At 53.5% G+C, this 222,147-nt stretch overlaps 5 protein-coding genes and 1 pseudogene across 11 annotated transcripts; 2 read left to right on the top strand and 4 right to left on the bottom strand.

Moving 5' to 3' along the window:
• The first annotated feature begins 8,865 nt into the window (after positions 1–8,865).
• On the top strand, positions 8,866–157,981 carry MACROD1 (mono-ADP ribosylhydrolase 1). Of its 3 annotated transcripts, none has more exons than XM_053560689.1 (11): positions 8,866–9,297; positions 21,586–21,687; positions 22,288–22,404; positions 143,124–143,153; positions 156,174–156,290; positions 156,706–156,827; positions 156,931–156,961; positions 157,130–157,203; positions 157,469–157,550; positions 157,648–157,682; positions 157,855–157,981. In XM_053560689.1, exons 1-10 carry the CDS (start codon positions 9,000–9,002, stop codon positions 157,650–157,652), a joined length of 978 nt encoding a protein of 325 aa, XP_053416664.1. In that variant the 5' UTR covers positions 8,866–8,999; the 3' UTR covers positions 157,653–157,682; positions 157,855–157,981. The 3 variants fall into 3 exon arrangements, 2 of the variants coding, with proteins under 2 accessions (XP_053416664.1, XP_053416665.1); XM_053560690.1 differs by having other exon boundaries at positions 157,775–157,981; XR_008374161.1 differs by lacking the exons at positions 157,469–157,550; positions 157,648–157,682; positions 157,855–157,981 and having other exon boundaries at positions 156,639–156,827.
• FLRT1 (fibronectin leucine rich transmembrane protein 1) lies at positions 50,201–125,526 on the bottom strand. Of its 2 annotated transcripts, none has more exons than XM_053560672.1 (3): positions 125,118–125,526; positions 64,462–65,425; positions 50,201–54,526 (listed from the first exon to the last, which is right to left on the bottom strand). In XM_053560672.1, the coding sequence occupies exon 3, from the start codon at positions 54,477–54,479 to the stop codon at positions 52,461–52,463; it is 2,019 nt and encodes a 672-aa protein (XP_053416647.1). In that variant the 5' UTR covers positions 54,480–54,526; positions 64,462–65,425; positions 125,118–125,526; the 3' UTR covers positions 50,201–52,460. The 2 variants fall into 2 exon arrangements, with proteins under 2 accessions (XP_053416647.1, XP_053416648.1); XM_053560673.1 differs by lacking the exon at positions 125,118–125,526 and adding an exon at positions 72,495–72,561.
• An 850-nt stretch (positions 157,982–158,831) lies between the features above and the next one.
• Positions 158,832–167,150, bottom strand: OTUB1 (OTU deubiquitinase, ubiquitin aldehyde binding 1). Its single transcript, XM_053560700.1, has 7 exons — positions 167,024–167,150; positions 165,052–165,113; positions 164,713–164,811; positions 159,962–160,080; positions 159,636–159,720; positions 159,328–159,522; positions 158,832–159,184 (listed from the first exon to the last, which is right to left on the bottom strand). The coding sequence occupies exons 1-7, from the start codon at positions 167,079–167,081 to the stop codon at positions 158,987–158,989; spliced, it is 816 nt and encodes a 271-aa protein (XP_053416675.1). The 5' UTR covers positions 167,082–167,150; the 3' UTR covers positions 158,832–158,986.
• A 7,327-nt stretch (positions 167,151–174,477) lies between these two features.
• LOC128564839 (cytochrome c oxidase subunit 8A, mitochondrial-like) lies at positions 174,478–176,306 on the bottom strand. The gene is made up of 2 exons (XM_053560703.1): positions 176,117–176,306; positions 174,478–174,798 (listed from the first exon to the last, which is right to left on the bottom strand). The coding sequence occupies exons 1-2, from the start codon at positions 176,228–176,230 to the stop codon at positions 174,703–174,705; spliced, it is 210 nt and encodes a 69-aa protein (XP_053416678.1). The 5' UTR covers positions 176,231–176,306; the 3' UTR covers positions 174,478–174,702.
• A 1,632-nt stretch (positions 176,307–177,938) lies between these two features.
• On the top strand, positions 177,939–178,646 carry LOC128564838 (28S ribosomal protein S18c, mitochondrial-like; annotated as a pseudogene).
• A 7,080-nt stretch (positions 178,647–185,726) lies between these two features.
• On the bottom strand, positions 185,727–208,165 carry NAA40 (N-alpha-acetyltransferase 40, NatD catalytic subunit). Of its 4 annotated transcripts, XM_053560678.1 has the most exons (9): positions 207,946–208,161; positions 198,197–198,292; positions 194,635–194,687; positions 190,595–190,690; positions 190,347–190,505; positions 190,086–190,169; positions 188,634–188,711; positions 188,232–188,344; positions 185,727–188,158 (listed from the first exon to the last, which is right to left on the bottom strand). In XM_053560678.1, exons 1-9 carry the CDS (start codon positions 207,949–207,951, stop codon positions 187,752–187,754), a joined length of 1,092 nt encoding a protein of 363 aa, XP_053416653.1. In that variant the 5' UTR covers positions 207,952–208,161; the 3' UTR covers positions 185,727–187,751. The 4 variants fall into 4 exon arrangements, with proteins under 4 accessions (XP_053416653.1, XP_053416654.1, XP_053416655.1 ...); XM_053560679.1 differs by lacking the exon at positions 188,634–188,711 and having other exon boundaries at positions 207,946–208,165; XM_053560680.1 differs by having other exon boundaries at positions 187,921–188,344; positions 207,946–208,153.
• Positions 208,166–222,147: the final 13,982 nt, after the last annotated feature.

The raw sequence follows: 222,147 nt of genomic DNA, 5'->3' as shown, positions 1-222,147 counted from the left end.
CTTGTCTCCAAATACAGTCATGTTCTGAGCTAGTTGGGGGTTAAGGCTTCAACATATGAATTTGGGGGAGGGGGCACAGTTCCTCAGGTCCATAATCCTAGCACTCTGGGAGGCCGAGGTGGGTGAATTGTCTGAGCTCAAGGAGTTCAAGACCAGCCTGAGCAAGAGTGAGATCCTGTAGCTATTAAAAATAGAAAAACTATGGAGCGGCGCCTGTGAGCAAGAGTGAGATCCTGTAGCTATTAAAAATAGAAAAACTATGGGGTGGCACCTGTGGCTCAAGGAGTAGGGCGCCGGTCCCATATGCCGGAGGTGGCGGGTTCAAACCTAGCCCAGGCCAAAAAAAAAAAAAAAATAGAAAAACTATCTGGGTGTTTTGGTGGGTGCTTATAATCCCAGCTACTCGGGAGGGTGAGGCAAGAGGATCACTTGAGCTCAGGAATTTGAGGTTGCTACGAGCTATGCTGCCATGGCATTCTGTCTTCAGGGGAAAAAATGAATTTGGCAGGGGACATAATTCTGGCTATAATAGGGACTTTCACTTTTTATTTTGAAGTTATTAGATTTTGTTATAATAAACATTACTTTTTTTTTTGAGACAGAATCTTACTTTGTCACCCTTGGTAGAGTGCTATGGCCTCATAGCTCACAGCAACCTCAAACTCTTAGGCTCAAGCAATCCTCTTGCTTCAGCCTCCCCAGTAGCTGGGACTACAGGCACCTACCACAATGCCGGCTATAATAATCATTACTTTTAAAGGTTTTTGAGCACTTCAAACAAAATATGCCCTGAGCATCTACTTTCTTCTCAGGCCTTCTTTGAAGTCAGAGGAGGGATAGCTAAAGCCCTACCCCAGCCAGTTCCAGGGATTCCTCCTCTCTGGCCCATGAAGGCCCTTCCCCTGGGGAAGGCAGTGTGAGATAAGAACACTCAGCAAGTACCTGCTTGGTCCTCTCTGGACCGCTGAGGTCTCTCCCTTGTACCTGATGTGGTCCTCAGATGGCGAGGAATCAGACGGAGAGGTGTCCTCTGTGGCGCAAGCTCATGGTTTATAGCTACAAGCTCTGGACATTTAGTACCTCATAATCCATCCTTCTTTTACACGCCTCTCAACATAATGACCACACAATATGGCCAATGAAACAGACAGCAAAATAGGACACAGGCGGGTAATAAAGTGAAATATGAAGAGACCATTACAACCTGGATGGGGAGTGAAATGCAAAATTGTTATCACACAGAGAAGACCCTAGGAGGACCTGGAATGGGGAGGGACGGAGGCTCATCTACCCAGACGAGGCCATACAAAGTAGAAAGGCAGCAGGGTAAAAGTGGGGAGCTGCCACTTCAAAGATTCTCAGGAAACAGTAACTCACTAGGCTTAAAAATTAAGACCCTAGGGAGAGGAATGGTTTGGGGGTTCCCTCTAGATATGGTAGAATTCTCCTCAATCCTGCTCCAGTCTTAAATCTCAGACCAGCAGCAAGAAACCCCCACTGTACTGTGGCCTCAAATGTCACTGCAACTTTATCCCTGCTGAGATGCTGTATCTGCTCTTGTGGGTGGCTTTGCAACCCTAAAAGGTGAGAGACAGCTACGTGCAGCAGGGGCCTCAACTGACGGCCAGCACCAACTACCAGTCATGTGAGTGAGGCCATCTTGGATCCCCAGCCCTTGCTGGGTTGTCAGGCGACTGAAGATGCAGCTGTAGGAGTGACCCAGGGGACGCCAGCAGATGAACCAACAAGCTTAACTTGGCCCAAACTATTGACTTAGAACTGTTGTTTTAAGCCTGTGGTCCTCAACCCCCTATTAGGAACCAGTCCACATCACAGGAGGTGAGCAAAGCCTCATGTCTATTTACAGCCACTCCCCATAGTTTGTGCCCTGCCTGAGCTCTGCCTCTTGTCAGATAGGCAGGGGCCTTAGATTCTTATAGAAGCATGAACTCTACTGAAAACTGTGCACGTGAGGGGTCTAGGTTGTGTGCTCCTTACAAGAATTTAATAATGACTGATGCTCTGAGGTCGAGATGTAATGTGCTTGAATCATGCTGAAACCATCCCTCCTCCCCCATCCATGAAAAAATTGTCTTCCATGAAACTGGTCCCTGGTGGTGAAAAGGTTGAGGATCACTGTTTTAAGTCAGTAAATTTTTCAGCGGCTTATCATAAAGCAATATATAACTGCAATAGTCTGAGAAGGTCTAAGGTCAGAAACAGCATTTGAATATTTGAGAGAACTGATTTCCCACACTTAAACGTTTAATCTGTTAGTATACAACAGTTGCTTAAGTGATTAGAAAAAAATATGCTTGTTAGGTAAGTGTCTTCCACTGGGAATTTGAAGTGTTTGAGAGGACCAGCTACTTCAGCTGTGTAAAATGTAGTTTAAAATCTATTAGAGAATTTAATTACCTGAGTTTGTAATTGGCATTCATTTTTAGAAGAATCTGATCTGTTGAACTTATGAGTTAATTAAATATTAATCAAAGAATAAGTGAAAGCAATTGTTCTTATTTTTATAAGAAATTAGATTTATAAATAGAAAACTAGATTTACAAGTTACATGTGGATGTTTAAGAAAAACAAATTCTTTTTAAATTTATAAGTTTAATATATTCAGTATTAATTTAAACACAAGCAGCAGTAGGTAGCTTTTCTCTGCACGAAAGCCCCTGTCTGGCATTAAAAATCCTCAGTTGACAACACCTTATGCTGTAGCCCCATGAGCAGACTCAGCATCCCACAGGCTACAATGCCTTTGCTTCTGTGGGTCCCTCTGTCTAGAATGCCCCCTGACACATACACATCTCCCTACTTGGCAAAATTTTACTTTTTCCAAAAGGTCAAGTTCAAATTCTGCAAAGACATCCTCCCTTGCCAAGTCAGAATTGTGCTTCCCTGCCCAGGACCATCTGTGCACGGAACTCAGGCCTCTGTTAGATCAGACCATGGAGGGCCATTAGCTGGGAACTTCTTTACCCTGACCGCCAGTGAGAACAAAGCTGAATCCCAGCAAAAAAGAAACAGAAGAGCTGATATGCAGTGGGGATCCAGGCTGGAAGAGATGCCCAGGGCATCTGGGGCGTCTCTGCAGTTGGCCATCTAGGACTTGGATTTCAGGGTATGTGGAAGGCAGCCTCCTGGTTGGACACCAAGACTTTCTCTGGTGGGGGTCCTGCCTCTACCCTATCCTCCTCCACAGACCCTGCTAAGAAGGGTGTAGTGGGCAGAATAATGGCCCTCTGAAGATATCCTTACCCTAGTCCTAGAGCCTTCAAATATTACCTTACAAGGCAAAGGGAAACTGAGGTTGCTAATCAATGAACTTTAAATAGGTAGATTATCATGGATTATCTAGGAAAGCCCAATGTAATTACAAGGGTTCTTTTTTTTGAGTCAGAATCTCACTCTGTTACCCTAGGTAGAGTGCTGTGGCGTCATAGCTCACAGCAACCTCAAACTCCTGGGCTCAAAGCATCCTCTTGCCTTAGCTCCCAAGCAGCTGGGACTACAGATGCCTAACACAACATCTGGCTATACTGCAGTCCTTGAAAATAGAAGTGTCAGAGGGAAATGCCACCACAGAAGAAAGCTCAGAGACATGTGATACTACTGGCTCTGAAGATGGAGGAAGGGGCATGAGCCAAGGAATGTGGGTGGTCTCTAGAAGCTGGAAAAGGCAATGAAACAGATTCTTCTCTAGAACTTCCAGAACGGAACACGGCCCAAATGGCACCTTGATTTTAGCCCAGTGACACCCATGTTAAACTTCTCTCCTACAGAACTTTATGATGCTGGTGGCGCCTGTGGCTCAGGGAGTAGGGCGCTGGCTCCATATGCCGTGGGTAGTCGGTTCAAGCCCAGCCCCAGCCAAAAACCGCAAAAAAAAAAAAAAAGAACTTTATGATGCTAAATTTGTGGTGTTTAAGCCACTAAATATGTGGTAGTATTATAGCAGCAGTAGAAGATGGATATATAGGGTCACTCACATGTTCATTTTATGTCAGTGACATCTGCACAGCTGCTGTGCAGACCACAAGTGGGGTCCAAGCAGACTGGACCAAGGTGGGGGATCTGACTCTCACATGTTGTGTCAACCTTGGGGCAGTTTCAACTGCTTGTCTATCCCATGGGGTGGTGCTACATTGAGGGGCTGTTAGGAGCCGAGGACATGAGAGGTTAATGGAGGTGGAGGGAATGGACACAGAGTGCGTAGCTGGTACGTAGTGCCTTGCAGATGTCTGGTGTCCTGGTGGCGGTAGGCAGGGCCCATCTTGGACAGCTGCATTACTGGAGAAGACACAACTGGTGAGGTGACCTTTGGCCTAACTTCTGCACCCTGAACTGTATCTCACTGACCTTCTCCAGAGAGATTTCAGGCCTTGCTGATGGCTCCTAGTTTCTCATCTCCTAGTGCCCTCGTTCCCAGGGCTGATCGCTGTCCACCTCACTGACAGTCCTTACTTGGACTGTCACAGCATCCACACTGCAGATCAGTGATCTTCCCACAGCCCTACAGGGTTACTGCCACACTCAGAGCTAGAGGCCTGGTGCACAGGAGTAGGTTTGCAACTGGCCCCATCTGAGCAGTGTCTATTCCTAATTTACAGTTCAGGAAACTCAAGTATCTGGGGGCCAGTGTATCCTAGCACAGCCAAGCTAGTACTAAACCTTTTTAAGAATGCTGGCTCATTTGTTTAAGGTATCACAAAATATTTATTATATTTATCAAATACAGTAGAACCTCCATATCTACAATGACCACCTCTGTAAGGTGATCTAATTTTCATGCAACCACATGTGCTCAATGGAAGACTGACCTTTATATAGTGACCATCTCTGTAAGTTGTATCTTGAGCACTTAGTGACACACAATATTAATTTACCCTCCAGCTGAGTCCACTCTACGCCAAGGGGTAAAAGGTGTAGGCTTTATCCCTTAGTCATATTGTTTTTTATTTATTTTTATTTATTTATTTATGTATTTGAGACAGAGTCTTACTATGTTGCCCTTGGTAGCAACCTCGAACTCTTGGGCTTAAGCAATTCTCTTGCCTCAGCTTCCCAAGTAGCTAGGACTACAGGCGCCCACCACAATGCCTGGCTATTTTTTTCATTGCAGTTGTCATTGTTGTTTAGCTGGCCCCGGTCAGGTTCAAACCCACCAATCTCAGTGTATGTGGCTGGTGCCCTACTCATTGAGCTATGGGTGCCTCCAATTTGTTTTTTCATGTTTTATTATTGCCACATGTTGGATTAACCTCCTATTATATATCATGTGTTGTGGAAGCTTTTTTTTTTAAGACAGAGCCTCACTATGTTTCCCTTGGCAGAGTGCTGTGGCATCACAGCTCACAGCAACCTCAAACTCTTGGACTTAAGCAATTATCCTACTACAGGCACCTGCCACAACGTCTGGCTATTTTTTTGTTTGTAGTTGTTATTATTGTTTGGCAGGCCCTGGCCAGGTTAGAACCTGCCAGCCCCCGTGTATGTGCTGGTGCCCTAGCCACTGAGCTATACAGGTGCCGAGCTGATTTTTTTCTTTTTTTTGAGACAGAGTCTCACTTTGTTGCCCTGGCAGACTGCCATGGCATCATAGCTCACAGCAACCTTAAACTCTTAGGTTCAAGCAATTCTCTTGCCTCAGCCTCCTGAGTAGCTGGGATTACAGGTGCCAGCCACAATGCCCAGCTATTTTTAGAGACGAGGTCTCCCTGTGGCTCAGGCTGGTCTTGAACCTGTGGGCTCAGGCAATCTACCTGCCTCAGCCTCCCAGAGTGCTAGGATTACAGGCATGAGCAACCACGCCCAGCCTGGGAGAGTTTTTCAACATGAAGTACTAGTCTGGATTGTAGGTACATCCTACAGTTATTGAAAAGTTTTGCAGTTAATCTTTCCCAAAGGAAAGAACTCAAAGAGCTGACATTGAAGGAAAAGGTTGATCTACATTTCCTGGAAAGCAGCAGCCAAAGAAAGACAGCAGAACATTTTGGTGTTAGACCACAGTTAGTAGCATCCCAAAACGTAAACCTGAGTACTTGGAGAGACATGGTAAGGAAAGCAGGGAACTACTACAGAAAAGGAGGAAAACTTCCCCCAGTGACATCAGTGAAGCCACATTAATCTGGTTCAAACAAATGAGGGCAGTTAACGCCCCAATCTCTCTGGGTCGATGATCTAAGAAATTGCTACAAAATTCACACAGGAATTTGGGGTGGCAGATTTCCAAGCATCAAGTGGTTGGCTTGAAAATTTTACACTGCACCGCAAGATCTCCCAGAAAGTCTTGTGTGGTGAATCCAACAAAATTCCAGAAGTTGTGGAAGAGGTCATCAAAAAGTTCCTGGACTTCACCAGAGGCTTCAAACACGACGACATCTTTAACAGTCTTTTTCAAGGCAACGCCTGACCGAAGCCTTGTCATGAAAGGTGGAAAATACAAGAGCAGAAAACTTTCGAAAGAACATTTCGCAGTTCTGCTTTGCGCTAGCTCAATGGGAGAGAAACTAAAGCTCTTGGTGACTGGTAAGTCATCAAAGCCACACACATTCAAGAACCTGAAGCCCTAAGTTCTCTCCATCACCTGGGGATCAAACAAATGCACACAGATGGCTGGTGCCCTATTTGAGGGGTGGGTAAGGAGTACTGACTGAGAAATGAAGAGGAAACGGTCTATTCTACTGACATTAGACAACTGTCCTGGCTACCAGCAAATGAATCATCTCACAAATGTGACACTGATTATTTCTGCTTCCAAACACAACCTCAAAAATCCAACCTCCTGACCAAGGCATCATCAAAACATTTAAAATGCACTACCAAGTCTCAATGCCGGTGGCACAGTGGTTGCCAGACACGTACACTGAGGGTGATGGGTTTGAACCCAGCCTGGGCCAGCTAAACAACTGCAACAAAAAGATAGCTGGGTGTTGTGGAAGGCACCTGTAGTCTCAGCTACTTGGGAAGCTGAGGCAAGAGAATCCCTTAAGCCCAAGAGTTTGAGGTTGCTGTGAGCTGTGATGCCATGGCCCTCTACCCAGGGTGACATAGTGAGATTCTGTCTCAAAAATAAATAAATAAATAAATAAAATGCACTACCGAGCCCAGCTCCTGCAGTGGGTTGTTACTAAACAACCTGTGGTCGCCTGTGGAAGCCTTGTCATCTGCTGCATCAGTTAACACTCTGTCCTCTGGGTCAGTTCTGCTTGGAATAAAGTTCAGCCAGAAATGATACACAAGTGTTTCAAGAAAGCTGCATTTGTAACAACCCAAGAGCACCATGTTTTGGCCCCATCAGATGGTCCATCCCCCATGGCTGAATTGGAGGGAGTAGATTTTCAAGGGTTTTTTTTAGCAAGGGATGATGGGGTGACAACCTGTAATGAAGCTGACCCAGAAGCAATTTTCCAAGCGATATTGACCGAAGTGCAGACCAGTATAAATGTGCACGAAGCGGCTGATGAAGTGGAAGAAGCGAGTGAGGATGACACAGAAATTGCAGAGTATCTGATAATGCAGGTGAAGTCGTTTGCTGTGGAAAAATGCCCAGAGGTCCTGAGTGGTGTGGCCAGCGGTGAGAGTGCTTTCTCCACTTAGTTTGCAACAAGAATAAGAAACAGACCAAGACTGACCTTTTTCAGAAAGAATGATTAAACCATGAGAAAATAGTACACGTATTGATTTTGTAGGATGCTGCCTGTATAATTTCACTGTTTTGATTATGTATGATTTCGTATGATATTCTCCAATAAAAGCTGAACGAGAAAGTAAAGTACATGTGGGTATCAGGATAGCAGGCCTAGTTCCTTTTGTCAATCACCTCCATATGTTGGCCAGTTTGTCACAGCCCTTGAGTGGTCAACTTACATAAGTTCTGTCATAATAGGAATAGTATAGAAAAAAATATAAATATAGGCTCGGCGCCTATGCTCTGTGGTTAGGGCACCAGCCACATACACCAGGGCTGGCAGGTTCGAACCTGGCCTGGGCCTGCTAAACCACCACCACAACAACAAAAATAGCTGGGTGCTGTGAAGGGTGCCTATAGTCCCAGGAACTTGGGAGGCTGAAGCAAGAGAATCGCTTAAGCCCCAGAGTTTGAGGTTGCTGTGAGCTGTGACAACATAGCACTCTACCAGAGGTGATATAGTGAGACTCTATCTCAATAAATAAAAAACTTAAAAAAAATATTTAAAAATCTGTCCTCACGGTCTTTGTAAAAAAAATTAGGGAAAATATGAAGGCAAAAAATCACCCTAGTTCTTTCACCCAAGAACTCCACTTGAAACCTGAGTTTTCTGCCTCCAAACCCCATCACGTGCAACTTGCCTTGTCGGCTGTCCTAGAAGTGGTTCCAGATGCGCCCTACCCTGGGGCTGTTATGAAGCAGCGGCTCAGCCACCTGGGAGAAGTTGCCCAACCGGACTTACTCGTTCGCAACGCAGATCACCTCCCATGGCCAGCCGACCCGCTGCTCCTGGGGACGGCGAGAGGGATGGGAGGGTGCGGAGGAAGCGCCCTGATGACCGGTGGGCAGAGAAGGCCGGGTTCCCCAACTGCAATCACTTGGCCCCGAGGGAGCCGCGTCTGGTTCTCCCATTTCGGTGCCGAGCGCCAGGGAGCGCCCGCTCTGCGGAGGGCCTGAGGGACAGAAGAGGGTCCGTAGCTGTGAAGAGGGACAGAAGAGGGCCCAGGTCTCCAGCCCGTGCCTAGGAGTCGAGGCACTGCAGGAAATTGGAGGCGGCCGCGGGAGAAGTAGCAGGGCGCGTATGTGTGTATATGCGTGCGTGGGGCCCATCTGGCGGCCGAGACTACAAGTTCCAGAGTGCCCAGCGGCGCGCCCCGGTTTTCTGGCCGCGCCGCTCGCCAGCTCTGAGTAGGTCGCCACGGGCAGGCAGTCGCCACCTAGTCCCGGAGTAAATAAGGGAGAGGCCCCCGAGCACCGTAAACAGAGTCCAAGTGGGCGGGGAGCCGCCCGGCGCCGCCCGCCCATGTCTCTACAGAGTCGAGTGTCCGGCCGCCTGGCACAGCTGCGCGCGGCAGGGCAGCTGCTTGTGGCCTGGCGCCCCTGGTCCGGCTACTTAGCTGGTGCCACGCGGACCCGCAGCACCTCGTGCGGCCGCCCGGCGCCCCTGGGCGCGTACGGCCAGGGCACGCGGACCTCAGCGGGAGTTGGGGCTTGGGGGGCGGCGGCGGTGGGGCAGAGAGCCGGGGTGCGCACCTGGGCCCCCCTGGCCATGGCCGCGAAGGTGGACCTGAGCACCTCCACCGACTGGAAGGAGGCAAAATGTAAGTGTAAGCACGAGGGGGCGCGAGGGGCGAGGGGACCCACGTAGGTCTTCCTGCCTGGGGAGCACTCCACAAGCAGCCTCTTTGACCAGACAGACCTGGGCAAGTTGAGGCCCCATTTGCCCTGAGACGGACCCCTTCTCCCCATTCACAATATCCGCCACCCCGTATTCCCAGCTCCACAAAACAATTCACCCTAGACTGGCATGCAGACAGGTTTCTAGTCAGGGGGCAGTGTGAGGAGGGTGGCTTTACTTGGCCGGAATGGGCCCCAGGGCACCCCAAAAATCATCTGGGACCTACCACCTTACTCTGCTGTGCAGGAGGGAAACTGAGGCCCAGTGCTGGAGCTTATTTCCCCAAGGTCACTCAGGAGCTTATGGTAAAGTCCATGTTAGGATCCTGAACTCCCCGCATACTTTGCACAGTCTTGTTTTCAGGTGGTCGAGTTTGGGGCAGAGTGGCCAGGAACCTGCTGAGGGAACAGCTCTGGAGCTGGTGTCTCACCTGGTAGGATGATAAAGCCCCACAGAGTGACCTCTCTGGGCAGGCCTGTCCCGCCTCCACCCAGACCCACTTCTTGGGCACGTGGTTTGGTGCTCTTTTGCCCTTATCGCTGGCATCTGGCTACTTGTGAGCAGTCTCTGCCCCATTCCTGGGGATAGTGATTAGAAGAGTTAAGGAGCAGGGCAGGGATGGGATAGGGTGTTATGCCTGTCACAACAGATGATATCCCCGAAGAACCAAACTGCTCTCTTGCTCTCTTGGACGGGTCATGAGTCCTGGTGGGGCGTGAGTTCTTGGGCTGGGAAGCCAGGGAACCTGACCTGCTGAGCCCCAAATAGCCTTCTCTAGTGTCCAGCTGCCTCTGCCCTTCAGGGCTTGCCTCCTGGGCCCTGAGATCTTCCCGGCTGGATCCCCTTTCAAAAGCTCTAAGACGGCTGCTCATTGGCTGGGCCCAGCCAGAGTGGGCGGGGCTTCCGTGGAACAGGCCAGCCTGGGCATTGACGGTAGGAGGTTAAGGGAAGATGGCTGCGGTAGAAATTAAAGTACAGTAGAACCTCTGTAAACTGACCACCAAGGGGACTATAATAAACTGATCAACATACGGAGGTGGTCAGCCATACTGATACGTACATGTGGTACATGACCTGTCTATGAAAATTAGGTCAATTTAAGGAGGTGGTCATTGTAGGGAAGTGGGCAGCTAATTTACTCCTGTCATGAATCAAGTTGCACTGAATCTAGAAGTGCAGGCAGAAACCACCTGGCTTTGCTCTGTGAGCAGCAAACTAGAACCTGTCACACTCAGGGGACAGGGAGCAGCTGGCAAATAGGCTTAGTGGGGGAGCCCTGCTCTCCTGTCCCTTCCTCCCACTAGCAACCCAAGAGTAAAATATTGGAATTATTTTTTTTTTTTTTTTTTTGGCCGGGGCTGGGTTTGAACCCACCACCTCCGGCATATGGGACCAGCGCCCTACTCCTTGAGCCACAGGCGCCACCCAATATTGGAATTATTTTTTAAGGAAAAACAGAAAAGTAGCTTGTGAATAGCTCAAACTAAGCTTACAAATCGCATGTAAAAAAGCAAAAAAGTTATTTGTGTCTGTTTATATTGCTTCCTTTTTTGTAGCCTTTGTACCTGTACAGGGTGACAGTAAGGGCCAAGCAGGAGAGGCGTAACCCTTGTATAAAATAGGAGCCAGTGACACTCTTGTATTTATCTGTTCTCTTTTTAGTCAGTCACTTCAAAAAAACAAAAACAAACAACAACAACAAAAAAAAAACAAAGGGAAGGAGAGCACTGGGGAGACAAGGGACCTAGGCACTTGTTCTAGGGCTCCCCCCATGCCTCGGTGCTCCTGAAAACAACCAGACCTCAGGAAGCTAGGGGGACTGGGTATTCCGAGGCTGCTGTGGTGTCCCAGGGATCACCTTTTTGCTCATTCATTCAGCAGATTTTTACTGAGCACCTTCTATGCGGCCAGCCTGTCGGAGTGTTAGGGGTTCAGTCACAAGTCTGATGGGCAAGGTTGGTGCCTTCGTGGGAGTTTATAATGTAGTAAGAGGAAGCACTAGAGAACGTGGCCAGGCCCAGGGTGCGGGGGCCTGCTCTGTGGGCTCTGACTGCCACCATCTCCATAAGTAAATGTTAGATGGTGGCTGGGAGTGAGACACAGAGGTCTTCGTGTGTTTTAGTTATCTATTGCTATGTAACAAAACACCTTAACCTTTTGTGGCTTAAAACGGCAAATATGTCTTACATCACTATCTCTGAGGGTTAGAGGAATCTGGGAATAACTACTTAGCTGGGTGATTCTGGCTCAGGGTCTCCCATGAGATTGGCTGGGGCTTGGCTTCCCAGATGGCTTACTCACATGAAATGACGGTTGGTAAAAGGCCTCATTTTTTGCCACCAGAACCTGGCCACAGTGTTCCTTGAGCATCCTCATGACATGGCAGCTGGCTTCCCCCAGAGCATGTGACCTAAGAGAGGGAGTGTGAGGAGACCAAGATGGAAGTCACAGTATCTTTTTTCTTTTTCTTTTCTTTTCTTTTTTGCAGTTTTTGGCCGGGGCTGGGCTTGAACCCACCACCTCCAGCATATGGGGCCTGCGCCCTACTCTTTTGAGCCACAGAAGGTGGAGCCCCCCCCTTTTTTGTTTTTTTTTGACAGAATCTCATTCAGTTGCTTGGGCCAGAGTACCATGGCATCACCCTAGCTCACAACAACCTTAAATTCCTAGGTTCAAGAGATCCTCCTGCCTCAGCCTCCTAAGTAGCTGGGACTACAGGTGCCTGCCATGAGGCCCAGCTAATTTTTCTACTTTTCTAGCAGAAAGCACTCTTACTCCAGCTGGTCTTGAATTCCTGAGCTCAAGGGATTCTCTTGCCTCAGCCTCCCAGAGTGCTGTGATTATAGGCTCAAGCCACCATGCCTGACTGACAGTGCCTTTTTTGTGACCTAGTCTTCAAAGTGCTACCCTGTCTCTTCTACTTTATTCTGGGGCTTAGAGTTGAGTTAGGGGGTCTGGCCCACCCTCCGGGCGAGAGCTCCACCTTCTGATGGGAAGAATCTCAAGGAATTCGCAGGTGTATTTTTAAAACCACCATACTGGAGGAGGACTGGAGAGCTGCTTCAGAAGCTGGACTCTGCCTCTGATCAGCCTCTGAGCTGTGGTCTTTGAAGACCCCTTACACTTCATTACATTCAAATAACACTTTGTGTTGACTTCGATTGCATGGTGAAGTGCCTCAAGTGTACAGATCCTCACTACTCGGATCAATAGCTAGAGTATTGCCATCATCCCAGAAGGAGCCTCTTTCCAGACAGTACCCCCTAGAGCTAATCAGTCTTCTATCTGTTCATTTTGTCTCTTCTTGAATTTCATATAATCAGAAGCATACTGTGTCCGGCTCCTTTTATTCATTATCTGTGCAGTTTGTCCATGTTATTGGGTGCAGCAACAGTTTACTTTTTAAAATATAGGCTATATAGGCCCAGTACAGTGGTTCACGCCTGTAATCCTGGCACTCTGGAAGGCTGAGGTGGGTGGATTGCTTGATCTCAGTTTGAGGCGAGCCTGAGCAAGAGCAAGACCCTATCTCTACAAAAAATAGAAAAACTAGCCGGGCATTGTGTCAGGCACCAGTAGTCCCCATTACTTGGGAGGCTGAGGCAAGAGGATCTCTTGAGTCCAAGAGTTTGAGGTTGCTGTGAGCTATGACTCCATGACACTCTACTTAAAGCAACCAATTAAGACTCTGTCTCAAAAATAAATAAATAAAAATAAAAAGAATAAAATGACTATATAGTATGCTATCGACACTGTATGAGAGATATGTGCTCTCATTTCTCTCAGGGATATACCTAGATCAGCCTCCCAAGACTTGTCTACCTGAGATGATCCTCTTTCAAAACCTGGCACACAGTAACCATACTCACAAGAGACTAATGTATAGGTCAGCAGGGTGACATCCAGTTCACAGTAGGGGAACTGTGACAGTGAGCGTGAAAACTTAAGTGTGCCTGGGCAGGCTTTTCTCTCCCTATGGAAGACAAATTGTACTCTTTTGATTGCTCAGACTGAACCTGTGTTCTTATCTGGGCTGGTTGAATGATTTTAGAAGCTAATCCAACTGTCCTGGGTAGGGTGGTCAAGCTTCCGTGCTTAGGAAGGAATCGGACCATCCACCAAGGACCTTGAGCAGCTGCCCAGTATTTTGGTCTCTGTGCAGTATTGAGTACTTGCTCTGGGCCCCAGCCCATGCCCCAGCTTAGCTTATCCTTGGGACAGATTAGGGACAAGTTCAGCCGCACCCTGAATGCTCCTGTTATTTCCCCCCAAACTGTCTGCCCTTCCCCCATAAACAGCCCATTTTTGTGGACCTGTTTTCCTTCTAGGTAAGTAAGTACCATCAGGCTGGATATTCCTGGCTAGGAGAAATTCAGTTTTTTGGAGAGACTTCTGCAAATCTGGCTTCACTGGCCAGTGGTTAATTTCACTAATTTAATTCACTAAGTCCTAGGGTGCTTCATTGTGTCCCAGGTGATGCCTTTTCTTTTCTTTCTTTCTTTCTTTTTTTTGAGACAGAGCCTCAAGCTGTCGCCCTGCGTAGAGTGCTGTGGCATCACAGCTCACAGCAACCTCCAATTCCTGGGCTTAAGTGATTTTCTTGCCTCAGCCTCCCAAGTAGCTGGGACTACACACACCCGCCACAACACCTGGCCATTTTTTGGTTGTAATTGTCGTTGTTTGGCAGGCCTGGGCTGGAGTTGAAACCGCCAGCTCTTGTGTATGTGGCTAGCACCTCAGCCACTTGAGCTACAGGTGCCGAGCCAATGTCTTTTCCTGAGCAGATTGTGGACATAGCTGCACTATAAAGGCAGTTGGATTTAAGTTCAAGCTCTGGGGGCATGTGAGACTGTGTCACCACAGGAGGGGTCTGGCCCTGCATTCTTGTTCTAACCCACACTGTGCTAAAAAGAAGCAACATCTGTGTCATTAGGCACAGGCTAGTACCAGTGCTACTGCTTCCACACAGCATGAGGCTCAGTTTACTGATTTGTAAAATGCGACCAATGACACCTGCTTGGAGGTTGTGCTAGAATCACTCTAGAAACTATTTTGGGCTGGGCGCAGTAGCTCAGACCTATAATCCTAGTACTTCAGGAGACCAAGGTTGGAGGATCCCTTGAACTGAGGAGTTAAGAGACCAACCTGGATAACATAGTGAGACCCTGTACCTATAAAAAATGGGAAAATTAGGCCAGGCACAGTGGCTCATGCCTGAAATCCTAGCACTTTGGGGGGCTGAAGCAGAAGGATCACTTGAGGTCAGGAGTTCAAGACCAACCTGAGCAACAGTGAGACCCTATCTCTACTAAAAATAGAAAAAAAAAAAGGCTCGGCGCCTGTGGCTCAAGCGGCTAAGGTGCCAGCCACATACACCTGAGCTGACGGGTTCGAATCCAGCCCGGGCCTGCCAAACAACAATGACAGCTGCAACCAAAAAATAGCCGGGTGTTGTGGTGAGTGCCTGTAGTCCCAGCTACTTGGGAGGCAGAGGCAGGAGAATCGCTCGAGCCCAGGAGTTGGAGGTTGCTGTGAGCTGTGATGCCACAGCACTCTAGCCAGGGCGACAGCTTGAGGCTCTGTCTCAAAAAAAAGAAAAGAAAAGAAAAAAAAAATTAGCCAGGTGTTGTGGGTCTGTAGTCCCAGCTACTTGGGAAGCTGAGGCATGAGGATCCTTTAAGCCCAAGAGTTTGAGGTTGCCGTGAGCTATGATGATACCATAGCACTTTACCCCAGAGCAACAGAGCAAGACTTTGTCTCAAAAAATAAACCATTTTATATGCCACGGCCCCCAGAAGGTCTTAGTGGCCCCCTTTCCTTGTCATCTCTCAGGTTTGTCTCCTCTTCTCTGTGCTAGCCATGGTGACACTGGGCTCTTGTAGACTTGTCATAAGTGCTGGAGCCCTGACCCTTCATTCTCTGAGCCATGTTTCCTCTCCATGGTGGAGTAAGACGGCGTTCCCGCACTCCGGACTCAGAGCTCTCTAGGCAGGCGCAAGGACTATGGCTCTTGTGGGATTGCATCCAGAGTGGGTGATTACCTGATTTGGCTGCTGAACAGGGAAATTTTCCAGGCACACCTGGGATGGGGGTGTGTGTCTTCTTCCACCTGTCTTCTGGGGACATACCCTTGGCACATCTCAGTATGGACAGAGCGAGGAGGCCTGGGGAGAGGAGAAAAGCTCTGAGGTTCCTTGTGCCCTGTTCTTATTGTTTGTACATGGACCTTGATGAGACCCGCTCTTGGGGGACCATGAGTGTAGGTGATTAATGCCTCTGCCATCAAGTCTAAGTGCCCCCATGTTCTAGGAGCCCATCCTTTATCAGCCCTGCCCACCTGGCATTCTCCAAAAGAGGAGCCTCGCCTGGCACCCCAGCCTGCCCTCACCTCTCTGAATACCATCTTCAAAGTGCCATAAAAACACTTCTTAAAACACATCATTGAATTCCCATTTGCCTGCTGCACTTTATGTTTCTGGCGGAGTCTGTTTCCTCCTGCCCAGCTTCTGTGCCCAGGAGCTGCTGGAAGCTTAGTCCGGGGTCAGACTTCTCCATCAAAATTTACTGTGAACATCTTTTTACAACACCTGTCTCACTGAGCTGTGAAATACTCTCGCCTCTCCAAATATGAAAGAAAATGAAAATGCATGTTTTACATCATTTATTAAAAAAAAAATAAAAATCACTTGTGCTTTAAGTCTGCATCTGTCCTTCTTGAAGAAGGAGGTGGTAAATGTTACCAATGCATGGGGTCAATATGCTGGCCCAACGTCCCTGCTGCTGCTTCCAGCAATGAGGAGGGGCCTACAGTGAGGACCCTCACAACAGAGGAAGCAGAGGTGATGGACATGGCATCCGGTGCCTCGGGGCTGGTGGTGAATCATAGTTGGCTTTTTCTTCCCCCATAAATCAGGGACCAGTGCAGTGTGTAGCTCTTCATGGGTGAGCCAGGCTGTAACCTCCTGGAGGTGTGCACTTGGGCACTGCAGACTGAAAGGGACAGGCTGACAGATGTCCCCAAGGTCAGCCCCCAGCTGGCTGGTAGCAGAGCCAGGATGCTGTCTCTGGGAAGTGGAGCCATCTTTTGGACTGTGCCAGAGAGGGGGGCTGTGAGGGTTGTGGTCACTCCACCAGGCTGGTTGCATTATTAGGGGGAAAGTGCCAGAGTGAGCCCGGGGTTGGGACCCACTGCAGATCCCTTTCACTTGGCATGCCGAGGCCTCAGAGGGGGGATGTCTCTGGTCCCCATTGTGCAAAATCAAAATATGGGACCCCAGATAATTAAAAAAACTCCTCCACCTGCTGTGCCCCCAAGTTGGGAAAAAATATTTCTCCCCCTGATTTTGTCTTGTTTGCTTTGTTTTTGTAGGTCTTATTTTGCTCTCAGGAAGGGGTGGGTGGGTGTGATGCACTTTATAGCTGATGGCCAGCTGCTCATTTCACCCTCCCAGCAAGCCTGGATGCCAGGGAGGGCCTGCTTGTCCCTATTCTAGGTGAGAAAACAGAGGCTCAGAGAAAACTTAACTAGGAGCATGATGTTGGGAGGTCATGAGTCCAAACCTAGGGGACCTGGAACAGAAGAGGAATGAAACCACAGCAGCAGCAACCTGAGTCTGGCCAGCTCCACGCAGGCCTCTCCATTCCTCAGAAGGGAGACAACCCTGGAGAGACTGGCATGTCCCCTTTGCCCTCCAGCCCAGCTATTCTCTTTTCCCATCATTTCCCATCAAAAGTTCTCCTTACCTTGGGGACCTTTGTACATGCTGTTCCCTCTGTCCAAAGATGCCATTCTCTTAGCAAACTTGCCCTCGGCCTTTGGTCTCAGCTTGCTCCTGGATTCATCCCGCAGCCACCCATGGGTGCTCATACACACCACGCCACGCCATGCGCTGTGTGGGGGAGGAATGCAGTGCACTCTGTAGGAATCCCTGTGTGGAATTTGCAGGCCAAGATGGCCAAGGTCAAGAGAGGGACAAATGTAAACAAAGGCAAACTATCCCGTATCTCTGCAGGAAGCATGACTGGTCAGGGAGGAGGCTGCTCTGGGTAGAGAGGAGGGAAGAGTGGCAGGGGGCAGGAAACAGCTTGGCTGTTTGGGGAAATGAAAGGTGAGTGGCATGGAGGGGATGTAACAAGGAAGATATCACGGAAAGAGGCAGGGAGAGAGATAGGGAGCTGTCATATTGGCCAGACCCGTGGGCTGTGGTACGGACCTGAAGTTTGAATTAGGGCGTAAGCAGGAGGGACAGCCTATGATTTATGTTCCTAGGATCCCTGGGCTGCCACTGGAGGGCAGATGGGGGTGAGGTGGACACAGGAAATCAGCTGGGAGATGGGAGCCTCCAGAGGGGCCCAGGAAGCAATGAGGGAGGCTTGGTTTCTGGGGTATCGTGGGAATAAATCCAACAGGCCTGCAGCTGGGCAGGACATGAGGAGGAAGGGAAGGAAAGGGAAGGAGCCCTGGATGAAAAAGCAACATCTGAGGGAGAGAGAGACGGGTGGACTTTGAGGGGTGACAGAAGGCAGAGGCTGTGCAGGGAGGCTCAAAGGGAGAGGAGGGGCTGGGCTTGGGGAAGGAGTAGGTTGAAGGAAGAGGCCAGGCAGCAAGGAAACCTGTGGACAGGAGGGGCTGCTGCATCCAGTCTGGTGTGGTGACTTTGGCTTTGATCTTGGTGGGAGGCAAGGACCAGACTGAGTGGGCCGAGGGGGGTGTGAGAGACCGGAGTATAGGCAGCACAGGAGGAGCAGAGAAGGGCATGGAATGTGGGGGTCAAAGGAAGGGATGGGGGCCACTAGAGGTAGTTTGAAGGCAGATAGGATGGCCTGCCTCTGGCAAGGGACTTGCATGGTACCTGCAGCACCAAACTCTGTGAGGTGGTCCTGGCAGTGGCCTCAGCTGCAGAAAGGACCTGCATGCCCATTGACCTGAGGGAGGGAGGATGAGTAGGGGTGGTAGTGGAGGTGCTCAGCTTGGTGGGGGAGGAGGTGGCCATGGTGCAGCTGGAGGGAAGTAGGGGAGCCTGGGAAGAGAGGGGAGTTGCTTCAAAAGCAGCAGCTGGAGTGGCTGTGCATATGGAACCCCCATGGGGAAGAACATTTAGGGGGAGCCTTCTGTTTGGGGACAGGTTTTCCTCCAGGGATTTGTAGCCCCTGGGATAGACCAGTTTCGCCTGCGGTTACTTCCTTCTCCTGGAAGCTTTCCTGGCCTCCCCTCTTCTCAGTTAGGCCCCAGGACCTAACCTTGCCTTTCTCCCACCTTGGTGCCTGTGGGTGCTCAGTAAATGTTTGTCAGCTGACTGATCTTAATGCAGACTATAGGCAGAGCCAGATCCAGCCGCCCCTACCCCCAGCCTGTTCTCTGCCCTCTGGTAGGTGATACGGTCTGCCAGTGGCTGAGCTCTTTGCCGTGCATTCAGCTAAGTCCAGTGCCCTTCCTCTTTAATGCAGGAGGTGGCTTTCCACATGGTCCTTTTACAGAAGAGGACCTCTGAGGCTCAAAGCTTGGAGGTCCCACAGCTCCTTCCAAATATCAGCACCCTGCTCCACACAAAGAAAGGAGCCTGTAAATCAGTGGTTCTTGACCTGTGGGTCGCGACCCACAGGAACTGTATTAAAGGGCCTCGGCCTTTGCAAGGTTGAGAACCACTGCTTTTTTAAATAGAGGCTCTGGGCCTCTTCCTCAGTCCCAGTGGGGTCATGTGTCCAGTAGGGAGGATGGCTCCTGGGGAACAGGGTGTGAGCAGCCTGGGACTCTGGTGGTGGAGGGGCTGGCAGGGCTACTTGGGGCCCCTTAGAAAGCGTGGGATGGCAGGGGGGAAGGCTAAAAGCATCCGGTAAAAGCATCTTCAGATTGATTACAGTGTCCTTGGGATGAGGTAAAGCTCCAGCTTCCGTCACCCCACAATGGAATTCATTCTCCCAGAGCCTCGCACATGTCGTTGCTGCTGGCTGGTGCCCTTCCTACTGGCTATGTCCTATTTCTCCAGGTCTCACTTGAGCCTCCCTGAGGACCTTCTCCCAGCCCCCGCACGTCTCTGAGTGTAAACTGCTTGATTGTGAAGCACTTGGGTCAGCCTGGGTCTCTCCTGCTGGACTATAGGTACAGGAGGGCCAGGACCACATCAACCATGTTCGATGCGTCCCAGCACTGAATGTGGGACCAGTAAATGTTTGTGGAAGGTGGTGGGAAGTGTCTGCCAGACAGTGTGTTTCTGGCTTGAGCCACATTTGAAGCCACCTTGAGGTATTCCTAGCCTTTCATAATGATCTCACCTTAGTGCTGAGCAGACACTGAACTGGGCCCTTCCTAAGAGTTATGTCATCTAATGCTCTCTGTGTCCGTGGGGTTCGATCACCACCACCACCAATGGACAGATGAAGGGGCCGGGGCTTGGATGGACTAAGTGACTTTGGCGGGAAAAGGGCATTGGGGGTCATTTATCTGTCTCTTGAATACCTGCCCCTCAGCCATTGCCAAGAAGCTTCCAGGAGGCAATTCTTCCTCTCTTACCACCTTTTCTTCTTCTTCTTCTTTTTTTTTTTTTTTTTGGGGGGGGGGGTTTGGCCAGGGCTGGATTTGAACCCGCCACCTCCGGCATATGGGACCAGTGCCCTACTCCTTTGAGCCACAGGTGCTGCCCTCTTACCACCTCTTCTTTTTTTTTTTTTTTGTAGAGACCAGAGTCCCACTTTATCACCCTCGGTAGAGTGCCATGGCGTCACAAGGCTCACAGCAACCTCCAGCTCCTGGGCTTAGGCGATTCTCTTGCCTCCAGCCTCCCAAGTAGCTGGGACTACAGGCACCCGCCATGACGCCTGGCTATTTTTTTGTTGCAGTTTGGCCGGGGCCAGGTTTGAACCTGCCACCCTCGGTATATGGGGCTGGCGCCCTACCCACTGAGCCACAGGTGCCACCATATCACCTCTTCTAATTGCTGTCCCCACTGCTACTTACTTTTGGATGCTTTTTGAGTTCCTTGATTTGCTACTGGTTCCCCACCTGCAGCTGTCAGTGGGACTGCTCCATCTGAGGTACCGGTGGCCCAGGGGTAAGATGGGGCTGAGACCTGGCTGTGCTGGTGGCCTCTGGCCAGCAGATGGCAGCCAAGAGCTGTGAACCTGCACTGCAGCTGCTGGGGTGAGAACCTCCGGAGCCATTCAGGGTGTCTCTGCCTAGTACCTCCCAAAGGGAGGGCAAGGGCGAGAGCTGGAGGAGCCACACTGCAGGGGCCTAGAGTCAGTGAGCTGGTGGCGGAGCCTGATTCCCTGTTTGCCAGCTGTGTGACTACTGAGGCTCCCCAAGCCTCTGTTTCCTTATCTGTGAAATGAGGACAATCCCGGCCACTCCTGTGGTTCGCCCTGGGAGAACCCCCAGCCAGGTGTCTATCTCTGGTGACATTGCCAGGGCACAGGTGTTTGAGGACAGGCACCAGATCTGCTTGGTTCTGCAGCACTCACCTGCTGCTCACAAATAAAGTCCGTGATGGTATAACCGATTGATATGTACCTGACTGATCAGGTAATTGATCTTGCACTACAACCTCCCTGGCCTTAGCATGTATAAGTAAGCTGGGAATTACTCTGGAATGGGTGTCTTTTTTTTTTTTGTAGAGACAGAGTCTCACTTTATGGCCCTCGGTAGAGTGCCGTGGCCTCACACAGCTCACAGCAACCTCCAACTCCTGGGCTTAAGTGATTCTCTTGCCTTAGCCTCCCGAGCAGCTGGGACTACAGGCGCACGCCACAACACCCGGCTATTTTTTGGTTGCAGTTTGGCTGGGGCCGGGTTTGAACCCGCCACCCTCGGCATATGGGGCCAGCGCCTTACCGACTGAGCCACAGGTGCCGCCCTGGAATGGGTGTCTTAATCTCATTCTAGAAATGAAGAGATGAGGGGCCCAGAGAGTTATAGACATAGCTAGAAAATGGCAGAGTTGAATTCTGAACCCAGGTCTGTGATGCCTCTGGGCCTCAGTTTCCCCTCCTGAACCAAGGCAGATGTTTTAGGCACCTCTCAGGCTCTAACACTGAAGGTTGTGTCCCCAGCATGCCCTGCCCATGTGCCCGTGGAAGGAGAGACAATAGGGTGGGTTTGTGGTCTTGGATGTGGCAAGAGGCCCCAGGAGGAGGGGAGACCTGGGTGTGCGAGAGCCCCGGATGCCCCTGTCACTGGCCCTGACACTCCTTCTTGTCCACCCCCCTGCCTCCGCAGCATTTCTGAAGGGCCTAAGTGACAAGCAGCGGGAGGAACATTACTTCTGCAGGGACTTTGTCAGGCTGAAGAAGATCCCCACATGGAGGGAGACAGCAAAAGGTAGGCCCTGTCTGGGGAGGCCCACCCGGCTCCCTGGCCCATAGCCCCTCAGACTTGGGGCTTGGGAGAATCCTGCTGCTGAGAAGAATCCAGCAGTATTATTGAGCGCTTGCTGCGTTCAGGCACTGCAAGTGTCACCTCATTTAATAATGAACATAGCCTGAGGCAAGTTCAATTCTATCCCCTCTCTACTGTGAGGAAATGAGCCCTTGGCCAGTGAAGCCAGTTGGTGATCATTCGGTGGTTGGGAGCTGGGGTTGGGAGCTGTGGCGAGGCATGCCAGCGGGCTCCCAGGCTCTAGCAGATAGCAGGCCCGGTAACATCTAGCCCCGGGCCAGTCACTTACCTGCCTGCACTTCGGTTTTCATATTTGCTCCTGGCCTTGTTGGGAAGATGGAAGGATACAGTGTGTGGTGCTGGCGCACAGTAGGTGCTTACTCAGTCTAGGCTATCATTACTGGGTTCAGCAGTTGCCATGCTGCAGCCTGCTTCTGGAGGTGGAGGGAGGTTGATGGGGAAGGGCCTGGCCTCTTGGCATTGGCTGGGTCACTGTGCCGTGGGGAGCCTCTCTGTGACACCTTGGGCTCCTTATTGTTCCAGGGGTGGTTGTTAAGGTGGAGGAGCCCAAGTACAAGAAGGACAAGCAGCTCAATGAGAAGGTCTCCCTGTTCCGTGGTGACATAACCAAGCTGGAGGTAGACGTGATTGTCAACGCCGGTGAGTGGCTGGCCTGAGCCAGAAACCTGGGTGGCTGCCTTGTTGCCTTTGCTTTCGTCTGCCATGCCAGGCCTGGGTGGATGCCACCTGGCTCCAGTGGGGCTTGGGTTGCCGGTGAGGATGGCTTGCTGGCGCCACAGGAGCCCAGCGTGTTGGCCACTTGGGCTCCTCTTCCCTTGAAACCCTGACCCTCTGTGTCAGGGGCACCTCGCTCTGCTGAGCTGCCTTGCAGTGCTGAGACCCATTAGCGGCTGGGGAAAGTGCAGAGCTCAGCTGGAACTGCGCCGGGCCGCCCTGCCAGGAAGATGGAGGCCAGAAAGGGGTGCTCCCACTTCAGGGGCTGCAGGCGCCCCAGGTCACTGCTCTCCTTCCTCTGCCTTCTGCCTGCATGCCCGCTACCCTTCAAACCTGGGCAGGTGAGGGCGCTTGCTGAGGCAACGGTGGCAGCAGAGAGGTCCCCTGTAGCTCTCCTGGCAGCTCTCCAGCACCTGGAAATGGTGGCTGCTCTGCTTCCTGTGAGTGCCTTTTGCTGGCTTGACAGTTTGTTGTGATGAGTATGGGAGACAGTCAGCCACTTCTTTGAGGGAGAGAGAAAGGGGCCTGCTCCTCCTCCCAGGCCATGGTTGTCTGCTCAAGGTCAAAAGGCTCCGGCAAAGGACTTTGGAGTGTTTAGGAGTTGGTGCCAAGGGCCAGTTAAGTCTAGGGGGTGGTTCATGGAACAAGGTTGAATGGCAGCTGAGCCCCATTTGCTCACCAGGGATTTGCACCAAGTATCAGAAGAAGAGGGGCCTCTTTCTTAGAGCTGGAGAGCATAAGGGAAGACCCTCTCATTTTTGGCTCCAGCTCACAGGGAAAACACTATCATGCCAGCCCCCACAACTGTGCAGGCTCTGGGCACCCCCAGGAGCTTCTTGAGTCTCCTCTGTCTCACCTTCGGGCTCGCAGTGATTGTGTCTGACGCCAATGCTGCAAGGAAGTAGAGTCCCCCAGTGATTCAGGGACATGGTGGTGCCAGTGCTGTCAGCATTTTCATTGATCTCTTAAGTGACCGGCTCACAGATGTGGAGAGATGTGGTCGCTCCGCCTGTGCTAGGCTTGCGTGTTTGTGGCCTGTGTTTCCTGCAGCAACGTTGCTCTATGCGTCTCCTGCCAGTGTTTGTAGAACTGGGCAGACACAGGTGGGCGTACCTCAGATACGCAGGTGAAAATCACATCACCTTTGGCTTTCTGCAGGTGGTTCTTGTGTGTTTCTCAGGCTACTAGGATGGGTGGGTGGCTTGAGGTCTGCAGATCCATCTGGGGAGACGCAGAACTAAGATAAGCCACATCTGGGGTGGCAGACATCACAACAGCCCAGGAGAGAAGAGCATTCTTCTGCCTGTGCCCAGGAAGGGCTGGCCTAGAGTGAGAGGACTGACACTTAGGGCCATGGCTGAGGGGGCAGTCATGCAGACCCATGGGGCTGCCCTGCTTGGCTGTCCCAGCCCTGCCAGCCACTGGCAAATGTACAGGAGGCGCCCAGCTGGTGTCTTCTTGCTACACTGCAAAGTGGCCGGAGGGAAGTAGGCCATCCTATGAGCACCCTGGGTTGGTGGCTAGCTGCAAAGAGAGACAGTGCAGGGACCCAGGTGGGGTGTTGGCAGGATACAGATGGAGAGGGCAGGGGCTCTGGAGGCTGCACTAGGGCTTCAAGCATGATTAATGGCTCTTCCTAAGTGCCCGGTGACTTGCCAGACTTTGAATGCAGCGGCTCTGTGGGCTCCTCACACTCTGAGAAGCTTCAATTGCACCAGGGCTGGGCTAGGGGCAGCATTTGCAGAATCTCCCTTCTTGTACTTGCCTGGGCCTCTGCTTCCTCCTCTGCACAATGGGCATGGTAGAAAAACCACCTGTTGGGTTGTTGGGGGCCTTAGGAGCACCAGGTCTGGGAAGTATGAGTGACGCTAACTCTCAGCGCCTGGTGTGAACCAAGGCCCGGCCCCTGCTGCTGGTATTGGTGCTAGAACAGCTACCGGCAGTGTCATTCTGAGCATCAGCCGTGTCACACAGATGGGGAGAGACATGGCATTTCCTGCAGGTGATCAGCTTTTGCTTCCGCCTTCTTGCCTCAGTTTACCCAACGCCTCTTCAAGTGTTTTCCTGGGATATCCTTTTTTTTCTAGAAAGAGTCTCATAGCCAGGAGGGCCCAGAACCAGTCTGAAACCCCAGAGAATGGCTGAGGCAGGCCCTGGACACAGGGTTCCCACACAGAGCCTGTCTCTCCAGGGCCCCCAGGTCTTGTGTTCAAGGTGGCTTTGGCCCTGGTCAGGCCTGGGAGCCTTTAGTAGTCTTGGCTTCCACCCCGGCCCTGCCACCCACCAGGGGGCAGCAGAGATCGCAGTTCTGGGGGAGCCTATAAATCAGGCTGTTTATTAGTGGAATAAAAGTCGTCAGCAACGCAGGGCTTTTTGGGGCTGCATAAATCTGCGTCTGTGCTTCGTGAAACCCATATGTGCTTAATTCATATGTAAAGTTTCAAGCAGGAAGAGAATACGTGTCCATTAAATTCTATTTGACTTGATTATAATCATTAGCCGTGAATAATTGCTTCTCAGCACCGACCATGGAGCCACCACAATAGGCAAAAGGAGAGAGCAATTATCTTGGGGTGGGAATTTTTAAATTTATATTCTTGAAGCCAGGGGCCACGTTGGCCTCACGGGTGTTGGTGGCCTATGGAGAGCAGTGCGGGTCAGGTCAGACTGGGCTGGGGCCCAAGGGCTGGCTGAGAAACTTCTGGATTTGGAGGGGGGTGGTTCTTTTTGTCCCGGCTGCCAGATGGAGAGGGGCTATCATTTCCTGGGTGCAGGTCCAGCTGCAGGGACTGTGGAGGGGAAGGATATAGGGGTCTGGGCAGATCCTGAGAGAGAAAGGGGTCAAGTCTCTGGCCCCACCCTCCTCCATTCTGAAAACTGTACGTTTGGGGGTCTCTGACCAGGCTGTAGGCATCATTCCTGCCTCTCAGTAGGACCCTGGGGATCCTTGGGGAGGCCTACGCTAGGCACCCTTCCTGCACCAACTTCACTCCCTCCCCGTAGGGGGCTTTGCCCACTTCCACCCTCAGGACTCGAAAATTGGGCTCTGTTGCCAGCCAGTTCCCTGGCATGTGGGGTCCAGGACTGGTTTCTACTTCCACTTTATTGGTGTTTATAGGGGAGATAGGACTGGGGAATGTGCTGGTGGATGTGTGTGATACTGCATTTGTGTGTGATGTGGTGTGTTTGTGTCTTGTGTGACAAGAGGGTGTCTGGTGGAGCGTGTGTGATGTGTATTGTATGGCATGTGGCGGGAGTGAGGTGGGGGGCTGGGCCAGAGAACAGAAGGGGGAAGGTTGGCTGGCGGGGGTCAGGCCTTGAGGTCACAAGGGCAGGACAACCTCCTTCCCAACTGCCCCAGGCACAGAACAGGCCTTCCTGGCCCTGTTCCCAGGGGCTGCTGGTTGAGGCCACTTGTTTGGGCAGCACCCAGGAGAGTCTCAGGCTCCTGCCCACAGGGGCATGCTGCATCCATCTTAATTAAATTGGGCTGCCATCCTGGTGAAATAAGCCTGGGAGCCCCTGCAAGGCCCCCATCCTGGGGCAAGAGAGTCTCAGGGGCAGTGCCTGCCTCTCCAGCTTGGCTTGTGACCCCTCAGTTGCACCTGGGGAGAGCTTAAGTCTGGGGGTCTCCACTGGGAGGGCATTTGCATCTTCTTTTTGCCACAGGGGTGTGACCTTGACTGGGCCACTTTCATGCCCTTGAGTTTTCCAGTTAACCAGACCTCTGTCTATGCACCCCTTGTCCCAGGCAGGAAATGTCTGGGCACAAAGAAAGACCCCCATTCTTGCCCAGCTCAGGGGTCCAGCTTTGGCCTTCAGTACATAATGGGATGAGCTGAGATGAATGTAATCCTTTGTGCAAAGGCAGATGGAACCTTTCACTTCAAAGCAATCCCAGGGCAGCGAGGGAGGACCAGGAACAAGTGGGTGGCCCGGTGGCCCTGCTGGCCATGCCATGGCCTCCGTTTCCTCATCTGAGAAATGGTATCACTATCAGCCCCAACCCAGGGTAGGAGTGAGGATGACATGAGTTTAGGTTTGTCCAGGGCCTGGCACGTAGAGAGCCCCCAATAAATTACTATTGGAAGTCAGGACAAGAGCAACTAAGTAGAATATAATGTGACAAAGCGCTGGAAGCGAGGTCTGAGCAAAGTGCCTCATAACACCGCAGGGACCAATTAATTCTGCAAGGAGTGGGTGGGAGGCCAGGCAGGTCGGGGAGGCCTTCGAGGGGCCCAGGCGTGGGGCGAGGAGCGGGTGGGGAGCCGTGATTCACAGCGACAAACTGGCCTCGCAAGGAGATTTTTAAGCCCCTTATTTATTTAAAATAAGGCATGAAGTGGCGCTCTCGTTCCTTAAGTCTTGGGGCTTTGATTTGTGAAACTCTGCCGGCTGCTATCACCGCCCTCCTTACTTATCGGCACCGGAAGCCCTTACCCAGTCCCTTCCTGCTGCCTCAAGGGCCCGGCAGAGCCTAGCCTGGCAAGGAGTGGCAGGGTCCCCCTCTGCTGCCACCTGAGCAGCCACCCACCCCTACACCCAGCTGTCCCTGGGCCACAGCTCAGAGTCAGTGATTTAGAGACCGCCTTGATGGACTACCAAGCAGGGGGGCCCGGAGGGACGCAGACTGCCTTGTGGGAAGTAATCTGACGCTAAACTGTCGCCGTAAATCGCTTTATCTGTCACTTCAGATTTAAATGTGTTTGCTGAGGCTTACCAGCCACGCGGACAGCAGAAACCTCTCTGCAGTGGGGGCACCAGGCTGGCTGCGCAGTGGGACTTGGTGCACAGCAGAAACCTCTCTGCAATGGGGGCACCAGGCTGGCTGCACAGCAGGACTCTGTGAATGGGACCTGCTAGCAGTGAGGACAAGGGCCATCTCACTGGGCCCTGGCCCCCTCCTCCTCCTCAGAGGAAGCTGAGCATGGGCGAAGAGGGTTCTTCTATGTCACTCTCATGCGTGATTGTCTCAGAATCCCCGAGATGCAGGCAGTACTTTTTTTTTTTTTTTTTTGTAGAGACAGAGTCTCACTGTACCGCCCTCGGGTAGAGTGCCATGACGTCATATGGCTCACAGCAACCTGTAACTCCTGGGCTTACGCGATTCTCTTGCCTCAGCCTCCCAAGCAGCTGGGCGCCCACCACAACACCCGGCTATTTTTTTTGTTGCAGTTTGGCCGGGGCTGGGTTTGAACCCACCACCCTTGGCATATGGGGCCCGCGCCCTACTCACTGAGCCACAGGCGCCGCAGTGGTCACATTGAGTGTCGGTAAAAGAGAGAGAAAATGACTCACTTCAGCAGGGGATTGAGGCAGAATTTGAACCCATGGCCTTGTGTTCATTCAGCAGACACGCGGTAGACCTCCTGTGCACCGACCTTGGGATAGAGCTGGGCTACAAAAGACACAATCTCTAATCCCAAATAAGGTACGAGATATGTGAAGAGAAGGGAAAACCAAGTGTATGAGGCATGAGAGCTTGGTCTGCAGGGTTGGGAAGCAGTCAAGAAGGCTACCTGGAGGGTGAGTGGTTATGTCGGGGGGCCGGAGTCAGAGGTGGGGAGAGAGGGAGAGCACTGGCTGGTAGGGATGAGGTGGGTGGGACAATGTGGGGAGGCTCTGAGGGGTGTGAAGTGAGCCCTAGCCACGTCCTGAGTTGGAGATCTTGCTTGGATCACTCGGGCTGCTATGTGGGGAATGGGGGAGGGTAAGATGGTAAGAACAGGAATGCCCAGGACTTGGGGTCTCCCTGCAGACATAGGCTATATTCCTACCCCATGCCAGCTCTCCTGTGTTGTTTTTCGTTGTTGTTGTTGCAGTTTTGGGGCGGGGCTGCGTTTGAACCCACCACCTCTGGCATATGGGACCGGTGCCCCACTCCTTGAGCCATAGGCACCACCATCTCCTGTGTTGTTATGCACGCATCAGCCTTACTGTGCCAGTGGGGAAACTGAGGCTCAGAGACGTGACGCAATTTGCTTGAGCTCACACAGCTAAATGGTGGTAGAGCTGGGATGGGAGGTTTGCCAGACTGCAGAGCCCCCAGACACTGTGCGTGCGTGTGTGTGCGTGCGTGCGTGCGTGTGTGTGTGTGTGTTTGTACACATGCACACATGCATACCTCCTCTCTGTTCCCTATTTTCTGGTTGAAAAATCTGGATTCCCAGAATGAATGTGTTGTCATCTGTTCTCACTGCCAGAGAGGTGGGGCAGAGGGTGGCCATGGGTGGGAGTCATTGTAGAGAAGTTGGGACCAACATCTGGATTTGGTTCATTGACCCCATGAAGCCTTGTGGAGGCCCAGGTTCCTGCGGCCAAGCCCCTGAGTCAGGCTGAGGGCCGCCTGTCACCTGCAGCTTATTGTTGAGTGTTGCCTCTGTGCTCAGAGCCACCCGCCATGCCACACACACTGCCCCACTTCTGAGGAAGGTACTACTGTTACCCCCCTTTTATAGATGAGGAGACTGAGGCACCTGTGGGCCACAGTGCTGGGTCCAAGGCAGGGCTGAGACTCAAACCTTTGAATTCCAGACTTGGGATTTAAGAGGCACATGGTCAGGTTTGCTTTTTCACATGCTGCCTCTAGGTCCAGCCTGGGAGTGAGGGGAAGAGAAAGGGGAGGCTAGTCGGGAGGCCTGGAGTCCAGGCAGCCCCCTCCTTGTGTTAAAAAAGCACCAAACACCCAGACACTGCCAGGCCTAATTTCCACCACTGCAAGAGGAGGTGGTTCGTCTCCACAAGGTCGAGCAGTGGTTACATAAATTCATAAATGATGGATCCCTCCTGAATTATTGAGATTCCCTCGTGGGCTGGCAGGCCTGGTCCAGTGAGCACACATTGGCCAGTGGGCGTGACTCTGGAAGGACCCTGGAAGGTCCTTCCACCCCAAGGTCTTCTGCCAAGCCTCCTGTTTTTTAGCCAGAGCTTTATGGCCATTTCCACAGGGAATTTGAGGGGGGAGTGTAGACTCAATATAACTCCTCTTCCTGGGTTCCAATAAATGTTTGTTGAATGAATGAGTGACCACTGCCTTTGAGAGTTGGTCAGACAGTGGGAGGGACTGCACAAATTAGTGGGCCCCCACTTCCTGCCCCAGCCCAGCCTCCTACCCCACTCCTCTGGGCTGGAAGGGGTGACTCATTTTACAATGAGAACAGTGGTAACATTTATAGGGTCCTGCCCTCCAGGCATTTTCAGCCCTATGGAGAAAGACAGGAGAGTAGCCCTGAAGATCAGAGAGGGAGAGTGACCTGCTCAGGGTCACACAGCAGGGAAGTGGCAAAGCAGGAGCTCACATTCAGGCCTTTTGACACCCAGCTCTGGGATGCCAGCTCTCCTCTTGTCCATGTCATGATAGACTCATGGTTAGAAAACTTCTGTTAGGGGTCTGTCACCCATGAAGTGGTCACCCTACCTCCCAGCCGTGCCATGTGGCCCATGAATGTCCTGTCCAGCCGTTTCCGTCCTTGAGACCTCAGCACCTATACCTGAGTTGCCTGCCTGTGTCCCCCATGTGCTGTCTACCTGAGCACTGAGCTGAGGAGGCCGGAGCTTGTGGGAATGTGTGTGTTTTAAAATTAATGGGGACCATTAAATTGGCCAAGCATGAAAAGGGCTGGATCTGCAGCCCTTGGCTTGCTCTCCTGGAATAATCTGCCAGTGCCTTGGCAGAGGCTGCAGCTGGCTTCAGGACTCCCCGGGAGGATGTGGCTCGCCTGCCCGTTTAATGGATGGGCACTCTGTGTCCCTAGGAGATAAAGGGATCTGGCTGTAGCAGCATGTGGCAGCCATGGTGCCCTCACCCCAGGAACCAGGGTCCCTTTTCCTCCTCCAACACCCAGATCTGTGCAATGATGTCAGTGGGTGTGTGAGATTGAGTGTTCTCTCCAGCCCCCTAGGGTGGGCTCAAACACACTGCAGATCCCCGACACTAGGGCTTCCTGGGCAAGTCTTGGCCTGGCCTGGTCACAGCTGGGGGTGGCCACTAGGACATAGCATGACCTAAACCTAACAGAAAGTCAAAGAAGCCAGGCTCTGTCTCCTCACCTCCCCCACAAACAGCCCCATGTACTGTGGAATCTCCAGAACGGGACACCTGGTAATTGGGAGTTCAAGTCCTGTGTATGAGTCCCAACTTCACTGTGTAATAGCTGTGTGATCTTGGGTAAGTCACTTAACCTTTCTGAGCCTGTTTTTCTTATCTGTAAAAGAGGGAGAACAGTGCACTAGGACCCATCCCTTTGAGCTGTGAGTGTGAAAGGAGATAATTTGTATGAGATGCTCAGAACGTCTGGCACAGAGTAACCCTCAAGAAATGCCGGAAACTCCAGCCCTTGTTCTTATTGCTGTTTCTCTGGAAGAGCTGCTCAGACCTACTGGACAAGGCATTCAATCTGCGCCCAGAGTTTGGTTGGGCTGGGGACAGGGGCATGTCCCTTTATCCCTGGGCAGGCTGAGGGCACCTCTTTCCTGTTTTCCCCGTGGGGAATTGAGTTACTGGCTGGCTAAGGGGATGACGCCCTGCCGACCACTAGCATGAGGTTTAGGGTAGGTGGGCTGAGTGTGTCTCTCCCCACCTCCAGCAGGCTGTCCGTGTCTGTGCAGCCTCCATCGGGAAGGGTACATGGTCACACGGTAATAGTCTATGCCTGGGGGCGGGAGGTGGAGCAGGACAGGGGATGTTCCCAGGGTAGCTGGGTAACTAAAGTATCCCTGTCAGGGCTGGCCAGCGCATTGTCCCTCTCCCTCATCAGGGTCTTCATATGTTTCATAAGTTCACCTTTTGAGCTCCTTTGTTTATTTCGTAAATTATTTGTCCTGATACATCCTCAGGCACTGGTGGCAGCTGAGGCTTCCATTATAGTCCCCACCCCCCTGCTGTCTTGATGTACCTATTGAAAGGGTACATCTGTCCTGGGGGCCAGTGACCGGGCTGGGCTGAGGACCCCCAGGGGTGTGGCATGGGCCAGCTGGAAGCCTTCAAGGGGGCCATGCTGCTCATGAGACAGTCTGGGCTAAAATCTGGTTCTGCCACTGAGGCAAGCCTGCTCTCCACCTCAATTTCCACATATGTGCCCCATGGGGGGGATTAACAGAAATAAAAGATCTGCTGTCTAGAATGTCCAGCACACTAGGGGCTGGTAAATGGTAACTATGTTGTTATTAGTGAAGGCTGTCCCTTCGCCACCCCTCTATACCCAGGGCCCTTGAAGGGCAGGGATGAGCCCACAGACTGGGTTTCCATCTCTAGACAGGGCCCATCCAGGGTGGGGGCAGCCCGGGAATGCCTGCACAGTCGGTCCCTAGGAAGGGCACAACTCTTCATGGCTGAAGACCTTTAGGAAGAAGCAGGCTGCCCTGGTATTCATGGCTGTGTAAGGGGCGCCTGCTCTCTCCACACTGGGCAGGAGAGGGGACACAACTATTTATATCTATTTCCGTGGGGATGTCAAGGGTTCATGAGGACTGGAGGGCCAGGCTGCAGACCCAGGGGAGGATGGGCCGAGAGGTCATTGGCCGGCCTGACTCTACCACGCCAGCAGCAGCTCACACCTCCCAGCCGCAACAAGTGGTACTTTTACAGCCAGACCCACCTCCTCCTCTCCATGGCTGCTTCCTCCCCCTTTGGACGTTGTAATTGCCATAAAAATGGGAGCTGAGCTGTGCATAGCATGTGGGAAGAGCGGCCCGGCTGTCAGCCATTCCTCTGCCAGCAGGGCCCACGTCTGTTTTATTATCGCCGCCTGGCTGTATTTCACGTACGGTTTAAACATCATCAAACGCCACATCTCTTTTGAAAAGCAAGAGCTACCTTGCTGAGGATGTTGAGGAGAAACAGGAACATTAAAATCTATGAAACAAATGGTCCAGAATTGACGTTTGTAACAGGACCTTTGCAGCGGTTGACTGTCAAAGAACTAAATCCCATCTGGCAGCTAGCAGGGAACTTTGCCTGAGAGGGTCATGGAAGGTGGGGGGAAGGTGAGGCAGGTTTGGCTGGGAGGGGGGTTCTGTGGATCACCTGACTGCCTCTTAGTGCCTCCCTGGCCTCGGCTTCCATTCAGCCTCCTCTTCCTCCTCAGAAGGAGGTGAGAGTCCCCTAGTACATAAAGCAGAGTGCTAGGGTCTGAGACTCTGGGGATGGGGTGAGGGCATTTCAGGGGACAGATAGGACACGGCTGGGTTCAAGTCCTGCTGTGGCCATTTATGAGCTTTTGTGACTTTGACCGGGATACACCTCGTCCCTGAGTCTCAGTTTCCTCATCCGTAAACCCAGAAGAGTGATGTCCCCTCCGGAGGTGGGTGACAATGCATGCAAATGCCTGACGAGTCATGGAAACCCAATAAATGGTGACTGCAGTCACTGATGAAGTGGGCATGTGAGCTGGAATTGGTTTTTACAGTAATATTTATCCTATTTCCACTTAAAAATAGGAATAGCAAAAAATGGAAACATTAAAACAGGAACAAAAGGAGTGTGCCCTAGACTCTTAGTCACACTAGGAACTCTTTGGCCTGGATGTACTTGGCACATGCTTTCCTACCTGCTAGCCTCTTTCCTGGTTTCCTGGTCATGGCCCTCACTCAGCTCTAGTCCCTGCCACTTGATGTTAGCATCTGGCCATAGTTTATGCCTGACTTTGTAGTTTATGCTCTCAGTGGCTGCTTGGAGCAGCTTGGCTCCTAGTAGCCTACCCTGGCTTTGGCCCTGCCCCAGATGAAACTTAAAACTAGTCTGAGCAAATCTATTGCAACTGAATAGGAAATGCAGCTTTGAGCTTCCTAGCAGCCATTGCAAAAGGGGAAACAGGATCTTGGGTTTCCTAAATCTAAAATTGGAAGTCAATTTAAATTTCAGCTTAATGCCCACTTTTCTTTCTACTCTCAGCCTTTTTCTTCATTCTCACTCTTTAATACCCTCACCAACTGTTCTTTATTTCCCCCACAGATGGTTTTTCCCTTGTTCCAGAGTCTCTTCCAGACTCATTCCCTAAGTGCACATGGCTTATCTCCCGGCTCAGGAGGCCCCTCTGATTCCTGTCTCATGTTCGTGGTGCCTGCCTGGCCTCTGGGCCTCTTGCCTAGCCTAGGCCCTCTGGGTCTGCCACAGCTGTTTCCCTCAGATGAGCCTGTGACTAATAAGGGTTGCCCCCGGGGGGCTGGCAAAATCTTTCCCTCCTTAATATCGGAGTTTAAAAATGTGTCACCATTGATTTGAAGAAAAGCCTTGTTCCTGCTGAGAAAAGCAGCCTGGAGATTCGTCTCGCCTTAGGAACCACACAGGCGGCTGCATAAATTCCAGTGCGGCAAAGGGCTCTCCATGCAAATGCCAGCGCCAGCACACAGCCAGCCTTGAGAGCCTCTCAGAGCCCTCCCTGCTGCACATCCCTAGCCCTCCTGTCCTCACAGAGGCCCTGCGAGGCCCCTGTGCAGCGGCCCTGGTTGGAAGATTGCCTCTTCTCTTGACTCTTTCCACTTCTTTGCAGTTAAACTGGAGGCTGGGCCCATGGCTAATTCCATGTCATGATGTGTTTTAATCCCAAAAGAGAAGAAAGATGAGTAACTTCTGGGCATGGAGCTCCTGGAAGCCATCTGGGTACCCCTGACAGGGGATTCCTAGGGGATTCCCTAACCCTGACCATGGATCCACCTTTGGATAGTGGGTCTGCCTGAAGACAGGACTTTTAGGCCCTGCAGCCTTATCTCCAGACCTTGTTTCAGCCTTGTCTGGAAGGGACCCCACCTCTGCCTCCAGACAGGTCCCCTGCCCTCTGGCTGGTGAGACCTACCCTTTGCACCTTGCTCTCTGTGGCCAGGCTTCCTGCCCTGCAACTCCAGCTGTGGTCCCGCTCTCAGCTGGAAACTCTCTTAGCCTGGAATAATGGTAATAATGACCTAGGAGGTGGCTATTATTATTGGGGGAAGCTGTAGTATAGGGACCTTGAAACTATACTGCATACCCTTGAACAAATACATGAATGACTGATGGGGAGTGGGCTGGGCACATGGTAACAACTCTAGGTGTGTTCTGGTCAGCAGGCTTGGTGACAGCCCAGCATGGATGGGGGTGTTTGGAGAGCTTGAGGGGGACCTAGGATTTCAGGTCCCTATAGGAACCCCAACCCCCTCTATCACCAAGCGGTCTCAGTGGCCACGTTAGTGGTGGTGTCATTCACTCTCCCTGGAGGAATCACCCAAGCATAGGGAGAAGCAGGATGGTGGGCTTGGCCGCCAAGGACGTACACGGGCTGCCTCAGGGTGGGCTGTCTCCTGCTGTGGCCACAGTGGAGGTGATGGGTGATATTGGCTGGTACCAGGCAGCAGCCTATGGTCTTGGACCTGAAGTCTGCCCAGGGATCCCTGCAGAGAACTTAGTGGAGGATGGGGTGAAGGGGTACACACAGGGTGCCAGTGAGCCATCCCTGATTCTTGGGGAGCCAGAGAGCCATGGGCGGGGGAGTCAGGAAGGAGGTTAACCAGGCAGTTTGCAGTCTCTCTGGATGCCGTGGGCCCTGGGAACATGTGCTCAGTGGCCATTTACCACCTGGTGTGGGGACGTCTACAGGCTGGCCCCATGCCACTATGTCCCCAGCTGCAGGAGGGGCCTCTGGAGGGCTCCTGGCAGCCATTACAATCCTAAAGGAGGGGCTTTATTTTTCCTGTCTCCCTAAATGTTATTGCCTTTATAGGCTTTGGAAATCAGTTTTATGGCTTATGTTGTTTGTCCGCTGAAATATGGGAAACTCTGGCAGGAAAGGGAACTGCAGGGATGGTTCTGGCCCTGAAAGGTCAGGCAGCCGAGGGCAAGGTGGCAGGGCTCAGGGGCATCCCACAGGTGGCGGTCACTGTTTAGGGACCATTGTAGCTGGTAGGGGGAAACAGGGAAGGTGCATACCAGGATTGGGGGCGGGGAGCCCAGAATTCTAGGGGAGGGTCAGCCTAAGGCTTTGGGACATGTACCTTTGACAGAGGGTCCCCACGAGACTGGCCTGGGACAGGGAGAGTCATTTTGTCTTTCTCATGCCCATCTATGCCAGCTGGCTCCCCTCGGGTGCCATCCAGGGCACCCCGCCAGCCACTGGCAACATAAACTTCTCAGTGTAAGTGAAAAATAAGCCCTCTGGGTTCTGCTAGCTGGGATGCAGGCCTGGCGGGGACTCCCACCTGCAGATGGCGCTTCATCTTCCTGCACAGCCTGTTGAGAGCCAAGCAGGGGGCAGAGATTCAGCAGGAGCATCCAGAAACCCACACAAATCCTCCTCCCTTTCCAGTGACTGAGGGCCCTCAGGGAGGTTCTGAGCCCCACCCCCCTGCCCCCCCCATCCTGCCACCAGAAATCTGCTTCTTTACTCCTTTCTTAATATGCGAAGAGCCCTTACAAATCAATAAGAAAAATGGGGGAAAGATATGGACAGGCAATTCCCGGTAGGAGAAAAACAAATGGCCAGTAAACAAGTGAAAAGATGTAGAACTTTGCTAGCAATCAAGAAAAAGCTAATTGAAATAAGAGACATCATTCTTTACCTGCCAGAGGCAGAAGCTGAAAGTATTGATGAGCACAGGTGTAGTGCAGCCACAGGAAACCGGGCCCTTTCTTGGGTGCTCTCCCCTGGCATCTCACCCCAAACTGGCACATAGTAGTGCTTGGAAATACTCCCTTTATGCTGGGAACAAGTAGAACTCCTCTCTGCTTGCAGCAAGTCACAGCAGGGCTGCTATTGCCCCTGCCTTTGCATCTTTTACACCCTGAGCCTTCACCTGCCTGAGATGCCCCTGGAGGGGTTAAGCTACTAGACTCCTCTCACTCCCAGCTCCCTCACCCTTGGGGTCCACACACCTCCTTGGCTGTGGCTGGGGTATTTCTGGGCCTGGATCTTGTCGGAACTTATTGCTTCCTGCTTTTGGATTGCAACCCTCTCTGCAACCTTGAGGCTGGTGTCGGGGCAAGGTGCACAATGTGGGGTGGGGTGAAGTGGGTAGCCATAGAGACTATACTGGAAATGGAACCTCCAGTTGGGCAGCCCTGGCTGTTGTGTTGGCTTCTTTGACACCCCTGCAATCCTCACTTTGGGGATGGTCTTGCCTCAGTTCTTGGGGCATCATCATGCCCCACCCGCATCTTCTGACCCCAGAACCTCTCCTGCCTTTTCTTTTCTTTTTCTTTTTTTTTGAGACAGAGTCTCACCCTGTTGCCCTTGGTAGAGTGCCGTGGCGTCACAGCTCACAGCAACCTCTGACTCTTGGGCTTAGGAGATTCTCTTGCTTCAGCCTCCCGAGTAGCTGAGACTATAGGCACCCGCCACAATGCCTGGCTATTAGCCTTTTCTCGTTTATCCCCTCTGCTACCGTCTCCATTGCAGCCCAGCTACATGCTTTTGGGTTGTGTAAATGCATGTCAACTCTCACCTTCCAACCTTTGCACTGGCACTGCCCTTGCCAGGAGCTCCCTTTCTTCTATTTTTGCTTGGCTGACCCTGCTCACCCTGGGTCCCAACTGAGAAGCATCCCCTCTGAGAACCTCCCCTGCCTAAGTTAGCTGTTGCTTCTGTGTGCTCCAGAGCACACTCGTCCAGCTTCTTTTCATTCATTCAAGGTGCTATGTAGTTACCTATAATGACCTGACCCTGGGGCAGAATAGTCCAGAAGGCCAGAGATAGGGAACTCTGTGGAGCATTCAGGACAGGGCCCCTGAGGTAGCCTGCCCTGGGGTAGCTCAGCTTGCTGCACCCAGAGCAAAGAGGCCAAAAGGGAGACTGGGGCTGGTGGCAAGGTCACTCCTAAGGGGCCCAGATGCCTTCCTTTGCCTGTCCTGTGCAGGCAGGCCTTATCCTGGACCACAGTGGAGCTGCCTTTGATGAGGGGCTCAAGGGGAAAGAGAGCACAGTCACATTTCAAACATCCTTGAATTGTCTCGTGCCACTCACCCTGCCCATGCCTCCCAGCACAAAGCCCGTCCCTGTCCTCCTGCCCCCGAAGCTTATCCTGTCCTGTCCTATGCCCCAGCTTCTAGCCAGCCTGCTCTTTCCACTGCCTGGGGCTGTGGTGGGTACAACATCCCTGGCTTCCTTCAAAGGGTTTGGAATGACTAAGACCCAGTCCCTGCTTCCCAACAATGCTCACCAGAGAGTGGGACAACAGGGCCACAGCACAGGTGCTGAGTGTGTCCAAGGGGAAGTCCAGGGCACTGTGGTCTGGTCAAGGAAGGCTTCCTGCAGGACTTACTGGAGTGCATTTCCCTTTGGCTCACAGACTCTCACCCAGGGCTCTTCTTTTTGTTTTTTTAGTATGGATCTCAATCTGTCTCCTAGGCTAGAGTATAGTGGTGCCATCATACTGCAGCCTCAAGCTCCTGGGTTCAAGCAATCCTTCCACCTCAGCCTGGGACTGAGTAGCTGGGACTATAGACATGCCCGGCTAATTGTTTTTTTTTTTTTCTTTTGTATAGATGAGGTCTTACTGTGTTGCCCAGGTTGGTCTCAAACTGTGGACCTCAAACGACCCTCCCACGTTGGCCTCCCACAGTGCTGGCATTATAAGCATGAGCCATTATGCCTGGCCTAGGCCTCTTCTTGAGGCCTTATGTAGCAGTGGGAGGAACCTGGATAGACCTGGTTCCCAAGCTAACCTCTGTCACCGTGGCTTTGGGCAGACTGCTTGGATCCTGGCCTCAGTGTGCTCATTTTAAAATGGGAATAAGAAACCCTGCTGTGCTCCCCACTGAGAAGATGGAACTGCAGTGACAGATGCCTGTGCTACTGTGCCTCTCACAGATGGACGCCCCTTTAGGAAATCCCCCCTAATTATGAAGTTACAGATCTGGACGGTCGCATGGGGAAGAAGCACATTCATTAGGAGACCCAGGCACACAGCCTCGACCGTGCCAAGCATCTCCCGCGCCAGCTTCCCAGGACCGCAGGCTCGATAGAGCACATCTCTGCTTCCTCCTGGTGGCAGGTTCCATCTGCCAGACCCTGAGGAGCTGCCGGCTCGGGAGGGCCTGCTTGGGTCCCCACCTGTCCCTGGCGAAGCCCCTCAGCTCTTCACCCCAGGCTTGTAATCTCTGTTTTAAAGAGGACTCCAATCCCTTTCCCCTGCCCCCACCACACCCCCCCCCCCAGCAACTAATCTGCTCGCCAGGGCCCTGATCCAAGAGAAAGCTAATTAAAGAATTGCTGTTCTTGGCGCAGCCTGGACTTTCAAGATTCCCCTTGGTCTTCCTGGAGTATTTGAAAACAGGTGGAGGAAGGGGGCATTGGATAAGCCCCCAGAGCCTCTATAACAGGCTTAATCCCCCCAAAGCCTGCAGGCATCAAACAGACCTCCAGCAGGCACCGGTGAGAGAGAGCTCAGAGATCAGGGAGGATGCAGGGCTGTTCCCAGTCCCGGGGGCCCCAGGCCACAGGCTCCCTTGTCCCTTGCTCTCTGTGAATGGTGCCCTTCTGGTGTAATTCTCCAGAGCTTACTTGGGAGGCTGAGGCAAGAGGATCACTTGAGCCCAGGAGTTTGAGGTTGCTTTGAGCTATGATGACACCATGGCACTCTACTCAGGGCTATGGAATGAGACTCTTTCAAAAAAAAAAAAAAATTTCTCCAGAGCAGGGGAAAGTGTGGGGAGCTGGCCCCCAGTAGTTCTGGCCCCCAGGGGCTCCCAGGGCTGCCATGATGGCTGGAGTGTAGAGATGCTCAGTTAAGTGTTCTCTATCTTCCCACCCCATCCCCTAAGCACACCCAATGCCTGCCTGTGGCTTTTTTTCATTAACTAACCATAAATATTTATTCAATACTTACTGGCAGAATGTGAGCTCCGTGGGGCAGCAGTCTTTGTGGCCCTCTGTGCTGCTGTGTCCCCCATCTGAGCAGGGCCTGGCGCACAGTAGGTGCTTAATAAAACTTGATTGTGTGCCTGGTGGCCAGCTCCTAGGCAGGGTAGTTTCTGCTCTCTCCAAGCTTGCACTCTTGCTGCCTTCAGAAAACATCACAGGGCCCCCAAGTGTGGGCGGGGTAGGTCTTCAAGCTCCTCCTCCCTGAGCTTTGGCCAAGCCTGGTGTAGCCCTGGGAGAGTGGGGGCGCCTAGGGCAGAGGGCAAGGGTGCATTTTGACGCATGGTTCCCCGTGCGGGGACCTCTTGGGACACTTGCCTGCATCACAGAAATAAAAATGATAAAAACCTGTCACTGAATTCTGGGTGGCAGTAAATTACTTAACACCTGAAACAGGTTGAAATGTGGCCGCTTTGGTTTTAATAAGCCCGTCTCCAATGCAGTGCTTCCTCAAGGAGCCGCCGAGTCTCTTCCCGAGGCATAATTTCATCGCATCCCAGGCTTGGCAGCATTGCAAATAAGATTTCACTTCCCCCTGTAAATCTCCAAGGGGGGAGCACGGGATTTCATTTGTGCTGTCAGTTAGCGCTCCAGAGAGCTTGTTTACTTTGCCGCAGGAGGACAGGGTCCCCAGGAGGTGCTGGACACGGTGGCTGGAGGGGAGGCGGCAGGGTCAGAGCCGGAAGCTGATGTGAGGAGGAGGGTCAGAGACTGTGGGTGGGATCCAGGGGAGCACACTTTATTTTGGGTTTCTGAAAGTGGACGACCCGCTGCCTGAACTAACTGAGGCAGAATTTCAGGCTGGGTGGGCAGCCCTGGTTCTTCCAAGAGCCTCCTAGGCAGTGTGCTAACAATCAGCCATAGGACTTGGGTATAGGGAAGTGATCAGGTGTTAGACCCCTCCAGATTTGGACTCCTCTCCTCCAGCATGTGATGAGTCCAGAGGCCCCTTCTGGGAAATGGGGACCGGACAAAGGAAGCTTCTGAACTCAGTGGTAGCCAGGTAAGAGCAGAGTCCAGGGATAGCATAGAGGTGAAGTGTCACCCACTCTCTCCCCTATTTGATCTGGAACTTTTAGTCATATGTCTGCCAAAACAGATAAAGTTGGATGTGTGCACAGGGGCCCTGGGCCTTGTGGTGTTGGTGTGGCTTGGCCACAGAGCAGCTGTTCAACCCCACACTTGCTGTTGACCTCAGTGATGTGCAAATCCTAATATTTGTGGGGGTGGGGTGGGCAGAGGATAGGGCCCAAAGGAGCTTGGTTGAAGGAGGGCATGGTGGGGCTGCAGTACGTATGGGGGCCCTGGTTTTTGGAGAAATCACCATCTCCTGGCATCTTCCTGAAGACAAGATAGGGAGATGGTTGGGCTCTTTTTGGGCCAGCAGGTCCCTTCTACCGTTCGGTATTCACACCCCCTTGAGGAACCAAAAAACTTCGCTTGCTTTCCTGTGAGGATGGGGGGCTTCCTGCTGCTCAGACCACCCTTTCCTCTTCGGAATAGGTCAGTTACCTTTGGAGGTTCTTCCTCCCATTGACCTTAAATAGAGGTCTTGGTGATTCCATCCTGTGGGGCTAAACCCTGGCTGAGCCTCCAACTGTCCTGGGGCCCTCCATTCCCAGCCCCAGTACTCCTGAAGCCTAAGACTCTAGCCAGCCTGAGGTGTTCCTTAGCCAGCCATCAAGTGCAGGCTATGGACCTTGGATGTGGTGGGGTGTCACGGGGAACAGGCCCTAACCTGCACATTGCTTCTCTATGCTAGACCTGGGAATCCTTTTTTATTTTTGAGACAGAGTCTCACAGAGTCACCCTGGCTAGAGTGCTGTGGTGTCATAGCTCATAGCAACCTCAAACTCCTGTGCTCAAGTGATCCTCTTGCCTCAGCCTCTCAAGTAGCTGGGACTACAGGTGCCCGCCACAATGCCTGGCTAGTTTTTCTATTTTTAGTAGAGACAGGGTCTCACTCTTGCTCAGGCTGGTCTGGAATTCCTTGAGCTCAGATGACCTATCCACTTTGGCCTCCTAGAGTGCTAGGATTACAAGTGGGAGCCATCCTGGGGGAAATTTGCTGCCTTGCCCTGAGGATCCTATTGAGATCCTGGCCTCCCACCAAGAACGCAGGCCAGCTCAGCGCCTGGCTTTGTCTGTAGGAGCCAGGAATGCTGGATAAATCCCGTTGGGGTGTGTGTATATGGGGGGTACGTATGGAGAGGTTACGCTACCAAATGAGTTGGAAACCCAGCGCTCCACACAGTCTCACAGAGGCTCCTGCTCACAGAAGCAGGTTGATGCTGTCGCCATGGTTTCCGAGCACTCCCAAGGGCTTTACCTGTATTGCCCCACATGTCCCTCCCAATAGCAGTGGGGGATGGAGCTGTTACCATGCACACACTGAGGTGGAAACTGAGGCACAGACAAGCTGAGTCACACAAATAGGCAGTGGTGAGTCTAACCCAGTTCCAAGGAACTCCAAGGCCCTGCCCGAGGAGCCCTCCAGGAGAGAGCCGTGGTGTTGATCTAGTGGTTCCCTGAGGCGTATGGCCGTGAACCCTTTCTGGGCAGAACCTCTGTTAGCTCCAGGGGCTAAGGAATACCATTTGGGAGCACAGCCCTCTGCCCTGCCATGGAGGGCTCCCCAGGTGCCCCTGAGTTGTGGTACTGCCCGAGGTGTGCAGAGAGTGAAATTGTCATAATTACTGAGATGCTGGGATTGTCAGGAGCTGTTGTGCTTGGGAAGTCATCCTTCTCATCCCCACCTTTCTCAGGTGAGTGACTAGTTGACTGATTTGCCATGTTTAATAACTTACCTTTCACTCCCTTTTATGGGCCAGGCCAGCCCCCTCTGGGAATCTGGAGGTGGGGAGGGGGAGGCCTGCCAGCCAGGGCCCAGCTGAGCGAGGTGTTAGAGCTGGTACCCGTGCAGGTGAGAAGCACCAGCAGAGGTGTGGGGCTGGGACAGAGTAGGGGGGCTTTCCTGAGGCAGTGCCTGGGTCGAACCTTCAGGGGCCTTTAGGAGGGAGGCATGCAGGCTCTCCTGACTGGGTGGATAAGTATGCTCTAGAAAGATCTTTTGCAGCCTCAGAGAATGGGTCTCAGGTAAGAGAGTGGGGCAGCCTTCCTGAGCTCCCCCCTGTGTTCTGGCCTGAGTAAGAGTTAGAAAAACAGCCTTGGTCCTTTCACTGGTGGTCACCCCCTGTGCTGCTCTTTGGAACGGTCCCCCTTGGCCTGCTCCTGCCCCTACCGGGATGGAAGGTGAGGACTAAGACCTGGAGCACCCCATGTCACCCAGCCAGGGCCACCCAACATCAAGGCACAGTGAGAAATAACTCTGCTTCCTTGGGATATAAGGAAAAACTTGTTAGCCCACATCCATATGCAAAATAAGATCTCAGGTGGAAGTAGTAAGTTCTTATTTTATGTTAAATTTAGTAGAAACTGCTACTATTCTCATGGAAATTTTTTTTCCTTCCCATCCCCTCACTTTTGGGTGTGAGGCCTGGAGAGCCGTGAGTGCAATGGGCACATCTAGGGGACGGAGGGTGACTGGGGGGATGAACCCACGTGGGTATTCACTGGGGTGGCAGAGTAAGCAGGTGTCCCAAACACCTATGTGGTTCCACGTGGGTGGAACCACGTGGGTGCCTACATGGTTGCTGGAGCCTCTTATGGCATAATCTGCAGCTTTCATTAACATGCAAGTCTCCAGGTAGAAACTCTCAGGTCTGTGTTTAGCTGTCGGTCACCTGCATGGCTGGTTTAAGACACCTCTGGTGCCAGCAAACCTCCTCCGGGCCTGTGGGATGGGGTCAGAAGTCCCTTCTTCCTGCAGCAGAATTGTTATTGTGGAACTTACTAACCCCAGAGCCGCCATCCTGCACACCTGCCACCCCCACCCCCTGTGCAAGTAGACCCCTGTAACAGAGCTAGCTGTCAGGGGCAAGCCTGGAGACGGAGCATGGGTGGCCCAGACCTCATGTGCCCCAGACCCCTGGCCCCTTGGCATGTTGGGCAGCCAAGCCGAGAGTCAGCAGCTGAGATGACTGTAAAAGTTAAATCTTTCTATTTATTTCAAGAAAGGACAAGGCAAGTGGATTTGGACATTTTATGTGAAAACAGACAAAACAGAAAATAGGACCAAGTAGTTAATCACATTCATCTCAACATTGAAGTTTCAAGGCACCTACAAGAAGGAGGCCAAAGGGCGGTTCGCAGTGCACTTTGGTTTGTGTTGTTGTGGTGGTGGTGGGTGTTTGTGGGTCTTGGGTTTCTGAAAACCCCTGCCTGGCGGTAAGGTTGGGAGTGAGGCAGGCAGGCAGGGATGAGGCCAGGCCTGGCTGGGCCCCAGGAGCTGGGCCAGGTCAGCCAGCTGCTCCTGTAGTGGTCAGGGATGAGAATTGTCCTGCCCAATGCTCAGATTCTTAAGATTGCTTTGCCCTTCAGAAAAAAAAAAAAAAGAAAAAGAAAAAGACAAGGGTGTATAGCTAAGTGGCCCCACAGGGCTGGTTCTGCAGGTGAGGAAGGCCAGAGGGTTGGGAAGCTGCTGGGGCTGCCTGTGCAGGGGCCCTTCAGACAGCAGAAGGGACCTCAGTCACAGACAGGGGGGAGACGGGACTCCAAGGCCCTCCCCACCTTGTGCCCTTTGCTGGCAAAACATCCTTCTGGTAGAAAGATCCACCCTTTTCACCAGGGTCTGGCCAAGGACCCCTCCCTGGCTTCTTCCTCCTCCTCCTCAGGCTGGGGAGGGGATTGCACTGAGCTCCAGGGGGCTTTGCAATGCCAAGTGGGGTGCAAAAGCTTTTAACATCTGGAAAGGGAACGACTTTTGGTGGCCCTTCTGCCATTCACTCTGAAGTGTTTCTGCGGGGGAATGAGGGACTCCTGTAGTTCACATTCATCTTTTGACTCCCTCATCACACCTGCCTGTGGCACTAGTCCCTGGGATCCCATGAGTGCACCATGTCTCTGGCCAACCTGTGTTTACCACAATGCAGCCTCCCCAACCTTCAGCACTGCCTCTTGGTGCTTCCCTTTCTCCCGGATAAGAAGCCTCAGATGCTGGGCCCTGGGCCCTTCCCTGGACTCTCAGCCTCTGTGTGGGAAGGTACTAGGAACCCTCAGGAGGCCTGCCTTGGACACTGCTGGCAGGTGGCCATGCTGAGGTGGAGGGGAAAAGTCTAAGGCTTTGAGTGTGTGTCTTCCTCCTGCGAACCCAGAACAGCGGACTAGGCTGAGGTGAGTGGTCTCAGAACACTCTGTAAGCGTGTCTTCCAGCACAGCTGGAGGTCCCAGGGAGATGAGCAGGTGACAGGCCCTGTCTGCTGTAGCTTTGATTGTTGGTTCTTCTGTCTTGAGTTCAGCGCTCCAGGTGAGGTTTAGAGTGCAAGGCTTCTCGGCAGGAGTGGCAGGAAGGTGGAGGGTGTTGCCTGGGATCCCCGGTTTCCTGCAGTGCCCCTGTGGGTCCTCCTCTGGTTCTTTGTCCCTTTCGTCACCCACTCAAGTGAAGCCAGCCATCAGAAATAAATGGCCACATGTTCCTGTCTGACTCACAGCTGGCAATCAGTGGATCCAAGGCACAGTGGAGCAAGGTGCTTCGGGCAGGAAAGGCTGCCGAGGTTGTCCCGTCTCTGTGCAGGCCACCAGTGGGGTGGGGCAGGACAAAAGAAGGCCATTTGCTGCCAACACCTATGCCTGGGCTGTTCACGTTGAGTATGTAGATGGCAAGTGAGGAGGACATGGAAGGGAGAGGTGGAAGTGGCCTTGTCCAGTTGTTGCAGAAGAAAGGATCATATGACCCTGTGTGCCAGGCTCTGTGCTGGGCCTCAGTGACCCCCGGGAGGGCAAGGCCCTGACTATCTGAGCCCCATGGAGGAGTTGGCATCTTACCCAACTGACTGTCAAACTTGATGACTATAAAAGAAATTTAGGGCTGGTGGCAGCAAAGACCTTCCTGCAAGGACTCTCTGTACTCAGGCTTTGGGGCTTCCAGGTGTAGAGAAGACAGCAGCCAGGGTACTAGGCCTGCCCTGATGGCTGCAGTGCCTTGGGGGCTGGTTTGTTAGGACGTGAGACTGGTTGGCCCACACTTCCCTCCTGGTATAAGCCAGGCATTTCAATGACAGGGTGGGGGGCAGAAACAGTGATCTCAAAGAGCCAGGGACCTGCCAGGCTCTGCAGGGGCACCAGAAGCAGGAGCTTCCCTGGGGTGAAGAGCTGCCCTGGGTGTAGTGGAGAGGACTGGAAAGAAGGCCAGGCTTGCTCCTTGGCTTTGACGGTCTCTGAGCACATCTGCAAATCTTGTTTATAGTGAGAAAGTGGGCTCGACCCCTTTTGTAATTTCAAAACCACATATTAAAACTGCCAAGGGAGAGGGAAAAGAGGGTGTGGGGTGGGGTGTGGACAGCAAAGAGAATCTTATTGTGAGTTTTTTTTTTTTTTTTTTTTTTGTACAGAGTCTCACTGTACCGCTTTCAGGTAGAGTGCCGTGGCGTCACCCGGCTCGCAGCAACCTCTAACTCTTGGGCTTACGCGATTCTCTTGCCTCAGCCTCCCAAGCAGCTGGGACTACAGGCGCCCGCCACAACGCCCGGCTATTTTTTTTTTGTTGCAGTTTGGCCGGGGCTGGGTTTGAACCTGCCACCCTCGGCATATGGGGCCAGCGCCCTACTCACTGAGCCACAGGAGCCGCCCTTATTGTGAGTTTTTAAAAAGAAGCACATATGGGTATTTGGGGGCAACTACTTGGAACATTTCAAAAGAAATGGTTAATCAGCAGTTCTTAACCTGTGGGTTGCGACCCCTTTGGGGGTCAAATGACCCTTTCACAGGGGTCGCCTACATACATCCTGCATATCAGATATTTACATTATGATTCATAACAGCAGTAAAATTACAGTTATGAAGTAGCGACAAAAATAATTTTATGGTTGGGGGTCACCACAACATGAGGAACTAAATTAAAGGGTCACGGCATTAGCAAGGTTGAGAACCAATGTGGTAAATTCTTAAAATGGCAGAGTGGAAGGTGCCCAGGCACCATCACCTGGCCATGATGGAGGATTGCATGTGGAGTGGCAGTGCTGAGCACTTCCCGGGGCTGGGGTGGCCTGGGATTGGGGGCCACAGGATGAGGAGGTGGGTTGCTGTCAGCCACCCCAGTGGTGGATCTTGTCTGTGCTTCCTGCTGAGTTCAGACGGGGGGAGGGGTGGTGCACATCTGTCTGCCTTTCTTGGTGCCTCTCAGTACCAAAAGTGGGAATTTTGCAGACCCTCTGGTGGCACAAGTGGGTCTTTTTTTTTTACTTAAGGGACAGGGTTTCCCTCTGTCACCCAGGCTGGAGTGCAGTGGTGTGATCACAGTTCACTGCTCCCTTGAACTCCTGGACTTAAACAATCCTCCTGCCTCAGCCTCCTGAGTAGCTGAGACATCAGGCCCACACCACTGTGTCTGGCTAATTTTTTCAATTATTAGTAGGGACGAGGTCTCACTCTTGCTCAGGCTGGTTTTGAACTCCTGAGTTCAAGCGGTCCTCCCACCTAAGCCTCCAGAGTAGCTGGACTGTAACTGCATACCACCATGCCTGGCTAATTTTTTTTTTTTACAGTTTTTGGCCAGGGCTGGGTTTGAACCCACCACCTCTGGCATATGGGGCCAGCACCCTACTCCTTTGAGCCACAGGCGCCGCCCACCTGGCTAATTTTTAAACAATTATTTTAGAGATTGGGTCTCTCTGCATTACCCAAGCCGGCCTGCCTGCAGGACACTGCTGACTTGGGATTTTCAGGGGACACTGGTCATTTTGGGCAACACAGTGAGCTGCTTCCTTACATGGTTCCGGGGATGGCAAAGCAGGAGTGGGAACCAGGATCTTCTAGTCAAAGAACCAGACCTTGGCAGGAAAATACCTGCCACATCCCCATCTTGTGCTTAAATCCTCCCAGTGACAGAGAGCTCACCGCCGTTTCCCCTGCTGGCCCAGGTTCTCTTTCCTGACCTTCAGCTTTCCCTTTGCGGTTGGACCCACTCGCCTTTCACTGAACACAAAAAATGGACTGGAGACAGACCCACCTGGAATAGAAAGGAAATAGAAAAGCCCCTGGCTCCAGAGCCCTTCTTTGTAGGGAGTAGGCGGGCTCCTTGTCCCAAAGACCTGAGCATATGGCTCTGGCTGGCCCCAAGCAGTTGCAGACATTCCCGCCTCATCCCCCTCAACACAGGTCCAGAAAGTCTCTGCTGTGTGGACAGCCACTTGGGACAGGTTCATAAACCATGAAAAATCCCTCTTTCTCTCACCTCCAAGGAGTTTAATCTTTTCTAATCAATTTAGCAGACTCCCTTGGTTATAAATGGTAATGATTTGCATTTTGGAGTCTTTTTATACCTCTTTAAGAAAAAAAAAATGCCTCTTCTCTGCATTCAGGAAGACCAACCATACACGCAAGCTATGAATTGCTCTGGCATTTGTCCAGGGGCAGGCACAGCCATTGTCACCTGTGCCTGTTCAGTGTGAAGACACAAGGATGTGTGGATGTCCACGGGTGGGCTAGCCGAGAACATGGCCCGGCCCTTTCCTGCCAGACGGCTAGGCTCTGCCTATTGTTTCCCCAGCCCCTCACTCTCTGCCGCACCCAATTTTCCTTCTTGTATTTTTCATAAGCTCGAGGCTCAGAAAGAAGCTCTGTCCTCCTCTCTGGCATGTTTGCCAGGAAACAGATTTCTAGAGTGGGCTGGCTTTGGGGCTTGAGCTACCTTTGGAGGAGGCTGTCCTGAATATGCCTCAGACCTCTGCTCTTTCCCCTCCTCACCTCCCTCTGCTTCCTGCAGCAGCCCCTCAAAACCTGCTGGGGTCCTCTTGCCTGTCTTAGACCAACTGGGACCTTCCAGAATCATAAGGGAGGGCCCCCACCAGACCTCTGGGACACTCAGCTTTCCTGAGGGAGTCAAGACCCTGCCCCAGGGCACCGCCACTTTATAGAAGAAGAGGCAGAGGCTGTGCACTCACCAAACACTCCCTGCCCCTCTCTGGAAACAGCTCCGACCTCCTTCTTAGCTCTATGCCCATCTGGGAGGGAGGCCTTCCTGGACCTTGAGGGGAAGGAGGACAGCCCAGTGCCTATGAGAGGGAAAAGAACTTCAGGAGAGGAAGGTTGGGCCCTTCCCAGCCAATGCCGTCTTCCTGAGTGTCACCCTGAGCAAGGAAGGAGGAAGGAGAAAGGAGCCTGTGTCCCAGTACTCAGAGAGCCCCTGCCTCCCGACCTGGCAGCCTGGCCCTGGGTGGGGGAGGTCCCCTTGGCGGCCGCCTGGGCACCATGTTGCTGTGGAGGTGGTCCAGGAAACCCTGGCCAATTGAGAGGAGTTGGAGCTTCTGCAGGAGGCCAAGGGAAGGGGGAAGGAGAAAGGCAAGAAAAGAAGCTTTTGATGCACATCATGTCTGCAGAATTGAGTATGACTAATTAATAGATTTTATTCTTAGTAATCTCTTAAGCATTCCATACATTGGGCCTCACGCCTGATCTGAGCTTACAAGAGGCCTCATTGGCAAAATGCAAATGATTCGCCAGGCCTGCCATCTTCTCTCCTTCCTTGCCTTTTCTTTCCTTTTTTTTTTTTTTTTTAAGGGGAAATTTAAAGGAAAATTGCTATGTAATAGAAAAGAGATTCCAATCACTACATCTAATTACCTCGAAGGGTAAACCACTTAACCAAAGAAGTGTCATGGGCCTTTTTTCTCTTTTAAACCTCCCTTAAAAGCCACAAAATACACTTAACAACATTGAGGCCACTGAGGTTGTTCTGGCTGGTTAGGGGCTGCGAGGGTTAGCTTAGCAGTGAACTTTCCCTTAGAAGTGTCAGCTTTGCACAGGACGGAGATTTTAGGCATACCCCAGGTTCGTCATCCCAGGCCTTGTGTCCTCACACATATCTAAGGGACAGGGAGGCAGGGCCCATCTTATGTGACAGGGCTAGCTGGGAGGAGCTAAACTAGGAAGGGTCCTGGTTTCAGGCCCCTTTCCTGGCTTGGGGAGCTGTGATGCAACAGAGATTTGGGGGCTTGGTCTCAGAAAGGCCCTGGGAAGGTGTTGGGATGTGAAGGATGGAGTGTTTACCTTCATAGCACCTAGAGCTCCCCAGAGCGACTGATGGCTCCCGGGGAGTCAGGGCCCAGGCTCTGCAGTGAGATGGGCTGCACCCCGTTAGTGCAAGAACTGGGAGCAGGAGACCAGCGTGGTCCTCAGGCCTAGCACGCCCCTCTTAGAGGTTGGCAGGGCTCTTATGGGGAGGAACATTCATCACTGAGGCCTGGTCTTGGAGAACATGGTGAGGCACGGAGCTGGCTCTCAGCTCTGCCCCACCTTCCCTCCCTAGGTCCGCCATGCTCCTGCCCTAGCCAAGCTGGATCTTCCCAGGCAGTTCTTATCATCTGTGCCACCAGCTGTCCCCAAATGCCTTTCTAGCCACCAAAGGAATAATCTGATATCCTGCCTGGGGTGGGGAAAGGAGAGAGGAGAATACAGAGCCATGCTGCTGTGGATGCCAGGGATTTGGGGGCCTGATTTCCCCAGGACCCCAGCAGCAGGTGCCCTTGAGGGTGGGGGTCTTATTTCTGAAACAGAGACCTAGGACTTCTGTCCCCTTTAGCCAAAGCTGCACACTTGATGCACATCCCAGGGGACCCCTCTGTTCCTTCCGAAGGTGCTAGGAACCACTGTGTCTGGGGGGCTGCAGTCCACCGTGGGGGCGATTTTTATACAGACCTGAAATTAAGGCTTGGGGAATTTTATCTCTTTGACCTCATTGTATGAGAAAATGATTTCAGGCGGAGAAAGGGAAAAAAGGTCTAGTTTGGAATGAAATGTGTCCATGCCCCTCGACGGCTCTCTGGGGCAGAAGAGTTGGGGCCTCTCCTTTTCCACTTCCCTGTGGTATCCTTGACTTCCAACCCCACCTCCTCACTGATGGAGCGGCCGGATCCTTTCATGTCACCACTGCCCAGCCTCCTCTTCTGCCTTTGCTTTTGTCGAACTGGCAGAGGCCTTTTGAAAACACCACCACCAGGAGCAGGACCCTCTCATCCTCCTGCCCTCAGACCAGCAGCTCCTCTTTGATGGCGCTTTTCCCCGGTGCAGGATGAGCGTCGTGTTGACAGACAGTGACCCAAGCTCCCCGAGTACAGGGACACAGGCACCGTCAGAACCCTGGGCTCCATCCGCCCTTCTCCCCTTTCCAGATTCACTGTCATTATTTCATCATCATTTTAATCTCATGGCTCACCACACTACATTGTCAGTTGATAAATGACAGTGACATTGATTCCAGGGGGACAAAATAAAATCTTAACTCTTCTGAGGGCCCCTGGCCAGTACCCTGCTGGAGGCAGGCATTTTTAGAAAGAGATCTGGTCCCTTTCTCTCTCGAATGCAGAGTCCCAGGAATAGGCACAGGGAGGGGCTGCTGTTACCCAGGGCTTTTCTGAGGATTTTTGTGTCTTTTTGGGGGACTTTGTTTGAGCAGCCATGGAAACCAATAAGTTTAATCAGCTGATATATTTCTTTTTTTTTTTTTTTGGTTGCAGTTTTTGACCGGGGCCAGGTTTAAACTTGCTACCTCCGGTATATGGGGCCGGCACCCCTCTCCTTGAGTCATAGGCACTGCCCCATTCAGCTGATATTTAAAAAAAATCCTTTCTGCACTAATTACAGGTCCCAGGAGGCAGCACATAACATATAGAAAGTAGCTGGTAAGGTGATAGCATCTGTGTGTTTTAGGGTGAGGCCATGGGGATGCGGGCAGTTGAAGAAAGATTTTCTGGCCAAGCTGAGATAGGACGGAACTTGCCCTATCTCACCCCTTGCCCTGTCCCTCCCTAAGCCACTGGTCTGGGACCCACGTGCCTCAGCCTTTAGGAACAGCAATATCCCCCACCCTGCCCCAGGAGACTGAGTCTCCACCCTTCACCTCACTGCCGTCCCCAGCACCTTGTCTACTTACGCAGTAATTTCTAGGAGAAAGCAACATTTTCGTAATTCTATTATCTCAGGAAATGGAAAAACTGACCCAAAAGTATGGTAGGGACTGTATATCGGCTCTGTCTACCCATCTGTACCTGGAGACACCACACAGATAGACAGGCACCCAGATGCACCTCCAGGTGGCAGGAAAAGTGACAGCTTCCATCAGAGCTCCTATGGAGGGTGGTACGTAGAGCTGAAGAGGGTTTCAGCATAGGGGAAAAAAGAGTGTGTGTGTGTGTGTGTGTGTGTGTGTGTTTTAAAATTGACTATTATTGTTCAAAGAATGCAGTGAAAGATGCCATATTTCTGCAAATCTGTAAGGAAAATGATATGGAATAGACCAAGGAAGAGATTTCAGAACAATGTCTCCATAGCAAAAGGTCTCTTCTTCCCCTCTCTCATTGTGAGGAGCCTGCAAACCTTCCGTCACGGCACCAGCGAGCAGCCGGCAGAGGGAGAGCCACGCAGGGGCGTTGCTGCTTCACCTGTCGGCTGCTTCTCCCTCCCTATGTTCCTTTGTGACCGTCCTGAACAGAGTGTGAGGTGTACACAGACGTTGTTACAGGTAGTATCTTTCCAGTTTAGGAAAAAAAAAAAACTTCCAACCCTTCCTATTATTTTTAGTCTTTCCCTCCCCAACCAGCATAAATTATGTCTTCAACAACGTTGAACCCCCTCCTGCCTTCTATTCTTTTTTTTTTTTTTTTTTTAGAGACATAGTCTCACTTTGTCGCCCTTGGTAGAGTGCTGTGGCGTCACAGCTCACAGCAACCTCCAGCTCTTGGGCTTAGGCAATTCTCTTGCCTCAGCCTCCCGAGTAGCTGGGACTACAGGCGCCCACCACAATGCCCGGCTATTTTTTTGTTGCAGTTTGGCCGGGGGCCAGGTTCAAACCTGCCACCCTCAGTATATGGGGCCAGCGCTCTACCCACTGAGCCACAGGCGCCACCCCCTGCCTTTTATTCTTAAAAAAAAAAAAAAATGTTTACCGTTGTTTTCTACAAAATCGTCAAATTTGCTTTCTGCTGGGAAGGTCATTGGTAGAATTTCTGTTCCTAGCTCTCTGGGGTTGCAGCAGGCTGGGCAAAGCCGTGTGGCTGTACTAGGACAGCCGGGGACTGAGGTGGGGGCTGGGGCGGCCCTGCGGCATCACGTGTAGGAGTAGTCTATGTCAGGAATGCCGGCGTCCCGGTAGCCCCGCGTGGTGCCATAGCCGATGGTGTGCGTGCCCTTGCAGAGGCTGCTGCCGTTGGAGGGGAAGATGGTGTGGACTACGTACTCCTCTTTGGCGCGGTATGGGTTGATGGGCAGCATCTGCAGCCCAGGGCCGCGGATTTCCAGGATGGAGTTATCCTTCTTGGTCCCTGATTCCATATAGTCATCCTTTTTCCTGCTGCCCCGGTGGTAGGCCCTTTCCTGGGTTAGCAGCTCACCGGCCTGGTGCACATACCAGCAGATGGCCCCCAGGACCAGGAAGAGGAAGACAAGAGCCACGGCGCCACCAATGATACCTGCCAGGGGCAGGCCCACCATGGGGCTGGCATTCTGTTCCTGATTGAGCGTGGTGGTGGGGCCGTAGCTGTCAGCCGTCTCTGCCTTGGCGCACACAGGTGTCTCGTCCGCCACATAGGTGTTGCCGGTCTCCATGGTAACCATGCAGATGACATAGGTGGACTTGGGCTCCAGGGCTGTCAGCAGGTACTCTGTCTTATCCCCCTGCACCAGGGTCTCTGTGATGGAGCCCACGGCTGGGCTGTGGCCCAGGCGCAGCCAGCTGAGGCGGAAGGAGGAAGCAGGGAGTGAGGCCTTCCACGTGATGCGGATGGAGTCTGCTGTCAGGGGTTTCACGTGGATGACCAGGGTCTTGGCACCGTCACCTGTGGCCATGGGATAGTCAATGTTGGAGTCAGGGAGGCGCAGCCCTGGCCTTTTGGCTTTGAGGGTAAACAGCGAGCCCTGAGGTGTGGTGGCAGAGGCATGGTTGCTGGCCGTGGTCTTGGCGGCTGCGTTGGCTGCGCCACCCTGCGACCCTGTCTCAAAGCACTCATCCATCTCGCTGGTGATGTCCTTAATGGCCATGCCCCGGACCTTCTCGGGACCCTGGCACATGAGGCCACGCACATTGACCACGGCTGCCCGTGCTTTCACCCAGTCCCGCAGCCACATGAGGTTACAGCCGCAGAACCAGGGGTTATTTCTGAGCAGCAGCTGGGCCAGGTTCCCCAGGTCATCAAACAGGCCACGGGGCAGAGTGGTCAGGTTGTTGTTGGACAGGTCCAGACGCTCCAGCTCACGCATCTTGGCCAGCGTGTTATAGGGGATGTGGCTGATGGCATTGTCCTGCAGGTAGAGCTTCTGCAGGTGGGCACTGGGCAGGTTGAGGGGCGGGGCAGCCAGCGAGTTGCGCACCAGGGAGAGCTCCGTGAGGTTCTGCAGGCGGCTGAAGGTGTCATCTGCGATGCGCTGGTTGGCCAGCAGGTTGCCATCCAGCACCAGGCGCCGCAGGCTGTTGAGGCCCTTGAAGGCATGAAGTGGGATGGTGGAGATGCGGTTGTCATCCAGCCGCAGCTCCTCCAGCGTGTGGGGCAGCCCCGAGGGGATGCTGCTCAGGTGGTTCCGGCTCAGGAAGAGCAGCTTGAGCTGCTTGCTGTCGGCGAAGGCGTCCTCCTCGATGCTGACGGTAGACACAGAGTTGTCATCCAGGTGCAGCTTCTCCAGCAGTGGGATGCGGGCCAGCGAGTCCCTGGCAATGGTGCGCACGTTGTTGTCCTGCAGGTGCAGCTCCCGCAGGGAACGGGGCAGGTTGACGGGGAATTCGTCCAGGTCGTTCTCGTACAGGTAGATGACCTGCACATTGATCTTGGTCTTGAGATCCTGGGGGATGCCGGCATTGTTGATCTGGTTGTTCTGCAGGTAGAGCGTGGTGGCATCATCGGGGATGTCGGCGGGGATGGAGGTGAGCCCCCGGTCGTTGCAGTAGATGAAGCTGTTGTCGCAGCGGCACACGGAGGGACAGGTGGTACTGTCGATGACCTCTGTCAGGAAGGCAATGAGCCCATAGCAAAGGAACAACCAGTCTCGCAGGTCCATGGTGGCCGTAGTCATCATGACAGTGGTTGTGATGGTGGTGGTGGGCGTGGTGGTGGCGGTGGGGTGTGCCACCACCATGGTGGATAGATGGGGGAGCTGGGCCCACCTGACCTGGAACCCAACACCTGCAAGGAGCACAAGACAGGTGCAGTGAGAGTGGGATGGTCACAGTGGCCTCAGAAGCCAAGTTCGTGTCCACCAGCCTGTCACCTTGGGGTCACCGACCACAGCTGGGTCCTGCAGGTCGAGGTCAAGCTGTGAGGAATGGCCTTTTACTTGCTAAGTTTATACCACAGGTAATTGCTTGGGCTAAGGTCTGACTCTAGCAACATTAAACCTCATCAGGATCCAAGACACTGCCTGCTAATGAGACAGATGCCTCTTCCGCCCACCTGGAGTATAGCTGGGGCCACAGGGAGTTAATTTAGTGAGAGCCACCCTGCAGTTTGGGTTATTTCTCTCAAAATCTCACACTAACCAGTCTTTATGGCCAATGCTAACCGTACTGGTCAATGCTGATGGGATGGATTTAGGGCGTGTTTTATGGATTTGCAGCCACATTTCCCTATCTGGCTAAGACTCAGGTTTCAAAGGGAAAGCTTGTTTCTGGGAGGCCTGTGAGCTCAAAAGGGGGAGCGGGGGGCGACGCCAGAGCCAGCGAGAAAGAAGCTGCCAGCACCCTCACTGGTGAGCAGTGGAGAGCACGGAACTTCATTGTCTGGTGTTAAAACAACACATCCTGTTCACCACTCATACATTTTCCAGACAGAAGAATAAGGTGTCAACAGAATCACTTTCTTGTGTATTTACAGAAACATCTTTCTATTAGAGGATGTCTGTGTTCTATTAGAGGATGTCTGTGTTCTATAGGAAATTGCCCCACACCTTGCCCCCTTCTCAAATCATAAACTTTCAGCTATCATAGGGGGAAAAATACTATCTGTTTTCTTGCATCTATAGAAATGAGACAAATAAAAGTCAGGAGATGTTTGCGCGCTCAGGGAATTGTCTGCAAGGTGTAATTTTGGTTTTTGCAAATGGAAAAATTGCAGCATACATTTTTTTTCTTATATTATTTTACCATTCATAGTGGTAAAAAATCAATTAAAGAGAAATTATCTTTCAACCTCAGTGGGGAAAGTGTCTTCATGCAGCAGGCAGAGGTCTGCTCTAAACCCTGGATTCACAAAGGCTTTTCCATGGCAGGGCACAGTGGCCTCTCAGAGCCAGAGCCCCGGCCCTGGTGTGTGGAATAGAACCAGCACCTGCTCAGTGGGCCATCAGGGACCTCACTCCCACACCCTAGGGACCAAGCATCTCTGTTTCCCAACCAGGCCAAATCTTCTCTCTTCTCTGTCCCTCTCTATTCATGGGCCATTCCTATCCATGGAGCAAACTGCCCCTCCTTTAGAACCTGGCTCAAATGTCATCTTCCTGCCGGGTCTTCCTGATGACCCTGACAGAGCTTCCCTCTGCTCTGTCCATCCACGCAGCCATGCATCTGTCTGTCCGTCCACCCACCCAGCAGCTCTTTACTGAGCATCTACTATGTACTTCTGGCTGGCACAGGCCAGCATCTGTGGGCTGGTCAGTGGTGTAGTGACTAAACAGGTCAGGGGCTGTGGCCTTTGGGAACCTGGACGGCTTGGCATCAAAGACCACTCAAAGACAGACTGGCTGGCCTCAGTGAAGCCCACCTGGACCTGACTAAGGCCTGGGCTGAGGGTTCTCAGAATTTGCTAAGGTGCTCACTCTCCTGGGAGTCTCCCGCCTATTTTGTATGGGGCTATAAGCAGAATGAGTGCCTTCTGAGGACAGGGATAAACCCAAGCCCTGGCATGAAACCCCCAGCTGGGCCTGTCCTCCACAGGCAGCATGCAGCATGAACCTGTGGCTGCTGTCACACACATACACAGGTCCTCAGCCCCTACTTTACAGCTGAGATCCTGAGGTGAGGGCCTTGTCCAGGGTCACAGCAAGCCCACATTTCCAGCTGCACATCTATCCCTTTTTCTGCACAAAACCAGTACCATGAAGGTTGTAGAGCCTGAAAGTCTTGTCTCAAACTGCTTATAAGCAGAAAGGCAGGGTGGGTGCTAGAGACAGGAGGCACAGGACTATCCATAGGCCACGTTGCCTTAGTCTCTGGGGTCCAGTCTGAGCCCAGGAGCACCTCTGCCCAGAGCCCAGCATCTGGCCAGAGGACACACACCCTCCCTGGTCTGTTGGCTGCTCAGACCCGGCACGAGGAATACAGGCAGCCTCCACACTCAGCCGTTCTGGGGCAGTGCCCTGAGCATGGGGCAGACTTGTTAAAGCCGAAGCCAAGGCCATGGCCAGCCGCTGCATTCTCTGGCATGGACATCTGTTCCCAGCGCCCACTCAGCTCACGGCCATAGTCTTTAGCCTCCAGAACCCCCCTAGCATCATAATAGAGTCTAAATTGTACCTTTCAGAGATGCTTGATGGATAACCAAGAAGCATTTGGGAGGCAGGGACCCAAGGCCTTTCCTGGAGGCCTCATCCATCTTAGCCAGAGGGCCCTGGCCGCCCCCTTCCCAAGGCCAGCCTAAGGAAAGCAGGGCAGGACCTGAGGTGGAGAGGAACACAGTCTGCCTTGCTGGAGGAGCCCTTTAATTGCCTGGGTGCCTGGCTGCTTTTTTATTCCCTTGTTGTATGTGTGATAGTTTATATGGCCATCAAATAAAACCTGGTAAATCGCCCATCTTTTACAGGATCGTTTATTGTCATTATAAGGATCTCTCAGACTCCAGCATGGTGTGACTTACGACTGCCAGCTCCATGACTGACAGCGGGATCCTAGGCTGGCCACTGTGGTGGGGCAGGGTAGCAGTGGGATAGCTCAGTGGTATCCAGGGCCACCCTTAGTCAAGGGCACCTGGGGCATCATAATTGGCATTCACTCCATCAGTGGCTGGCTTCTGCCACCTTCCAGGACAGAGGACCCTGGGTTCGAGTCCTGCCTTTGCCACTTCCAGGCTGTGTGATTTTAAACAAGTTGCTTGCCTTCTCTGAACTTTTGTTTCCTCATCATAATAGGTGCCCTTATATGAGAATTTACAATTGAGGACTCAATGTGCAAAGTACCCCCTCCTGAGTGCAGTCAAGTTTAAAAGATGTTCTAATGCTCTGCCCCAGGCACACAGGCCTCTGCTCCCCAGGACCCCTTCCTCACTCCCTTGCTCCTGCTGTGCCTCCTGGGTAGACTGACTTATCAGCCATGATGTTGAGATTTCCCCTTACCCCCAGAGACTGTGCAGGCTCAGCCCCACCTCAGCCCCCAAGCTATGATAGCACCACAGTCTCTTGCTTTGGGACATCAACACCGGCCCCCGCTTTCCCAAACACTGGTTTGGGGGTGGGGGTCCCCTGCCCCCAATCCTATGTGCCCCAAGTTCCCGAAGCCACTGCACTGCCTGAGCTGTCTCTGGCATCTGCACAGCTGTTCCTGCTCACAACACCATGGTCACCAGTGCACTCTCCCTCACTCCTGCCTCACCAGGCAGCTTCTACTCCTCCCTCAGGCCTCAGCAGGATGCCCCTTCCGGAAGCTCTCCTGACCCTCTGCAGGTGTGGGCTCTGCTCCCACACCAGCCTCCTGGCAGCAGTAGGTACTGAGGAGTATCTGTAAACACTCGCCCTCTGGGTGGGCCTCCCCGTTAGGGACCCCTGGCCTCCTGGCTCTCTGCCCAGCTGTGGTCCCCAAATCCCATGAAGCTTGGGCAGGCAGAGGCCCAGGACCCTCTGGGGGTCCTACTGGGGGAGTCAGAGTGAGGGCGATGCACAGGGGGCAGCTGCAGGACCGCAGGCCTGGCACAGGTCCCAGCATGCTGTTAGGCGTGGCACCTGCTGCTGCAGGTAAACTCCTGTTCACCTGGGGGCACAGGTAAACAGGAGTATGCCGGGCTGGCAGGGTGAGGGCAAATTTTGAAGGGATCCAGGTGGGGAAAGAGCTAGGGGTCCGAAGCAGGAGCGGGAACACCCCCTACCTGCCAACCCTAGCTCTCCTTCCTGTGTGCTAAGTGAAGGCTGCTCATGTGGGGATGTCCTGATACATGGTCCCCCAGGGCGCAGGCAGTCTCCGGGGCAGTGCCCTGAGCATGGGGCAGACTTGTTAAAGCTGAATTTGAGGAAGCAGGGAATTTCAGATGGCACCAACCCCAGAAGGAGGTGTTGGACTAAAAGAGTGACAGGCCTGGGGGGCTGGGCTCACTGATGGCCTCCGCAGCCCCAGAGGTGTGACTGGGCTGATGCCTCTCCAGTTTCCTCACTTGTGATATATTGAGAGAATCCCACTTTCTTGAGAGGAGAATGACAGGGAGGGATTGTGCAGGGACCCCAGCACAGACTCCAAGTGGTTTTATAAAGCAGAGCTTCCCCCCAACCCTGTCCGCAGGAAGGGCCCCAAGGTCCTAAGAGCCCCCTCAGAGGCAAGATCAGAAACAGAGTAGAGGAGGGAACCAAGGCTCAGGCCAAGTCCCTTGCCCCTCCTGTGGTTGATGGCACCCTGGTCAGCTGATCCGGGGAGTCAGCCTGCAGCCTCTCAACCAGAAGCCCTAGGGCAAGGTGCCCTGGGCTCAGGCCTTTCCTCCAGTGGGTCCAGCAGACCCTAGGAAGGGCCCTATTTACTGTGCCCCTCCATCCCAGGCACCGAGGGTGGCACAGAGAGACCCTCCGACTCCATAGCCCCTCCCTCCAGCAGCTTGGCTTGGAGTTTCCCCATACACCTGGCCTTGGCAGTTGCTCCTCTTTACATGGCCAAATCCTTCAGCCTTCCCCAAGCCCTTGCCCCTGAGTGAGGTACCCTCCTGAGCCCACAGCTGCCCACTGGTCAGCAGGTTCTTCCCAGCACTGGAAGGGCCTATGGCACATGTGCAAAGGCCCTGAGGCAGGAAAGGGTGTGGTGGGCTTGAAGGCAGGTGCAGCTGGAGTCAGGGCAGAAAAGGGGCCATGCAAGATTGTCCATGGGAGGGGCTCAGGAAGGCTGCCTTACAGCCACCTGTGTCAATTCTAGGTTCCTGGCAAGTCCTTTCCCCTGTCTGAACCGCAACTTCCTCATCTGTCACATGAGGAGGAGAGCAGTGACTAGGCCAGAAGTCCTGGAGGCTCCCAAACTGAGGCCAGGGTGGGAAAGGTGTCAAGCCCAGCCCGCTCCGGTAGGCTTGTGGGCCTAGGTGGGGTTCTTTTACCCAGTGGCCACCAGACTGTCCCTGCTGGGTGGGCCTGACCTGCCTGCCGTATGTCTAAGTGGGTCATCAGGGCTGATTCCTTACCTTCTGCCTGACATGCCCATCCCACCCCCCAAACATCCTGAGCCTTTTTCCCCCTCTCCTTCCAGCCCACCTTGGCAGCCTTTCCCCAGAAGCTGCCTTATGCTGCATTAAACCCTTTGTAGAGCTGCCGCTCAGCTTCACATGCAGGGGAGGGCACAGCAGGCTCTCATCCTGCTTCCCAGGTCTGGGGGAGCAGTAGGGAAGCTGAGTGCGGGTACTCACACCCTTCTGTCATGCCTTTACAAGCCAGTGACAGTGGTTTCGCGGTGCTTCTTCCCCTCTCAATGGCCTCCAGCCCCCATTTCTGCTGCTCGGCCTTTGCTGGGGACCCTGGTTGCTACCTATCATGGGCCCTAAACATGTTGTTTTCTAATCACAGAGCTTGTCCTAAGTGCTTCCCAAAGCCAGCAAGGCAACAGCCACCATCCCTGTGGGGCCCCACTCCGGCTTCTCCCACACCTGCTCTATGGCTGTGTTGTGGGGTCTCAGGGTCAGGCAGGAAGGGGAAGCGTCTTGCACCCGAACATTACATTTCCTAAAGGTGCGTGGGGGCCAGCCCTTCCTCCACTCACCCTCGGCCTCCTCCCTGCTAACTGTCTGGGGCTGTGGCCTGGCACTGATGTGTTGCTGCTCCAGACCCCTGGGTCCTCCAGCTTCTCTCTCCCTTTCCCAGCCCCCAGGTGGGGCCTCTCAAAGGTGTCTTTCCCTTCCTGATCCCTTCCTTCAGCAGGAAGAACTGGCTGTGTCTTCTCCAAACATTGCCAGGCCTTCCTGTCCTACTGGCAGAGCAGGATGCTAGGACAGAGTGAGGTGTGCAGGTCAGACTGCAACGGACACAGTTTCTCAGCCCCAGAAGGGGGCAGGCCAGCAGGACCCCAGCCCCACAGGGAGCAGTAGCTGGCAGCTGGACCTGCCCTACCAGACAGGGAGTGCCACCAAAGCAGGGCAAACCTTTGTTTAAATTTATGATAGACCCACATTTCTAGGCGCTCAGCTACAAGCAAGAGAGAGACAGAGGAGGGCCAAGGGGTGGGCCTCAACCTCATGGTGCTCAGGGAGGCCTGCAGAGACCACCCTTCTTCTGCCTGGCCTCAGTCTAGCTGCTCAGCCTACTGTGAAGTGGGGCCATAAACAATTTGCTCCCCCTGGACTCTTGTGGAGATAAATAAGGTTACTTTCAGGGCTCAGCAGAGGGGTATTCAGAGTGAGGGAACCACTGCTGGTATTAGCAATGGGCAGCAATTTCCTGAGGCCAGATGTGGAACTACAAGTGAGGAAGAGGGATGTAAGTCTTGGGTGTGAGCGGGGCTTTTCCAAGCTCCAGTTCAGGCAGATGCCCCAGAGGCTTCAACCCCCACAGGCACCTCCTTTGGGCAGGGGCTGGATGCCGTGAGCCTTAAGGACCTTCCAACCCCAGTTTTGGTGGTGTGGTGGGAAGTGTTGCTAGCCCGCCACGCCCATCACCCCAAAATACTTCTGGTTCTTGTCCACTGGTGTCATTCAGAACCTGTAATGCATAGAAAGTGGGGGTGGGGATCCTTTTAAAACCTAAAGTTAATTATTTTCCTAATTTCATGCTGCATGCATTATGCATCAGCTGTTATCACTGGCGGTAATTGCAGACAGGTATGCAAATCCACTATAAATGCGCCGGGAGTTCACCTAACCGCGTAGGCCGTCTGGGCGGTGCCGGTGCCAGGCAGCAGGATGTCCTGAACTTCAGAGAATGTAAATCGCTTTAAAAAACAAGACTTTAAAATTGTGTCTTAGGAGGTTAATTATATTGATAACAGTGTTCGATATTAAACTATTCAGGGCCAGGAGGGGGTGGGGGGATGAAAGGAGACACGTGTAATTTTGTTCCCTTCTCTCTCGGCATTATTTAATAAGACACTCCTGCACCTGATATTTCTGTCTGGGTCCATTTTTAGTAAAGCTGCCTAGAGTGAGAATTTAATGCCTTTTGGGAAGGAAAAAAGAAATTGTGGTGGAATTCCAGAGGGAAAGAGATGGGCCTAAGGGCCTTTATTTTTGGGTGCCGGGGAAAAAAAGAGAGTGACAGTCCCCAAGAACAAGGCCTGGACCACAGAAGGCTGTGCTGCTGGGGTTCTCAGTAGCCAGCAGGATCCTGGGCTACAGCAAGGTGAGGAGAAGCAGGTGACCAGGATGGGTTAGAGATGGCGATGCTCACTGATCATAAATCAGAGGCTTGGGGCTCGGCCATATAGGGGTGGGCTGTGAGCATCCCTGGGAAGCAGGGAGGCTGACCCTGCTCCTAGCAGGACCCCCTATTTATCTATCACCAGCTTATTGATTATCTGACTCCTCCCACTAGAACGCAAGCACCTATAGTCAGGATATGGGTGGTCCTGGCACTTAGTAAACCTCTAAGTGAGGGGTCCTCAAACTGCGGCCCGCAGGCCACATGAAGCGGTGTGATTGTATTTGTTCCTGTTTTGTTTTTTTACTTCAAAATAAGCTATGTGCAGTGTGCATAGGAATTTGGTCATAGTTTTTTTTAATTGTAGTCTGGCCCTCCAACGGTCTGAGGGACAGTGAATTGGCCCCCTGTTTAAAAAGTTTGAGGACGCCTGCGGCTAAGTGAATGAATGAAGATGCCACAGGGAGGCTCCAGAATCTGAACCTAGGACTAGGCAGTGGGAGAGAAATGAGTAGCTGGCCTTCCTTCAGCCCCACCCAGGAGGTTATAATGACCCATGTGCCCTCACCACAGTAGCCTAAAGCAGCAGAGGGACTGGTCTGATGGTGCAGCAGGGGATAGGGTAGCCAGACATAAACCCAGGCCTCAAACTTACTGTCCAGTGGCCTTCCCTCACCAGCTCTCTTTTACTGACCCTCTCAGCTTCCCAGTGGGTCCTCCCCAGCCCCAGAGACAGACTCCTGGCTATCCCTGCTCATCCCCTGATGTGGGGTGGCTGGCTTGGTACTGCCCAACTACAGGTCTGTCTTTCCCCTCCCCCTTCACCCCACAACTGCACCTAAGGGTAGACCTCGCCCCTCTGGTCCCTGAAATGGGAAGTCAAGGACCTCAGAGATTGCTTTTACAGATGAGGGAAAACTGAGGTCCAGAGAGTGGAAGGGACAGGTCCAGGGCAAAGACAGAGCCCTTAGGCAGCTTCAGACAACCTCCACTGCCCACCCCCTGGCACCAATCTCTGAAATCCTTCCCAGGGGGTTGGTGAGGGGAAGGTGATGGTGAACAGTGTCCCAAGTAAAGCTGGGTCTCAGGGAGCTGCCTTCTTCCACCAGCAGGTCTGCAGACCCTGCTAGCCCTGGGGGGTCATGCCTGTTGGTGTTAGCAGGAGTCGGTGGGGCCCAGAGCCCACTGTGTGCTGGGCCCTTCACGGAGTCCTCTCCTTTCCAGCTGGGCACAGCCCTGTGGTGGCAGCACTAGGGCCCACATCCCAAATACACAAAGAGAAGGCCCACTCAGGGAGGGGAAGGGACCTGCCTAACATCACAGGCTCACACCTGGAGGCCCAAGACCAGGGCCCAAGCCAGGTCTGTGTGGCTTACAGCTGTTTAGTTTTACTTACCTGCCTTTGTAGTATAGGGGACTTGCACAGGTGTGTTGGGCAGATTCTACAGAAACGCTTGGAGAAGCAGCTGCTCCCCCTCAGCCTGACTTCCGTGCAGAAGTTACCCACTAAGCCTTTCTAGGGACTGGGAGAACAGTAGGGAGGAGTGCTGATACAGAGAAAGGGCTGTGGGATAGAGGCCGAGCTCAGGCTCAGGGCCCAGCTCGGGCTCAGGCGCTCCGCGGCCTGCTGCCGGTTGGCTCGCCTTTACAATAAATAACAGCAAATAGCCCATCCGCAGGGCATCTTTCATGCTGGTGGCTAATAACACGGCTATTAATGCCCCCGCAGACTGCATGTGTGCCGTGCCGCGCTGACGAATGTCCCGGGCGCTGGCGCAATCATAAATCAGCCCCTCCCCGGAGGAAGAGCGCGAGGGGAGTGTCATTTTCCATCTTGGTAATGAATTGGGGCTTCCCTGCCTTGCCCAGGGCGCTGCTGCTCCAGGTTGCCAGCGATCTTGTGTTCAAGTAGGGCTGGGGGCCACCTCTCCCTGGGAGGAGTAGGCCCCTCCCCCAACCCAGCCCTGCCCACGAGGGAGCCTCAGAACCTTCTGTGAGACCTGGGGGAACTCACTTGCCTTTTCTGGGCCTCTGCTTTCCCCTCTAACCAACAAAGGGGTTGAACTGGAAGCCAGAGCAGTGATGGCCAAGGACCAGCAGGAGCAGAATCTTGGGCGTTGGCTTTGGATCAACCCCTCCCTGGATCCCCCTGGCCAGAGCAGGTCAGGCTGGGATGGGGCTCTGGACTTCCTCCAGTTGGAGGGCAGCAGGTGCTATGACAAATGGCCCAGGTCACCGAAGTTCCCAGCCGCCCTGCCCCCAGCCCAAGCCTTGCTGCTGCCTCCTGCAATCCTGAGAGGAAGGGGCTCAAAACAAGAGGCTACTGCCTTATATTCAGGGCCCCCTACCCTCCTTGGGGTAGAGCCCAGCAGCATGGGGGCCACCAAGTAGCAAATGATTTGTGAACCGTGTGTGGGGTGCCTGAGGTGGAGATGCAGACCTGGGTAGCTCTAAGACACCCCAGGGAGCCTCAATATGGGAAAGGAATCTTTGGTGGTCAGGACCCAGCTGTCTCATACACTGTGCTTTCTCTGGGCATGAGGAGTCCTGGCCACCTTCCTCAACTGTCCCAGAGTCCTTCCAAATCTGAGACTCTCAGCCTTACCTCTGCTGCTGCTGCCCCCAGCCCGCTGGGTCTGACTAGGGTTGCTGCTCCAGAGGTTCCTGCCGAAGTCACCCCTTGGGAAGCGATGTGCCCAGGCTGCACTCACATTCTCGGCCCAAGGTCCTCTCAGGCTGCACACCACTTGGGGCACAGACCCAGAGCAAGGACGATAGGTGGTGCTAGGGTTCCCTGGAGCTCAGGGAGGAGATCTGTGCTTGGTCTCCTGGTTCCTTGTATTCAGACGCAGCTGCAAGTCCCAAGCAGCATCTTGGGGGCCTTAGGCCGCAGGTGCTGCTGGCTTCTCCCCCTAGAGTAAGGGGCGTGTGTACCAGGTGCACAGGGGTGTCCCCTGCGGCCCCAGGACTCCCGAGGGTGGCCTGAGGGTGTTCTGACTCCCTGCTTCTTGAGCATGCCCTCTGGCCCAGCGCCCAGCCTGGAGAAGGTGGCCTCTGCAGATTCTACTTCCTCGGCCCTCTTTCAACTCGTGCCCTTTGTCTGTAGGCCGCCACCTCTTCTGAAAGGCTTTTGCCCCCTTTTTGTTTACCAAGATTTCTTTTTTTTTTTTTTTTTTTTTAATCCCTTTAAGTCACTTGGCAGAATGGGTTCAGAGCAGAGAGCGTTCTTGCATGACAGAGCTGAGAGGGAGCCACTCTCCAAAGAATTGGTATTCCTGCCACTCAGGCTGTGTCTCCGGAGGGGAGGAGGTCTGCTACCCTGCCGAGGAGTTCCTATGTTCACCGTGGGGCTGGAGCTGCTGACATGTGCCGTTGAGCTGTCAGGCCCTGCAGGCCCCCCTTTGGGAAGATGCGTGGTGGGTGGGAGCTCAGTCCTGCTTCGCTGCTCCTGTTTGTAGAGAAGGTTTTCTGGCTGAGGAGGTGGGGAGGATGCGTTGTTCCTGTTTCACTCCCTGGTCTTGTCTGTCCAAAAAGGAGCCCTTCTTTGAGCCCACTCCCTGCCTGCTCACCTGCCAAAAACAATACGAGTTATTAAGTCCAAGGAAATTAGGAGCTACAGGGTCCAGGCAACCTGGGCCACAGTCCTTTCCTTCCATCCCTCTAGGGACTCTTTTCTTGAATCCCATCCTCCTGTAAGCCAGGGAGGGGGCTGGGCCTATTCTCTCCCATTTCCTGCCTCTTTCAAATCCAGATAGCAAACAGCTGGCCAGGCAGGGTGCCCCTCCATGAAGCTACCTGGTTTCCTGGGGATGGGACCACTGGAGAGAGAAGAATGAAGTTTTGCAAGCTCCTGGCCATGCAGGGCCACCCGCCCAGCCCAGAGCTGGCTCTGTTTCCCCAGCACCTGCTCCTCTTGCTAAATGTCATTCAGAGGCTCCAACTGGGCCACCGTGGCCTGGGGTTCCAGAACAAGCACTGCTTTTCCCTGCTGTGGGAAGCAGTATCGTCAGGGAACCAGGGAAGTTGGGGCCTCTGTGTCCTTGGCCTCCTTCCTGCACCCACCCTGTTTCCTAGGCTGGGTTCATCCTCCACACCCCAGCTTCCCTCCCCTTCTGCAGAGACCTGGGGGGCAGGGCAGGCTGCTCCCAGAATCCGAAACAAAACCCCAAGCCCTCCCCATCAGCTCTCATTAGTGTGGCATGTGGAAGTCCCACGGTGCCCTGGTGTCCGTATCCCCCTGCAGGAGCCCCTCTTTGGAAAAGGGCTTTTATTACACATCTGAGAGTGCTAGCTCTGGTTTGAAATCAGATCCAGATGGGCTCAGCTGCATCTGGGCACTTTTCTTTGTAGGGCCGAAGGTAGCTGATGAGAAGTGCTTGTTGTGTGGAACCGTTACAATTAAAAACAAGAATATCTAGGGTGTATGTTTTAATAAGCTCACCACTCAAACTGGGAGGTAGGGGTGGTTGCCCAGGGGCCCCCAGCCTGGCAGGGATGTGTGTAGGAAGGGTGTGTGCTGGCCAGGAGGGGTTGATCTCAACCCAGTGGGGTTGACAAGGCAAAGTGAGGGGAGATTTCTTGGGACAAGCTGCCCCAGGAAGGTTTGAGAGCCAGCCAGCCTTACGGGACATCAGCTCTGAACAGCCAGGATCTGGCCAATGCTCCTGGAAGGGGTGGGGTGGGGAGGAACAGCAGGGAAGATGAGGACAAGTCCCTGTGTGAGAGGAGCAGGCCCCAGCACATCCCTTATTGCTATTACCACCCGCGTGATTTCATCCAATTATAAATTGTAATTTCTCCATGAAAGCGAGAGATGGAAAAAGTCCAATGAGGTCATCTGCCTCTCTGGCCAGGGCGAGGAAATTGTTTTATACCGCTGGGGGTGGGGGTGGGAGCAGCTGGGCCTCAGCATTTAGAGAGGATGGTGGCCGTGTCCCAGGGGCCCAAGAGCTCCAGTGAGTTGTGGCTGCTACCTACTCATGGCAGAGAGAAACCACCGAATTGTTTTTGAAAGGAAGAATCCAGGAAGAGGGCAGGTTTTCCCACCAGCACGTCTGCCACCGGCCTTCCCTACAATGCTCAGGATGAAACCAGTGCTCATACGTGGTTTCCATGGCCCTGCCAGGCCTGGCCCCTGCCCATCCCCCTAGCCGTGTCTCCCACCACTGCTCATTAAGGTCCCAAGCTGGCTCCAGCCTTTCCTGCACTGTCCCTTCTTGTAAGAATCTGCTGGCACACCATCCCTCTCTTCCTCCAACAGGCCGCCTCCCTCTCAGAATGTGGAGCCTCACAAACTACCATGGCACCCACATAATCCCCTGAAAGGAAGTGTCTCACTGGCTTTAAGGGACGATCCAAGGCTGGATCCCCCAGTGCCTAGCTCAGTGCCTTGCACAGGAAGTGGTTAATAAATGCATCCTGGGAACTCCCCACTCTGCTTCCTCATTTGGAAAACCAAGGGTCTGAGCAAGGCCGTTGGTGCACATCCAGCTTTATACACCCTCACTCTGCCTTCCCTACTGCACCCCCAGCCCCTCCCTGGATCCTGCAAAGCCTCCTGGGGCCCCTGGTGCTCAGACATTGGGTTCCTCGGGTGTCTGGGTGTGTGCTGGTTTTTCAAGTGAGCCCGGCTGGCAGCGGTTGGGAGGTGTGAGCTCTCAGGCAGCGTTGTGGCTCTTCCCACGTGTGGGTGCATAATGATGATCATTAGTAGCCACCTGCATTCACTGAACCAAAGGAGGCCCAGGAATAAATATGTAAATGAGCCCGCCTGGCAGACTCCTCCTGCCAGAGCGCAGCACCCTGGTGGTTGAGCTACTGGCTCTAGTGAGTGGAGACCACACAGTGCAAAGTTAGTGGCTGCACTCAGACTTTGTAGACAATCAAACTAACCAAGGACCAAAGGAGTTTGCGGGGTCCCAGGGGATCTGTAACCAAAGGCCCTTCTTTAGCCCTTGCTGAGCCCCCAGCTCTGGGCACCTCTGTGAGAGGATAGCCTCGGCTCACCCTTTTCTTGCCTCAGCCATTGCTGTTCCCATAGGCTCCAGATGTAAGCTTCCATTTGTAAGCACTTTGAGATGCTTATACATCTTTACTTTTGTTATAAACAACAACATCCCAACTGAATTAAAAGCAATTTGAAAGAAGAAAAAGCAAGCCACTCCCACATCTCTGAACTACTCTTTGCATTGTGGCTGCATCTGCCTATAGATAAACATCATTTACCAGGCAGGGGACCATGCACCTTATCCTTTTCCAGTAATTTCTGCTTTGCCATCTTCCCTGAGCCTGGGACAACACAGCAGGCAGAGCAGGAAGGGCCACCTCCATTGTGTAGACTGAGAAGAATGGGAGGGAAGAACAAGGACCCCACACTCCAGGCCAATTTCCTTTTCCCTGCACCCAGTGCAGCAGAGACGCACCATCAGCCAAACACTGCAGCAAGAGGCCCTGGGTTCTTCTGAGGCTCTATCATGTACCTTCCTCCCCTCCATCTCTCCATCCATCCATCCATTTCTCCCCCTTCCCTTTCTCCATTCATCCATCCATCCTACTCTCATCCATCTCTCCCACCTTTCTCCATCCATCCATCTGTCCATCCGTCCATGTCTCCATCTCTTCATTCCTTTATCCATCCATCTATTCCTTCATCTCTTCATCTCTTCATCCACCCCTTCTTCCATACATCTATCCATCTTTCCATTCATTCTTCAGCCAGCCAACAAACATATCCTGAGTCCAGTCCTATTCTGGGCACTGTTCAAGACCTCGAGGATCCAAAGAGGAGCTCCCATCATCCAGGAGCTCAAAGTCCAGTGGGGAGGGCACTGATTTGCAGAGACCACAGCAGGACACACATGTAGGGCAGCATGGGAGCCAAAGCCCCACCTTGCCCAGCCTGGGGAAGGGGATAGATTACAGGGGTTTACTGGGGAAGATTATACTGTGCTGTGGTTCTGGGGGGTCTTCCCTTGTCATGACAGTCACATACGAGCTCAGTGGCAATCCAGAGTGGGGCAGGTGCAGCTGGGTTTCCCCCTCGACCACCCTTGTCTTCAGGAGCCACTGCCCACTTTCAGCCCTTCAGGGCTTCCACCCAAAAAAGCGGTGCTCAGCTTTACAGCTCACAGCTGCCTTAAACACTGGCACTCACTGATATTAATGCTTATATTAGTACTTAGCCCTCCTGTTTCATTTCAACCTATGGCTCACGGGGATGGATTTTTATGTGTGTGTCATTAATCAGATGCTTGGTATGTGCTGTTGGAAACCCAGGTGGGCTTTATAGCGGCGACTTAGCTAAGTATCGTTTTAAATGAACACGCCCACCCCCCTCCCTGGGCAGAGCTGCCCTGTGGCAAAGAGGGCAGAGTTTAGATCACTGTAAAGGAGGTCAGAGCTGGTGTGAGCTAGAGGACCCGGGGTTTTCTTTCATTTTGGACTTCCAGGCTGAGGTCAGCATCTGTGTCTGACCTTTTTAGATGAAAAGGCTCTTTGTGACTCAAACCTGAGTTTGCTCTGTGACTGCTGACTTCTGCTCACCAGGATGGCCATCTATAGGGCCTATTCTTTTCTTTCCCATCACAGAGAGTGGGTCACTCCTTGCTCGTGCCAGCGTGGGCCTGGGGGCTGCCACAGCCACGTACGTTTCTCTTGGGAGCACTGGGGGCAGGGAGAGCATTGCCATATGGTGGCTTAGGATTGCTTCTGTAATAGGGTCAGCACAGTAGGGAATGAGGCAGGAAGAACATTTCAGGTTGAGGGAACAGGATGTAACAAAGGCTTGAAGGTGGGAGGGGCAGGGACGTGGGGAGAGGCAGTGTCCCAAGCTAGTGGAGGGTGGTGATCTGACTTGGATCGGGGCCAGGAACCTGGCCTTGGGGGCGTTTTGAATAATGTGCCAAAGGCCTAGTCATATTGAGCACAGTGAGGACACAGTGAGGGTGCCCTGGCAGGGAGAAGTATGACCAGACCCACAGTTTAGAAAGCACACCCAGCTGCAGGATGGAGAGGTGCACCAGAGGGAACCAGCAAAAGACTGGGGCGATGTCCTCCTAAAAGGGGCAGGGAGGACCTCCCTTGAGTTGAAGGGAGGAGGCTGACTTGAGAGGCCCCCAGCTCTATGTCCTGAAGACGGGCCTGGGGGCTCTCCCTTCTCCTCACTGGAGGGCAGCAGAGTGCTCCTGGGAGCACCACTGAGGAGCACAGTGAGGGGCCAGCCTGCTGTGTCTGGCCCTGATCCCTGGCCTGCAGCCCCCAGGCCAGCTTGAGCAGGGGCAGCAGGAAGGGCCTTGAAGGGGCATGTTTGGAGGTTCCAGCTCCTCCCTCCCGAGGGTGAGATGGGCCCCATGCACCCCCTTCTCACTCACTCCCGGCCCCTGGCTTGGCATCACAGCATGGCACCCACAGAGGGGTGAGAAGGGGTGGAGGTGAGAGAGCCTGCTTATGTGCTGCGAACCCTCTGAGCCTCCACTCTGCTAATTAAACCATTTCCTGACAAAACCCAGACTTTCAGGGATGGGTGTGCAAGTGAGTGTGCCAGCCAGTCTGTGGGTGGCTGTAAGAGCCCAAACCACCCAGCCAGCAGGTCTGGACCTCTACCAATGCCCCCTTGGAGACAGACCACTCGGGAAACAGGCAGGCAGTACCCAGAGCAGGGATGCCCAGGGGCCCAAGAGGCCACTCTGCTGGGACAATTTTCTCTGGGCAGAAAACTCAGACTTCTACCATGGGATATCGCTCTTTCTTTCTTTCTCCCCTTCCTTCTTTCCTTTCTTTTCTTCCTTCCCTTCACGTGAGAGCAGCTCTGGCCAGAGGAGGCCTGGGAACGGACTCCCATGCCCTGGTGCTGAGCTGCCTGGGCCATTCAGGCATGGACCTTAGCCGCCTGCGCTCTGCCTGCCCCGCCTAGCCCACAGACCCTCTCTGTACTGTCTAGGGACTCTGGAGGGCGGGTTCTGCCAGGTTTGGGGTGCTAGAGAGGTAGAGGGTCCCAAGTCCAGAGGTGCCGCCCTCACAACACAGCTAAGCAATGGGGGAACATCTAGAAACAGCTGCCAGGTGCACACTGTTATCCCCGGGCAGCGGGGAGACAAAGTGGGCAGGCGCCTGAAGAGGCCTCATCTGCCTGGAGTGCTCTTGTGCCTTTGAAATCTCCTCCATGCAAGGGCAGGCGGGGACTCCTGTGCCACAGCGCTGTGTGAGCGGGTTCGGGGTGGGGAGGGGAGGGCCAGCGAGGACAGCTTGCTGAGGGACAGACAGCTGCTCCCAGCCTCTGGGGCTGCAGGTGACAGTGTGCTTAGGAGCGGGTGGGGACTCAGCAGCCCTTCACATGCCTGCCCCGTTGCCCTCAGGAGGAACACAATGGCTGGAGTCTGCGTGTTCACACAGTGACTCTAGGCACAAAAGAAGGCAGAGGAACAGCCCCCTGCCTGCTGGCTCCCAGGAAGGAGGCTGCACTGTTGCTGGGCCCCACCCAGCAGGCCTTGCTGTAGCAGCACCCTCACCCTTGAGGGTATGCATGCAGCCTGGTGGGAGTCAGGGCATGATGAGACTGGTGCCACCAGCCAAGGCTGAAACCTGGAAACTGGACCACTTTTGCTGGGAGATCAGTGGCTTTTTGACCCTCTACCCCATCCAACCATGGAGCCCTCTGGCCCCTCAGCCAGGGAATGTGCAGGGCCTGTGGCATCCCTTGTTCCCTCCTGACCATCCTGGCTTTGATAATCTCACACAGGTTCCATGGTAGCCTGGCTGTGGAATGGGCCCCCTGCTGTCCACTGTCCACAGCTCTTGAGTGCATGTTCAAGCAGCATGATGTGGCTCACAGGCTTCGGAGGTAGGGGGTTACAGCTGGAGGAAGAAGCCAAGGAGCTGTCAGGGACACCCAGACTCTGCCCAAGGGGTGTTACCTCCCATCCTTGGCCACCCCATTCTTTGAGCCCTCTGCAGCCTCAGCTCCATTTAGGTCCTGACTTCCAACTTGAAACCTTTCCTGTCTTACTTCAGAAGCCCTCACCCCAGTTCCTTTGAGGGCTCCATGCAGTGCTGGGGATCCAGTGTGTGCCGTCAGGGACCATCAGCACCTCTATCACCAACCACACTCAAAGCCACGAACAGGGGTTCCCGGCCACACACCCTCCAGGGTCCTAGTTACTCAGTGCCACTGGAGGAAGCTGCCTTTCCTTCTAGGAGCATCCACTGACAGCTTCAGTTCTCCCCTTCCCTCCTGCCAGCTGTGCCAGCCTCAAGTCTCCAGGGACAGGCACCTTCTCACCTGGCTCCCCAGCTCCCCTCCTCTCCAGTTTCCTTGCACCAGCAGAAGCCCGTGCCAAGGGATTTTCGCCTCTGTGTTGGAAATCTCCCACCCCCTCCCCTCCTTCCCGTAAACACGATCTCTGGCTGGGAGCAACACTGTGTGCTCGGCCTGGTGGCCAGACTTTGTTAATATTTACAGCGAGTGGCGCAGGAAGCTATTAGCTTCCTTTTCTTGTTGTTAATTGAAAGAGGAGAAAATGGTTGTAACACTTCAAAAGAACTTAAAGCACAGCCTGAGAAACCAGCTGAATTGGGAGGAAGGGGAAAAGCAGCGAAAGAGAGAGAGACTATTTTAAATAAATAAAGCAAGCGAGCCCACACCTCACACGAGGGTAGAATGTCGTTCCTTCCCATCTTTGCAGACGCCTGGCTTTCCTCTGAGGTTTCCTTATTGTCTCTCATTGTATATTTTCCTTTTCATTTGGGAGCCTGCCTTAAGGAAAGAAGGAAAAAGAAAAAGGATCTGCAGCACACTTTTGTTAATACTGAGGCTTTTTGAAGCTGGGGCTAACGAGGCCCCTGGTACCTTTGCTCTTGGAGCACATGGGGCCCAGCCCCACCTGGCAGAGACAGCCCCAGATTTCCTAACTGGTAGCTACCTCACCTCCCCGGATGCAGGCCCAGACAAAGGACATCGCTAAAGTGATTCCTGGCCCTGGATGTGACCTCTGGGAAGTGCTTGAGCCTAAGTCCCCCTGTGGACCCCAGGGACAGCCAAAGAAGCCATAGTTGTAGTGGGGGCCTGGGGGCTTTCTGAATCCTGGTAGACAAGGCCCAGCATCCTCTGGGGGCTGAGAGCTCTTACAGGCAAGGACCGTGTCATCAGAAGAGACAACACCAATACCCAACTCAATAGAGTTCTAAATAGCCAGGCACATAGAGCCAAGTAGTTTATGCAGATAATAATACTAAAAGGCAGGGCGCAGTGGCTCACGCCTGTAATCCTAGCACTCTGGGAGGCCGAGGTGGGTGGATTTCTTGAGCTCCTGAGTTTGAGACCAGCCTGAGCAAAAGCGAGACCTTGTCTCTATTAAAAATAGAAAAACTGAGGCAAGAGGATTGCTTGAGCCCAAGAGTTAGAGGTTGCTGTGAGCTATGATGCCACAACACTCTACTGAGGGCAACAACTTGAGACTCTGTCTCAAATAATAATAATAACAACAACAACAGTAGCTACTATACACTGTGTCAGAAGCAGGCATTATTCATACATCACCTCACTGAATCCATGGGCATTCTAGCTACCATTTTAATTTTCTACCTGAGGAAATATATTCAGGAGCCTGCCTAAGATCACACAGTGGGTCCACTCCACTGCAGAGCCTGGATGCCCTCAAGTCTCACTGTGACTAAGGACTACAGGTCTGTGTTCAGATGGCAGGAGGCTGCGGGCTGGAGCTCCCTCTGCAGGTTCACAGGCCATATCAGTATATTAAAGGCTCTGAGAAGTCCTGCAGCAAATAACAATTTGTCTGTGTGCTCCAGTGGTTACCAGCTGCCTTTGTATTTGGAGACATCTGTTAACCTCCCAGGATTTGCGTCTTCTTCAAATCATTTTCCTAGTCTTTGGGAAGTGGCCGCTGTGTGCCAGGCAGTGGCCTTAGGCAGGTGACATGCAGTGGTGAGCACAGGCCTGTCCCTGCCCTCTGCCTCGCTGGCACCCAGCTCATACCCAGCAAGCAGTGGCACACGGGTGATGGCAGAATGAAAACAAGAGTGGACAGGGCCGAGAATCGGGGCTGGGCCCACGTGTCGTGGCCAGATATGTTCTCAGCCCTGAGCCACTCCCTCTCTGCCTCCCCCCTTCCTGGATGCAGTGCCAGGCCCTCTGGCCACACCCAGCCTCATTCTCCCAGATGGCATCTGGGCCCCTCAAAGTTCCCACCGTACCTCCCTCGGTGGGGTCAGAGGCCTCTGCCAGGCTCGGCACCTATTCCCTTCCCTTCTAGCTCTGTGACTCTGGCCTTGACATTCTGATCACATCTCCCCAGCCTGCCTGGAATACTAATTCTCCCTAGATGAAACCATCCGTGTTTAATTTTTTTTAAGAGGCAGGCAGAGAGACAAGAAAAGCGAGGGATCAGTGGATGGGAATTGGAGCCCTCCTGAAGCCCCAAGAATGTGTGGTGATACCAGCCACCCTGGATGCAACAGTGATCCTAATGTAGGCCAAGGTCAGGTCCCAGGAAGGATGATGGCCTTCTGAATACACCAAGGTGTGTTACAGGTCCTGGTCTGGGGGGATTGTTTTGGGGGGCCTCAGAAGAGCACCTACTAACAGTGGCAGTCAGGCTACCTCTCCCCATCCTGTGTTTGAAAATCAGGTTCTTCTCAGCTCCCTAGAGAAAATGGAGACTCCAGGCCTCCCCTAAGGTCACATGGGGAGAGAGAGAAGGCAGCCACCCGTCCCCTATGCAAGCTGAGAGCCCAGAGTTGGCTCAGCATGACCCCATACCTTCAGAGAGGTGCAGGGAGGAGCGGCCACAGGGTGACAGTGATGCTGTCAGTGGTTCTGGGCCTCAGTTGCCTCCGTGGTGCCCTGAAGTCATGGCCTATCAGGAGGGCCGTCATGAGAAAAGCAGGTAAGCCTGGAGGCAGGAGGCAGCAGGAGAGTGGTTGACAGCCTGGTGCTGGGGGAACCTGGGTCCTCTATGTCTCAGAACATCAGTCTTCTCATCTGGGAGATGGGGCTGATGATGAGAATGACACCCCGAGCCTGCAGAGAGGATTCCATGAGGCGCTGTGTGAATACTCTGAGGACCAGGTCCAGCTCACATTCCATTCTTTTTTTTTTTGAGACAGAGTCTCAAGCTTTTGCCCTGGGTAGAGTGCTGCAGCATCACAGCTCATAAGAATCTCAAACTCTTGGGCTTAAGCAATTCTCTTGCCTCAGCCTCCCAAGTAGCTGGGACTACAGGTGCCCACCACAATGCCCAGCTATTTTTTTTTTTTTTTTTTTGTAGAGACAGAGTCGCATTGTACCGCCCTCGACAGGATGCCGTGGCGTCACACAGCTCACAGCAACCTCTAACTCTTGGGCTTACGCGATTCTCTTGCCTCAGCCTCCCGAGCAGCTGGGACTACAGGCGCCCGCCACAACGCCTGGCTATTTTTTTGTTGCAGTTTGGCTGGGGCTGGGTTTGAACCCGCCACTGCATATGGGGCCGGTGCCCTACTCACTGAGCCACAGGTGCTGCCCCCCAGCTATTTTTTTTTGAGACAGAGTCTTACTATGTCACCCTTGGTAGAGTGCCGTGGTGTCATAGCTCACAGCAACCTCTAACTCTTAGGCTTAAGCGGTTCTCTTGCCTCAGCCTCCCAAGTAGCTGGGACTACAGGCACCTGCCACAACGCCCGGCTATTCTTGTTATTGTTGCCTTTGTTGTTTAGTAGGCCTGAGCTGGGTTCAAACCTGCCAGCCTCGGTGTATGTGGCCGGCGCCCTACCCACTGAGCTACAGGTGCCACCCTCACCCTCCATTCTTATCACTCATGAGAAGAAGATGCTCAGAAGGCCGCCTCTACGAGACTGTTGCAGCCTCAGCCCAGCCCCTGCAGGCTCTTCCCCCACTTCCAATTCTGTTGCACCAGCCCAGCCCTAGAGCAAGAGCTGAGGGCGTGCCAACCCCCCCTCACAAAACATCCCCACTTAACATCCTGATGTCCCCAGAGGGAAGAAGGAAACTGCAATGGCAGGAAACTTGACAGAAAAATGAAACATGATGAAATCAGCTGTGTAAATCATGAAATCCAGATCACAGCCCTGCTCCTTCTGAGGCAGGGTAGATGCCACAGAAGTCTGCAGACTGGAGATCCCGTAGCTGAGGCTGTGGGACCCCTGGACCCTATACAGGAGCTTCAAGGTGTGGCTGCCAAGGGCTCCATCTACCCTGGGCCTTGTGCCTCTTCCCCTCCGCTAGAGCAGCCAGCAGTCAGTGACCAGCTGACCTGAGGTCAAAAGGCTGCAGCGTAGGGCGGCGCCTGTGGCTCAGTGAGCAGGGCGCCGGCCCCATATGCCGAGGGTGGCGGGTTCAAACCCAGCCCCGGCCAAACTGCAACAAAAAAAAAATAGCCGGGCGTTGTGGCGGGCGCCTGTAGTCTCAGCTGCTCAGGAGGCTGAGGCAAGAGAATCGCGTAAGCCCAAGAGTTAGAGGTTGCTGTAAGCTGTGTGACGCCACGGCACTCTACCAAGGGCGGTACAGTGAGACTCTGTCTCTACAAAAAAAAAAAAAAAAAGGCTGCAGCGTGGATTCTCCCAGAGCCCCTGCAGATCAGACCACAGCCCATCTTCCATGGCTTTCTCCTGCTTCACTTCCTCCCTTAGGGTCTCCGGGGCAGGCAGGTTCAAGATGCATCTCAGGCTCTGCCTCTGTGGAGGCCCACCTGAAACAAAGCCCAAGCTGCTTGGTGGACTCACTGCCACCTGTCCCTCCATTTTAGTCTTGCGATACCTCTGCCTCAGACAAGGGGTCTACCTGGTGCCCCAGGACAAGGCCTGGGCCTGCCCAGTACTGGGCCTCCTCCTCCAGCCACGGCCTCTGTCCTCCAACTCTGACCCCAAGCCTCCCTGGACCTGCCATCCCAACCACCTGTAAGCAGGCAGAGCTGGTGCCGGGAGGGCACACAGCAGCAAACGTGGTTATCTGGCCACCTCCCTATCCACTACAGGGGCTGCGTCATAAATTATTATCGACCCAATGCCTCCTGGGCTAGAGTTGAGTTGGGGAAATAAAGCACTGGGCTCAATAATTGTGCCCTGCTGCCCGAATTTACTTACTTGTGGCTTTTCTACCCACTTGGAAACGAGACGATAAATAACTGCTGACTATTAGGCTCCCAGATGGGAAAAACAACGCGCAATCCATTCCCGAGGACAGGCAAGGGCTCGCAACCCACACGTCCCTCTGCCTTGCTGGTGCCCTCTGGATTCGGGCCGTTGAGTGCGTGAAACCCTGAGCCTGGCAAGACAGGCGAGGGTGTGTATCTTCACTTCCCCGGTCCCATTCTAGAAGGTTCTCAGCTCAGTTGGGCCCCAGTCACAGGCATTGTCATTCCTTTTGTTTGTTACCTGGACAGAGTCCTGTCCTAAGTGCTGAAAGAGCTGTTAAAACCCCACCTGATCCAACCCCTCTCACTTTACAGAGGGGCACACTGAGGTTCAGTGCTCTGCCCAGGGTCACACAGGGCAGAGCTGGGTCTCGACCCCCAGCATTGTCATCTCCTCAGGGGGGCAGGACCACCTACAACTGAGGCCCTTCCCCTCCTGTCATCCCTGCACCCCGGTGAGGCTGGCAGCCTCTTCAGTGGCCCTGGCCTCATCCCAGGGCCCAGTCATCCACTCTTATAAGCCGCTACTTTGTACCAGGCCCTGGGCCAGCTTCTCTCAAGCTGCCATCTCACATTACCAGCAGAGTCCCTCGCTCTGAGAACCTCCTTGCGTGGGGAGCCCCAGCACAGGTCAGAGGGAAAGCAGAGAGCCAGGTGGGCACGGTGACCCTGTCAATAGCTTCGGCTACTCTCTCTGGGATCTGTTCACCATGGCCCCTCCCTATGGTGACAGCTCCACATCGTCCCTGGCTTGTTTCCTAAACCCCACCCATGACTTTGTGAATGTCCCTTTAGCACCTCTGATGCCAAGTGATAACAGAGCAGCTGCTTCCACCCACTGGGAGCCCCCGTGCCTCAGGCACTGTTAAAGCCGCCTGCTGCCCGCACTGGCTGTTTTCATGCTCTTACTGACCTGATGGAGCACTACCATCCCCAGTTCACAGACAAGGCAACCAAGACTGTGAGAGGTTAGGTGACCAATAAGGCCGCTCTGGTTCTGAGTCTGTGGTGTTGGAAAAACCAGAACCCAGAGAGAAGGAGAGATCTGCTCACAGCTAGACAAATTGTCAAGGGCATGTGCCACCTGCAGCTGTCAACCTTCTGCCTCCTGGGTCAGCAGGGCAGCGGAGGCTGGTGGTGACTGAGGGCCTGCCACGCACTAGGCTGAGGCCTCATCTGCGGGGCTCATATCCCCACATGCATCCTATAGTGGGTGCCCGGGCCTCCCTCTCACAGGCAAGGACCCCAAGGCTCCCAGACAGTCTCACCTGAGGCCCCTTTGCCCTGAGGTCTGTGCCGCTGCCCTCCTCCCTGCCTGGCAGCTGAGCCTCCTGATGCAAGACTTCCCCTCACCTGGCTACGGCTCCCCAGGGTGCCCGCCTTGTCCCTCCCCAGGGGAGGCAGCAACTTTTGCCAACTTACTTGGAGAAGTCAGGCTGCTCTGAGTCCCCAGGGGGATCCACCTCATCTTTGCCGAGTACTTTTCTGAGTGACAGAGTCCCTGGGGGCCTGGGTGAAGGCAGGAACCATGCAGGGGGCCAAGTGACTATGGGAAGAGCTAGGGGAGGGGCAGATAGTGAAGGTGGGGGTCCACCTGTCTGCCAGCTACTCCCCCACCCTCCCCTACTTGGAACCACCACAGCCCCTCTCAAGGCTAGCCCTGAGGGGCCCTGAAACAGTTGAGGAGGCCCAGACACAGTTTGGGCCTCTCCTTGCCTCTCCCCTTGCCCAGAAATGAGGGCTAAGCCCTTGTCCACCCTCCCTCCTTCTTTTTCCAAAACAACCCCTAGGAAAGTGGTCAAGTGGACACCACAGTGCACAGAAAGTCACCCTGGGCCAGGTGTCCAGCCTTCGGCCATCCAGTCAGACATTCATGATGTGCCTTGTCCTAGGTAGAGGGGAGAGGACCCTGTAGAGGGCCAGGCTGACCATGTGGCCTCAGGGGGCACAGACATCAAACAGATAATCGCATATGGACATAGGACCTGTGGCTGCAGGCCTTGCAAGGCTGGGCCAGCTTTGCAGGTGAGGCTGCAGAACACTGGCACCAGCTGCGTCCCTTTCCCAGGGACACCAGTCCCAGCCTCCTGGCCCAGAGATCTAGCGAGGGGTTGAGACTTTGGGGAGTGTAGCTAGCTGGCCCCTCCCTGGCCTAGTTCTCAGGGAACCCTGCCCTCTTCATGGGAGGCAGATGCCTTTTGGGGTCCCCTCCTTCAGCCCAGGCCCTCCCTGTTATCCTGGCTAGTAGCCCCTGGGAGAATAAGGGGCTTAGGTTGGGGACTGGCCTGTGGCCAGGGCTGGGCAGGACCCACAGCCCAGGCGATGAGCCAGGAGTAGGGGTAGAGGGAGGTCTGAGTGGTTCTGCCCCCAGCAGCAGGCAGTGGCATCCCAGTCCCAGGGCTCCCAGGAGAGCAGGAGGTTGGGGCCCACACAAGTGGCTGCTGCCAGACCCGCAAACCTGGAGTCTCCCTTAACTGTGCCATCATTTATCTTAATGCCTGTGGCCCACATTTGGGTGCAAATAAAATCCAGCCCTGCATCATTTACTGGTGGGGATGTCCTGTGCCACAGGCAGAGGACAAACACCCACTGAGGGGTGTAGATCACTGTGGCTGGCTGTGGGGCTACTGTAGGGGGTGGCCTGAGGGCAGGGTGCAGAGTAGGTCTGGGGCAGCTGGGCACCCCAAGTGAGATGTGAGAGTGGGGCGCTGTCACCATGCAGGCCTGATGGGGAGAGAGATGTGGTAAAGGCGTCCCTGGTTTTCCTCTTTGTACCCCGCAATCGCCACTGAGGAGAGGACAGTGAGGGGAAGAGCCTGGGGCTCTCTCCTTCCTCCATCCTTGGCACCGACTGTCGAGTTCACAGGGTGGGTGATGAGGAAAGGGCTTCCGTCCTGCTCCACCGTGGCCGTGGGGGTGATGTGGGAACGGTGCGTCCTCAGTTCTCTAGGCATGGTAATATTCCCTCCTCAGTCCCTCCCTTCCTCCCTCCCTCCCTCCTCTACCACCCTTCCCTCCATGAATATGCACTGAACACAGACGGTGTGGTCCCCGCAGCATGAAAAGGAAAAGCAGCTCCAGCAGTGGAAGGGCAGGTGCAAAGGCCAGGGCAGAAGGAGGTCATGGGGCAGGGTCTGCACTTCATCCTGAGGGCGAAGGGGCTACAGGGAGTGCTGAGAAAGAGGGACAGGTTTGGAGGTAGGGAGGGAAATGTCCCAGCCTCTGAGCTGGGGGTGCTCACAGGAGCACGGTATGTGAATGTAAAATTCCTGGGGCTGTGCACTTCAGCTTGTGTGGTTGCCCATATGCACCTTACACCTCCATAAAACCACAAACAAATAAAGGAAGCTTCCCCGGGCTGAGCTAAGCCCCACTTTCCCCACCTCAGTCCTAATGGCCTCCCTCAGAGTCGCTCTGTGTGCCTGGCCCGCACTGGGCTCACACCCACCATGCACACTCTGTCTGCCCCAGAGCCCCCATTGCTACTCCACCCTCCCTCCCCTGCCCCTGCCCCTGCCCAGGGGGCTTCAAGGCCACTCACTATCTGCTAGGGGCAGGGGCTGTGGGCATGGAGGGGCACCAGAGCCACCTCTTCCGTTACTGCCCCATTGCACTGCTAAGGAAACTGAGGCCAGAAGTCAGGAAGCTGGCCTGAGCTGGCTTTGCTGGAATGGGAAGCAGCAGAGCTGTCATTTGCACACAGATCTTTCCACAGCAGAGCCTGCCTCAGCCCCGCTGGGATCCTGGGGCCAGGCCTTCAGACTGATGACATTGAACTTCTGCTTGGGACAGCTAGGCTGGGCCCTTTGCCAGCTCCACTGGTGGGCAGATTGAAAGCCCCCCTTGCCTGGGCCTGGTGCCCCTAGACCCCAAGGCAGGCAGTCCTGGCTGCTGTGCGGCCACATGGGGCAGAGGGACAAGGCTGTCCCTGTGCCGACCCATGCCATGGCTTGTGGTGGACCCAGCAGCCAGCAGGGGATGGACTTAGTGGAAGATTTATGAGCTGGGTTAAAATTTAATTTGGGTGGAAGATCCCAACCAGCCGAGCTGGCTGCCCCAGACAAATGGCCTGGTCCCAGCAGCCCCATGGTTGGGCCTGGTTCAAGTGCCAGCCAGCCTCTCCTGCCCTCCCTCCCCGGAAGGCAGGCCACCACCTGCAGAGAAATCATAGCACAGATCGGATCTGGGTGGGAGCAGCAGGCGCTGAGCCTTGTTTGCACTTCAGCTCAAAATTGAACAGGACAGAGTAGGCTTTGGGCAGCAGCTGCCTCCACGGTGCCCAGGGACAGAGCTGCTCTCCAGAAGAGCCCCACTAAGCACAACAGCTCCTCTCAGTGGGGAAGGGCACCCCACCTCTCCACTCAGACATGCCCCTCCCAGCTGCCCTCTACCCTCAGGCCCCTTATTCTGCCTAGTACCCTCAATCCTCTCTGGGGCCCCACTGCCTGAGCATGAATCCCACTGACATGGTGGGGGATCTTGTGAACCCCTCTGAGTTGCAGTCTCCTCACCTGTAAAATGGGAATAATAGGACTCATTACTATTAGATGATGCAAAGATTTAGAACTGCACACACACCTGGTCCCTCCGCCCCCAGACAGGCAGACTCTCCCGTCAGACAGCAGCATGAGGGGAATGATGGGGAGAGGGCTCTTTGATCCACACACATCCAAGGACTCGCCAATAATCTCGTGGCCTTGCTTCCCACCTGCGCCAGGGTGTCTGTCACCTCCTGGACCTTGGGGGTACAGCTCTTGGTTGCATAGTCTGGGCTTATGGGATGAGGGACAGGCTGGGGTCACCAAAGCATGGCATGGGGGCCCAAGCCAAATTGTGGCAGCACAGACACCCCACTGGGCTCCTCCACTCCCACCCTGCTGTCCCAGGCTGGGTCCCTCCTAGGGGCTTTCCCAATTTTACAGATAGGAAAGTGAGGCTCAGAGAGGTGAATAAACTGCCTAAGGCCTGTAGCCAGCATGACCCAATCTAGCCCCCCTGGACCTAAAGCTCAGACCCCTCCCACCGCCCCTGTGCCTTTTATGTGGTTCTGGGGTCCTGGGCCAGCTCAGGCTAGAAAGAGGGCTGGAAGTGCACATGGGCGGAGCACTGCCTGGGGGCTTCTCAAGGCTGAGCACTCATACACATGCCCATGTGCACATTTTCCTGCCATCGTTGGCAGGGATCCAGGCCTGGAAATAGCCGTGTCACCTTCCGAGGCTGAGTCCCTTTTCACTGCCCTAGGCCTGGGAGGAGGCTGAGAGGAAGGGGAGGCAGCACCTCTCCAGAACCATAGAAGGCACATGTGCCCTGCACACACACCTGTGCACACACTCAGGAGACTCATGCACACACACTTGCACCTGTATACAGCATGGGGAGGACACAGTCTCAGCCTCACTACTAGCTCCACCTCCTGAGGGACCAGTGAAAGTTGGGCCAGGCCCTGGCACCTGTTCCCACTGTGTAAATGAGACTCTCCAAACCAGCTGCAGCAGTGCCAGGGCTGGTCTGCTCTGAACAGTGGGCGGTCACCCCACTGTTCACCCCAATGCAGACCTCAGCAGGGCCACCACACTCATGCCCCAGCCAACGAGGCCCACACACACCACACGCACTGCTCATGCTCACCTAGCGCCCTCTCAGGTCTATCATGCTGCCCATGTGAACCTCTGCTTACTCACCCTTGACCTTGGGAGTTGGGGCTGGGGCACCCGAGGAGCCCCCCAGTACTCCCCTCCAAACACAAGGGCCAGAAGCAGTCTGCAGACCATTCCTGTCCTGATACTGGTCCCAGCTCTGACCCCATGTCAGCACCCGCTGCAACCTCTCATTGTTTACTTACATATTTATTTATTCCCAGCTCATCCTGTAAAGGATTTGCAGCAGCTTACAGAAATACAAAATAATACAAGAGGATCAAGAGGAAGGAGATGGGGTGGGGAAACCCAGGCATCTGAAGCCAACAGGCTGAGTCTAATCCTGTCTTTCACTCATTCACTTATTCATCTTTTGCCTGTGGACAGAGTCCCTTCCCCTTGCTAAGCCTCAGTTTCCTCACCTGTGAAACGGGCATGATGATGCCACCATGTGTATTGTTAATGAGACGAAATGAGAAAATGCCAGGAAAGATGGAGCCAGCGCTTGGCACACAGCAAGTACAGACGGCACAGGTGGCTTGTGAGAGGGAGAGGAGACAGGACAAGAATTCCAGCATGAGAGTGGAGCCACACAAGGGTGAAAGAAGGAGCTGGTGCTGAGATGGAGTAGGCACAATGCTGCCTACCTCTACCTCTGCAAAATCTGAGCCGAGGGAAACAGGTCTGGGGGGAGGTGAGCTCCAGGTCATCTCAAATGCCAAGGTCCAGGAATGCCCTCAGATTCCTCTTTTAGGGAAACCCCACAGGTGACACCCCAGACCCCACCTTCTGCCTATGAGGCTCAGATGGCTGCAGGGCAGAGAAGGGCAGTAATCTAGGGTCCCAGGTTGGGGAGCCCTACCCTCCCACCTGGTGCCTGCGCCCACAGAGGAGTCTTACCCCAAATCTGAGTTCCATTTCTGCCTTGAGCTCTGATTGCCATGGCACTACTGTTCAGCCTCCTTTCTTGTTGCACCCCCCAGTGCCAGCCCCCAACTACCCCCAAGCGCCTTATCCGAGGTTTCTTTGTGGGGTGGTGAAAATGTTCTGGAACTAGGAGGCCAAGGTTGTACAACCTTCTGAATACATGACGAAGCCCTGAATTCTACACTTTAGAGGGGTGAACTTTATGATATGTGAATTAAGTCTCAATTTAAAAAAACCAAATTTAAACTAAGCTTATGAAGAAAAAATATTTCAGACCCAAAGAAGGGAAAGAACTTGCTCAAGGTCTTAAGTGGGACACATAACACAGTTGAGACTTCAACCCAAGCCGTCTTAACTCTTCCAGTGATATAACCCCACTTCCCTCATTTGTGACTGAAGACAAGCTTGCATCTTGTCACTCCCTCCCTCACTGGCTTCCTGATGTTCCTATATTGGGCCCCACATAGTGGTCCTCAGGCCTGGCTACACTTCCAAATAGAAGTGGCTTCTTTTCCCTCCTCAACCCCACTCTGCTCACCCTAAGGATGCACCACCCTCTGTACTCACTGCCCACTCCACCTAGCCCTTTCCTCCAGGGGTCTCAGCTCCCTTGCACTTGAGTCAGGCCTACAAGGACCCCTGGGCCTCCGCTGTGCCTCTCTGCTAGCCTGTTTCTCTGCTCCAACCTTGCTGGACTTTTCTCTCTTTCTGTGACAACTAAAATCTCTTTCCCCACCAGCTTTTGCAGGGCCCTCTGCATGAGGACTGTCTGCCCCAGCCCAGATGGATCTAGCTCATTCCTCGGATCTTGGCTCCAACACCCCCCTGGCCTCTGCACACCCCTCTCCTAGTCACTGCCCTTCCCTCTTGCTCCAAACAGGCCTCCCTTTAACTGCAGCCTCCCAGGGAGCAGACCTTGTCCACCCCCAGTGCCTGCACAGAGAAAAGATGGGAGAGGGCCTGGAGCCAGAGCAGGGAGAGGCCATGGCCGCCTTGGACCCCTCCTCCCTTAACCCACACACACTGTCAGTGATTCCTCCTTTCAGAATCAATGAATCCACCCACTGCCCCCACCTGTGCTGAATGCTGTCTCTTGTTTGGGGACAGAACGCCCCCCCCCCATGACCCCTGGTCTGTCCACAAAGTGGCCCGAGAGCCTCTGAGAGCCTAAACCCATCACAGCTCTCCTCCTGGGACAGATCCATGCTCTTTGTCAGGGTCCACAGGCCCCTGCCCCACCAGCCTCCAACCACATTGGCTTCCGCCCATGTTCTAGAACCTGCCAAATCCCCACTGTGAGCTCTGTCTCCAAGCATTCTCCCACCCTGGAACAGTCTTTCAGATTTCCTCATGGCTTGTCTACCCACTTGGGGTACCATCCTGAGGGCAAAGCCTGCTTCCCTCTACCCCTGGGGCAGCTCAAAGCTCAGTGCTGAGCGCATGCATGTAGGGCAAACCATGAGAATGACTTGCCTGCCCGCAGGAGCTGTGGTCACCTCGGGAGGGACCACTCAGTCCTGTGGCCACCACTGTGGGACCCATGGGGCACAGGGCCACACTCCTGCTGCTGCCCACCCAGACAGATCACCTCCAGGGCATCCCTCCGAGGCTGCAAGGGGAGGCTAGGATGGAATAACCAGATTAGTCTAAGCGGCTCCTCTTGTTTCCCGGCGTAATTGGATTGAGGCCATGTTTCGGTGCAGCTGCATTTAATATTGTAATTCTGTAGCCGCCTGGCCCCCTGAGAGCCCCGAGGAACCAAAGCAGACTGGACTGGGCGGGAGTTAGGCTACAGGCAGGGCTCCAGGCTAGAGAAGAGGCTGGAGCCGGGATCTCCCTCCCCAGACCTGTGCCCACAGCAAGCCTGCCCAGCTCCCTTCTGCAGGGCAGCGTCCTTCTGGGTATGGACACGGCCCGTTCTGCGTCTCTGGGCCGGCCTCAAAGAGGGTTAAGGGTGGGAGGACGGAAGGGAGCAGCATCTCTAGCACCCACTCAGCAGGCTCCAGCCAGCAGGCATGCCTGTGCAGGGGATAGGCCATTCATAGCACCTGGATGCCCTTGCTTAGGATGTGAATAGAGCCCCTGGAACCCCAGCTGAGGAAGGGGCCAGGGAGAAAAGGCCAAGCTGGGTACAGGCCCATCCAGGCTCAGCTGGCTTCAGAGCGCAGTCTCCAGAGAGCCGAAGGGTCTAAACATATATGCAGTTGCTTGAATGTGAGCTCCCCCAGAGCCCAAAGGGGAGAGGTGGGGGAGTACGTCCCCCCTGCCCCCTGTGCATCTGCTAGTCTGTGCTATCAGTGGGTGTCCGTGTGTGCACGTGTACTGGGAGTGAGGGGGCCCCACCGCTCTGCCCCACCCTCCACCTGCAGCCCAAAGCCCAGCCAAGTCTCCACAAATGCCCATAATCACCTGGATCCTGGGGTCAGGCTGATGGGTCTTTAAAATCCAAAAGGGTGAGGGGAAAGGCTCTGAGAATAGGGCACAGCTGAGGAGAGACAGAGGTCAGGGCAGCCCCGTGACAAGGGTCCCTTGAGAAATGGCGCTGCCTTCCCTGACCAACCTGAATGTGAATGTTTCCTGCTGCCTGGTGGAGGCACCTGTTGGGTAGATGAGTCACTCTGGCTGTGCAGCTGGTGCCTGCCCAGGCAGCTCAGACCAGCTCTGAAGTCGTCAGGTGCAGAGCAGCCTCTCCCAGTCCCTCTCTGAGAGGGGGCTCAGGCCTACCTGGGTCAGGTGGGGGTCACCCCAGCATCTAGAACACTGGGCTGGGGTCTGTGGATCCCCCCGTCCTGGCCCATCTGTCTCCCTCACTCCCACACGCTCCCAAGGCTCCAGGGTCTGCGACAGCTCCCACCCATCACTCAGCCCTATTTTTAGGAGGTGATAACCCAGCTGTGAAAATTCACTCCATAGCAATCCCTTCTACGCAAACACGTCTTAGCCCCAAGCCCATGAGCGAGGAAGGAGCTTAGGAAGACAGGGCAGGGGAGCTGTCACCAGGCCTGGTCCCAGGGCAGCTCTCTTGAGTATGAACGATGGAAGTCCAGAGCCTGCATCTCGCCTTACTTTTGCCAATAGCATGCCCCAGCCCGCTCTGGGCCTCGGTTTCCCCAGCTGTAAAGTGAGCTGTCATCTCACATCACAGCCTTGTTATCACAGGGGATGGGAGATGGTCCTTTCTACCTCTTCCTTATAGGGTTGCCAGATAAAATAGAGGAACCCACCTAAATGTGTATTTCAGACAAACAACAAAAATGTTTAGTACAAGTATGTCCTAAATATTACATGAGACATTTATATTATAAAAACTATAGATTATTCATCTGAAATTCAAATTTAATTGGGCATCTGGTATTTTTATTTGCTAAATCTGGCAACCCTAGTTTCTTGGAGTAAGTCTCTCTCCAACCTCCCTGCCTCATCAGGTCCAGATGCTAAAGGAGGTGTGGCCAACAATTATTTGCTCCATCCTGGCTGCCCTGCCCCACCCCCACCCCAGGGCAGCCATCATGCTCTTGGCTGTGGTGCCACAAACCACCTACAGTCATCCAAGTGTTTGCCTGGATCAGTCTTCCAGCTCCTGAAGACGGAGAGGGTCAACCTCTTTCTGGGCTGTATGACCTAGGGCAATTTCACCTCTCTCTGTGCCTCAGCTTCTCCCTTTGGAAAATGGGCATAATAATAGTATCCACCAGAAAAGGCTGTTGTGAGGATTTCATGAGCTGATTCTGGCTGAGAGCTTAGAGAAGTGAATAAAAGTCGTCAGCCGGGGTGGCGCCTGTGGCTCAGTCGGTAAGGCGCCGGCCCCATATACCGAGGGTGGCGGGTTCAAACCCGGCCCCGGCTGAACTGCAACAAAAAAAAAAAAAATAGCCGGGCGTTGTGGCGGGCGCCTGTAGTCCCAGCTACTCGGGAGGCTGAGGCAAGAGAATCGCTTAAGCCCAGGAGTTGGAGGTTGCTGTGAGCTGTATGATGCCATGGCACTCTACCGAGGGCCATAAAGTGAAACTCTGTCTCTACAAAAAAAAAAAAAAAAAAAAGTCGTCAGCCTCCCGACCCCAGCACAGGGCCTAATGTAAATGAGACTTCATGCGTTCATTCTTTCTGCTGGTACATGTGACCAGCCTGTGACATGCCAGGCACTGCTCTGGGCATCTGAGAGCCTCTAGACCTGAGGTCAGAGTGCAGTGAGCTGAGTCTTTGGCTCAAGAAGTGGAGGGTCCTGGGGGGCGCCTGGTGAGAGTCAGAGGGCCTTGCTGAGGAAGTGGAGCCCTGCAGGATGAAACAAGGGGGGCAGGGAGCACAGGTGTGGCTCACTCCAGAAGCAAGGAGATGGAGGGAGTGGGGCAGGAGTGGGAGGGTAGATGCTTGGAAGTTCTTGGGTCAGGGCAGGGGTGACTGGCAGGGTCAGACAGTTTTAGGGAGATGCTCTGTCTGCAAGATGGATCAGCCAGGAGGCCACATGTGGAAAGGAGAAGCTAAGAGGCCAGTGTGAGGTGGGGTTGGTCCATCCAGCTTCCTTCCACCCCAGCCTAAGGCATCTCAAGATCCCAGGGCCAAATTAGGGGTCCTCCTTCTCCCTCCTCAGAGTTGGGTGGGTTGTCACCCCATATGCACATATCAAGATGGACAAATGGACAAGAGTCCATCCTGAGGAGGTCACCAGGCCAGAAAAGCCATCTACCTCTGCCCGCACCCTCAGTTTGAGCCTGTCTGGGGCTCTGCCACCTACTAGCAGGGTGGTTTGGGCAAGTTACTTAGGTTCTCTGAGCTTCAGTTTCGCCCATCTGTAAAATGGGAGCAGTATGGAATCATGAGGAGCAAAAGAAATGAGGGATGTAAAGTGTGCCCAGGTGCCCAGGGAATGGTTTGGACCCAGAAGGGTCAGTTCTGTTCAAATTGGGTGAGGGGGGATCATCTGGAGGGAGGGGCCAAGGGCCAGCCAAGGAGGTCCCAGCCGGTCTGGACATGACTCAGGATTCCCTGAGAGGGTGGACCTGGCACGTGTCTTATCAGGCTGGTCCAGGCTATTGACTTCAAAGCCTCACAAGCTACCCTCTGAGGTCACGCTCACTTCCTATTTTCTCCAAGTGGAAGAAAAAGGCCCAGAGAAGTCAGGGTGCTTCCTGGAGCCATACTGGGGCACAGGCTTGCTCCTTATCCCCACACCTTCCCTCTGTCCCATAGGAGGTTAGGATGGGGTCTTGGATCCCTGTACCTCCCTTTTTAGCTCTGGGGAAAGGGGTGCAGTGCTCAGGAGCCTGACTGACATGATGGGAAGTAACCCCTTTGGTCCCAAGGTGGCATCTCCCTGACTATGCAGGAGATTCCAAGAGGTCACCAGGGAGGCCACAACCTTCCCCACCCCAAGCCCAGCAACTTGGGAGTGATACCATTTAATAACCTGCTTGTTGCTAGAGAAACATGGACCTGGGCATTCTGGGCCTCTGGGGTAGCAGCTCAGGGACCCATAGGAAGTTTAATGATATCTGGCTGCAGAAAGGGAGGTTCAACTATCTGGACACTCTGGAAGAGCACAGTTCCCCACCTCAAAGAGAGTCCAGTTTAGCAGTGACAGAGGGTTGCAGTGGAGGGTCTCTAGAGAGGGAAGCTATGGCACAAAAGTGGCATCTGTATTGCTTCTCCACAGTTTATTTACTATGTGACCTTGGGCCAGAAACTCAACCTCTCTGAACTCCTTTTCTCATCTGTAACTGAGGGTCACTCAGGATCATATCAGGGGAGTGCCTTGTTGGAGCTCAGCACAGGCAGCTGCTATTATGAACCTCAGAGGCGAGAGGGCAGGACTCAGGAGAATTCTCCCAGAGCTGAGGCCTTGAAGGATGCATAGGAGTTCAGCAGATAGAAAAGGTGAGGGAAACTTCCTCATTAGCCTCACACCCTGATGGAGATCAGAGAGAAGCCCATGAATGGGATTCTTGGGTCTTGGGGAAGCCCTTCCTTTCTCAAGGCCTCAGTTTCCCTTTTCCCCATCATAAAAGGAGAATCATTGCCCTTAGCCAGCTTCACATCTAGTTGTGACATCCTAAGCAACTCTTCCTTTGGCGGGGAGGCAGGGCCAGATTGGAGAGGGGGGTACTCTCCCACCCACATCCCTCTGGCTGGCTGGGTTGGCAGGTCGCCTTGTGTAGACATGCTGGGAACTCAGAAGGCTGGCCAGATCGCCTCTCCCTTGTGACTGGGCCTCCAAGGCACCCCTGGGTGGGCGGAGCCCCAGCCCCCACCTCCAGTGCTCAGCCCAGCCAGTTCTCCAATACTAGAGCCCTGAAGTGGCTGGGCCAGACTCAAGTCTGGGGACTGACCATGCAAAGGTCTATAGCAGGCATCCTCAAACTTTTTAAACAGGGGGTCAGTTCACTGTCCCTCAGACCGTTGGAGGGCCTGACTATAGTTTAAAAAAAAAAAAAACTATGAACAAATTCCTATGCACACTGCACATATCTTATTTTGAAGTAAAAAACAAAACGGGAACAAATACAATTCACACCGCTTCATGTGGCCGCGGGCCGCAGTTTGAGGACACCTGGTCTATAGATGGCAGGCCTCCCCTCCCCAGTACAGGGCTGAACACAGCTGCTGCGTTTCTCCTGGGAAGCTGCAGTGTTTACCCTGCTGAGGCCCAGCTTTTACTCCCTGAGGAGTGTGTTTAGGAGGCGAGAACCCACGCGCACGCACACCATCTGACGCGCCAGACCGCACAGGCTCTCGGCCCAGCCGCAGATGCATATCCCCATGCCGGCTCTGACCTGCACCTCCTGCGCCTGGGCTCGGTGGCTTCGGCATGGCAGGCAACTGACACTAATGTTGAATTAATAAGCTAATTAATAAGCGCCACACAGGACCTCAGTTAAACCTTCCATAAACCTTCCAGTCCCAGTCTGTCCATCTAATGGGTGCCCAAACTGAGCCTTGAGAGGATTCAGTAACCTAGCCAGAGGGGAAGTCAGAAAAGTACCAAGAGGGGTTCAAAGACAGATCTTTGGGACCCTGAGTGTGGCCTGGGCTGCCTGAAAGAGAAGAGGAGATGAGCTGGGGCAGTGGGGTCCCACAGAGACCACAGCTAGGCGTCAGCAAATTGATCACAGCTGGATCCATCAGCACACAGCAGGTGCTCAAGAAGGGTCTGGGATATACAGATGGCCAGATTGAAGGGTAAACTGAAGCAGGAGCAGGCAGTCTTGGGGGTCTGAGCCTGGTGCCCCATGGCCCCTTTCCCCAGGCTCCCTGAATATGATTGGGCATCCTGCAATGGGCTCAAGTGGCTCTGAGCCATCAGCAGTGGGACCTGCAGCTGCCTCTGGTTGACTGTCACATGTCTCTACCCCTCTTGGGACAACAGGACCCTTCATAAAGTGGGGCAGTGAAAGCCGATTGGATATTGCTCTCCACTCTGTGGAGGTCACCTTGAGAATCCCACTCTTTTTTGAGAAAGTAATGCCCCCATACCAACGCTTAGGTTTTTGTGGAGTCTTGGGGTTCATGGACCCTCAGAAGCTCAGATTAGGGACCACTGACCCCCACATGCAGTAAAGCTGCAACACAAAGCAAGGAAGACGTGAACCCCCACTTTCAAGAGCAGTTACTTCTTTAATGTGGTTCTGGCGCTTTACAGATCTGGATTTACCTAATCCCCGAAACAACCCTATCACCAGGGCGGGAGGGGGGACCGTATTGTCACCACTGCATTACTGCGGAGACCAAGGCATGCCCAGGGCCACACAGTAGGATGCATGGTGGCTGGTATATTAACCCAACTGTTCCCAGGGGGCTTAATTTGCAAGGCAGGTTCATGGGTGTTTGGTTTATATGCCTCATAACTTATAGGAATGCCACATATGTTTTTTCATATCTGTCTAATGTTATGTAATTATTTTAATTTATTTAAAAAAAAAACAAGCTGGATCAGCTGACCTTCTAATTTTGGCTTCTGGGATTCCTGTACTGGCTTCCACGGCCTACACAGAGGCAGCCCTCAGAGGCGTGCCCTGACGTACCCATAGGCTGCTGCTCCCCAACACCACTCCTAGGGCCTGCACCCTCACAGTGTCCTGGGAAGGGGTGTAGGACCAACCGCTGCCACTCTGGGCAGCATGAGGAGGAAGCTGGCCCTACACCCCCCGCCGTTTCCCCCCAGGCCCAGCTGCAGCTCCCAGCACCTTTCGCTGGCTGCCAGCAGGGCAGGGCCGAGCCGTTATGAGTTCAGCAGGCGATTCGATTCGGGCTCACATCATCTTGTCTGCCGGGAGGATTTAGTGCGCTCGGCGGTCAATAGCGCGTTTGTTTTGCTATCGACCCGTTGGAGCAGCTCAGGAGCCCACGTCCCTCTCGGCAGCTCTGGCCTCTGTTGGCCGCGGAGCCTGGACCTAGAAGTGCCAGTGGGAAGATTGTGGCACTCTCTGAGGCCCCATCCTAGGCCTCTAGCCACCACCAGCCCTGATCTACTTAACCAACCCCTGGAGGACTCAGACCCATGAGCACCCCATTCCCCAGCTGCCTGGCGGGGGGCCTCCACCTTACAGCCTTGCCTAAAAATACATGCCTCCCCTGTGGGCTTTAGGTACTAGAGGCCTTAAGGAGGAGGGGGCGGGTCAGTCTCCTGCCAAACCTGACTCTGGGGCCACCTGCTTGACAAAGGGCCCTGGTTTCATGGTGAGCCCATAACCACCTGGGTTCGGAGGACTCTGTGGTACCCACTTCCCACAGGAGGAAACAGGCCCCAAAGAGATGATGTAACACAACCTGTAGTCAGAAGCAGTAGTCTTGGGGTGGGATGGGATTCCTGCCTGTCAAGAGCAGGCCCTGGTCTGGGATGGGCCCCAGGTTTTCCCGGGCCCAGTTGGGAATGGGGACTCTCTCATTGGCCTCAGTCCAGACCCCACACTGGCCATACCAGGTTAAGAGGAAAGGTAGACACTGCTCCCCATCCATGACTTCTACTCATTCTTTCAACAAACATTGCCAGAGAGCTGCTGTGTGCCGGGCCCCAGAGATAGAGACCATAGGACCATGGTCCCAGCTGGAATCTGGGAGCAGCCTAGTACCCTACATGGCTCTATGCTGGGTAGAAAAGGTCTATGTTTGGCCAGGCACAGTGGCTCACGCCTGCAATCCTAGCACTCTCAGGTGGATGGCTTGAGCTTATGAGTTTGAAACCAGCCTGCGCAAGAGTGAGACCCCTGTCTCTAAAAAATAGCCAGGTGTCATGGCAGGTGCCTGTAGTCCCAGCTACTGGGGAGGCTGAAGCAAGATCTCTTGAGCCCAAGAGTTTGAGGTTGCTGTGAGCTATGATACCTCAGCACTCTATGGAGGGTGACAAAGTGAGACTCTATCTCAAAAAAAAAAAGTCTGGGTTCCCTGGGAGAGAGGAATCTACCTAATAGAGCCCTGTTGGTGTCCCAAACAGGTACAGGGGACAATAAAGAGATGAATATAGCTGGTCTGGAAATGCTGACGATCTGAGGATTATATGGGTTGCTCCTTTGGAGCCCGGAATAAAGACAGCCCTTCCTCGATCTACTTAACCAACCCCTGGAGGACTCAGACCCATGAGCACCCCATTCCCCAGCTGTCTGGGGGACCTCCACCTTACTCCTCCTTCCTTCTCTCCCTCTCCCCAAAATAAGAAAGAGCAAAAAAACTATTATCGTTCACGCCTCATCTCCCACCAAAGTTATTAAATTTCATTCCATGAACAAATAAATCCATTTTTATTGCAGCGGGAGGAGCAAGCAGCGGTTTTGCTGTTTTACCTTTTTTATTTTTCAAAGTCCTGTTAAATCTGCCCCAATCATCTGGGAGGCCCCCGCAGCCCTGGCAGCCTGTGTTAGTTATGGTGTTTTCTCCTCCTCAATGGCGGAGGCCCCTCCGGGGAGCCAGGCAGGCTCTCTTAATCGCCTGCAGCCTGCGAGGAGGTTTGTTTGGCATTTTAGAGTTTTCCAAACACTTCCTGCACATTCCCTCCCTGAGACCTGGAGATGTGGCCCTGCTGGGGAGGTGCTGCCAGCTCCATTTTATAGGAGAGGAAATTCAAGCTCAGAAAGGCCAGGAGGATCAGGATTTAGTTGCAACTGTGGGCCCAAGGGAAGCAGAGGAGGTAGTTCAATTCTTTCACCAAGGTTTGGCCTGACCTGGCCTCCAAAGATTGAGAAGGGCTCCGATCAGCGATCTCAGACGCCACCTGGTACAGCAGAGATTTGACTCCTATCTCTGTCAGCCAATCAGCTGTGAGACTCTGAGCATATGACCTGACTTCCTGCAGCCTCACTTTCCATATCTGTGTAAGGGGTATTATAATAATAGTAATATATCTCATGTCCTTCTTGAAAGGCTGCAGGGAGTGCTTAGCAGCAAAGCCTGGTATTTGCTGACACCTCGGGTCACCCAGCTTCCTAGCCTTTCCTCTGGTCCCCTGCACAGGGACATTGACCCCCCTGGGGAAGGGTGTCAGGGAGAGGGTAGCATGTGCTTTCACAACTGAGGACTGGGATGGGCGCCCAAGATAAAGCCTCATGACGTTATTTTGTCTCACCAAAGCATTAACTTAAGACTTAATGACTGTCAATAAGAAGCCTGTTGCCTCTGCCTTGGCGGGCAGCTTGTTTTCCTGAAGCATTTGGGTGATGCAGCAGGCCAGGGCAGGCCTGGGGGTGTGCAAGGCCCCCTATGAAAGCACAGCTCTCAAAGAGAAGGCCGCCTCCCCCATGCCCAGAGTAGAGGTCAATGAGGTCATTGCTGTCTGTAGCAAGCAGCCTGGCCCCTCCCACCGCTGGCCCCACATCTGAGGGAACTGCTTGGGCAGGGAGAGCCCTCCCCTCCCCACCCAGGCTTCCTGTGGCCCTGCCCCTCGCCTACCCCAGGGCCACCAACTTCTAATCAGGGAGTGAGTTCAAAAATCTCTAGGGTGTCTGAGGCCAGACTGAGGAAGGGGTCTGGCTCCTCAGGGGTTGGACCAGAGAGACACCCCTGGGGCTGAGCCAGTCTCCCATTCCCCACAGGCGCCGACAGCTGACAGCCCACGCCTAAGCCCGGCCTGGCAGCATGTTCCCCCGCAGGTCCAGAGCTGTCTCCAGTGTCAGATGGGATTGTGGTTCCAGGTGAAGATGTCCACTATAGGCCCCCACCCCACGGCAGCTGCCCTCCTGCTCTGCTTCCCTGCAGAGGGGTGGTCAGTATCCTACCCTCATCCTTCCTCAACACGCCCTGCCTGCAGCTCCCTGGGGAATCCCTCTTCTTCCCTTTCCAGGCTGATAAGTGAGTGGCACTATCTGGAAAGGCAGTTCTAGATAATGTTCCCAGTGGCTGTCTGTTGGCACCTGGGGCCACTACAGTGGGGGGAGGTGTCACATGAGTACTCATCTCCTGTCAAGCCCCTACCCTTCTGAGAACCTCCAAGGAAGCTTAGGCTGACCCTGGCCAAGGTGGGAGAGCTGCTGCAGGCCCCATGATGAGTGGGGGTGGGGGTGGGCATGCCTGTGGGGGTACAGCTTGTTCGGGTTTGGAGCCTAGGCTGGCGGCCAGCTCAGCCTCAACTTCCCCGTCCTCAGCTGGGAAAGACAGAGACACAGAGAAGTCAGTTCAGCACCCTCGGTACAGGCTGGAGGAGATGGAGGGGCATGGAGTCCGACCCCTTCTGCCTGTGCCTCCCTTGGGCTCAGTTTACTAGTGGATCAAATGGGAACACACAGATCCATCTGCAGTAAATGTGCGCAGTTAACCATCATCATCCTAGGGCCTCATGCTGTGCCAGCCTTTAGCTTGCCCAAACTTCTTTAATTTTTCCTGCCAACCAGTGAGGCAAATGCCGTGGGCACCCTCCATTTTATAACTACCAGTGCATTCTGGGAGCTGGCCTGAGGCAGGAAACTAGCCAGGCTGGTAGGCTTGAGTGTCCCCAGAGGTGGAAGGGTGGGATGGGCAGGTGCTGGGTGGGCTTGGGGTAGCCTTATCACCAACTCCCTGATGCCTAGGACTGAAGGGGTTTCTGGCACTGCCTGGAGGTGCCACGTCACCTGAACAGAAGGCAGAGCCATTGCCAACACTCCCCAAGCGTGTCTCCTGCCAATTCCAACGCTGTGTCTCAACCCCATTAATTTACATTTTGATTCAACTTTCTTAATTTTACTTCAACTTCGCACGACTCTGGTTCGAGAATCATTTTAATGTATTTATCTGTGAGGCAATTTGTTAAATAACCCCCAAGACTCGGCAGTTTTCCGTTCTGAGCTTTTATTGCAAGGCTGTTTTAAATTAAATTAGTCGTCAGGGTCCCTGAGTGCATTGTAACAGGGATGAGTTCACCGCCAGCCCACTCGTAAAAGTGAGCGAACCGCTAGCTAAATGGACAGTAGCAGCAAGTGGGCTGATCAGCTCCTCTCGACCCACAGGGTGCCGTTTGGTTGTGTGGGGGTGACAGAACCACCCACATTTGGAGAAAACAAACAGATCTGGGGCCATCCCCGTTTGAAGGCTGGGGTCTGCACTACCTACTAAGGGGCAAAGCTGAGGTCGCTGTAAGCTGGGAAAGCTCCTTCCTTGGGACCCTCCAGCTGCCTTGCTCTGCATTGTGTGTGCGTGGGAGGGGCCATGGTCATTCACCTAGGGACAGCAGGGAAGCAAGCCTGGGTCCTTGGCCTCCACTTTGGGTCCCTGAACCCCAGGGAGAATTGCTGGGGAGTTTGGGAGGTGAGGCCTGTACCCCTGTCCCCTTCAGTCTGTTATCTGAGCCGGGCATCTATGCTGGCTGTCACCTGGGCTGGGGGCATGATTTGTGAGCCGAAAAGCACAGGTATTAAATCCACGTTTCATTTTCACGTCAGCAGCTGCTATTTTGCCCAATAATGGATCCCCCCTCCCACAACATTTCTCCGGGAGAGACTGCACAGCAGGGAGGAGGCCACGTCCTGATAAAATGCCACCTCCTTCCCACTATGCAGTGCGAGCAGAATGGGAGCCACTGAGCAAGGTCCCTGCCCACTGCACCTGTCTGCCGTCTCCTTGGAGTGGCTATTCCTGCATGTGGGTACACTGGCTGCCCACCCTGGCCATCCCTACTGCTTGGCCCTGGCTGGGGTGAAATGGAAACACTGCCATTCCTCCAGGCCTCAATTTACCTAGCCTACAAGCCTCCAACTCCCCAGGAAGCTTCCAGCCCCTGAAAAACGCACCAGAGCATTAGACGTTGGGAGTTACCAGACGCCTTGTATAGTCTCCCCAGTGTGAAGAAGGAGGGTGTGGGTGTGGCGGGCCCTGTCCAGTGCACCAGAGGCTGTTGCAGTATGGAGTTGGGGGGCTCCGGAGTTATATCCTAGGCCTAAATCCTGGCTCTGCCACTTTCCACCTGTGTGACCTTAGACTACATACTTGATAGTCTGTGCTTCAAGTTGGCCCCTCTGTAAAATGGGGTTCTAATAGGATTGTTGTTAGGATTAAGTGGGTCAGGGTGCTCAGCACTGCCTGGGCGAGTAAGTAAGCCTCATGCCTGAGGGTTCTCACTGAGTTCCCACTTCAGAAGCAAACGTCTCATAAGGAGAATGATTTTTTAACCATTTTAGCCACTTGGCAAGCTCCTATTCATCCATCAAGACCCGCAAAAAGGTTACCTCCCCAGAAGCCTTTCTGAGTTAGATCAGCTGTGCTCTTTTCTGAGTCCCTCAGCATCCTTTGTGAAGGGGTGGGTAGGTACAGCATCTCTTCTCCCACAGGGATGGCTGTACATCCAGGGAAGGTGACTTTCTCATCTTTTAAGCCTCTGTAACTCAGAACAAGCACACACTGGGGCCTGAGAAAATATTCACTTTTGGAGGAGAGAATAGGAGGGAGGGAACTCCTCGTAAGTAGCAAATCTCACCATGTCAGGACCTGGCTTTAAACCCTTTAAGGCCCCAGCTGCCATCGTAACAAAGCCCAGCCACCTGCACCTTGTGACAGATGAGGCCTGCCCACCAGGCAGGCCTCACCCCTCCTATCACTCAATGTTTCACTCCTTTCTGGGCCTCCGTGGCCCCAGACCCATTTTCTGAAACGATGTCCTGCACTCCTTTCTTTGTCCATGTCCACCTCACCTCCAGGCCCATGTGCAATCCGTTCTCCTCTGGGAATTCTTCCCAAGGTCCCAAGTCTGGCACAGAGGCTTGTCCCAGCCCCAGCCCTGCCCAGCTCCTTCACACAGCTCATGAACCCAGTGCAGGCACTGCCCATGTCTGGCTGGTTACCCCACCCACTTGCCTGTGCTCCGGAGGGGAGGGACAGACCCCGAGTCCATGTTGGTCACTCCGGTGACCCTCCTGCCTGTCTTCCTGTCTGGCATGTCATGGGAGGGTTCCAGAAGCACTCAGCTAACGAATGAACAAGTGAATGACCAAAGTCCCTGTGAAACTCTAGGCTTTGGGTCACTGAGCACCCAAGGTGTTGGCTGGCAGCCCCCTTCTGCCAGCCTTTGCTGGGTGGTGGTCCAGCCCTGGCTGCCGGCCAGGATGGGAGGCAAGGGAGAGGGAAGAACTCAGAGAAGGCTCCCCTCCCTCAGTCTTGGTGCCATTTAACATCTTGCCAGAGGTCCCCTCACTCTTCATCTTGCTCTAATGTTGTCAGAACATGCTCTGGGTTTTAATAGGGCTGGAAAAGAAAAGCCAGCTCCACATCAGCCAGAGGCAGGACTCTGGGACGACCACGCCACACACACCTGCACCGCACCCCACAGGCCTATTCAAGGCAGGGCCCAAGAGACCCCCAGCACTAAGCCTGCTCTGATATCTGGCACCCCATAGGCCTTCCTGAGCTGAGATCCCATCTCCCCACCCCCTGCCCCAGCCCCTCCCCCTGGAGCCTCACCCCACCCCCAGCACCAGTGGAATTGCACACAGAGACTGCAACGTGTCTCAGTTGCTTTTTGTCCCCAACCCCAGGCTGTGCAGTTTGGGAATTTTTTTCCCCTTCACTGATGTTTTATTCATGTAAAACCCAGCCTACATCTATCCTCAGACAGAGAAAAGATGCAGAAAGGGAAAGAGGGAGAGATAGAGGGGCTTGGAGAGATAGGAGGACTCTGAGAAAGAGACCTCGGGTTTGTGTGGGTGTTGCTGTTCAAAGCCGGGTAACCTCGAAAGATACAGTGAAGATGCGCTCTCTCCTCACTGCCGCTGCCTGACAACAAGAGGAGCCGTCATTCGGATGCGATTCATTGTCACCTCTTAGTCTATCACCGGTTCCTTTCAAACCTCTCCACAGCTCACTGGGGAGGGCCTGGCTCATCCCCACTCCGCCACCCTCTCTGAGGCCAAGGAGGAAGCGGGAGGCATTGTCTGTGCTAATTGCATTGTTAGACCGAAGGTGCTCACGTTCTGCTGTCTCCTTTATTAAACATGATTGCTGGCTGACAGCTGGGCAAGGACCAATCGAGGCTGCTTGACTGGGGGAGCAGGCTTCAGCACACACCCCTGCCACCATCCCCTACCCACCACCTCTTGCCCCTGCACCCAAACCCCACAAGTGCAATTCCATTCCCACACAAGCTTCCACGGGCAGGGAGGCTGGAGAAGAAGCTACAGTGACCATTGCTAGACCATAGCGGGCTTCTGGGGCACATGGGACTTGGCCTGGACACCCTTCCCCCACATTACCTTACCTGGAAGTCTTCCTCCTCATCCTCCTTTACTCTTCGGGCTTCCCTGGCACCTGGCATAGGTCTCTGCACCTCCCTGCACCCAGCAATTCTCAGGGTGCCTTACAACTATTAACTCATTTAGCCATATTAACCTTAGAAACCATACTGGTATCACTCTCCATATTGTTCAAATGAGGAAACCAAGGCTCAGAGAGGTTAAGCAATCAGTCCAAGAGCACACAGAGCTATAGTTTACTGGGCTCTTGCACCTGTACCTTTGACCACTCCATGGTAGCCTACCCACTACCTATGTTACTCCTTGAAGGCTCCATTCATATGAAGACTGAATTAGAGTGATGGAGCCCTCACACCAAACTACCACTGGGCAAGGTGATTTCTGGAGAGTTCTTGCTCTTAATCTCTCAGGCCTAGAGCCTTGTCCTTCTGCAGTTGTGGTATCCCAATCCCAGGCTGGGCCACAGCACAGTAGGGCTTGGGCTATTGTGGGGAACTAAGGGTCAAGCAGAGCACAGGGGCGGGAAGGGCTGACCTGGGAGGCAGTGCCCCTGCTGAGTTCTTCCCCAGCCCCTGCTACATGGAGCCACCATCACCTCAAAACCAGCCACACCAGCCCTCTCTGCCCTGGTTTTGGGGTGGCCATCGGGCCTCAGCCTAGGTCAGGGATGGGTATACTGAAAGCCTTTAATACTATGGCCTCCCTGAGAAGCTTCACTGCAGAGTGGGAGGTGCATAGTGTGGCCAGTCTCCTTCACAGTCTTCCTGTCCCCAGATCCTAGAATAGTGGCTGCTGGTGTCCAGCTGACCAAGCTTGTAACAAGAATCTCACATTCACCCCAATTTGGATGCCAGAGTGTAGAAGGAAAGCTGTGCTAAATTGGCTACAATCTGTGATACTTCCTTCTGCCCTGTGTGATGAACTTGCCCATTTGGTCCTGGGATGTGGACACAGGGTTTGGCAGACATAAGACCTCCAGCTTTAGGAGGACCTCTGCAGGAGGCTGTCAGCCCACAAACTCAGGTCTTCCTCTGGGAGGCAACCCAAACGCATCACTTGATTCATGGCCCTCCTGTTTAAGCAAAGGGGAGGTGTAGCTCTCATAGTGTGGCAGGAGCAGATTGTGTAAAAGGACAACTGCGATGCCCGACCAGGGGGATCCAGGAAGTCCAGGAAGGCTTCATGGAGGAGACAGCATTTGAGCACAGCCAAGAGGACATCCTCCAGGCAGAGAAGGGGCAAAGGCATGCCAGGCAAGGCTTAGACAAAGTCTCAGGGCAGTATCTGTTTGGAAAAGTAGCCAATAGAAGCAAGGGGAAGTATGTGAGGGCTGGGGAGGAGGAGTGGGGTGGTGGCCAAGTTCAATAGTGTGTCATTCACTCCTCTAAAAATTAAAGTCGGAAGAACTTGATGCTCCCAAGTGTCCTGGATGCCTAACTTAGGTCCAAAGGAGGTGCTTTAAAATGCAGACACAGTATACCCAGCAAGTGGGGTGTGGTACCCAGGGCCCTGCCCCGGGACAAGGCACAGGTGATTACTGCACCTAGCCGCTTAGGGGCTGTCTTGGGACACCATGGAGTCAAAAGGCAGGTAACATGGAAAGCCTATGCCATCGGGCGCAGGAGCGACCCCCAAGGTCCCCGAGGCTGAACTGGGGTCTGGGTGATCCAGGCCCACTCCTCTCCCCTAGCGTAGAGCCCTCACCTCCAGGCTGGAGGCGAGGGGCGGAGGCGCAGCGTGAAGCAAGTGCAGACAGCGGCAAAGTCAGCGCGGAGCATCCATCTGCCCTGACAGCCAGCAATTACACCGCGTGATCGCCAGATTACTCCAAATGCATTTATTACAGGGGTTAGAAGCGGGGGACTTATTTACTGGCAAATCCATACTCATTACAAGACTCAGCCTTGCCTAGACTGAAAACAGCTCAACTGAAACAAATAATTACCAAAGTCCTTCCAGCGCGAGGTTCTCAGGTGGTTAGGGGATGGGGAGGAGAGACGCCAAGCCCCTTCCATGAAGAAAAGGTAGGAGGAGGCCGCGGTTGAGGATGACTGGGTCGGGGAGAGCCGACGCTGCCAGCCAGCCAGGTTTCGGGGAACCTGGAGCCCCGGAGCCTGGCGCGGCCGCGGTGCGCATGCCCACCAAGGTCGTGGATATGCAAATGAAGCTTAAGGGGCGTGGCTAACACACCCGCCCCAGAGGGCTTTGGCGGCCGCCAGTACCCGCTGGTTCTCAGAGGCAGACCGGGAAAGCGGGCGACCGGCAAAGAGTGGGTCTTGGAGAAGCAGCGCGAGTCCCTCATCTTGGGGGGAAAACACATGGGCCTCGGCACAGGGCACAGCCCTCAAGTTGCTGAATGAGTAAAGAAATCTTAATTAATGTGAAACCCAAATAGGCCTTGCCCCAGGTCCACCAGCCTGGAGAACTCAATTCCCAGTTGCCTCAGTTTCAGTCCTCAGGCTAGGGGTGTGTGGAAGGCCTCTGCCCAGCATATTCTAGGGCTGGGATCTTTTCAAGGTGCCTCTCACAACACACATAGCTCTGAGCTTGCAGCCACAGAGTGGATGCACCTGTAAGGGCGTGGAGTTGAGGGGAGGCTAGCAGCAGACTGGTCCCCAAATGCCATCACACCCGCCTAGGACTCCAGAGCTTCAGAAACAAATCAACTCAAGGTCTTTCTAGGACTGGCAGAAACATTGTAGTTCTGGATTTCTGCCTCTCCCCCCCACCCCCATTTTACAGATGAAGAAACCGAGGCCCAGACAGGGACACAGCTGGCCCAGGTTAGCCTGCAGGCAGATAGGGAGCTCTCTGTAGCTCCTAACACTCTGGGGCCTCTTGGACAGACATCAATGCCCGCGTGGGAGCTGTCAGGCCGATTGAAATGTGGGCCCAGCCTCTCTGCCCGCTGGGCAGATGCTTGGCACCGCAGCCCGCTCCTTAAATATTCATTTACTTGACAGAACACTAATTAAACGAAGTAAGGTGCATTATTACTTGATTAAATTTTTTATTGGCAGCTTAATTGATCTTTTGTTGCCCCTTAGGGAGTTGTTCCCCCGCCCCCACCAAATGGGAGGGGACCCCTAGTAGTCCTACACTGCCCTTCCGCCCCATCGCTGCCCACCACCCCCAAGGCCCAAGCCTGCCCTGGAGGCCTGAGCCACTAGGACTGCTTTACAGCCTGGGACTTCCTAGTTCTTCCCCTATCGGATCAGTAGCACCCAATCAGTGCCAGGGGGGCAGGGTGACCCCACTCTTCAAAGCGAGTATCTGAGACACTAAAGAGGGAAGAGATCCAGGCTTGAAGCGGAAAGCCTGCAGGGAGTGGCAGAGTGATCCACCTCTCTCTGGGCCTGGTCCTCGATTTCCCTGTCTGCACCACTTCAGTCCTGCAGACTGGGATGACCTGCGAACCTCTGAGCACTTAAGGTCTGCCTATGGAGACCCTGCCTGGGATGGCACCTCAGAATGAGCAAGCCCACCCTTCACTGCCTAGCCTCCTCTCCTGGTGGACACCTCCTACCATCCACCCTACTCGTAGCCTGCTCAGCTGCTTGCCTCTTGGGATGGGTGTGCAGTACCATTCAGGTCAGTGGCTAGACATATCCACCCTCTGTGGAGCTGGAACCTGCAAGATCCCTCCCCTCTTCACAAGGTAGCACCTCTTACCTGCTTCTCCCATGTCCCCCATTGCATAAGAGGAGTCTGGAGCCAGCCTGTCTTTTTCAGATTGGGCACCCCCACTCCCTAAATCTGTCTTTTGGGAGTCATAGAAGAGGAGGAAGACCAGGGGCCATTCTCTCTTTTCAGCATTGGTCAAACCTCTGTGAGCCTCAGTTTCTCCCAGGGCAAAATGGGTGCCCATCCTTATTCCATCCAACGAGTGGAATTTGAGTGTCAGATGCTAAAGAAGAGTATGTCCTCTCCACTGGGTTATCTGAACACTCAGCCATCCCATCTCGCCAGTCCTGACACCCACACAGTGGGGTCCTGCCTCCATCACCCATTTACAGATGAGGCAGCAAGTCCCAAGGGTTCAGGTCTGCTGAGTCCAAAGCATGGCCCAGATTGGGGCACAGGGAAGAGGACAGGGGAAGGGAGTGGAGGCTAGGAAGCTACAGCAGAGCCAGAGAGGACAGAGCTCAGTTTGTGCCGTTCACACCCACCTGCCAGCTCCTCAGCCAGTCAGCACACAGTGAACCGGTTTGGGTGGTAGAGATGGGGAGGAAAATGGGGTCTTCCCACGGTGGTGTGGATCTAGGTGTCACTCGCCCCACCTCGGGCTATGCCAGTGTGGCCCGGGCCAGAGGATAGGACCCACTCCCCATCACTGTTCTTACCACTACCCCCAACCCAGCTGCCCTCTCCACGCCCTCCCACCCTCTGTCTCTGGCTGATGACAGAGAAATTGTCTGGCCACCCCAGAAGCCGCCTCTGGCAAGCAGGAGGCGAGGTAATTGGCATCACCGGCCAGGGAGCAGGAAATGAGCAGCCGCACCCGGTATGGAGCAGGAAGCTGTTTAGTGTCATGGGTCTTATCTGGGAACAGGCTGCCCAATTACAGGGCTGTGCCCATAGCACCCGGCAGCTGCCGGCCCCTCTGCGCCCCTCCCCAGTGTCCTCATAGCATCTCCAGGCCGACTTGATATCCACTGGGTTCCTTCAGGTGTGCCGCTGTAGGTACCCCCTTATTGGGCCTGGCATACAAGGAGGCCTTCCTCACCTGCAGGTGGCTGTCCAGGCCCGAGCCCCACCTGGGCTGCCTCTTCTCCTAAGTGTTCCTTCAAGCAGTAAGGTGCACCCAGTAGAGGCCACAGTGGTCCCCAACTGCCCCGTCTCAGGGGTCCCTCAGGGCAGGAGCAGGTTACCCTGCTTAGAGTCCCCACCCTTCTCTACCAGCCACCGCAAGAAAGGAATAACAATTTTGTGGGTAGACAACACTCCATCTCTCTCAGACATGTAGTCACTGGGGGCCATGATATAGGGTGTCCTGTGAGGAAAACGGAACTCTGAAGAGTTGCAAATGTACATAACACAGCCCCGCAGCACTAGGGTATACTGTGCGTTATTCAATGGCTCACAGATGGGGGGACAGCTGTGTGAGGAGGCTGAGCGAGGATGGGGCTCAGACTCCCTTCCAGACAGAAGGCAGGAAGGCAACAGGAAGCACTGTCGTAGGAGCCACAGCCCAGATGTGACATGATAGAAAGAGAACGGGCTTTGGGGTTGGAGCCACCTAAGTTCAAATCCTGTGACTTTGCCCGCCTCCGTCTCCACACCTGTATGGTTGGGTTCTGCTGCCCACTCACAGTGCTATTGTGAGCATTAACTGGGCTGTGAACATACACAGCACCGAGCATAAAGTATGTGCTCAACAAATGACCGTCCCTTTCCTCCTCCTGGGCCTTGTCAGGTACTCCTTTGTGGGGCAATTTCCCCCAGGTATGTGGACAGATAGAGGGGGGAAAGCAGAGACCTGGGGACTCTGCAGCACTCTCTCCTGACCTTGACCTCCATGGGATCATAGGCCCCTAGGCTTCGGGTCCTCCTCAGGCAGTTACCAGCAGCTGGCCCCGGGATGTCTCATCTGTAAGAAAGGCCATGACACCTGTTGGCGTGGAGTACTGGTTTGCCTCCGTGCCAGGCTCCCTCACTGGCCAGGCGTCCTGCAGGCAGAGATTGGGTCTGGCTTCTCTCTGTCCTTGGAACTGGCATGAGCCTGGCACTGCATGGGTCACTTCCCAGGAGATTTTCATTCTTCCTTGTCAGGTGAAAACTGCCCACCAAGCAGGAGCTGAGCAAGCACAGGGCAGACAAGGGGTCCCCCACACCTCTAGCCTGAACAGAGGGACCCTGCCTTCTCCCATTATACGGGAAGGAACTGGCAGGAGGCTGTGCCCCACTCTAAGTTTCACTTCCAGCAAACCTTGCCCCAGAGATCTCATCTTGGCCTTTTTTTCCAGCCTTATAAGCTAGAGCTGGCTGAGCCCCAGAGTGATGCAGGGACTACCCAGGGCCACCAAGCACTAAGAGAGCCAGGTGAGCTCACGGGAAGCCCTGTGTAGTGATAACTGGTGTGGTGAAGGCTGGCCAGTAGGGAGGCCCTGAGGCCTGGGTGGCCAGGGCAAGCTTCCTGGGGCAGGGATGTGACATGGGAGCAGAAGCCAAAAGTCCAGGGCAGGCTTGGGCTGGGCAGGGATGCTGGAAGGAGGGGCCTGTCCTGGGGTCTTAAGTCTGGGGGTGTATGGGGGTGTAAATGAGATTTATAAGACAAGGTGGGGGTCTTATGGGGAGGTAGGGCAGGCCCCTTCACCAGCCAGACCCCTTACTTCAGCCCAGGATTGGTCTCATGCCCCTGCTGGTTCTCAGCTGTCCCCAGGGAGTAGCTCCTCTTGTCCGTGACCTGTTTGCCCTGTGTCTCATCACAGCTAGCCCAGGCTGCTGCCTCCAGGAGTCAGGACTTGCCACCCTGGACCCATGCCCATGGAGAGTGATGTTTAGGCTGGCGGGGGCGGCTTGCTGCCCACATGGCCCCCGGCTGTTGCCTGCAGATGGAGACCTGGGCTCCATCTCTCCGTCCGTCTGTCTGCTCTCTAGTCCATCCTCCTGTTCCTGCAGCTGCTGCCTCTCCTCCCCACTGGCAGCTTGGTGGGGTTGTGGGTATGAATTTCCACGAGGAGGGGGACCTGTTCCTTCTGGCATTTAAGCAGAGCTTGGGTAGGGGGGAGCAGAGGCAGGTGGGGTGCTGTAGTAGGGACCCTGGAGCCGGGCTGAGGTCCAGCTCCCTCAGCCTCTCTCGCGGGCCCACCTGCCACAGCTCTTCCTGGGAAGCCAAATAGGCAAAGGCATCCAGCATTTTTGCCTGGATGGGCCAGAAGACGAGGAGCAAATGGGCTGGGGTCCCAGTTGCCTTGGCTCTGCATTGCTGGGGGTGTAGACTCCTGAGCTCCCTTTCCTCCTCCTGTCTTAAGGCATCCTCCTGCCAACCCCAGCCCACAGCAAGGACACAGCATGCTCCCCCTCTGTGGATGGGAGGCCCAAGACCTGACAGAATGTCCCTCATAGGAGCTCTCTGGGTGTCACTCAGCTGCCAGCAAGAGCCAATGTGGCCTCTCTCCCCACCCTGCTATGTGCTACCTGCTCTAGTGGCCCACACCCAAGAGCCACAGCCCAGACCTGGTGCTGAGAACTATACCCAGAAGGAGGCTGAGCCTCACCAGTGCCCTCTGTATGAAGGGGGAAACTGAGGCAGTGCAGAGGAGCAGGAAATCCATCTGGCACTCCATCCCACAGCCCATCCATCTGCCCATCCATCCATCCCTCTAACTGTGGATATTTACTGCTTGGCTAACATGCAGGCATGGGGAACAGAAGCTAGAGAGATGAGACCCCGCCCCTGCAGAGCTCATTGCCTGATGGAGGGACAGACTGAGGACAAACAGAGCATGTCACATCATTCCCAGTACTCAGAAAGGACTGGTGAGAAGTTCCCCAGCCCTAGTGGGAGCCATACAGGATGAGGACAAGCAAAACCCTAAGTCCCAGGAGCTGCCCACACCCTAGCCCCTAGTTCTTCCTGTGCAAAGCACCTGTCCCCTGTGGTTCCTGCCACTAGAGGGCAAATCCACCTACCCAGAAACTGGGCTGCTTCCAGCTGGCATTTAAAGAGGTGTCTCGGGCGGCGCCTGTGGCTCAGTCGGTAGGGCGCCGGCCCCATATACCGAGGGTGGCGGGTTCAAACTCGGCCCCGGCCAAACTGCAACCAAAATATAGCCAGGCGTTATGTCGGGCGCCTGTAGTCCCAGCTACTCGGGGGGCTGAGGCAGGAGAATCGCTTAAGCCCAGGAGTTGCAGGTTGCTGTGAGCTGTGTGAGGCCACAGCACTCTACCGAGGGCCATAAAGTGAGACTCTGTCTCTACAAAAAAAAAAAAAAAAGAGGTGTCTCTGTGTATGATGTTGGTTTTCCTTCCTGCCTCCTGCCCACCCTGCAGTGTCCCTCTCTAGGTAAATCAGAGAGAAGGCTACTGGCAGCCCCTCACTCCTGCTCCCACCCCAGAGGAGCTCACCCCAGACAGGATGAGTGACAGGGAGGCCCCATTTGAGGCAGGAAGGGGCTAGCCAGGTCAGGAGCAAGAAAGCCTGTCTGGCAGCCAGACAGAAGTGAGGTCATCTCTTTCTCCAGGGAGCACTCCACCCATTTAAAAGATAAGGAAACTGAGACCTGGGAACCATGGCTTGCCCTGGCACTGGGGAGGGTCCTATTGGCTGGCTGCCAGCCTGCACCTTGTCAGGTGCTGCTGGGCACAGAGGAGATGAAAGGGGTGAGGACTGCTGAGGGCATCTCTGGAGCACCCACTTTGTTGATATTTACTGGAAGCACCAGCCTGGATTTATGGAGCAGCGCATTTTCTGAACAGCTCGAAACTGATCAGGCCCGCTGCCGAGAGCACTCAGTCTCCTGGGGAAGTGGCCGCTTCCTTCCTTTGCAAACTTGTTAATAATCCCTGTTGTCAGGTGATTCCTCCTCTGTCTAACCTAAATCTCCCCTGTCATGGCTTGAGCCAACTGTCTGCGTGGCTGGGCCCGTCCTGGAGCAGGCTGGGATGGGGAGCTCCTCATGCTGCCTCTGGCCCTGCTTCTGCTTCATGGGAGAACTTGGGGGCTCCTAATTCCCGTCCACACACTGAGGGGACAGCTGCTTCCTGCCACCAGGGCCAGGGCATCCCTTTCTAAACCAGGCTGGAGAGAGGAATCAGCAATACCTCAGGGTCTCAGAGAGGACTGCTCAGCATGGCACACAGAAACCTCTGGGACACTAGGATAGCACAGGGATGCTGGGTGCAGGCCAGCAGAGGTGGTAGGCAAGATGACATAGAAGGAACACTGGGGACATAATCTTGCATCTAGCTCCTAGGTGACTTTGAGCAGACCCCTTCACCATCTGCAGGCAAGCCAGAGGCTCTGAATGCTTCTCCACAAGGCTCTGTCCCCGCCAGGGCCCTGCTTACAGCACCCAGAAAGGACAGGGCAAGAGGAGAAAGTAGGAGCTCCAGCTTCCCCAATACCCCTCCCCGAGGCAGCCACACCTGCTGAGGACCCCACTGAGCCAACTGTCCCTTGTAGATACCTAGGGTTGGGTCCTGTATCCCTCCTGCTTCCTGCTCCTGCTCTGACTTGTTTGTGCTGAGGTGTCTGGGTGCAGAGTTATCCCTGCAGCCTGAGACCAGCCTTGCCTCCCTCACCCACGTCTGGGTTTCTGGCCATACTCCCTTGAGAGACACAGACATCCCAGGCCTAGCCTGACTCAGCGACTAGCCCGGAGGGAGATCGGGCTCTAACTCCTATAGGAAACCACGGGCTGCAACAGCCCCTGTTAACAGAGCCCTGCCTGGTTAATCTGCTTCATTAAAGGCACTAATTAATTGGCTCAATTAAAAGGGTAACCTCAAAGCCAGCAGAACTAGCTCCTAACGAGGCACAAGGTGTACTGAGGCAGCTCAGGAGCTGAAAAGGGGGCATCTCTCCCACCCTTGCTCCTCAGCATGCCTGCCCCAGGTCCCTGAGCCCAGCCTCACCTCCCAGTGGTCTGCCTGGGACTGCCTTAGTCTGGTGACCAACCACTGTGCTGGCCCCACACATCCCTGGGCAAGCTCAGCGTGCTGGCGGGAGTCAGAAGCCCCACATTCACAGGCTGCAGCGTGCTGCTTGGCTGCAGATAAGAGCCCAGAATGTAAGTGGCCATAATTAGACCTGAGCATAGCAGGTTGCAGCCAATAAAGGTTAACAGGCCAGGAGGGAGGGATGGCCGCCATGGGGAAGCTAAGCCTGGCCACAATGTGCCTGTCTGGCAGGAAGCTGGCAGTGGTAGTCTCTAGCAGGGATACTGCTGGCACATTGGCAAGACCTCACCTGGGTAAAGAGCCCCTGGACCACCAGCTTCCATGCCCATGAAACTATGGAGTTGGGAGAAATGGGCTCAAATCCCAACTCCACTCTAGCTGCTAGGAGGTTGTGGTAAACGACTTTGCCTAAGTCCCAGGTCTTCGGTTGCAAAACACCTGCCAGGAGTGCCTGGCAGGTTCCCTTCCGAGGCTCAACAGGAGACAGTTCTGGGATTGATTAGCCATGTCTGCCATAGGCAGTGGGTTAGGAGTGGCAGCTTGTGCTGCTTTGATCTTGACCATCCTACCAACACTCAGAAGAGGCTGAGTCTGCATGAGAACAGTTAAAACCTTCCCTCAGTCACAGGGAAATAATTCTCACAACTCCTCACATCTGTACAAGGCCTCACTACTCAAAAAGGATTTTTTCCAGATGACATTCATCTGAGCTTCCCATTACCCTTCAAGATTTAAGGTTTTGAGGTGTCTTGTCTGGAGCCATCTTCTGGCCCTGAGGCCATTCTTCCTCACTAGAAGGAGGAAGGCAGGGGCTTCCACCAAGAGATTTGCTGTGATGTGAGGACCCTGCCTTCCTCCTCCTCTAAAGGCTGCTGCAGATGCCAGCCAAGTTCACAAGAAGCCCCACTTCTGAGCTCGATCCCCTCTCATCTGAGCAGGAATAGCATAAATGTGTAAAACAGTGCCCAGGGACCAAGTGGTCTTGGAATGGTCACCACCTCTCTTGCAGTCCCCCAGAAAGGAATGATAGGACCTCAGGATGGGTTGAGGATGGCCCCCCGATAGCCAGAGGAGCCCAGTTAGGCCCTTACATCCCTGAGGGGTGGACAGGCAATGAGACCAATGGCCACAGGCACCCTGTCCACAGGTGCAGGGTACAGAAGTCTCCTGAGAGTAGCAGGGACCCACTGTGGGCTCACTGTGGTGGGAGGTGCTTAAGGGCCAAGAGCTCAGTGAACACACAGCCGCCTGCTTACTGCCCTCTCCCGCACTGAAATCACAGTGGTGGTGGCACACGGCCGTCTGTCAGACCCGCACAGATTTAGTTTCTGCTCAAACAGCTGTTAGCCAGCTCAGCCGGCAGCTCTGCTGCCACCCGGGAACCAGGAGTGAGTCTACAATGAGGGTGCCTCCGCCCTGTAATGATGAGTGCCAGCCCTGGAGAGGGTGAGGCCACCATGCGGCTGTCACCACTGAACATCTGGCCAAGCCCCCAGAGTCACTGCTGCCTCTCCAGCTCACAGACACTTGCACCTACCCTGCTACCCATGTCAGCCTCCACAGGGCCATCACTGCTGGGGCCTGCCCAGTGATGCTGCTTTCCCAGAGGGACCAGCCCCTTCCCTCCCCTGATTGGGCACCTACACAGGTGAAGCTCCTGCCCATATCATCTTGGCATTCCTGGCCCCATGTTACAGATTAGGAAACTGAGGCCTAGGTGAGCAGCCAGGAGACTCACACAGAGTTCTGGGTGCTATACCCAAAGGGTGGCATCCTTTCCCCCAGCTGGGCAAAGCATGGTACTTGGGCCTGACCCTTGGGATGCATGGCTGGGGACATCAGGCTATCCCCTGAGCAAGGCTGGGTGAAGAGGATTTAAGAGTGGGGGCCCAGGGCACAGGCTTGGCCACCTATGACGAGAAGGTCTTAGAGAGTCAAGGAAGGCAAGGCCGTGGTGCAGTGGACCCCAACTAGACCACAGGGCTTGGAACAGTAGGCCTCAGCTCTCAGGGACCTTGGGGTCCCCTGTGAGTTCAGAACCTGCATGGGACCCCTTTCTGCCCCAGCCCTGCTTGACTCCTCATCCAACCAGGCGAGTTGTGGTAGACCCATATGAACCTGCCCATCTTTCCCCCATCTGAGCCCTCCAGACAGGGCAGGGGCCGAACCAGCTAGAACCCAGCATGTACAGGCACAGAAAGGATCAGAAAATGACTGTGGGCTGGGTGATGGTCACTGCTGTGCAGCCCTCATCATGCACCAGGCTTGTCCACAGCCTGGTGAGGGAGGACTGTCCTCACCAGGTGACCCATGGGGACTGACGCACAGAGAGAGTACAAATGCAGAAGTGCCCAAGGCCACATGGCCAAGCAGAGAACGGAGCCAGAGCCAGGGCCAGAACCCCGGCTTCTGGCTCCTCACCACTGTCATACTGGATAAAGGACTGACCACAGAACAGCAAACACCCCCAGGCAGCAGACCCACACACTTCCAGAAAAGCACTACACTTGGAGTCAAGCTCTGGGCCTTGCCCCAGCTATGAGCATCTCTCTGGATCTGAGGCCCCTTCTGTGGGACTGGAACATCAGCCCATCCCACCTCCCCAGGCTGCTGTCCTGGGTTGGAGCCATCAGGCTTGACAAGGGGGCTGGGGCTTGCACCTGGCTTCCCTGTGGGACGTAAGGACCTGATTTCCCAGCCTCTGGAGAGATCCCAAGGGAAGAGCAGGCCACCGCCCTCCTCATCATTTTACCAGGCCACTTATTCATATTAATAGCTTTAATTATGTATAATCCAGCATCCAGCCAGGGTTGGCTGTGAACGATCTCCAGGCCAGGAGGGCTCTGGAGAGGCTTGGCCTCCTCCCCAGGGCCACAGATCTCTGTCTGGGACAGAACCTTTCAGGGACAGAGCTGGGGGGGGGGGTGGCACAGCTCAGCCAGTCCCCAACCCCAGCAATAAGGGAGTCTGCAGAGAGGCTTCATTTGAGGTCCCATAGGCTTGACACAGATGGAAACCGAGCTCACTGACATGAGAAAGCCAGTTCCGCACAGGACACTGCTGGCCTGCAGCCTGCCCCGCAGAAGGTCACTGAGCCATCTGTCTGCCACCACCCCTCCCAATCCCCCATCCCACCTGCAGCAGGCACCTGCAGCTCAGGATCAACAAGATGTATGGACCAGAGGCTAGGAGACCAAGGCTGCTCAGGGAGTCTGACCTTGGCAGTGTGGCCTGGGGGAAGGTGCCTCGGTTTCCTCATCCCTCCTTCATAAGGTTGTCATGAGGACAAAATTAATTACATGGGTAAATGCTCAGAACAGGGCCTGGGCATAGCGCTCTGAGGGCCTGCTGTCCTCTCCCACCACCAGCCCCAGGACAACTGTGGAGCGTTGCTGGGAGCCACACACCTTCTGAGGGTCACCTTCTGAGCAGACATGGGTCAGTCCCCAGGGTGTGAGGATCCTGGACCAGTCCCTTTCTGTGCTTCTCTGTGCCTCAGTTTCCCTGATTACAAAGTGAGATATAACAAACACAATGGTCTCTGAGGCTTCTTTTTTTTTTATTTTTTATTTTTTGCAGTTTCTGGTTGGGGATGGGTTTGAACTCGTACCTCCGGCATAGGGGGGTGGTGCCCTACTCCTTTGAGCCACAGGTGCCACCTCTGAGGCTTCTTTTTAAGAGCAAGACTATCTGTGGAGTGACCTAGTCCTGAAGCCCCCAGGTCTCTTCCTAGAGCCCCATCACTTTTCCTCCCCTGCCCCAGTGAATGTGGTGCCTTACCCACAAAGTGCAGGCAGCCACCCACCCACCAGCAGAATAGACACTCAATCTGCCCACCACCCACACTCGGGAGATGCCAGGACTCTGGTCCATCTCTCTGAGCTTCAATTTCTTTTTTTCTTTTATTTTTGTAGCCCCTGGTAGAGTGCTGTGGCGTCATAGCTCACAGCAACCTCAAAATCTCGGTCTCAAGCAATTCTCTTGCCTTAGTCTTCTGAGTAGCTAGGACTACAGGCACCTGCCACAATGCCTGGCTGTTTTTAAAGATGAGGGTCTCGGGGTGGCACCTGTGGCTCAAAGGAGTAGGGCGCCGGCCCATATGCCGGAGGTGGTGGGTTCAAACTCAGCCCTGGCCAAAAACTGCAAAAAAGAAAAAAAAAAAGATGGGGGTCTCACTCTAGCTCAGGCTGGTCTCGAACTTATGAGCTCAGGTGATCTGCCCGCCTTGGCCTCCCAGAGTGTGAGATTACAGGTGTGAGTCATCATCACCACACCTGGCCTTGAGCTTCAGTTTCCTTGGCTCTAAGATGGGGTGACAGGACCTCTCACACAGGACCTCAGGGGTGAGGGTTGGGTGAGGGTTGGTGGGGAGCTCTGTAGACACAGGGTCTAGTTCTGCACACAGGTTCACCCTAGTGCCTGGCAGGGATGGAGTACTGATTGCTTAGACTGGGCTCTGCAGCAGGACCCTGCTCTGCCCTTAGAGTGATCAGGTGCATTTCTTAACCTCCCAGAACCTCAGTTTCCTCATTTCTAAAATGGGGAAAATAACTACGCAACCTGTTCGGCTGCTTTCAGAATTAATAAGTAACGTGATCTATCAGCAGACAGCAAGAAGTCCGCACATTGCTGCTGCTGTTGTTGTTGTTGTTGTTCAGGGCCTTCTGCATCCCCTCAAGCCTGAGTCAGAGTGGAGGCCAGCCCCCTCCATGGCCAGATCTGGGAGTCGGGGGGCTTCTGGGTCCCTAGCAACCAGAGCTGGAAGCACAGCCCACACCCATCTCAGAGGGTCCAGGCCAGCCCCTCCCCAGGAGGACTCCAGCTCCTGCAGACAAGGGCCTCTGTCCCGCTGACCCCAGGTCAGGGCAGGGGCAGTGCACAGGCACAAAGTCTGGGCTCTGTCTGTGCCTCCCTTGGGGGCAGCTGCCCACGGTAGGTCCTCCTGCCACAATGAGGTCTTTGAGCAGCTGCCGGCGGGAGCTGAGCTCTCCTCGAAGGCCCCCGGCTCTCACAAGCCCTGTCTGTCTGTGAGGCCACCAAGCCCGGGAGGCAGCTGTCGTGGGGGCAGGGCCCGGGCCTGCCCCACTCCAGAGCATGCCGCCTCCACAGCCTCCTCTCACCCAGAGGAAGCCTGGCCAGGGCAGGCTTCAAGCCTGAGAGCCAGGCTGGGCCCTGAACAGACAGGCCTGCCAGTGTCCCCATTCTGAAGTGGCAGCTCCAGGCCCAGCACACAGGTCATTGGGAAGGCTCCTGTCCCCACATTCAGGGTCTAAGGAAATTGCTGGGGTTGAGGCTTTGTCTCTTTGCTTCCCTCCCTGGCTTAGCCTCAGTTTCCTCATCTGTGAAATAGACGCTCAAAGTACATCTGGATGACTGTAAAGATTAAATGAGACCAACATTTAATACCCTACACAGTACCAGGCAGGTGGTGAGGGCTCGGGGGATGCCAAGCTGGGCATTAGCAGCTCCCTGGCTTCTGGGAATGAAGTGAAAGGGGGACAGGGTCCCTGTGGTAGGGACTGGGCTTTATGCCCTTCAGCCTCTGATTGCTGGGTGACCTTGGCCCAGTGACCAAACCTCCCTGGGTCTCAGATATTGCCTTCCTAAATGGGCTAACACTGCTTGCTCCCAGGGCTGCTGTACAAAGAAGCCATTTATTAATGCGCCGTGGGCTGAGAAACCTCAGTGAGATGAACTGAGGAGCCTCAGACTTGAACCTCAGTGGCACCGCGTGGGGCCTGGGAGGGGAGGGCCAAACACAGGTGGAGGTGGGGCTCATGTGTCAGCTGCAGCTACCTGCTCTTCGTACGCAAGGGAGCATTCAGCCAGCGTCAGGAGTGAGGGTGGCCTTTTAGACACAGGGAATGGCACAGCGGAAGGCTTGGAGATGTGAGCTGTGTCACCTGGCACTCCTGAGGCAGGAGGGGCTGGTGTGCCAGCCAGGGCCAAGCTGGAAAGGTCTGAAATGCCAGGCCAAAGGACTCAGTTTTTCAGGCATTAGGGAGCCACTGACAGTCTCAGAGCTAATAAGTGACTTGGTTACATTCAAAGTTTTCTTAAGAGGGAGGAAGGCACTGGTGGTGTCTGGGGACAGGCAGGCACAGGGCAGACCCTGAAGTATGTCCATGTCTTCCTGCTGCTGCAGTTTAAAGAACTCACTGATCAGGACTGTTTAGAAAGGGGACTCGGGCCAGCACAGGGTCGTGGGTGCACAGATCCTGGGCCAGCACAATCGGGCTGCCCTGACATTCTGGGATGTGGAAGGGCCCACAGTAGGAGCAAGGCACAGCTCCTTCCCTCCTGAGCCTCATACCCCAGCATGGGAGATAGTTTGGGAACCTGGAGCTATCCAGCTGTACCCCACCTTTTTGTAAATGATGCCACTTCTGTGAGCTTCTGTTTCCGCATCCATAAAGCAGGATAATGATGCCTGTGCCCTCCAGCACCACTGTGACATCTGAGTTTGACACTAGAAGGTTCTGCAAGAGGCTTCCCTCTTCCAGGCCTTCCTCACTTTGGAAGAGTGAGGCTGGAGCCAAGGGGGAACTGGGCTGCTGCAGCACACACGGCTCAGAAGGGCCCAGTCTCCACAGGAGCTCACCAGAGGCAGTAACCATGCTGAGAGCAGCTGTGGTTCACCTCCCCGCATTGCTGCTTAGAATCAGAGTGACCTTGAGGCCCATGCCTCAGTTTCCTCGCATGTAAAAAGGGAGTGTTCACACTCTCACTATATACTTCTGTGTGGATTAGATGCCATACAGAACTGTAGGTGACACGCTTAGCACACGGCAGGCCCACAGAGAGTACTCAGCAATGTTAGCTGGTGTCACGGCTATTGTTACTACTGCTGTGAGTTCTGAATTCCTTCCCATCCCCCAGACAGCTGAGGCCTCTTCCTGTTTTTTTGGCATAGAGGGGTATAATGCTTTATGCAGCCACACAGCTGGCCAGCTGCAGGAATATGGGGCCTCCCCAGGCCCCCACCTCCGCCCAAAGACCTCAGGAGCAATCTCTTACATCTGCATCTCCCCCACCCCATGGCCTGGCAGGTGGGGCTTCCTTGGCAGAGCCAGAATGGGGCGGAAGCACCCTCCACCCAGTCTGAACCTCCAGGCAAGGCTAAGTGAAGCCCCTGTGAGTGCCCCACATACCCAGGGCTTAGGGGCCTCTGACTGCCAGCACTGGGGGCCCACCCTCAACAGAGCCTTGCTTTCCCCACCTCCTGAATTGGGTCACAAAAGTGACCTAGAGTCTGGGGTTGGGATGGTCCACCCCCCACTCAAGCTGCCCCTTGGCAAGGCCCGTGCTTTAGAAGCCCGGCTGAGTAAATAATGACATTTCTCCCTCTCTCCTGCGCTCTTCGCCCCTTTCCCTTCCACAAATAAATTATCAACATGCCCAGGTCCCGGCGGAGCACAGCATAACGTGGGGAACAATGAAAAAGCTTTTAATAGGATTCCAGGAGCTGCAGCCACTCACTCACGGGCCCTAATGGAGATTGCTCCATGACCGCAGGCCGGGAGCGCCCTCCTGGGCCCCCTCGCCAGCCACCGGCTCAGCTCTTCCTGAAGGCACCCCTCGGGCAGCAAGGCCCAACCTGGGCCACCTGCTGATGTCACAGGGCCAGCGTCTGGGCTGGAAAGAAGCACTCAGCAGAGGGAGGGTCACATGCCACCTCCCACACAGACCAAGCTGCTCTCCTCATCCCAAGACGGGACAGACCTCTAACACCTGTGCCCCTGTGGGCCATTCCCTCCAGGAACCACGGTTCCGCCTGGCTTTCAGACCATAAGGCTCCAATGGCACCTATTCTGGATGGCCTTTCCTGATTCCTCCCACACATACATGTTAAATGATATCACTGTCACCTGCTGTCAATGCCAGCACACAGCCCAGCACACAGTGGGGCCTCAGGAAATGAGGGTAGGATCTGGGGGCAGGGAGGAGCCTCCGGGAGGCACAAGGCCCTCAGACCTTACCTGCAGTGGACCCCTGCCCTGAGGGGTGCAGCCGAGAGGGGAGCAGAATAGAGGCCAGAGCTCAAGCCCTGGTGCCCTCGGGCAGGTAGCTACTGTCTCTGGACCTCGGTTTCCCATCTGTTTTTGTAAAGGACCCAAACAACCTGGAACCAAGTACACCTCAATGAATGTGGCTTCCCTTCCTCTATGTGACCTTGGGCAAGTCACTTCACTGCTGGATGGCTCGGTTGATCCAGGGGATAATAACAATAGTGCCCACCTCAGAAGTTGCTGGGGGATCTGCCACCCACATAAGCATTAGCTGCTGCTGCTGTGCCTACAAATATTGTGTTGGTGGGTGAATGTTACGGGCATGTGCCTTAAGATGCCATGTCCTGACTGAATGACCTTGGGCCAGTCGCTTTAATCTGTCTGAGCCTCAGTTTTCTTTTCTGTAAAATGGGGCTATTGTGAAGCTTCAATTGAGATTCTGCATGGGTGGAGTCCTTACCATGAAATGTAAACTCTCAAAAATGGTAGCTGCAATGGCCTCTCTGCTGCCCTCAAGAGCTGTGACCCTGTGACAATAAGAATCAAGTCGCACTGATCCTTGTGCCCTGCTTCTACCCTGATGCCCGGCACACTGGAGGTGTCCAGTACATTCACTGGGGTCTCACTTGACCCCACCCTAGGGGACCCATCTTGGGTAGAAGGTGACATTAGACCCTCTCCCTTAACACAATTTGGTCTCTAACCCCTTTCTCACCTGCCACCCCCTAACCCTTGCTTCTTTTGGGAATCCTCAGAGGCTCAGTTCTCCCCCATCCCACCCAGAGTTGCCCACACCCCAACTTGTCCCTTCAGCACAACTGAACAATAACACTCCCTCCATTCCACCTGCTACCTCCATGGGCCCCAGGCCTCAAGGGCTCAGCAAATGCCCCATGATCCTGCCTGCCAGGAAGAGTGGGCTCCTGAGGTGGAAGGCCTGTCCAGGTAGTGTCTGGAAAGACCTGTCCAATTATCTGAGGTGCAGTAACTACTACTGTGTTGCTGTAAGGGAAATACCCAAAGCTGGGTAATTGGTAAAGAAAAGTATGAAGACTGTGTGCTAGTCCTGCTCTTCCTGCCTGCATCACCCTTGAGAAGCAGTTCTGTGGCATCCCATTTCACAGGTGTGCAGACTGAGGCACAGAGAGGGGAAGTGAGGTGTGCAGAGGCCAGAAGTAGGCACTGGAACCCAAGTCCCCTGGACTCCTGTGCCCTGCACATTAATTCCACAGCCCTGCTGCCTCATGGTGGGTCCTGACTACCACATGGCCTTGGACAAAGCATGTATCAGCTCTGGACCTCCCTTCTTTCCCAGCAGGAATAAGACAAGCCTGGCTGAGCTCATCAGGCCAGAAGCCTGGGAAACACTGCCCAGTCCCTCTTGCTGACCCAAACCTGAAGGGAAGTCTCAGAGCTCAGAGTCCCACAGCCATGCTGCTGCTGGGCACTTAGGGGCCCTGTGGCCCAACCCTTTGTCTGGCACTAGTGGGGAAACTGAATGATAGAGAAGCCCTGAGTAACTGGGGAGGAAGGGGAGAATGTATGTTCTGTCCCCCTGGGACAGGAGGACAATCACTGAGGGGTACAACCTCAGTAAAGAGGGGGAGGGCTTCTGAGACGCACCAGCCCAGCATCCTGGGAGCCCTGCAAGGATGGCCAGCACTGAAAGCCGGAGCATGAGGCACATGGCTTCTGGGCAGGACCTACAGAAAACCTGAGTCTCAGGATGCTGTGTCCCTCAAGGAGCACCTCAGGCAATCAGACTATCTGATGGCCAAGCAGGCGGCTCCACCCAGTGCTCCCCTGCCTCCCCCCGGGGTCAGAGTAAAGCAGCAGGGTTGACCATCACAGGGCCCCCAGTTGGAGAAGGACTTGGGGAGGAGACTGTTTCTCCCCCTTCTCATTCCTTTTCACCCATGCCCTTCCCAGAGAGGGGCACAGGAATAGCACCTGTGAGGGGACAGGACAGACAGGGGGCTACCCAGGAAAGGGCAGTGGACAGCTGCTTGAGCCCCTTTGTAGTCATACCTTCTAGAACTGGGTTGGGATGTGGACTCATTCACCTCGGAGCCTGGCTCAGGCTGGCTCAGGGAGGGCAGGTTAGGAATGTGGGTTAGGTGTGAGCCTGAGTGTGCAAGAGTGTGCATGTGAAGGCACTTGTGAGCACGCAAGGGGTGTGAGGACTGTGCACACCAGCTCCCTTTCCTGACCTGGCCGTGCTACGATGGGGCTACCACCGACTCATCTGTGGCCAGTGCCAGGCCTGACCTGCGTCGGACCCCTGCCCTGAGAGGAGTGAGCAAGGGAGCCCTGACTTCCCCCCATTGAGCCCAAGTCCCCTACTCAGGGCAGGGGCCTAGAGGCCCTGGGTTGACCAAATCCCACCCTGTGCTTTTACTGGAATGGGCACCCTCAGACATTCTGTGACCAGCTGTACCCCCAGGCAGGACCCTTGCCCACCCCCCACAACAGCCAGATTTAAAGCAGTCCCTCTGGTCTGATCACAGAGAGTGGATTTGAAATCAGGGTTATTTCAGAAAAGGTATCAGGTGGCATCTGGGCAGGGCCTACAGAGAACCTGGGGGTCTGTTTGGCCCAGAACCTGAGTGTCTATGTTTAGCTCAGGACCCAGGATGCTTTGTCTCATGAGGAGCACCTCAGTCTAGTGGATTTCATCCCCAAGAGTAGCAATAACAGTTTGGACCCGCTAATGCCACCCACACTAGCCCCTGAGGTAGCCGTTTGGTCACTGTTTATTCATCTGTGCAGTCACCCTGCCGTACATTGAGCCCTGCCCAGAGCCCGGTCCTGGGCTGCAACAGAGGCCAGGCAGGGGCCACAGACACATCTCTGCCTTCAGCCATCCCCTGTCACTCCAGGCCTCCTATCCCCTTGTCCTCAGCTCTGCCACCACTCAGGACCAGCCAGATATCCCCTCACAAACCCCCAGAGCAGCCCTGTGTGCCCTCCACAACCCACTGAGCTCTCCTTGCCTCTACAACCCTTGGCGGATACCCCCAGAGAAGCCCATCCTGATGCCAGTGCCTGGTGGCATTTCGAGGACATTTTCCCAAGCAACATTTCCCAGGCATCACAGGAGGCGGGGGCGCTACAGGGCTTGGGGGCGCTGGGGACAGAGCAGCAAGAACAATTTGCGTCTGCAGATAAACGCTGGCTCTCTCCGAAGCACCCCCTTTCTTCCCTCTTTTCCTCTCTTGCTCGCTTTCTCTCTCTCTCTCTCTCTCTCTTTTTTACAGTTTGCTAAATCTGTTGTAATCTGGTGCCAACGATTAATTCAGGCAGAAGGAGGGAAAGGATAGTGAAAAAAATACTGCCATAGAGCTGCTTCTCAAGAACGGTGCAGGCAGGAGTCGCCAGGACTAGCGCCTCGCCAGCCCAGTTTTAATCCCACTTTTAATTCAGCATGAGCCATCCCAAAAGAGCCCAGCCACTGCCTCTAGCCAGTGAGGCAGAAAACTGGGCTGCCGCGGGAATGCCCCTACAGCACAGCCAGCACACCTGGGGCCTGGCTGGCCACCGGATGCCTGGGTTCTGTGCTCTGTCAGGGAGGCAGTGTCCTCTAGTGGTTAGCTGAGCCCCGTACAGCTGTCCTGGTGCCTTCAGGAGACCGGCCCTTGCTCCCTTCTCCCTCAGCCTGCAGTCCAGCCCCCCACCCCACACCAGAGAAGGTTCAGGACAGAGGGAAGAGCTCTGAGGAATCCTCTCTTCATTAACAGCCCTCTGTCCACACCAGGACCAGTGTCCCCACCATAAACAAGCCCAAATGTGTCTTTTACAGCCCTTCAGATCCTGGGGAAACCAGTCCACCCAGGTGAACACACAGCTCTCAGGAATAGGGGGCCTTGCACCCTGGGCCTTCCAGGGCCCCACCCAGAAGGACAGATTGATAGTCCTCAGGGTGGGCCCAGGAGTGAGAGTCAGCCTGAGAGTCCTGAGAGGGATGGAGACAGACAGGCCAGCTAGGACCCAGAGACACAGACGACCCACCAGCTCCAAACAGCCCCTGCCCAGAAACTGCAGGAATCTCCTGCTAAGGGGTCCGCATGCAGCCCCTGCTGTCTGTCCTGTTCCTCCCCCTCCCAGCTCTGGTTTACTCTTGGCTCAAGCACCCTCTTCCCCGGGTAGCCACCCCACCCTGGATCCCCAGCCCCCAGCAGGCTCCTCTGTTATCCAACCTTACTTGGTGGCCTTCCAGCCTTCAGAGCCAAGGCTTGGTGGTGGGATAGGGTGGATCTGATTAATGTCTAACCCCACACCTGACTGTAAGCTCCTTGAGGTCAAGACATGAATCAGCTGCTGTGTTCCCCCACTCTGTCCCAGAAACCAGCACTGTGCCTGGCAACTATATGGTGAATGAATGAATGATGAATGAGCAGGAAAGGAGGGAAGAAGTGAGGGAGGGGGAAACAGAAGAGCCAGGGAGCCAGGGGTGCAGGCAGGTGCTTTGTGGGCCACCCTCCCACCAGTGTCTGTGGCTTCAGCTCCAGTCCCCATCCCTCCTCTCCCTTTTCTTTGAGGTGAGGAGGCAGCACACAGAAGCCCATCCCATGGTGGAGTGTAAAACCCAGGCTGTGGAAAACCCAGCAAACAACTTCCACAAATTGAATTGAAGCCCCCAAATCCTGACATCATCTGCCAAGCCACTGACCCTGGGGAGCAGTTGGGCTCTGGGGGCCTAAGGCAGCAGTAAACAGGTGTCCACTGCCACACAGGCAAACACAGGCCTGCACAGACGTGGCCCTCCCTGTGGAATCCTCTTGGCTCCAGTGACTGTCTAGGAACAGGGACTCCAGGCAGGCTAAGGGTAGGGGGCAAGGCAGCAGTGCTGTCCCTTCCCCTGTCTCCTCCCAGCCATCTAGTCCCAGCCCTGGCCCTCTAGCGTGACTGCCCCATGACAGGATAGAATGCAGCTGCCTTGTGGTCTGGCTACAGCCAGAGCAAGTCTGCCTGAACTTTGTCTTGGGGGGAGCAATGCAGGCTCTGGGTAGGGAACTCCCCCACTTCGAACACATTCAGAGGCTACCAGGGGCAGCCACCAGGACCCAGAGCCACGGCCCTCTCTCTTTCAGGGCATTCCTACAGTCACTAGGGGCCAGGTGTGGGGGCTGAAGCCCCCTCATCTTCAGCAGGAGAATGAGATCTCACCAGGAAGGGGCTTTGGTGGCTGGGAGTGGGGACTGAGTCAGTCTTTCCTGCTACTCCAAGGCCTAAAGCAGCTGAAAGCCCTTGGCCCAAAGTGAACCAAAGGAGCAGGGACCATAAAGGGGCCCTACATTGCTAGGTGTGAACTCTGTGTCAGAAACCTTATGCACCATCTTATAGTGGGTGTCCCAAAGGCGGGTACTGTTATTACCCCACTTTATGAATGGAAAAACTGAGGCCTGGGAAGCCTGGATCACACTAAAGGTCTGCAGAGAGAAATCCTCCCCAGGAACCACAAATCCTTAGGACCCTGGGGGTGGCATCCCAGTGTCCCAGGATCATGATCAACAGGCATAAGGAGGTGGTTGACATCATTTCTAGACCCTGGAGCAAAACGGCCAGGCCAACCAGACCCCCACAAGATGAGCCCTAGACAAGCCTCATCTCTGAGATGAAACAGGCCATTTGCCTGACACTGGGACAGCCTAGCTGGCCGGGGACCTAACGCGTCCCTGACTGTAAGTGACATGCATTTGGGGACAACCACACTGCAGGGCAGAGCTTTCACCTGATCACCGCCTATCCCTTGAGTCCAGGGCCTGCCCAGCACCCCTGCCCAGCTCCTGCTCCCTGCCTCCCTGCCTCTGCCCTGCCTGATGGAGCAGAGGGGTCTGTACCCAGCTGGCCCCAGGGCCCTCATCTTCCCCTGAACCAGAGCAACCTCTCCTCCACAGCTGCCGCCTCACGGGCCTCTGCAGCCAGTCAGCTGGCTCCACACCTGCCTCATGGTCCCTCAATACCCACAGTATCAGGGCCACCTGGAGCTCCAGTCCCTCTCTCAGCTAGCTTTGCAAGGAGTAAAGACACCACCCCTTCCCTGCTCACCCACACTCAGAGCACCCACCCATCCTCACAGGACGGGACAACCTCTGATACCCCCGTGCAGGCAAGGAAATAGGTCCCCAGAGGGGTGGCTGAAGGTCCAGGGTCACCCAGGGGTCTGCACCAGAGCTAAGTCTCAGGGGCCAATGCCCTCCCCATGCAGGCCTGGCAGCAGGTGATATGCGGGATAGCAGCAGCCCCTCCCCAGCACCTCCTCAGAAACAAGCTGGGTGGATCTGCCAGGGGCTTCCATGGGAGGGGGACAGTGCAGGAGAACACTGCAGCCGAGGGTCAACTGGGGATGAAGTCCATCAACCACATCTGATTCCCAGCCCTCCAGTCTCTGCAGGTGCCCTCAGGGGACCCCCCCCTCAGCCTTGGAGTAGGACCACCCATACTTTACAGATCAGTCCCTCTGAGCACAGGCTCAGGAAGTGGGTACAATCAAACCCATTTTACCAGCAAGAGAAACTGAGGCACAAACAGGTAGACAGACTTGCAACCAGTAAGAGGTAGAGCATGGCCACACAGACCCAGGTGGAATGAAGTGGCAGCAGGCCACAGCTGCCTCGGGGTCAGGGACTGCACAGCCTGGCCTGCCTGGCTTGAACTTCATGCTTCAGGCTTCTCACTGAAGGGTGTCCACTCTGTGGCTGTGTGAGAACATGGGACAAGGGCACACATAGCGCCCACACACGCATGCACGCGTGCGTGCACACGCACACACACACTGTGTCCTCTCTATCTCCTGCTCTCAGGTCTGCTCATGGCTGACCCTTCAGCCAGATGAGGCAGCCCCTCAGCTCTTACTGCCCCTCACTACTGGCCCATCTGGGCAGCGTCCCCTCCCAGGCACTGGCCCTGGCAGCTCAGGCCGTTTCCATTTTAAACCTTCTGAGGAAGCCCTGAACAGTCGCCCACGGAGTCGGCACCAGCTGACAGGTGATGTCTGCGCCTCTCCTGGGGCTGGCAGCGAGAGATGCGGTAGCTTTCAACTCCAGTATCAGTAACTGGAGCCCCTGAGCATGGCACCTCCCCCCACAGCCACAGCCACAGGGCTTGACAGGGGTGCCACAGCCCATGTCTATGCATAGTAGCATTCTGGGTCCTGTAGGGCTGTGTTCCCCACACAGGCAGCCTCTTTCCAACTCCTGAACCACCTGGGGAAGGGGATACCAAGGGGCTGATCTACTGGTCCCTATCCAGCTCAGAAGGGCAGGGGCTGTAGTGGGGCAGGGCTGGACCCAGTCATCCCCTCCCCTCCTTCCCAGCCTTGGCTTTATTTATTCACATCAGAGCTGTGGCTTGGGCCTTGGGGACCTGGCACACCCCAGCTGGGCTGTATTCTTTCAAAACCACTCAGCCGAGGGAGCCTCCAAGCCCTCCCGGGGCCACCGGGAAGCCTGGGGCTACTCCCTGATGTCATTGCTCCACAACTTTCTCCTCCTTGGAGAGCTCTGATCAGCCGCTGCTCCCTGCAGCTGGGCAACAACACTCCCCAGCCTTCCGCCCCTGGGCCTCCTGTCCCCGCAAGGAGGAGCGTGCGCCTGGCCCGGCTGCCGCCTGGAATTGAGAGCGTAGGGGGCACCCGCTGGCCCCCGTCCTCCGCCCTGTAGTCCCACCGTTCCAGCCGCCAGGTGCATGGCCCCAGTCCCCCGCTCGGCACAGGGCTGACAGTCCACAGCGCTGTCAAGGAGGGAAGTTGGAGGCTGCTTATGCCCCCCTTCAAGTCGTTTTAAAAATAAAACCTCGCTCCAACCGTGACTCACGCGGCTGGTGGGGACCGGAGCGCGGCGCCGGGCCGGCCGGCTGCCCCTGGCCGCGCGCCCCTCGCTTTCTTGCTCCCGGTGCTGGTGCTGGTGCCGGGTGGGCGCTGGGACCCACCTACCCAGCCTGGCGCCCCCCGAGGGCCTGGTCGCCTCCCCGGGGGCGCAGCAAGGGCTCCGAGCCCCCGCCCTTTCCAGCCTCTGCTTGGGAGAGCAGAGCCGCTGGCCGCGCACCCCGCGCCTCCCCGCGGCGGGGCCAGCGCCACCGGCCCTCGGCTCGTGACTCGGAGTCCCCCACCCCAAATCCCAAAGGCTGCGCGTCCCGTCCCCAGCTGCTTCCGGGCAAAGCCAAACAGCCTGATCCCGCTGCACCTCAGTGCACCCCAGCCCCGCGGCCCCCACCCTGCCGACCCCAGCCCCAGCACCCCGTCCCGGAATCGCGGACCCCGACCCCTGCCCCCGGCAGCCTGCCTTACCTGCGCAGCGGCCGGGGAGGCGGGTCTCCTCGGGAAACTTTGCGGCGAAGCCTGAAGCCTCAGGGGTTATTCCAAGGAGCGGGCGGGAATCCGAGACCGAGGGCACCCAGGGGGGCCCGGGAGAGGAACCTCCAGCGCGCAGCGGAACACGGTGGCGGGCCCGGGGCGGGGGGCGAGCGGCGGCGCATCTGCCCGACTCGGGCGCCCGGCGGAGCCGCGGGAGGAGTGCGCGGGGGTGCGCCCGGCGGTGGGGTGCGTGTGCCCGAGCGGGTGCGCTCGGCCAGGCGAGGGCTAGCAGCGGTGGCCGCGCGAGCGGCGGCAGCGAGCAGGGCACGGAGAACCAGGCTGTGCGGCCGCCTCTCCCCTCGCGGCGGCGGCGGCGGCGGCGGGGGCCGTGCGTGCAGGCGCGGAGCGGGGAGGGAGGGGAGGAGAAGGGGGAGGCAGCGGGCGGGGAGGAGGCGGCGCGGGCGGGGGCGCCGCGCTGCGCACTGGCCGGCGGGACCCGGTGCGGGAGGCTGCGCCGCCGCGCGGGGACTCTGGCCCAGCCCCGGAGAAGCGGCCTCCGCGTCCCCTTGCCCCGCCCTCAGCTAAAATGGCTGGGGGGAGGGTGGGTTGGGGAAGCGGCCCCCTGGGGTATGGGGGGAGGGAGGCTCCCAAAGCCAGCCTCCAGGGCGAGGCTGGGGAGAAAGAAGGGGGTTCTCGCTCAAGAGCTGCCTCCCCCCACATCCTCCTCTCTGCACCCACTCATTCATCCATCCTTCCAACCACGCATTCATTCATTCAGTGGTCCATCCATGCATTCATTCACAAACAGGCACCCGCCATCTACTCTGTGTGCCGAGGTAACCCCTTCCTCCCTGCGTGGCACCCCTTCCCCATGGAGACTCCCTGTAAACATCTGGGTGCTTGGGAGCAGTGCCCCACCCAGCTGCCTATGTGTGTCTGAGCCCAGCCCCTGCTCTCCCCTCATCAGCTGACTATGACCTTGGGCAAGTTGCTTGACCTCTCCAAGCTTCAGGGTCTTGGATTGTAATAGCCTAGCGCCGGGGATTATTATGAGGGTGGAAGGAGACCTTGGCTGGGAGGGTGGCTAGGCCAGTCCCTGGCTTACATTAGAGACTCCCGAAATGCCTGTATCTGTTGTGTAGAGGGGGAGGGATCTAGGGTGGTTAGCCTGAAAGTCCTCATGCTCTTGGCTTTCTCTGGGACACTAAGGGCCACTTTCATCTGCCCAGCCTCACCTGACCTGGTCCCCCCTCACCATATCAGTGCCTGCTCTAAGTGAGTTCCTCTGCCCAGAATCCCCACCATTGCTCACAGATTCACCCCCAGACTTCCCACACCTGGCTGAGACCACTCTTACAAACCCATGGACATGCCTCTCACCAGGGTCTCAATTCCAGGCGCGTGTCTAAGCCCATCCAAGGGGCCCAGCGCATCCTCTAATGTCCTTGGAGGCCTGACCAGGCCTCCTCCCCTTAGGATGCTCTCTCCCTGATCCTCCCTGGGGGAGGGTTACCCACAGGGACTGCAGCCCCTCTCTCCTCTCCTCCTCCTCTTGCTGGCCCACTCTGAGCATCATCTCTGTCCTTCCTGCCTCTCCCTCCTCCTCACCCCTCCTTTCTGATCTCTGCTTAACTTCCCTTCTTCCTATTCCTGATTTCTACTAAATTTACCAAACAGCTACTTTTTCCTTCCAATTTTTATTTATTGCCTAAACAGTATACCAACAATAAAAGAAAGAAAAATCACCCACAATGCCACCACCCTGTGGCGTCAACAGCTTCCATTCCTCTGCTCCCTTCCAGGCTCATCCATGCAGAGCCGGCTGTGATTTTTATAGAGCTGTGGTTTCCCCAGACCCCTAGATGGACGTGGGGGCCCTAGGGCTGTGTCATTCCTCCATCATGGCACTTTTCATATGGCTCAGGAATTATGTGGGTATCTCCCTTCTCTTCTGAACTGAACCTCTTAAAGAAAAGACCTTTGTCCATCCCTGCCACCCGTATGTCAGGCACAGGGCTACAGTATGGGCAGTGAGTGCCTTGCCATGGAAGGGATGGTACGGAGATGGCTTTATTTGATGTGTTGCACTTAGATATCAAAATATGATCTTTGGCTCGGTGCCTTGTAGCTCAGCAGCTAGAGGGGTTCAAACCCAGCCCAGGCCTGCCAAACAACAATAACAATTACAACAAAAAAATAGCCGGGGCTAAGTGCCTGTAGCTCAAGCGGCTAAGGCGCCAGCCACATACACTGGAGCTGGCGGGTTCAAATCCAGCCTGGGCCTGCCAAACAACAATGACAACTACAACCAAAAAATAGCCAAGCATTGTGACAGGCGCCTATAATCCCAGCTACTTGGGAGGCTGAGGCAAGCGAATCTCTTAAGCCCAAGAGTTGGAGGTTGCTGTGAGCTGTGATGCCCCAGCACTCTACCCAGGGCAACAGCTTGAGACTGTCTCAAAAAAAAAAAAAAAAGCAGGCGGCGCCTGTGGCTCAAGGAGTAGGGCGCCGGTCCCATATGCTGGAGGTGGCGGGTTCTAAACCCAGCCCCGGCCAAAAACCACACCCCCCAAAAAAAGCCAGGCGTTGTGGCAGGCAACTGTAGTCCTAGCTACTTGGGAGGCTAAGGTAAGAGAATCACTTAAGCCCAAGAGTTTGAGGTTGCTATGAGCTGTGATGTCACAGCACTCTACCGAGGGTGACATAATGAAACTGTGTCTCAAAAATATATATATATATGATCTTCATGCCAGACATGGTGGCTTATGCCTATAATCGCAGCACTTTGGGAGGCTGAGGTAGAAGGATCATTTGAGCCCAGGAGTTTGAGACCAGCCTGAGCAATACAGCAAGACTCAGTCTCCACAAATAAACAAATTTTAAAAATTAAATTTACAGTGACCCAGTCTTTATAAACAAAATGTTTTTTTTTTTTTTTTTTATTGTTGCAGTTTGGCCAGGGTTGGGTTTGAACTCACCACCTTCAGTATATGGGGCCAGCACCCTACTCACTGAGCCACAGGCACTACCCACAAAATGTTTTTTTAATTAGCCAGGCATAGTGGTATGGGCCTGTAGTCTCAGCTATTTGGGAAGCTGTGGTGAGAGGATCACTTGAGTCCAGAAGTTCAAAGCTGCAATGAGCTATAATCACACCACTGCACTCCAGCCTGAACAACAGCACAAGACCCTCTCTCAAAAACAAACAAAAATCATCTTCATAATTTTGGTTTTAATGGCTGCATGGTATTCCATCAAGCTAATGGAATAACTCCCAAAGCTGTGCCTGGTGGCTACACACAGTCTGGGAATATGGGTGGAAGTCCACTGGGTGCTGGGTGCTTTGGGGCCAAAAGTGAATCAGAGCCTGCTGGACTTCAATTGGGCAAGGGGCTCGACACCTAGACAATTAATGGCTTAGCAGGATCTTGCTGAAACAGACATGGCCACATGACCACCATTCATAGGGGCCAAGTCAGTTGTGACATCCAGGACAACTTCCTCAGGGAAGTGACTCTTGACCTGGGGCTTGGAGAGTCAGGAGGAATGTTCCAGGCAAATAGCAGAAGTTCGTTCTGTTCACAGGTGCTGCGATATGAAGGGCCTGGGCTTTGATGATCAGTAATTCTTGGTCAGAATCAGGGGCCATGGTGGAAGATGACGTGGCTAATGTCACAAACCGATGTGCAGGATCTTGAAAAAGCCTGGGGAGTCTGGACTAGACCTTGGAAGGAACAGGGCACCAGTAAGGAAATACAATTCCAGGAAGGGGACAGTCGGCTGTGAGATTCAGAAGGATGGCTTGTTGAATCAGCAGACTCTTGCTCAGCCCCCACAGCCCTGTGCTGGGCTCCATGAGGACACAGTGGTAAAGGTGCAGGGCCCCAGCCCAGAAGGGTTGAACTGGTCTCATGAGCTGGACACTCGTCGTGGGTGCTCTGAGCAATGATGACAGCACAAGTCACCTGGCAACAATTTGTAGCTTCAACCTTGAACTCGCCAAGCCCGAGATCCCCAGGTCCCTGGGCAGTAGTAACCCACGCAGTGTCCAGCAGCCTAGTGCCACAGGCCCTACCACTGAGCAGCCAAGGTCACCCTGGCCCTGCCCGCAGCGTCCTTACCTCCCCAGCCACCACCAACCTTCTCTGGAGTCCCTCAATTAGGAGCCTTACTGCTTACCAGCTGGCAACCCTGAGCACTGTCCCAGCCTCACTGTACCTCAATTTTCTTATCTCACTGGGGCTCTCACAGGCCTCCTAGGGGCCTCCTAGGGCTAGTGTGACACTCTCAGGAGGTCCCCAGAAGAAAATGTTTTATATACCGTGAAGTGCTCTGACAATGTGACTCACCATTATTAGATGGCACTACCCTCACTTGGGCCTGTTCTAGGCTGTGGCAGAGGGAAGAGGTGACCTGACTCGAGAGGGCCAGGCCCTTCCCCCCTGGATGCTCAGTGGGCATCACCAGGTACTCCTTGGCCCCAGGCGCTATGCTGGGCGTCCAGGCAGGAAGCCATCCTAGGGCGGTGCTCAGAGCTCAGGGGGCAATGCCTGAGGGTACAACCTTAAGCCCAGCCTTCTGCACAGGCCCCCAACCTGGCCACCATCCCAGCCCCTCACCTAGAGCCAGAGAGCCTCCAAATGTACTTCTTGTCCCTGTCTCTGGGTCCTCAGTCTTAAAGGTCACTGTCCTCCCAAGTCCCTAAGGTTGCCAGGGTCCTCTGGGTCCCAGAGAGTCAGGCTCACTGAATACCTGACCCACACAGTTCCCGTGATGCCTTGGTGCTCTCTGGGGTGTTCACATGAGCTCGTGTACATGTGGCCTGTGGCTAGTCTGGTTGTGACACTACAGGGATACCTGGCTGGCACTCCAGCCCTCTTTTTGGATCAGGCCCCACTTCTCTAACACAAAGGCAGCCCCCTCCTCACTGCCTGGGCTCCAGCCCTGGCACCTGCCACTGCCCTCTAGAGGCCCTTCCCAGTCAGGCTTGCGCTTCCAGCTTCACCTCTGCTCCCTTCTCCATGCCCCTGTGTCCACCCCCCACCCCCCATGCCGTGGTACAGGCTGGTCCCTCCACGGGGACTGTCCTTCAAGACACAGCTTCATCTCCTGCCTGAACTTGGGGTGTGTGTAATAGGTGAATGATAGCAGAAGTCAAGGAATGCTTAAATTGCCATAAAAAGCATGTCCTCTGCTGTTATTTCAGGAGCTTCTCTATCTGAGGCTGACTCCACCGTGCTGCCTCACCCCCCCACCCATATGCACTGAGCTTTCCTGCCAGCACAACACGGAGTTGGGGCTTCTCCCCTCTCAGTACAAGATTGGGGTATAGGAGTAGCAGGGAGGGCCAGAGAGTAAGGTCCCAGAGAGGGTGCTCCAAGGAAAGGGCACAGCAGGGACAAAGCCTGGTAGAACCAAGCCAGCAACTCCCGAGGGCAGGTGAGTGGGGCCCATGGATGGGTTAGAACAGGCTACTGGCCTGGGAAGCCGCGGGCCAGGGTGGGAGCACCCCAGCAAGGTAGCCTGCCCTGAAACAGCGTTCTCATTTCTCCACGCCCGCTCACCCAGGCCAGGTCTCTGCCATGCTGTCCTCAGAGAGGCCTTCCCCACCCCATCGCTCCGGTCAGGTCACCTGTTCCTCTCTCTGCTCCCTCGGCTTCTCTTTGGTAGCACTTAGCTCCCTGTGCACTACCTGTGATTTATGTGACCATTTGTCATCTACCGGACAAGATGTCAACATCTCTGAGATGAGGGTGTGTCTTCTTCCTGCGTGAGCCAGAGCCAAGGCGTCTGCTTTCACTGCTGCGTTTTGTTACTGTCCCTCTCTTCACCACACTGTGAGCACCTTGGGGGCACAGCCAGGGCCTGTCGCAGTTCCTGTGTGTCCCAGCACCTGTAGCACATGGGGAGAGCAAATGAGGCATTGATGAATGGACGAATGAAACAGTAAACAAGAATGAGCATCAGGCTGAAGGAGCCCTTCCCGACAAAACTGACGGAGCTGTCCCAAGGCCAACCCTTAATTCATAAACCCGAGAGCTGCCCTGAAATGAGGGTTCCAGGGGTTCAGTGAGGCCAGGTACACTTTTAGCTATTAGAGAGTGGACAGGATGGAGTTTGGGGCTAGACGTATGGGGACAGGGAATGATGGGTTTGCTAGAGAGATCAGAACTGCCTCTGGGTTTGTGGGGAGATAGAGGCATGACTGGACCACCCCAGGGGGGCAATGGTTGTACCAGCCAGCCAGTCACCCCCAGCCCTAGTAGGACAGAGGCTGCTGGTGCCCGGGCTTCTCTGATGGGCCCTTCCTTCCCCTTGGGAGCCTCCTCTTCTCTCTGCCAATGACATCACCTACCCCGCCCCTCATCTCTTGCAGACACCCAGGGCTGCCTCTCCCTCCCTCCTTCCCTCTTTCCCCATCCCTGCCCAGCTGTTATTCCCAGCAGAGGACATGCTTTTTATGGTGATTTAAGCATTCCTTGACTTCTGCTTTCACCTGTTACACACACCCCAAGTTCAGGCAGGAGATGAAGTTGTGTCTTGAAGGACAGTCCCCATGGAGGGACCAGCCTGTGCCAAGGCATGGAGGGGTGGATGGTGGACACAGGGGCATGGAGAAGGGAGCAGAGGTGAAGCTGGACGTGCAGGCCTGACTGGGAAGGGCCTCTAGAGGGCAGTGGCAGGTGCCAGGGCTGGAGCCCAGGCAGTCAGAAGGGGGCTGCCCTTGGGAGTGAGAGGTGGGGCCTGATCCAAAGACAGGGCAGAGCCCCCAGATTGGGGGGGGTGGTAGGTGAGACAAGGATTCCAGGATGCAGAGTTTTGCCCTATGTTGGGGTCTGCTTCTAGTGGCCCCCCACCCCTCCCTGTGCCTCTTCTAACCCAGCAGGCCCCTTTTGGGGGGCTCAGAACTCTGCAGCCTTCCTCTCCTGTGCCTCTGCACAGTCTAAGTTGGTTTGCTGCCTTGGCCTCACCCGCCACCCAGGCAAGCTTGATGCCTGCCAGAGGTCCCGCACTTAGCTCAACCAGCCAGAGCAGGTTCTGACCCCTTACTTTGCCAAGGACCCAGGTATCTCCTAGGCCTTGCCCTTGGGTCCTCTCTGTCCCCCAACACCTTTGGGCAGCTGAAGCCATAAAGTTGGTGCCCTGAGTCAAGGGTGTGGAGACAAGGGGGTTTGAGGATGGAGTGTCCTGAGCTCAGCGTCCCCACCCCCCACATCCTGGGGTTTCAGAGCTGGAGGGGAGGAAACAGATGGCATCTCCTAGGATCCTTTACCTGCCCTTACCTTCTTAGCCTAGGTGCTCCAGGCAGGAAGAGTAAGGGGAAAGGGTGTCCTAAGCCTGGGTCCCCCTCCCTGAGTCCTAAGGGGCAGAGCTGTGGTCCAGGGATAGGGTTGGGTGGGGCCACTCAAAGCTCTTCACCTGCCAGGCACAGGTGCCCAGTGCAGCCAGGCCTGGCAGGGTTGGAGCTAAGACTGCTGCTGAGGCTGGGCACTGCACAGGAGGAGAGGGCGGGGAAGAGGGCAGGGGGCGGGATGGGGTTGCCCAGCAACCACCACGCTGCCAGCAGAGGAGGGATTCTTAAAGAGCTGAGCAGAAAGGCTGGGCTTGGAGGGGCTCAGGCAGGGCCTTGCATACCAATGGCTACCACGCCTCTTCCTCCCTCCTCCCTCCTCCTCCTTCCCTCTCTCCTCTCTTCTCCTCTTCTCCCCACCTCCTCCTCCTACCTCAGAGGAGAGGTGCCCAGGCTAGTAGGGCAGGATTGAGAAGAGAGGGCACCCAAGCCAGGGACCCTGAGGCAGGCAGGGCAGAGACCAGGCTGGGATCCTCTGTGTCACCACAGGACAGGGCCTGGGAGGCCTGCAGGACAGGGGGCACCCTCAGTCTGAACCCTCAGTGCAGGCCTGAGAGCCTGGGTCAGGTGAGAACTGGGATGCCTGATCCCCATTCCACCCAGCCCACCCCACAGGCCTCCCAGGGTCCCCCAGTGAAGGAGCACTAGGCTTGGAGTCAGAGACCACTGCCTCCTCCTGAATGAGCTACCTTGAACAAGCCACCTCCCCAGCCTCATGTCCTAAGAGTGCTGAGCAGCCTCAGAGAGCAACCAGCCCCTGGCCGCACCAAGGAGGCAGGCACCTAACAGGCCAAGGAAGTCCTTGTTGGTGTCTGATTTAAATTCCCTGTACAGCAAGTGGTTGCACTTTCTTCTATCCTTACGGAGAAGGGAAAGTCTTTGACCTCGGTGCAACAGCTCATATCCCAAAAGCAACAATGGGTGAGAATTTAGCTGTGCCATCTTCTTCCAGTTCCTTTCCTTGTAGAGCCTGAGTTTCCCATATTAGGGGCATGTGGCTAGATCAAGGGTGCCTTGCTAGGGGCCCAAAGAGGATCTTCTGGGTGTCTGGCCTCCCACTGAAATTGTGGGCAGTCTTTGTGCATAGGGACAGCGTCTGGCAAGTGTTGAAAGCTATCTTGGGTGGGGGGGCTGTGACCCCTGAGGTTAAGACCTGGGGCCTCAGACCTAATTAAGACCTAATGGCCTGGACACAGGTAAACCCCTCCCAGCTTCTTGCAGAGGATAGTGGAAGGTGTTGGGGGGCCAGATCCACCACTGTTCCCTCACATACACTGACTGGATTGAGCCAACTTTAGATCCCATCCTGGATCCAATCCTGTCTCTCACTGTCCTTCCTCTAACTAACCCCGGAGTTCAGCAATGCCTCTTCCCCCAGGACCCCACTGCCCATCCTCAGCTCCCACCATCCCCCAAGCCCTGCCTCCAGGCCCACCCCTTCAAGCCACACCCCCATTGGTTCTGCAGAGGTTCTTTCTGAAGTGAAGGATAAGCCCAACCCCCACTGCTGCCCAGCTCCAGCCATGACTCCCCATGGCCACAGAAGGGTCAGGGAGGGTCCACGGGCCTGGCCAACCTGTCTACCCTCAGCTCAGCCACACTCCCCTCTGCAGAGCCCCCTTCCTCCTAGCTCACCCTCCCTGGTTCATGGGGCTCATGTTCTTTGGTCCCTCCAGACATCTGGACATCCCTGCACAATCCATGTCTTCTGGGTGCCAAGCCCCACTGGCCTTGGGGATCCAGGAATGAACAAAGCAGATGAGGTCCTCTCCCCATAGGCTGCCATGCTGGTAATAAGCCAATGAGCAAATGAGAGCACGAGGTCAATATGGGGCCATGGCGTGGGCTCCCAGGGACATGAACAGAGTGGTAAGAGGAATGGAGCAGAAGGCACTTCAATTGGGTGGTCAGGGTAGGTTTCTCAGAGGAGGTGACACTTTCATTGAGAACTGCAGAAAGAGCCAGCTTGGAACGAGCTGAAGAAAGAAGATATCGGGCAGGAGGAACTCCAGATGCAAAGGCACTGGGGCATGAAAAAGCCGACCTAATCAAGGAAGAGAAAAGAAGCCCGGAAATTGGAGAAGGGGACATGTGGGACGTGGCCACGCATTCATGGAGAGGAACATGGATTTTATTCTAAGTATAATAGGAAGCTATTTGAGAGTTTTAAGCAGGGAAGTGACATGATCTAATTTATATTTTAAAACGATCATCTGAACAACCACTTTGGAGGGCAATTTGGCAGCAACTAGTAAAGTTAAAGATATGCATGCACCACAGCCTGGCAGTCCCACTCCCAAGTGTGGACCCGAGAGAAATTCTGGCACATGTGCACTTGGGCTGTGTGAAGATGTGACTGCCACTGTGTTTGCAAGAGATCAAACTGGACACACTTGACTGCTGATCGGTGGGAGAATGAGTGGCTGGGTGTGGGCTGGTCCTCCCCTGCAAAATTAGAGGCCAGCAAGAAAGGGCGCACAGGCCTGCCTGCTGAAACCTCTCTGGCATCACAGGGCATGGTAACAGCAGCTCACAGCAGCTCCCACTTATACAACATTCAAAGATGTGCAAACCTAAGGAATATGTTGTTGAGGAGCTTACATAGTATTAATAAAACGCTAAAGAAAATCTGTGCACGGGGCAAGACATGACTGCAAGAGGGACTTTACCTAACAAATGCAATCAGTGTAACCTGGCTTATTGTACCCTCAATGAATCCCCAAAAATAAAAAAAAAAAAAGAAAAAGATGGCGGTACCTGTGGCTCAGTCGGTAAGGCGCCAGCCCCATATACCGAGGGTGGCGGGTTCAAACCCAGCCCCGGCCAAACTGCAACCAAAAAATAGCCAAGCCTTGTGGCAGGTGCCTGTAGTCCCAGCTACTCTGGAGGCTGAGGCAGGAGAATCGCTTAAGTCCAGGAGTTGGAGGTTGCTGTGAGCTGTGTGAGGCCACGGCACTCTACCGAGGGCCATAAAGTGAGACTCTGTCTCTACAGAAAAAGAAAAAGAAAATCCGTGCCAAACTCAGGGTAGTGGGCCCCTCTGCGTGGAGGGGAGTATATACATATGTCTCTGTGTGCGCTTTTACATGCGTGAAAGAGCAAAGGTTCACCGTTTGCCGGGAGAGGATGGCAGCCCGTGGCGAGCAGCTGGGGAGCTGTCCAGCAGCTGGGCCTCCTGGTGAGGATTCAGGAAGTAGGAATGGAGCCCAGGCCTGCCTGACTGTTCAGAGCTGGTGCTTCCTCTCTTTCCTCCTGCAAATCCCTGGAGTGTTTGCTACTCAAGATGGTTCCTGGTTTTCTCATTTCAGAAGAAAGCTGAAGAAGCTCAGAGAGGTCAGGGACTGCTGGGGTATCCAGCAAGCTGGGGGCAGAGCAACCTGTGGCCTTCCCTTGGGGACAGTCAGGCCTGGCCAGCTGGGGCTGAGCAGAGGGGCTCAGGCTGCCTTGGAGACCCACTCACCACCAACCACCAATTGAGGGGTTCACAGCTGCCCACAGGGCTTTCCCCAGGCTGCTCCCCCCATCTTTCCTAGTGTCCTCAACTCTCCCACCCACCAGGGCTCCCTAGAGCTTGGCATCTCACTTGTGCATAGATGGAGACTAGCCGGCTGGCTGGGGCCCAAGCCATATGCTGGTAATTGAGTTTCAGGGATGATCATGGTTATGCTAATGGTGGGATGCTGAGTGTCTGCCCCACAGTGGGGCAGCGCCCAGGGGAGGAGGGAAGGCCCAGGCAGTAGCTGGGTCCCACTGTGGGGCAGGGGCAGCACTCAGGCCTCTCTTGAAGTTCATATTGCTGCATTCAAATCCAACTCATCCACCTCCCAGCTATGTGACCTTGGGCAAGTCACTCGACCTCTCTGAACCTCTATCGCCTCACCTGTAAAGTGGAAAAGATAATAGGACCCCCTCCTTAGGCTCTTGAGGAAGGGGAGTGAAATGAAAGAATCCACTGGAAACTTGGCCCAGACACAGAGAATTCACTTAGTAAATGTGTTATTAACTATTTTTTTCCTTCATTTAAAGTCTGAGAGGTCCTGCAGGGAGACGTGAACAGAGCTAGCCCAGTCTGCGTGATGAGCTAGCGGCTGACTCACTTTTTTCTTGCTTTTTGTTTATGCATATTATTCAATTTGGGGGAATGAACATGAATTTCTTGCTTAACAAAATACTGTTAACTAAAAAAAAAGTTAATGAAGTTTATACATTGGAAAAAAGAGTTTTATTTCTCATAAAGCCTATTGGACTGCCATTCCAAGGCGAGCCCCAGCCAGAAGCCAAGCACTCATGCTTCAAAGGGACAGACAAAAGGAATGAGATTTTATACTGAGACTAGGGGTCAAATATACATATTCAATAAGATATAGGAGGAGTCATGAATATTTATGAAAAAGGAAAAGCATTGGTAATTGTGCTTTATCTCTCCCATCCCATCATGGTTGGGAACTCAGTTTTAAATTAAGGTTTTTCTGGGGTCCCCTTGGCCGAGAGGAACCTGTTCAGTCAGCAGAGGCTTTAGGATTTTATTTTTAGTTCACCATACGGTGATGTGAAAGGTGTCTGTGGACAGGACTTGGAGAGTGAGTGTTGAGCAGACCTCTGTGTCACCAGGGTTTTGGGGTCCAGCGTGGGGTCAGCTGGCTAGGAGGTTGGGCCCAAGGAACCCAGGTAGAAAGAGGATGAGGAAGCGGCCCAGGCCAGCCGGAGGGTGCAATGCCTCGGGGGACCCTGGGGTGGACCCAGAGTAGGGTGGGATGTCCAGAGGTGTCAGGAGGGAGGGAGGGAGGGGACCTGGAATGGGGTCAGTGGGAAGAAGGAAACTGAGGGGAACCCCTAGCCAGCGCAAGCCCCAGCCGATAACAGGCAACCCTGGCTGGTCCCAGCAGATGTGGTGAGGGGCTCACCTCTGTAGGCAAATAAGCCAAATCCAACTGAACAGAGTGCTTCGGGATTCCTAGATCCAAAGTAGGATCCTCAGCCTTCAATCCTCTCTCCATCACCCTAACCATGTGGCCTCAGCCCAGGCACTTATCCGAGCCTCAGTTTCCCCATCTAAAATGGAGTTGCAGGCTCAGGGCCTGTGGCTCAAGCAGCTAAAGTGCCAGCCCCATACACCTGAGCTGGCCGGGTTCGAATCCAGCCCGGGCCCACCAAACAACAATGACGGCTGCAACCAAAAAATAGCCGGGCGTTGTGGCGGGCGCCTGTAGTCCCAGCTACTTGGGAGGCAAGAGAATCACTTGAGCCCAGGAGTTGGAAGTTGCTGTGAGCTGTAATGCCAAGGTACTCTACCCAGGGCGACAGCTTGAGGGTCTGTCTCAAAAAAATAAAATAAAATAAAATGGAATTACACATCCATAGGCTTCCACAGCTCCCCTAAGAGGCTGGTGAAGAAGCCTTCATGAGCAGAAGCTGCCGCTGCTGTTATTGTTATTATTATTAATCCAACCCCTCGCTGGCTGTCCACCCTTCTCCCTGACTGAGCAGGGAGCACTGGACCCTCTGTGCTGGGGACCCCCAGCTCGCAAGCCCATTGCCACAGTGAAGCCATAGAGGCTGCAGTGCTTTTATGGGCATTTTTAACTCTGTCGTCTATGCCTCACAAGGGCCTCAGCTAAATGACCACCCCACTTCATGGAACCAGGGTCCCAGGAGGTGGGGCAAGTCCCAGGTCCCGGATACGGGTTTCCCCGACCAGCCCAGTGTGGCAAAGAAGAGGCATGTTGATTCCACACACTAAAGCCTGTGGCCTTGGGCAAGATACTTCTCCTCCCTGGGCCTCAGTTTCCCCATCTGTAAATGGGGCAGGGCAAGAGGGTGTATGTGTACATGTTAGATGATGGACAAAGGTCCCATGAGGAAGCTTGCTGGGGACACACTTGGTGCCAATAAATGTGAGCCCCTGCCCCCCCAGGAGACCCCTGATCCCCTGCTATCCCCCCAGCAGAAAGCCTCACACCTTCCACCTGGGCCGCCCCCCTCAGAGGACAGTGACCTCGGCCTGGAGGCACAGAGCTTGTCAAACACAGCAACTGCTCTCGCAGCTTGAGATAGCTTTGAAGTCTCTTGTTTTATCTCCGAAATTCAGCACATCTCACATTTTATTCCATCTGGGGAGTTTCTAATCTAAAACATGTTTTAAATGACTGGCCCTCAAGTAACATGGACACCCACACAGGGCTGCTCTCTCCTCTCCCTGCTTTGAGACCAGATCTCAGCTTTCGGAAGTCAGGGAGCAACTGTATTGATTTTCCAAGAACAAAACCCACTCCCTTTTGTCCCACTGTAGGGTGGGCCTGCCAGTCAGGCAGTGGGACTGTCAGCAGTCACTGGGCCACTGTGAGTGCCATGCTCTGGGCTAATGAGAAGCCGTCAGGGCCCAGCGAGGGGAGGAGGGTCAGGCAGGAAGGGGGCAGCTGAACAGTCTCATAAGGGTGGGGTTTGGGAAGGACCCAGGAGGTGGAGATCACCTGGACAGTCAGAAGCCCCAGCCCCCCTGCTGCCTCATCCACCCCAGCTGCCTCAGAGCCTTGGCAGGGCCACCCACCCACCACCTGGCCGTGCTCCTCCCTGCTGGCCACTTCATCAGCCCTTGTCCCCCCCCCACCCCCCCTTCTAGGTCACTCTCTCTTCCCTTTTATTTCCTTTGCAACCTCTGGTACCAACAGGAATTCTTGTTCAAGTTTCTTCTCGTTCTGTTTTTCTTGAGTGTCTCCCTGCTCTGGCCAGCAGGGTCTTGCCCAGTCATGTCCCAACACCTGGCACATAGCGGGGGCTGGATGCGTATTTGCCACATGATAGAAAGCTGAGGTCTGGTCTCAAAGCAGGGAGAGGAGAAAGCAGACCAGGCCCAGGAATGGGGGACTTAGGCGAGCAGCCCCCAGCTCCCTGTAGCCTGCAGTGAGGCCAGGTGCTTGGAGCAGTGGGCAGGATGATGTGGGGGTGGTAGCTCTGGGGACACACAGATGGGCTATGCCTGCCTCAAAGTCACCGCTGTGCCCGCTTGCCCAGCCTCTCCCTGGCCCAGGAACCTGCTCAGCGCTTTCCTTGGGTCATTGGGTCTCCTCTGGCAGCCCCACACAGCACCCCTCACCTCCCTTGGTGGCCCGCCTCCTCCCTGTTGGAGGATTTAATCCATGTCAGGGAGGAGCAGAGGCAGCCCCTACACCTGCTGGTTCAGGCCTCCTGCCAATGCCCTTGGACATCCCCTGCTGCTTGCACACCCTCACTCAGGTCCTGCCTCCCGAGGGACCCCAGCCCTGTCCCTGGGGCAGGCTCCTCTGTAGGCCCCAGGTGGTAAAGAGCCCAGGCATGGAGGTCAGGCAGACCCCAGCTCAAATCCTATCTGGGGGCTGTGTGCAATGACTCATGCTTGTAATCCCAGCATTTGAGAGGCTGAGGTGGGTGGATTGCTTAAGCTCACGGGTTCGAAACCAGCCTGAGCCAGAGCGAGACCCCCGTCTCTAAAAATAGCCACGCGTTGTGGTGGGCACCGGCAGTCCCAGCTACTTGGGAGGCTGAGGCAAGAAAATTGCTTGAGCCCAAGAATTGAGGTTACAGAGACCTATGACGCCACAGCACTCTACTCAGGTGACAAAGTGAAACTGTCTCAAAAAACAAACAAACAAAAAATCCAGTCTGCTATGGACAGGTATGGGTCCCTTTAGTGGGGCTAGGTCACTGTCCAAGTCCAATGTTTGTCCCCCAGTTTCACCCACTCCCCTATCACCATGTCCTCAGCAAGAAGGCGGCAGGAACCCTTTGAGACAGGGGAGTGTGGAAAGGGTGCTCTACCAAACACCCTCCTACAGTCAGGCTCCACTTCAGTCCCCTCAAACACTCCATGAACCTCTGTTTCCTCATTTGGAAAATGATCCAGTGACCAATTATGTAATGACCAGAGCCTTGAACCAAACACAGGGGCGCATGGGAGGCAACAGGAGGAGGAGCTGGAGGCTCAGGCCTAGTGCAAGGGGTGGCAAGGTGGGGAGAGTCAGCCCCAGCCTTGAGGCCGGGTGCAGGGCCCTGGCCTGGGGGATACAAGTCCCCTTCCCTGCTGTGGCTGTGCCCCTGGAGACCACCTGAGATGCCTGTGGGCACTACTGCCCCTTGCTCGTTCTCCCCAGGACTCTAAGCCATTCCACTTGGACAGCCTGGCCCAGCGTGGGGGGCCTCAGAGGCAGCTTTATGGGGGCACCGTGTGGCCAGGCCCCTGAGGAGAGACCTGGACAGGGGCCCAGAGGAGCGGGGAGCTGAAGAACTGAGTCCAGGCCACTAGGGCTTCCCCTGGAGCCCCTACCCATGGGACTGCTGGGCATGGTGAGCTGTGTGAGGGGAGCATAGCCATGACCATGTCTTCAGTGTGCAGCCCAAGTCTGAGCCCCAGAGCTGGGCCTCACCTGCCCTTTCCCACCTGTGGCAGATCACACCACCTGGCCTGGCCTCCCCACTGAACTCTTCCCTCTGCCAAGGCCCCACCTCCCTCCTCACAGCCCGGCCAGGGGGGCACTGGGCCAGTTCACCCTCCACACCTGGCCCAGGCAGGACCACACACGATGGAGTTTGGGGTGCAGACAGGTAGGGGTTCTCGTGACTCTGACGGGGCCCGCAGAATGGCAAGTCAGCACCCCCTCCCCGCCAGCCCCTTCAAGGCTGGCTGCCAACCTATTTGGCACTGTGCCCTCTTTGGGCAGCTGCCAGCTCATTTTCGGCTGGTGTTAATTAAGAGAGAGAGGTGATGGGGGGAGGTGAGGAGGGTTGTGGAGGGCAACTTCCGACAGCCGCCAGGACTGCCCCAGGACCTGAGAGGGACCAGAGCTAGACCCACTGACCTGAGATGCCCCATCCTCCCCTGTGGGCTCCTGGGAAGGCTGTCCACACATCCTGCCCTTTGCTCTGCAGCCAGACCTACCTGAACATCCAAGAGGGCCTACTGTGTGCTCTGCCCAGCTTGGAGGAAGCAGGCCCTGGCCCTAGCCATGGGAGGAGCCTCCTCTGACAGTCCCTCCTACAGTCTGCCTTGAGGTCTTCCTGCTTTGTGGCTTGGCTTTGGAATCAGACAGACCCAGTTCCAATCCTCCTACTGTCATTGTGTGACTCAACTTCTCTGAGCCTCAGTTTCCTTCTCCCTAAATGGGACCGAGCAGCTTCCTTGTGGCTTTATTATGATAACAAGTGGGATTGCTTCTGTGATACACTCGGTCTGTGCCTGGGAAATAGTCCCGGGTCAATGGAAATGTATGTCCCTGGGCCAGAGGCCCCATCCAGGGCCACAGGGGCTGAGCCTTTAGCGCCTGCCTGGGTGCCCCACTGGGGTACAGCTCCCCAGACTCCCACAGCCATACCCACCACTCGCTGCCACCTCTCTCGCCTCCCCCACCCCTGCTCTGGGAGCGCCTAGCCGCTCCTCGCCTCTCCATCTTAATTAGCTGCTTGTATTAATCTCGCAAGTAACGTGGCAACTTGCAGCCCTGGGTTTTCGGGCTGTGGAATTAATTATTCCCTAAGCGAAGAGCTGTCAGCTCTGGGAGACCAGCCACTCGGAGCCACCCGACACCACTTAGCAGCATCCACAGTGTCCGCACAGCACTGGGGGGCTGCAACCTAGCTGCCCTGAAACAGCCCCCACTATTGGCCCAACCTCTGCCCATGTTCCCCAACTCTGCTTCAGAAAGGGTTGTGATGACCCTGGAAAGTGGGGTGGGGGCCGAGCTGTGGGAGGGGCCTCGGCTGCACCTGCTGGCCTTGCCCTGCTTGTCTCCTGATGAGGCCTTGTCCCAGATGCAGGCTGCATAGCCAGAGCCCATGCTGGGCAACACCGACCTGCACAGCCCTGACGTTCAAGCAGAGAGGGGCTGCCACCCTCATCTTGCCCCCATGTCAGCACCTGGGAAGGCAGGAGGGGGCAGCCAGCCAGGCAGAGTAACAGGGACAGGGCAGAGAGAGGCTGGGGCAGCAGCTATCTGTCCAGCTCTGCCTGGTGGTGCCACCTCCAGTCCAGACACGGGGTGGGAACCTGGGCCCTTCTCATGGTCAGGCCCAGAGCTGAGGGTCTCTCTCTCTCTTGACCTCAACACCAGTCCTGTGAGCTGGGGCTGTTCTCCCCATTTATACTTGGGGAAACTTGAACTGGCTTTGGCTCCAGTCATGTGTTCCAGTACCCTGGAATGGCACATCTTGCCATCCACACCCCCACCTGGGTTTACGCTCTCAGGCCTCCTGCTCTGTCCCTGGGCAGCACTGACCACTGGTGCAGTAATACAGTTTGCCTCTTAGTAGCTTCAAGTCTGTGTCCCCAAGGGCAGGGACCAGGCTGCCCTGTCCCCACCAATAGACCTTAGGAGATGGTCTGGGGTGAAGGAATGAAGGGTCCTATGGCTGGCCATCTGCCATCCCAAACCCCATGCAGCTTCACTGGGCTGAGTGGGCAGGCCCTGGTGGCTCTCCTGTGTCCCCTTCCCTGCCACACTATAGACCCGGATGGGGGAGCTTCAGTGGGAGAGGATTCCCAGCCCCTCATCTACCTCTGGCATCATCTACCCCTCCCAGGGCTTGGGGGGACCCCACTGGCAGCTCACCCATGTCCCACCTCACCCCTCCATGCAGCATCCTGCCCCACTGACCTGCCCGTCTCTCTCTCTCTTTTGCAGCCAACAGCTCCCTGCTCGGAGGCGGCGGTGGTGAGTGGATCTTCCTATCTTGGGTGAGGGCTGGGAGGAGTGGTGCCATCCCTTCTGTGTGTCTCTTCCTCTCCTGCCCCAGCCTCACAGAGCCCACCGGCCCCGATCCTCCACCTTGGCCCTTCTTCCTGTCTCCCGCTGGCTCTGTTGGCCTGGTCTGCCCTTGCTGTAGCCAAGGCTGTGACCCAGCAAACCCCTCACCCTCTTAGTGCCACTCGCTCTGACCTTGGGAAGCCCTGTCCCCTTGGTCTCAGCTTCACCACCTGAGAAGGTAAAAGTGTCTTCTCTGCCCAGCCCTGGCACATTGCATGGTAGCTCTGCAGCTAGAACGGGTCTGGGAAAGGCAGGGAGAGCCTGCACAGCCAGCCCTGGGGATGGCTGTGTTTACTGTTGTGAGGCCCACCAGGAAGCAGCAGTGCTGTGGGCCAGGCAGGAGGTCAGAGGTCAGGGTGGGTTGCCAGGGATGCAAGCTTCGGTCAGTAGGTGGAAGGGTCATCCCTGTGTCCCCAACACCTGCCTCCTGGACAGCCTGCCCACCCAGGCCACCCCCCAGCTCACCCAGCCCCCTGCCCACAGCAGGCCAAGCGACCGCTGTCTGCGCAGGCAACAGGATGATTGGTGAGCCAAGGGGCAGGGGTTAATGCGCTGTAGGATAAATCCCTGGACCATGTTTACGGCAGCGGTGGCGGGGCCCAGGCCAGGTTTTAAAAGGAGGAAAAATAAAAGGGGCGTGAAGGTCAGGAATAAATAAGAATGTGTTAAGAGCTGTCGGTGACCAGCCAGGATGCAGGATGGGGGTCTGTTTGTGGATGGAGATAGTTCCCTCCTCCCTGTTCTCCTCTAACTGTCCCCGTGGAGGTCACAGCTACCCAGAGGCTTCATGGCATGAGGGACTTTGCCAGGACTGTGGGCCCCCGGACAAGCCATCTAGGACCCTCTTCCAAAGCTCATCGTTTTGGAGGACTTGGGACCTGAGCTGATTTGACACCTGCCCTGCTCCACCCCCAGTACCATCCCCCACCTCCATTCATTCATCACTCAAGGATTGAGCACCAATTGTGTACCAAGGCCTGAACTGGGTGCTGGGACAGACACTGCTGGGCACAGATGGGCCTGTCCCCCAAGCTCACGGTGCAGATGAAAGCAGGACCCTCTATGCTGTGTGATGGGTGTGGGAGTGCAGGCACCGTGTGAGCTTAGGTGTCAGGAAGGCTTTTGGAAGGATGTGGTGTCTCCACTGGGACCCAAGGGATGGACGGGAATGAGCCCAGTGAACAGTCGTGGGAAAGCACAGGCAGAGAAGATAGGAGGAAGATACATGATCAACCAAAGATAAATAAATAAATAGAAATTTTTATTTTATTTTATTTTTTGAGACAGAGCCTCAAGCTGTTGCCCTGGGTAGAGTACTGTGGCATCACAGCTCACAGCAACCTCCAACTCCTGGGCTCAAGGCAATTCTCCTGCCTCACCCTCCCAAGTAGCTGGGACTACAGGCGCCCGCCACAACACCCGGCTATTTTTTGGTTGCAGCCGTCATCGTTGCTTGGTGGGCCTGGGCTGGATTTGAACCCACCAGCTCAGGTGTATGTGGCTGGCGCCTTAGCCGCTTGAGCCACAGGCACTGAGCCAAAAAGAAAATTTTACAAAGGAAGGTATAAAAACAGGATCAAAAAGATGTGGGAGCTGGGTACAGTGGCTCACACCTATAATCCTAGCACTTGGGAGGCCGAGGTGGATTGCTTGAGCTCAGGAGTTGGAGATCAGACTGAGCAAGAATGAGAAAAATTTTCTATTTTTAATTTAAAAATAGAAAAATTAACCAGGCATTGTGGCAGGTACCTATAGACCCAGCTACTTGGGAGGATGAGGCGAGAGGATCACTTGAACGCAGCAGTTTGAGGTTGCTGTAAACTAGATTGATGCCACAGCACGCTACCCAAGGTGACAGAGTAAGACTCTGTCTCAAAGAAAAAGGTGTGGGGATGCTGCGTACCGTGGCAGGCATCTGTAGTACAAGCAACTAGGAAGGCTGAGGCAGGAGGATCGACGGAGCTCGGGAGTTTGAGGCTGTAATGAGCTATGATCCTGCCACTACACTCCAGCCCGGGTGACAGAGTGAGACCAAAATCCTGACTCTTTAACCAAAAAAAAAAAAAAAGTGTGGGCCTTTCAACCCTAAATCAACTCATGGGGTCTCTTCTGCCCAAAACCCTGCCAAGGCTCTCATTTCACCCAGAGCCAAGGCCACAGTCCTGACTGTGGCCCACAGGGTCCCAGCCACCACTCAGGCACCCCTTCACACTGCCCACCCTCTGTACTCTGCAGTAGCCAACCCCAGCCTCACTGCGCAGGCCTAGTCCACTCCTGCCTCAGGGCCTTTGCACTGCCTGCTCCCTCGGCCTGGACCGCTATCCCTCCATCTATCCATGTGGCCAATCCCTTCACCTCTTACAAGCCTAGCTGGTAGAATGCCCTCTCTCAGCAGGGCCCAACCTGCTTGAAATTACAGCTCCCGCTCTGCCCTACCCTACCACTCCCCAGCTCTGGTTTTTATTTTTCTCACAATACCTGACTCCTTCTAATATGCGGCATAATTACTTATTATGTTCTTTATCTTCTCCCCCCCTGAAAATGAGAGACTGTTGTGTCTAGCACCCACAGCTGGCTCTGGCACATACAGCAGGTGCTTGATAAATGTTTGTTGAGTTAATGAATGAACTGCAGGTAAAGGTGGGGGTGGCCCTACACATTAAGTGAAGGACTTACCCCGAAAGCGACAGGAAGAAACTTTGGAGGATTTAAATAGATGGTCTAGTGACCTCACTCCGGGAAGTCAAGGAGCACTTGCCCTGGCTGATTTGGGGTATAAGACTTTGGGGGAAAAGTAGGGGAGTTCCCTCTAGTTCCTCTTCCAGATTTGGAGGTGAGGGAAGGCTGGAACAGGCCCCTCACATGGCCTGACGCAGAGATGGATGGGACAGACGCAACCCAGGAGGAAGTGGGCCCAGAGTCCAGCCTTTTAACGCTGGCTGAGATTTATGGAGCCACTGCAAGTGCTCGCATGGGCTGTCATTCTGCTAATGTGATTGGAACAAGGTGGAGATGGAGGGGAGGGGACCATGGTAGCACCTGCCTGGGGCTGGGATGGAGCTGGGCCAGGCCCCCAGTGTCCTCTGCCCTTCACCATCTCTGGTCCACCCAGCCCCAACCCCCAGTTTGTGGGTCCCAGGTCCCCTGACTCTGCATGGATGGACCCTGTCTTCTCATGCGGCCCCTGACACCTGCCCTGCAAAGGCTGGCCTCTACCCCTCACCCTCCGCTCCATCCCCACTTACCATCTCTGCCCACTCACCTAGCCTAGTGCTGTCCACACACGGGCTCCCCTGTTAAAAGGGGTGATTCCCTTTTAACCTACTTGCATTTGTATTTGTTGTTTATTGCCTGTCACGCCCTCCTAGGACAGAGCTCTGGGGGATTCTGAGCCCTAGAACGACCCCAGCTCTATGATAAACAGTCAGCAGTTATGGAGTTCTTAGTTGTGCCTTCAGCAGGCCTGGCCTTGCCCAGGAACGCAGCTCTCACCATCTAGGCCCCCCATCCACGTCTCCCCAGACTGCCTGTCCCACCAGGGGAAGGTATGGGTGGCCCTGTGAGTTCCCACAATGGGGACCTGACACAGGCCTGCAGTGCTTTGGGTGGGAAGTGAGGTGCAAAGCCCATGGGGAGCCAGGAAGGGAGTCTGCAGGGCACCCCCAACCTCAGTGGGAGGCCCCAGGAGCTGCTGGGACTAAAGGGACTTTAGGGGCGGCGCCTGTGGCTCAGCGGGTAGGGCGCCGGTCCCATATGCCGGAGGTGGCGGGTTCAAACCCAGCCCCGGCCAAAAAAAAAGGGACTTTAGGAAGGTACAGAATTCCTGTGCATGCCTCATTCTGAGGCTGGACCCCACCACCACCACCACCCAGGTCCTGAGGCCAAGCTAGGTGGTGCTGGCAACATAGGGAGTCTCAAGGCAGCCCCTCTACTCCCCTGCCCCCTATTCCTTCTTGGGGCTCCCTCTGAGTTAAGGGGGCTATGCCAAATGCTGGGACTCAGGATTTGCCTCTGCCCTCAAGGAAACATGGTTTGGTCTGCAAGGTCCCAGCAGAGAGGCCATTTGACTTGGGCCCTGAAGGCTGAATAGGAGTTCAGTGGGTATAGCAGGATGGAGAGTACCCCTACGAAGGAGCTGTCTTCTATGGGGAAGCCTGATGGGCCTGGGGCCTGGGGAAGCCTTTGGCCCAGTAACTGCCAGACTCACTCCTCTCTCCTGCCCCCCTCCTGGAAAGCTTTTACTGGCTCAATAAAAAAAATTTTTTAAAACACTCTCCTATTGTATGGTAAGAAAGCAGGCAGGTCCTAAATCAGGATGGGAATCGACAGGGCCCTGACGCGTGTCTCTCCTGTTTATTAGGACTGAAATGTTTACTTGGCGATAAGGAACTGGCTTTCTCAGGGAGATTTGTGCGCTCTTTTTCAATTACCCCTCGTCTTTCTCTGCCACTTTTGCACTAAAGGGATAATAAATGTATCGGAGCGTTTCAATTATTCATCTAAATCATGACTGTGCCTGCCACGGCCAAGCTTTAGTGACAGATTAATTCAGGGCCGCCTTCCTCTGCCTGCGTGGCCGCCATCTCTGTTCTGGCCTGGCCAGTGGCGGAAGAGCCAACTCCAGAGGTGGGTGAGACGGGGTCAGGCAGGTCTCTGGCAGGTAGGCAGTGCAGGCTGAAACCTTGTCCCCATCCTCCACTCCCTGCCTGGGACCTTCTAGAGGTCAGTAAGCCCCACTCAGACCTGCAGGAGCTGGCAGGTGCCTGGGAGGGTACAGCCACCCTGCACCCCTGCCATTCGCCTCTGCACCCACTGTACCCTGTGACAAGTCCATATGTGTGTCCTGCACACCAAGTGCCAGGTGCCTTGTGCCCAAGAGAAGCCAGGTTGCTGGGGGGGCCCTCGCTGCCCTTCCCTGGCTCTGGGCCTTTGCATATGCTGCCCTGTGCCTGAGAGCTCCTCTCCCTTTCTGCCATACTGTCCCTCCTAGTTATCACCTTCCCAGACCAGGTCAGCCTCTCTGACACTCCTTTCCACATGTCTAGCACCATCCCGATTCTGGGATATGGCAGCCCCTCCCTGTCCTGGGCTGGCACTGTGCCACCCTTAACAATCAGACTCTTGTTTGTGAGGTTATTCAAGCACTACCACCTCCCTGTCAGACTCCCCACTAGGGCCATGAGCAGGCAACAGGTGCCCAGAGTAGACCTGTCTGTGGACCTTCTCACAGGTGCCTGTGCTGGTGTGGGCGCCCAGCTCTCCCCAGGCTACCTCACGAGGTCCCGTGCCTCGTTCCCTGGGGCATACCCTGCCACTACCTTCCCACCTCCCACTCCCCCCACACACACAAGCCACAACCCTCTCCTCTGTGTCCCTCCCTCCCGCTCTGTTTCTCTCTTCCTGGGCCATCTCCCTTTCCCCCTCATTTTCTCCCCATTTCTCTTTCAGGTTCTCCCTCCATTTCTCATTCCTTCTGGCTCCCTCTTCTTTCTCGCTGCTGGTCTTCTCTCTCTGTCTCTCTTCCTTTCTCCTGGAAGAATTAGCCAGGCCCTAAGTATTCAGACTTGACGTCCTTCCCTGCTCTCTTCGTTCTGCACTATCTCAAATCACCCAGCCCAGCTAATCCGTGATTGCTTCCCGTGACCACTGGGAAAAGGCTGGGCTCAGGCTGCTTCAATTAGCTCAGCCAGGCTCAGTGGGGAGAGTGTGGCCTCCATGGCCTATGGCCGCCTCAGCTCTCCCATGGCCTGGCTGTGTGCAGCCTGGCACCTGGCTGGGCTGGGCTAGGCTCAGGAGCAGGGCACCAGCCACCAGCCACCTGCCAGTCCACCCAGTAGGGTGGGTTGTGAGGGATATTCTGACCTGACAAAGTGTAGGGGTGGGGCTGCACTTCAGCATGGAAGAGACCCAGCATGAGAGGAAGAGGGGACAGCAAAAGGCCCTAGAGGCCACCTCTTCACATCCCTCCCCAGCTCAGAACGTCCCACTGTGCTGAAATCAATCCCACGTCCCTCCCCACATCCCTCCAGTCCTGCCGCCCCACCTGGCTGCTGGCACCTGTTCCTGCCAGGCTGCTGCCCTGGCTAAGCCCTCTGCCTGGACCTCTCCCCAGCCTTCTTCCCAAAGCCAGTACTTTCTCATCACTCAAGGCTCTGCTCAGAGCCACCTCCTCAGAGGGGCCTCCTCAACTGCTAAATGATGCACCCCTTCCCCCACCCCTATCCAGCTCCATGGTCTCCTCCCATTTTGACTTTCCCTGGCACAAGGCTGGCATGTGGTGCCCTCCCCCCATCTGTTGAATGGCCCTGGAGTAGGGTATTCATCTAAGGCAGAACCTGGAGGGAATCCTTGAATGCTTTGTTGGAGGCAGGATTTTATTCCGGGGAGCAGTAGATTCTGTGAACAGGGGGTGACATGCCCTTCTCCAAGGAAAGGCCACTAGCCCTTCCTGACACTCCTGCCTGCCCTAGTTGATGATGAGGATGATACACCATTAGCAGATGAAGAAACTGAGTCCCTGGAGCTGAAGCTTTCTCCTAACCACCACCACCCTCAGCTGGCCCTCCCTGAATAGGAGCAATTGTGGACTCAGCCCCCAGGTGGGGACTGGCCCTTGGCCACAGTGAAGGTCGGGCAGTCCTATGGGACTAATGCTCCACCCCCAGCAGGCAAGATGCCACCAAGCCCCTGTATCCAGCTGCCACGAGGATTTTTAATAACGGGAGTGATTTTTGCATGATGAATGAGGCACTGCCGTTGTGTACATAATGAAGCCCTAATGTTTTCAAATCCCCATTTAAGGAGCTGATCTCACCCCGTAATGAATTTCAGATCACATCGCGGAACTGTCGTCCATCCATCTTCTCCACAGGGTACCCACCCGCTTTGGCACTGATAGGGTGGGGCCTGATGAGGGTGGGCTCTGCTTCCCCCTGGGCTGTACCCAAGCCTAGCACAGAGCCACAGTGGGCTTGGGGTTGTTGATTGAATAAGTGACCAGGAAGGTGTGGGCAGAGGCATGGTCTGTCTGACAATGGGGTGCTACTCAGAAGCCAGAGGTAGAGAGTGTGGGGTGGGCTGGGAGAGGAGAGGACACGGGGCCATTTACCCGAGCTTTATGAATGCACCTCCCCTCTGTGTGTTAGGGAGCTGGGGGTGCAGGAACTCAGGCATCTGTCCCTGGTGCAGCTGATACCTTTTCAAGGACTGTTTTCCCATCTGCATGGGGGGCCTGGCCCCTTTCAGACCTGGCATTCAGCATTTCTGTAGATCCTCCTTCCAAAAGAGAAACAAGGATAAGACAAGCAATGCTGAGGTCTGGGTGGCAGCTCTGGCTGCACCAGGAGTGGCTGCTGTGAGCAATCCCAGGCTGGTGCCCAGGGCCCCCCAGAGTGAGTGACCCCCAGACCCCTGTGCCTTCTTGGGCCGCCCAATCCAGCCTCTACCTCCCCCGGGCCTGATCTTACCAGCCCCTCCCGCCTTCTTACTCAAGGTGGTCCCCTGGCATGGGTCCCATCCTTGGGGAGCAGAGGCCCCAAGAACATGAAGGGGCATAGGAGTCTTACCTGTGGAGTTGGCAGCTTAACCTCAGTCCCCCATCAGGAAAAAGGGGTGCCAACAGGTGCTCTGGTGCAGCCTGTTACTGAGTGCCCACACCACATGAGGAGGGAGGCGCTAATTATAGACTTTGCTGTACAGATGAGGAAAGCAAGGCACAGCAAGGCGAAGGTGACCCAACAAGTGGGTAGAAGAGCTGGGGGCAGCTCCTGGGCCAGGCGTCACTCAGGGCTGGGTTGGTTCTGTAACTGGAAGTCTTGCCACTGCACAGCCTGAAGGCTCATTTCAGAGGCCTGAGGTTGAGCCAGAGAGGAAGGAGGCTTAGCCCCCTGGGGAGGCAGGCCAGTGAGCCACCCAGCCTGTACCCAGGCACCCTCACAACCTGGCCCAGGCCCCTCCCTGCTTGCTTGGCTGCTGTGGGGCCCACAGGAGCCCAGGAATGTTGGGGTGGGGGAGGAGGCGCCCAGGTAAGTGCTATGTGATTCTAAGAAAGTGGCTTCATCTCTCTGAGTCCTGGTCACTCCTATATAAATGGGGTTAGTGGTGTAGGCCTTACTCTCTGCTCCTCTACCTATGAGAGCTGGGACAAGTTCCCTCACCAGCCTTCAGTCACTCACCCCCAGCTACCTCCCAACAACTCTCTTGTGGCCAGGGTCCTAAGATTCAGCAAGGTTAAGTGAGTTGCCTAAAACCACCAGCAATCTTGTGGCAGGAATTCTGGGAAGAGAAATCCCAGAGGGAAGGCACGGGGTTGGCCCCACAGGATGGTGAAGGGGGAGTGGGTAAGGGGAGGGAGGGGGTCCTGCCCTCTGGCAGGGGCAATAGCTGCCCCACTGGTCCCTAGGCCACAGGCCTCCTCATGTTCCTGTAAATAATTAATTAGCCCCTGCTTGCTTGTTTGTTTAGCATGAGGAATGCTCCCCCACTGAGACGCATTTATTGCTGAATAAATTTAAATATCTAATCTTCCCTTCATGAATATTACAGCACCCTAAATAGTGGCCAATGCATCCTAACTGCGATGGCCCCACTGGAGCCTGCCTGCCTCCCACCTCTGCCAGCTCTGGCCCTTGCCTGCACCCTCCCTGTACTTCCCCCAATCTGGACATCCCCAGGCCCTGGGCTGTCATTCAGGCCAGCCTGACCACCTTCCTTAACATCCTAGTATGAGCCGCAAGGAAAGGTCTCCCAAGAAGGGAGGTGGCTGAGATCATGGCAGAGGGCCTGTGGCTGGTCAGAGGCCAGAGCTGAGGCAGAGAGACGTCTCCAAAGGTTTCTGGCAAGGGCAGAGAGGGTGCCCCATGGCAGCAGCATCTGAGGAGGCCTGGGAAAGTGGCTTATGGAGGAGGAAGAAGTGCTCAGAAGGCTGGAGAAAGTGGGGGCTGCCAGTCAGCCACGTGAGGGCAGCTGAACAGTCCAGAAAGATGAGTGACCTCAGTCCACTCAGCAAGGAGAGGTCCCCAAAGCAGTCTTTTGGGAGGGGCACATGTTGGCCAGGCATCCACATGGAGGTAACAGATAGAGACAGCTTCCAAACAGCTTAGAGCAGGGGTTGAGTACCAGCCAGACGGCTGAGGGTGGACAGAGGGAGAGTTACATCACCGAGCCTGGAAACCCAACCTTCCAGTTGTGTGGCATTGGGCAGTTTCCCCCTCTGTGCCTCAGTTTCTTCTTCTACAAAGCAAGAAAAACGACAGCACCTTCTGGGATGGCTATGAGGATCACCTGAAACAGATTTCACTGAGCTCCACATCTGCATGGCTCCCACAGAAGCCAAGGTCGCCTACAGGGTGGTTAGCACCTGAAGATAGCAGGCAGCTGGGTGCCAGGTGGCTGAGAGCACTGGGGCAGGGCCAGAGGCTCCTAGAAAAGCTGGCTCACATAAGAGAGATCACATAAGACAATGAATGTGCTGGGCCTGGTGGCTCATTGCCTAAAATCCTGGCATTTTGGGAGGCTCACTTGAGCCCAGGAGTTTGAGATGAGCCTGGGCAACACAGCAAGATCCCATCTTAAAAAAAAATTAGGGCTCAGCATCTGTGGCTCAAGTGGCTAACGTGCCAGCCACATACACCTGGTGGTCAGAATCCAGCCCAGGCCGGCCAAACAATAATGACGGCTGCAACCAAAAAATAGCCTGGCGTTGTGGCAGGCACCTGTAGTCCCAGCTACTTGGGAGGCGGAGGCAAGAGAATTGCTTGAGCCCAGGAGTTGGAGGTTGCTGTGAGCTGTGATGCCACAGCACTCTACCCAGGGCGACAGCTTGAGGCTCAGTCTCAAAAAAAAAAAAAAAAAAAATTAGCCAGGCATGGTGGTGGTTGGCTGTATCCCTAGCTACTCAGGAGGTTGAGGAAGATTGCTTGATTCCAGGAGTTTGAGGCTGCAGTGAGCTATGATGATGCCACTGCACTCTAGCCTGGGCAACAGAGTTAGAACCTGTCTAAAAAAAAAAAAAAAAATGCAGCCAGGCAGATGCTTAACAGGAGGGCTGGGGTTAGAGAACCAGATCCAGGAGCTCAAGGGTGAAAGAGAGGGAGGGGTGGTCTTCTGGCCACAGGTGGAAGAAGGCATCATCCTCGACTTGACAGAGAACAACCTAAGAAGGGTCCTACCACCCAAGTAGGCTCAGTCTCCCCAGGAAAGATACAAGTTTTCTGCTGACTCTGATGGGGGTTTATTCTGGTGGCTGAGAGGCCTGGAGAGCAGACTGAGGTTCAGTGACCTACTATGAATTGGGGAACCACCGCCTCCTACCAGGCAGGTTCAGGGGCCAAGGCTTCAGCTTTTCCAGCTGCCATGGCTCAGGCAGAAGGAAGGACGTTTCCCTGGGTTAGAACCCCATGAAGCTGCCTCCTCCTCCAAGTCTCCAGGACTCAGCTTAGCCCAAGGTAAGAGCCAGGATAGAACCAGGAAGTCAGACCCAAGGGATCTGTGGGTAGTGAGTGGGTAAGGGGCTATTGGGGCCTATGCCCCTAACCCTGAGAATGACAGGGGGGGTTCCCCTCAGCACTTAGGGAGAAAAGAGGGTGAGCAAGAGGCTGGGATATGGACAGGGAAGGGTGCAGGCAACCAGGAGCAATCAGGCCCTGCTTCGGCTTGTTGCAGCAGAGGGTAGGGCAGGGAGTCCCTAGGGCCTGTCCCTCATCTCTGCTTTGGGGAAACCTGTCCCCTGGGCACCTGAAGTGCAGTCACATGGCCCTGGCCCTGTTCTAGAAACGTTTGGGGAGGAGAGTCTAGCCCAAGACCTCTGCTAGCAGCAATTCCAACCTGCTCCATCTCACTCGTGCCCCCTGGTCAGCCCTGAAGGCCTGGCTGCTGGCCTGTTCACTTCTGCAGGAAACATTAAACCCCGAATCACAGATCTCACTGAGCTCCACTTCCGCACAGCTCCCACAGTGGCCAAGGTCACCTACAGGGCGCTTAGCATTGGAGATAGCAGACATCTGGGTGCCAGGTGGCTGAGAGTACTGGGGCAGGGCCAGAGGCTCCCAGAAGAGCTGGCTCAGACACACCCCTGTGCTCCCCCCATCACACATATCTGTCAGCCCAGAATTCAGTGTACACACACCCCAAACATGCCCAACTATCACACTGTCATTAATAAGCAACACACACACACACCCCTCCACTTATACCATATTACAAGGATTAACTTGATTAATCTTCCCAGCAGCCCTATGAGTTGTGTACAGCTATTATCCCATTTTATAGATGGGACAGCTGAGGCCCAGAGAGGTTAAGTGATGGGCCCTGGGTCACTGGCAGAGCTGGGATTCAAACTCAGGCTGCCAGCTCCACAGTCCCTGCTGTTAAACACTGAGCTGGGTGCTTCCATGGCATCCCTACCCAGAACAGAGGCACTGCATGTGGAGTCCAGGTTGCACGCTGTCCTACAGTGACTGCATGCCCCACTTTCAGGCTGCCTCTCAGCTTCCTTCTAATGGAGTGCAGCTGCCTTCATCCCTGCATAGGAGAGGAGGGAGCAGGAAGGACCCAGGCCTGAGCCACTCTCAGGGTTCTCCCAGCCTCTCTATCCACCCCATCCCCACCCTTGAGATGCTCTGGGAAATCACCTGGTGCCAGCTCCAAGTGAAGTCGCAAACTTAGGTTTAATTGGACTCCACAGGGCACAAAACAGTAGAAAAAGTGGAGGGGGGGGGCTGGTATCCCTGAATCTTTTCCAAGATGGGAGGCAATGAAGGAGGAAGGGCCTCAGTTTGAGCATCTGTAAAATGGGGAAATGATGGTCCTTTCCTGATTTAGGTATTGTAAGCACCAGGCAGCTGGTGAACCAGGAGCTCCTAGCACTGGCCTGGGGTGATCAAAAGTGCCACAGATGGGCTATGCTCTCCTGGCCAGCATGCTGACTTTTCTTCCAGGGAAGAGTCACTGTCCCCATTTTCCCGTTGGGACAGTGGATGCTAAAGAGAGGGGAAAGGACTAGTTCCACAGCCTGTGAGGGGCAGGCCAGCGCTTGACTCAGGCATGCCTGTGTCCTATGCACTACCTGGGCAGGGTCATGCTGCAGGGAGCTACTCCTCCATGCCTCCTGCTGCACTGGAGTTGTTTATCGGGGCCCGGGTCCCCAGGGTGCCTCGCAAGACCCTGGAGCCACCCTCAGATAAACAAGCCCAGGCCCAGCCGCAATTAAGCCGATGCGCGCTAATGAGGCGCCTTGCTAAACCAGCAGGGCTTTGTGCACTCTGAGACACCTTCGTGGCTGGATGGGCTCTAAGAGTGAAGCCCGGAAGAGACTGGCAGACGTGGGTTCCAGCCCCAGTTCCAATCTGCCCTTTCCTCTAGGTGGCCTCTACTTCCTCCTATGTAAAATGGGTCCTAGAGTTTGCAGGGGGTAGGGTAGCCCTTGCGTGGGGTAGCCCTGAGAAGTGGCATTAGGGATGGCACCGACTCTGAGGCCCAGGCGGAGACGGCGACTGTTCGCGGGCCCAGCGGCTCGTCCTGGACAGAGCTGGTGGCTTGGATGGGTGAGGGGGTTAGCTACCCTGTCACCCTGGCTGGGGCTGAGGTTCCTGCCCCGGCTGACCCCGCCTCCCTAGCCCGGAACAGCAGGGCGAGGTGGGCGCGCCCCCTGCCGGCCGCCCCACGCCTCTTTCTGCCACGGCCCCGACCCGCTGCAGCCCTCTCTGCGCCTCAGTTACCCGATACGAAAATAACTCTGGGCGGGGGAGAAGCGAGCGGCCGGAGGCCGCAGGGAAAGGCGCGGTGCCTGGTCCTAGTTCAGCCGAGGAGGCTTCTTGAGATTAAGAGTGCTCAGCCAAGGGCGTCAGCCTTCTCTGTAAGGTGGGGTCAGTCACGCCGGACCCCGCAGGGCTGCGGGGAGCCCCACGGCTCACATCCTCTCTCCCACAGTGGACGGCTGTATCCACCGGGCCGCCGGACCCCTGCTCACTGACGAGTGCCGGACCCTGCAGAGCTGCGAGACCGGCAAGGCCAAGATCACGGGCGGCTATCGGCTGCCAGCCAAGTGTGAGTCCCCAACACTAGCTGTGAGGTGCAGGCAGGGCACCTGTAACTGAGAAACTAGGAGTGCGGCCCCCACAGAGTTGCTGGGGGCCTCCTCGAAGACCTCCAGAAACAGATGGGGGCGGGGAGTGGAGGCTGGGCCTGACCCTGACGCAAGGCGAGAGCCATGGGGCAGCGCCTTCGCGCCCAGGTCCCGGCGGGTACGCGTCCATCCAGCTGCGGGCATGAGAGTCGGGTCGGTGTGCACGTGTGGGTTCAGGCTCGAGGGCATACCTGGTGCCCCCACGTCAGGGTCCTTTCCCGACGGGGTCTTCGAATTTGGGGGGAGAAGGCTGTTTCCTGTCCCTCCAGCACAGACTGGCCCGGGGAGACAGCGTAGAGACACCCTGGCTGGTCTGACCTGTTCGCCACCCTGCAGACGTCATTCATACGGTGGGGCCCATCGCCCAGGGAGAGCCCAGCGCCAGCCAGGCTGCTGAGCTCCGCAGCTGCTACCTGAGCAGCCTCGACCTGCTGCTGGAGCATCGGCTCCGCTCGGCGGTGAGAGGAGCCGGGGGAGGGAGGGCCCGCGGGAGGAGACGGGTGGGAAGCAGGGCGCAGTGACGATGTTCCAAATTCCTTTCACTCCCTACCCTTGCCCTAGGCGTTCCCCTGCATCTCCACCGGTGTGTTCGGTGAGTAAGGAAGATCAGCAAGATTCGGGAATGGGCAGGGAGCCCAGACGCAGGCAGAAGGCGGGGCGGGGCGGGTCCGGTCCTGGCTCAGGCAGGGGGCGGGGCCGCGGCGGGGGCAGACCAGAGCCCCGGATTCACGCGCTCACTCTCGCCCGGCCCCGCCCCCAGGCTACCCCAACGAGGCGGCAGCAGAGCTCGTACTGGCCACGCTGCGCGAGTGGCTGGAGCAGCACAAGGACAAGGTGGGGCCTAGGTGGGGTTTGCATCCGGGCTTGTCTGACCAGCTCCTCAGCTACTGCCAGGGGAACATGGATGCCGGGAGCAGGTGGCTGCGGGCCGTCTCTGTGGCCCCTTACATGCCTGCTGGGCGGTTTAGAGCCAGTGGCCCGGGGCAGGGCTGGGGGCGCACCCAAAACTTCCTCTGCAGAGGGCGCAGGGCGAGACAGGTGCAAACCTGCAGGGGCGGGGTATGGTGGTTGCCGCCCAGGCTGAGGAGTCCCTGCGCAGGTGGACCGGCTGATCATCTGTGTGTTCCTCGATAAGGATGAGAACATCTACCGACAACTGCTCCCCCACTACTTCCCTGTGGGTATGTGACCGCGCCCCCCACGGCGCCCGCCCCTCAGCCAACCCGCCCCTGCCCCACTCCTCCCGCGGGCAGGCTCTCACTGTCCTCTGCCTTCCAGCCTGAGGCTCCCGCAGCCCACCCTGACCAGGACTGGTAAGCCGGGCCTGCCCTGCGGAGTGGCTGCCCTAGACTAACCTGCCCACTAACACACCCGCTCACCCCTGCCCGCGCTCACCCCCACGCAGGGCGAGGGAAGCCAGAGAGGCTGCCAGGGAGGGCGAGAGGAATCCCACAGCAACCTCTGATCTCTGTGCTCTGCCCTCAGACCTGCCTGCGGGACCTCGCTCCCACCTCTGAGAGGGTGCCAAAGCCTGCAGCCTAGCCACCCTGTCCCTTCCCACAGCGCCCTGCTCCTTGGGAGCCTAATAAAGACCATTTTGCGCAGCTCCTAATGTCTGAGCTCTGACTGGCCTGGGTTGGGGAGAGAGGCAGCTCAGAGGTGTGTTGGTTGGAGCCCTTGGACAGGGCTTCGGCTCAAAGGGGCTGGCAGGAGCTCTTGGTGAGCCAGGCGGTGGAGGCACAGGCCAGACGGCAGAGGCAGCAGCAGCACTTCACATTTATTGAGGGCTGCCCCAAGGAGGTCACAGCCTAAGGGCGGAGACCCCACATGTGCTGGGGGGAAAAAAAGGTGAAAGCAAGAAGGCAGGCAATGCAGAGACACCATGGTCCAAGCAAAGGGAGTGCAAAGCAGGTACAGGCAGGGGGCCTAGGGGCGGGGCCAGACTAGGGACCTGCAAGCCCTTCTTAGGTTGGACTGAGGATGAGCATAGGTTTGAAGGCTTTCCCACCAGGCTGGCACTGCCTGGGGGGCACAGTTGGTGCCCCAGCTCCTCTACCTGCCCTGAGCCAGGCCCTAGCATCACATGGACTCCATGCAGACCCCTGAGAGGAGAGGGCAGGAAGCTGGCTGGCATATGAGACCCTGACCTGGACAACACAGGAGGCAGGGCCTATGAGGGAGCAGCTGGAAGGGCTGAGTAGCCCTGGGATCCTGGGCAAGTCCCCAAAGAACTTTCATGATCCCATGGAATCCCCTAGGCCAGCTAAAGAGGGAAAGAAAGTATAACTCCAAGGAACCAGGCCAAGTGGCCTGGCCCCCTCAAAACTGCTCCTTGTAGGGAAGCTTGGGGATAGACAGGTGGAAAGCTGGGGGACCCACCTGGGGGAACGGGGACAGCCAGACACAGAGCAGCCAGGCGGGCAGGCAAGCAGCAGCAGAGCAGGGACACGCACACACGCGGCTCACCACCAGCATCCCCTTTAATAAAACACGGAAGGTCGTGTGACAGGAAGAAGGGAGGTGAAATATAACCATTTACAACCACAAAAAACCTCTGTACATGTCTAGCGCCTGGCAGAGGGGAGGGCAGGCAGGGCAGCGGCAGGCTGGGCCAGCCCTATTTGTAGAGGATGTCGTAGTGTCCAGGCCGGTAGAGAAGGTAGACCTTGGGCTCAGAGCCCTCAGGGAAGATGTGTGGGTTGGTGGTGCCACCCTCGCCGCGGTCCATGTACTCCACCTGGATGGACACACTGAGGGCCTGGGCCAGTGCGATGATGTGGATGTGGTCGCTCTCCTTGCACATGGGCTCCACCTCCTGTGGCACAGGTGCAGGTCAGGCCCAGCCTCAGTGCCCCTCCCAGTCACCACTGAGCCCAGTTGCAGCCCCAGCCCCAGTGCTCACCACCCCAAGAGGAAAAAGGGAGGAGCCCAAGGCAGGGGTATGAGGAGAGGTGGCACCTGCTGGCAGAACTCCTTGACAGTCCGCCCACCCTCGATGAAGTGCTCAAAGAATTTGCTCTCCCGCTGCAGATAGCCCGATGTGAGCAGCCGCAAGTAGACCACAAGGTAGTCTGAGGTGCTCTGGTCGTTGAAGGAGGCCAGCAGGTCGGCTACTGAGGTCTGCTTCTCCACTTGCTCGATCAGGTCCATGAACTGTGCCCACAGAGGGACAAAGGGCAAGAGGAGGGAGGAGATGGGTCAACCCCGCCACAGCCAAGTGAACTACCCTCCACCTGGCTGAGCCCAATGGGGATGTTAGGGCTCACCGTATTGTGGAAATCCTCAATTGTGAACTCAGTGAAGCCCTGGGACACCAGGTCCTCTTTGCTCTTGGCAGACACAGCCTTGAACCTGTCGACGGGAGGGTAGGGGAGGACTCATAGGCCAGCAGAGCAAGGGAACCCGAGGCCAGCCCAGGGGCAATGGCCCAGCCACCATTGCCCACCTCAAGACAAGGCCAGCACCCATCTTCAGCTCAGACAGAAGCCCAGCCTGTCGCCTGACCTAAGGTGGAACTGCACCTCCTCTCCACCCAGGGAGAGGAGGAGCCCTCACCCGCCTTCTGCAGTGCCCATGAGCCTGCCCTCCTCACCGCTGTAATTCCTTGCTGTCATCCAGCAGCGCCTCCAAGTGGGAGAATCCAAAAGCTCGATAGAAGCAGTTCCCATCAGGCCTGGTCTTCCGGATGTACGAGTACTTTTTGTGTAGGTCCTGCATAGAGGCAGCAGCCACTCCGACCCATCAAGACCAGGCCACAACCAGGGCTGGCCAAGTACCCCCCACGAAGGGCACCCACAGCAGGCAGCAACCAAGCTCCAAGCTCCTGCCACCCGTGGCCCCTGACTCCAGGCTGCTGAATGTGCTGATGAGAGTCCCTCAATGCTGCTGGGCCTCGAGGGCTGCTTGTTTATAAAACAGGTGAGGCTCAGCGCCCGTGCTCAGTGGTTAGGGTACCAGCCACGTGCACTGGGGCTAGTAGGTTCGAACCCGGCCCGGGCCTGCTAAACAACGACGACAACAACAACAACAACAACAACATAGCACAACAACAACAACAACAACATAGCACAGCCTTCTGGCAGGTGCCTGAACTCCCAACTACCTGGGAGGCTGAGGCAAGAGAATCGCTTAAGTCCAAGAGTTTGAGGTTGCACCACAGCACTCTACCCAGGGCGACATAATAAGACTCTGTCTCAAACAAACAAACAAACAAAAACACAGGTGAGTGAATCTGCCCTTGACCAAGGCAGCTTTTCCAGTCTTTTTTGTTGTTTGGCTGGGGCCGGGTTTGAACCCGCCACCCTGGGTATATGGGGCCAGCGCCCTATTCACTGAGCCACAGGAGCCACCTCTTCCCCCCTTTTTTAGACAGAATCTCACTTTGTTCACCTAGGTAAAGTGCCATAGCATCATAGCTCACAGCAACCTCAAACTCTTAGGCCCAAGCAATCCTCTTGCCTCAGCCTCCCAAGTAGCTGGGACTACAGGCGCCCGCCACAACGCCCGGCTATTTTTGTTGTTGTTGTAGTTGTCACTGTTGTTTGGCAGGCCCAGGCCGGGTTCCAACCCACCAGCCCCAGTGTATGTGGCTGGCGCCCTAGCCACTGAGTTACAGGTACTAAGCCATGCCTGGCTATTTTTAGAGACGGGTTCTCACTCTGACTCAGGCTGGTCTCGAACTCATGAGCTCAGGCAATCTACCTGCCTTGGCCTTCCAGAGTGCTGGAAGCCACCTCGCCTGGCCTGCTTTTTCAGTCTTTCAACCCAAGAGAATTTCCAGACAAGCAAATCAGGGCAAGGTACAGGGCCAGGCTCCACACCTCAGCCAGGCAACTGGGACCCCACTGCCCAGCCCAGCTCAGCCCCACTCTGGCAAGAAGTCTTGCCTTCCAGGCCTTCACCTGCAGCTCTCCCGGGGTTGATCAGCCTCCCTCCTCTCCTGCAGCCCACCCTGCCCACTCACGGGTGCCAGCTCCATGCAACCTTTCCTGGTTTCCCCCAACACAAAATGGAATGTCTTTGTCTACTGCACCTCCCACACTTACTCTTCCTGGACTGGGCACTCACCCTCTCCCCTCTCAGCCAGAGACCTTGTATCCTTTTTCACTGAGACTTCCTCAGTCCCCACAAGTCGGATGGCACATTAACCCTCAGACTTCTCTGCCATTCCTCAAAGGATCTGCCCGCCAAAACTTAAGCAGTCCCTCCACTCTGTACCAGCCTAGCCTGTGCCCTCCCTTGGGCTCAAAGACAGTACACACCCTCTGCTCGGGCCCTCCTTCCTGGCTCATCCACTCTCTCTCTCTCCTGCTTTGGATCCATCCACGCACGCACACACACACACATACACACAGCTGGTTCTTGCTTTAAAATGAAAAAAGTCCTTGACTTCATATTTCTTTCCAGCTACCTCAGCACCCCTGCACTTCTCTGCTCATTTACAGCAAAACTCCTCCCAGTTGTCTCCACTTCTCTCCCATGGGAGGCTCTGACTCTAGCCAAGGACACAAACACCCTCCTCAGCCCTCACTACCAGTCCTCAGCTGGATACTTCTTCCACTGGGCTGCTGGCCCCCACCTTCTCCTTGTCTTCCCCCTACCTCCAAAGCTGCCGCCAAACCATACAGTGATGGCCCTTTCTCACGACCCTGTGTGTCACCTGCCAAAGGACAGTCATGACACACACTCATGCACAGGGCTGCACATCCTGCTCTGGCCTGGGACAGCTGCTGTACTTTTAAACTATATTTGCTCTTTTTTTTTTTTTTTTTGGAGACAGAGTCTCACTTTGTGGTACTCTGCCCTCAGTAGAGTTCCATAACGTCACAGCTCACAGCAGCCTCCAGCTCTTGGGCTTAAGCAATTTCTTGCCTCAGCCTCCCAAGTAACTGGGACTAGAGGCGCGTGCCACAATGCCCGGCTATTTTTTGGTTGCAGTTGTCATTGTTTTAGCTGGCCGAGGCCAGGCTTGAACCTGCCAGCCTTGGTGTTGGTGGCCAGCACCCTACTCACTGAGCTATGGGCACCAAGCCTATATTTGCTCTTGAGGATTTAAACAGCCCCAGATGGAAACCCCAGCCCTGGATTCTGATTTCATCCTCACATCCCACCTCCCCCACACCTCTGAGCTGTCCCACAGGCACCTCAGCCTGGTGCTGCTGACCTGCCACCCACCGATCCTCCCCCAGCTTCCTTCCCCACCTCAGTCAACCGCAGCACCAGCCTTTTTGCTCTTCATGCCCAGAATCTTCCAACTGCTGCCAACTTCTCCCTCACCACCTTCCACACACCCAGCACCCAACGCGTGTGCCCACCCTGTACCTCAGCCACTGGTCCTGGTCACTTACGCCCTCGGGGGATTTTTACCACAAATGCCTCATGGCAGGTCTCCCTACCTCCACCTCACCCTCTTCTTACCCCAGCGGCAAGAGTCACCAGAGTCACTTGCTAGATGTCCCTCTTGCTATGATACCCCCCCCGACCCTCAGCCTAGGGGACACAGACCTCTGTCCCCCAGCACCTCGGCCGGCACTGTTCAAGACACCCTAAGACCCACTCCCTTCTCTTCCAGTCTGTAACTCAGGCCACCTTCTTGGTGTGCCCTGCCAAACCCTCCTGTTCCTGCTCTCCTCTTTTTGTTTCTCCCCTTCACACCTACCGCCTGCTGACATACCACACATCCTGGTGCCCTCTTTGCCTGTGTCTGTCCACCCTGAACTGTAAGCCTCAAAAGGGCCAGTCATCGCCCCACCCTCCACGCCCCAAACAACACCTAGACCACAGTATGCACTCTGTAAACGTGGAGCCAAAAGTGCAGGATAATACTGAGCCCAAAGCTCTGCTGCTACTAGGATGGCTGCTGTAACTGCTCTGAGCACTCATGCCAGGCACAGTACAGAGGGCCGCTGCCTGTTCTCCAATTAAACCTGACAGAAGCCCATTTTTCAGAAAAGTAAAGTCTGCGACCAGGTCTACCTGGGCTGTCACAGTCCTGTCTCTGCCCAGGGAGAAAAGGTGGGCTTGGGCACAACATACAGGGGCAGATTCCTGCACAGACAGCATGCTTTGGACTTTTATATGCGCTCAATGACTCACTGGGAGGAAGCTGAGGCCCCACTCTGTTGATTTTACCCAACCCACCACATGGGGAGAGCAGGAATCCAGCACCTGCCTGCATCATTTCCTTTAGCCCTCACACTGGCCCTGTAAAATAGAAGACATCTCTATCCAGACATGAGAAAACAAAGGTGGCTCCAATTAGTTCAGGGTGTTGCCCAAGATCACACAACTGAAAGTGAAGCCAAAACTTGTGCCCAGGTCTGTCTGGCTCCAAAACCAGTAATTTCATCTCTCCACGGGCCTCTTGAGAAATCACAAACACCCCAAGCAAGGGGTCTGAGTAGTTCATAGGTCACACACAGCTAGACATGGCCTGCAGGTATATTTGGCCCACACATCTTAAATTTGCATTAGCTGCCAACTGTTAGAAGTCAGGATATTGTTACTTCTGGCTCCACTTGGAAAAACAGATCTGGCTATGATGGAGTGACAGGTATGGACACTCCCACTTGCCCCACGGGCTTTTACTCCCTACCACTGTCTGGCTGATACTGTGGTATCTTCCTTGTTCACCACCTGCCAGCTTCAATTGCCTGGGTTACTCTAAGCATTTCTATTCTCTGCAGGGGGGGGGAATGTGGGAAAAGCAACATTTATAAAACCCCCACTCTATGCATTAGATACTGTTTATCTGTACCAACTTTCACATTTCTAAGTACACAGCTCACAATGTTAGAAAGCGACTGGTGTACTTTCCTCGATCTGTGTGATGCGGCAGAGCCCTGAGCAGAGGTCTACGGCTCCCTTTCCCCACTGCCGCCTGCCTCTCCACAAAGAGGAGGCAGGAAGCAGGTTGTGGGACACATCCTTGCCTCAACTGTCGTGCCTAACCCAGCAGCACCTGGTCAGCTCATGTGACCACAGAAGTCATCAACTCCTGCCCAGCCTAGACTTGGCCCCATACAAGCATCACCTCTCTGTCTTACAACTGCCTTGTGGGCAGATCCTTTCATTACCCAAGTTTCACAAGTAAAGACACTGATGGTTCAGAGACATGGAAGGACTTGCCAAGGATAAAGCTGATGAGTGGCACAGTCTAGATTTGAGTTGAGGTTTTTTTTTTTTTTTTTTGAGTCCAGACCCTGCACACTTCAGCCAGCAACGAGGTGGCCCCCAACACCCTACCCTCTCAGAGGACAGGCCCAGCAAGAAGCAGGTCTGATACAGGCACCCTCCTGCCTCTACCCTTAGGGTTCTTTCTGGCCTCTCCAGCCAGGGTCCTACCTTGATCTTCTGTTGGTAGATGTTGTCATCCTCAGCATACTCCTTGTATAGGACCGAGAGCTCCAGCCGCTCTGACACCAGTGGGTTTTGCACAGCAATCTGCAGGAGGCAGGAACTCATCATGCTCTGGCAGGGAAGATGGAGTAACCCATGCCTAACCACCAAAGCACCAATAAGAGGGGATGCTGGGCTGGTGTCTCAGTGGCACAGTGACCTCCATACTGCCTCCAGTACCTAGCATAGCCTGAGAAGTGGCCTTCCAAAGCAGAGAGACAGAATAAGCCTCAGACCCAGGCTACAAATCTTCAATTGCCTCCCCTGCCCTCTTCAGCCCCTCACCTCTTGCTGAATTCGGTCCTGCTGAGCCATGATGGCTTCATCATAGGCCAGACAGTTAACACCTGAAAAAAGGAACAAGCCAAGGATTACAGTGGGTTTCAGCCATCTCCACTGCAGACAGCTGGGCCAGGGACAAGAGCAGCCCAGGAGCAGGAGGGCAAGCATGAAATTTGGAAGCACTTTTTTTTACATCCTGCTCCCCTCCAACTGTGTTAGCTTGAAAAAATCCCTTCAAATTCTGGGCTTTTGATTCCTGATCCTTAAATGAGGGGTAGAGACATCACCCTCAAATGCACTCATTCTTCCAGCTCTGACACTCCCTTCCTCCCTGGTTTCTAAAGTCACTTCCCAGCAGCCTGGGAATACTCTGGGGCCTGGTAAGTCTCTTGAGGAAAGTAAGATGAAGAGGCAGAGTCCTGGCTAGAGGGAGGCTTCCTGTGAGCCTGCACTTTACTTATCACCCCCTTCATCCTCCTCTGTCCTGGGTATTGTTCAGGGTGCCCATTTTACAAATAACAACACAAGGGCAGACAGGTGAAGTAATCTGTTCAAGGTTACAACTACTAAAGACCTGTGGTCAAATCCAGGTTTGTCTTTTTTTTTTTTTTTTGTAGAGACAGAGTCTCACTTTATGACCCTCGGTAGAGTGCCGTGGCATCACACAGCTCACAGCAACCTCCAACTCCTGGGCTTAAGCGATTCTCTTGCCTCAGCCTCCCGAGCAGCTGGGACTACAGGCGCCCGCCACAACGCTGGCTATTTTTTGGTTGCAGTTCAGCCAGGGCTGGGTTTGAACCTGCCACCCTCGGTATATGGGGCCGGCGCCTTACCAACTGAGCCACAGGTGCCGCCCCCAGGTTTGTCTTAATTCCACTCTGAGCTCTTCACACAATACCTAGCCTCTGCAACCTCAGTGCAGAGACCCCGCCTCAGCTGTTAAAGGGGCTAATACACCACTTTCCTTAGAGGCATACCATTAAGTACTCTAGAATCATCAGTGAGCCAGGTAGGTCCACTGTGTGGACCACACTATGAGCAGCCATTGGTGAGGAGCCAAGGGACCTAAATTCTAGCCCTGGCTCTTTCATACATGATTCTGAGCAAGTCCTCTCTGGAGGCCTGGGCTTCCCAGTTCTCATTCCTTCAAATCTGCAAGTGAGAATGGGGTGTGTGTGCTAAATGACTTTTAAGGGCAACAACCCTTTGAGCCTGGCCATCCTGAATTCTCAGCTGGGTGTTGACCCATCCCCTACACTACTCAGAAAAGGGCTGTCCCTCCTACCCAGGTGACCTACTCTGTCCCCAAGGCCTAATTCAGAGGTGGGAAATACAGTGAGATCATTTTTGAAAAACCCATCTGCTTGGAGAACTAAGATAACAATGGTTCAGCAGGTGGAAAGGGGCTGCAAGGCCAGAAGAGGAGGCTCTATATGAAAAGGCCACAGCCCCAAGGAGCAGACACCGACAGCCCCTCACAGGCCAGCGCTGCCTGCTACATCCCAGGCTGCCCGCCCAGTCCTTTGTGCTCTGCAACCTGGGGTAACTCGACGCCTTGCAGGCGCGGCCAACTTTGGACTAGGCAGGCGGCTTTGAGACTTGGTCCCGGTCTAGGCCTCAGCCTGACTGCAAGGACTGGGCCGGGAGGGCTCCGGGGCCCGGGCCCGGGCCCTGGCAGCCGGCTGCTCAGGAGCTGGGCGGAGGGCGGGGCGGCCAAGGCCCCGCCCCAGGCGCGCACGACAAGGAAGGGCTGTGGGCCCTCGCCCGCCTCGCCTTCCCTCCTGCCCCGCCGGGGGTCGCGGCGGCGGCTCTTTCCATTGTGAGGGGGAGGGGAGGCAGCGGAGGTGGGGGAAGGGGCCATCCACGCGTTTCGCCTCAGCCGACCCGCGGCCCTGCTTCTCCGACCTCCTTGCGAACAGCCGGCTCGGCACCGGCCCTGCTAGCCCAGGCCGGGCATCCCGCCCTCCATCCGTACCTTCGGAGTCGCTGCCTAGCGGCTCCTGCTTCTGCTGCTGAGGTTCCTCCGCCGCCATCTTTAAACAGCGCCGCACTGCCGATCGCTTCCGGGTTACCAGGCGCCCTCCTCCCGGAAGTGAGCCCCTCCTCGGCAACACCCTAGCAACTGGATCCCCGCCGGCGTTGTCTGCTGATGGGCTCTCAGGATTGTGGCGGCTGCTGGCCCGCGGCCCTGTCGAAGGCAGGTTGCCCCTGCCCGCACCCTACTCCCCGCACTCTGGATTGGGTCCATCTTCCCAGTCTCCCAAAGTCCTGGTAGTGATTTAAAAGGTTCTTGGAGCCCATTCCGTTTTCACGTCACCGAAGTTTGAAACTCTGATTACGTTTCAAATGTGAGATAAGCAGGAAGACGAAATTAAATCACCAAAGGCAACATTTCTGTGGCTGGTTCCAGCACGCATTAAATGCCACTGAAGCTGCTGGGCGGGACGTGACGCCAACGTCGTGATGATGCCCCCGCAGACCCCTCGCCGCGCCCCTCCCCACTGAGCCTGGCGCTCTCGGCCGGTTTCCAGCAGAAAACGCGTCCCTCGGGGTCAAGGCCAAAGCCTGGGGACCTCACTTTGGACTCCGAGTCTTTCTGGCTGTGACAAAGCAGATTCTTTATAAGAGCAAGGACTTGGCTGGGTGCGATGGCTCCCACCTGTAGTCCTAGTACTCTGGGAGCCCAAGGCAAGAGGATAATAGCTTGAGCCCAGGAGTTTCAGGTTGCTGCCAGCTAGGCTGATGCCACAGGCACTTTAGCCTGGGAGACAAAGTCTCTGTCCTTCATAAATAAATAAATAAATGCAAGGACTTAATAGGAAAGAAAAACATTAGTTGTTGCCAAAAGTCGGGGTGGAGTGCGGGATGGGGGGGGCGAAGGGGCGGAGGGAGCAGAAGGGAAGTGGATGTGCCCGTCAAAAGGAAAGGGAAGGATCCTTGTGAAAATGAAAATGTTCCACATCTTGACTGTGTCAGTATCGATACTCTGGTGTGTGCTTTGCTATAGGTTTGCAAGATATTACCAATAGGGAAACTGAGTAGAAGGATACAGAGAAGCTGGGCGTGATGTTCATGCCATAATCACAGCACTTTTGGAGCTGGGAGATAAAGTTTAAAAAAATGGTAAGGTCATGAATGAAGATGGTGCCATCTAAGAGAAGTCACAGTTTTAGGGGCTGTAGTTTTCTTTTCTTTCTTTTTTTTTTTTTCTGGGAATCCAAAATGCCACAATTTAGGGGCTGTGGTTTTCAACTTCTCACTCAGGGCCTTTTTGTGAAAGTGGTCCCATTGCACTCAAGCAGCCTGTGCTTCAGTCCCAATCAGATTCCCTGAGTTGTGAAAGGACAGGAGTGGAAAATGACTGAGCATTTTCATTAGTTAGTACTAGACCTGGAGCAGGTGTTCTTAGTGCCTGGGCTTCCTACACACAGCCCACCTTGGCTTCTCTGAGTAAGGCTACAAATGCCACACCTACATCCCAGCAACATTACAGATTACTATATTATTGGGTCATTGGACCTTTGGGGTTGTTTCTGAACTCAAGAAAACAAAAGGTCCCCACCCTATATGGACCCTACGTCTATCAAATTGTTCACTCCTTTCCCCAATTTTAACAATGAAAGTTGTAACTGCAAATCAGATGTGCAATCAACAGAAGACAACTGGTGAAGAGAAAGATGGTTGATGACAAAGCCTGGATTTCTATTTGGCTTTTTAAATTTTTGAAAATAGCTATGCGACAACCCTACCCCTGCCTCCCCACCTAGACTAAGGAGTCATTTCAGGGGGCCGGGGTTGGGACTAATGGTCAGGACAAGGAACAGCTGCTTTGGAGGATGAAAAGGAGTCCCCATTGTGCTCATTGCTGGAGTGCAACCAGACTGCCAACACAATGTCAATGCTTCCCTCCCATCCAAGGTTCTGGAGCTTGAAGAACAGACCTGTGCCCTCAATGCACCAGAAGCCTGTAAATGAGGGTGCTCTCTGCTACCTACTGCCCAAGAGGTAGGTTGAGCCCAAGAGTTGTAGGTTGCTGTGAGCTATGACACCACAGTACTTACCCAGGTGACAGTTTGAGACTCTGTTTCAAGAAAACAAAAAACTATTCTCTTATCCCCATTCCATCCATCCTGTTACTTTTACCATTTTAGGATTCTGATGCTCCATCCTGAAGCATCTAAAACCCACCTGCAGATTTGCTAGGAGTCCCTGGCACCACAGCCCCAGACATTATTGTGTCTGTCTCCTAATTTGCAGCTCTGGAAATTGTCCCCTGCTGGCCCTGTCTGCTGAGGGCTATAAGGAAACAGCACAGGTGCTTGGGTTCAGGCTGCTGCTTGTTGGACAGTCACAAATGCGACAGTCCAGCATAGTACTGTCACACTAGCAGCCATAGTACTGACACGGCACAAATGCCACTTCACATGCTCCTGCCAGACTGGAGCATGTCCATGGGATTCCAGCCAGTGAAGGAAGAGGAGACCCCCACACACATTGGGACCCAGAGACTGTGCAACCGCGGCCACTGAGGAAGAGTTTACATAACAGGCCAGAGTCCGTAAGGGACCACATGGCTTCCAGGCCCACCCAACCTCATCTGCCATCTGCCAGCGAAGGAGGCCAGGCTGGGTTTCACCCGACTAAAATCAAGGCATTGCAGGCTGCATTCCTTTCTGAAAAGTCTTAAGAGAGAATCGGCTTCCTCCTCAGCTAGGTTGACAGAATTCAGTCCCTTGCAGGTGTGGGAGCGAGGTCCCATGTTCTTGCTGGCTGACAACTGAGTACTGTCCTCATTCCTAGATGCCACTGCATTCTTTGGCTCATGGCCCACATCCCCCAGGCTCAGAGCCAGCAATGGCAGTCCGAGTCTTTCTGAGGTCGGGACTTGTGTGATTACACTGGACCCACTCAGATAATCCAGGATAGTTTTCCATTTCAAGGCCCTTAATTATATCTGCAAAGTCCCCTTTACCTTGTAAGATATCATAGTCGCACATTCCAGAGAGTAGATGGACATCTTTGGGGGGCCATTATTCTGCCTGAGGTTCAGAGAGACTAGATAACTTCCCCAAGGAAGCAGTAAATGGCTGTGAGTCAGGCCTCAAGCCCAAGCCTCCCAGCCCCCAGCCCCCAGTTCTGACATTGAAGCATCTGCCATGACTGCAGCCCCACCACTTGTGGGTATAGGAAATGCTGTCTGGAGTCCAAAGAGCCCTGCTTTCTCTAAGGGGATTTTGCTCCAGGGCCCCTGAATTGGTTGAGGATGAGGGAAGGACAATGAAAGGTTATCAGATTTCAGGCCTAGTACCACACCGAGAACCAAGGAGTTTGGGGTTCAAACAACAGGTCACTGGAACTCTAAACTCTCCTGCCCACCCCCTAAACTCCTCCCAGTATGCTGCAGGACCTGGCAGGCTATGGGAGAAAAGGGGCTGGAGGAGCTGTTGAACTTGCTAAGGACTCTCTCAAACCAGAGCCCTGAAAGACTTGCCTGTAAGTACTGGCTTCTCACAGGACGGAACAGTGGCCCCTACCTGGGGCAGGGGACCGTTACCTAGCCCTTTGAGCTCCAGGGGCTCAAAAATGGGAGACACCCAATTAAAATGTTTGGCAGGGCAGTGGGACTCCCATAAAAACAAGACAACTTTCCTTGTCTGGTGTTTTATCCTCCCTGTGAGGCACCCCCATGGCTATAAGGCCAATGTCTCATCTGTGTCCTCAGCCCAAGGAAAGAAGCTTTGAGCCAAACAGCGTGGGGCCCTCTGCCCAGGAAATGGAGGCTTGATCAGAATGGCCCAGGACACAAGCCTACAGGGAGGGCACTGGGCACTCAGCCACCACTCTCAGTCCTAATGTGAACAGGAAGGCCTCCCAGAGTGAGGCATGGAACAAGGGAGGGCCAGGGAGGAGATGGCCAAGAAGACCCTACATTCAAACAGGGTGCTTCTTAGTTCAGTAGGTGGCAGGTGATTCCCCTAGCTCAGCTTGCTCGGGCCAGCACTTCAGGCCCCAAATGGCCCTCTCCCTTTCCCCAGCCGATCCTGCCCCCCTATACACACCTCACAGCATTCTAGGTCCCAGTCTGGGCAACAGGCTGAGGCAGCTTCTCCCAGGCCTCCACCCACGTTCACACACAAAGGTCAGTTTGTGAGGAAGGAAATAAGCCATCCAGGAGACAGAAAACTACTTCCAACTTGCTCCTCAGGGAAGCAGCCATGGCAAGAGCTGAACTTCCTCCGATATCTAGACACCGAGTCCCTAGCATCACTGGACACCACGTGAAAAGGCCAGGAAAGACAAGACAAAGGCAGGAAAGCAGGGTCCACTTTCAGCTTCTGTCAACAAAAATCAGGGGGTGGCACCTGTGGCTCAGTAAGTAGGGTGCAGGCCCCATATACCGAGGGTGGTGGGTTCAAACCCGGCCCCAGCCAAACTGCAACAAAAAAAATAGCCGGGTGTTGTGGCAGGCGCCTGTAGTTCCAGCTACTTGGGAGGCTGAGGCAAGAGAATCGCCTAAGCCTAAGAGCTGGACATTGCTGTGAGTTGTGATGGCACGGCACTCTACCGAGGGTGACAAGATGAGACTCTGTCTCTAAAAAAAAAAACAAAACAGAAATCAGGAAAAAAGATCCTGCAGAAAATGAATACTGTGAAGATATGGCTTCCAATACCCAGGGCCTAATGCCAACCAACCCTTTCAGCTCTCACTTCACAACTTGGCTCACTTTTCTAGCCCCAGACATCCTGACAGCCTTACCTCCACCGGGGACACTGAACCTGTGTCTGTTTAGAAATCAACTAAGTCACCCCAGGAAAGAGGATGCAGAGGAATGGTAAAGCCACTGTCTTCCTCCAGGGATGGGGCCTGCAGGGCTGAGTGTTCTTCCAGTCACCAGTAATCAGGATCCCAGCTCAGTATGCCTGCTTCACAAGCACCTTCCCTGCTGGGGCACTTCCTGCCTCTCAGACCCCACCAGAATCCCTGAGGAAGAGCCCCAGCAGGAAGACTGACAGAATCCTCAAGAAGAGGAGGGGATGGGGAAGCAGAGGAAAGAAGACCTGTCAGTCTGTAAGCATGTACAGAGAGAGCACAGCAAGGAAAGGGCCCCTGGAGTTGACATTTAAAAAAGCAAGATAGGCTCAGCGTCTGTAACTCAGCGGAGAGGGCGCCAGCCATACACACTGGAGCTGGCGGATTCGAATCCAGCCCAGGCCTGCCAAGCAACAGTGACAACTGCCACCAAAAACTAGCCGGGCATTGTAGCAGGCACCTGTAGTCCCAGCTAATGGGAGGCTGAGGCAAGAGAATTGCTTAAGCACAAGACCTTGAGGTTGCTGTGAGCTGTGATGCCACAGCACTCTACTGTGGGTGACATAGTGAGACTCCGTCTCTAAATAAATAAATAAATAAAAATAAAAAATACAATAGGGGGCTCAGCGCCTGTAGCATAGTGGTTTCGGTGCCAGCCACATACACCAAGGGTGGCAGGTTCGAACCCAGACCAGGGCAGCTAAACAATTGCAACAAAAAATAGCCAGGCGTTAGGGCAGGCACCTATAGTCCCAGCTATTTGGGAGGCTGAGGAAAGAGATCACTTAAGCCCAAGAGTTAGAGGTTGCTATGAGCTGTGACACCATGGCACTCTACCAAGGGCAACATAGTGAGGACTAAAAAAAAGCAAGATAGGGCAGGGCACAGTGGCTCACACCTATAATCCTAGCACTGTGGGAGGCTGAGGCATGTGGTTTGCTTGAGCTCATGGGTTCAAGACCAGCCTAAGCGAAAGTGAGACCCCATCTCTATTAACAGCTGGGAATTGTGCTGGGGGCCTGTAGTCCCAGCTACTTAGGAGGCTGAGGCAAGAGGATCACTTGAGCCCAAGAGTTTGAGGTTGCTGTGAGCTATGATGCCACGGACAGTCTACCGAAGGTGACAAGTGAGACTCTATCTCTTAAATAAATGAAAAGGGGCCAGGTGCAGTGGCTCTCACCTATAATCCCAGTACTCTTGGAGACCTAGGAGGGCAGATCACCTGAGCTCAGGAGTTGAAGATCACCCTGAGATAGAGCGAGACTCCACCTCTAAAAATAGTAAGGCATTGTGGCAAGTGCCTGTAATCCCAGCTAGTTAGGAGGCTGAGGCAAGAGAATGGCTTGAGCCCAGGAGTCTGAGGTTGCTGTTGAAGTTGAGGCCACAGCACTCTACTGGGGGGAAAAAAATGAAATTCTATATAAAGATAGAGGGAGAGGAAGTGGAGACAGCTGGAGAGGAGAGGAGATAGCTGGACGCAGTGGCTCATGCCTGTAATTCCAGCACTGTAGGAGGCTGAGGCAAGAGAGAGACCTCAAATCAACAACAAAAAAAATACCCTAGCCGGGTGCCATGGTTGAGTGCCTGTAATCCCAGCAACTCAGGAGGGTAAGGCAGCAAGATGTTCCCAGCCTGAGTCTGAGGTTGCAGTGAGCTATGATGACACCACTGCACTCTGCTCAAGACACAGGGTGAGACTCTGTCTCAAATAAATAAATAAAGCAATATAGTCTTGGTGTGGTGGCCAATGTCTGTAATCCCAGCACTTTAGAGGCCTGAGGTAAGAGGATCTTCTGAAGTCAAGACCAGTGTAGGCAACATAGCTAGACTTTGTCTCTACAAAAAATAAAGTTAACTGGGCATAGTGGTACAGGCCTGTAGTCTTAGCTACTCAGGAGACTGAGGCACATCACCTGAGCCCAAGAATTTGAGACAACAAGCAATGATCATGACAGCCTGGGTGACGGAGTGGCAGAGACCCTATCTCTTAAAAAAAAAAAAAAAAAGTCAAGACTCTGCAAAACGTCCCACCCACAACTAGGAAGGGCACCTGCATCTAAGAAATGGCCAGAGCCCAGGAAGGAGCAGGAGCAACAGGGACAGCTGGCCCCAACAGGACAAACACACAGACACAGAGCTTGGCACAAATAAGGGAGCTGGGGTGGGGGATGGGCAAGAAAGGCTAACCAATGACAACAGGATTTGCTTGCCCAAGAAGCCAGACGCCAGCTTGTCGCCTGTAGCTCAGTGGCTAGGGCACCAGCCACATAATACCAGAGCTGGCAGGTTTGAATCCAGCCCAGGCCCCAAACAATGACAACTACAACCAAAAAATAGCTGGGCATTGTGGAGGGCGCCTATAGTTCCAGTTACTTGGGAGTCTGAGGCAAGAGAATCGCTTAAGCTCAAGAATCTGAGGTTGCTGTGAGCTATGATGCCACAGCGCTCTACTGAGGGCGACAAAAAAAAAAAAAGCCGAACACCATTTAAACACAGGAAAGCACTCATAGCCCCCAGCACAGGGCAGCCAGCCAGGCATTCTTGTCCACACCCCAGCCGCACCAACTCAGTGTGAAGACAGGAGCCAGGCAGGAGTGAAGGCACCAGAAGTGTCTAAGTAAGGTTTAAATAGACTTTATTGTTACAAGGGGGAGCCCAATGAGCAGGGCCAAGATATGTGGTCCCAGGATGTCACATGGAGATATCAAGAGGTCATGATTGCAGAAAAGGTTAACTGGAATTGAACAACATGATCCAGGGGAAGCCGGCCAGGAATGCAGGAGACATGGTCAGGATAGGCTGGCGGGGCTGGTCAGTCACAGCGAAGGAGAGGACAGTTCCCTTCACTCCCGCTTCTTGTAGTTCTCCAGGTGTGACAGGACCCAGCCCGATGGCAGGAGGAAACACACGAAGCAGGAGGTGAGCCCAATGGCGATATCCTACACAGAGCACAAGAAAGAAGGAACTCCCAGAGTAAGGATTCCCAGAGGTTCTCTGAAGTCCTAACAGTTCCCAGGCGGCTGAAAACCCCCCTCTGGGAGCCAAGACTCAGAGGCAGGTGAGAAGCCCAAGATCTCCATTTTTAAAGGAAACTAAGCCTTGGGCAGGGAATGTAGCAGAGCCAAAGCCCTTTACCCTTAACATAAAGAGTCAATCATGAAGACACACTGAAGGGAAGTGTGAAGGGAAGAAGGGACAGTCTGGTTAGGATCCAGGGAGAAGTCCCCTTGATGATTAAGTCAAGGGTAGGAACGAGAATTTAAACTTGTTTTAAAGCTGTAAAGCTACTCTATTGAGACCCAGGAACTTAGCATGGTTCAGGAATACACCTTTCCTTCCTTTACTTCCCACCTCCTTTCCAGGACTGCTAGTCAACCTTTCAGACTAGGAATAGACTCTTACAGCCACTACCATCTTCCAGAGAGTAGTTAAGATCACAGAACAGCTTTAGTTCAAATTCCTTGTCAGGAAGGTGTGATTTTTGCAAGTCAACAATGCTCCTAGGTTTCAGTACCCTCGACCTCCTCGACAGATAATTGTCCTTTCTTCTTAGGGTCATTGGGAAGACTGCAGTCTTAGCTCAGTGCCTCACACACAGCAGGCATTCGGCTAACGCCTTCTAGTCCCAGTTATTATCATTGTTATTTCCTCGGTTGCAGGGCTCGCCCGGCTTTGCTCCTACCTCAAGGCCCACTAACCCACATTCTGAAGATGGGCATTCACCGGCAGGATGCTGCCACTGAGGCAGATGTATAAAAGCTCCCAACAGGTAAAGGCTGTCTTAAATAGCTAAACGCCCCCCCATTGCCAGGAATTCCAGAGACTTGCTAGGGTCCCTCTTGTCCCCCTCCCTAATAACTGATATAAATAGTGGTAACAACCATTATCGCCGCTGACAGTCGTCAGGCATCCCTCAACGAACCTCTGAATAAATGGGCTCAGAGAGGGCCAAGGAAGGCTGCTCAAGGCTCCACATCGAGTAAGCGACAAAACCGGAACCGACAAGGTCTGACCCGAAATTCTGGGGATTTGGGGAAAGACCTAACGGTGAACACCCAACGCTGTGAGTCGGCCACTGTCCCCTCGTTCGCGCCCAAATCAGCACTGCTGCTTCCCGCTAAGCTGCAGGCCGCGAGGTGCGGGGCATTCTCAGGGCCGCCGAGGTCTGCGCGCCCTGCAAGGCCCGCCCGAACCCCGCCCGGCACCGCGGGGTCTGGCCCGCGGCACCCGCTGTGCTCTCCCCGGCCCGCTCCTCACCATGGTCCCAAGCTGCTCCCGCGGCGGCTTCGAATGGACCCGGGCGCAGGGCATCGGGAGCCGCCGGGCAGAGCCGGTCAGGCCCCGCAGCAGCAGAGGCGTCAGGACGGACATAACTGCACCGAGAGACCACGAACAGCAGCCACCCCCAGCCCAAGGTCAGGAAGTCAAAATGGCTGCACCGGCCGGAAGTTCCGGAGCCTGCGAGGCCAAGCGAAGGCGGCCCGGAAGTCCCTCCGCGGTGACGCAAGCACCCGCCTTCCCCGCACCCACCGCCGCTTTTGGCGCGTTGCTCAAAGCAGCCAGTCGAGGCCGTCCTTCCGAGACGGGCGGAGCATGGGAGGGCCTACCTTTGTCCCGCCTCCTACTATCGTAAGTGACATCTAAGCGCACCCAGTCGTGTAAAAGACAAGGCAAAACTGCTTTCTTGACTCCTCCCTCATTCATACTCCTAAATCTCGCAATTGAGGTTTTTTGTTTTTTTTTTTTTTTTGAAGTTTTTGGCCGGGGCTGGGTTTGAACCTACCACCTCCTCACCTACGGCATATGTGGCCGGCGCCCTACTCCTTTGAGCCACAGGTGCCGCCCTAAATCTCTCTATTGAGATAGCCCCAGCTCTCCGCCAGGCCTCTATTTCTGCCCCCAAATTCCCCCAGTCTCCAAGCCGTGGTAGCCAACTTGCCTCCTTCCTTCGTCTCTGTCTTTCCCTCCCCCCTTCCGTTTTAAATGTAAATCTGACCAAGTCATACACTTGTAGTAGTGGTTCTTCATTGTTTTCTTTCTTCTTCTGAAACTACTGCATGGTTAACCCCATTGCTTTATTATTATTATTTTTTTTTTTAGAGATAATCTCATTCTGTCGCCCTCTGTAGAGTGCGGTCGCATCACACAGCTCACAGCAACCTCCAGCTCTTGGGCTTCCAAAGGTCCTCAAACTTTTTAAACGGGAGGCCAGTTCGCTGTCCCTAAGACCGTTGGAGGGCCGGACTATAGTTTAAAAAAAAACTATGGAGGGCGGCGCCTGTGGCTCAAGGAGTAGGGTGCCGGTCCCATATGCCGGAGGTGGCGGGTTCAAACCCAGCCCCGGCCAAAAAACACAAAAAAATAAAAAAAAAAACTATGAACAAATTCCTGTGCACACTGCACATATCTTATTTAGAACTAAAAAAACAAAACGGGAATAAATACAATCACACCACCGCATGTGGCCCGCAGGCCATAGTTTGAGGACCCCTGTAGGTGATTCTCTTGCCTTGGCCTCCCTAGTAGCTGGGATTACAGGCACCCGCCACCACGCCCAGCTATTTTTTTGTTGCAGTTTGGCTGGGTCCAGGTTTGAACCTGCCACCCTCTTTATAGGTGGCCGGCATCCTACTCAGTGAGCCACAGGCACCGCCCAACCCCATTGCTTTCTAAACAAAGTCCACTTCCCTTGAACGTCATACACCTCTCAGTACCCCACACCCTCCTTGCTGTCTGGTCCCCACAAGCCTGCCTCTTTGCATTTAGGTTCTTAGCAGACACTTTCTCAAATCCTGCTTTTTGAAGTTTTTGGCCAGGGCTGGGTTTGAAAATTCCATTTTCACCATGTCACCTCATGCTTCCTAGCCTCCACTTAATGATACGTCTTACTTTATTCAAGGTATCAGTCCATACTGTGTGTCAACTCTTCTAGACACCAATACAAACAAGGCAGAGAAGGTCTCTCTTGCAGAACTGACATTGCTGAGGGAAGAGACGATAAACAAGCACTTAATGAGAAGCTATCATAAGTGCCATGGTGAAAAATAAAACTTTAATGTGGGAGGAGGAAAGGGGAATCATGGCAGCTATGGTTTGCAGTGTTCTAGGGAGGGAAACATTGACAAGCTTGGTAACGCCTTCTGTTTCACACATCCTGGCACTCAGTGCTGTGGAGCAGAGGTTGTTCACAGTATAAACAGGTAACCAGCAATGAGGACATGCCTATTGCGATGGAAAATCCTTATAAGGAGCCTCTTAAGAAATGTATCTTGTGTGGATAGCACCTGTGGCTCAGTGGGTAGGGCGCTGGCCCCATATACCAAGGGTGGCAGGTTCAAACCTAACCCTGGCCAAATTGCAACAAAAAAACAACCAGGCGTTCATTGTGGCAGGTGCCTGTAGTCCCAGCTGCTCGGGAGGCTGAGGCAAGAGAATCGCTTAAGCTCAGGAGTTGGAGGTTGCTGTGAGCTGTGTGACGCCACGGCACTCTACCAAGAGTGATGGAGTGAGACTCTGTCTCAAAAAAAAAAAAAAAAAAAACAGAAAGAAATGTATCTTGTGTGGAAAACGTGTAGATCATAAGAATGTAGAGCTTTTGTCCCAGTTTATTTCTCCACTTACTGGATGCATTTATGGAAGGCACATGATAGGCCTTTGTGGGAGTAAACAGAAAGAAATCACAAAAGCGATTAAAAGAGCTCAAATAACGGGGTTTTTGCCAGTTACATATAAGGATTCTGCGTATCTCAAAGACCCTAAAGTTTGCAACATCAAGTATTGGGAATAAGTGACATGTTATCACGGATAAACTTACTTTACAGGCTCAGTGCCTGTAGCTCAAGCAGCTAAGGTGCCAGCTGCACACACCAGAGCTGGCGGGTTTGAATCCAGCCGGGGCCTGCCAAACGACAAATGCAACCAAAAAATAGCTGGCGTTGTGGTGGGCACCTGTAGTCCCAGCTACTTGGGAGGCTGAGGCAAGAGAATTGCTTAAGCCCAGGAGTTGGAGGTTGCTATGAGCTGTGATGCTACAGCACTCTACTCAGGGCAAGAGCTTGAGGTTCTGTCTCAAAAAAAAATTTATTTTGGGCGGCGCCAGTGGCTCAAGGAGTAGGGCACCAGTCCCATATGCCGGAGGTGGCAGGTTCAAACCTAGCCCCTGCCAAAAACCAAAAAAAAAAAAAAAAAAAATTATTTTACAGTTTTAAAAAAAACAAAAACAAAAACCAGCTACTCGGGAAGTTGAGGCAAGAGAATCACCTAGGCCCAGGAGTTGGAGATTGTTGTGAGCTTTGACGCCACAGCACTAGCAAGGGTGGTAAAGTGAGACTCTGTCTCTACAAAAAACAAACAAACAAACAAACTTTGATGTGCTAGGAAATGCCTCCTCTTTGCCAACACCTGTAATCCTGAGACTGGGGGCCACCTGAGGGCAGAGCCTGTGCTGGTTTACCACTGTCTTACATCATACACTCAGAATATTTATAAACTGCAGGAGGATGAACAGTATTCAACAGGTAGAAAGCAGGCCGGGCCCAGTTGGCTCATGCCTGTAATCCTAGCACTCTACAAGGCCGAGGCAGGTGGATTGCCTGAGCTCACAGGTTGGAAACCACTCTGAACAAGAGTGAGACCCCAGCTTGGCACTTATAGCTCAGCAGCTAGGGCAGGGCCCAGCCACATACACCGGCGCTGGCAGGTTCCAACCCAGCCTGGGCCTGCCAAACAACGATGACAACTACGACAAAAAAATAACAGGGCATTGTGGCAGGCTGTTGGGAGCCTGAGGCAAGAGAATCACTTAAGCCCAAAAGTTTGAGGTTGCTGTGAGCTGTGACACCACAGCACTCTACTGAGGGCAACATAGTGAGACTGTCTCAGAAAAAAAAAAATAAGGTAGAAATCAAACCAGGAAAGGGGGTGTGGGGCCAGCCACTAAGTCAGGCCTTAACTGAATAATCTCATTCCACCTTCCACAACATCATGAAAGAGATGCTGTTATCATTTTGATGTTTTTACAAATGAGGAAACCGGGCTGGAGAGCTAGGTGACCTGCTCAATATCACCCAGCTAGAAGGCTCCCTGGCAGGATTCCAGGGCAGGACTGTCTACTCCAAAACCCATGTTTTTCACTACCACACAAGCTGCTGCAGAGAAAGGATTTCTAGAAGTTCCAGTTTTGACATTGAGGTCAACAGCATCAAAGGCTGTGGCAGAGGGTGAGGAGTCCCACAAAGCATGGGATTCAAAGAAGAGTCATATAGCATCCTGAGATACAGAAAGGAAGAGGGGTTTGTGGATTCTAGAGGGTTATGAGAGAGTAAGGGGAGGAAATACATGGTGAATAAGGGTTGCCTTGTACAGATAAAAAGTCTCAGGTAATAAAAGTGGTCTGGAGCAGCCTTTTCTTTTTTTGAGACAGAGTCTCAAGGTGTTACCCTTGGTAGAGTGTCATGGTGTCACAGCTCACAGCAACCTCAAACTCTTAGGCTGAAGCGATTCTCTTGCCTCAGCCTCCCAAGTAGCTGGGACTACAGGCACCCACCACAATGCCCAGATATTTTTTTGTTCTAGTTGTTGTTTAGCTGGCCAGGGCTGGGTTGGAACCCACCAGCCTGGGTGTATGTGGCCAGAGCCGTAACCACTGTGCTACAGGCGCCAAGCCTGGAACAGCCTTCTTCCAGATACAGATATTTTATAAACTGCAAAAGGACACCTTTTCAGAGCTACCAATGCCTGAAGTTTAGAATAATCAGCTAAAAATATGCCAAAGATATACATTTTGAGGTGGCAGGTCCTGGTCTCCTATAGTCCTATTTTGGGGTGATATGTCCTGAGCCCCACACAGGCAAGATGTGTGGAAATACTTGAGGAAGAGGTGGGCCCTTCTGTTGTTACCCAGGTTACTTGGGAAACCAAACTTTCAGGAAAGGAGCAAATGTTTGTGCTCTGTTCCAGGGTTTTCCTCTGACCCCTGGAACGGTTTCCTACCCCATCTCTTAGAACTCCCAACAGAAGAGAGAGAAGCTAGTTAAGTCACACAGCTGAGTCCACTAGTGCCAGGGAGGGTTTACAACCTAACCCTAATACCAACACCTCTGCTATTTCCCCAACTCCCCAGCTGCCCACCCTCCCCAAAAAGCAGAACAGTCCTGTCTTAAGAAAACGGTGCCCTGTAAACCTAGAACTCTGGGAGGCGGAGGTGGTGGATTGCTTGAGCTCAGGAGTTCAAAACCAATCTGAGCAAGAGTGACCCCATCTCTACTAAGAAGAAAATATATAGAAAAAATAGCCAGGCGTTGTGGCAGGCACCTGTAGTCCCAGCTACTCGGGAGACTGAGGCCAAGAGGATTCCTTAAACCTAAGAGTTTGAGGCTGCTGTGAGCTATGATGCCAGTGCACTCTACCCAGGGCAATAGAGTGAGACTCTGGTCTCAAAAAAAAAAAAAAAAAAAAAATAGTGGTGAAATCATGTGGTACCTCGATACAGTGGCATGGTAAAAATGAACAGATTTCAGCTACTGCATAGATGGAGTCCCCACACAACATTGAGAAGAAGAGGCCAGACAGATAAAGGCTATGGCTCAGTGCCCAGTAAGTAGGGCACCGGCCACATACACCAAAGGTGGCGGGTTCAAGCTCAGCCCAGGCCTGCTGAACAACGGTGACAACTGCAACCAAAAAGTAGCCAGGCATTGTGACAGGCACCTGTGGTCCCAGCTGCTCGGGAGGCTGAGACAGGAGAGTCGCTTAAGCCCAAGAGTTTGAGGTTGCTGTGAGCTGTGACACTACAGCACTCTACCGAGAGTGACAACATAGTGAAACTGTCTCAAAAAAAAAAAAAAAAGCACAGGCTGTGCGGTCTTAGTTACATGCAGCACAGAAGCTGCAAATCTAAGCTAAGTGGTGGGAGGCAGGCAGGGAGGGACCTGGGAGAAGAGGGAGGGACTGGAGCGAGAGGCTTGATTGGTATCTGGGTACTGGTCATCCTGTGTTCACTGCGATGAGTCCATCAAAAGTAGAACTTTCCTGACTTGTGAACTTTTTGTTTGTTTTGTTTTGAGACAGAGTCCCACTCTATTGCCCAGGCTAGAGTGCTGTGGCATCAACCTAGCTCACAGCAACCCCAGAGACCTGAATTTAAGCCTCCTGAATAGCTGGAACTACAGGTGTCCACCATGATGCCCAGCTAATTTTTCAATTTTTTAGTAGAGATTCTCACTCATATTCAGGCTGGTCTCTAACTTCTGAGCTCCTCTCCATCTCTAAGAATGCTATGATTGGGCGGCGCCTGTGGCTCAGTGAGCAGGGCGCCGGCCCCATATACCGAGGGTGGCGGGTTCAAACCCAGCCCCGGCCAAACTGCAACAGAAAAATAGCCGGGCGTTGTGGCGCGCGCCTGTAGTCCCAGCTGCTCTGGAGGCTGAGGCAAGAGAATCGCGTAAGCCCAAGAGTTAGAGGTTGCTGTGAGCCATGTGACGCCACGGCACTCTACCTGAGGGCGGTACAGTGAGACTCTGTCTCTACAAAAGAAAAAAAAAGAATGCTATGATTACAGGCATGAGCCACTGTGCCCGGTCTGTACACTTTTCTGTATGTCTGTTACACTCCAATTTAAAATGTTTTGTGTGCATGTGTGTGTTTTTTTAAGTAAAGAAGAGCCAGGCATGGTAATGTGAGCCTACAGTCCCAACTACCAGGGAAATAAAGGCAGGAGAATCACTTGAGCCCAGGAGTCTGAGACTACAGTGGGCTATAATGGCACCACCACACTGCACCCTGGGTGACAAGAATAAGACCCTGTCTGAAAAAGAAAAAATTGCCAAGGAAAAGAAGGGAAAGCATAATGTGCAATATGATCTAGTTTTACTAAAACAAAGAAAAAAAATGGAGAAATGGGTATGCTGATAGATGTCTGGAAGGTCACATATATCCTATACAATGGTGCTATTTTTTTTTTAATCCTAAATATTCTCCAGGATGGTGTTCTCTAGATAGTGGTGGGAAAATAGGGAATTTATTGTCTTTTACTGCTGCATTTTTCAAGATTCCACATTGGGCATTTTTTATGGCATTAAAATAAGCAAGAATGGGGCAGCACCTGTGGCTCGGTGAGTAAGAGTGTCGGCCCCATATACCGAGGGTGGTGGGTTCGAGCCTGGCCTGGGCCAAACTGCAACAACAACAAAAAGTAAATAAATAACTCTTAAAAAAAAATAAGCAAGAATGGGCGCTGCCTGTGGCTCAATGAGTAGAGCACCAGCCCCATATACTGAGGGTGGCAGGCTCAAACCCAGCCCCGGCCAAACTGCAACAAAAAAATAGCCGGGCATTGTGGTGGGCACCTATAGTCCCAGCCGCTTGGGAGGCTGAAGCAAGAGAGAATCGCCTAAGCCCAGGAGTTGGAGGTTGCTGTGAACTGAGACGTCACAGCAATCTACGGAGGGTGACCAAGTGCAACTCTGTCTCTAAAAATAAATAAATAAAATAAAATAAAATAAGCAAGAAGATTAAGGAGAAAGGCAGCTCATTGGTCCAGTGAGGAGGCTTGCTCCCTGGAGTGATAGACTCTCTGTGAGACAGAGACCTTGGACAGGGATCCCCTCTAACTCCCTGGACAACTGCTGTGCTGCCGGCAAGGAGCTCAGCCCCTCCTCCTGGCACTGACCACCTTACTCAGATTGCTCAGAGGCTCTTTGCCAAGGGGTGAGGCTTAAAAGTTCCAGCTTGAGTACTCTTTCTGATTCCTGGGCCCATGCTGTTCCCTCCAGAATGGGGCACGAAGAATAGATCCCAAGCCTTGGCCATCCCTTACCCTGACATAGCTTCACAATCCAGGTCCCCAGGCCCTGAAGATACCATCCCAGAGCAGGTCCTCTGCCTCAGCCTGTCCTCAGGGGCACAGAACAGCCTATTATACTTGGAGAAGGAGTATTCTAGCAAAAACTAGAAAAACCTGCCCCCTAATTTGAACTAACCTTCAAAACCTGGCAGCAGAAAAAAATCTGGTGACCTGTGTCCCTCCAGCTGGGGAAATCCAGTCTTTCTCAAAGCAGCTCTGGCCATGACAGAAACAGAAGACCACTCACTCACCAGCAACTGTGCCTCTTGCCTTATCTGCTCACCAGAGGTCTGCCCCGTCAGCAAGCAAAACCTGACCAAGGAGGCTTGTGTGCTGGAAGCAGGGGTCACGGCAGCCCCTTGGAATCACTGCAGAGGACCACCACAGAGGATTCCAAGGGGCCCCATCACTCAGGAAGGTGGCAGAGGTGGGCACACAGCCAGCGGTGAAGAAGGCAGCACCTTGCACCCTACTGACTATGGCCATTTATCCTTCACCAAGGGGATGACCATTCTGAAATTTCTGCCTAGAGTCAAAACACAGCCTGGAAGGAACAAAGAACTTGAGGGATAGAATTTGTCACATGAGAAATTTGCTGTGAGGCGGCGCCTGTGGCTCAGTGAGTAGGGCGCCGGCCCCATATGCCGAGGGTGGCGGGTTCAAACCCAGCCCTGGCCAAACTGCAACAACAACAACAAAAAAAGAGAAATTTGCTGTGTGATTAGCCAGCAAATTGCTCTCTTCCTCCCCAAGGGTTGATATACCTTTCTTTGGGCCTCAAAGTTAAGACAGCTGGCACAAACCATCCCCTAGGTATACCCCCGCCCACAGAGCAGAGGCCACAACTTGCCATCACTGTGACCCACCCCTTTCTTCGGATCATTGCTCTGCTAGAGCAGAAACACTCCAAGAAGACCAGGAGCTCCCCCACCACCGTCTAGTAAGTGTGGATCACCAAGCAAAAGCACAGCAAGGCTAACTCCTCCACTGTCCACAGGAAGTGTTTCTGAGCGGCAACTCCCCCTAGGCTGGGGACTGGCAGGAGCCCTGCCTGGGGGATAAGTTGCATAACTCTATCTATCACACTGATGGGGGGGGGGGGGCTCTGCGCCTGTGGCTCAAGCGGCTAAGGTGCCAGCCACATACACCTGAGCTGGCGGGTTTGGATCCAGCTTGGGCCCATCAAACAACAATGATGGCTGCAACCAAAAAATAGCCGGGCGTTGTGGTGCGCGCCTGTAGTCCCAGCTACTTGGGAGGCAGTGGCAGGAGAATCGCTTGAGCCCAGGAGCTGGAGGTTGCTGTGAGCTGTGATGCCACAGCATTCTACCCAGGGTGACAGCTTGAAGCTCTGTCTCAAAAAAAAAAAAAAAAACACTGAGGGGGGTCAGAGCCTCCCTAGCCCAGTCAAGAGCTTATAACTTCCCTGGCCTATCAGGCCTGACATGAGTTGCTCTTTGAGGTGGTGCCTGTGGCTCAATGGAGTAGGGCACCAGCCCCATATGCCAGAGGTGGTAGGTTCAAACCCAGCCCCGGCCAAAAAAAAAAATGAGTTACTCTTTAAGCCTGTCTCCTGTGAGGGGAAGAAAGAGGGGAGGAATCTTTCTGAAGACAGAATACTCTGAGTAACTAAAAAAAGTGAAAGAGAGGAAAGAAATGTGCACCTCTTCAACTCCCACACAAGCATTGGAATGTATGTTTAGCCACAGATACCAAATGCCACAATGCCTGGCTTGGGACTCTCTCTTCAGGTATCCCTCAGAATACCATTGCCCTCCACCCAGAACTTCCGGGAAATGGTAACCACACATAGTGTTGGTCTCTGTTCCCACCTCTGGCTGCTTGCTCAGGCACCCTAAGGTTGTCTCAGGCCTGAGGCTTCTTCACTGGACAAAGCATGGGGCCATCATGGCTATATGCCTCCTGGGATTTAAACCCAACATTGGCAGTGTCTCAGGGTCCAGGGCTTCCTGAGCCCACACTGCACAGGACACCCCAGCATAAGGAAGCCATCCGAGCAACTGAACAAAGTGTCTTTTATTTGTGACATACAAATACAACCAATGCAAAGAAATCACTTTTTCCCTTTGATTCCAGTGATAACTTGCTGAAGAAAAAAATACATCAAGAAGTTTATCTTTGAAGTTCCCTCTAAAAACATCAGAAAGGGTTAAAAAGAACCATACGCATGTCCTATACACATTTGATGACAACAAAAATAACCTCAAATAGGGTGGAAACAACTAAAATTTTTAAACTCTTACAAAATATTTTAACATGCCCCAAACAAAAACAAACAAAAAAGCCAGTACAAAAAAATCTGCTACATTTCTCAAAACCAAGACCTAGGGAAGTGAAGAAAGACTGATGTTTTAGAAATTAATGGGCTCAACACCAACAGCAGAGTAATCTGCTAGTCTCAGACAGCGCCTATCCTGCCACAGCCCAGACCTCTTGAGGAGCCTCGGGGATGTGGCATACTGAGGCTGGCATGAGCAGGGCACCCAGCACCTGTCTACCGATAGGCTTGGTGCCAAGTGTCTAATCACTGGAAACAGACAACATATACTGAATTTACCTTACGTGGGATCTACATTGGGGGTTCCTTTAGGTCCCCATTGAGTGGGATGTATCAGAAATCCATGATCTAAGACAATAAATATATATCATTCTGTGTCCTTTGAGAGACAGAGACAAGAGGAAAACCTCTTCCTAAACACACTTCTGTTGTTTCACGGTTCTTACCAATACCCTCCAGCAAGGTCAACTCTCTCCTGGGGAGTCAGCAGGGTGGGGCAGAGGCAGGCTATGCCAGTGTAAAGCCTTGAGGCCCTCTCCAAGGAGCACCAACCTCACTGCTGGTGGGGTCAACAGCAGCGTGCAGAGTGCTCGCCAGAGGGCCAGGCCAGGCAAAGGAGGCCCAGCAAGCACAGGCCCCTGCACAAGCAGGTATCTGGGTGAGAAGCAAGGATCACCCGGGGGAGATCTGCCAAGACAGATTTCCTAAGTCGGGCAGAGGGCAGGCTGTGAGTAGACGCTGAGGTCAGAAGGACTGACAGACTTCCATGAAAGCAACTTCACAAAGGCTAGAACCTTTACAATACTCCCTAAAGCAGAGCTTAGGGATGTCCAAGGGGAGGTGTTAGGTACTTTTTTCTTGTTAAAGGATCTGGTTTTTCTTCCCTGGAACAGGCATAGGGCCTAGAGATCAGGATGAGTGTTAAGTTCTGAGTCTGCATCCCATCCCGGCAGAGAAGGCCTTCTCCTCACCCTGCTCCAGCCTGCTGCCACAGGGTGACAGAGAGAAAAGCAGCTGTTTTGGCCACTGAGAGGCATTCCTGCTACAGGCTGAGCTGTGGCTTGCCTGGGCCAGGGCCGTGGCACCAGTGCCTCACTGAGGCAGCGAGGGGCAAGGCTAGGGAGTGCAGGCAGAGGGGCCTGCTGCTGGCTGGGGACTCTCTGAAGAGGGAGGGCGGCAGTGGGGAGGGATGCCCCACCTTCAGAGAACTATCAGCACCAAGAGATGAGAGGAAACGGCATTAACTACATCAGGGAACGAGGGGTCCTTCTGGAGGAAGACAGGGGCTCCCTGATGTTATTCCCCCCTTGAGACTAAGAAGAGGTATCTAGGGTAGAGATGAGAGGCCAGGGAAAAAGAATAGTGAGGAGAGACAGAGAGAAACAAGCAGAACCTCTGGCTTTCTTCCACGAATGAAAAGCTCAAGTCACTGCCATGAGATCAAGAGGTTAAGCTTAGAATGCAGCAAAGTCCAAGAGCCCAGAGAAGTCTTCATGCCCACACAGGCCCTACACAACACCTTGCGTCTGGTTCTCTCAGCTTCTCTCTTGCTGACAGAATGGAGAGAGAGAAAGCCTTCCTCCCAGAGTTGGCTGATCCCGAGACAACCCTATTCTGCAGATCCATTAAGACAACGAAAAAGAGCTTTCTTTCCTTCCTTGTATCTTGGCACAAAAGATCTTCCCTCAGTCTGCACCAGAGCGTTCCATCCACAAAAGCACGAGTCTCTCTGAAGCCTCTATGTCCAGATCTTACACCAGGTCCATTAATCTTTGGGGATGAGCAGACCCCAAACCCAGGACTCTAGGACTTCCATAAAGACAGGTATAAATATTCCATTTGTCCAAGTGTGTATGTGGGAGGGGCTGTCGAGAATCCAGCTGCAGAGAAGTGTGGGAAACTTCTGCTTGAGGGCGCAACAGCCAAGCAAAGAGGCAGCCATTGGGTGAAGATGGACTTTGTGGCTGAGCCTCCACCAACTCTTCTCTCTCCACTCCCTCCTGGCACTCTGGTCTTCTAGGAGAGAGGAGGAGGGTAGTCTGGACCTCCTCCCCAGGGTCCTGTGCTCTCAGGGTACAGCCTGGCACATGCAAGACTGAGGTGGCACCAGCTCTGAGGGTACCTGTCAAGCAGCATGAGACCAGGGAAGAGGATAGGCCTTAGGAGAGAACACTGTGACTTGCAACAACTGGCTCTGAGAGTTCAGTGGCAGCAGCCACCACAGTGCCCACCTGCGTGGGAGTGCTGGCTATCCCCAAACTTGGTCCTCCGGCTCAGGATCTCATAGGAACAGTCCTCGCCACAGCAACCAGACATGCTAGGGGAAGAGTCATCAATTTCAAACCTGCAAGGCAGGCAGGAAAAAAAGGTTGGTTACAGACAGCTGAATGCCTTCCTTCCTGACCTGAGAACTTTTCCACCAGCCACACTAATGAGACCCCCTAGGATGACGATGAAGGAGGGGGCAGAGGACCACATTAGAGAGCATACTGTCACACCATCACCAATCCCAAACCCCGACAGGCCAGTGGACTGGGAGCTTATCAGGATTAGTGGGCGCCAAGACCAGAAACCAGCACTGGGAAGGCACCTCATACCACCCAGAAGGACCTCACCAGGGCCCAGCTCCTTACTGCAGCGCTTCTCTGAAAAATTGATAGGCGCCATGATTGTGTTTAAATACTGTTAACATAACCTTCTTCATCTGTGTGCTAGAAGAAAAGAGAGCAAGCACCTTTTAGAAAGAGCAACAGACACTAAGGCCATCTTCCTCTTCCTCCTGTCTCTGCCTGCTACCTCCCTTTCACCCTAAGAAGCATTCATAGATGGGCACAGTGGCTCACACCTCTAATCCCAGAATTTTGGGAGGCCAAGGGCAGGAGGATCACTTGAGGCCAAGAGTTCAAGACTAGCCTGGGCAACATAGCAAAACCGCACCTCCACTAAATTTTTTTTTTTTTGAGGCAGAGTCCGACTATGTCCCCTCAGTAGGGTGCCGGGGCATCACAGCTCACAGCAACCTTAAACTCTTGGGCTCAAGTGATTCTCTTGCCTCAGCCTCCCAGTAGCTGGGACTACAGGAGCCTATAGTCCCAGGATTGCTTGAGCCCAGAAGTTCAAGGCTGCAGTGAGCTACAATCACACTACTGCAACAGCCTGGATGACAGAGCAATACTCTGTCTCTAAACCAAGAGCCTCTAGGCCTGCAGCCCCACAGCACTCAGTGCTTCCCTCCATCAAGGCTGCTCACACTACACCACATCAGGCCTCCTCCCACTGGCTTCTCCTAGGGATCTTTCCCACTTCCTCTCTGCAGCGCCGCTCCTTAGGTACAAAGCGTGGCACAAATAAGACACTCAAAGAGGCTCACTCGCTGAGGTGAATGTACAAAAGACGGAGTCACAGAAAAGTAGGGAGCATCTACTGACAGCATCTTATTCTCAAAACATTCCTGAGTCTTGCTGGGCGCAGCAGCTCACGCGTATAATCCTAGCACCCTGGGAGGCTGAGGCAGGCAGATTGCCTCAGTTCACAGTTTTGAGACCAGCCTGAGCCAGAGCGAGACCTCATCGCTAAAAAAAAATAGCTGGCTCGGCACCCATAGCTCAGTGGTTAGGGTGCCGGCCACATAAATGAAGGCAGGCAAATTCGAACCGGCCCAGGCCTGCTAAACAACAATGACAACTGCAAAAACAACAACAACAACAACAAAAAATAGCCAAGCACTGTGGCAGGCACCTGTAGTCCCAGCTACTTGGGAGGCTGAGGCAAGAGAATTGCTTAAGCCCAAGAGTTAGAGGTTGCTGTGAGCTGTGACTCCACCGCACTCTACCAAGGGCAACACAGTGAGACTCTGTCTCTAAATAAATAAATAAATACTTAAAAAAAAAAAAAATAGCCAGGCATTGTGGCGGGCACCTGTAGTCCCAGCTATTTGGGAGGGTGACAAAGTGAGACTCTGTCTCAAAAAAAAAAAATAATAATAATAATAATAATTCCTGAGTCTTATCCTCCAAGGAGACTCAAAGAATACTGGGTGCCTCAGTGGCAGCTCCTCCCAAATGAACAACACACGGGGCTCTTACCTATTGGCCATGAGCTGCAAGATCTGTATGAGGAACTTCCCCAGGCCTTTCCGCCGCACCTTGCTTTCCAGCTGCACTTCATAGCTGGGTGAGAAAAGCCGAGAGCTGAGTGTGCAGGATGGGTGGAAGAGGCTACAAGGTCTGTCAGAGGAGCCTGCCCACAGACCAACAGGCCTAGTAGATTTTGCCACCTGCATGGAGTGGCAGAGCATCACCAGGATCTCCCCCACCACACCACTCCACCCAAGCCAGGGCTCCTACCAGTACAGGACTTCATCCCCGCACTCCACGTCAAACCGGAAGTGAGAAAAAGCAACGGGGATGGAACTGTTTTCCCAAGCAATGAGGTACCAGGCTCGGTCATCTGTCATTTCCTCTCGTTTCTCTCTGTCCTTCCAGCCCCACTCGCTCTGCTCATACCTGAGGAATTTGGGGGCAGTCAGGATGGGGAGGTCTGAGAGAGAAAACCCAGCTGGGGAATAAGGCTCCTCCAGTCAGCCCATGCTTACATGGTTTGCATATTGGTTTTAGTCAGGTCGAAGGCCCAATCCACAGTGGCTGGTTCCAGTCCAGACACTCGCTTACATTCAATAGAGACGTTCAACCTAAGAAGAGGACAAAAGAGGTATTAGAAGCTGGCTATAGGGCAGCGCCTGTGGCTCAAGCAGCAGGGCGCCGGTCCCATATGCCAGAGGTGGCGGGTTCAAACCTAGCCCGGGCCAAAAACCAAACCTGTGGCTCAAGCAGTAGGGCGCCGGTCCCATATGCCAGAGGTGGCGGGTTCAAACCTAGCCCCGGCCAAAAACCAAAAAAAAAAAAAAAAAGAAGCTGGCTATAGCTTCAGAGGTCCCACAGGACGATGTTCCTCCCTGAAAGTCTAAAAACAGGGAGGCAAGCCTGGTCTCAGTCATTCTCTGGGGGAAAAGCCAATGTGCACATTCCCCAACATAACTAGGAAAGGTGACTGTAGAAACTGAGCCTTTTGGGATGAGATTAACACCTGTCATCACCCTAACCACAAGGCTCCCTACACTATCCCTATCAGCCACAGCACTTTGTAAACTTCTTGTCCCTTTCTGCTACCTCTTTGCTCTTTCTCTACCTCCTCACTTCTTCTGTACTTTATTACATTCTTTTTTCCCCTATTTAGTTCCTGCCCTTAGGCATGTTTCCTGTTGCTTTAATTCTGAATTGACATCTCACTGGGCTCTCAGGGGACTTTTTCCTTCTTATCTACCAATCTTATCTTCAGAACTGATGAATGACCTCAGGCCTTTTAAGAAGACATGGCTCTACACACTGATAATCAGTGTGAAAAGGAAAACAAAAAAGACTATGGCTCCACCACCCCTTGCCAGAAGTCCCCCCTGCCTCTTTCCCTGGAGCAATATCTTGACTGATCAAACAGGGTAAAGCAGGATCTAATCCAATGTTGTTTTCCTAGACTAATAAGTGCTATGGGCATGAAGATTATCTGTTGCTAAAGGAAATTTCAGTAAAATACAGTTAAACTCTAGCCAATCTGTGAGACTACATTCTTTAACTAGTACCACATTCTGAACAGACTGAAGCAAGCAAGCTCTAAGCCTTCAAGATACAGAGCTCCTTTGTCAGTATCTTTCAGTGGTCTTTGACACAAGCCTCAGAGGATGTTCCCACTAGAATCCACCACCACCTACGCTGACTGGCACATCACAAGAGCTACATATATGCTCAGTTTTGTAAATTCAGAACTTCCTACTCCTAACCCTAAAAAGTATTCCTTTCTTTACAAGTACTAACTAGGTAACAGTCAGAATTGCCTAAACACAGCACAGCACCTGTCTTAGCTATAAAATGTCCAAAGTCTATCTGCAGGTATAAATTCTCCATTGATCTTTAAGTATTGAAAGTAAGATCATAACCACAGGATCACACAAGGCACAAAAGGAGCCCAGAGGCAGCCAGCAATGCCAGCTTTAGAGCTGTTCCTTCCTTCTAAAAGTCAGAAACACTGGGTGGCGCCTGTGGCTCAGTGGGTAGGGCGCCAGCCCCATATACCAGAGAGTGGCAGGTTCAAACCCGCCCCAGCCAAATTGTAACAAAAAAATAGCCAGGCACTGTGGCAGGCGCCTATAGTCCCAGCTACTTGGGAGGCTGAGGCAAGAGAATCACCTAAGCCCAGGAGTTGGAGGTTGCTGTGAGCTGTGTGACACCCTAGCACTCTACCGAGGGCAATAAAATGATACTCTGTCTCTACAAAAAAAAAAAAAAAAATCCAGAAACACTAAGAAATATCACTGTAAAGGACCTCTAAACTATACCAAAAGACTGATCAGAAGTTGAAAGACAAAGCTACTAGAGGAACTATAATGCATCTTGTCACACAAGAAGAATAAATAAATGTGATGCTACAAAATTCAGATGTAGCTGCAAAAGGCAAATAAAAAGGCCAGGCACAGTGGCTCACGCCTGGAATCCTAGCACTCTGGGAAGCCAAAGCAGGAGAATCCCTCAAGCTCAAGATTTCAAGACCAGGGTGGCTTCTGTGGCTCAAAGGGGTAGGGCGCCAGCACCATATGCCGGAGGTGGCAGGTTCAAACCCAGCCCCGGCCAAACACTGCAAAAAAAAAAAAAAGATTTCAAGACCAGCTTGAACAAGATCAAGAGCAAGACCTTATCTCTACTAAAAACAGAAAAACTAGTCAGGTGTTGTAGTGGGCACCTGTAGTCCCAGCTACTTGGGAGGCTAAGGCAAGATCATTTGAATCTAGGACTTTGAGGTTTCTGTGAGCTGTGAGATTGTCTAAAGAAAAAAAAAGGCAATAGAATTCCCTGCTTCATAATTCACATGTCTATCATTGTCTATCTTGTTCAATGAAATATTCATACCAGCTGCTACTTCCTGAGCTAGATATAGTCCCTTTCCTCCTTAAGAAAACCTTGCAAGTTTGGCATTAACATCCTATTTGACAGGTAAGAAAATGAGGCTTGAAGATGAGTGACTTGTGCAACTAGAGCTAACAAGAGGCCCAGCCTACAATTCAACCCACAACTCTGAGTAACCATAAGCCTTTTTTCTATAAGCCAAGATATTACATTATAGAAGCACAACTCATGAACATCTTGGTAAGACAGATTTTGACCAAAAGGACAAAAGAAGGGGAGGAGATCTTTAATCTTGATCCTACCATAAACTAGATGGGTAGTGATACAGCTAACACTTACATAGTTGTCAGTGTGATCCGGGAATTAACCTTCATATCTAATCCTTCAGATAACTCCAGGGGGAAAGATTTTAGACCCATTTCTGATTTGAAAATTGAGGTACAGGACGGTGCCCATGGCTCAGTGAGTAGGGCACTGGCCCCATATACCAAGGGTGGCGGGTTTGAACCCCACCGGGCCAAACTGCAACAACAAAAAAAAAAACAGCCAGGAGTTGGGTAGCACCTGTGGCTCAAAGGAATAGGGTGCCAGCCCCATATGCTGGAGGTGGCAGGTTCAAACCCAGCCCCAGCCAAAAACTGCAAAAAATAAATAGAGATGTTAAAAAAAAGCCAGGCATTGTGGCAGGAGCCTGTAGTCCCAGCTACTGGGGGACTAAGACAAGAGAATCGCCTAAGCCCAAGAGGGCAACGGAGACTCTTGTCTCTTAAAAAAAAAAAAAAGAAAAGAAAATTGAGGTACAAAGAGGTTAAATCATTTGTCCAGGGTCAAACAGCCAATAAGTGACTTTTAACTATTTTGCTCATGGAGCAATGGATTGGGAATTAAAAGTTCCCTTAGCTGGGCAGCATCTGTGGGTCAGTGAGTAGGGCACCGGCCCTAAATACCAAGGGTGGCAGGTTCAAACTCGGCCCCGGCCAAACTGCAACAAAAAAATAGTTGGGCATTGTGGCGGGCACCTATAGTCCCAGCTACTTGGGAGGCTGAGGCAAGAGAATTGCCTAAGCCCAAGAGCTGGAGGTTGTTGTGAGCTGTGACGCCAGAGCACTCTACCGAGGGCAACAAAGTAAGACTCTGTCTCTCAGAGGTGGCAGGTTCAAACTCAGCCCTGGCCAAAAACTATCAAAAAAAAAAAAAAAAATTCCCCTCAGCTATCTTTTTTTTTTTTTTTTTTTTAATAGAGACAGAGTCTCACTTTATGGCCCTCGGTAGAGTGCCATGGCCTCACACAGTTCACAGCCCCCTCAGCTATCAAGGGTAAACTCTATAAACACAGAAACCTCATCTGATTTTTCTGGGCCTCAGTTTCCCATGTATAATATAAAATGAAGGTGTCAGTACAGACAATTTTCCAAACTTGTTTCAGTGCAATGATTCTTTGTACAGAAGAGAATAACAAGTCCTAAAGAGATATCTGAGCTTAAGGACACTCTTTCCTCATTTATAAATTCCTTTGTTATCCTAACTGGGGGATTTTATATCAATAGAGGGCACTAGCCACAGTTTTTGCTTTTTTATAATAACGAAGAAGAGTGAGAAAATTTGGGTCTGAAGAAGGCTAACTCTGGAAAACTGAAGACATTCAAGGAGACAATAGTTAGATGCACCAAATATAACTCACCCATTTCGATCATATTTCTTGAACACTGGGAAAGCCTCTAGTGGGTCTCCAAGCTGTGGAGAGAAAGAAAAGAAGAATAGCTCAGACAGGTATGGTGGAGGTGCAGGCCCTGTCCTGACAGCCTGTTGCCTGCGAGTGTGACACTGTCAGGACCCACATTAAGAGGCTAGCTCTGGCCTCAGGGGCCCAGCCTACAATTCTCCCTCAGCTCTGAAGCACATATATGAGGAAGGCTTTGGTAATGAGGCTGAGAGAGATAAGTTCAGTGTCATTTGACAGGGTAAAAGGAGACTTTACTGGCCTATGGACCTAACACCAGTTCACAGCACAGCTAACACAAAGAATAGAGGCCACATGATCTGCTCGTACACTTCTGAGAAGCAGCCCCCAGGGGACCTCACTTGGTCAAAATTCCAAATGAAAAATGACATCCCTGGCTCAGCGCTTGTGGCTCAAGAGGTTAAGGCACCAGCCACATACACCTGAGCTGGCGGGTTCGAATCCAGCCTGGGCCCGCCAAACAACGATGGCTATAACCAAGAAATAGCCGGGCATTGTGGCAGGCGCCTGTAGTCCCAGCTACTTGGGAGGAGGAGGCATGAGACTCGTTTGAGCCCAAGAGTTGGAGGTTGCTGTGAGCTGTGATGCCACAACACTCTACCCAGGACAACAGCTTGAAGCTCTGTCTCAAAAAAAAAGAAGAAGAAGAAGAAGAAAAATGACATCCCGGGCGGCACCTGTGGCTCAGTCAGTAAGGCGCCAGCCCCATATACCGAGGGTGACGGGTTCAAACCCGGCCCTGGCCGAACCGCAACAAAAAAATAGCCGGGTGCTGTGGTGGGCACCTGTGGTCCCAGCTGCTTGGGAGGCTGAGGCAAGAGAATTGCTTAAGCCCAGGAGTTGGAGACTGCTGTGAGCTGTGTGATGCCATGGCACTCTACCGAGGGCCATAAAGTGAGACTCTGTCTCTACAAAAAAAAAAAAAAAGAAAAATGACATCGCTGAGCCACATCCTTATGAATGTGGAGTGTTTACTCTGAGTGGGCTAAAAGAATGACCAAAACGTAGGATATGAAATGGGAACAGGAAGAATGATCAGAATTTCTCACTTCAGTTGGAAAGTCATGGCTACTAGCCTGCCCCTCATCCACAGCCAGCCCTGCCCTGACTATGGCCCCGAGAGGACCAGATGCCGCATCCCCTCACCCCTTTACAGCCTTCAGTGCCTATTGGGCAATTATGTTCAAAGAAAAGAATGAGAAGGGCAGCGCCTATGGCTCAGTGAGTAGGGCACCGGCCCCATATACCGAGGGTGGCAGGTTCGAATCCAGCCCTGGCCAAACTGCAAACAAAAAAATAGCTGGGCATTGTGGCGCATGCCTGTAGTCTCAGCTACTCGGGAGGCTGAGGCAAGAGAATTGCCTAAGCCCAAGAGCTAGAGGTTGCTGTGAGCTGTGTCGTCACAGCACTCTACCCAGGGGCGACAAAGTGAGACTCTTTCTCATTAAAAAAAAAAAAAGTGGGGGGCAGCACCTGTGGCTCAGTGAGTAGGGTGCCGGCCCCATATACTAAGGGTGGCGGGTTCAAACCCAGCCCCGGACAAATTGCAACAACAAAATAGCCCAGTGTTGTGGCGGGTGCTCGAGGGCCTGAGGCAGGAGAATCACCTAAGCCCAGGAACTGGAGGTTGCTGTGAGCTGTGTGACCCCACGGCACTCTACCAAGGGTGATAAAGTGCGACTTTGTCCCTACAAAAAAAAAAAAAAAAAAAAAAAGAGTTCAAGATGAGCCTGAGCAAAAGCTAAGACCTTGTCTCTAAAAATAGCCAGGCATTGTGGCAGGCACCTATAGTCCCAGCTACTTGGGAGGCTGACCCAAGAGGATCACCTAGCCCAAGAGCTGGAGGTTGCTGTGAGCTGTGACACCATAGCACTCTAATGACGGAGACAAAATGAAACTCTGTCTTTCAAAAAAAAAAGGCTCAGCGCCTGTGGCTCATACACCTGGTGGGTTCGAATCCAGCCTGGGCAGGCCAAACAACAACAACAGCTGCAACCAAAAAATAGCCAGGCATTGTGGCAGGCACCTGTGGTCCCAGCTACTCGGGAGGCTGAGGCAAGAGAATCGCTTAAGGGCAGCAACTATCCCTCAGTGGTAGAGCGCTAGCCCCATATACCAAGGGTGTCAGGTTCGAAGCCAGCCCCGGCCAAACTGCAACAAAAAATAGCCGGGCGTTGTGGTGGGCACCTATAGTCCCAGCTACTTGGGAGGCTAAGGCAAGAGTTGCCTAAGCCCAGGAGTTGGAGACTGCTGTAAGCTGTGACGCCAAGGCACTCTACCATGGGTGATAAAGTGAGACTCTGTTTCTAAAAAAATAGTAAATGGTGGGCGGCGCCTGTGGCTCAGTGAGCAGGGCACCGGCCCCATATACCGAGGGTGGCGGGTTCAAACCCAGCCCTGGCCAAAACTGCAACAAAAAAATAGCCGGGCGTTGTGGCGGGCGCCTGTAGTCCCAGCTACTAGGGAGGCTGAGGCAGGAGAATCGCCTAAGCCCAGGAGCTGGAGGTTTCTGTGAGCTGTGTGACGCCACGGCACTCTACTGAGGGCAATAAAGTGAAATTCTGTCTCTATAAAAAATAAATAAATAAAAATAAAAATTAAAAAAAAAAAAGTAAATGGATATTATTTAACCAGTGTGATGAAAGTATGTCAAATGGTATATAAAACCAGTGTATGGTGTCCTGTAATCGCATTAATGTACACAGCTATGATTTAATAAAAAAAACAAAAGAGAGAGAGAGAATCGCTTAAGCCCAGGAGTTGGATGTTGCTATGAGTGGTGATGCAATAGCACTCTACCCAGGGTGACAGCTTGAGGCTCTGTCTCAAAAAAAAAAAAGAAAAGAATGAGAAAAGTGTATACTACATTTCATCAAGGAAGTTTCTTCGGCTCGGCGCCTGTGGCTCAAGCGGCTAAGGTGCCAGCCACATACACCTGAGCTGGTGGGTTCGAATCCAGCCCAGGCCCGCCAAACAATGATGGCTGCAACCAAAAAATAGCCAGGCATTGTGGCCGGTGCCTGTTGTCCCAGCTATTTGGGAGGCAGAGACGGGAGACTCACTTGAGCCCAGGAGTTTGAGGTTGCTGTGAGCTGTGATGCCATAGCACTCTATCCAGGGCAACAGCTTGAGGCTCTGTCTCAAAAAAAAAAAACAACAACAACAAAAAAAAAAGCAAAGAAGTTTCTTCCCTAGAATACAAACTCCTAACAAAAATTTCTCTAGACCCTCTTCTATCCATAAGGAAGGAGACCTACAGAGAAGCAGCCACGTCTGTTGGGATCCACATTTCCCTGAACACCTGGGCCAACTGCCGACATCTCCTCCCAACTCTTACAGCCCAGTCAGAGGCAGCCCGGCTCTCACTTCCAGCCAGCAAGGAGCCAGAGGCTGTGGCTAGGCAGTACCTAAATTCTGCCACAGGGTGGCGCCAAGAGAAGCCAAATCAAACAGCAAGCTGAAGCCCCAGGAGGCAGGGACTGGGAAGGAGGGGAAGAGTCACCCTATTGGCGGCGTCCACTTTGGCACAAACGGCATCCATGGCTGCTCGCTCCTCCAACCGCTTCTGTTTCTTCTCCTTGGCTTTGCTTGACTTTCTCTGCAACATGGAAAAGCAACGTAGTGTACAAAGGCTGTAGCTAACCAAAAGACATGACTTTCCCTTTCAGGGACCAAAGGGTCTCTGCATCCACAGACCACACACTTGGGTGAGAAAGACCAGGCAGATACACTTGAGTGATAAAAAGACCAGGGAGATAATGTCAATTCTCATAGTGGGGAGTCTCTAAGAGTATCACTAAACTTCTCAGCTTCCTTTTCAGGAAAAGTACTGACCCTCCTGACCACAAGACACTATGGGGACCCAGTGAGAGCTGAGAACACCTGCAGCAGAGCTAGCTGGCCCTCAGCAGGTGCCTAATAAATATTCACTCATCTGTTCCACCCAATTTTAGGCACAGTTAGGACAGCTTTCAGAGAGGAGAAGGCACATTAGGCTTACAAGTTTTCTTTTCTTTTCTTTTTTTTTTTTTGAGGCAGAATCTCACTTTGTCATCCTCAGCAGAGTGCTATAGCGTCATAGCTCACAGCAACCTCAGACTTGCCTCAGCCTCCCAAATAGCTGGGATTACAGGCGCCCACCACAACGCCCAGCTATTTTTAGAGGCAGGGTCTCACTCTGGCTCAGGCTGATCTCCAACCTGTGAGCTCAGGCGAGCCACCTGCCTTGGTCTCCCAGAGTGTTATGATTACAAGTGTGAGCCACTGCGCCCAGCCCCTAAAAGGTACATTAGGTAGCTGCTGACAGCTGATCCTAAGTAATAGGTCAGACAATTACCTTTTCGTTTTTTTCCTTTTTTTTTTTTTTTTGGTAGAGGTAGAGATAAGAGTCTCACTTTGTCACCCTCGGTAGAGTGCTGTGGCATCACACAGCTCACAGCAACCTCCAACTCCTGGGCTTAAGCGATTCTCTTGCCTCAGCCTCCCTGGTAGCTGGGGCTACAGGCACCCATCACAATGCCCGGCTACCTTTTTTTGTTGTTGTTGTTGTTTTGCTTTTTTTAAGAGTCTCACTTTGTCCCCTTAGGTAGAGTGCTGTAATGTCACAGCTCACAGCAACCTCCTCCAGCTCAAACTCCTGGGCTCAAGGGATTCTCTTACCTCAGCCTCCTGAGTAGCTGGGACTACAGGTGCTGGTCACAATGCCCGGCTATTTTTAGAGACAGGGTCTCACTCTTGTTCAGGCTGGTCTTGAACCTGTGAGTTCAGGCAATCCACCCACCTCAGCCTCCCAGAGTGCTTGGATCTCAGGTGTGAGTCACCGCACCCAGCCTCAGACCATTACCTCTTCAAACACATCCTAGAAAAAGTGCTACATACTTCACTGCTGAGTATTACCATTGTAACCTTCAAAGTACTCCCCTTGGGAAGCAATGTACCTATGCCAGTGCCTAGTCCACCCTTAAAAGCAATTTTGGAACTCCTTCTGGAATGGCCATCAGAGCTATCATCATACAAGGTCTGACAATTAAGTTCACAAACTCATCCAAGAAAAATCACTTTGAAAGGTAGACTAGGCCTTGGCATCAATGCATAGCTTCCCAAAGGGAGTAGCTTGAAGGTGACCACAGTGATACACAGCAATGAGGTATGCAGCACTTTTTTGCAAATTTAATTGTCCGAACTTGTGTAACTTTGTTTAAAGCAAGAGTGTCCAACCTTTTGTTTTCTGCCTCACAGTGGAAAAAAGAAGAGTTGCCTTGACCCACACACTAAATACACAAATACTAAAGCAAACAAAAGGTCCATACATACTTTTCCTGATATCCGACACCCCAGATAAGCAAAAACCGTCCTGACCAAATCAGCATAAGGCCTTTGGGCTGCAGGTTGGACACCCCTGATTTAAAGCCTTTTCATGATATTCTAGCTTTGGGAAATAAATATCTGCTGGAGAAGCAGCTCCTATGAGTGCTGGGTCCCGTTTCAGGCTGGGGCCACGGTGCTCTGGCTTAAGGACAGAGTCACTATTCAAAAGCTTGGTTCAGTAAAGGCCAATGAGCAGCAGGCACACCTCGTGCCTAGTGACAAGGGTAGACTGCAAAGCCCCAAGAAGTTCACCTCAAGACAAAGGCAACAGCCGTGCCCATAGCTCAGTGGGTAGGACGCTGGCCACATACACCCAGGCTGGCGGGTCCAGGTCAGCTAAACTAAACAACAATGACAAATGCAGCAACAAAAAAAAATAGCTGATGTTGTGGTGGGCGCCTATAGTCCCAGCTACTCGGGAGGCTGAGGCAAGAGAATCGCTTAAGCCCAAGAGTTTGAGATTGCTGTGAGCTGTGACACCACAGCACTCTACCGAGGGCGACATCTGAGACTGTATCAAAAAAAAAAAAAAAAAAAAGACATGTGACACTGACACATGCCCACCAAGAAGACCAAGTAGCACACAGGCAGCAGGGAAGGAGCAAATGGCACATCATCCACAGCTGCATCTGGAACTAAGCCTTGTTTTGAGGCAGATGTGGGGTACTCTCAGGCCTAAAAGGACCTCTCTCCTTCTTGTAAAAAGCTGAGTAACACAGGGTAAGAGCCAGGTGCCTTACAGAACTGGTCCAAAGCCTATTCCTGCTCTCTACTCCCAGTAGTGCTAGACCAGGACACAGCCTTCTCTGCACCTTCTTTCCTGGTCTGATGAATGAGGCTCTAAAACCTCCTTGAAGGTATCAAACCTATGAGGGTTAATCTGGCAGCTCTCATTCTTATTCCCAGGGAGGAGCAGAGAGCCTAGGCACACAGAGATGCCCACACACCCAAAGGCCCTGGAAGACACCCTGAAGGCCCTGGTAAGCTGGCTTTGCTTCTTACCAACAGCATAGCCTCTTTTGATCCCATTCACCTCTTTTCTGAGCTTTCTGGAGAGAATTCTGACAACCCCTAATTATATCCTACCCCTGACCCTGTCTGGCACCAGGAAAAGGCACTCTGCAATTAACATTCTACATGAGCTGAAAAACCAACTACTGGGAAAGTTTCTCAGGATAAATTCTGCCCTTAATTTTCCAAGTAATAACACTGCTCACCTCCTACTCCAAGCAACTAGGAGGCAGGAGAGTTCAGATACCAGGAACTTACAGGGATTGCTTACAGATACAAACTCTACCAACACCAGCTATTAACTATCTTCCAGCTGAGTGCTGTGCTGGAAACCAGACTAGATCCCATTTCCTACCTCCCTAGAGGAAGAAAAAGAAGAAAATAAGCTGTCCTCATAAGGCTGGAATCCTAGGACAGAACTATCCGCCTCTAACAAGAAGTTACAGAGCATCCATCTTTGTCTCTGGCAATCAGGATTTCAAAACAGAGATACACAAAAGCTTGTAAAGTACTTTCACAAACATAATGTGTTTTAATTCTTTTTTTTTTTTTTTTTTTTGTAGAGACAGAGTTTCACCCTATAGCCCTTGGTAGAGTGCCGTGGCATCAGACAGCTCACAACAACCTCCAACTCCTGGGCTTAAGCGATTCTCTTGCCTCAGCCTCCCGAGTAGCTGGGACTACAGGCGCCCGCCACAATGCCCGGCTATTTTTTGGTTGCAGTTCAGCCGGGGCCAGGCTTGAACCCGCCACCCTCGGTATATGGGGCGGGCGCCTTACCGACTGAGCCACAGGAGCGGCCCAATGTGTTTTAATTCTTAAGACAGAAACCATTGCTTCCCTTCATACCTGAGGAAACTGAAGCTTGAAAGGATGATGCGACTCACTCAGAGTTCCCCAGAGAGTAAGTAGCACAGAGGAGACTCAATCCAAGGGTCAGGCCACAGATACAGTGTTTGTTCCACCAGCCCCGGTGTCTCCCACTGGGATAGCCACTTCCAATATAGTGGACTTCCACTCAGTCATAAATAAAGACCTTCTCATGCCCTGCCAAGATAAGGCCTAAGACCTCAGAAACTCTCAGACAGTCACTTAGCAACTCATTTCTCACGTCCATTTTGCTTGTAACAGTTTGCTAACTGTGCCACCACAGGCCCCACTGCATCAAGGCAGAGGTGAGGTTCTGGGAAGCCAAGGCAGGTGAATTGCTTGAGCTCAAGAGTTCAAGATGAGGGCGGCGCCTGTGACTCAGTGAGTAAGGCACCGGCCCCATATACAGAGGGTGGCGGGTTCAAACCCGGCACCACCGAACTGCAACAAAAAAATAGCCGGGCATTGTGATGGGCGCCTGTAGTCCCAGCTACTTGGGAGGCAAGAGAATTGCCTAAGCCCAGGAGTTGGAGGTTGCTGTGAGCTGTGTGACGCCATGGCACTCTACCTACTGAGGGCAATAAAGTGAAACTTTGTCTCTACAAAAAAAAAAAAAGAAGAGTTCAAGATGAGCCTGAGCAAAAGCAAGATCTTGTCTCTAAAAATAGCTGGGCATTGTGGCAGGCACCTGTAGTCCCAGCTACTTGGAAGGCTGACCCAAGAGGATCACTTGAGCCTTAGAGTTTGAGGTTGCTGTGAGCTACAATGACACCAGGGGACTCTACCAAGGGTGACAGAGTAAGACTCTGTCTCAAAAAAAAAAAAAAGGCAGAGTTAAAGAAAAGGGAAAACCTCAGATGGAAGGTCTCCAGAGCTATACAATGGGACAGAAAGATCATGAGCTCTGAACTGGGCCAATGCTCCTCTTACCATCATGACTCATGAAAGCAAATCCAGCTCCATGACTATAGGGACACAGCTGCTGGCCTCACATAAGAGCTATAAGAACAGTCAGAAGCTTACCTCTTTCATGTTTACATGGATGGAGCTGGAACATATTCTTAGCAAAGTATGTCAAGAATGGAATAAAAAGTATCCAATACACTCAGCCCTACTATAGCCCAAGAAGAAGGTTAAAGAGGAGACGGAGGGGAGGAGGGGGGGAAGGAAAGGGGGGAGGAGAGAGGGAGGAGAGGGGGGAGGAGGATAGGTAGAGGGAGGATAATTAGTGAGACCACACCTGTGGTGCATTTTACACGGGTACATGTTAAATTTACTAAGTGTAGAGTATAAACGTCAGAACACAATAACTAAGAAAATGCAGTGAAGGCTTTGTTAACCAGTTTGATGAAAATATTTCAAATGATATATAAAACCAGCACATTGTACCTCATGATTGCATTAATGTACACAGCTATGATTTAATAAAATAAATAAAATAAAATAAAATAATAGAAGTGGCTTGGCGCCCATAGCTCAGCGGCTAGGGCACCAGCCGCATACACCGGTTGGAGCCTGGCGCGGGCCTGCCAAGCAACAATGACAACTGCAACCAAAAAACACCCAGGTGTTGTGGCAGGCGCCTGTAGTCCCAGCTACTCAGGAGGCTGAGGCAAGAGAACCGCTTAAGCCCAAGAGTTTGAGGTTGCTGTGAGTTGTGATGCCACGGTACTCTACCCAGGACAACATAATGAGACTAGCATACTGTGCGGCGCCTGTGGCTCAGTGAGTAGGGCGCTGGCCCCACATACCGAGGTGACAGGTTCAAACCCGGCCCCAGCCAAACTGCAACAAAAAAATAGCCAGGTGTTGTGGCGGGCGCCTGTAGTCCCAACTACTCGGGAGACTGAGGCAAGAGAATCGCCTAAGCCCAAGAGCTGGAGGTTGCTGTGAGCTGTGATGCCACAGCACTCTACCTAGGGTGACAAAAAAAAAAAAAAAGAAGAAAAGAAGCTAGCATACCTCCACAGCAGATGCATGCTCCCTCCCTCCACCCTGCATGCCGCAGAGCTGAAGAATCAGAGGTGCTGGAATCAAGTGTAATGCCCAGGATCCAGAAAGCACTGAAAACTGGACCCCCTCCATAGAATCACATGTCTAAGCAGAAGTAATTCCAAAGCAATCAGCAGGAAGGCCTGCTGAAGCCTCAGGACATCTATGAGCTCATTTCATGCAGAACTGGCGATCCTGAGTGAGGGCTGGGCTGCCACAGGTCATGAGGGAGGTTGCTGCAGCAGACTGGGCCAGACAGCCAGAGGTTCACCCTCAAACTAGGAAAAGTGGTCTCCCCTGTTTCAATTAGCCTTGCCCTGCCTTGTGGAGGTACAGCTATCCTACAGGGACACAAGAAAATGCTCGTAATTAAAATGGGAAATATGCACAAGAACAGTAAACTCATTGTAGTTAAGTGTCTTTCTCAAGATTTACAGTACACGCACGCGCGCACACACACGGATAGAATTTCAGGTCGAGAGACCTGGATTTGATATTTGATTCTCAGCTCTTCCATTTAACAGCTGTGACTTTAGGCTAAGTTAGTTAACCTCCTTTTGGCAAATTGCTTAATTTCTATGAACCTCAGTTTCCTTAATCATAAAATGGGGCTAACTATGTCTACACCAACATCACACAGTACTGTTATGAGGACAAATGACACAGTGTACTAGATTTAAAAATTCTTTATAGTAACAACCTCCATTTACAAACATCCACCAGTGTCAAACATTCTGCTAGTGCTTTAGCAAAAATGATCTGTTTTAATCTTTTTTTTTCCGAGTCTCACTTTATGGCCCTCGGTAGAGTGCCGTGGCCTCACACAGCTCACAGCAACCTCCAACTCCTGGGCTCAAGCGATTCTCCTGCCTCAGCCTCCCGAGTAGCTGGGACTACAGGCGCCCGCCACAACGCCCGGCTATTTTTTGGTTGCAGTTCAGCCGGGTCGGGGTTTGAACCCGCCACCCTCGGTATATGGGGCCGGCGCCTTACGGACTGAGCCACAGGCGCCGCCCAATCTGTTTTAATCTTTACAATTCAGCAAGGTACATGTACCTATTTTTTTGAAGAGAAATCTGAGACATGGAGAGTTTAACTTTTATGTATTTATTTATTTATTTATTTATTTTTGAGGCAGAGTCTCACTCTGTTGTCCAGGCTAGGGCATCATAGCTCACAACAACCTCAAATTCCTGGATTCAGGTGATCTTCTGTCTCAGCCTCCCAAGTAACTGGGACTATAGGCACCTGCCATGACTCCCAGCTAATTTTTCTATTTTTAGTAGGTAAGGGGTCTCACTCTTGCTCAGGCTGGTCTCAAACTCTTAAGCTCAAGCAGTCCACCTCCCTGAGCCTTCCAGAGTGCTAGGATTACAGGCATAAGCCACTGCATCCAGCCAGAGTTTAACTTTTAGGGCCACAAAGCCAGTGAGTAGAGTTCTCAAAGAGGTCTTCCTCCCAATTCTCTCCCTCCACTCCCACCAGACTCTACATTCCATGAGGCATGGGTTTTATCTGCTTTATTTGCCAAGATATACCCAGTACTCAAATAGCAGTTACTCAGCTCTTAACCTGTTGGACAAGTCATCCAAGATTCAAATCTAGGTTTGAACCCTAAAGTCCATGCTCCTTCCACTACATCACAATTATATTTATATGGCACTAGTTTGTTTTTTTTTTTTTGAGACAAAGTCTTTGCTAGTTGCCCTTTGGTAGAGTGCAGTCGCGTCACAGTTCACAGCAACATCAAACTCTTGGGCTTAAGCAATTCTCTTGTCTCAGCTCCCAAGTAGCTGGAAATACAGAGCCCACCACAAGGCCTGGCTATTTTTTGCTGCAGTTGTCATTGTTGTTTAGCTGGCCGGAGCCAGGTCACCACCCTCAGTGCATGTGGCTGGCCCATATCCACTGTGCTATGGGCGATGAGCCTATATGGCACTTTTTGTTATAAAGTGCCAGGGCAGGGCTTGTGGCTCAGTGGGTAGGGTGCCGACTCCATATACGGAGGGTGGCAGGTTCAAACCCGGCCCCAGCTGAACTGCAACCGAAAAATAGCTGGGCGTTGTGGCGGGCGCCTGTAGTCCCAGCTACTTGGGAGGCTGAGGCAAGAGAATCACTTAAACCCAGGAGTTGGAGGTTGCTGTGAGCTGTGTGATACCATGGCACTCTACTGAGGGCCATAAAGTGAGACTCTGTCTCTACAAAAAAAAAAATAAATGCATAAATAAATAAATAAATAAATATTTGAGAGAGAAAAAAAAATTCTAGAGTAATAACAATAGGGACAAACCCAGTGGGTTAAAAATAGCATAAATCGGGCAGTGCCTGTGGCTCAAAGGAGTGGGGCACCAGCCTCATATGCCGGAGGTGGTGGGTTCAAACCCAGCCCTGGCCAAAAACTGCAAAAAAAAAAAAAAAATAGCATAAATCGGGCAGCACCTGTGGCTCAAAGGAGTAGGGCGCCGGCCCCATATGCAGGATGTTGCAGGTTCAAACCCAGCCCCGGCCAAAAACAGCAAAAAAAAAAAAATAGCATAAATCAGCCAGACAAGGTGGCTCACACCTGTAATCCTAGCACTCTGGGAGGCCAAGGCAGGTGGTTTGCCTGAGCTAACAGGTTTAAGACCAGCCTGAGCAAGAGTGAGACCTGTCTCTAAAAGTAGCCAGGCATTGTGGTGGGTGCCTGTAGTCCCAGCTACTTGGCAGGCTGAATCAAGAGGATCACTTGAGCCCAAGGGTTTCAGGTTGATGTTAGCTATGACGCCACAGCACTCTACCAGGGGCAAGAAAGTGAGACTGTCTCAAAATAAAAAAAAAAAATAGCATAAAGCTATTTTAGATCACTAAAGCAAAGGGTGAGAATACAGGCAAAAATAACAGCCACTACTTAGGAGGCACTTCCTTAGCTATTTACATCCATTATCTCATTTAATCTTCACTACTACCCTAAGAGGAAGATATAAGTATCCCCATTACATAGGTGAGGAAGTACAAATACAGAAAGGCCACTGGCAGGATACTATGCTGATAGCCAGCAAAGAAGGGGCTGACATGGAGGCATCTCTGGCTCCAAGGTCCAGGGTTCCCTAAAGATGGTGAAAATTCCATGTAAATGCTAATATAGCCAGAACCATGGAAGGCCAGTTATCTTTTCAAAAGGGTGACAATGATCTAATTGGGACTTAGCAATGACACTGATCTAATTGGGACTTAGTAAGGCGAATTCAAAGACCGTATGCCTGGAAAAGGCACCAAGGCAGTTCAGGTTGCCAGCAAAAAACAGATGATCAATACCCATCTGCAGCTGCGGCTACCACCAGCGGTTCCCCGTCTTCCCTGCTCCCTTGCACGCTCTCCCCTCTCAAAGCCACCTGCCTACTAACCACCCAAGTAGTCATAAGAACCATTTCATCGCAAACGGGAGGCCACGAAGGCAGGACTCTGTAGGACGGGAAGAGGTGGATAGGTTTTCAAAGAATGTAGGGGGAAGCGGGAAGCAGAGGACTAGGATCAGGAGACGCGGGGTGGGGGCTGGAACCCCAGACAGACCAGTGTGACCTTGGCTGGACGCCCTCTTTCCTCTGACCCTCAGTTCCCCTCCAAGCCAAGGGTTGGCCTCAGTGGTGGAAGGCCGTGAAGCTGGTGACAGCTCAGTGACCGGTGGCCCAGGGGGCGGGGAGCTAACTTCAGGGGCAGCGTGGGGGGCGGGGATGGTTGAGGAGGCCAGTAACAGGCGCGACGCGAGGAGCCGGGGGTGGGGGGGGGGGGCGGGGTGACCAAGGGAGTGCAGCCCCGGAGAATGGTGCCCCGCTAGGGGATTCCTTGGCTAGACCCAGACGTGGGGACCCTGCGATCGGGGAGTCAGGTCAAGTGGGGTTTGGGGGTCACGTGAGGCCGGAGGGGGTCGGAATCACGTGAGACGGAGGTTAAGAAACAATGAGGGCGAAGGGGGCGAGGTAAATGAAAAGCACCCCCAGATCACCCGTCTCTTCCTCTCCCTGCCTCACTCACCCCCATGGCGTCGGCGACCGCGGCAGCAGCCCTGTGGTTCCCTCCTTCACACGCTTGCCGGTAGGGAGGCGGCAACAGCTGCGACTGCGGCGACGGCAGAGACAGAGCGGCGGGCCCCCGCACCGCGCATGCGCCTCGTGGGCACCGCGCCGGCGCAGAACCGAGAGGTGGGCGAGCGGCAGAAGGCGCGCAGGTGGAGCACGGCTAGGCGGGACGAGGGTCTCGCTCCAGAAAGAGGCGGGAGGCGCCGGGGAGAGTCGCACTGTGAATGACGTATCTGCGCCGGGCCCGCCCCCAGACCAGGCTGTGTCTGTAGCCATGGCAACGGCCGCGCTGGGCCTGGCTGCGCGCCCTACCGCTAGCTGCACGCCACCGGGCAGCTGGGTGGGTGGAAGGGCAATGCTCCAGCTCCGCGTCTCCCCGGCCGGCTGGGAGCAGCCACCCGCACAGACAACGATCGCGTCACGACCTCTGGAACACCGCCCCTCCCAAGCCTCCGGGCACAGCGGAAGTCTTTGGAAACGTTCCCATCCCGACCCTTGAAATTCCTTTTCAACTCGAGTCATGTTATTCATTCATCCATCTTCTAACCATTCATTCACCCTCCATTCATTCGCTCTCTCAATAAACATTTACTAGCACCTCAGTTGTGCCGAGGCTGGAGTGGGAGTGGGGCATAGGGAGGAGCGACCCGCCGCTTCACTGTAGTAGGCAGGCATGTAACCACTGTTCAAGGTGCTGTTAAAATGAGACTTCAGTCTATCCAGAGTGTGACCCCCCCACATGACCCACATCGGAATCACCTGGGGAGTTTGTGCAGTGTGCAATCCCCTAGGATCTACCCCAAAATCTCCAGGGGTGGAGCTAGAGTTTTCACTCCTAAATGCTCTCCAGGCAGGTTGTATACACGAAAATTAGAGAACTGATGCCCAAGATCATTTCTTGTTCAGTGGTCTTGCTCGGGTTTTGTTTCATTATTCCATCTTCGGAACTCAGTATGTAGTGACCCAAGCTACATATTATTGAGTGCCTACTGTATGCTGGGCACTGTTCCAGGAAGCAAACAAAACAGTAACAGAAAAGGCATTGTTCTTTTGTCCTAAAAGGAGAAGGTAGATAATAAACTGAAGGAATATGTAATATACATAGTATGTTAAATGATAAATGTTCTATGAAAGAAAAAAAAAAACAGGGAAAGAAGATAGGAGAGGTCAGAATTTGTAGTTTTACCAAGATGCTCAAGGAAGGCAAACATGGGATGATATTTGAGTCAAGATCTGAAGGAGGGCGGCACCTGTGGCTCAGTGAGTAGGGCGCCATATGCCGAGGGTGGCGGGTTCAAACCCAGCCCCGGCCAAACTGCAACAAAAAAATAGCCGGGCGTTGTGGCGGGCGCCTGTAGTCCCAGCTGCTCGGGAGGCTGAGGCAAGAGAATCGCTGAAGCCCAAGAGTTGGAGGTTGCTGTGAGCCGTGTGACACCACGGCACTATACCGAGGGCGGTACAGTGAGACTCTGTCTCTACAAAAAAACAAAACAAAACAAATAAAAAAAAAAAAAAGATCTGAAGGAGATGAGAGAGCAAGTTATGAGAATATTGGAGCAAGGGCGTTCCAGGCAGGCGCAAGCAAGGTACAGCAAGTGCAAAATCCTCCAAGCAGGAGCATGATTGGAATGTATGAGGAACTGCAAGACGTAGTGTGTCTGGAGCAGAGTGGTCTGGCAGGAGAATAGGAAGTAAAATCAGGTGAAAGGATTATTTAGGGCTTGTGGGTTTTGAAAGACTTTGGGACTGAGAACTCACAACCAGAGAGTTGAAGTGGAGTAACAGTAGGGCTGGCTTGTGTGTTCATAGGATGACCCTGGCTTCTAGGTTGAGATGAGTGTAGGGGCAAGGTCAAAGGACGGCACAGAAGCCACTGCTACAGGCAAGGCTAGAGATGAATCCCCCACCACTGGATAACAGTGGAGGTGGGAGCAGGTGCCAGGATCTGATATATATAGAAGGTGGAGCCAAGGGGACTTGCTGTGGATCACATGTGGAGGATGAAGGAAAGAGAAGAGTCAAAATCCCTTCAAGGTTTTTAGCATGAGCTACTAGAAAAACTGAGTGATTTCAATTGAGATGTGTATGACTCTGAAAAGAGCAGATTGGGAGGTGGGGGTGGGGGAGATTGGGAATTCTGTTTTGGGCATATCAGGTTTGAGATGCCTTTTACTTTATTTTTTATTATTTATTGATTTTATTTTTTGAGACAAAGTCTCACTATGTTGTCCTCAGTAGAGTGCTATGGCATCACAGCTCGCAGCAACCTCAAACTCCTTGGCTCAAGTGATTCTCTTGCCTCAGCCTCCCAAGTAGCTGGGACTATAGGCATCCGCCACAACACCCAGCTATTTTTTAGAGACAGGGTCCCGGCCCCGGCCAAAAAAAAAATTTTTTTCTCAGCATACTTGCAGCGCCTGTAGTTCAAAGGAATGGGCTACCGCCCAGGAGTTGGAGGTTGCTGTGAGCTGTGTGATGCCACGGCACTCTACCGAGGGCGATAAAGTGAGACTCTGTCTCTACAAAAAAAAAAGGAATGGGGTACCAGCCCCATAAACCGGAGGTGGTGGGTTCAAAGGTTCAAACCCAGCCCCAGCTAAAAACTGCAAAAAAGAAAAGAAAAATTTCAGCATAGGCTCAGTGCCTGTAGCTCAGTGGCTCAGTGGTGAGGGCACCAACCACATACACCGGAGCTGCCAGGTTCAAATCCAGCCTGGGCCTGCCAAACAATGAAAACTACAACCAAAAAAAAAAAAAAAAAAAAGGCTGGCGTTGTGGCAGGCATCTGTACTCAGCTACTTGGGAGGCTGAGACAAAAGAATCATTAAACCCAAGAATTTGAGGTTGCTGTGAGCTCTCTACCCAGGGCACCCATGGCACTCTATCCAGGGCAACATAGTGAGACTCTGTTTCAAAAAATATATTTATTCAGTAAAAATTTCAGCATAGTCAGTGTAGAGATGGTATTTAAAGCTATGAGACAAAACCACAGAGGGAAGATAGGTAGACTAGAAGGAATAAATGAATCCTTGGCATTCATATCCTATTCTGCAGTCAAGAAAGTCGGTTTCTGGGCGGCACCTGTGGCTCAGTGAGTAGGGCGCCGGCCCCATATGCCGAGGGTGGCGGGTTCAAACCCAGCCCTGGCCAAACTGCAACAAAAAAATAGCCGGGCGTTGTGGCAGGCGCCTGTAGTCCCAGCTACTCAGGAGGCTGAGGCAAGAGAATCACGTAAGCCCAAGAGTTAGAGGTTGCTGTGAGCCGTGTGACGCCACGGCACTCTACCGAGGGCGGTACAGTGAGACTCTGTCTCTACAAAAAAAAAAAAAAAAGAAAGTCGGTTTCTGTTGCTGGCACTCTGGGCACCAGGAGGTAAGGCCAAGCAAGAGGAAGGTGTCGAAAGTAGGAAGAAGGAACTTCTGACCTTATGCTTGAAGGAAAAGGAAGAGGCAAGAGGAGCAACCTCAAACTCCTGAGCTCAAGTGATTCTCTTGCCTGCCTCTGCCTCCTGAGTAGCTGGGACTATAGCCTGCCACAATATCTGGCTATTCTTTCTATTTAGTAGAGATGAGGTCTCATTCTTGTCAGGCAAAAGGCAAGATTTTAACAGACTTAACAGTATTTGCAGAGCCAGGGAAGTGTGAGGGAGTGGGTTAAGGTTGGGAATGAGACTCAAACTCCATCTCAGCACAGTCTCCACCCTGTTCTGGCTTGTCTTGTCTCTTTACCTACATTGAACTTCATGGTCAGCTATTTCAGTGCACAGATGACTGCCACCATGATCCCCTGGTACCCTGCCCCTTCTGCCACTGTCCAATCTTGGGTTCATCCTCCCCCAGGTTGCTGGAATTATCTGGACACCAGATAATGCCTGGGAGGTAAGCCAGTAATCGCTTGGGAAGGCAACACAATCTACACCTCCTGAGAGGCTTGAGAAGGCCAATGCCCTTATTGCTGCCCCCAAACAGGGCGTTCTTCTCCCTGGGGACTGTCCCAATTATAGGCTCTCTCCTCTGCTCAGAGTTTCTTTGGTCTTGTGGGGTGGTGGACAGAGCCTGCTTTGCAGTCAGACTGGCCTAGGTTTTAACCTCCTCTCTGCTACTTACTGACTTTGTGACTTTAGGCAAAGAGCTTAACATCTCTGAGAGTCAGTTTCTTTATTTATAAAGTGAGACCACCAATAGCAGCCGTGTTTAGCAGCAGCAGCATCTTCTTCCAGGGGGAGTTGTGAGAATGAAATGAGATGGGATGTATGTAAGACACCTGCCAAGGCCCCTCCCCTCAGTCAAAAAATATGTCTCTCCTCCCCCAACCCCTCTCTCACTTCCCGCTGCCAGATATCTGCCCACACTGACCAGGCTTCCTGCACTGCTCTGTTCCCTTCGGCCTCTTCTCCACTCTCCTCTCTGACCTCTCTGCACAGTCTGGACAGGGACTGTCTCCCCTCTCCCCCTGGCCCCTGGGCACCTGGGGCCACTCCTGCCTCTTCTCCTTCTTGTCCTCTGACACAGCCACTCCCTCAATCCCTGTGCTTTGCACTCTTCTCACTCTACAGCCTTCAGCTGCTCCCAAATATTCCTTCAGTGGGCCAAGGCGTGGGTGGCCACCATGTGCTCCTCCTTGTCTTCTGTGTGGAGGAACAGTCTGGGGCAACAATTCCTGTCTAAGAGTGAGGGTACAGTTGGGGAGGGCAGCCAGCACACTATGCTCACCCCTTGGGTTCCCTCTGGGCCATGATCACCCCTCCCCGAGCCTGGCCTCAACTGCACTTCACAAGCTCCTACCTGCCCTCAGAGCGTCCATACTCGGAGCTTTTGGAAAAGCTGCCTAACCCTGTCTCTCCCTCCTGGCTTCTGTTCAGCCCCATCTACACCTCCCTCCCTGAGCCTCCAGCAGTTTTGCTAACACTGAATACACTTCTCGGTGTCAATCCTCATCTTTCTGGACTTCTGGCCAATATCTGGGCCTGTATTCACTCCTCCCTTCTAGAAACACTGTTCTTTCATTGGCTCCTGTGACACCTCTATTCTTCTAAAATGTACATCTGCTTGGTCTGTGGGTTTTTTTTTTTTTTTTTTTTAGAGACAGAGTCTCACTTTATCACCCTCGGTAGAGTGCTGTAGCATCACAGCTCACAGCATCCTCCAACTCCTTGGTTTAAGCGCTTCTCTTGCCTCAGCCTCCTGAATAGCTGGGGCTACAGGCACCTACCATAGCACCTGGGTATTTTTTTTTTTTTTTTTGGCTACAGTTTGGCTGAGGCTGGGTTTGAACCCATCACCCTCAATATATGGGGCTGGTGCCCTACTCACTGAGCCACAGGTGCCACCCCCTGGTCTGTGGTTCTAAACACCCTAAGGGCATCTTGTTTGGCCCCTGCTGGCCTGCCCAGGACACCTGGTTCCAGGCTCCGCCTTGTGCTCCTAACCCCTTTCCCTTCTCCTTTAAGGTCAGCAGGCTCTCCCTAGACTCTGGCCAGCGCTGCCCTTTCTTTTTTTTTTTTTTTTTTGACTGTTTACATTTGCTTTATTGTACATAGGATCGCTGCCCTTTCTGCCAGCAGCCCTGTTTCTCCTCTGTGGCCTCCTTGCCCTTTGGATCCCAGCTTATATGGTGGAAAGCGTCTCCCTTCATGTGGTTGGCTCCAGGCACACTTTCTGGGGTCTCCCAATGTCCTTGCCATCACCCCAAGAAACCTGTAGGTTCCCTGCAGCTAGAGGCTATCTCTTTCTCCTGCTATGTTTGTGTTACCAGAGTCAATACATGGGACAAACTTAAAATCACTGTTGATCTAAAATTCAGATGTAATTGGGCAATTGGGCATCCTGTATTTTTTTTTTTTTTTTTATGAGACAGAGTCTCACTTTATCACCCTCGGTAGAGTGCTGTGGCATCATTGCTCACAGCAACCTCAAACTCTTGGACTCAAGCAATTCTCTTGCCCCAGCTTCCCAAGTAGCTGGGACTACAGGTACTGCCAAAACCCCCAGCTTTTTTAGATATGGGGGTCTCGCTCTGACTCAGGCTGGTTTCAAACCTGTGAGCTCAGACAATTCACTCACCTCAGCCTCCCAAGTGCTGGGATTACAGGCATGAGCCACTGCGCCTGGCCCATCCTGTATTTGTATGTGCTAAATTTGGCAGCCCTGACTATTGTACCCCTAGGACCCAGGCCTCGGTGCCTGGCACAGAGGAGGTGCTCAGTGTTACTTGAAAGAACAATGCACAGTGATGGTGACAAGCACAAGTACTGTGTGGCACAAAAGAGAGGTAACAGGCTCTGGAGGAGGTGACACCTGAGCCAAAGCAGATGGAGATATTAGGTCATATGTGAACCAGTTATTCCATGGTGATACCTCCCAGAGTGGAAGATATGTCCAAGTCCTAACCCCTGGTACCTGTCTATGTGACCTTAATTGGAAATAGGGTTCTCAGGATGAAATCATTGTGGGTTTAAGGTGGGCCCTAAATCCATCAGCCTTACAAGAGGACAGAGAGGGAGAATTGAGACACACACAGAAGAAAAACAACCATCTGAAGACAGAGGCAGAAATTGGAATGACGCAGCTAAAAGTCAAGGGGAGCCATAGAATGGATTCTTCCTTGGAGGCTCCAAAAGGAACTAACCCAGCCAAAACTTTTATTTTATTTTATTTCTTTTTTTTTTTTTTTTGAGACAGAGTTTCACTACATCACCCTCAGTAGAGTGCCGTTGCGTCATAGCTCACAGCAACCTCAAACTCTTGGGCTTAAACAATTCTCTTGCCTCAGCCTCTCAAGTAGGTGGAACTACAGATGCCTGCCACAACCCCTAGCTATTTTTTTGTTGCAGTTGTCATTGTTGTTTAGCAGGCCCAGACTGGGTTCAAACCCACTGGCGCCCTGCCCACTGAGCTACGGCACTGCCCAAAACCTTGATTTTAAACTTCTAGCATCACAGAACTGGGAGGAAATAAATTGCTGTTATATTAAGCCATCTGGTTTGTGGTACTTGGTGATGGCAGTCCTGGGAAACTAATACACCCCCAAGGCCCCATGTTTCCTAAACTCAACCTACAAGATTCTTCCTTCATGACCCCTGGTCCCCAGAACCTCCTGTAACACTAGAACTCTTATCCAGCCTGTGGTAGAGGCCACCAAAATGGCACCAATGACTCTTGCCTCCTGATATTCAGGTTCTCACGCAGTCAGTCCCCTTCCACACTAAATAGGGCTGAGCTGTGTATCGATAAAATACTGGAGAAGTGGGCGGCGCCTGTGGCTCAGTGAGTAGGGCACCGGCCCCATATGCCGAGGGTGGTGGGTTCAAACCCGGCCCTGGCCAAAAACTGCAACAACAAAAAAAATAGCCGGGCGTTGTGGCAGGCGCCTGTAGTCCCAGCTACTCGGGAGGCTGAGGCAAGAGAATCGCGTAAGCCCAGGAGTTGGAGGTTGCTGTGAGCTGTGTGAGGCCACGGCACTCTACCGAGGGCCATAAAGTGAGACTCTGTCTCTACAAAAAAAAAAAAAAAAAAAAAAATACTGGAGAAGTGATGGTGCATGATTCCCAAGAGAAGTTAAAAAAGGCCTACAGCTTCTACCTCAGTCTGTTGGACAGCTCCCCTGGAGGAAGGCAGTCACCATGCTTTCAGGACATGCAAGCAATATCGTGGAGAAGTTCATTTGGTGAGGAACCGAGACCACCAACCAACAGCCAACCCCATCCTGCTAACCAAGCGAGTGACCTCCTTGCAAGAGGACAGTCCAGCATTCATCAAGCTTTCATGTGACCAAAGCTCTAGCCAAAATCTTTTCCGTATCCTCATGGGAAACCCCAAATCAGGACTATTTGATTAAAGTTGTTCCTGAGACTCTGCCTCCCAGAAGATTCAGGCTCATTAGTTATGTAGCAATAGATCACTAATACAAGGCCCCAATTAAACTTTGGGCTGTCCTCAACTGTGAAGTCCTCAGGTTCCACCCTGGCATTAGAATCCAACAGGAGGCAACAATTGGTGGCTAGATTTAATGGTGACAGCTGTCTTTGCTTGAAGGGAGAAGCTGCTAGAATGTTGGGGCTGAAAGGAGGCTAAGCACTCATCTGGTCTATCTGCCCTGGCAGCAGGGATAACCAGGCAGAAAAAAAGGGCAGTCACTTCCCAAGGGCAGGGTAGGAGTATCTTTGAGGCCCCCATCCTCTTTAGGTCTTTAGTCAGTTAATTCATCCCCAAATCTGAACAGAACCCTTATGCACAGAGACCCCTGCTCCATGTATTCCTTTGCTATGGTTACTGTAACAGCGTACTGTAGACTGGGTGACTCAACAGCAGAAATGCATTGTCTTGTGGCTCACACCTATAATCCCAGCACTCTGGGAGGCTGAGGCAGGTGGATTACTTGAGCTCAAGAGTTTGAGACCAGCCTGAGAAAGAGTGAGACCCTCATCTCTACTGAAAAAAAAAGAATAACTAGCTAGGCATTTGTAATGGGCACCTGTAGTCCCAGCTACTCGGGAGGCTAAAGCAAGAGTATTGCTCAAGCCCAAGAGTTGGAGGTTGCTGTGAGCTATGACACCACGGCACTCTACCCAGGGTAACAGCAGCTTACAGCAACCTCCAACTCCTGGGCTTAAGCGATTCCGTTGCCTCACCCTCCCAAATAGCTGGAACTACAGGTGCCCGCCATAATGCCCAGCTATTTTTTTTTTTTAAGAGACAGAGTTTCACTTTGTCACCCTTGGTAGAGTGCCGTGATGTCACAGGACTCACAGCAACCTCCAGCTCTTGAGCTTAGGTGATTCTCGTCTCAGCCTCCCAAGTAGCTGGGACTATAGGCGCCCGCCACAACACCCGGCTATTTTTTGTTGCAGTTTGGCTGGGGCTGGGTTTGAACCCGCCACCCTCGGTATATGGGACTGGCGCCCTACTCACTGAGCCATAGGTGCCACCCAAAACACACACACATCTGTTTTTTTGTTGTTGTTTTTTTTAAGTTTTTGGCCGGGGCCAGTTTTGAACCTGCCACCTCTGATATATGGAGCCAGCGCCCTATTCCTTTGAGCCACAGGCACCGCCTTAACACCCAGCTATTTTTAGAGATGGGATCTCACTCTGGCTCAGGCTGGTCTCAATCTTGTGAGCTCACATAATCTACCTGCCTTGGCCTCCCAGAGTGCTAGGATTACAGGAGTGAGCCACTCTTTTTTTTTTTTAAGACAGAGTCTTACAGTGGCCCCTGTAGCTCAAGCAGCTAAGGCACCAGCCACATACACCAGAGCTGGTGGGTTCGAATCCAGCCCAGGCCTGCCAAACAATGACAACTACAACCCCAAAATAGCCAGGCTTGGGCAGCACCTGTGGCTCAAGGAGTAGGGTACTGGCCCCATATACCAGGGGTGGCGGGTTCAAGCCTGGCTCCAGCCAAAGCTGCCAAAAAATAAATAAATAAATAACTGGGCTTTGTGGTGGGCACCTGTAGTCCCAGCTATTTGGGAGGCTGAGGCAAGAGAATCACTTAAGCCCAGGAGTTAGAAGTTGCTGTGAGCTGTGACACTACGGCACTCTACCCAAGGTGATATAGCTTGAGGCTCTGTCTCAAAAAAAAAGATAGTCTTACTTTGTTGCTCTTGGTAGAGTGCTATGGCATCATAGCTCACAGTAACTTCAAACTCTTGAGCTGAAGTGATTCACTTGCCTCAGCCTCCTGGGTAGCTGGGCCTACAGGCTTGAACCACCACCTCTAGCTATTCTATTTTTAGTAGAGATGGGGGTCTCACTCTTTCTCAGGCTGGTCTTGAACTCCTGAGCTCAAGCAATCCACCTGCCTTAGTCTCCCAGAGTCCTAGGATTACAGGTGTGAGAGACCACATCCTACCTTCTCTTCTTTATAAATTACCCAGCACAAATAGCTGAAAACCCAGGTGAAACCCAACCTTGCTCAGGTGATAGGTGGAGGTTACAGCAGGTGTGCTGGGGCACAAACATAGTCCAATCCAAGCATGGGAATCCTATTCCCCTTGGCCAGGGAGTGGTTTAAGGGGCATGGCCTGCTCAGGGATTCCTGGGAAAGGTTGTTCTCCCAGGTAAAAAGAGAGGTGCCAAGGAGAAAGCCTCTGCCCAGTGCCACTCCCCTCCCACTCTGGTAATTGTCCTCTGAAGATGGCATGCTTGGAGCAGCTGCAGCCACATAGCAACCATGAGGGCAAATCTTCTGATATGTGAAAGGGGCAGTACTGAAAGAGGAGAAGGCCAATGAGCCTCTGTCAGTGTTGACACTGACCTCCACACTTCTTAGGAGAGATAATGAAATTCCTGTTTTGCATAAATCATCATTGCGAGGCTGTGCCTCTATTTGCAACCACATATATCTTACATTGGGAGTGAACATAGGATATGAAAATTAGGGCTCTAGGGTGGTGCCTGTGGCTCAAAGGAGTAGGGCACCGGCCCCATAAGCCAGAGGTGGTGGGTTCAAGCCTAGCCTTGACCAAAAACTGCAAAAAAAAAGAAAAAAGAAAATTAGGGCTCTAACACCAATCAGTTTGGGATCGGCTTGCAGCAATGCCACCTTTAACTGTGAAATCTTAGGTGACCTCCTGAAGCCTCAGTTTCTCACCTGTAAAATGGGGCTACTATGGGGGGTGGAATAAGAGCTCCAGGAGGACATTTTTCATACAGTAGTTGGTATTTGTAAGTATTCAATTCATTGGGTTATTCATCCACTAATTTATTCAACAACAGTAACTAAGTACCTACTATGTATTTGTACTTATTAGGGTCTGGAAGTGTAGCTGTGAACAACTAATAGGCACTCAATGTTCTATTTCTATAGTACGTCTTTGTCTTCAAGGAACTCTTGATATGTTGGTAAAATCAGGGAAGGTTTGGCCGAAGTGATCTTGAACCTAGCAGGGTAGATATGTGGAGTGAGAGGGACTGGGATGGCTAAGGAGGGGGGAGGCAGTTAGGAAGGGCTTTCCTGGGGAGGTGGTGCTTAGAAGAGCTCATCCTTTCAGCAGGCATTTGGGGAGCACCTCCTGTGTGTCAGCTGCTGTGGAATAGTGTGAGGAGCTGGGGTAAGACAAATGTCCCAACTTGTCTGGACTCACAGCCTCCAGGACAGGACAGCCAGGTAAAGATGTAGGTGGTTTCATTAGATTGTAATCAGTCTTGAGATAGGGAAGAGGCACATGTTCTACACAGGGGAGTATCTGAGCTTCATTTTGAGAGGTGGTGGCTCACTCCTGTAATTCTAACACTCTGTGAGGCTGAGATGGGTGGAGCTCAGGAATCTGAGACCAACTTGAGCTAAAAAGAGATAGTCTAGGCCGCGGCTGTGGCTCAAGGAGTAGGGCACTGGCCCCATATGCTGAGGGTGGTGGGTTCAAACCCAGCTCTGGCCAAAAAACTGCAAATAAATAAATAAATAAAAGGAGACAGTCTCTAGCCATGTAGTCCCAGCTACTACAGAGGCTGAGGCAAGAGGATTGCTTGAGCCCAAGAATTGAAGGTTGCTGTGATCTATGATGCCACAGCACTCTACCAAGGGCAACAAAGTGAGACTCTGTCTCAAAAAAAAGGTAAGTAAGAACTGGTCAGTAAGAAGGTTGTGGGCAGTGCCTGTGGCTCAAGGAGTAGGGCACCGGGCCCATATGCTGGAGGTGGCGGGTTCAAACCCAGCCCCGGCCAAAAACTGCAAAAAAAAAAAAAAGAAAAGGTTGAGCTGCATTCCAGTATCACATGTACAAAGACTTGGAGACAAGAGAGGACACAGAGGGTCCTGGGAATTGCAGGTTGTTGCATATGCCTAAAGTTGCAAGTGACAGAAAACAGAAATCAGCCAGGTTCAGTGGCTCACAGTGAGGTTGGTCCAGTGGCTCACTGGTGTCATCGAGAAGCCAGGTTTCTTCCATCTCCTGGTGGTGTCCTCCATAGTGCTGGCTTTCCCCAAGAGCAAAGATGGCAGCCAGAACTCCCAGGCTCTGCTTCCTGGGCTTTGTCCCATATTGACACCCACTGGTTGGACTAGCTTAGGTCTTTAGTCCCCTCCTGAACCAGTCGTGGTATCCGGGGCCTTAGAAAGGCTGACATTGGGGTGGGATCAAGCCCACAGCACCAAATAGGTCTTCAAACAAAAAAACGGGAAGGGAAAATGAATGTCAGGGGCCAGATTTTGAAGGAGATGAAGAGGCATGCTAAGGGGCTTGAACTTAATCCAAAGATAATGAGAAATAGAGGATTGACATGATCAGATTGGGTTTTAGAAAGATCACCTGGCTATTGAGTAAAGACCAGATTAATGGCCAGGTACAGTGTCTCATGCCTGTAATCCTAACACCCCGGGAGGCCAAAGTGAGTGGATTGCTTGAGCTCAGGAGTTCAAAATTAGCCTGAGCAAGAGAGAGACCCCATCTCTACTAAAAATAGAAAAATTAGCTGGGCATTGGGTGAGGTGTCCTGTAGTCCCAGCTATTCAGGAGGCTGAGGCAGGAGGATCACTTGAGCTCATGAGTTTGAGGTTGCTGTGAGCTATGATTATGCCATAGCACTAAACTCCAGTGCAACAGAGTGAGATTCTGTCTCAAAAAAAAAAGGAGGTGGTGCCTGTGGCTCAAAGGGGTGGGGTGCTGGCCCCATATGCCAGAGGTGGCGGGTTCAAACCCAGCCCCAGCCAAAAACTGCAAAAAAAAAAAAAAAAAAAAGGAAAAGAGGCTCTGTGCCTGTAGTTCAGTGGGTTGGAACCTGGCCACGGTCTGCCAAAACAACAATGGCAACTACAAAAAATAGCCAGGCATTGTGGTGAGCGCTTGTAGTCCCAGCTTCTTGGGAGGCAAGATAATTACTAAAGCCCAAGAGTTTGAGGTTGCTGTGAGCTGTGATGCCACTGTACTCAGCTGAGGGCGACATAGTGAGTCTCCAAGAAAAAAAAAAAGTAAAAGAAGAGATTAGAAGAGGTGAAGAAAAGAGGCAGGGAGGCCAGCTGGGAGCCTTTTTCAGTAATGGAATGAGGCCCAGGGAGAGGCATTCACAAGATTTGAGCCTGATGGGTCTGAAAGTAAAGGAGACAGAGGAATGGAAAGCAACTTCGTAGTTTTGCTCGTTTGGGGCCTGGTGGGAAGGGAAATGGGCTGGTTGGGCACAGGGTAGAGAAGATTCTGAGATCAGTCTGGACAAGCCTGAGCCAAGTGAATATAGCTGAATCCAGAGGCAGTTGGTTGGATTTGGGGGTCCAGAGCCTGGGGCCAGGGCCTAGGGTGGAGATGGATGTAGGAGTGTCCACAGGTCAGTGTTTGATATCACAGCCTGAAGGGTGGTTGAGCATCAAATATTGTCCCACATTGGGCGCCAAATGTCAGGGTCCTGCCCCAGGAGCAGGGCCTGCTAAGACCTGTGGAAACTAGCAGGGACTGACTAAGGAAATATAGAGTTAGAAATGATGGTAAAGAAAGAACTATGACGGGCGGCGCCTGTGGCTCAAGGAGTAGGGCACTGGTCCCATATGCCGGAGGTGGTGGGTTCAAACCCAGCCCCGGCCAAAAAACACACACACACAAAAAGAAAGAACTATGAGACATTGAGTAGAATTAAAAGTGGGAGCTCAGCGGTCCATTGCCCCTTTGTGGGCTTCTGGCAATGGTCCCGAGTGTTTGCTCCACTCTGCTTTTATTGAAGTCTATTTGCCCAGAAGGTAAGATAAGGGGGGGAACAAAGATGCCAGCAGTTTCTCTGATTGAGCATATCAGCTCCTATTGTTATTATTATTAACCTCAAGGATAGCCTTGAGAAATCTGAAATATGAGCCTTGTCCTGGGAGAGCCTCCTGCTTAAGATAACACACACAGATTTCTAGGGAGGTGTTAAATTCTGCTAGTTCCCTGTGGAGTAAATGCCACCTGAGTTAATCTTCTCTGAGGAATTGGTGGGAGGAATTTTCCTCCTATCACCATCACCAAGGATCTTCCTCTGCTATAAGGCATATAAGCTCTTTTGCCCATATCTCAGGGCTCATGCTACTCCCTTGGTTTCTGCCGCAGGCAAATGCAAAACTCCACAATGGGTATCTGCTTTGCCTGTTTACTAGGCAGGAGACAACCCAGTTACTGTATCTTTCTAGGTCTTTGCCATAGCCTCTTCTATGACCATTTTTCCCTCAAAGTGCTCAAAAACTAGCAGGGCTGTTT

Source organism: Nycticebus coucang, chromosome 14, assembly GCF_027406575.1.
Source record: "Nycticebus coucang isolate mNycCou1 chromosome 14, mNycCou1.pri, whole genome shotgun sequence".
Taxonomy (NCBI): Eukaryota; Metazoa; Chordata; class Mammalia; order Primates; family Lorisidae; genus Nycticebus; species Nycticebus coucang.
Note: the sequence above shows the minus strand (reverse complement) of the source record. Positions and strands in the feature narration are given on the sequence as shown.

Excerpts from the sequence above, each read along its gene's own strand:
- OTUB1 (XM_053560700.1), bottom strand. The coding sequence starts at position 167,081 with ATGGCGGCGGAGGAACCTCAGCAGCAGAAGCAGGAGCCGCTAGGCAGC. Across the intron at positions 165,114-167,023 it reads GCTAGGCAGCGACTCCGAAG|GTGTTAACTGTCTGGCCTAT; the intron begins GTACGGATGGAG and ends TCCTTTTTTCAG. Across the intron at positions 164,812-165,051 it reads AGGACCGAATTCAGCAAGAG|ATTGCTGTGCAAAACCCACT; the intron begins GTGAGGGGCTGA and ends TGCCTCCTGCAG.
- MACROD1 (XM_053560689.1), top strand. The coding sequence starts at position 9,000 with ATGTCTCTACAGAGTCGAGTGTCCGGCCGCCTGGCACAGCTGCGCGCG. Across the intron at positions 9,298-21,585 it reads CGACTGGAAGGAGGCAAAAT|CATTTCTGAAGGGCCTAAGT; the intron begins GTAAGTGTAAGC and ends CTGCCTCCGCAG. Across the intron at positions 156,291-156,705 it reads CTATCGGCTGCCAGCCAAGT|ACGTCATTCATACGGTGGGG; the intron begins GTGAGTCCCCAA and ends GCCACCCTGCAG.
- LOC128564839 (XM_053560703.1), bottom strand. The coding sequence starts at position 176,230 with ATGTCCGTCCTGACGCCTCTGCTGCTGCGGGGCCTGACCGGCTCTGCC. Across the intron at positions 174,799-176,116 it reads GGGAGCAGCTTGGGACCATG|GATATCGCCATTGGGCTCAC; the intron begins GTGAGGAGCGGG and ends TGCTCTGTGTAG.
- NAA40 (XM_053560678.1), bottom strand. Across the intron at positions 190,170-190,346 it reads GGGGATGAAGTCCTGTACTG|CTATGAAGTGCAGCTGGAAA; the intron begins GTAGGAGCCCTG and ends TTTCTCACCCAG. Across the intron at positions 188,712-190,085 it reads TTGCAGCTCATGGCCAATAG|CACACAGATGAAGAAGGTTA; the intron begins GTAAGAGCCCCG and ends CTTTTCTTCTAG.
- FLRT1 (XM_053560672.1), bottom strand. The coding sequence starts at position 54,479 with ATGGTGGTGGCACACCCCACCGCCACCACCACGCCCACCACCACCATC.